A 288,358-nucleotide genomic window follows, 5' to 3' on the forward strand; every position below is an offset into this window, starting at 1 on the left:
TGAAAGCATTAATTGGGATGGAAGCTGCATTATTCACCTGAAATGGCGAATCCTACAGTGCTGTGAAGTAGTATCACCTTCAGTTCTTCAGCATGTTCACGAAGACTGGATTAAATGTGAAACCATGTGCATCCAGCGGAATGGTAGACACATGTCATGTAAAGCACTTTAGGAAATTTTACCTCTCTTAATGGAGTTGTCTCACTTCAGCAAATGGCCTTTATCATGTAGATAAGGTTAATACAAGGCACTTACTAATGTTTTGTGACTGTCCATATTGCCTCCTTTGCTGGCTGGATTCACTTTTCCATCACAATATACACAGCTCATATCCATGGTTACAGCTTCAGATTTGTTCACCTTTTCTGGCGCAAGAAACCATAAACAACCGGCATAGGAAAGGATCTTCTTTTATTTTCTTAGTTAAAATTTAAATGAAATAAAATGCAAATAAAAAAATAAAAAAAAACATTTCGGGGATCAGCAGGTCCCCTTCATCAGGTTAGGATGCTATCAAGCTGTACTTGTCCCTTTGGCATCCACCTTGGCAGCATACCCGACAACTATGATTTGCATTTAAATAAGCCTACAATAGCGTTGTGCCTATTCCAGCATAACCATATAAGATGAGCCTCCATTTTCTTGGAGTAACATTTTTTCCTTTGGACGTATTTACCCTATGGTGCGCCTCTTGTCTCTGTCAACACAATGACCCTTTGCCTGTATTGGATATCATATCCATGATAACGACCACCTTGCAATCCAGCAGCAGTTGATGTCCTTGCACACTATAGGAAAAAGTACTGGCTTCGCTGGTGGCTGGAACCATGGGAGGGCACTAACCCCTGGATATGAGCGGTGTATGATTTGATGGAAAATTTAATCAAACCAGCAAAAGAGGCAATATGGATAATCACAATACATTATTAAGTGCCTTGTATTAACTTTCTATACAATAAATTTATATATGATAAATTACATTTGAGACACCTAAGGCCTCATGCACACGACCGTATTTTGTTTCCATGTCCGATCCGTTTTTTTTGAGGATAGGATGTGGTCCTATTAATTTCAATGGGGCAGCAAAAAACACGGACAGCACACTGTGTGCTGTCCGCATCAGTATGTCCGTTCCGTTGCACCGCAAAAAAAATTGTGCATGTCCTATTTTTTTTTCTAGTTTGTGGACAAGGATAGGCATTATTACAATGGATCCACAAAAAATTTACGGATCCGCAAAAAAAACGGATGCAATACGGAATGTAATCAATTTTTTTTGCGGGACCGCAAAACACATACGGTCGTGTGCATGTAGCCTAAATGCAGAGGTTTTAGCGGAGAAGGCATGGGCAGAATTAGCGATGTGCAATGCAGACCTGTGAGTGGAGCAAGGATAGGCAGAAGCAGCAATGTGTGCAGTACAGAGATCAGTGCAGCGCATATTGTAAAACATAAACTCAGGTTCTGCTCCATGTCCTGCTGCTGTTAAGTTTCTTCAGTATGCGGGTGAAGAAAAGTGCCCATCAAAGACTCGAGACTGTAGTTGCTATGATGGAGCTGATGCTGCTCCCCCACCCCCCTTCCCAGCAGTCATGACAGTGCAGTGTGAGCTCAGATAGTCCACCCAGTCAGACCTTCATGACGATGGGAGATGGGATGTGTAGGCAGCGACTAAACAACTGCAAAGGATTAGTGATGGACGAAGATCAGACAGGACATTTCGTGAATGCGCGTTTGCGATCAAATGTTCGCGAACCGCGTGTTTGCGACAGGCCCCATTCACTTTAATGGCAGGCGAACCTGAAAACCTTTAGGTCATATTTGCAGCCACAAAATACTTACTAAAAGTGCACAAATAGCCCCACAACATGGACAGTGACATACATACCAGAGGGGGTTCAATGTAAAAAATTCCCACAAAAAATATGTATTTTAATCAGGGGCCATCTTTATGCGTCTTAAAGGAAGACTCTCAAAAATGTGCCCTGCTGGAGCCTACAAAAAATATATTTTAGGCCACGGGAGTACAGGCCCCAAAAATTAGGCATTCACCTGACAAAAGAACAAGTGATTATGTGTCTGGAGGTACATTAGGCGGTCACTGGATAGAGGCCCCAACAATTAGGCATTCACCTGACAGAAAAAGCCTTTTATGTTGCTGTATATACATAAGATAAGGACCATTCTTTGTTCTATGTGGTGGCGGATATGTGTGGGCTGGCATGAGGAAATTCAATTACACGTGGTCGTCACAGGTGTTGAATTCCTCCGAGATCCATGCCTCATTCATTTTTAGAAATGTGAGGTAGTCCACACTGTCGTGAGCTAGGCGAGTGTGCTTATCGGTCAAGATCCCCCCTGCTGCGCTGAACGTCCTTTCAGACAGGACACTCAATGAGGGGCAAGCCAAGAGTTCCATGGCAAATTGTGCCAGCTATGGACACAGGTCAAGTCTGCACACCCGGGAGTCCAGGGATTCCTCGCTTCTCAGAGCATCCACATCGGCCGCTAACCCGATGTAGTCGGACACCTGTCGGTCTAGGCATTCCCTGAGGCTGGATCCAGAGGACGGGTGTTAATGGGTTGGCTGAAAAAATGATCTCATATCCAAAGTGACCAACACATCTTCAAACCACCCTCTTCTTGCAGGCGCGGTATGATTGGTACCAGCACCTGTTTCGCTGTGGGAGGAAATTCCTCTGCCAGCGGCCGCAACTGCAGAGTGCAGCATTTCTCACAGCAAGGCCTGGAAATGCTGCATTCTGCCAACCTTCTGTGATGCTAGTAACATGTCTGCTATTTTCAGTTTGTACCGGGGTTCTAAGTATGTTGCCACCCATTTTTGGTCCTTGCCCTTTATGCTTTTATACGGGGTCCCTCTTCAAACACTGGAGCATGAAGTCCCCCATTTGCACTAAATTGGAAGCGCCCTGGCTCCTGCTCATTGCCCATCCACGGACAACACCAGGGATCCCTGAAAAGTTTAAAGTCCCCCTCAAAGCCTGCTGTTCTTACTCTTCCTCCCCCCAGCCACCATCCTTCTCTGACTCCTCTTTAAGCTACTGCTGACTTATCTCAGATGAAGTAGCATTACGACTTCCTCATCTTCCAGCTCCTGCTCCTCGACGGCTTGATCAATGACACAACGCAATTCACGCTCCAGAAAGAAGGCGTAAGGTACAATGTCACTTATGGTGCCCTGGCTGTGACTGACCAGTTTGGTGATCTCATCAAATGGCTGCAGAAGTCTGCATGCGTCGCGCATGAGCAGCCACTGGCGCGGTGAAAAGAAACCAAAGCTCCCCAGAACCTGTCCTGCTGCAGAGTTCGTACAGGTAGTCGTTAATGGCACGTTGCTGCTTGAGCAGCCTATCAAGCATATACAAGGTGGAGTTCCAGCGCGTCGGGCTGTCTCAAATCAGATGTCTGATGGGCAGGTGGTGTCGCTGCTGAACGTCAGCAAGGCGAGACATGGCCGTGAAAGATCTTCTAAAATGGCGAGAGATTTTCATGGCCTGGTGCAAGACGTCCTGGACCCCGGGGTATTTGGCAACAAATGGCTGTACGACTAAGTTCAGGACGTGTGCCATGTACAGCACATGTGTCATTTTGCCCTGTTTCAGCGTGCTCAGCAGACTGGCACTGTTGTCGCACACCACTTTACCAACTGTCAAATTGAGTGGGGTTAGCCACTGATCGACTGGTGACTGCAGAGCTGAAAGTGCAGGATGGGTGTGGCTCTTGGCTTCCAGGCACAACAGCCACAGCACAGCATGGCAACATCTCACCTGGCACATCGAATAGGTTCTGGGGAGCTTGGGGGGGGCGCAGTGGAAGAGGCAGTAGCAGTGGAAAAGGAGGAGACGGAGGATGGAGTAGGAGGAGAAGAATAATAGGCAGGCCTGCATGCAATCTGTGGCGGTAACACCAAATCCACATGGGAGCCACGGGTTACATGCTTGACGACCGTCAGAAGGTTCACCCAGTGGGCAGTAAAAGTTATGTACCTTCCCTGCCCGTGTTTGTTAGACCACATGTCTCTGGTCAGATGTATCTTGACACCGACACTGTGCCTTCTGGGAGAAATATTTCCTTTCCGGGCCCTTCCATTGCGGTGTGGCAATGGCCAAAAATTTTTTAAAGGCATCCGAGTCCACCAGTTTTAATGGCAGTAGTTAGCGGGCTAGCAGTTCCCACAAGCCAGCGGTCAGCCATTGGGCAAGAGGGTTATCCAGCATCAGCTTTTTACACTTGAACATTTGGGCCATGGAAGCCTGCCTTCTGCCAGATGAATGCAACGACAGCACGGTGGAAGGTGGAGTGGAGGACAAATGGGAGAAGAGAGGAGAAGAGGCAGGACATGGAGCGTCGGGAGTGTGGCTTTGTGGTTTCTGACGTCGTTGCTCCCACTGGGCTCGGTGATGGGAGGCCAGGTGCCATCTTAAGGCGGTCGTCCCTAGGTAAGTGTTGGGCTTATCGCAAATTATGCACAGGCTGCAGATGGCAACACTATTGTGAGCAGCTGACACGTTAAAAAAAGCCCACACTGCGGAGCCATGTGCTGACTTCCTTGGATCGCAAGATGTGACAGTGCATGGTGAATGGCTCGCTCCAGATACATTTGCAGTCTGCTTTTTGCCTACTGTGCCCTGCGAGCTCTGCCTGCTACTCCTTCTTCTCCTCCCTCTCAGCTGCTCCATCTCTCCCTCTGAACTCTCCTCCTCTTTCTCTCTTGTGGGCGCTCACGTGACATCCATCGACACATTATCATTGTCACCTTCACCACAACTGACATTTGAGATCTCAGAGTAGGCAGCAACAGTGGGGACCTCTGCCCTTGTGCTGATCTGGGTACTGTCGTCAAACCGCTGGGTGGTGGCTGTTGCTACCTCCTCTTCCTCATTTAATGTCAAGAATGGCCGCACATCGGTAAAGTCTAGAAATGGTTGGGAAAATAATTCCTCTGACTCGAGTGTAGGGGCTATGGTAGTGGTGGTGGTGACTTTGGGGAAGCACACAGCAGAGAGTGAGGAGGGTGCAGATACAGAGGATGAGGAGGGTGTAGAAGCGGAGGTTGAATGAGCCAATCAAACAACTCTGGTGCATCCTTTAAAGTAATAACACGCGCCTTCTCCAACTTCCCACGTAGGCTCCGGCTGGTGCACCTGCCCAACCCCCAACCACCCCTTCCTCTGCCTGTAATTTTCAAAATGACCCTGTGACTAAGTCCCTAGAAAACAGCATTATTTGTGGAATCAGGTATATCGCAGGCCTCAATCAATATTTGGTGGAAACAGGTATATCAAACCCCTTAAACAGTATTTTGTGGAAGCAGGTATCTCGCAGACCCCAATCAATATTTGGTAGAAGCAGGTATATCAATCCCCTTAATTAGTATTTTGTGGAAGCAGGTATATCGCAGCCCTAAATCAGTATTTTGTGGAAGCAGTTATATCAATCCCCTTAATCAGTATTTTGTGGAAGCAGGAATATCGCAGTCCTCAATCAATATTTAGTGGAAGCAGGTATATCAAACCCCTTAATCAGTATTTTCGCAAGCAGGTATATCACACCTCTCAATTATATTTTTTGCCACAACAGTTATATCACACCACCCTGTTTATTTGGGGCAACAGCTATATCACAGCCCTCAATCAGTATTTCGTGGAAGAAGGTATATCACACCCCTCAATCTGTTTTTTGGGGGCAACAGGTATATCACATATAGCTGCGGTATCGCAGCAGAAACGCACACAACTGCTGCACAATACAAATGCACTATATACTTTCTATGGCAGAAAGTATATTATAGGTATATCACACCCCTCAATCAGTTTTTTCAGGGGCAACAGGTATATCACACCTGTTGCAGTTAGTTGTTCCAGTAGCATTTGTTCCTCTGTATAGCTGCGGTATCGCAGCAGAACCACACACAACTTCTGCACAATACAAATATACTATAATATACTTTCTATGTTAGAAAGTATATAATAAGTATATCACACTCCTCAGTATATCACACCTACCGATAGAAGACCTATACCAGTGCTTAATAGGACTTTTGTGGCCTTATAAGCTAGCGTTTGGTGTCTCTAACAGCCTGTCCCTGCTCCACAAAGCAACCTATCCCTACACTGGCAAAACACAGAATTTGAAATAGCTGCCAGATCGGGTTCTGTGATATGGTGGTGGTATGTCCATATGCTGAAAAGTCTCAATTGGCTGTCCTGTCCCACCTGATGGATGTGTCATGGGTCAAAGTTCGGCGCAATGCAAAATAATATGGCACCAACAGACATTGTCCTATATTTGCATATTCGGCGAATTCTGAACGCACCAAGTTTGCCGCAAAACGACCGCCCAGCGAACAACAAGACCATCTCTACTTAACCTCTTCAGGACACAGGGCGTAAAGGTTCACCCTTATGTACTGGTACTTAAGGCAGGTACGCCCTGTGTATTTCTGATCGCCACCACGCGGCGGGCGGTGATCAGAAGCCGGTGCCTGCTCAAATCATTGAGCAGGCACCTCAGCTAAATGCCTGGGGGGGTCCCGTGACCCCCTCATATCGGCGATCGCCACAAACCGCAGGTCAATTCAGACCTGTGGTTTGCGGCTTTTACCTATTGCTGTGGCGGGCGGTGCCATCGGGTCCCCACGCGGCTGTAGGGGGGACCTGATGGATGGAAGGCAGCGCGATGCCTTCCTGTGACATGCCTGTGAGATCCAGCCCCCTGGATCTCACAGGCCCCGGAATCTGTATGAGTAATACACACAGTATTACTCATGCAGCCAATCCATTCCAATACAGAAGTATTGGAATGCATTGTAAAGGATTAGACCCCCAAAAGTTCCCCCAAAGTGGGACAAAAAATTAAGTGAAAAAAAAGTTTTAAAAAAAGTTTCCCCCCCCAAAAAATTTAAAGTTTCAAGTAAAAATAAACAAAAACGTAATTTTCTCCAAATAAAGTTAAAAAAAAAATAGCAAAAAGTAGGGGGGAAAGAAAAGTATACATATTGGGTAACGCCGCGTCCGTATCGACCGGCTCTATAAAAATATCACACGACCTAACCCCTCAGATGAACACCGTAAAAAATGAAAAATAAAAACTGTGCTAAATAAAGCATTTTTTGGCACCTTACATCACAAAAAGGGTAATAGCAAGCGATCAAAAAGTCATATACACCCCAAAATAGTGCCAATCAAACTGTCATCTCATCCCACAAAAAATGAGACCCTACCTAAGATAATCTCCCAAAAACTGAAAAAACTATGGCACTCAGACTATGGAGACACTAAAACATGAATATTTTTTGTTTAAAAAATTATATTATTGTGTAAAACTTACATAAATAAAAAAAAGTATACATATTAGGTATTGCCGCGTCCGTAAAAAAAAGTATACATATTAGGTATTGCCGCGTCCGTATCGACCCGCTCTATAAAAATATCACATGACCTAACCCCTCAGATAAACACCGTAAATTTTTTTAATAAAAACTGTGCAAATAAACTATTTTTTTGTCACCTTACATCACAAAAAGTGTAATAGCAAGCGATCAAAAAGTCACACGCACCCCAAAATAGTGCCAATAAAACCATCATCTCATCCCGCAAAAATCATACCCTACCCAAGGTAATCTCCCAAAAACTGAAAAAATTAGACTATGGAAACACTAAAACATTGTGTAAAACTTACATAAATAAAAAATATATACATATTATATATAATTTTTATATATAAAAATACCACATGATCTAACCTGTCAGATGAATGTTGTAAATAACAAAAAATAAAAACGGTGCCAATACAGCTATTTCTTGTTATCTTGCCTCACAAAAAATGTAATATAGAGCAACCAAAAATCATATGTACCCTAAACTAGTACCAACAAAACTTCCACCCTATCCCGTAGTTTTTAGAATGGGGTCACTTTTTTAGAGTTTCTACTCTAGGGATGCATGAGGGGGGCTTCAAATGGGACATGGTGTAAAAAAGAAAAAAAGTCCAGCAAAATCTCCCTTTCAAAAACCGTATAGCATTCCTTTCCTTCTGCGCCCTGCCGTGTGCCCGTACAGCAGTTCATGACCACATATGGGGTGTTTCTGTAAACTACAGAATCAGAGCCATAAATATTAATTTTTGTTTGGCTGTTAATCCTTGCTTTGTTACTGGAAAAAATGGATTCAAATTGAAAATTTGCCCAAAAATTTTAATTCTGAAATTTCATCTCCATTTGCCAATAACTCTTGTGGAACACCTAAAGAGTTAACGACGTTTGTAAAATCAGTTTTGAATACCTTGAGGGGTGTAGTTTATTAGATGGGGTACATGTATGGAGTTTCTACTCTAGGGTTGCATCAGGGGTGCTTCAAAAGGGAAATGGTGTCAAAAAAACCAGTCCAGCAAAATCTGCCTTCCAAAAACCGCATGGCATTCCTTTCCTTCTGCGCCCTGCCGTGTGCCCGTACAGTAGTTTACGACCACATATGGGGTGTTTCTGTAAACTACAGAATCAGGGCCATAAATATTGAGTTTTCTTTGGCTGTTAAATCTTGCTTTGTAAAAGTAAAAAAAATATTAAATTGGAAAATCTGCCAAAAAAGTGAAATTTTGAATTTGTATCTCTATTTTCCATTAATTCTTGCGGAACACCTAAAGGGTTAACAAAGTTTGTAAAATCAGTTTTGAATACCTTGAGGGGTGTAGTTTCTTAGATGGGGTCACTTTTATGGAGTTTCTACTCTAGGGGTGTATCAGGGGGGCATAGCAGAAAAATGAATCAAAGCTCTAAATCTATTCAGGCTATGCTAGCACTCCAATGGTAAATAGGCAAAAGAGGGGCCCCCAGAGAGGTAGGGGGAGTGTGAATATATTAAAGGGACTCTGTCACCACTTTCTAACCCCAACTTTTAAAACTATTGTTCTGTCCATGGAGCCCTTGTGATTACTAAGGTGTTGTTATAAGCGAAATCTGCTGGCTCGTTTTGATAAAAAAAACTTTTATCTAACCTGTCAGTCATGTAGATAAGGTGCCCAGGGCGTTTCTCCTGGTCTGAACATGCCGCCCGCCGCTGTCGTTGGTGCCCAGCTCCTCCTCTGCTCTGAATTAGCGCCGCCTGAATGTCAAGAAAAACGCCTCCGGCTCTCCCTCAGTCCCCCCTCCTTTTCTAAAATCCCGCGCGTGCGCACAGGCGCAAAGTGACTTCAGACCTAAACTGGTCCCTAAAAATTGGGTTTTTGAAAATTTCAGAAAATTTTCAAGATTTGCTTCTCAACTTCTAAGTAGGGATGAGCGAACCCGAACTGTATAGTTCGGGTTCGTACCGAATTTTGGGGTGTCCGTGACACGGACCCGAACCCAGACATTTTCGTAAAAGTCCGGGTTCGGGTTCGGTGTTCGTCGCTTTCTTGGCGCTTTTTGAAAGGCTGCAAAGCAGCCAATCAACAAGCGTCATACTACTTGCCCCTACTATTGGCATGGCTGTGATTGGCCAGAGCACCATGTGACCCAGCCTCTATTTAAGCTGGAGTCACGTAGCGCCGCACGTCACTCTGCTCTGATCAGCATAGGGAGAGGTTGCAGCAGCGACGTTAGGGCGAGATTAGGCAGTGATTAACTCCTCCAAAGGACTTCATTCAGAGATCGATCTGCAGCTGTGGATGATTGAACTGCTGCTATTGAATTGCTCACTGTTTTTAGGCTGCCCAGAGCGTTTTTCAGTCACTTTTTTCTGGGGTGATCGGCGGCCATTTTGTGTCTTGTGGTGTGCCAGCACAAGCTGCCACCAAGTGCATTTAACCCTCAATGGTGTGGTTGTTTTTTGGCTAAATCCTACATCAGGGTGAAGCTGTCACACCAAGTGCATTTAACCAGCAATAGTCTGGTTATTTTTTGGCCATATACTACATCAGGGGCAAGCTGAGCCTGTCACCAAGTGCATTTAACCCTCAATGGTGTGGTTGTTTTTTGGCTAAATCCTACATCAGGGTGAAGCTGTCACACCAAGTGCATTTAACCAGCAATAGTCTGTTTATTTTTTGGCCATATACTACATCAGGGGCAAGCTGCGCCTGTCACCAAGTGCATTTAACCCTCAGTAGTGTAGTTGGCCAAGCTGTCACACCAAGTGCATTTAACCATCAATAGTGTGGTTATTTTTTGGCCATATCCCAGTCTAATTCTGTCAGTAAACGTATACCTGTCACCCAGCGCCTAAATGCTAGGCCTCAAGTTTATATCCAGCTAAATCTGTCGTTACTGGTGTGGCTGGTCAAGTTATTTAGTGTCCGTCAAAACACAGTTTTTGTTCTGGGTTGAAATACAATTCCCAATTTAGCAATTTCCTAATTTAGTGGTTTCTGCTGTATCAGAGCTATTTTAAATCTATTCCTAAAAGGGTATATCAGATTCAAGGTGCACATAGGGTCATTCTGAATAACTTCACACACACGCTACTGTGCATTTCCAAGTCTAATTCTGTCAGTAAACCTATACCTGTCACCCAGCGCCTAAATACTAGGCCTCAAATTTATATCCAGCTAAGGCCTCATGCACACGACCGTTTTTTTTTTAGGGTCCGCAAAATACGGGGTCCGTAGGTCCGTGACCGTTTTTTCGTCCGTGGGTCTTCCTTGATTTTTGGAGGATCCACGGAGATGAAAAATGAATAAAAAATCTAAGTCAAGTTTCCCATTGAAATGATAGGAAAAAACAGACACGGATCACGGACACGGATGACAATCTTGTGTGCATCCGTGATTTTTCACGGACTCATTGACTTGAATGGGTCCGTGAACCGTTGGCCGTGAAAAAAATAGGACAGGTCCTATTTTTTTCACGGCCAGGAAACACGGATCACGGATGCGGCTGCCAAACGGTGCAGTCACCGATTTTTCCACGGACCCATTGAAAGTCAATGGGTCCGTGTGCATGAGGCCTTAATCTGTCGTTACTGCTGTACTGTTGTGGTTGGTCAAGTTATTTAGTGTCCGTCAAAGCACATTTTTTGTTCTGGGTTGAAATACAATTCCCAATTTAGCAATTTCCTAATTTAGTGGTTTCTGCTGTATCAGGCCTACTTTAAATTTATCCCTAAAAGGGTATATCAGATTCAAGGTGCACATAGGGTCATTCTGAATAACTTCACACACACGCTACTGTGCATTTCCAAGTCTAATTCTGTCAGTAAACCTATACCTGTCACCCAGCGCCTAAATACTAGGCCTCAAATTTATATCCAGCTAAATCTGTCGTTACTGCTGTACTGTTGTGGCTGGTAAAGTTATTGTCACGGACGGTGTACAGGAAACAAGGCAAAGCAACATGCATAAATGACTTGCTGGATCCAAAAACTAAGGAACCAAGGGGGGACCCCTGCAGAAGACCTGGCACTTTCCCTGGTTGCTCAGCCTATGCAAAGATCCGAATGGTGGAGGTTTGCATATCCACGTACCTTGACTATATAACCCCTGAGCACCCTACGATAGTGAGGGGACACGACCACCGGCTCCCTACACAAGATACGGAGGGAGTCAGGGTCACCTGGGATCCAGCAAACAGAAAGTAACAGATAAATGTTCAACACTTAGCTTTTGTAGCAGAGAGGAGAACAAGACCAGCGTGCACACACACTCCAGGAAGAAATATAAGCCGCCCAGAAAAGCATTCTGGGGAGGAATTTAAAGGGAAGCAATTAGTCCAACACATGACAGCTGAGAGAGGCTAACGAGATGAGAAACTGAATACCACAACAAAGTCAAGGAGGAGGTTCTGAAAGACCTCTGTCAGAGCTTCTCAGCTGTCTGGTTGTGACAGTACCCCTCCCTCTACGAGTGGACTCCGGACACTCAGAACCCACCTTCTAAGGATGGGACCTATGGAAAGCCCTGATGAGACGAGAGGCCTTAATGTCCGTCACTGGGACCCACATCCTCTCCTCAGGACCATACCCCTCCCAATGAACAAGGTACTGAAGAGAACCGCGGACAAGACGAGAATCCACAATCCTAGAGACCTGAAATTCAAGATTCCCATCAACCATAATCGGAGGAGGAGGCAAAGGCGAGGGTACAATGGGTTGAACATAAGGTTTCAATAAGGACTTATGAAAAACATTATGGATCTTCCAAGTCTGAGGAAGATCAAGACGGTATGCAACAGGATTGATGACAGACAGGATTTTGTAAGGCCCAATAAACCTAGGACCCAACATCCAGGAGGGAACCTTCAATTTGATATTCTTGGTAGACAACCACACCAGATCACCAACATTCAGGTCCGGACCAAGCACACGTCTCTTATCAGCCACACGCTTATATCTCTCACTCATGCTCTTTAGATTATCCTGAATCCTTTGCCAAATAGATGACAAAGACGAGGAGAATCTGTCCTCATCAGGTAAACCAGAAGACCCCTCTCCCGAGAAAGTCCCAAACTGCGGATGAAACCCATATGCACCAAAAAATGGTGACTTATCAGAGGACTCCTGACGACGGTTATTTAAAGTAAACTCAGCAAGGGACAAAAAAGAACACCAATCCTCTTGATTCTCCGCCACAAAACAGCGCAGATATGTCTCCAGATTCTGATTGACGCGCTCTGTCTGGCCATTCGACTGCGGGTGGAAAGCAGAAGAGAATGACAACCGAACCCCCAAGCGAGAACAGAAAGCCTTCCAGAATCTGGAAACAAACTGCGTGCCCCTATCAGAGACTATGTCTGAAGGAATACTGTGCAATTTGACAATGTGATCAATAAATGCCTGCGCCAGCGTCTTAGCATTGGGCAAACCAGGAAAAGGGATGAAATGCACCATTTTGCTAAAACGGTCCACCACCACCAGAATCACAGTCTTCCCCGAGGAACGAGGCAGGTCCGTTATGAAGTCCATGGACAGATGTGTCCAAGGACGGGAAGGGATGGGTAAGGGAAGGAGAGGACCTGATGGCCGTGAATGAGGGACTTTGGCACGAGCGCAAGTCTCGCAGGCTGCCACAAAACCCTCAACCGACTTACGAAGCGCAGGCCACCAGAATCTCCGAGCGATGAGATCCAGTGTGGCTCTTACCCCCGGGTGCCCAGCAAGGACCGCATCGTGGTGTTCTTTAAAAATCTTGTGTCTTAAAACGAGAGGCACAAACAACCTCCCAGGAGGACAAAGATCAGGAGCCTCTGACTGGGCTGCCTGCACCTCTGCCTCCAATTCAGGAAAAAGAGCAGAGACCACCACACCTTCAGCCAAAATGGGACGCGGGTCTTCAAAATTCCCGCCTCCCGGAAAACAACGTGACAGGGCATCTGCCTTCACATTCTTAACTCCAGGGCGGAACGTGACAACAAAATTAAACCTAGAAAAGAACAAAGACCATCTGGCCTGTCTCGGGTTCAGACGCTTGGCTGACTCCAAGTAGGCCAGATTTTTATGGTCAGTAAATACGGTAATAGGGTGTCTGGCTCCCTCTAGCCAATGGCGCCATTCCTCAAAAGCCAACTTGATGGCCAACAATTCCCTATCTCCCACATCGTAATTTCTCTCTGCGGAGGAGAGTTTTCTTGAGAAAAAGGCACACGGTCGCCAATTGGCAGGAGAGGAACCCTGAGACAAGACCGCCCCCACACCCACCTCAGAAGCATCAACCTCAACTATGAAGGGTAAAGAAACATCAGGTTGCACCAAGATGGGAGCGGAAGCAAAACTCTCCTTGATATCAGAAAAAGCCTTACGCGCCTCTACTGACCAAGAAGAAAAATCTACCCCCTTTCTGGTCATATCAGTGAGTGGTTTAACAATAGAAGAAGAATTCAAAATGAACTTCCTGTAATAATTGGCATAGCACAAAAAACGCATCAGCGCCTTCTGATTCTCAGGAAGCTCCCACTCAAGCACAGCGCGGACCTGCTCGGGGTCCATGCGAAAACCAGAAGCGGAGAGAAGAAACCCCAGAAATTGAATTTCTGGAACCGCAAACACACATTTTTCCAGTTTCGCGTATAATTTATTCTCCCGCAGGATGAGCAAGACCTGACGTAAATGTTCCTTATGAGTTTTGAAATCGGGAGAAAAAATCAAAATGTCATCCAAATACACCAATACAAATTTTCCCATCAAATGATAAAAAATGCTGTTCACGAAATGCTGAAAAACGGCTGGGGCATTCATCAAACCAAAAGGCATAACCAAATTTTCAAAATAGCCCTCAGGGGTATTGAAGGCCGTCTTCCATTCGTCCCCTTCTCTGACCCTGACCAGGTTGTATGCCCCTCTTAGATCTAATTTGGAAAAGACTTTAGCCCCAACAACCTGGTTAAACAGGTCCGGGATCAGAGGAAGCGGATAAGGGTCACGAATTGTGATACTGTTCAGCTCCCTGAAATCCAGTCAAGGTCTTAAAGAACCATCTTTTTTCTTAACAAAGAAAAAACCAGCGGCAACAGGTGACTTAGAGGGTCGTATGTGTCCTTTTCTCAGACTCTCAGAGATATAAGCACGCATAGCGATCCTCTCAGGTTGGGAAAGATTGTATAAACGAGATTTAGGCAGCTTGGCGTCTGGGATGAGATTAATAGGGCAATCGTACTCCCTGTGCGGGGGCAAATCCTGAACTCCACTCTCAGAGAAGACATCCGAAAATTCAGAGAGAAAAGATGGTACAGTCTTAGTAGCAACCTCAGAAACAGATGTCGTGAGGCAATTCTCTCTGCAAAAGTCACTCCAACCATTTATTTGCCTCGCTTGCCAATCAATGGTGGGGTTATGCTTAGTGAGCCAGGGCAGCCCCAACACCAGAGGGGTAGGCAAACCGCTAAGGACGAAACATGACACATCCTCAACATGAGCATCACTCACAATTAAACGGATATCGTGAACTATGCCCTTTAATGATTTCTGAAAAAGTGGAACGGAATCGATAGCAAAAACAGGAATATCCTTTCCCAAAGTGCGCACCTGGAAACCATGAGTTATCGCAAATTGATTATCAATGAGATTGACCACTGCTCCACTATCCACAAAAATCTCACAAAAAATGTTCTTGCCGGCTGGACAAAACGGGAACTACAAGCAAATGGAAAACCTTCAATTTCCGCCTCAACCCTGCAAATAGTAACAGACGGAACATTTTTAAAAGATTTTTTCCTGTTTGTTTCTTTATTACTCCCAGAAAACTGCCTGAATCTCCTAGAGGGACAAATATTTGCCAAATGATTTATACCTCCACAACAAAAACAAAACCCTCCCATGCGAGCTGAATCTTCTATTGTTAGAAGCAATCAACCCCAGCTGCATGGGCTCCTGTTCAGAAGGGGCTGACGGCGACTGAGACCCCTGCGCACAGAATGGGACCGCTGCACTGTCCTGGGACTGCGTATGACAGGAAGGAGACATCTCTCCTCTCTCTCTAAGACGCCTGTCAATACGAACGGCCTGAGACATAGCAGAGTCCAAAGAAATAGGCCTCTCATGAAAGGCAAATGCATCTTTCAATCCCTCTGAAAGACCATGGCAAAATTGACTTCGGAGTGCAGCATCATTCCAACCAGTATCAACTACCCATCTCCGAAATTCTGAGCAGTATATTTCTGCGGATTGTTTACCCTGGCATAAGAGACGTAGTCTAGACTCAGCCAGAGCAATACGATCCGGATCATCATATATCTGACCCAGGGCTAAAAAGAATTCATCCACTGAACGGAGAGGCCGTGCCCCCTCCGGCAGCGAAAAGGCCCAGGACTGAGCGTTACCTCTATGCAGCGATATAATGATCCCCACCCTCCGTTCCTCATCTCCAGAGGAAAGGGGAAGAAGGCGAAAATGGAGTTTGCAAGCCTCTCTAAAACGCACAAAATTCTCACTACCCCCGGAGAACGTATCCGGGAGCGAGATCTTAGGCTCAGAACAAGCTCCATGAACGCAAGCTGAACCGGTCACTTGAAGCTGAGAAAAAGTCTTACGGAGGTCAGCTACCTCCAATGAAAGACCCTGGAAGCGTTCAGCCAAAAGTGAAACCCGATCCATGCTTGAGACGGTTTTGGCGGCTTATAATGTCACGGACGGTGTACAGGAAACAAGGCAAAGCAACATGCATAAATGACTTGCTGGATCCAAAAACTAAGGAACCAAGGGGGGACCCCTGCAGAAGACCTGGCACTTTCCCTGGTTGCTCAGCCTATGCAAAGATCTGAATGGTGGAGGTTTGCATATCCACGTACCTTGACTATATAACCCCTGAGCACCCTACGATAGTGAGGGGACACGACCACCGGCTCCCTACACAAGATACGGAGGAAGTCAGGGTCACCTGGGATCCAGCAAACAGAAAGTAACAGATAAATGTTCAACACTTAGCTTTTGTAGCAGAGAGGAGAACAAGACCAGCGTGCACACACACTCCAGGAAGAAATATAAGCCGCCCAGAAAAGCATTCTGGGGAGGAATTTAAAGGGAAGCAATTAGTCCAACACATTACAGCTGAGAGAGGCTAACGAGATGAGAAACTGAATACCACAACAAAGTCAAGGAGGAGGTTCTGAAAGACCTCTGTCAGAGCTTCTCAGCTGTCTGGTTGTGACAGTTATTTAGTGTCCGTCAAAGCACAGTTTTTGTTCTGGGTTGAAATACAATTCCCAATTTAGCAATTTCCTAATTTAGTGGTTTCTGCTGTATCAGGCCTACTTTAAATTTATCCTTAAAAGGGTATATCAGATTCAAGGTGCACATAGGGTCATTCTGAATAACTTCACACACACACTACTGTGCATTTCCAAGTCTAATTCTGTCAGTAAACCTATACCTGTCACCCAGTGCCTAAATACTAGGCCTCAAATTTATATCCAGCTAAATCTGTCGTTACTGCTGTACTGTTGTGGCTGGTCAATTTATTTAGTGTCCGTCAAAGCACAGTTTTTGTTCTGGGTTGAAATACAATTCCCAATTTAGCAATTTCCTAATTTAGTGGTTTCTGCTGTATCAGAGTGTCATGGAACCATGAACCAGACGTACAACAAGAGATAAGTGGAAATAAGAAGGCTTTATTGAAAATCAAGCCGTAAGGCAAAAGTCCAAACGGATGGCTAAACTGAAGCAGGGTCTTGCGAAGCCAGAGGTCAGGAACCAGAAGGGTAGTCAGACGAAGCCAGGATCAGGAACCAGCAGGGTAGTCAGACGAAGCCTGGATCAGGAACCAGCAGGGTAGTCAGACGAAGCCAGGATCAGGAACCAGAAGGGTAGTCAGACGAAGCCAGGATCAGGAACCAGAAGCAGCTGCAGTCTTGGAAGCATGTGAACACAGGAGGACCAAGCAAGGAACTGAAGCCACAGACCTCCTATATATATGAGCTAGGCATCCAGCTCCTCCCAGTGGGAAGGAGAAGCCGCAGGATGGGAGGCTACAAGAAACCCAGAAACCAAGATGGCCGCCAGCACATGTCAAACGAAGGAGAACAGCAAGAAGGTAAGACCATGACAGTACCTCCTCCTCAAGGGCCCCTCCTCTGCGGAGTAAGGAACGGTTTCTGAGGGAAGCGTGCGTGGAAGGCTCGGAGCAAGGCAGGAGCATGGACATCTGCGGAGGGAACCCAGGAACGCTCCTCTGGACCATAACCACGCCAATGGACCAAAAACTGCACCCGACCGCGGACCAGGCGTGAGTCCAGGATATTGCTCACCTCATACTCCTCACGATTGCCCACTTGGACCGGACGAGGCCGAGGAACCGTGGAAGTGAAACGATTACACACCAGTGGCTTCAACAGGGAGACATGAAACACGTTGGAGATCCGCATGCCAGGAGGAAGCGCAAGGGCATAGGCAACCGGGTTTACCCTGCGAAGCACTCGGAAGGGACCAACAAAGCGAGGCGCCAGCTTGGGAGTGGGCACTCGAAGGTTGAGGTTGCGGGTGGACAACCATACGCGGTCTCCGACCTGGCAAATCAGTGACGGTTCGTTGGAATGAGCAGGTGGAAAGGGCTTTCTCCGCTCTGTGTGGGTCCCCGGTTTTGGTGACGCCCGACTTCAAAAGGGATATTATAGTGCAGACCGATGCCTCCGAGGTAGGTCTCGGTGCTGTACTGTCTCAGAAAGTAAACGGGGAGGAGCATCCTGTTGTCTTCCTCAGCCGGAAGCTCACCCCAGCCGAGACTAGGTACAGTATAGTGGAGAGAGAGTGCCTGGCCATCAAGTGGGCACTCGAGTCTCTCCGCTACTATCTTTTGGGGAGAAAGTTCCATCTGGTGACCGACCACTCCCCTCTGAAATGGATGAGCCAGGCCAAAGAGAGGAATGCTCGGATCACCAGGTGGTTCTTATCTTTGCAAAAAATTTAGTTTTCTGTGGAACACAGGGCAGGCAGGTTACAGGGAAACGCAGATGCCCTGTCCCGCATACACTGTCTGGCGTGTGTTCACCCCCTCAGGGTTGAAAAAAGGGGGGAGGTATGTAAAAAGGAACAAGGAGCCGTCATTGACGGAAGATACGTGTCACCGAGGTTCCTGGCCTTGGTGAGGTAAGAACCAGATTTTTTTTCCTGAAGTGTCAGTTCTGTAGTGCAGTCTCACACTTCAGCTGTCAGAATAGATGTAAAGCCAATCCGGACCGGTTCTTATTGGGAACAGCCAAAGAGCAGGCTGGGTGGCTGTTCCCCACTGTTCCAGGCCGGGTTTTGGCTGGGATATAAAAACCCAGCCAGCATGTTCAGCTGTGTGGATTATCCTCCATCTGCTAGTGGAGTGCTGGCAGTCTGGGTGTTGGAACTTGAGTGTTTGGGCCTGGACTAGGCCTGCTACATTGTTTGTGGACAAAAGCACATGGACTACTGCTTCCTTCAAGGACTTATGTGCTGCAGTCTGGTGTGAACAAACACCAGACTCAAGGTGACTGTTTTTCTTGAAACTGTTATTTTGTCACTTTATCTCTGTGTGAATAGAACACTGCACTATTTAAGTTAAAGACTTTGTTTTTACCTCTGTACTGCGTCCGCAAGCCTGTCTACCAGAGAAAATCCCCACAATTGCTTAACCCTCACACTGATATTAATATGAGACTTTCACCAATATATTCTTAGATCAAGAACATGCTGGAGCCCGCGCACCCCATCAAGGTCTCTCAAAGTGGCACGGGACCTAACGCTAACCTATCTATGTCATATGAGCAATTACGGATAGGGGCATAAAGTCTGACACACAGCCAACCACTCCCAGTTGCCTCCAGTGTGAAATCACACATACAATGGGAGGAGGATATTAGTCCCACCTATCATCGACTCGTGACACAGGCCACACAGGTGCACCTGAATATTACCATTAAATCAAAATCAAGGCACATTCAAACCTGGAGTTGCCACACCTCCAGACATGCATGTACAGATAAAATAACGTGGTCATAAAAGGCAAATTCCATATGCTGTTGCGCATATATAATCAGGGGAGCAAATCCTGCACATGTAATCCATTACTAACAGCAATCCCCAGCAAAATCCCTATCCGTAATTGCTTATATGGCATAGATAGGTTGGCGTTAGCTCCCATGCCACTTTGAGAGACCTTGACGGGGTGCGCGGGCTCCGGTATGTTCTTGATATAAGAATATATTGGCGAAAGTCTCATTTTAATATCAGTACGAGGGTTTAGCCATATATTGTCAATTGCATTTTCTATTGTAGTGCACCATTTTTTCTTTGTAAATGTTTGCTTTATATAGCCAACTACATCCACACAGTTGGCTCCCCTGTGTAGGATGTTTCTGCTGCCGGCATCCTCCATAGTATGCATTTTTGCTGGGGATTGCTGTTAGCAACGGATCAGATATGCAGGATTTGCTCCCCCGATTATACAGTCGTGGCCAAAAGTTTTGAGAATTACATAAATATTGGAAATTGGAAAAGTTGCTGCTTAAGTTTTTATAATAGCAATTTGCATATACTCCAGAATGTTATGAAGAGTGATCAGATAAATTGCATAATCCTTCTTTGCCATGAAAATTAACTTAATCCCCAAAAAAACTTTCCACTGCATTTCATTGCTGTCATTAAAGGACCTGCTGAGATCATTTCAGTAATCGTCTTGTTAACTCAGGTGAAAATGTTGACGAGCACAAGGCTGGAGATCATTATGTCAGGCTGATTGGGTTAAAATGGCAGACTTGACCTGTTAAAAGGAGGGTGATGCTTGAAATCATTGTTCTTCCATTGTTAACCATGGTGACCTGCAAAGAAACGCGTGCAGCCATCATTGGGTTGCATAAAAATGGCTTCATAGGCAAGGATATTGTTGCTACTAAGATTGCACCTTAATAAACAATTTATAGGATCATCAAGAACTTCAAGGAAAGAGGTTCAATTCTTGTTAAGAAGGCTTCAGGGCATCCAAGAATGTCCAGCAAGCGCCAGGATCGTCTCCTAAAGAGGATTCAGCTGCGGGATCGGAGTGCCACCAGTGCAGAGCTTGCTCAAGAATGGCAGCAGGCAGGTGTGAGCGCATCTGCATGCACAGTGAGGCGAAGACTTTTGGAAGATGGCCTGGTGTCAAGATGGGCAGCAAAGAAGCCACTTCTCTCCAAAAAAAAACATCAGGGACAGATTTATATTCTGCAGAAAATATGGTGAATGGACTGCTGAGGACTGGGGCAAAGTCATATTCTCCGATGAAGCCTCTTTCCGATTGTTTGGGGCATCAGGAAAAAGGCTTGTCCAGAGAAGAAAAGGTGAACTCTACCATCAGTCCTGTGTCATGCCAACAGTAAAGCATCCTGAGACCATTCATGTGTGGGGTTGCTTCTCATCCAAGGGAGTGAGCTCACGCTCACAAGTTTGCCCCAAAACACAGCCATGAATAAAGAATGGTACCAAAGCACCCTCCAACAGCAACTTCTTCCAACAATCCAACAACAGTTTGGTGAAGAACAATGTATTTTCCAGCACGATGGAGCACCGCACATAAGGCAAAAGTGATAACTAAGTGGCTCGTGGACCAAAACGTTGACATTTTGGGTCCATGGCCTGGAAACTCCCCAGATCTTAATCCCATTGAGAACTTGTGGTCAATCCTCAAGAGGCGGGTGGACAAAAAAAACCCCACAAATTCTGACAAACTCCAAGAAAGTGATTATGAAAGAATGGGTTGCTATCAGTCAGGAATTGTACCAGAAGTTGATTGAGAGCAGGCCCAGTCGAATTGCAGATTTTCTGAAAAAGAAGGGCCAACACTGCAAATACTGACTCTTTGCATAAATGTCATGTAATTGTCAATAAAAGCCTTTGAAACGTATGAAGTGCGTGTAATTATATTTCACTACATCACAGAAACAACTGAAACAAAGATCTAAAATCAGTTTAGCAGCAAACTCTGTGAAAACTACTGTATATCCGCAACAGCATGTGGGGTTTTGAGCATCTGGCTGCCTTTTATAACCATGTTATTTTGCCTGATATATAAAATAATAGAATTCAAAGAGGGTGTACTTTGTTTTTATGGCTAAACAACATTCTAATACATGAATTGAGGTGACAACCTCCAATGGAGCTTGAATTGCTATTAAATTTATATTAACCACCTCCCGTCCGCACGTTGACTAAAAAACGTTGGGGAGGTGGTTCTATATCTCTGAATGGACGTTCCTGAACGTCCATTCAGAGATTGCAGCTGCACGCTAATTGTGCAGCTGGAGATCGGGTTGCCCGCTGTCAGTGACAGCAGGGCAACCCTTAGAGAAGGCAGGGAGAGTTCCCAAGTGTCCCTGCCTTCTAGATCGCTGTATACACAACTCTCACCGATTGCTGCGTATACAGTGCAGGAAGCGATATGCGCTTCCTGTTCCAGCCCAGTGATCATATGACTGCCGGGGATGGAGAAATAGAAAAAATAAAATAAAATAGACATATTTGGTATTGCCGCGGCTCTATAAATATATCACATGATCCACCCAGTCCGATAAACACCATAAAAAAGGAAAAAAATTGTAAAAAAACAAATTTTTTGTCACCTTACACCGCAAAAAGTGCAACACCAAGTGTATGTTCTACAAAATGGTGCCAATAAAACCGTCACCTCATTCCGAAAAAAATGAGCCCCTACATAAGATAATCTCTCCAAAAAAAAAAAAATTTAGCTCTCAATACATGGACACATTAAAACATCTTTTTTTTGTTTGAAAAATGCTATTATTGTGTTAATGTGAAATAAATCCATAACAACCAACTCTACAACCAAACAAATCCATAACAACCAAAAATATCACATGACCTAACCCCTCGGGTAAACACCGTAAAAATAAAAATATAAAAACTGTAAAAAAAAAAGCAATTTTTGTCAACTTACATCACAAAGTGATCAAAAGGCGTATGTCCCACAAAATGGTACTAATAAAACTGTCACCTCATCCCGCAAAAAATTAGCCCCTACTTAAAAAAAAAAAAAATATAGCTCTCAGAACATGGACACATTAAACCATAATTTTGTTGTTTCAAAAATGCTGTTATTGTGTAAAACTTAAATAAATTAGAAAAAGTATACATATTAGGTATCACCATGTCCGTAATAATCTGCTATATAAAAATGTCACATGACCTAACCCCTCAGGTGAACGCTGTAAAAATAAATAAATAAAAACTGTGCTAAAAAAAACTATTTTATGGTCACTGTGTCCCATAAAGTGTTATAATGAATGATCAAAAAAATCATATGTACCCAAAAATAGTACCAATAAAACTGGAACCTTATCCCTTAGTTTCCAAAATGGGGTCACTTTTTGGAGTTTCTAGTGTAAGGGTGCATCAGGGGGGCTTCAAATGGGACATGGCATCTAAAAAACAGTTCAGCAAAATCTGCCTTCCAAAAACCATGTGGCGCTCCTTTTCTTCTGTGCCCTGCCGTGTGCCTGTACAGCAGTTTATGACCACATGTGGCATGTTTCTGTAAACCGCAGAATCTGGGTAATAAATATTGAGTTTTGTTTGGCTGTTAACCCTCGATGTGTTAAAGAAAAAAATGGATTAAAATTGAAAATCTGCCAAAAAAGTGACCTTTAAAAATTTGATCTCCATTTCCTTTAATTCTTGTGGAACGCCTAAAGGGTTAACAAAGTTTTTAAAATCAGTTTTAAGTAACTTGAGGGGTGTAGTTTCTACAATGTGGTCATTTATGGGGGTATCCACTATGTAAGCCCGACAAAGTGACTTCAGACCTGAACTGGTCTTTAAAAAGTGGGTTATGGCAATTTTCTTAAAAATTTTAAGAATTGCTTCTAAAATTATAAGCTTTCTAACGTCCTAAAAAAATAAAATGACATTTCCAAAATGATGCTTACATAAAGTAGACATATGGCGAATGTTAAGTAATAAATATTTTATGAGGTATCACTTTCTTTTTTTAAAGCAGAGAAATTGAAATTATTAAAATTGTTTTTTTTTTTAAGGTTTTTGGTAAATTTGGGATTTTTTCATAAATAAAGGTGAAATATATTGACTCAAATTTATGACTGTCATGAAGCACAATGTGTCACGAGAAAATAATCTCTGAATGGCTTGGATAAGTAAAAGTGTTCCAAAGTTATTACCACATAAATTGAGATATGTCAGATTAGCAAAATTAGGCCTGGTCAGGAAGGGGGCAAATGGTCCGGATGTGAAGTGGTTAAGATATGGACCACATCATCATGATCCACTTAAAGTTAAATCTGTCAGCAAATTTGTACCTATGAAACTGATCTTTTGCATGTACGCTTGGCAGCTGAAAACATCTGTGTTGGTCCCATGTTCATATGTCCACAATGCTGAGATTAATAATGGTAAAATATTTGCAAATGAGCCTCTAGGAGCAATGGGGACATTGTTGTTATTCCCAGAGGCTCTGCTCTCTCTGCAACTGCTGTGCACAAAACTCCATCTGTCCACTGTGCACTGGCCATGCCAGGGACCTGAGCTGCAGTACATCAGAAACTACACAGTGGACAGAGCCTTCCATCCACTGAATAATTTCTGGCACCGGCGTCTGCCCCAGGCAGCTGATCAGTGGGGGTGCCGGAGGTCGGACACCCCAGCGATTTGATATTGATGACCTTTGCTGAAGATAGGCCATCAATACCTAAGTTCCAGAAAACCCATTTAAAGTTTTAATTGGAAAAACTTTTCAATCTCTTTTTCTTTGCCATCTGAGTGTGGTATTACTGAGTGACATTTGTTTTAAATTATGCCAAAAATGCAGATGGTTTAAGTGAAACGAAATTATTACTATTATTATTTATGAGACTGAGAAATATATTTTACCAAGTGTAATTTTAGACTAGGCAATATACAACGAAATGCTACAGTCCATATACATCACCATTAGTTTGCAGATAAGTCTCTGTGGCAATAACCTCAGTTGCAGGTGCTGGTAAATAACAACTCCAGGCGATAATACTTATCAATGTACAAATTGAAGAGGAAAGAAGAAGAACATTGGCTCTCTGGAAGACTCATTTCAGTGGTGATGATGAAGTTGCAGGCACATTGGAAGCTGGTGATGTTTGTGTTGGCTCTTGGTCTGTGGCATGTTCATAAGCTTTCCCTTTCTGCTGTATAAATTCAAACCTTCAAATAGCTTTGACTAAGAGGATTAGTCTGTAGAAGGTAATCCAGATAGACGGCAAACAAATATTTAGTGAAACACTTTGTCCTAAGAGCACAAATGATTTAAAATATGTTCTTGCTAATATTTCAATGCACTTGATGAATATATCAGTCAAGTTTCTGTTCAATGCAGAATAAGTTTATACCATATGCCTGGAAAACTAGGATGAATTATAAAATCTTAACTGTTCAACGTAGACATACAAATCAGATGTCCACAAAGTATATTTCTTGTCTAGGTTTTAAAAGTACAATCATGAGAGAAGTCATTATGTAAAGGAAATGTAGTCGGTGTAATGTCTGTTCAAATAGTATTACACAGATCCTTAAAGGAAACCTGTCATCAACTTTATGCTGACCGTACTGAGGGCAGTATAAAGTAGTGATAGAAATGCTGATGTCAGCGGTGTGTCACTCATCAGCTAAAAGTAAGTGGTTGCCGAGAACCAGGATCATAATCATTGCAGCCCAGGCCTTGAAAAGAGTCAAATCTACCTGAGAAAAGTCCTGGTTATTCATATTCTCTCTCGCCCATCTGCTGATGATTGTCAGTTCTCTCCTATAGAGAAAGGGATAAATCTAGGTAGAAGACTGTCAGTCATCAGCAGGTGGGCGGGATAGTAGAAATTTATGAATAACCAGGACTCTTCTCCGGTAGATTTGACTCTTTTCAAGGCCTGGGCTGCAATGATTATGATGCTGGTTCTCAGCAACCACTTGCTTTTAGCTCATGAGTGACACACCGCTGAAATCAGCATTTCTGTCACTATTTTATGCTGCCCTCAGTACGGTCAGCATAAAGTTGATGACAGGTTCCCTTTAAAGGCAGGGGTGGATTGGCCATAGACCTTACAGTGAAATTTCCAGGTGGGCCAATGCCCAGTGGGCCGACCAAGCCCCCATCTCTGCCACTGGCTGGATATAGAATAAGCTATCACTGGTACTTAACTCTATGAGAATCAGGTAGTCATGTACCCGGCCAGCGACATGCCCTCCTGAATTCAACTATGTCCTGCATCTCACCTGCTAAGCCCCTGCTCCAGAAAATGGCCACTATTGATGGCCAACTCGGAGGGATAACTTTTAGAGCAAGATATTGTGCAAAACTGTAGTACTTTGCTCTATGGTATTGCTCTTCATAACTCCGGGGGATCCTCCGCCAGGTATAGGGCTTATTAAGACTGGTGTTTAAAATGCCGGTCTTAATAAACGTGACCTATAATGTTTTCAGTTTGTCATTTTGAAGTATTGAGTGCAGAAAGATTGGGAAAAAATGTTAACTTTTTTTTTATTTTACCACAAGGCCACAAAGTAACAAAATGTAAAAAAAAGGGAAAGGGTCTGAAGACATTGCGAATGCACTGTACATGTATATTATGGAAACTGATGAAATATGAACATGACCATTGCACCCCACTGAAGCTGCCATAGATGTAGAGATGCTACTGGAGTTTAATGTAAGTATTGCATGCGTTCAGCTGTGATATTTTACAAATCCCTTCATAGGGGCTATGCAATGATTGATGTAAAAATTAAAATCAGACATAACCTAGTACACGAAAATCTCTATATAACAAAGCTAGAACCAGCCCTGTACCTCACATGGATCCAGAGATCTCCCATTTGTTGCTTCTGTTGCTCTGCTAGATCGTCTTCAGGGTTGGTAGCTTAGGGGGCACTTCCTTTCTGCTGCAGCTGTTTCCCTATGACAGCTCAGAGGGTGTGTCCTTTTTTGCTGCAGCTCTCTCCTGTAACTGCTCCAGCTTCTAACAACAGATATGGCTGGTGGAAGTTGAAGGATGCAACTGAGCATGTGCAGGGCCGGCCTTAGGTGTTCAGGCGCCCTGTGCGAGCTAACCTTGTGGCGCCCCCCCCCCCCCCCCAAAAGAGAAAAAAAAACATTGCTTGTTGCTGGCATCATGGCATAGGCTGGCTGGCTATCCAACCAAGTAGTTACCAGCCCACACACCCCAAAGGCCGGTGTAACGTTATACCTACCTACTTCATGCGATTTCCCTACCCTCGTCACTTCCGGTTGCACCAGACATGACATAAGGAGGTGTGCAGCGCCGCACAGGCGCAAAACGACAGGTTAGGGAAATTTCACAGCAGAGTGCGCATGCGCCAGGAGTTTTTCTGGCGGTTAGGGTAGGGAAAAATTATGGGCCAGCGCGCAGGCGCAGTGATCGGATGGATGTTCTCAGCTGAACACCGGCCGACACTGCGCATGCATCGGGAGCCTCACCAGCGGTTAGGGAAGGGAAAAATTACGTATGGGCCAGTGCTTTATCACTACCCTAACCACTGGTGAGGCTCCCAGTGCATGCGCAGTGTCGGCCGGTGTCCAGCTGAGAACACCCATCCGATCACCGCGCCTGCACACTGGCCCATAAATTTTCCCTACCCTAACCGCCGGCGAGGCTCCCAGCGCATGCGCACTCTGCTGTGAAGTTTCCCTAACCCATCGTTGTGCGCCTGCGTGGCGCTGCAGGCTCCCGGCGCATGCGCACTCTGCTGTAAAATTTCCCTAACCCATCGTTGTGCGCCTGCGCGGTGCTAATTACCTCCTCACGTAATGTCCGGTGCGACCGGAAGTGACGAGAGTAGGGAAGTATAACGTTACAACGGCCCTGGTGTGCCATCATTAATTTTCCCTCCATGGGCACAACAATGTTAGCACCTGTGCCTATAACATAGTTCAGAAGGTGCTAGAAAACACAATGGGAAGATTTATCATTCCCCCTGCACCAGAATTGGGGCACTAAGAAGCCACACATTTTTGCACAAGCTTTGTTTTGCTAAAACAATTGTGACTTTTTGCTCCGTTTTGCAGGGTAAATTGGGCAGGGTATGGATCATATTTCTAGTGCATGCATGTAAATTACTATAAGGTAACTTACCTTATTGTCCGGTTCGACAGTCTCCAGGGCAGTCCTTCAGTCTCTCTGGGCTGGGGCGGGCTGTAGCCGGCAGACATTGACGCGGTGAGTGACACAGGAACAAGCGGGATGCGAGCGGAGCGCCTGCTGCTCCAGTCCTACACACTGGCCAATCAGCAGCAGGATCTTTGCGCTACGAAAAGCTGATTGGCCAGTGTGAACTGTCTGTGAAATGGTGCAGACGTGCCAAACGCACGGCACGGAGGATCATAAGGTGACAGGTCAGACACAGGGGAGGAGGAATCAGGTCAGACAGGGGAGGGGGTGGGGGCCCGCCACGAGGCAGAACACAAGTGCCGCCTCGCCTGCTGCATATTACACTGCGAGCTGTCGGCCGCTCGGCGCCCCTGTTGCTATGGCGCCCTGTGCGGCCGCACAGCCCGCACACCCCAAAGGCCGGCCGTGAGCATGTGCAACCACCTCAGTAGGTGGACATGCACATTACTATACTGATTAATAACCAGGGGTGGCCATTATAGTGAAATGTGCAAATGGCAGGTGCAATGTATTTGAATGGAAGACATTACATTACACAGAGGTGATTTGCCTGGTCTGATGACTCTCCATCAGCAACCATTTTATGTCCAGGACCTCTGTATGGACAGCACAAAAAACTTTGCAAACAAGATGGCATGGCTTATTATATATATATAAAGAAAATAATACAGAATTTCAACAAAAACTATATTAGTAAGTACCATATAATTATTTTACAAACACATTGGTCAACAGTAACTAGAGTGTTTTTAAAAGGATTTTTCATAAGGATGGAGACCGTCCGAGTATACCTTTGGACAATGAACAAAGAGCAATACAAGATGTATGTGATTTGCTGGATGAACAGGACCCTGCCCCAGTAAGTAGACTGCCTAGCACTCTAGTGCCAAAATCCAAAAAGTTCCCTCCTGCATCTATGTTCCCCAACATAGACATTTTTGTTAAACTGGTTACTGACGACCTGAGTAAGACCTCAACCAGGTTTTGCTATGGAAATATGAATGGCAATTTACGTCTGGCGGTTAAGCAATTGAGCAGTATGAAGGATTTGATTATAAAACCCTCCGATAAAGGGGGCAATGTGGTGGTCTGGCCAGCCACATTATATGAGAAGGAGGTTTTTCGCCAGTTAAAGAACACCACATGTTATAAAAAACTGACCTTTAACCCTTTGAACTCCTTTCAGGATGCTTTAGGGAGGATACTGCGCTCTGCACATGATCGGGGCATTATCAGCCAAAAGGAATTAAATTGTCTACTTGTCACTTATCCCACGATACCCACGTTTTATCTGCTATCCAAAGTGCAAAAGCAGCTGTCAACTCCACCAGGCCGTCCTATTGTGGCAGTTAATAACAATATGTGTGAACCCATATGCTGTACCTGCGCTCCCTGGACTTTGTGTGGCTGTCATGGCCCATAACAGGTAGAAACTAGTGTTAGGGACCACTCATAGAGGCAACCTTGACGTGGTGAGTGGCTTATTACGCTTTGGCCAAAATGTACACTAATGCCTCATTCAACATCCGGCACAGAGTGGGCAGAGGGCAGAGTGCTGGTTGCAGAGTGCCTTTGCATTTGTGTTTTTGCGTCCATATGCAGATTAGTTGACCATGTCTTACGACCTTTGGTTTAGAGTCTTCCCTCCTATCTTAAAGATACTGGCGACATCCTCCGTAAATTAAATGGCATACAGTTGGAGGAGGACATGCTAATCGTGACCTGTGATGTGGAATCACTATATACCTCCATTTGTCACAAGGATGGAATGACAGCAGTGGCTCAGTTCTTGGCAATGTCGGATGTTGAAGGTGATTATGCTTCCTTTATTTTGCAGATTTGGGATTTTGCCCTTAGTCATAATTTTTTTATGTTTAAGGAATCCTTCTACCTACAGCTCCGGGAACGGCCATGGGGGCGGCCTGTGCGCCGTCCTATGCTAACCTTTTCCTGGGGCTGTGGGAGAGGGGGCTCTTCCTCACTGACCCTGTCCCCTCCATTGATAGGGTGCACATATGGAATCGTTACATCGATGATGTGCTCATGATCTGGCAGGGTACGACCGCGGAATTGGATTCCTTCATGACGAAACTGAACAAAAATCATCTCAACATTCACCTTACATACAAATCTGGTCGAAGTGATATGGATTTTTTGGACGTACTTCTACAAATGCACCAGGCCGGCTATATTTATACTGATCTCCATCGGAAACCTACCTCTGTTAATAGTCTTCTACATGCTAGGTCCTCACACCCAAGGAAATTGATTGAAGGTATCCCTACAGGTCAATATTTGCGACTCAGGCGGATATGCTCCAATGACGATCTCTTTGAAAAGCGAGCACAGGAACTGACCAAAAGATTTAGGGAAAGGGGCTACACTGTATCTTCATTGAAGAAAGGCTACTTCAGAGCTAGGCGGTCTGGGAGGGATGATCTCCTACAACAACGGCCGAAGGGGATAAAAAATTCCCAGAGTAGTATGGTACGTTTTATTACCACTTTTAATTCAGGCCATAATGCTGTGTTGAAATCGCTGAAGAAACATTGGAATATTTTATATATGAATCCGATTTTGAAACAACATTTACTCCCTAGCCCTTCCCTTACTTTCCGACGAGATAGCAACATCCGGGATGCTCTGGTCCACAGCCACTATCAGGGGACCACGCTTTCAAAATTATTTGGTTCCAAGGGACCCAAATGGGGCTGTCGTCCATGTGGCAACTGTGTTGCGTGTGCCAACATTCTAACCACGACCTCTTTTACAGATTCCACAGGCCATAAGACCTACCAAATTACTCATACAATCACCTGCAACACCATTGGGGTGGTCTAGGCTGTGACCTGTCCGTGCGGTCTTGAATATGTGGGGCTCACCTCACGTGAATTGAAGCACCGGACCAGAGAACATGTTCTGGGGATACAGTCTGCTGCGAATGAGGAGGGCGATACCTGTCTCGAGACGATTCCGCGTCATTTCAAGGCCCACCATGCCCGCGATTGTTCCCTCTTGAAGGTAAGAGGTATAGACAGGGTCTTTGTAGGAAGTAGGGGGTGGAAATTGGAAACGCATACTTGCCCAACGCGAGGCCAAATGGATTTTCCAACTTAATACGGTCACCCCTCATGGTCTGAACGAGGGTCTTAGCTTCGCCCCCTTTCTATAATTGCTCCATTTTACGTTTAGATGTAGGGATTCCTGATTCTTCCCTATTTATTTATTTTTGGTGTTCCTTTATGAACTGTCTATATGTGTGTGTTTATATACATGTGTGTGTATGTCCGGCTGGTATACATTCACACATGGTTGTTTTTAGGTCTTGTCAATTTGGAGATATGACCACTTTGCAGGTTGTTACCTATATGTTTGTATATATTTCTGTTCTATCTCTGCGATTCTTGGTTTTTAATTTATGTATTTTTGTCAGCTACAGTTGTGTTCAAAATTATTCAACCCCCACTGAAATTGAGTGTTTTGGCCAGTTTGACATTGATTTTGATTATTTCAGTCATCTTGTTTACAATTAAATCAAAGAGGCACTTGTAAGTCAGACAAATATAACATAACATAACATTTATAATGAAATAACCACAAATATATTTTCTGTGCTCACATCATTATCAGTTTTATTCTACCCCCAAGTGACATTCAATCTTAGTACTTAGTACAACATCCTTTTCCAGTTATAACAGCTTTTAAACGTGAAGCATAGCTTGACACAAGTGTCTTGCAACGATCTACGGGTATCTTCGCCCATTCTTCATGGGCAAAAGCCTCCAGTTCAGTCACATTCTTAGGCTTGCGCGCTGCAACTGCTTTCTTTAAGTCCCACCAGAGGTTCTCAATCGGATTTAAGTCTGGTGACTGCGATGGCCACTTCAAAATGTTCCAGCCTTTAATCTGCAACCATGCTCTAGTGGACTTGGAGGTATGCTTGGGATCATTGTCCTGTTGAAAGGTCCAACGTCTCCCAAGCCTCGGGTTTGTGACGGACTGCATCACATTTTCATCCAATATCTCCTGGTACTGAAGAGAATTCATGGTACCTTGCACACGCTGAAGCTTCCCTGTACCTGTAGAAGCAAAACAGCCCCAAAGCATGATTGACCCCCCGCCATGCTTCACAGTAGGCAAAGTGTTCTTTTCTTCATAGGCCTTGTTCTTCCTCCTCCAAACATAGCGTTGATCCAGGGGCCCAAATAGTTCTAATTTTGTTTGATCAGTCCACAGAACACTATCCCAAAACTTTTGTGGTTTGTCCACATGACTTTTGGCATACTGCAGTTGACTCTTCTTATTCTTTGGAGACAGCAAGGGGGTGCGCCTGGGAGTTCTGGCATGGAGGCCTTCATTACGCAGTGTGCGCCTTATTGTCTGAGCTGAAACTTCAGTACCCACATCTGAAGAATCTTTTTTCAGTTCCTCAGCAGTCACACGGGGACTTTTCTCCACTTTGCGCTTCAGGTAGCGCACAGCAGTCGAAGTCAGCATCTTCTTTCTGCCACGACCAGGTAGCGTTTCAACAGTGCCCTTTGCCTTGAATTTGCGAATGATGCTTCCTATGGTGTCTCTTGGTATGTTTAACATCTTTGCAATCTTCTTATAGCCATTGCCCTTCCTGTGAAGAGAAATCACCTCTTCTCTTGTCTTCCTGGACCATTCTCTTGACTTCACCATGTTTGTAAACACACCAGTAAATGTCTAGAAGGAGCTGAGTATCACAGTCCTTTTAAATCTGCCTAAGGCTACTTTCACACTAGCGTTCGGGTTTCCGTTCGTGAGCTCCGTTTGAAGGAGCTCACGAGCGGACCCGAACGCAGCCGTCCAGCCCTGATGCAGTCTGAATGGAGGCGGATCCGCTCAGACTGCATCAGTCTGGCGGCGTTCAGCCTCCGCTCCGCTCGCCTCCGCACGGACAGGCGGACAGCTGAACGCTGCTTGCAGCGTTCGGGTGTCCGCCTGGCCGTTCGGAGGCGTGCGGATCCGTGCGGATCCGTCCAGACTTTCAATGTAAGTCAATGGGGACGGATCCGTTTGAAGATGCCACAATGTGGCTCAATCTTCAAGCGGATCCGTCCCCCATTGACTTTACATTGAAAGTCTGGACGGATCCGTCCCAGGCTATTTTCACACTTAGCTTTTTTTTGCTAATATAATGCAGACGGATCCGTTCTGAACGGAGCCTCCGTCTGCATTATTATGAGCGGATCCGTTCAGAACGGATCCGCCCGAACGCTAGTGTGAAAGTAGCCTTATTGGTGCTTATTATGCTTGATTGCTGCTCCTTGACATCCACAAGTGTTTATTAATACCTGATCGAAAACACTTGAATGAACCTCTGTTCTTAAGAGTGGTAGTCTTTAAGGGGTTGAATAATTGTGTCAATGAAGAGATCACAAAAAAAAACATTTAATACTGTATTACAAAAACAATTGATGTCATTTTAGTTGCATTTGGTTCTTTAAAAATTCCTTGTAAGATTTCATTCTGCATACAATTACAAATGTACACTAAATTCCCTAAAACTCTTTACAGCATTGGGGGTTGAATAATTTTTAACACAACTGTACCTAGGTGTGGCCGCCTTTTATGCGATCGATTTCTTATCTGATATCACCCCCTCCCCCTTTGGAGAAGACTTTACGGAGGAATCTATATACAGGGGCTGACCGTACTTGCGTCTGCATCTGTATTTTAATATGTTCTCAACATCTACATAATTATACTATTTTATATGTATTGTTATCTGAACTCTTTTATGTCTTTTGGTTGTACTGGACCAGTATCTTCACTTATTGCAGATAGCGGTTCTGGGTATGTCTTATTGATATTATGTACACTTTGCCACTGTGCATACAATCCACTTACCATATATCCCTTGTGTGTGCTCTTCTGCACACCTGCGGCGGCGGTGTTGCACTATCGCACAGACTCTATTTCTCCTTTGTTACCACTTGTTCCTCTGCGCCAGTAGTGTGCAGTGTCACACCTACACATTTACTCAAATTTGTTTTTTTTCTTTATTTCTCATGGTTTATATATATATGCATAAACTATTATGCACTTTTCATATGGATTTTAACACATTATTGTTTTTGTGATCCACTAGTTTGACTTATAGCACTGTATCTCTTCGGCATCCTGGTATATGCGTTCCACATGGTCATGTGATAGTTTTGCGTTCCATGCCTGTGGTAGGCATTTCCGGTATGTCTGATTTTATTATTTTATATCTTTGCATATTATTTGCATATAATCTTATAATGATATTGGTATGCGTATGGTACCATCCCGGTTATCTTATATGTTATATACATTATACATCTATGCTCCAATGTTGTGAGTCCTCCCTCCTCCTCTTTCGAACCGGAAGTGACGCATTGCGTTCCACGATGCGGGGCGTTCCTCCCGATGACCGGAAGTGACGCGGTGCATTGCACGGTGGAGTGCACTCGCCTCCCTTCTATGTGTGGCCACACATGTTCCTTTTTCAGCTGCCTATGGTTTTAATCAATTATCCTTCTATAAAAGGTACCCTATTAGTTTGACCTACATACACATCCCCCCCCCCCCCTCCCCTGAGGAAGCTTACACGAAACGTGCGTCGGGGCTCTTTGGTTCACCACTTAGGTATCTATTCTATGGCTTCTCAGTAACAGTTCAGTATATTATCTATGTATTATCTATGTATCTTACACTTTGCACTTTATATATTCATGTACTGTATTTGGTTTTAATACTGTGCTGATGGCCCTGGCTGGGTCTATATACCGTATACCTGTTTTGGGTTAGTTATATACTATGCTGTACTTTCAGGACCTTGCTGATATTGATGTGTAGATTGCCCAGTGGTGTCCCATTTTTATCCTGTGTGTTCTCTATTCACCATTGTATTGTCTCTTTTTGTATTTTATGGGATTTTTCGTCCCCTTCTGAGACCATAATAAAGTTTTATATTGATTTCTATTTGTGCTAGCCTCTCTCTCTTTTGGTGTTGTACTTTGCGTGCAGGCTGAGCACGGGTACTCACGTCTGTGAGTCATCTATTGGTGTATAGTATCTAGAGAGTGGCCAACCCCTTCAATTATTAAAACAACAGTCAATGAATGATGGCACAACCCTTTTAAAGTTTTTGTCCCACAAAAAATATTTTACAAACCAATTCCTGGATCTGAATTCTGTATATTCTGCATAGCACCACCTGCTGTTTTTTTTATTTATTATTTCTTTGTTCTTCTCACTGAGATGGTCGCACATGCTCAGTTTCATCCTTTAACTGCCTCCTGAGCTGTGATAGGGAAAGCATGGACACGCCCCCTGAGCTGCAGCAGAAAAGACACTCCCTTTGAGCTGTCAGCTTTATATAAATCTAGCAGAGCAATGAATGGGGAAATCTGTGGATCCATGTGAGGTACAGGGCTGGTTTTAACTTTGTTAGTGATTGCCATGTACTATATGATGTCTAATTTTAGTTTTTTACATTAGTCCTTGGATAACCCCTATAAGTACTAATCATGTTTTTGTTCATGAATTAATTGAAGATATGCCGAAAGTAGAATAGTGCAGAATTCCTGCTGAAGCATGCATGTCTTTTAAATACACTGTTACTAAAAGGTTGCTTTCTCAGTACCTTAGACACTGAGGAATGACACATTAGCTCCAAGGCAGACTTAACATTATGACACCTTACCTTTTGCATGCGTAATGAGACTCATCAGCATCACCGTATCCAGCTCCTGAGGACAGAATGAGATTTGAGTAACTCATTCATGATTCTAGAAGTGGAAAATGTGCTTGAGTAAGCCTGTTGGACAAAATCATATCCTATGTCTTGGCTTCCTGCCTAGACTGGACATTTAGTAGTTGTCCTAAGACCTGGAAGTCAATTTGATGCATAACTTGTGACATTCCAGATACATATATTAAATTTGGCCCCTAGTGTTTAATGTCTATGTCTTTTTATGTAATATGTAAACGGATCCTATACATAAATCCAACATGACTAAATATGAATTTGCATCTAATGTTTTTAATACTTATAAATGTGACAAAACCTCTAAGTACCAGTTCTGTGTTATATGCTGACTTTTTATATATTTAACTGTAAATAGATTCTTTAACAGACATGTTACAATACAAAATAAAGTTAATCTGTGTTCCCTTTCTCAGGCTGGAACATTCTATAGAGTGGTGAGCAATTAGCAGCGACATTTTCTCCTTCCTCCCTATCCTTTGCAAACTACTCACAGAAGAATGTTGTTCCCTCCCAATTAAGTACATTCCACCTCAGGGAAGTTTTAAAACATATTAATACCCCCCTTTGCCTGTTTCTGCCCTATTAGGTCTGTTTAATACTGCCGGCAGGCTGTATCGGCATAGAATGCTTGGAATCGACTGGACAAAAACTGCTGCTAGCAGCGGTATTTGTCTAGATGTTTCTCGGCATATTTGCCAGATTGCAGCCGGATCACCGCCAGACACATAATTTATAAGGCTGAAAAAAGATATTTGTCCATCCAGTTCAGCCTGTTATCCTGTAAGTGGATCCAGAGGAAGGCAAAAAAACTCCATGAGGTAGAAGCCAATTTTCCTCACTTTAGGGGAAAAAATTCCTTCCCGACTCCAATCAGGCAATCAGAATAACTCCATGGATCAACGACCCCTCTCTAGTAGCTATAGCCTGTAATATTATTACACTACAGAAATACATCCAGGCCCCTCTTAAACTCTTTTAGTGAATTCACCATCACCACCTCCTCAGGCAGAGAGTTCCATAGTCTCACTGCTCTTACCGTAAAGAATCCTCTTTCTACGTTTGTGTACAAGCCTTCTTTCTTCCAGACACAGAAGATGTCCCCTTGTCATAGTCCTGGGGATAAATAGATGATGGAAGATATCTCTGTACTGATCACTGTTACCTTTTATACATAGTTATTAGATCTCCCCTTAGTCATCTTTTTTTCTAAAGTGAATAAACCTAATTTTGATAATCTTTCAGGGTACTGTAGTCCACCCACTCCAGTTATTACTTTAGTTGTCCTCCTCTGAACCCTCTCCAGCTCTGCTATGTCTGCCTTGTTTACAGGAGTCCAGAACTGTACACAGGGCCGTCTTTAATATTGATTGGACCCTGGGCAAAAATTTACTTGGGCCCCCTGGATCCCGCCTTTCCACACCCTAGCATGCAATCACGCCCTCCACCACAACACACACACAAAAAATCCACACATCTGGTAGAGTCCAGTGAATGACTGTAAATACTTCCAGTTCTGAAGACTCCAGCGGCTCAGGATCAGTGCTCTGGGCAGCTGGGCTCAGGCTGGAAGTGGGCACCGCTCTGCAGGAAGGAGACCAGGGCTCGGCTCACCCTAGTGTTACAGTGCACCCCAGCACCCCACAGTATGCAGTATAGCACCCTATAGTATACAGCACCACACAGTATGCAGTTTAGCACCACACACTATACAGTACCCCACAGTATATAGTAGAGCAGTATAGCAGCCCACAGTATACAGCACCTCACGGTATACAACACCTCACTGTATACAGCACCCCAAACTATACACGATACAGCCCCCCACACTATACAGTACAGCAGTATAGCACTCCACACTATACCGCACCCACAGTATACAGCCCCCCACACTATACAGTACAGCAGTATAGCACTCCCCCCCACTATACAGGCCCCCCCACACTATACAGGCCCCCCACAGTATACAGCCCACCACAGTATACAGCCCACCACGCAGTATACAGACCCCCACACAGTATACAGGTGACCACATAATATACAGCCCATTACACAATATATAGCCCACCACACAGTATACAGCCCACCACACAGTATACAGCCCACCACACAGTATACAGCACCCCACTATACAGTAGTTTACAGTATATTAACATAACAGCCCCTGTCACCTTTTTCTGATGTAATCTTTACACAAAAAAGCTCCACAGTTAACTTCTGCAACACTCAGTAGGACCTGTGATGACCTCATAGCCATGTGACTAGTAATTGCAAGGTTACTGGTCACATGGTAATGATGTCATTAAGGTCCTAGATCAAAACTCATTAAGGTCCTAGAATTAAGATCATTAACACAGTACGATCATGATGCCTGTGTGTAGCCGACAGCCTGACACCCGGGGCAGTAGCTAGCAGGGCTCAAGAGGCAGCTGCCTTGGGCCCCCCAGGAGCAACTGGGCCCAGGGCAGCTGCCCCTTTTGCCCCTTGGTAAAGACGGCCCTGACTGTACACAGTACTCCATGTGTGGTCTGACTAGTGATTTGTACAGTGGTAGGACTATGTTCTTATCACAGGCATCTATTCCCATTTTAATGCAACCCATTATGTTATTGGCCTTGACAGCAGCTGCCTGACACAGGTTTCTACAGCTTAGTTTGTTGTTTACTTAAATTTCGAGGTCCTTTTCCATGTCAGTGTTACCCAGTGTTTTACTATTTAGTATGTACGGGTGACTTGCATTATTCCTTCCCATGTGCATAACCTTACATTTGTCAGTGTTAAACCTCATCTGCCACTTCTCTGCCTAAGTCTCCAATCTATCCAGAACCCTCTGTAGCAGTATCTTGTCCTCTTGCATAGTGATAGACGCACATCGGACGGGAAGTTTCTCGAATGCGAACGGGCGTTTGCGATCAAATATTCGAGAGCCGCGTGTTCGCGGCGTGCCCCATTCACTTTAATGGCAGGCAAAACTGAAAAACCTTCAGGTCATATTTGCAGGCACCAAATACTTACTAGAAGTGCACAAATAGTCCCACAACATGAACAGTGACATACTAGAGGGGGATCAATGGCACCCACAAAATTATTTATTTTAATCAGGGGCCATTTTTATGCGTCTTAAAGGGAAACTTTCAAAAATGTGCCCTGCTGGAGAGTATAAAATTTATATTTTAGGCCACGGGAATACAGGCCCCAAAAATTAGGCATTCACCTGACAGAAAAGAACAAGTGATTATGTGGCTGGAGGTATATTAGATGGTCAGTAGGGTTGAGCGAACACGAACTGTAAAGTTTGGGTTCGTACCGAACTTTAGGGTTTTTTGTACCCAGACCCAAACATTTTCGTAAAAGTTTGGGTTCGAGTTTGTTGTTCGGCGATTCAATGGCGCTTGTTCAAATGCTGCAGGGCAGCAATCAACAAGCGTTTAACTTGTGTGCCCTTAGAAGCCATCACAGCCATGCCTACTAATCTATATAAGCTGGAGTCACGTAGTGCCACACTTCACTCTGCTCTTACTAGTTGTAGGGATAGGATGCTGTTGCTGTGAGGGAGAGATTAGGAAAGACTCTGATATCTGCACTTGGTGTGAAGTCTGCAATCTACAGCGTTTTTTGTTTGGGGGTGCAATACAACATTTTTGTACCCAGCAAAGCCCAGTGAGACTGAAAAAAAAGTTTTAATCCATCTGTTAGTTAGGTTGGCGTCCATTTTGTGCAACAGCAGTGCATATGTGCCAGGGACAATCATTTAATCCTGTTCTTGTAGTTCAGTGGCCGACATATACCCATTTTAACCACCTCCCGACCGCTGTACGCACGGATGCGTCCAGGAGGTGGTTGCTTTACTCCTCCTGGACGCATATACGCGTCCTCTCGCGAGACGCGAGATTTCCTGTGAACGCGCGCACACAGGCGCGCGCGCTCACAGGAACGGAAGGTAGGCGAGTGGATCTCCAGCCTGCCAGCGGCGATCGCTCGCTGGCAGGCTGGAGATGTGATTTTTTTAACCCCTAACAGGTATATTAGACGCTGTTTTGATAACAGCGTCTAATATACCTGCTACCTGGTCCTCTGGTGGTCCCTTTTGTTAGGATCGACCACCAGAGGACACAGGTAGCTGTGTAAAGTAGCACCAAACACCACACTACACTACACCCCCCCCTGTCACTTATTAACCCTTTATGAACCACTGATCACCCCATATAGACTCCCTAATCACCCCCCTGTCATTGATCACCCCCCTGTAAGGCTCCATTCAGAGGTCCGTATGATTTTTACGGATCCACAGATACATGGATCGGATCCGCAAAACGCATACGGACGTCTGAATTTAGCCTTACAGGGGGGTGATCAATGACAAGGGGGTGATCACGCATATAGACTTCCTGATCACTTCCCTGTCATTGATCACCCCCCTGTAAGGCTCCATTCAGACGTCCGTATGATTTTTACGGATCCATGGATACATGGATCGGATCCGCAAAACACATACGGACGTCTGAATGGAGCCTTAGAGGGGGGTGATCAATGACAGGGAGGTGATCACCCATATAGATTCCCTGATCACCCCCCTGTCATTGATCACCCCCCTGTCATTGATCACCCCCCTGTAAGGCTCCATTCAGACGTCCGTATGATTTTTACGGATCCACTGATACATGGATCGGATCCGCAAAACACATACGGACGTCTGAATGGAGCCTTACAGGGGGGTGATCAATGACAGGGAGGTGATCACCCATATAGATTCCCTGATCACCCCCCTGTCATTGATCACCCCCCCCCTGTCATTGATCACCCCCCTGTAAGGCTCCATTCAGACGTCCGTATGATTTTTACAGATCCACTGATACATGGATCGGATCCGCAAAACGCATACGGACGTGTGAATGGAGCCTTACAGGGGGGTGATCAATGACAAGGGGGTGATCACGCATATAGACTTCCTGATCACTTCCCTGTCATTGATCACCCCCCTGTCATTGATCACCCCCCTGTAAGGCTCCATTCAGACGTCCGTATGTGTTTTGCGGATCCGATCCATGTATCAGTGGATCCGTAAAAATCATACGGACGTCTGAATGGAGCCTTACAGGGGGGTGATCAATGACGGGGGTGATCAGGGATCTATCATTGCTGGGTGAGAAAAATATCATTGCTGGGTGAGAAAAATATCTTGGTCAAATGCCAACTTTGTATAAAAAAATTGGAAAAGTTGTCTTTTGCCAAGATATTTCTCTCACCCAGCATGGTTATATGTAAAATGACACCCCAAAACACATTCCCCAACTTCTCCTGAGAACGGCGATACCAGATGTGTGACACTTTTTTGCAGCCAAGGTGGGCAAAGGGGCACATATTCCAAAGTGCATCTTTCGGATTTCGCAAGCCATTTTTTACACATTTTGATTGCAAAGTACTTCTCACACATTTGGGCCCCTAGAATGCCAGGGCAGTATAACTACCCCACAAGTGACCCCATTTTGGAAAGAAGACACCCCAAGGTATTCCGTGAGGGGCATGGCGAGTTCCTAGAATTTTTTATTTTTTGTCGCAAGTTAGTGGAATATGAGACTTTGTAAGAAAAAAATAAAATAAAAAAAATCATCATTTTCCGCTAACTTGTGACAAAAAATAAAAAGTTATATGAACTCACTATGCCCATCAGCAAATACCTTAGGGTGTCTACTTTCCGAAATGGGGTCATTTGTGGGTTTTTTCTACTGTTTGTGCATTGTAGAACCTCAGGAAACATGACAGGTGCTCAGAAAGTCAGAGCTGCTTCAAAAAGCGGAAATTCACATTTTTGTACCATAGTTTGTAAACGCTATAACTTTTACCCAAACCATTTTTTTTTTTGCCCAAACATTTTTTTTTATCAAAGACATGTAGAAAAATAAATTTAGCGAAAAATTTATATATGTATGTCGTTTTTTTTGCAAAATTTTACAGCTGAAAGTGAAAAATTTCTTTTTTTTGCAAAAAAATTTTACATTTCGATTAATAACAAAAAAAGTAAAAATGTCAGCAGCAATGAAATACCACCAACTTAAAGCTCTATTAGTGAGAAGAAAAGGAGGTCAAATTCATTTGGGTGGTAAGTTGCATGACCGAGCGATAAACGGTGAAAGTAGTGTAGTGCAGAAGTGTAAAAAGTGGCCTGGTCATTAAGGGGGTTTCAGCTAGCGGGGTTGAAGTGGTTAAAGTGCACCTGCACTGCATATGTGCCAGGGGAAGGGAAAATAATACCGTCTGTAAGTTCAGGGACCCAGCGGGTGACATATCCCCATATTTTTTCTGTAAAGTACCCCTGTGTTGCATTTCTGAGAGTGAAATATAATTAGTTAAACCATCTGTTTCATTGTGGGGTGACATATTTACATTACCTCTGAGGCCTGCACTGCATATGTGACAGGCAGGCACATAAATTCAGCAAATCCATCTGTTCCATTGTAGGGGTGACATATCCACAATTTTTTATGTAAAAAACCCCTGTGCTTAATTTGTAAAATTGAAATATAATCTCAGTTAAATCCATCTGTTTCATTTATTGTTAAAAAAAAAACTTTTAGGGGGGGGGGCAATAAAGTACCTTTTTGCCCTGTACTGAATTTCTGATAGTCCAATAAATCCACCACCGAGGATTGCAGGGCGTTTCTCTTTGCCTCCTGTTGCTTCCTTTTCCTATTCCGCTTCCTCCTCCTCTACTGCCTCCTCATCCGGTCAGCGTTACACCTTCACCACTAACTTCAGCACAGCAAGGGGGAAACGACAGCAGGAAGTTTTGAAACTTATCTGTTTGGGGGACAAACCCCACACCATGCAGGAGCTGTGGACGGCCATGGAACAACAGACCCGTGAGTGGTTGGTGCCAGTGAGTCTCAAGCCCGGCCTGGTGGTGTGCGATAACGGGCAAAATCTAGTAGCAGCAATGGGCCTAGCCGGTTTGACGCAAATCCCTTGCCTGGCGTATGTGGTGCAGAAATTCCTGAAAATTTACCCTAATATGTCAGAGCTGCTGCAGAAAGTGTGGGCCGTCTGTGCACACTTTCTGCGTTCTCACCCTGCTGCTGCTCACCTGTCTTCGCTGCAGCGTAACTTCCCACTAACCGCCTCATATGCGATGTGCCCACAAGGTGGAACTTCGTTGTTACCATTGCCCAGGTATTGTCTGTTAATTATTTTTGTGCATTGCAGCCTGTATGCTCACTTTAGGTTACCTGCAGGGACCTTATGTGAGGGCTAGTTTATACAGGCCTTTTTTGATATATCAGACACTTCTGAGGGTAATATTGGTACATGAATAAATAATCCTTTTTTTCAGCCACTGCTGGTATCCACTAGGTGCCTAGTCTAATTTTACATTTTGGGATCTTATACCATGTCGGTCAGCATGTGAGCTGCCATTTGCTACATCACCTGTATTGCTGCTTCATATATATATATATATATATATATATATATATATATATATATAAATATATTTTAAATCATTGTCTTATATGGTCTTGTTATTATGTGTATGTAATTATTCAATAAAATTTCATATTTTGTGTATGTATGAGTATCCCGTGTGGATTACTTTTTGGGTTTTTATCATTTTGGAAATGTCATTTTATTTTTTGGAGATGTTAGAAGGCTTAGAAGTTTAGAAGCAATTCTTAAAATTTTTAAGAAAATTGCCAAAACCCACTTTTTAAGGACCAGTTCAGGTCTGAAGTCACTTTGTGGGGCCTACATAGTGGATACCCCCATAAATAGCCCCATTGTATAAACTAGACCCCTTAAGTTACTTAAAACCTATTTTACAAACTTTGTTAACCCTTTAGGCGCTCCACAAGAATTAAAGGAAAATGGATATCAAATTTTAAAATTTTACTTTTTTGGCAGATTTTCCATTTTAATCCAAATTTTTCTTTAACACATCGGTGGTAACAGCCAAAAAAACTTAATATTTATTACCCAGATTCAGCGGTTTACAGAAACACCCCACATGTGGTCATAAACTGCTGTATGGGCACATGGCAGGGATCAGAAGAAAAGGAGCACCACATGGTTTATAGATGCCATGTCCCATTTGAAGCCCCCCTGATGCACCCTTACAGTAGAAACTCCCATGAAGTGACCCCATTTTCAAAACTAGGGGATAAGGTGTCAGTTTTATTGGTACTATTTTTGGGTACATATGATTTTTTGTTCATTCATTATAATACTTTATGTGGCAAGGTGACCAACAAATTGGTTGTTTTAGCACCGTTTTTTTTATTTATTTTTACAGCGTTCACCTGAGGGGTTCAGTATAGTGACATTTTTATAGAGCAGATCGTTACGGACGTGGTGATAACTAATATGTATACTTTTTCTTATTGATTTAAGTTTTACACAATAATAGGATTTTTGAAACCAAAAAATTGTGTTTTAATGTGTCCATGTTTCTAAAAGCTATAGTTTTTTTATTTTTTTTGCAATTTTCTTACGTAGGGGCTCATTTTTTCCGGTATGAGGTGATGGTTTTATTGGTATCATTTTGTGGGACATACCCTTTTTTGATCACTTGGTGTTGCACTTTTTGTGATAAAAGGTGACCAAAATGGCTTTTTTTGACACAGTTTTATTTTTTATTTTTTACGGTGTTCACCCGAGGAATTAGGTTATGTGATAATTTTTATAGAGCTGGTTGTTACGGATGCAACAATACCTATGTATACAGCACTGTACAGCCTCAGTGCGGGGCTGATCGAGGTCTCTGAAAGACCTCGCAGCTCTGGCACTCAACCGGCTCCGGCGGTCACATGATCGCCGGGCCGGAACAGGAAGCGCATAACGCTTCCTGCTCTGTGTACACAGCACTCGGTGAGCGCTGTGTATACAGCGATCTAGAAGGCAGGGACACCTGGGCACTGTCCCTGCCTTCTCTAAGGGTTGCCCTTCTGTCACTGACGGTGGGCAACCCGATCAGCAGCTGCATGATTAGCGCGCAGCTGCGATCTCTGAATGGACGTTTTAAAATGTCCATTCAGAGACAGAGAACCACCTCCCCGGACGTTTATATTCAATGGGAGGACGAGATGTGGTTAAGTCATTTCCCTCTCCACATTTGTTTGCAGAGCACTTGCCATGCTCTTAACCACATTTTGCGGCTTTTTGCAGCTCCCTAGCCCATTCCATGACTTTTTTTAGAGACATTTTAGTGCTCCAAAGTTCGGGTCCCCATTGACTTCAATTGGGTTCGGGTTCGGGGTCAATTTCGGGTCAAGTTCGGGTCCCAAACTCAAACTTTTTTGAAAAGTACGGCTAAACCGGTCGAACCCGAACTTCCAGGTGTCCGCTCAACTCTAACGGTCAGTGTTTAACAATTTTACTATAGGCCAGTGGAGTACAGACCCAAAATTATGCATTTACCTGACAGAAAAGAACAAGTGATTATGTGGCTGGAGGTACCGTATATTAGGCGTTCAGTGGACAAGAATTCTACTGCAGGCCAGTGGAGTACATGCCCCAAACATTAGGCATTCACCGGACAGAAAAGAGCAGGTGATTATGTGGCTGGAGGTATATTAGACGGTCAGTGGATAACAATTTTACTGCAGGCCAGTAGAGTACAGTTCCCAAAAATTATGCATACACATGACAGAGAAGAGCAAGTGATTATGTGGCAGGAGGTACATTAGGCGATCAGTGGATAACAATTTTACTGTAGGCCAGTACAGTACAGGCCCCAAAAATTAGTCATTCACTGGACAGAAAAGAACAAGTGATTATGTGGCTACAGGTATATTAGGCGGTCAGTGGATAACAATTTTACTGCAGGCCAGTGGAGTATAGGCCGCAAAAATTAGGCATTAGTGATGGACGAACATCTGATGGGACAGTTCGCAAACGCGATCGCTAGAACTCGCTCAAATGTTCGCAAACCGCATGTTCGCGAACATGAGAAACCTCCAGGTCATATTTGCAGCCACAAAATACTTTGTAGATGCGCACACATAGTCCTACAACATGGACACTGACATTAAGCGATTTTACAATCAACAAGCATTCTTTTTTATCTGCAAAATTTCGGCAAAATATAAATCGCAAGAGCACATGCGTTCTGAAGGCGTGGCCTACAGCAACTGGTTTACACTGACTAGCAATTAGATGGATGCGATGGTTGGAGCAAAGTTCAACGAGGAAGAGAAAGAACTCCTTGTGACTGTAAGTAATCTTACATTAAAGTAGTGTATTTGATTACATTTCACCTGCATGTCTGAACAATCACTTTATATGCATAAAGAGTGTTTTAAAAAAATCTCCAGTGCGACCTTCTGCAATTCGAAGATTTCTTAAGTGCACAAAACTTCACATTTTATAATGTCTCACTAGATATTATTGATTTTTGCACTAAGTATTCCTGTGACATTACACCCACTATGTTAGGTTACCCTGCAGAGTGGCCGAGCGAACTGCGTCATTGGTTGCTAATGCTAACTCGCTATGATGCCGTGCGCTTCTTGCCGCCACCACTGTACAGTAATACACTTGTATAGATCATACAAGTGTATCACAGTACAGCGGTGGTGGCCTGGAAGCGCACGTCGTCATAGCAACCAATGACGCCATGCGCTTGTCCACTCTGCAGGATAGCAGGACGAGTTTGTACGGTCCGTAGTTTTGAAAAAAAAACACGCCTGTGTGCATGAGGCCTTACTGTTACGGTTAGAAGATGGGATTGTATTACGACTGTATGTGGGTGGGGTCTGAGCTATCAGATACTGTCCAGCTAAGCAGAGATGTACCTGTCTAGTGAAGTGACGGTACGGTATGGCGTGTACAGCTGGTTTGTCTCCCCGGGATGCACCCTGGGTAACTCTAAATGAACCAGCAAATACTGGTGGTGCAGGCGGCCTAAATCATTTTTGGATTTCTATAAACGGTTCGGTGGCAGGTTTACACGACGTGTCAATGCCAGGCTGTTTTACCAGCGCATCGACACGTCCTGCATCCTCCCATCGAGACCAGTCATTTCACCAGTGAAAGACAAGCCCCATTTGATTGATATGTACGGATATCAATTATGATGCCTGTTCAATGTAATATTATTACCATACATGTTGTTGCCGGTATGCAGTGTTCAATACGAACATATATAAGAGGAATAATGTGCATTTTTATAAAGAAACTAAGGGCTGCAGTCCAAATATTATATAGTTAGGCTACTTTCACACTAGCGTTGTTTAAATCCGGCGTTCAATTCCGACACCGGAACTGCCCGCCGGATCCGGAAAAACGTGTGAAAACGGATTACATTTGAATCCTGATCAGGATTTTGATCACAATGAAAAAATGCATTGGTAAAAACAGATCCACCATTTATGGACTAACTTTTTTTAGACATTTTTCGGGTTTAACATGCAAAAGCCGGATCCGGTTTGACTGAACACACAGCGCCGGATCCGGCGTTAATGCAAGTCAATGGGAAAAAGGCCTGATCCGGCGTTCAGTCAAAGTGTTCAGGATTTTTGGCCGGAGGTAAAAATACTGCATGCTACGGTTTTCTGAAAAGCCTGATCAGTCAAAAAGACTGAACTGACGACATCCTGATGCATCCTGAACGGATTACTCTCCATTCAGAATGCATTAGGATAAAACTGATCAGTTCTTTTCTGGATTTGAGCCCCTAGGACGGAAATCAGCGCCGGAAAAGAAAAACGCTAGTGTGAAAGTACCCTAAGCTGTGAGAGCTCTGCAGCTTAATACAAAGGAGGGACCGTTACTATTATAGCCACACTGCTATTTAATAGTTTTTTTTTTATAATTGTTTTTGATTGATTTTATAATTGCAAGTGTTCTCATATTGCTATATGTTATATTCATGCTAGTATATAACAAGATTTTAGAAGTTTAGGAATAAATGAGATTCATTTGACTTCTTGCGAGCTGGCCATTTTCTGTTTATTATTCTCTGTCTAGCTATTGGATGGTAGCAGGCCTGTGCTCTATTTTGGTGAGCTTCCCATAATAGTTTTTTTGTACATATAAAATTATACTGTACTGAAATATCACTAACTATAAACTATATAATGATCATAAAGATCACTAACTAACGTATTGAGATTTAAATCGTCAATGTGTATAAAGACTTAAAAAAAATTTTTAAATAAAAAAAAGGTAAACAATAGACAAACAAACGTATTTTGTACCGCCGTCTACATATCAACCGTCTCTATAAAAATATCCTATGATCTCACCCCTCCGGTGAACAATAAAAAAAAATAAAAAAATAATAAACAATTAAAAGAAAATATTTATTTATTCAACCTAACATCATTAAAAGTGCAACACCAAGCTATCAAAAATAGTAACAAGCGGTCAGTTCATTCTGCTAAAAAGGAGACCCTACCATTAGACAATGGCCAAATAAAATTAATAATAGGGCTCTCAAAATATGGAGACAGTAAAACATGAATTGTTTTTGGTTCAACAATGCTTTTATTGTGTAAAATAGAAATAACTAAAAATAAGGAAAAATAGTAGGTCTTGCCGCACCTGTAACAACCAGCTGTCTAAAAATATCATACCAAATAACCCCTCAGGTGGACACCTTTTTAAACAAAAATTTTAAACTCTCAAAAAAGGCAATTTTTGGGCAACTTTTATCACAAAAAGGTGTAATAGCAAGTGATCATAAAGTCAGATGCCCCACAAATTAAAGGTTTAAAGGCTTAATAAGAGTTGCAAATAATGTTCATTTATTTTTTTTCAAACAGGAATGAAGACATTGAAGGCCAAATTGGCCAAATGCAAAAGGAGCAGCGCAATGATATGTGGGCCATTCAGGAGCGCATGAAGGCCATGGAGGAGAGGCAACGCCAGGCCATGAAGAGGATGCATGAGATGATCATGCTTTTGGAAAATTTGCCATCATTTTTTATTTTATTTTCTAATAAGTTATATAAATCATTTGTACAGTTATAACATGTATTTAGTTTTTTGTAATATTGCTCGGTTTTAGTGTAATAGCTCGGCCTAAATCAGCCAGAACTGACAGCAGCTGGTAAATACATGTCAAATACATATAGGGTCCATTTACACGTCTGTAAAATGTGTCCACATCCGTTCAACAATCGAGTGGAATGTTTACAGACCCATTGATTTTAAATTCAAGTTCGAAAAATCAGTCATTCACAGGATACAGAAGTAAGTGTCGGCTGTTACAGGCCCAAAAAATTAGCTGACAGGCGTTTACCTGACAGCAAATAAAATTGTATTCTATGGCTGGTGGTACATTAGGCATTCACAGGATACTGAAGTGTCGGCCATTACAGGCCCCAAAAATTAGCCGACAGGCGTTCACCTGACAGCAAATAAAATTGTATTCTGTGGCTGGTGGTACATTAGGCATTCACAGGATACAGAAGTGTTGGCCATTACAAAAAATAGGCATTCAACGGACATAAAAGGCCTTTTATGCCGCTGTATTTACCGAAGACAGGGACCATTATTTGTTATGGGTGGTGGCGGATATGGGCTGTCATGAGGAATTTGAATCAAACATGGTCTACTGGTCACATGTGTTGAATTCCTCCGAGATCCATGCCTCATTCATTTTTAGAAATGTGAGGTAGTCAACACTGTCGTGAGCTAGGAGGGTGCGCTTATCAGTCACGATCCCCCCTGCTGCGCTGAATGTCCTTTCGGACAGGACACTTGACGAGGGGCAAGCCAACAGTTCCATTACAAATTGTGCAAGCTCTGGCCAGAGGTCAAGCCTGCCCACCCAGTAGTCCAGGGGTTCATCACTTCTCAGAGCATCCAAATCGGCCATTAACCTGATGTAGTCATAGGCTGGATCCAGAGGATAGCTGTCGATGGGTCGGCTGAAAGAATGTTCTCATATCAGAAGTGACCAACACATCTTCAAACCGCCCTCTTCTTGCAGACGCTGTTGGATTGGTACCAACAACTGTTTCTCTGTGAGTGGAAACTCCTCTACCAGCACCCAAAAAAGCAGAATGCAGCATTTTTCTCTAAGCAAGGCCTGGAAGTGCTGCATTCTGACAGCCCTTTGTGATGGTGGTAACATTTCCGCCATTTTTTGTTTGTACCGGGGGTCTAAGTACGTTGCCATCCAGTACTGGTTCTTGCCCTTTATGCTTTTTATACGGGGGTCCCTCTTAAAACACTGGAGCATGAAGGCCCCCATTTGCACTAAACTGGAAGCAGTGTAGTGGCCTGGCTCCTGCTCATCATCCTAGATAATCTCAGCCTCGTTCTCCTCCCCCCATCTACAGACAACACGAGGGATCCCAGAAAGGTGTAAGCATGCTCTTCATGCTCCTCCTCCTCCCCGGCACCATCCTCCTCTGACTCCTCTTCAGACTCCTGTTGTTGACTTGTCTCAGATGGAGTAGCCCCCCCTGGGAATTCATCCAGCATTGCTACGTCCTCATCTTCCTGCTCCTGCTCCTCGACGGCTTGATCAATGACACAACGCAATGCACGCTCCAGAAAGAAGGCAAAAGGTACGATGTCACTGATGGTGCCCTGGCTGCGACTGACCAGTTTGGTGATCTCATCAAATGGCCGCAGAAGTCTGCATGTGTCGTGCATTAGAAGCCACTGGCGCGGTAAAAAAACAAAAACAAGCTCCCCAGAACCTGTCCTGCTGCAGAGTTCGTACAGGTAGTCGTTAACTGCACGTTTCTGCTGGAGCAGCCTATCGAGCATATACAAGGTTGAGTTCCATCGCGTCGGGCAGTCACAAATAAGACGTCTGATTGGATGGGCAGGTTGTGTTGCCGAAATGGCCCAAGATTTTCCTGGCCTGCCGCAAGATGTCCTGGACCCCAGGGTATTTGACAACGAATCGCTGCACGACCAAGTTCAGGACGTGTGCCATGCAGGCACATGTGTAATTTTGCCCTGTTTCAGCGCGCTCAGCAGATTGGCACCGTTGTCGCACACCACATTACCAACTGTCAAATTGAGTGGTGTTAGCCACTGATCTGCCTGTGAACGCAAAGGAGTGCAGGACCGGTGTGGCTCTTGGCTTCCAGGCACAACAGATGCAGCATAGCATGGCAATGTCTAACCTGGCATGTCGAATAGGTTCTGGGGATCTTGTTTGGCGCAGTGGAAGAGATGGTAGCAGCAGGAAAAGGATGCGTTAGCTGAGGAGGAGAGGGAGGATGGAGTAGGGGGAGGAGAAGAAGAGGCAGGCCTGCATGCAATCCGTGGCGGTAAAACCAAATCTACACGGGTGCCACGGGTTACATGCTTGACGGCCGTCAGAAGGTTCACCCAGTGGGCAGTAAAAGTTATATACCTTCCCTGCCTGTGTTTGCTAGACCACGTGTCTGTGGTAAGATGTATCTTGGCACTGACACTGTGTGCCTGAGATAGATTCACTGAACGTGGCCATATAGCTCTGGGATGCCCTTCTGCGAGAAATATTTCCTTCCTGGGACCTTCCATTGTGGTGTTCCAATGGCCACAAATTTTCGAAAGGCCTCTGAGTCCACAAGTTTATATGGCAGTAGTTGGCAGGCTATCAGTTCCAACAAGCCAGCGGTCCACCGTTGGGCAAGAGGGTTATCCGGCGTCATCTTTTTTTACTCTCGAACATTTGGGCCTCGAAAGCCTGCCTTTTTCCTGACAAACATGAGGACAGCATGATGGAAGGTGGAGTGGAGGACAATTGGGAGGAGAGAGGAGAAGGAGAAAAGGCTGGACGGTGAGAGCCTGGAGTGTGGCTTTGTGGGTTCTGACGGCGTTGCTCCCACTGGGCTCGGTGATGTAAGGCCAGGTGCCTTCTTAAGGCGGTCGTCCCTAGGTGAGTGTTGAGCTTACCGCGACTTATGCGTTGACTGCAAAGGCTGCAGATGGCAACACTATTGTCAGCAGCTGACACTTTAAAAAAAAGCCCACACTGCGGAGCCATTTTTTAAATGACCCGGTGACAAAAGTCTCTAGAGAAGCGCAGTGTATGTGGAAGAAGGTATATAATACCCCTCTTCAATCTGTCGTTTTGGTGGCAACTGGTCTATAATTGCACCTTTTTTTTATTTTTTTTATTGTTTACATTTTCTCACTGTGTGTAGCAGAGGTAACGCAGTGAAAGCGGCTAAATTTCTTCAGTAGTGTATTCTTAGATAACACCCTGCTTCAATGTGTTGTTTTGGTGGCAACTGGTCTATAATCACACCAGTTTTAAAAATAAATTCCTTAAAATTTTTTTGCTGTGTGTAGCTGAGGTAACGCAGTGAAAGCGGCTAAATTTCTTCAGTAGTGTATTCTTAGATAACACCCCGCTTCAATATGTCGTTTTGGGTGGCAACTGGTCTATAATCACACCAGTTAAAAAAAAAAATATCTTTTACATTTTCTCACTGTGTGTAGCAGAGGTAACACATTGAAAGCGGCTAAATTTCTTCAGTAGTGTATTCTTAGATAACACCCCACTTCAATATGTAGTTTTGGTGGCAACTGGTCTATAATCACACCAGTTAAAAAAAAAAATTGTTTACATTTTCTCACTGTGTGTAGCAGTGAAAGCGGATAAATTTCTGCAGCACCCAAATACACTATTTAAGTAGTATATTCTTAGATAACACTCCGCTTCAATATGTTGTTTTGGGGGCTACTGGTCTATCACACCAGTTATAAAAATGTTTTCCAATAGCACACCTATACCAGTCCTTTAAAGGACTTTTGTGGACCGATTAGCTAGCGATTTGTGTCACTATTAGCACTCTAACAGTCTGTCCCTGCTCCACACAGCAACCTATCCCTACACTACAAAAGACAGAATGTAAAATGGCAGCCAGATCAGGTCTATTTATAAGGTAGGGGGTATGTCCATGTGCTGAAACATCTCAATTGGCTGTCCTGTACCACCTGATGGATGTGTCATGGGTCAAAAGGTCTTCACAATGTAAAAGAATATGGCACCAGCGAATATCGCCATATGTTCGCATGTTTGGCGAACTGCGGATGAGTAAAGTTTGCAGCGAAACGACCGCCGGGCGAACCGCAAGGCCATCTCTATTAGGCATTCACCGGGCAGAAAAGTCCAAGTGATTATGTGGCTGGAGGTACAGTACAGACCAAAAGTTTGGACACACCTTCTCATTCAAAGAGTTTTCTTTATTTTTTTCATGACTATGAAAATTGTAGATTCACACTGAAGGCATCAAAACTATGAATTAACACATGTGGAATTATATACATAACAAAAAAGTGTGAAACAACTGAAAATATGTCATATTCTAGGTTCTTCAAAGTAGCCACCTTTTGCTTTGATTACACTCTTGGCATTCTCTTGATGAGCTTCAAGAGGTAGTCACCTGAAATGGTCTTCCAACAGTCTTGAAGGAGTTCCCAGAGATGCTTAGCACTTGTTGGCCCTTTTCCCTTCACTCTGCGGTCCAGCTCATCCCAAACCATCTCGATTGGGTTCAGGTCCGGTGACTGTGGAGGCCAGGTCATCTGGCGCAGCACCCCATCTCTCTCCTTCATGGTCAGATAGCCCTTACACAGCCTGGAGGAGTTTTTGGGGGCATTGTCCTGTTGAAAAATAAATGATGGTCCAACTAAACGCAAACCGGATGGAATAGCATGCCGCTGCAAGATGCTGTTGTAGCCATGCTGGTTCAGTATGCCTTCAATTTTGAATAAATCCCCAACAGTGTCACCAGCAAAGCACCCCCACACCATCACACCTCCTCCTCCATGCTTCACGGTGGGAACCAGGCATGTAGAGTCCATCCGTTCACCTTTTCTGCGTCGCACAAAGACACGGTGGTTGGAACCAAAGATCTTAAATTTGGACTCATCAGACCAAAGCACAGATATCCACTGGTCTAATGTCCATTCCTTGTGTTCTTTAGCCCAAACAAGTCTCTTCTGCTTGCTGCCTGTCCTTAGTAGTGGTTTCCTAGCAGATATTCTACCATGAAGGCCTGATTCACACAGTCTCCTCTTAACAGTTGTTCTAGAGATGTGTCTGCTGCTAGAACTCTGTGTGGCATTGACCTGGTCTCTAATCTGAGCTGCTGTTAACCTGCGATTTCTGAGGCTGGTGACTCGTATGAACTTATCCTCCGCAGCTAAGTTGACTCTTGGTCTTCCTTTCCTGGGGCAGTCCGCATGTGAGCCAGTTTCTGTGTAGCGCTTGATGGTTTTTGTGACTCCACTTGGGGACACTTTCAAAGTTTTCCAAAATTTTTCGGACTGACTGACCTTAATTTCTTAAAGTAATGATGGCCACTCGTTTTTCCTTACTTGGCTGCTTTTTTCTTGCCATAATACAAATTCTAACAGTCTATTCAGTAGGACTATCAGCTGTGTATCCACCTGACTTCTCCACAACGCAACTGATGGTCCCAACCCCATTTATAAGGCAAGAAATCCCACTTATTAAACCTGACAGGGCACACCTGTGAAGTGAAAACCATTTCAGGTGACTACCTCTTGAAGCTCATCAAGAGAATGCCAAGAGTGTGCAAAGTAGTAATCAAAGCAAAAGGTGGCTACTTTGAAGAACCTAGAATATGACATATTTTCAGTTGTTTCACACTTTTTTGTTATGTATATAATTCTACATGTGTTAATTCATAGTTTTGATGCCTTCAGTGTGAATCTACAATTTTCATAGTCATGAAAATAAAGAAAACTCTTTGAATGAGAAGGTGTGTCCAAACTTTTGGTCTGTACTGTATATGAGGCGGTCAGTGGATAGAAATTTTACTGAAGGCCAGTGGAGTATAGGCCCCAAACTTTAGACATTCACCGGACAGAAAAAAAGTGATTTTGTGGCTTGAGGTACAATAGGCAGTCACCGGCTAAAAATTTTACTGTAAGCCACTTGAGTAGAGGCCCCAAAAATTAGGCATTCACTTGACAGAAAAGAACTTGTGATGATGTGGCTGGAGGTACAATAGGCTGTCATCGGCTAAAAATTTTACTGTAGGCCACTGGAGTAGAGGCCCCAAACATTTTCTGGGTGGTGGCGGCGGATATGTGTGAGCTGGCATGAGGAAATTCAATTACAAGTGGTAGTCACAGGTGTTGAATTCCTCCGAGATCCATGCCTCATTCATTTTTAGAAATGTGAGGTATTCCACACTGTCATGAGCTAGGCCAGTGCGCTTATCGGTCATGATCCCCCCTGCTGCGCTAAACGTCATTTCAGACAGGACACTCGACGAGGGGCAAGCCAAGAGTTCCATATAAAATTGTGCAAGCTCTGGCTACAGGTCAAGCCTGCACACCCAGTAGTCCAGAGGTTCCTCGCTTCTCAGAGCGTCCACATCAGCCATTAACCAGATGTAATGAGACACCTGTCGGTCTAGGCTTTCCCTGAGGCTGGATCCAGATGGCAGCTCTCAATGGGTTAGCTGCAAGAATGATCTCATATCCGAAGTGACCAACACATCTTAAAACTGCCCTCTTCTTGCAGGCGTGGTAAGATTAGTATCCGCACCTGTTTCGCTGAGGGTGAAATTCCTCTGCCAGCGCTTACAACAGCAGAATGCAGCATCTCTCGCAGCAAGGCTTGAAAATGCTGCATTCTGACAGCCCTCTGTTTGTACCGGGGGTCTAAGTATGTTGTCACCCAGTACTGGTCCTTACCCTTTAGGCTTTTTATACAGGGGTCCCTCTTCAAACACTGGAGCATGAAGGCCCCCATTTGCACTAAATTAAAAGCAGTGGAGCGCCCTAGCTCCTGCTCATCGCCCAGGAGAATGTCGTCCTCGGTCTACTCCCCCTAGCCACGGACAACACCACGGATCCCCGAAAAGTTTAATGTCCCCCTCAAATCCTGCTCTTCTTGCTCCTCCTCCCTCCAGCCACCATCCTCCTCTTACTCTTCTTCAGACTCCTGCTGACTTGTCTCAGATGGAGTAGCCCCCCTGGGAATTCAGCATTGTGACCTTCTTATCTTCCAGCTCCTGCTCCTTGACGTCTTTATCAATGACACAACGCAATTCACACTCCAGAAAGAAGGCTTAAGGTACGATGTCACTGATGGTGCCCTTGCTGCGACTGACCAGTTTGGTGATCTCATCAAATGGCCACAGAAGTCTGCATGTGTCACGTATTAGCAGCCACTGGCACGGTGAAAAGAAACCAAGCTCGCAAGAACCTGTCCTGCTGCAGAGTTTGTACAGGTAGTCGTTACTGGAGCAGCCTATCAATCATATAAAAGGTGGAGTTCCAGCACATCGGGCTGTCACAAATCAGACATCTGACGGACAGTAGTGATGAGCGGGAGGTGCCATATTCGATTTCGCGATATTTCGCGAATATTCGAATGAATATTCGTGTTATATTCGTTGAAATCGAATATTCGTAATTATTCCAATTATCGCTAATAATATGCGATTTATTTTTCGCATATTGCGATTATTTATCTTGATAGTATAAGGCAACGTCCCTATGCTAATTGACTATGGCTAGGCTAATATGTGTATTTTACGAAATTTCGTGATATTGCTCTAACTTCGTCTCTTAGAATATTACGAATATTCTAAAAGACGAAGTTAGAGCAATATCACGAAATTTCGTAAAATACACATATAGATTGTAATTTAGCTAATATAGTGCTATAATCCCTTTTTTTTCCTCTAATTTTTTTTGCCTCTTCTGAACTTAAGTTTTGTAAAATATGTACACTATTAAAAAATATTACTATAGCAGTATATTAGCTTAAATACAATCTATGTGTATTTTACGAAATTTCGTAATATTGCTCTAACTTCGTCTTTTAGAATATTCGTAATATTCTAAAAGACGAAGTTAGAGCAATATTAAGAACATTTGCAAAAGCCGAAATTGCGATGCGAGTAATATAACACGAAATAATCGCATGAAGATTTCAACTTAGCACTGCTATATTCCATATTCTAGCCTAATATGGAATATGTGCTAAGTTAGCACTGCTATATTCCATATTAGGCTAGAATATGGAGTATAGCAGTGCTAAGTTGAAATCTTCTTGCGATTATTTCGTATTATATTACTCGCATCGCAATTTCGGCTTTTGCAAATGTTCTTAATATTGCTCTAACTTCGTCTTTTAGAATATTACGAATATTCTAAAAGACGAAGTTAGAGCAATATTACGAAATTTCGTAAAATACACATAGATTGTATTTAAGCTAATATACTGCTATAGTAATATTTTTTAATAGTGTACATATTTTACAAAACTTAAGTTCAGAAGAGGCAAAAAAAATTAGAGGAAAAAAAAGGGATTATAGCACTATATTAGCTAAATTACAATCTATATGTGTATTTTACGAAATTTCGTAATATTGCTCTAACTTCGTCTTTTAGAATATTCGTAATATTGCTCTAACTTCGTCTTTCAGAATATTACGAATATTCTAAAAGACGAAGTTAGAGCAATATTAAGAACATTTGCAAAAGCCGAAATTGCGATGCGAGTAATATAGCACAAAATAATCGCATGAAGATTTCAACTTAGCACTGCTATATTCCATATTCTAGCCTAATATGGAATATAGCAGTGCTAACTTAGCACAGCTATATTCCATATTAGGCTAGAATATGGAATATAGCAGTGCTAAATTAAAATCTTCATGCGATTATTTCGTGTTATATTACTCGCATCGCAATTTCGACTATTGCGAAATTTCGTAAAATACACATATAGATTAGATTGTAATTTAGCTAATATGGAATATAGCAGTAAGTTGAAAACGCCACTGACTGGAGCAGCCAGGAAGCCAGGAATCCAAAGGACAGGTAAGAACAACTTTAGGGAAGTGGGAAAGAAAAAAATATAATAATAAAAAAATAAAAAAATAAACGAATATTCGATTTCGCGAATATATAGAACGATATTCTAAATATTCGCGAAATCTCGAAATTGCGATATTCGAGAAAAAAATTCGCAATTCGAATATTCGCGCTCAACACTAACGGACAGGTGGTGTCGCCTCTGAACGTCAGCAGGGCGAGCCATGGCTGTGTAAGATCTTCTAAAATGGCCCGAGAGTTTCATGGGCTGCCGCAAGACATCCTGGACCCCGGGGTATTTGGCAACAAATCGCTGCACGACTAAGTTCAGGACGTGTGCCAAGCATGGCACGTGTGTCATTTTGCTATGTTTCAGCACGCTCAGCAGATTGGCACCGTTGTCGCACACCACTTTATTAACTGTCAAATTGAGCAGGGTTAGCCACTGATAAGCCTGTGACCACAGAGCTGAAAGCAGTGCAGGACTGGTGTGGCTCTTAGCTTCCTGGCACAACAACTGCAGCACAGCATGGCAACGTCTCACCTGGCATGTCAAATAGGTTCTGGGGAACTTGGAGGGTGCAGCGGAAAAGGTGGTAGTAGTGGAAAAGGAGGAGTTAGCTGAGAAGGAGACAGGCAGATGGAGTCGGAGGAGGAGAAGTAGAGGCAGGCCTGCATGCAATCCGTGGCGGTAACACCAAATCCACACGGGTGCCACGGGTTACATGCTTGACGGCTGCATGAAGGTTCATCCAATGGAAAGTAAAAGGTATGTACCTTCCCTGCCCGTGTTTGCTAGACCACGTGTCTGTGGTCAGATGTATCTTGGCACCGACACTGTGTGCAGAGATATATTCAATTGCCGCTGAACGTGGCCATATAGCTCTCTGATACCCTTCTGGGAGAAATTTTTCTTTCCGGGGACCTTCCATTGCGGTGTGCCAATGGCCGCAAATTTTTGATAGGCCTCCGAGTCTACCAGTTTATATGGCAGTAGTTGGTGGGCTAGCAGTTGCAACAAGCCAGCGGTCAGTCGTTGGGCAAGAGGGTTATCCGGCGTCATCAACATTTTATGCTCGAACATTTGGGCCACGGAAACCTGCCTTTTGCCAGATGAACGCGACAAAGGCACGGTGAAAGGTGGATTGGAGGACAAATGTGAGGAGAGAGGAGAACGAGAAGAGGATGTGGAGCGCCAGGAGTGTGGCTTTGTGGGTTCTGATGGCGTTGCTCCCACTGGGCTCGGTGATGGGAGGCCAGATGCCTTCTTAAGGCGGTTGTCCCTAGGTGAGTGTTGGGATTACCGCAACTTATGTGTTGACAGCACAGACTGCAGATGGCAACACTATTGTCAGCAGCTGACACGTTAAAAAAAGATCACACTGCGGAGCCATGTGCCGACATCCTGGGAGCGCAAGATGTGACCGTGCATGGTGGATGGCTCGCTCCATGTACATTTGCAGTCTGCCTTTTGCCTCCTGTGCACTGCGAGTTCTGCCTGCTTCTCCTCCTTTTCCTCCCTATCTGTTTCTCCGTCTGTCCCTCTGAACTCCCCTCCTCTTCTTCTCTTGTGTGCATCCACATGACGTCCATCGACACGTCATCATCATCACCTTCACCACCACTGACATTAGAGATCTTGGGGTAGGCAGCAACAGCGGGCACCACCCTCCTTGGGTTGATCTGGGTACTGTCGTCAGACCGCTGAGTGCCGGCCGTTGCTGCCCCCTCTTCCTCATCCGATGCCAAGAATGGTTGCACATCGATAAGATCTGGGAATGGATGGGAAAATAATTCCTCTGACTCGAGTGGAGGGGCTATGGTGGTGGTGGTGGTGGCATCTTTGGGGCTGCACACAGCAGAGAGTAAGGAGGGTGTAGATACAGAGGATGAGACGGGTGCATAAGCGGAAGGCTGAGTGAGCCACTCAACCAACTCTGGTGCGTCCTTTGACATATTCGTGCGCACCTTCTCCAACTTCCCACTTATACATCTTCTATACCAGCCTTAGTGCACCTGTCCGACCCCTACCTTCCCGTAGAGAAGAGCAGTGTTTATGGAAGCCGGTGTATCGCACCCCTCAATCAGTATTTTGTGGAAGCCAGTGTATCGCAGGCCTCAATCAATATTTGGTGGAAGCAAGGATATTGCATCCCTCAATCAGTATTTTCTGAAAGCAGGCATATAGAACCACTTAATCAGTATTTTGTAGAAGCAGGTATATCCCACCCCTCAATCAGTATTTTGTGGAAACAGGTATATAGAACACCTTAATCAATATTTGGTGGAAGCAGGTATATCGCACCCCTAAATCAGTATTTTGTGGAAGCAGATATATCAAACCCCTTAATCAGTATTTTGTGGAAGCAGATATATCACACCCCTCAATCTGTATTTTGTAGACGCAGGTATATCGCACCCCTCAATTTGTATTTTGTGGAAGCAGATATATCAAACCCCTTAATAAGTATTTTGTGGAAGCAGGTATATCACACCCCTCAATCTGTATTTTGTGGAAGCAGGTATATCACACCCCTCAATCTGTATTTTGTGGACGCAGGTATATAAAACCCCTTAATCAGTATTTTGTGGATGCAGGAATATCGCACCCCTCAATCAGTATTTTGTGGAAGCAGGTATAAAGAACCCCTTAATCAGTATTTTGTAGAGGCAGGTATATCGCAGCACTCCATCAGTATTTTTGTGGAAACGGGTATATAGAACCCCTCAATCCGTATTTGGTGGAAACAGGTATATCAAACCCCTTAATCAGTATTTTGTGGAAGCAGGTATATCGCACCCCTCAATCAGTTTTTTTGGGGCAACAGGTATATCACAGCCATTGCAAATAGCTGTTCCAATGATGCTTGTCCCTTTATTTACCTACGGTATCGCAGCAGAACCGCACACAACTCCTGCACAATACAAATGCACTATAATATACTTTCTATGTTAGAAAGTATATTATAAGTATATCACACCCCTCAGTATATCACATCTATCGAGAGCACACCTATACAAGTCCTTAAAAGGACTTTTGTGGCCCTATTAGCTAGCGTTTGGTGTCCCTAACAGTCTGTCCCTGCTCCACAAAGCAACCTTTTCCTACACTGGCAAAATACAGAATGTAAAATGGCTTCCAGATCGGGTTCTGTAATAGGGTGGGGGTGTGTCCATGTGCTGAAACGTCTCAATTGGCTGTCCTGTCCCACTTGATGTATGTGTCATAGGTAAAAGTTTGGCGCAATGCAAAAGAATATGGTGCACCGTTAATAACCACCCTCTGTTTTCTATCACTGAGCCAGTTACTTACCCACATACAAGCATTTTCTCCCAGTCCAAGCATTCTCATTTTATATACTAACCTTTTATGTGGTACCGTATAAAATGCTTTGGAGAAGTCAAGATATCACATATCCATTGATTCGCCATGGTCAAGTCTAAAATTTGATTAAATCAGTTTGACATGACCGATTTCTCATAAAGCCATGCTGATTCGTCGTTATTTGCTTATTATCATTGAGGTACTCCAAAACAACATGTGAAAGAAGTGAAAAGATCTGAGAACTGTATATATGAGAAATGTATGGCATGTTGTTGTTGCTTTTTGTGATTCTCAGTTAAGTATTGTTGTAAATTTATATTTGTTTGCTAACCTTTACAAAGAAAAAAAGTTAACAAAAAAGTTAAAGAAACCAACATAAAATCAGACACTCTGCCTCTGTGTCCATATATTTTGTCGAGAAAATACAAGTAGAGATGGCCTTGCGGTTCGCCAGGCGGTCGTTTCGCGGCAAACTTTGCTCCTTCGCGGTTCGCCGAATGGGTGAACATATGGCGATGTCCACCAGGGCCATATTCTTTTACATTGTGAAGAATTTTGATCCATGACACATCCATCAGGTGGTACAGGACAGCCAATTGAGACGTTTCAGCACATGGACATACCCCCTACCTTATAAATAGACCTGATCTGGCCTGCCATTTTACATTCAGTCTTTTGTCAGTGTAGGGAGAGGTTGCTGTGTGGAGCAGGGACAGACTGTTAGGGACACCAAATGCTAGCTAATAGGGCCACAAAAGTCCTTTTAAGGACTGGTACAGGTGTGATATAAATAGATGTGACATACTGAGGGGTGTAATATACTTATAATATACTTTCTAACATAGAAAGTATATTATAGTGCATTTGTATTGTGAAGCAGTTCTGTGCGGTTCTGCTGCGATACCACAGCTACACAGAGTGCCAAACGCTATTGGAACAAATAATTTCTAATGGTGTGATATACCAGTTGTCCACCAAAAAAAGTTAAAAAAAAAAGTGGGCTACAGTAAAATTGTTATTTATTGACCGCATAATGTACCTCGAGACACATAATCACAATTTATTTTCTGTCAAGTGAATGCCAAATTTTTGAGGCCCATACGCCTGTGGCCTAAAATAAAGATTGTCTAGGCTCCAACAGGGCACATTTCTGAGAATTTCCCTTTAAGACGCATAAAAATGTTCCCTGATTAAGATACATATTTTTTGTTGGAAATTTTGTAATTGATCCCCCTCTAGTATGTCACTGTCCATGTTGTGGGACTATTTGTACACTTCTACTAAGTATTTGGTGGCTGCAAATATGAGCTGAAGGTTTTTCAGGTTCGCCTGCTATTAAAGTGAATAGGGCCTGCCGCGAACTTGCGGTTCACAAACATTTGATCGTCCAGGCTGATGTTTGTCAATCACTACATACAAGTGTATTTCAGTGTTTTTATAACTTGATTTATTATTGTATATTTTCAACTGAATGTATGATTTGCTGTGACTGAGCATTACATACCAACACAGTATAGCCGATGATGCTCCTACACATTAAATTATATTATCTTTCATGGAGAATTTGAGAATGTCCAGCTGAATTATGATGGATCACTTCAAAGGTGATCTTTAAAGCGTTTTTCCAGCTGTTTAATACTTTTTGGTTCCAAGCCTCCCGTTGGGACCTATAGGCAGAACCATATTTACCTGCTCCTCCCCACTTGCTTCAGGCTCCTTTGGTCTACCACTGTGTGTTGCCACACTCTGATCCCTGCTTGTAAACTTCAGGCACATACAGTGGCCACGTGTGCCATTGCAGTCAATGTCTGGCCACAACAGTGGCGTGTTACCCAAGAAACACGTCACTCGATCACGTGCCACTTCAGGGACACGTCACTTTAGAGATATTTTGTGTTTTACACTACTTAAAGAGGTTGTCTCATCACAGACAATGGGGGCATATCGCGTGGATATGCCCCCATTGTCTGATAGGTGCGGTCCCACCACTGGGACCCGCTCCTATATCGAGAACAGAGCCCAGAAAGTGCTGGAGGACACACTGAACATGTGCAACTGCCCTCAATTCATTTTCTATGGGGCTGCCAAAAATAGCCGAGCACTGGTTCGGCTATTACCGTCAGGCCCATAGAAGTGAATATGAGCGGTGGCCGGTCATGCGCAGTGCACTACCATACGCCTCTATGGGGAGTACGATTGGTGGTGGCTGGACCTGAGGCCTCCAGCCACCACTTTGCAGGGCTCTGTTCCCGATATAGGTGCAGCAGTGGGACCCGCACCATAAGACAATGGGGGCATATACTAGCGATATGCCTGCATTGTTTGTGATAAGACAACCCCTTTAATGGTTATACAGATATGTCAGTGCTATTTTCTCTGCATATATATATATATATATATATATACAGTACAGACCAAAAGTTTGGACACACCTTCTCATTCAAAGAGTTTTCTTTATTTTCATGACTATGAAAATTGTAGATTCACACTGAAGGCATCAAAACTATGAATTAACACATGTGGAATTATATACATAACAAAAAAGTGTGAAACAACTAAAAATATATGTCATATTGTAGGTTCTTCAAAGTAGCCACCTTTTGCTCTGATTACTGCTTTACACACTCTTGGCATTCTCTTGATGAGCTTCAAGAGGTAGTCACCTGAAATGGTTTTCACATCACAGGTGTGCCCTGTCAGGTTTAATAAGTGGGATTTCTTGCCTTATAAATGGGGTTGGGACCATCAGTTGTATTGTGGAGAAGTCGAGTGGATACACAGCTGATAGTCCTACTTAATAGACTGTTAGAATTTGTATTATGGCAAGAAAAAGGCAGCTAAGTAAAGAAAAACATGTGGCCATCATTACTTTAAGAAATTAAGGTCAGTCAGTCCAAAAAATTGGGAAAACTTTGAAAGTGTCCCCAAGTGCAGTCACAAAAACCGTCAAGCGCTACAAAGAAACTGGCTCACATGCGGACCGCCCCAGGAAAGGAAGACCAAGAGTCACCTCTGCTGCGGAGGATAAGTTCATCCGAGTCACCAGCCTCAGAAATCGCAGATTAACAGCAGCTCAGATTAGAGACTAGGTCAATGCCACACAGAGTTCTAGCAGCAGACACATCTCTAGAACAACTGTTAGGAGGAGACTGTGTGAATCAGGCCTTCATGGTAGAATATCTGCTAGGAAAACACTGCTAAGGACAGGCAACAAGCAGAAGAGACTTGTTTGGGCTAAAGAACACAAGGAATGGACATTAGACCAGTGGAAATCTGTGCTTTGGTCTGATGAGTCCATATTTGAGATCTTTGGTTCCAACCACCGTGTCTTTGTGCGACGCAGAAAAGGTGAACGGATGGACTCTACATGCCTGGTTCCCACCGTGAAGCATGGAGGAGGAGGTGTGATGGTGTGGGGGTGCTTTGCTGGTGACACTGTTGGTGTTTTATTCAAAATTGAAGGCATACTGAGTCAGCATGGCTACTACAGCATCTTGCAGCGGCATGCTATTCCATCCGGTTTGCGTTTAGTTGGACCATCATTTATTTTTCAACAGGACAATGACCCCAAACACACCTCCAGGCTGTGTAAGGGCTATTTGACCATGAAGGGGAGTGATGGGGTGCTGCGCCAGATGACCTGGCCTCCACAGTCACCGGACCTGAACCCAATCGAGATGGTTTGGGATGAGCTGGACCGCAGAGTGAAGGGAAAAGGGCCAACAAGTGCTAAGCATCTCTGGGAACTCCTTCAAGACTGTTGGAAGACCATTTCAGGTGACTACCTCTTGAAGCTCATCAAGAGAATGCCAAGAGTGTAATCAAAGCAAAAGGTGGCTACTTTGAAGAACCTAGAATATGACATATTTTCAGTTGTTTCACACTTTTTTGTTATGTATATAATTCCACATGTGTTAATTCATAGTTTTGATGCCTTCAGTGTGAATCTACAATTTTCATAGTCATGAAAATAAAGAAAACTCTTTGAATGAGAAGGTGTGTCCAAACTTTTCATCTGTACTGTATATATATATTTATCCCCCTCTAGATTGAGAATCAGGAACTCAGCATAACCTGTATAATAGCCTTTCATAGGAGATAATGGGATGCTACCATTCCTTGTTCTGAGCTACATCTAACATCAGCATATGTAAATGCCGGCTTTATCTTTATGTCTAATTGAAAGTAATTCAAAGTTAAATAACATCTCAGATATGTTACCGAAATTAAAATCAGCAGCATTTGTGAAGTGCTATTATTTCGCATACAGATTTCAATGTTATAAAAAAGCATATCTTAGCATATACTGTTTGACGAGTCCTATCGAGCATTTGTAATCCCATTCAGGTAGAACTCTGGGCTCTCATGTGCAAATTCTCACTTTAAATCTTTTTTTAAAAATGGTCTATTTGAGCGTAACATTTCTTTGTAGATTGAATCTGTCGTCAGTTTAATCACAGCGCAGATGCTTGGAACAAAAAGCTATGCAACGTTTTTTTTTCTGATCAGTCTTCAGTGGATAGGAGAATGATTTTTAAATGATGTCGTGGACTTCATTCAATAACCTTGCTCATATACTGCAAATATATTCAGCTGCTAGGAGTATGATAGCTGGCAATCACTTGAAATTGTGCAGCTTTACGCCAGCATCAATTGATAATCCTCATTTTGTACATCGTATATTCAGAAAAAAATTCTAATGTTATTTCTTAGTATTCTGTGTTTTATATAGTTAGGTATAAGGTTGAAAACAAGATATAAGTCCATACAACTCAACCTATTATCCTGCAGCGTGGACTCGGAAAAGACAAAATAATTCCCAGGAAGTAGTTATCAGTTGTCCTCATTCTAAAAAGACATAAAGGTTTAGAAAAATGGGTCTGCTCCTTCTAGAAACAGTGCCATATCTGCCCATAGGCTATGTCTGCCCCATTCACCTGCAATACCGAATAACAACTTTAATGAATTAACCATCACAACAACTTGCAACAAAGAGTCTGTGATCTCATTGTTAGGCTACTTTCACACTAGCGTTTTTCTTTTCCGGCATAGAGTTCCGTCTTAGGGGCTCAATATCGGAAAATAATTGATCAGGCATATCGCTATGCATTCTGAATGGAGAGTAATCCGTTCAGGATGCATCAGGATGTCTTCAGTTCAGTCATTTTGAATCATCAGGCAAAAGAGAAAACCGCAGCATGCTACAGTTTTATCTCCGGCGAAAAAAACTGAAGACTTGCCTGAATGCCGGACCCGGCATTTTTTTCCATAGGAATGCCAAAATATCAGAATGCTGGATCCGTCCTTCCGGTCTGCGCATGCGCAGACCTTTAAAAATGAGAAGAAAAAAAAATCCCGGATCCGTTTTGCCTGATGACACCGGAAAAACTGATCCGGTATTGCAATGCATTTTTCAGACTGATCAGGATCCTGATCAGTTTCCCGGCGTCTCCGTTGTCATTCCCCCGTGCTGCAGTGAGATCGGGGAATGCCGGCGGCGCAGGGGAACAGAAGCCCGCCGCCTGCGTCCCATGACAACATCACTATGGTGATCTACTATAAAATGAGTTCTGTACAACCATGGGGGTAGAGCTGTAATATATTACTACATTATGGCTGTGTACAACCTGCCTTATGCTAAGGTCATGTAATGCCAGTCACAGGGAAATTGAATTAATTCTAAATTCAACAAATATCCTAGACAAATTGTAATAAGTAAAACATTTGTTCTGGATTAATATGCACTTCACTCAAGGCATACTAATGGATAAATTATATTATAAAATTAAAATGATTAAAATTAAATTAAGACACAGTCCAAGTGTTCAATTTTTCACCTCAGTAGCTTGTAATAGATTATAATGAGAACGTATTTCAAGTGAGTTATTCATTATTTTTTACATTTTTTTATTTTAAGCATTTACATATTAATTAAGGTTTTTATAAGACAAATAATTGTGAACTACTGGGGTCATTTATCAACCTGGTGTAAAGTAGAACTGGTTTAGTTGCCCATAGCAACCAATCAGATTCCAACTTTCATTTTCAAAAGGAGCTGTCAAAAATGAAAGGTGGAATCTGATTGGTTGTTCTAGGCAACTAAACCATTTCTACTTTACACCAGTTTGATAAGTGACCCCATACGTTCAGACGTTTGGCCACTAAGCTAATAACTTCTAAATGCCTTACATTTTATAAATCTATTTTTGTTAGGTCATTTAGGGCATGAGACATGTTGTATGGTAAAACATAAAACAGATTCATAAAGAAGTATGCTGGTTATGTGACAGGATAGGAGATTACGGTTAAATCGGTGGAGGTCCCACCGATGGGACCCCACCAATCACAAGAATGGAGCAGTAGGTTAAGCAGGCATACTGTTACTCCATTCACCTCTCAGGGACTGCTGGAAATAGCCAAGCCCTTGTACTATTTGTCTTTCTCTGGCAGTTTAAGAGAGATGAGTGGCAGTGCACATGCTCAACTCGTCGGTCCATTCGTCTAGGGGCACTCCGGTGAGCACTGTGGTCTCACAGCTCACCAAACACTGAGCAGTATATTGTATAGCAGTTGTGCTTGGTATTGCAGCTCAGGCCTATTCACTTGAATGGGACAGAGCTGCGCCAAGGCTGTGTCACCCATGCACAGTGACATCACTGGCCTAGGAAGAGGCCTAAGCACTCGTGGAGAGCTGCAGACACTTCAAACAGCTGATCAGTGGTGGTGCTGGCAGTCAGAACCCCTGACAATGTGATATTGATGATCTATCCTGAGGACATCAATATCAAGTTCCTGGAAAACCTTTTAAATAACATCTAACGTTCATACAGGCCTCATTTCATTGGCAATGCCAGATTAAGTTTAGTGAGGGCCCTAATCTCACTACTAGGAGCTAGATCCACTTTTCCTAGTACTACAGCCACACATAGGAGAGCAGGGTAGTGCATGAGTATGGACCTCTCTACAGAAGTCTATGGGAATTAGAATGTAGTGATTGCCTTAACCATCAAAAGAAGCAGCCATATGCATGAGTGACTTCTTCTCTGATGGATAGCACATTTTTCAGTCTTGACCAACTAGGATTGCCATTTGTGTATTGAGTGTAATAACATTTGTTCTTGTGTTTTCCCCTATTTTGCAAATACTTTAAATCTTTTAATACTCTTTATTGAATTTTACAAAGACTTTAACCCTGTAAAGTTTGAGAAGTTGTAATAATGAATATATCTGCATCTAGCTCCCTAGAATCACCAGAAACAGATGCCCACTGACATCCAATCTAGTCACTTATATATTCATTATCACTATGGATCCTCCAGGACAAGCCCTTAAAAGGTGGCATCTCCTAAAGGGGATTGTGCATTTTTGGCAACAAAATAATGCTCTGCTAGTAGTGGGGCTATATAACACTGCCCTATTCCCTTTATGTTCTGCCAGTCGGTCCTACCTAATCACCAGCAACCCATGTATTCGATGGCTACTAGGTTTCCGGCACCTTTTATGACCCATTATGTGAAGTGCACTGGTTGGCTGTAAGAACATTCACCATGCCCACAATGGGCTGGTGAATGGGGGAGGGGGGAAGCTATACACACACTATCACAAACTCATGGCAGCATTCTGAAAACCTAGGTCCATGAGATCATACATACCTGGATTGCTCTACAGTAGGTGAGCGATCGTACATGATCTGCTGTCTGGCTGAGCTGCCTGACAGCATATCTCAATACAGGGATGAACAGCACTCCTTAGTATCAATGCGGTGGGTGCACGTCTCCAGGGGGTGGTAAAAAGCCCCCAATCTAGCATACATAACAAAGAAATGTATTTGTTATGACAGTATATCTTGTCAGTGCAAAGTGATTGCAGTGCATGCGCACTTCACCCCCTCAACCACTAAGCAGTTGCAAGGCAACTCATCATAGTCGCATTCTAGGATGGGTTGATGGAGGTTATTTTAATACTATCCTCAGAGAACCCCTGTAAGTCTGCGGAAGAGAAATAATGTGCTTGTTGTTTTTTTCTTTTTTTTTTTTTTACAAATTTTCAAAACCTTTCCTGGCCATAATGGGGACATCGCTTCCATACTGTATCGCCTATATAGGTAATGCAGCAGGGATTGTGTGCCTTATGACATCTGCAATGAATGGGGGTCAATTGAGAAATGTCATAGATTATTACAAACTGTGGGAAGTGATGAAGTACACCCCAACAAATAAAGATTGCTATAAATTGCTCAGATCGTACTGACAAAATATACCGTTTATCGAAATCCGGAGCACAATAAATTAACCTGCACATTTGTCTTTCTATACGCATATGACTTGATTGTTTTCATTGTGATTTCTTGTAAGTTATTTAATGGAGATTTATACTGTAGAAAGCATTGTAAACAGGAACATAGATTATCTCATATTTTGCATGAAACTTCATTGAATGAATATTTGAGGATGTCCAATTAAAGTATCATTTACTATTCTATTTGGCAGATGGACTGACAAAAATGTTTCTGATTGCTTGTTACTTTTTCACAGCTGAATATGCAAATGCAAAACTAGCCAGAAAGCAGCTGTCACCTATACATATATCTCTTTTTTTCTTTTTTTTTTTCTTGACCAGAAGAAAGATATTATGATTTTAGTGGCAAGCTGTAAAACAATATTTTAAATTTTTCTTTCATCTGACATGTAATTATATTTGCGGTTATTAGAAGTAAAATATGGGCCAAATCTTTGTCACAATCTTGCAAGCTTTTCGCCATAAATTAAAATCTGATTTTCATTGTCAGCTCAGTTGTCATGTAGCTATAATACACCACTGCATCACAAAATTATATTACATGAGAAAGGACCAAGCCTTATTATACACTCTTGAACACAAACAAGTAGCAAAAAAAAACCTGGGATTTATCTCAGTGAATGACATTTAACAGCGTTTTATCAATTTATTTTATCATTTTATCATTTAAAGGGGTTATGCCATGATTGAAGGGATTATCCAACACTAAACTTTTTAACAGACCCCTTCAGTGGTGGGTTTCTTAGTTACATGGACCCCACCGGTTTATTCCAGCTGCTTTGCTCCATGCTGAAGGCAATCACTGGCCACAGCGGTGACCTGTCACCCATGTGTCACATGAACCAGTGATGTTCCTCATGGGTGACAGGTCACCGCTGCAGCCCGTCTTCACCCGTCAAAAGGATGTTGATTCCCAGAGATCCGGGACTTGCGAAGGTGGTATGTATGAACCCCACTGCGGTTCCAGCCACTCTGAAGAGATCTGTTAAAAAGTTTAGTATTTTATGACCCCTTTAACGTAAAAAAAAAAAGAAAATCAGAATGTATGTAGTACATGACAATCTCTTTCCCCACAACCAGCTCTGTACCTCACATGGATCCAGAGTTGCCCCATACATTGCAGAAAGAGAGTCACTCTCTTTCAATGTAGTTGACTATGGAAGCAGTGGAAATCAATCTTTTTTTTTCTGCACACCTTAGGGGGGACAGGTCTTAATGATGGCCATCCTCATCTTTTGCTGACTTTACTTCTTCCAAATAGTGATGAGCGGGAGGTGCCATATTCGATTTCGCGATATTTCGCGAATATTCGAATGAATATTCATGTTATATTCGTCGAAATTGAATATTCGTAATTATTCCAATGATCGCGAATAATATGTGATTGAATTAATCGCGTATTGCGATTATTTCTTTTGATAGTATAAGGCAACGTTCCTATGCTAATTGACTATGGCTAGGCTAATATGTGTATTTTACGAAATTTCGTAATATTGCTCTAACTTCGTCTTTTAGAATATTACAAATATTCTAAAAGACGAAGTTAGAGCAATATTACGAAATTTCGTAAAATACACATACAGATTGTAATTTAGCTAATATAGTGCTATAATCCTTTTTTTTCTCAATTTTTTTTTGCCTCTTCTGAACATAAGTTTTGTAAAATATGTACACTATTAAAAAAATTACTATAGCAGTATATTAGCTAAATTACAATCGTCTTTTAGAATATTCGTAATATTGCTCTAACTTCGTCTTTTAGAATATTCGTTATATTGCTCTAACTTTCGTCTTTTAGAATATTATGAATATTCTAAAAGACGAAATTAGAGCAATATTAAGAATATACGTAAAAAGTTGAAATCGCAATGCGATTAATATAACTCGAAGTAATCTCATTGCGATTTCAACTTAGCACTGCTATATTCCATATTAAGCTAGAATTAACGAATATGGAATATAGCAGTGTCAAGTTAAAATCGCAATTCGATTATAATAACTTGAATTAATCGGATTGCGATTTCAACTTAACACTGCTATATTCCATATTCGTTAATTCTAGCCTAATATGGAATATAGCAGTGCTAAGTTGAAATCGCCATGCGATTACTTCGAGTTATATTAATCGCATTGCGATTTCAACTTTTTACGTATATTCTTAATATTGCTCTAATTTCGTCTTTTAGAATATTCGTAATATTCTAAAAGACGAAGTTAGAGCGATATAACGAATATTCTAAAAGACGAAGTTAGAGCAATATACGAAATTTCGTAAAATACCCATATAGATTGTAATTTAGCTAATATGGAATATAGCAGTGCTAAGTTGAAATCGCAATCCGATTAATTCAAGTTATAATAATCGAATTGCGATTTCAACTTTTTACGTATATTCTTAATATTGCTCTAACTTCGTCTTTTAGAATATTCGTAATATTCTAAAAGACGAAGTTAGAGCAATATTACGAATATTCTAAAAGACGAAGTTAGCAATATTACGAATATTCTAAAAGACGAAGTTAGAGCAATATTACGAATATTCTAAAAGACGAAGTTAGAGCAATATTGCGAAATTTCGTAAAATACCCATATAGATTGTAATTTAGCTAAAATGGAATATTGTAGTGTTAAGTTGAAATCGCAATTCGATTATTATAACTTGAATTAATCGAATTGCGATTTCAACGTAATTCTCAAATCCGACAGTACATTCTAGTATATGGAGACGTTCCCATGGTGATGGGGACGCTCCATGAGCACGGAAGTCGGCAGAAGCGGCAACGGGCACTGACTGGAGCAGCCAGGAAGCCAGGAATCCAAAGGACAGGTAAGAACAACTTTAGGGAAGTGGGAAAGAAAAAAATATAACAATTAAAAAAATATATATATTTGATTTCGCGAATGTATAGAACGATATTCTAAATATTCGCGAAATCTCTAAATTGCGATATTCGAGAAAAAAATTTGCAATTCAAATATTCGCGCTCAACACTACTTCCAAATCATTTATTCTAGTTATCGTGATTAATATGAGATTTAAATAATCGCGTATTGCGATTTTAACTTAAGGTAACTTTCCTATTGGTTTGAAATCTAGAATTAGTGAAGATGACGAATATGACGAATATATTCGCCATATTCCTCAAAACGAAGATAACTAAGTATTCTCCATCTTCGTTTTAGCTCCATATTCGTCAACTTCGCTAATTCTAGCAATCAAATAGGAAAGTTGACTATAGAGACAGCTGTGTTTAATTCGCTATGCGATTATATTACTTTGCTTTTTTTTTAATAAATAGAATAATTATAATAATTATCAAGTATTATAATATTTTTTTTTAAAGCAAGGTAATATTATCGCATAGCGAATTAAAAACTTAGCTGTCTCTAGTCAACTTTCCTATTTGATTGCTAGAATTAGTGAAGTTGACGAATATGGAGCTAAAACGAAGATGGAGAATACTTCGTTATCTTTGTTATGAGGAATATGACGAATACATTCGTCATATTCGTCATCTTCGCTAATTCTACCAAGCCAACCATAGTAAACCAGGTCTAAGTTGAAAATCGCAATGCGATTACTTCAAGTTATATTAATCGCATTGCGATTTTAACTTAATTTTCACATCCGACAGCACATTCTAGTATGGAGGCGTTCCCATAGTGATGGGGACGCTCCATGAGCACGGAAGTCGGCAGAAGCGGCAACAGGCACTGACTGGAGCAGCCAGGAAGCCAGGAATCCTCAGGACAGGTAAGAACTACTTTTGGGAAGTGGGAAAGAAAGAAATATAACAATAAAAAAAAATATGAATATTCGAAATAGCGAAGTGTCGATATTCGATAAAAAAATTCGCTATTCTAATATTCACACTCAACACTAATTAGATGATGTGGAAAAGGAGGAAAAGCAGTTGGCAGAAGAAGGGTCTTCCACCTGTAGGGCAGGAGAGCGGTTGGGGTTGGAGAAATGGGTTTGCAACTGTGGAGGGGGGAGGAGGGGCTTTCTTCGTCTGTCTCTCCGGAAATTCCCCAAGACCGTTTTTATCTCAACTTCTATCATTTTGTGGTTTTGATCCAATTACTGATCATCTGCTGCTCCACAAGGTATTCTTTATATGTAGTTTCAGAATGCAAGAGTTAGAGTAAGTATAACTTCAATTATTAGGTAAAATGTATATAGTGGTTAACTATTGGCCCCATGTGGCCCCTTTAGATAATTCTCATACAAAAGGGGCATTTTTAGAAGATTGCAGGCCACAACACCAATAATTTGCATATTGTGCCATGCACCTAACTAGCCAAACCCCATACCAGCAAGAGCCCCTGTTTAGCTAGCATATTATATGGCAGCTACTAGTTTTTCGGCTCCTGTCCCTTAGGACTCATGCACACGAACGTATGCATTTTGCGGTCCTCCAAAAAACGGATCCGCACAAAATACAGATGACATCCGTGTGCATTCTGTATTTTGCGGAACGGAACAGCTGGCCCTTCATAGAACAGTACTATCCTTGTCCATAATGTGGACAATAATAGGACATTTTCTATTTTTTGGCGGAACGGAAATACGGACCTATGAAATGCACACGGAGTAACTTCTGTTTTTTTTTGCGGACCAATTGAAGAGAATGCAAAAAAAAACGACAGAACTGACACGGAAAGAAAATACGTTTGAGTGCATGAGCTCTTAGGCCTCATTCACATTTATGTGTCAGTGTCACGTCCGTGAAAAAAAGCGTACATGTTTCATCTGTGAAGATGTCCGTGAAGGATCCGTGATTGGTCCGTTTTTGCCATCCATGTGTCATCCTTAATTCACGGAAGTTGCTCAGCTGAAAATTAATTTCCAACGAGTCTCCTATTAGTCTTCAGTGAAAAACGGATGCAACACGAACACAAAACGGGTGCCATCCGTGTTGTGTCAGTGATTTTCACAGACCCATAGACTTCAATGGGCATGCTTGGTCCTCATCACGGATCAAAGCAGTGCATGTCCCCATGATTTATTTACTGAAATGTGAACAGATACATTAAAATCAATGGGTACGTGTGCTGTCCGCATTTCCATGGACAGCACATGTACACATTGATTTAAATGTGTCTGTTCACATTTCTCAGTGAAAAAATGGAAATGTTAACGAGGCCATGTTTGATGCATCCACCATTTTTGGCCCATCTGGTTTCAACCGTAATACCATCCAGTTCATGGTTGGTCCATATTTTCATAGTTTTCAATTTTACACTTGTAATATGGAAATCATTCTTTTTTTAAAGGGTTTTGTCTACAGTGTTAAACAATAACTTATGTTCTTTCAGTAGATTTCCATTTGACAGAACAGAGCCATTTACAATTTCAATGTACGTTTTTTATTTATTCTCAGTCCATTTTTGAAAGCTCTTCATTGTTTGTATTGTTTTCAAAGCATATAGTATGGGGCCCTTTTTGGTTTTGCATTTTCAACGTCCCAATAGCCATAACTTTTTTTAATTTTCCATTCATATAATTTTTGGAGAGATACGTTGTACTATTTAGGGGCACCATTCAATTTACCACGTCTGAAAAAAAATATTGCACCAAGGTTTTTAGGGTTTTTACATCATGATGTTTACTGTGCACTAAAAATGACATAATGTCCTTATTCTGTGGGTCAATAAGAATACAGCGATGCCAAGCTTTTATATACAGTACAGACCAAAAGTTTGGACACACCTTCTCATTCAAAGAGTTTTCTTTATTTTCATGACTATGAAGGCATCAAAACTATGAATAAACACATGTGGAATTATATACATAACAAAAAAGTGTGAAACAACTGAAAATATGTCATATTCTAGGTTCTTCAAAGTAGCCACCTTTTGCTTTGATTACTGCTTTGCACACTCTTGGCATTCTCTTGATGAGCTTCAAGAGGTAGTCACCTGAAATGGTTTTCACTTCACAGGTGTGCCCTGTCAGGTTTAATAAGTGGAATTTCTTGCCTTATAAATGGGGTTGGGACCATGAGTTGCGTTGTGGAGAAGTCAGGTGGATACACAGCTGATAGCAGTGGCGTAGGGATCACCATAGCAGCCATAGCAATGGCTATGGGGCCCTACGCCACTGGGGGCCCGCCGCCAACTGAGGATTAAAAAAATAAAAATAAAATTCATGTGGCGAGTGGGCCGGGCGTGGAGCTGTGATAGGGGGCGGTCGGACTCGGAGCCGGAGGCGGAGGTAGAGAGGCAGTCTGGGAGGTGGTTCGCCGGAAGTGGAGGAGGCGGAGTCGCAGATTTGGAGTGGCACGTACAAGGATAGGAAGCTGCGAGGTGAGCTGCTGGAGTGTGGGTGGGTCAGGGGCCTACTGCTCCTGGGGGGCCCACTGTGCCAGCTCACTCCTGCAGCTGCATAGATCCCAAATGTCGCGGGCGGCTGCCTTCATGTTCCGGCTTATGATAAGCCCGGCTATGCAGGCAGTGTGCTGCCTCTCACTCACTGTGCCAGTCTGCGACCCTTGGCTCCGCCTCCTCATACAGCCAGGGAAGAGAGCTTGGGAGCTTTGAGAGAGAGAGACTTGCAGAAGGAGGGGCCAGGTCCCAGGAAAATAGCCCGATCATTGCCTCCTCCTTCTGCAGTCCTCCGTACTCCTGACATGCCCCACGTGCTTCTGTGATCACCAGAGGGTGACCACTCAGTGTGGCTACTTCTGCATTTCTACCATCACTGCAGAGTTGCTTCCTGTCCTGCTTGCTGCTGGCCTGTCTTCAAACGACTGTAGTAAGCTAGTAAGGTCCTTTTTTTTTTTCCCCTTCTTTTGTCCAGTTGTTTTATTTTAACCCCTTGAGGCTCAGCCATGTCACAGTGACTGAGCTTTTTCCATTAGCCAAATAGTGAGTCTCAGCCAGCACCACTCCCCTCCCATGATGTCCCATTTACTTATAATTAGGACATGCTGTAAGATTTTGCATGGAGAAGTAGTACTTGTCATGCTAAATCTTTAGAGCATGTCCTTAGTAGGTGTTGTCAGTAGTTACTGTCACTCAGCGCTGCTGTCACCACCAAGTATTGCTGATGACCCACTTTTAGGGTCCAGTCACACGACCATAATTCTGGGTCCGCTTCCGTGCCACAATTTTGCGTAATGTGTGCGGACCCATTCATTTAAATCGGGCTGCAAAAGATGCGGACCGCAACAGTTGTCAGTGTTCCCTGTACAGAGAGAGAAGGGGGCCCGTATAGAAAGGATCAATATGAGGCTATGTTCACATCACCATTTAGCCATTCCGGTAAAAATGTGAAAATAAATACAAGACGGATCCGTCTGTCCGCATGACAAGCAGAGAGACGGATACGTTCTTGCAATGCATTTGTGAGACGGATCCGCATCTGGATCCGTTTCACAAATGCTTTCAGTTACATCAAAATCAGCGGATCCGGCGGGCAGTTCCGATGACGGAACTGCCCGCCGGATCACACTGCCGCAAGTGTTAAAGTAGCCTAGGTGGCAGTTTTTTCGCCAAAATGACATTAACCATTACCACACCACACTATTAAATAATGCAGCTGCGCCTGCCAGGCTTGAGCAGGTATATGTGTGAATAGGGAAGATGCTGAGAACCGGCTGTACCTCACAGTGAGGTACAGCCAGATCTCAGTATCTTCCCTAATCCATATTCACACATATACCTGCTCAAGCCTGGAAGGCACAGCTGCATTATTTAAAGGGGGGGGGGGGCATAAATTTTTTTGCTATGGGGCTCAGTCATTCCTAGCTACGGCCCTGGCTGATAGTCCTACTGAATAGACTGTTAGAATTTGTATTATGGCAAGAAAAAAGCAGCTAAGTAAAGAAAAACGAGTGGCCATCATTACTTTAAGACATGAAGGTCAGTCAGTCCGAAAAATTGGGAAAACTTTGAAAGTGTCCCCAAGTGCAGTCACAAAAACCATCAAGCGCTACAAAGAAACTGGCTCACATGCGACCGCCCCAAGAAAGGAAGACCAAGAGTCACCTCTGCTGCGGAGGATAAGTTCATCCGAGTCACCATCCTCAGAAATCGCAGGTTAACAGCAGCTCAGATTAGAGAGGTCAATGCCACACAGAGTTCTAGCAGCAGACACATCTCTAGAACAACTGTTAAGAGGAGACTGTGTGAATCAGGTCTTCGTGGTAGAATATCTGCTAGGAAACCACTGCTGAGGACAGGCAACAAGCAGAAGAGACTTGTTTTGGCTAAAGAACACAAGGAATGGACATTAGACCAGTGAAAATCTGTGCTTTGGTCTGATGAGTCCAAATTTGAGATCTTTGGTTCCAACCACCGTGTCTTTGTGCGTCGCAGAAAAGGTGAACGGATGGACTCTACATGCCTGGTTCCCACCGTGAAGCATGGTGGAGGAGGTGTGATGGTGTGGGGGTAATTTGCTGGTGACACTGTTGGGGATTTATTCAAAATTGAAGGCATACTGAACCAGCATGGCTACTACAGCATCTTGCAGCGGCATGCTATTCCATCCGGTTTGCGTTTAGTTGGACCATCAGGACAATGACCCCAAACACACCTCCAGGCTGCGTAAGGGCTATTTGACCATGAAGGAGAGTGATGGGGTGCTGCGCCAGATGACCTGGCCTCCACAGTCACTGGACCTGAACCCAATCGAGATGGTTTGGGGTGAGCTGGACCGCAGAGTGAAGGCAAAAGGGCCAACAAGTGCTAAGCATCTCTGGGAACTCCTTCAAGACTGTTGGAAGACCATTTCAGATGACTACCTCTTGAAGCTCATCAAGAGAATGCCAAGAGTGTGCAAAGCAGTAATCAAAGCAAAAGGTGGCTACTTTGAAGAACCTAGAATATGACATATTTTCTGTTGTTTCACACTTTTTTGTTATGTATATAATTCCACATGTGTTAATTCATAGTTTTGATGCCTTCAGTGTGAATCTATAATTTTCATAGTCATGAAAATAAAGAAAACTCTTTGAATGAGAAGGTGTGTCTAAACTTTTGGTCGGTACTGTATTTCGGTGAGGCATGAGTGCGCCTAGTAGGTCCGAGGCCTATGTGGTAGTGTAATCCCGCCGCAGGCATGCATGATGACATCATCGTGCACCTGCTCTGGGACGCAGGAAAATGAAGATTCGCGCCTGCGGCCTGCCTCACCATCCCGGACACAGGTAATTATTAGCTTTTAGTTGTTTTTTTTTTTCTGTGTGTGCCAACTTAGGGGCAGAGGAGGACATGGGGACAGTGTGGGGGCAAATCACTTCATGGGGGGCAGTGTGGGGGCAGATTATTAGATGGGGCAAATTACTTTATAGGGGGAAGTGTGAGGGCAAATTGCTTCATGGTGGCAGTGTGGGGGGTAATTATTTCATGGGGCAGTAGGGGGGCAAATTATTTCATGGGAGGATAATGTGGGGGAATTTACTATATGGGGCAATGTGGGGAAAATTTACTATATAGGGCAGTGTGGGGAAACTACTATATGAGGGCAGTGTGGGGGAAATTACTATATGGGGGCAGTGTGGGGGAAATAACTATATGGGGCAGTGTTGGAGAAATTACTATATGGGGGCAGTGTGGGGAAAATTACTATATGGGGCAGTGTGGGGGAAATTACTATATGGGGCAGTGTGGGAGAAATTACTATATGGGGCAGTGTGGGAGAAATTACTATATGGGGCAGGTGGGGGAAATTATTATATGGGGGCAGTGTGGGGGAAATTACTATATGGGGCAGTGTGGGGGAAATTACTATATGGGGCAGTGTGGGGGAAATTACTATATGGGGCAGTGTGGGGGAAATTACTATATGGGGCAGTGTGGGGGAAATTACTATATGGGGCAGTGTGGGGGAAATTATTATATGGGGCAGTGTGATGGAAGTTACTGCATGGGTCAGTGTGAGGGAAATTACTATCTGGGGCAGTGTGGGGGAAATTACTATATGGGGACAGTGTGGGGGAAATAACTATATGGAGCAGTGTGGGAGAAATTACTATATGGGACAGTGTGGCGGAAATTATTATATGGGGCAGTGTGGTGGAAATTATTATATGGGGCAGTGTGGGGGAAATTACTATATGGGGGCAATGTGTGAGAAATTACTAAATAGGGCAATGTGGGGAATATGGGGCAGTATGGGGGAACTTACTATATGGGACAGTGTGTGGGAAATTACTGTATTGGGCAGTGTGAGGGAAATTACTATATGGGGACAGTGTGGGGGAAATTAATGTATGGGGGCAGTATGAGGGAAATTACTATCCGGGGACAGTGTGAGGTAAAATTACTATATGGGGCAGTGTGAGGGGAAATTACTATATATGGCAGTGTGGGGGAAATTACTGTATAGTGGCAGTGTGGGGGGGCGTTGCTATTAGGGGACATTATACAGGCATTATTACCTGGAGCACAATATAGGATGTTATTATTACTGGGGGCGCTCTAGGGAACATTACAACTGCTGTAGACACTATAGGGACATTTGGGATAATTTATCAAACTGGTCTAAAGTAGAACTGGGTTAGTAGCCCGCCCATCTCAACCAATCAGATTCCACCTTTCATTCTGGACAGCTCCTTTGGAAAATGAAAGGTGGAATCTAATTGGTTGCTATGGGCAACTAAGCCAGTTCTACTTTACACCAGTTTCATAAATGACCCCAATTATGAGAAATCTAAAGTGTCTGTGTAACAAACTCTATAGAGACGAGATGCGGCTGAAATACTTTGTCATGGCGGTCTGGGTCAAATGGAGGAGAAGAGAAAAGAGAAGGTCTACATGACAGGAGATGTCCCTGGATGTAAGAAGTATGTGGTGCTGTATTCTCCTATATGTAGAGTTCGCTCATAATCAAATGTATTTTAAATTTGGCAACTCAAGTTTTAATTTGTAGATGTCACCTGCAGTCTTATGTAACAGCCCAGATAACAGTGATAACTTTCTGTGTGCAGATAATGTAGTAGATGTCACCTGCAGTCCTATGTAACACCCCACATAACACAATAGTTTACTGTGTTATATGGGGTGTTACATACGACTGCAGGTAACATCTATGACATCTGTACTCAGAGAGTTATGAGATGGTGGGCGTCCGACTCCTGGCACCCCAGCTATTTGAGGAGACCGCGATGTTCTAGTGAGCGTTGCAGCCTATTAAACTAAATTAAACTAAAATGGAGGGCAGGGCCCGAGTTGGGTAGACAGCCCCGGGCCTATCATGCACTTAATTCGCCCCTGCCTATACCTCTTACATCCAGTGACGTCTCCTCTGATGTAGATATTCTCTTTCCTCATCTCCTTCATTCAGACCAGACTGCCATGATGATTTTTCACCCAACTCTCATCTCTGCACTTTGACAAAAATACATCTTAGTTTTCTACTGTTACATCATCCTCCCACCTTTTGGACAAATCATCCAACCACCTCCAATACTATAGTGCAGAAACAGATAAACCCCCTGATAATACTACAGTCATGTGAAAAAATTAGGACACCCTTTGAAAGCATGTGGTTTTTTGTAACATTTTTAATAAAAGGTTATTTCATCTCCGTTTCAACAATACAGAGAGATTAAAGTAATCCGACTAAACATCTTTTCAAGATCTTCTGTAAATGTCATTCTACAAAAATGCCTATTCTAACTGAGGAAAAAGATAGGACACCCTTGCCCCTAATAGCGAGTGTTACCTCCTTTGGCTGAAATAACTGCAGTGAGACGGTTCTTGTAGCCATCTACCAGTCTTCGACATCGGTCTGAGGAAATTTTACCCCACTCCTCAATGCAGAACTTTTTCAGCTGTGAGATGTTTGAGGGGTTTCTTGCACGTACAGCCCTTTTCAAGTCACCCCACAGCATCTCAATGGGATTCAAATCTGGACTTTGACTTGGCCATTCCAGGACTCTCCATTTCTTCTTTTTCAGCCAATCTTTGGTTGATTTACTAGTATGTTTTGGGTCATTGTCATGTTGCATGGTCCAGTTCCGCTTCAGCTTTAATTTTCTAACTGATGGTCTCACATGTTCTTCAAGCACCTTCTGATACACAGTAGAATTCATCGTGGATTCTATGATGGTGAGCTGACCAGGTCCTGCTGCAGCAAAGCAGCCCCAAACCATGACACTTCCACCTCCATGCTTCACAGTTGGTATGAGGTTCTTTTCTTGGAATGCTGTGTTTGGTTTACGCCAAACATGTCCTCTGCTGTTGTGTCCAAATAATTCAATTTTGGACTCATCTGTCCAAAGAACATTATTCCAGAAGTCCTGGTCTTTGTCAACTTTATCTCTGGCAAATGTCAGTCTGGCCTCGATGTTTCTCTTGGAAAGCAAAGGTTTCCTCCTTGCACACCTCCCATGCAAGTTAAACTTGTACAGTCTCTTTCTGATTGTAGAGGCATGTACTTCTACATCAACAGTAGCCAGAGCCTGCTGTAGTTCTCGAGATGACACTTTAGGGTTTTTGGAGACCTCTTTTAGCATCTTGCGGTCTGCTCTTGGGGTGAACTTGCTGGGGCGACCAGTCCTGGGCATGTTGGCAGTTGTTTTGAAAGCCCTCCACTTGTAGACTATCTTCCGGACAGTGGAATGGCTGATTTCAAAATCTTTTGAGATCTTTTTAAATCCCTTCCCAGACTCATAGGCTGCTACAATCTTTTTTCTGAAGTCCTCTGACAGCTCTTTTGCTCTCACCATGGTGCTCACTCTCACTTCAACAGTCAGGAGCACACCAAACTAAATGTCTGAGGTTTAAATAGGGCAAGCCTCATTCAACATGCAGAGTAACGATCTACTAATTATGTGCACCTGGTGTGATATACCTGTGTGAGATCTGAGCCAATTTAAGAGGGAATACATGTGAGGGTGTCCTATCTTTTTCCTCAGTTAGAATAGGCATTTTTGTAGAATGACATTTACAGAAGATCTTGAAAAGACTTTTCTTCAGTTTTCTTTGTTTAGTTGGATTACTTTAATCTCTCTGTATTGTTGAAACGGAGATGAAATAACCTTTTATTAAAAATGTTACAAAAAACCACATGCTTTCAAAGGGTGTCCTAATTTTTTCACATGACTGTAGTACCATGCAGATAGCACCCTTCAATAATTATTGGCATGCAGTGTTCTAAAATAACTGTGCCCAGCAAATAGTATCCCTGACACCGATAGTTTAAACATAATGTCCCCAAAAAGTAACTGTGCTAAGCTGGTACTGTGCCAGGACGCCCCACACAGTAATAGTGCTCCCAAAAGTCCCAACAATAGTAATAATTGTCTGCCAGAGCGCTAGTGGTAGTAATAGTGCTCCTACAGGGCCCCCCAACATGTCCCCAATGTGCCCCAGAAGTAATAAAGCATCTATAGTGCCCATACTAGTAATCATGTTCCCCATATTTCCCCAGTAGTAATAAAGCACACCATAATGCCTCCGAGTAGTAATAGTTCTTCTTATAATGTGACAGTAGAAAAATTCCCCCTTAAAATGAGCACCAGTACTAAAAATGCCCCCTTATAATGTAAATGCGCCCTAATAATGTGCACTAGTACAAAAATGCACCTGTTCTGTGTGCCAGTACAAAAATACCCCCTCTTAGTGCCTCCAGTTGAGCTAATGTCCACATAGTGCTGGTATAAAATACCACTATATAATGCCCCAAAGTCAATGCCCCATAGTGCTCCTCTCCCCCTTCTCCATAGAGCCCCTATAATGTGCCAGTATCAAATACCCCTATATAGTACCCCTAGTAGTTGCCCCTATAGGGCTTCTCTCCCCCTCCTCATGTACCATATAAAATGCCCCTATATAGTGACCCGGTAGATGCTCTCAGCGTCCCCCATAATGTGTGCCAGTATAAAATACCCCTTATTAGTGCCCCCAGTAGATGCCCCCATAGTGCTCCTCTTTCCCCTTTTCCTGTAGTACCCCCCATAATGTGTCCCAGTATAAAATGGCCTTATACAGATCCCTAGCAGATGCCATCTATAATGTGCCCCCATATATAATATAAAATACCCCTTCTTAGTGCCCCAGTAGATACCCCCATAGCTCTTCTCTTCCCCCTTCCTCAGAGTGCCCCTCATAATGTGCCAGTATAAAATACCCCTTCTTAGCGCCCCCAGTAGATGCCCCCATAGAGACCCTTTCCCCCCCTTCCCCATAGTGCCCCCCATATGAAATAACCCTTCTTTGTGTCCTCCTCAGTAGATGCCCCATAGGGCTTCTGTCCTCCCTTCCCCCATAGTGCCCCCCATCATGTGCCAGTAAGAAATACCCCTTTTTAGTGCCCCTAGATGCCCCTAATAATGTGTCAGTAAGAAATGACCCTTCTTAGTGCCCCTAGATGCCTTACATAGTGCCCCCCATGATGTGCCAGTAAGAAATGTCCCTTCTTAGTGCCTTCAGATGCCCCCATAATGCTCCGCCAGGGCCGGACTGGCCTGCCGGGAAATTTCCTGCTAGGCCGGCAGGCCTGAGTGCTGCAAGGCCACGGCCCTGGTGACAAGTGGGTGCAGCTGGCGGCAGGGCACAGCAGCAGGAGATGAGCACTTCCATTGTGAAAGCGCTCATCTCCATAGTCATCTGTATCGCCGTCCTCAGGACGGCGATACAGATGTCTATGCTGCGGCAGGGGAGGGAGAGGTGTGTCCCCTCCTGTTCCTCTGATAGGCTGCCGGCCTAGTGCTGGCAGCCTATCAGAGGCCGGTGCCGTCTGAGCCGTATAGCGAGGGACACAGGCCGGAAGAGGCCTGCATCGAATAGTATAAGTGTTTTTTTTTTTTTTTTTATATATAGGTACAATAGTGGCACATAAGGGGGGACTACTGGGCTGGCACATGATAAGGGGGCTACTGGCACATAAGGGGGACTACTGGCACATAATGGGGGGCTACTGGCACATGATAAGGGGGGCTACTGGCATATAAAGGGGCTATTGGCACTTAAGAGGGGCTACTGGCACATAAGGGGGACTACTGGCACATGATAAGGAGGGCTACTGGCACATGATAAGGGGGGGCTACTGGCACATAAGGGGGACTACTGGCACATGATAAGGGGGACTACTGGCACATGATACGGGGGACTACTGGCACATGATAAAGGGGGCTACTGGCACATGATATGGGGGCTACTGGCACATGATATGGGGGCTACTGGCACATGATAAGGGGGTTACTGGCACATGATAAGGGGGCTACTGGCACATAAGGGGCGGCTACTGGCACATAAGGGGCGGCTACTGGCACATAAGGGGGACTACTGACACATAAGTGGGACTACTGGCACATAAGGGGGGCTACTGGCACATAAGGGGCGGCTACTGGCACATAAGGGGGGCTACTGGCACATAAGGGGAGTTACTGGCACATAAGGGGGGTTACTGGCACATAATAAGGGGGGGCTACTGGCACATGATAGGGGGGCACTCTGATAACTGGCACATGATGGTGGGGGGCTCTTATTACTGGCACATGATTGGGGGCATCTATGGGGGCACATCTTACTGGCACATGATTGGGGGCATCTATTGGGGCACTTATTACTGGCAGATTATTGGGTGGCACTATAGGGGCATCTACTGAGGCTAAAAAGAAGGGGTATTTTATATGGGGGGCTCTGTATAGGGGCATTTTATACTGGGACACATTATGGTGGGCACTATGGGGAAGGGGGGAGCACTATGCGGGTCATCTACGGGGGAGCTGAGAAGGGGTATTTTATATTGGCACATTATGGGAACATTAGCTCAACTGGGGGCATTACAAAGGGGTATGTTTTGCACATTATAAGGAGAATTATTACTACTGGGGGGGGCATTATGGTGGGCTTTATTACTCCCCCATGGTATGACCCCCTAGTAGCAGCACCAGCCTCTCTTTGCTCTGCTATCCCTTAGCCCCTTCTCCAAATCCTTATTATGAAATCTTTCTCATTAGGATAAAACACAACATCAGCTCCGCCGAGCACCCGAGTGTTGAAGTGGCGTCCGAGATCCCCAAGGGCCAAGCCAAGTAACTGTAAGTTTTTATGTAAAATATGTTTATGTTTGTAGTTGATCTTTATTATCGATTTTACATTGCAGATTTTTTTTTGCAGCATATGGGTGAGATTTTATAAATATTTTTATTATTTGGTCGAAAGGCTCATTGGGGGGAGGGGGGTTGTAACAGGACTGCCGTGGAATATCTAAAATAGCTGGTCAAATAAAATGTTGCATGCAACAATCATTAACCCCTTAGGGACACAGCCTTTTTACACCTTAGGACCAGGCCATTTTTTGAAAATCTGACCAGTGTCACTTTAAGTGATGATAACTTTAAAACGCTTTGACTTATCCAGGCCATTCTGAGATTGTTTTTTCGTCACATATTGTACTTCATGACACTGGTAAAATAAAGTTAAAAAAAAAATTTTTTTTTGCATAAAAAAATTTCAAATTTACCAAAAATTGGGAATAATTAGCAAATTTCAAAGTTTCATTTTCACTACTTCTGTAATACATAGTAATACCCTTAAAAATTGTGATGACTTTACATTCCCAATATGTCTACTTCATGTTTGAATTATTTTGGGAATGATATTTTATTTTTTGGGGATGTTACAAGGCTTAGAAGTTTAGAAGCAAATCTTGAAATTTTTCAGAAATTTACAAAAACCCAATTTTTAGGGACCACTACAGCTCTGAAGTCACTTTGCGAGGCTTACATAATAGAAACCACCCAAAAATGACCCCATTCTATAAACTACACCCCTCAAGGTATTCAAAACTGATTTTACAAACTTTGTTAACCTTTTAGGTGTTGCACAAGAGTTATTGGCAAATGGGGATAAAATTTGAGAATTTCATTTTATTGCCTAATTTTCCAATTTAACCATTTTTTTCCACTAACAAAGCAAGGGTTAACAGCCAAACAAGACTGTATCTTTATTGCCCTGACTCTGCCGTTTACAGAAACACCCCATATGTGGCCGTAAACTACTGTACGGCCACACAGCGGGGCGTAGAGTGAAAGGTGCGCCGTTTGGTTTTTGGAAGGCAGGTTTTGCTGGACTGGTTTTTTGACACCATGCCCCATTTGAAGCCCCCTGATGCACCCCTAGAGTAGAAACTCCATAAAAGTGACCCCATCTAAGAAACTACACCCCTCAAGGTATTCAAAACTGATTTTACAAACTTTGTTAACCCTTTAGGTGTTGCACAAGAGTTATTGGCAAATGGGGATGAAATTTGAGAATTTCATTTTTTTGCCTAATTTTCCATTTTAACCCATTTTTTCCACTAACAAAGCAAGGGTTAACAGCCAAACAAGACTGTATCTTTATTTCCCTGACTCTGCCGTTTACAGAAACACGCCATATGTGGCCGTAAACTACTGTACGGCCACACAGCGGGGCGTAGAGTGAAAGGTGCGCCGTATGGTTTTTGGAAGCCAGATTTTGCTGGACAGTTTTTTTGACACCATGTCCCATTTGAAGCCCCCCTGATGCACCCCTAGAGTAGAAACTCCATAAAAGTGACCCCATCTAAGAAACTACACCCCTCAAGGTATACAAAACTGATTTTACAAACTTTGTTAACCCTTTAGGTGTTGCACAAGATTTAATGGAAAATAGAGATACAATTTCAAAATTTCACTTTTTTGGCAGATTTTCCATTTTAATATTTTTTTTCCAGTTACAAAGCAAGGGTTAACAGCCAAACAAGACTGTATCTTTATTGCCCTGACTCTGCCGTTTACAGAAACACCCCATATGTGGTCGTAAACCGCTGTACGGTCACACGGCAGGGCGCAGAAGGAAAGGAATGCCATACGGTTTTTGGAAGGCAGATTTTGCTGGACTGGTTTTTTTGACACCATGTCCCATTTGAAGCCCCCTGATGCACCCCTAGAGTAGAAACTCCAAAAAAGTGACCCCATTTTAGAAACTACGGGATAGGGTGGCAGTTTTGTTGGTACAAGTTTAGGGTACATATGATTTTTGGTTGCTCTATATTACACTTTTTGTGCGGCAAGGTAACAAGAAATTGCTTTTTTGGCACCGTTTTTTTTTTGTTATTTACACCATTCATCTGACAGGTTAGATCATGTGGTAATTTTATAGAGCAGGTTGTCACGGACGCGGTGATACCCAATATGTATACAATTTTTTTTATTTATGTACGTTTTACACAATAATTTCATTTTTAAAACAAAAAAAAATGTTTTAGTGTCTCCATAGTCTAAGAGCCATAGTTTTTAAATTTTTTTGGGCGATTATCTTAAGTAAGGTCTCATTTTTTGTGGGATGAGATGACGGTTTGATTGGCACTATTTTGGGGTGCACATGACTTTTTGATTGCTTGCTATTACACTTTTTGTGACGGAAGATGACAAAAAATGGCTTTTTTTACACCGTTTTTATTATTTTTTTACGGTGGTCATCTGAGGGGTTAGGTCATGTGATATTTTTATAGAGCCGGTCAATACGGACGCGGCGATACCTAATATGTATACTTTTTTTTTATTTATGTAAGTTTTACACAATGATTTCATTTTTGAAACAAAAGAAATCATGTTTTAGTGTTTCCATAGTCTAAGAGCCATAACTTTTTCAGTTTTTGGGCGATTATCTTGGGTAGGGTATGATTTTTGCGGGATGAGATAACGGTTTGAATGTTACAATTTTGGCGTTTTATAGATCAGGTCGTTACGGACGCGGCGATACCAAACATGTGTAGGGAATTTTTTTTTTTTCATTTTTAATCAGTGATAAATGTGTTTTTTGATTTTTACTTTATTTTTCACTTTTTTCACTTTTTTTTGGACCCAGACCCACTTGGTTCTTGAAGATCCAGTGGGTCTGATGTCTGCATAATACAGTACAGTACAATATATATTGTACTGTACTGTATGTTACTTACACTTTGTCTGAACAGATCTATGCTTTCAGCACAGATCTGTTCAGAACCATGGACAGCAGGACGCCTGAGAAGGCGTCCTGTTGCCATGGAAACCTTCCCCGTCTGCTCAGTAGTGGCCAGAACTGCGCAGACGGGGAAGGGTAAGGACGGGGCTTGGGGGGCTGCCTGGAAGCTCTCTCCCTCTCCATTCGGGGGACTGCAAAGGCACAGCAGCCCCCCGATCGGAGAGGGAGGGAGCTCCCTCTTACTGTTAACCTTTTCCATACAGCGGTCCGTACGGACCGCTGTATGGAAAGGGTTAAACGGCTGACATCGCATCACCGATGTCAGCCGTTTATACCAGGGTGCCAGCAATGTGCTAGTATACCCACTAGATGCCAACGATTACGCAATGGGAGGCGGGCGGGGGATCGCGATCCCGCCTACCGCACAGCCCGGCTCCCGCACCGCCCGCACTGCCCGCACCGCCCGCAACCCTCCCCCTGCACCTCCCACCGTGCTCGAATAACTCAGGGGTGCAGGGGGGAGGGATACAGGAAACAATTTTTAATCCTAAAGTTTCTGATCCCCACGGTCAGGGACCGCGGGGATCAGAAACTGCAGAAATCGCAGCAAACCGCAGGTCTGAATTGACATGCGGTTTGCCGCGATCGCCGACATGGGGGGGGTCACCCCGCGCATTTAGCCTAGGTGCCTGCTCAATGATTTGAGCAGGCACCGGGTTCCGATCGCTGCCAGCCGCACGGCAGTGATCGAAAATGCACAGGGCGTACATGTACGCCCTGTGTCCTTAAGTACCAGGGCACAAGGGCGTACCTGTACGCCCTGTGTCCTTAAGGGGTTAAAAAGGTGGCCAACAAAAAAGGGGCAGGTCAAAGGGCGTTGTAAAACACTGTCTGAGCATGCTGAGAGTTGTAGTTTTGCATCAGTTGGAGGCATCCTGGTTGGGAAAACACTGTGATAATATGAACAATGGGGGTTCTACAAAAGAGCTATCGTAGGGCAAAATTCATATTCGTGTTTACACACGTGTTTTAAAATGAATGCTTTCTCCTATTATAAACAAGTAAATAATGACGCAATGCTGTGGGGCTGGTGTGCAACTTTTTCCAGGGCTGGTTTTTATCCCCAGTCCGGCCCTGTGCTTCGCTCCTGCATTGTGCAATATAACAAAAAAATAAACACACATACTTACCTCCATGAGGCTGGCAGCGATGCGATGCAGGCCTCTTGCGGCCTGTGTCCCACGTGGTACTGCTCAGGCGACATCATTGCACCTCCTGCACCGGCCTCTGATAGGCTGCAGACCTAGTGCCTGTAGCCTATCAGAGGAACGGGGAAGGGAGATGTCCCTCCCTGCTCCGCTGCAGCATCAATCTGTATCCCCGTCCTGAGGATGACGATACAGATGAATATAGAGATGAGTGCTTCCACTGCCCTGTTACTCCGCTGCCGCCCCCAACTTATCTCCAAGGCCGCGCCACCTGAGGCGATCGCCTCACCTCGCCTAATTGGCCGCCCCGCCCTGTCATGATGCTACTGGCACGACACGTTCTAGGACAAATTAGGCTCTGCAAAAGACACAAGCCTGGGTAAATAGCTCTTTCTAACTTTTCTTTAACTTTTGATGGTAACTCAAGATTTATATCACATTCTCACTACCAAGCGGCTTTTAAACAATTCTTTCTGATCAGGGAATACATTTACTTGAAAGGGCTAATTTCCCAAAGTTCAAATAGCCCTTAAATAGGTTACAATAAAGCTTTTCAATTTCCTACTCCTGTCCTTTTTCTAGTTTTTGTTCTTAAGGGTTTACTGCATATATAGACAGCACTGACATTAAATATGTTCAACCTCTGGCCTTCCACAAATGTCTGAGAGATCTAAGCTGTTTTTAATGCCATCAGGTTTTGATCTTGATGCAGTAATTGAAGTCAATGGGTAACATTTATCAGGATCCCAGAAAATGTGTGGTCTACTAATATCTCTCTAAATGCTTTCAGAGGATTTTACTTGAATGACATCTAAAGCCCACAAGACACTTCCTGAATTACCTGAGAGATCAATACACATAGTCATTTCATATATGCCAAGATAAATATGTTGGCAAACATACGTACACAATTCTACTCAGTAGAGACAGATGACAGATGTGTGTCTATATCCAGAGGATGTATTGTTCTGGAAAATTATGAAATCGCATCGCATGAGGAGGGGGTCATGTACATGTTAGGGGCACAACTATTCGGGTTTCCTTAGGTGCCTGGCCTCTAGCAAAAAAGTATGTATTGATTACATTCTGTATAGAATATAGTATTAGATGGTGGCATCAGACAGTGGCATCAGACTCGGGTGTCAGATGATGGCCTCAGACGGTGGCATCAGACTGTGGCATCAGACCATGGCGTCAAATGATGTCAGACTGTGGCGTCAGATGGTGTCATCAGAAGGTGGCTTTCGCCTGTGGTGTGGGTGATCTCTGGGTGGGTGACCAGTGGGGTGAAATAGCCACTGGGCAAACTACAGGTGAGAAACACTGTGATGGTTTCAGGTGATAGCATTAGGGCATACTGGGTCTGTGATCCTGATCACAAATCACAGTAGGTAATCTCTGGGTGGGTGAGTGGGTGACCAGTAGGGTGGGCACCAATGTATAATTGATGAAGGGGCAGATTGGGGGGAAGGGTTACTTTTTTCACACATTTTCATCATACAGGGCCTTTACACAGGCTCTGCAGCAGCACTGTCCAGCTCTCACAAGCTCTGTGGCAGAACTAAATTTGTCAGAGTCGGGAATACCGATAAATCCAGCATTCAGTGATGTGATTGGCCAGTCTGTTACTGACTGGCCAATCACAGTGATCTGCAGCATGGAACCTATGTGATTGGCCCTGTGCCAGTGAGATAGGCTCGTAAAATGTGAGGGACCGTTGCGATCTCTTCACTGTCACCGTGTCTTAACAGTGTGACTAAAATGTTGCAGTTTTTACACTGGCCACTAAGACTAGTAATATGCTCATAGACAGGGTTACAATTGGATAGTGTAACAGCGGCTGCTGTGCAGCGCTGTTCCCCTGCTTACCGCCGCGGTCCCCGGTGCCGTGTTCAGAGATTGATCTGTGGCCGGTGCTTCCCATTCACCGCTGCAGTCCTGGGCTCTGTCTGTGTGGGTGCTGTTGTTTTGGGATTCGCTCCACAGTTTGTTCTCAGCCCTGGCCACAGCATGCTTGCTATTTCTTTCCTGCAGCACTTCCTTAAGGGCTGGCGCGTGTCACTTCATGGGTTTTATGGGTTAAGTCACGTGACCTTCTGCGCATATATAAGTGGCTCATCCCCCTTCCCAGATGCCTCAGTGTCAAGGTCCTTGTGCCCTCCTAAGGTTCCTGTTTTCTTGTGTTCTTGTGTTCCTGACTCGTATCTACAGTAGAGGACTCAAATTCCCACCTTCAACGGGGATGCCAACCCAGAATTTTTAATTTTTCTGGATAACTAACTGAAAAATCCTGGACAACTAACAATTTTATAGACACTATAGCAATATACTGATATGAATTAATTGCTAATGCACTGTGAGCTGTAAAATGATAATTACAATGACCTGTTTAAGTGCCACCAACCTCTAAAACATTATACAGTATTAGGGATGAGCGAACTCGAACTGTATAGTTCGGGTTCGTACCGAATTTTGGGGTGTCCGTGACACGGACCCGAACCCGGACATTTTCATAAAAGTCCGGGTTCGGGTTCGGTGTTCGTCGCTTTCTTGGCGCTTTTGTGACGCTTTCTTGGCGCTTTTTGAAAGGCTGCAAAGCAGCCAATCAACAAGCGTCATACTACTTGCCCCAAGAGGCCGTCACAGCCATGCCTACTATTGGCATGGCTGTGATTGGCCAGAGCACCATGTGACCCAGCCTCTATTTAAGCTGGAGTCACATAGCGCCGCCCGTCACTCTGCTCTGATTAGCGTAGGGAGAGGTTGCGGATGCGACAGTAGGGCGAGATTAGGCAGATTAACTCCTCCAAAGGACTTCACTTGATTAATCGATCGATCTGCAGCTGTGCATCATTGAGCTGCTGAAATTCAAATGCTCACTCACTGTTGCAGTGGTGGCTGACGTGAAGCCTCATTCTCTGCTATGACATGCAGACTAATTCTCTGCTGACATGAAGACAGATTCTCTGTTACGGGACCTCTCTCCTCTGCCTGTGTGTGTGCTGGGCCTAAATATATGCCAATGGACTGTTGCAGTGGTGGCTGACGTGAAGCCTCATTCTCTGCTATGACATGCAGACTAATTCTCTGCTGACATGAAGACAGATTCTCTGTTACGGGACCTCTCTCCTCTGCCTGTGTGCTGGGCCTAAATATATGCCAATGGACTGTTGCAGTGGTGGCTGACGTGAAGCCTCATTCTCTGCTATGACATGCAGACTGATTCTCTGCTGACATGAAGCCAGATTCTCTGTTACGGGACCTCCCTCCTCTGCCTGGGTGCCGGGGCCTAAATATATGCCAATGGACTGTTGCAGTGGTGGCTGACGTGAAGCCTCATTCTCTGCTATGACATGCAGACTGATTCTCTGCTGACATGAAGCCAGATTCTCTGTTACGGGACCTCCCTCCTCTGCCTGGGTGCTGGGCCTAAATATATGCCAATGGACTGTTGCAGTGGTGGCTGACGTGAAGCCTCATTCTCTGCTATGACATGCAGACTAATTCTCTGCTGACATGAAGCCAGATTCTCTGTTACGGGACCTCTCTCCTCTGCCTGGGTGCTGGGCCTAAATTTATGAAAATGGACTCTTACAGTGGTGGGTGACGTGAAGCCAGATTCTCTGCTATGGGACCTCTCTCCAATTGATTTTGGTTAATTTTTATTTATTTAATTTTTATTTTAATTCATTTCCCTATCCACATTTGTTTGCAGGGGATTTACCTACATGTTGCTGCCTTTTGCAGCCCTCTAGCTCTTTCCTGGGCTGTTTTACAGCCTTTTTAGTGCCGAAAAGTTCGGGTCCCCATTGACTTCAATGGGGACCCGAATTCGGGACGAAGTTCGGATCGGGTTCGGATCCCGAACCCGAACATTTCCGGAATGTTCGGCCGAACTTCTCGAACCCGAACATCCAGGTGTTCGCTCAACTCTATACAGTATCTAATTTGTCACAGACACTGAAAAAAGTCAGCCACTTTTATTCACTGTCCAAGCATTTACGAATGGTTACTTTTTATGTTGTACTGTAGTACTGTTGATATCTGTATTTCCAAACATTGTGTGCCTGTTGCCTACTTTTAAATTTAGCCCTAAAGCAATTGTCAAGTAATGTAAATGTGTCTGTTAATCCTATTCATGAGCCATAAAAAACAAGTCACAGACTATATTTTCAGATCTTTTGTTGGCATTATTTATAAAAGAGAGAGAGAGAGAGAGGGAAATAGATCTTGATAATATCTAATTCTTTCTAATAACCGGTTTCTTGTTTTCAGTCAAAATGCTATATAATTTGCTAGACATAATCTGTAAGTAATAGCTATGGAAATGCAACTTCCCCTGCAAAAATGACATGCCATGTAAAAAAAAGCAAAATTCATTTAGGTAGCTATATTCATTCAAAGCTGTATGTTACAGAAATACAATAAATACATGAATAGTTTATAATAGTTTTGCCATTTTTCCCTATTGGTTAATCTGCTTAATATGCGTGGTGAACCCAGCAAGTCAGGATCTTGTCGTTTCACACTTGCATAAAGTAAACTTTGGAGGGTGAGACATACAAACTATGACCCCGTGGTGGCAAGGAATAAAAACTGCTTCTAAGAATCAACACTATCATTAAATCTGTGTCATACTAAATTGGATAACCAAAAATGGAACCAGGCTGATCTCAATGTGGGAGGGCTCCTAACAGTCACTACCTAAAGCACTTCATTATATTTCCCTGTGTGCGGCCAGTGACAGCAGCCTGTTGTAGCCATTCAGGCAGCTTTCTATTCGGTTCAGATGTTTTTTTTTTTACTTTCTTGATTGCACGTGATTTAAAATATACCATATGTATCTATAGGCATATACAGTGCCCTGCAAAAGTTTTTACCCCCCTTCACTTTTTTTGTATTTTGTTACAGCCTTAAGTTCAATTTTTTTATTTATTTTTTTAATCTGAATTGTATGTGATGTATCATAACACAATAGTCTAAGTTGATGAAGTGAAATAAGAAAAATATATAAATAAAACTATTGTTTAGAAAAATAAAACTGAAAATTGGCATGCGCGTATGTATTCACCCCCTTTGTTAGGAAGACCATAAAAAGCTCTGGTGCAACCAATTACCTTCAGAAGTCACATAATTAGTAAAATAATATCCACCTATTTGCAATCTAAGTGTTACATGATCTGTCATTACATATACACACCTTTTTTGAAAGGCCGCATAGACTGCAACACATAAGCAAGAGGCATCACTAACAAAACACTGCCATGAAGACTAAGGAACTCTCCAAACAAGTAACAGACAATGTTGTTGAGAAGTACAAGTCAGGCTTAGGTTATAAAAAAATATCCAAATCTTTAATGATGCCCAGGAGCACCATCTAATCTATCATAACCAAATGGAAAGAACATGGCACAACAGCAAACCTGCCAAGAGACGGCCGCCCACCAAAACTCATGGACCAGGCAAGGAGGGCATTAATCAGAGAGGCAGCACAAAGACCTAAGGTAACCCTGGAGGAGCTGCAAAGTTCCATAGCAGAGACTGTAGTATCTGTACATAGGACAATAATAAGCCGTACGCTCCATAGAGTTGGGCTTTATGGCAGAGTGGCCAAAAGAAAGCCATTACTTTCAGCTAAAAACAAAAAGGCACGTTGTGAGTTTGCGAAAAGGCATGTGGGAGACTCCCAAAATGTATGGAGTAAGGTGCTCTGGTCTGATGAGACTAAAATTGAACTTTTCAGCCATCAAAGAAAACGCTATGTCTGGTGCAAACCCAACACATCACCCAAAGAACACCATCCCCACAGTGAAACATGGTGGTGGCAGCATCAGCTGTGGGGATGTTTTTCAGCAGCCGGGACTGGGAAACCGGTCAGAGTTGAGGGATAGATAGATGGTGCTAAATACAGGGATATTCTTGAGCAAAACCTGTACCACTTTGTGAGTGATTTGAGGCTAGGACGGAGGTTCACCTTCCAGCAGGACAATTACCCCCAAACACACTGCTAAAGCAACACTTGAGTGGTTTAAGTGGAAACATGTATCCATTGTTCCATGTGTTGGAATGGCCTAGTCAAAGCCCACATCTCAGTCCAATAGAAAATCTGTGGCCAGACTTAAAGATTGCTGTTCACAAGCTCAACCCATCCAACTTAAAGGAGCTGGAGCAGTTTTGCAAGGAGGAATGGGCAGAAATCCCAGTGGTAAGATATGGCAAGCTCATAGAGACTTATACAAAGCGAATTGGAGCTGTGATTACTGCAAAAGGTGGCTCTACAAAGTATTGACTTTAGGGGGGTGAATAGTTATGCACATTGACTTTTTCTGTTATTTTGTCTTATTTGTTGTTTTATTCACAATAAAAAAAAAAAGTTGTGGGTATGTTCTGTAAATTAAATGATGCAAATCCTCAAACAATCCATGTTAATTCCAGGTTGTGAGACACCAAAATACGAAAAAGTAAAGGGGTGAATACTTTTGCAAGGCACTGTACATTTATACGTATATCATACTATGTCATCTAGTCCAATGTGAAAGCTTTTAAAAAATATATACAGTTGCAAGAAAAAGTATGTGAACCCTTTGGAATGATATGGATTTCTGCACAAATTGGTCATAAAATGTGATCTGATCTTCATCTAAGTCACAACAATAGACAATCACAGTCTGCTTAAACTAATAACACACAAATAATTAAATGTTACCATGTTTTTATTGAACACACCATGTAAACATTCACAGTGCAGGTGGAAAAAGTATGTGAACCCCTAGACTAATGACATCTCCAAGAGCTAAATGGAGTGAGTTGTCAGCCAAATGGAGTCCAATCAATGAGATAAGATTCGAGGTGTTGGTTACAGCTGCCCTGCCCTATAAAAAACACACACCAGTTTGGGGTTTGCTTTTCACAAGAAGCATTGCCTGATGTGAATGATGCCTCACACAAAAGAGCTCTCAGAAGACCTACGATTAAGAATTGTTGACTCGCATAAAGCTGGAAAGCGTTATAAAAGTATCTCCAAAAGCCTTGCTGTTCATCAGTGCACGGTAAGACAAATTGTCTATAAATGGAGAAAGTTCAGCACTGCTGCTACTCTCCATAGGAGTAGCCATCCTGTAAAGATGACTTCAAGAGCACAGCGCAGACTGCTCAGTGAGGTGAAGAATAATCCTAGACTGTCAGCTAAAGACTTACAAAAGTCTCTGGCATATGCTAACATCCCTGTTAGCGAATCTACGATACGTAAAACACTAAACAAGAATGGATTTCATAGGAGGATACCACAGAGGAAGCCACTGCTGTCCAAAAAAAACATTGCTGCACGTTTACAGTTTGCACAAGAGCACCTGGATGTTCCACAGCAGTACTGGCAAAATATTCTGTGGACAGATGAAACCAAAGTTTGGAGTTTGGAAGAAACACACAACACTATGTGTGGAGAAAAAGAGGCACAGCACACCAACATCAAAACCTCATCCCAACTGTGAAGTGTGGTGGTGGGGGCATCATGGTTTGGGGCTGCTTTGCTGCTTCAGGGCCTGGACGGATTGCTATCATCGAAGGAAAAATAAATTCCCAAGTTTATCAAGACATTTTGCAGGAAGAACTTAAGGCCATCTGTCCACTAGCTGAAGCTCAACAGAAGATGGGTGTTGCAACAGGACAACGACCTAAAGCATAGAAGTAAATCAATAACAGAATGGCTTAAACAGAAGAAAATACGACTATTGGAGTGGCCCAGTCAGACTCCTGATCTCAACCCGATTGAGATGCTGTGGCATGACCTCAAGAAAGCGATTCACACCAGACATCCCAAGAATATTGCTGAACTGAAACAGTTCTGTAAAGAGGAATGGTCAAGAATTACTCCTGACCGTTGTGCACATCTACATAGTACATCTGATCTGCAACTACAGGAAACGTTTGGTTGAAGTTATTGCTGCCAGGTTCAACCAGTTATTAAATCCAAGGGTTCACATACTTTTTCCACCTGCATTGTGAATGTTTACATGGTTTGTTCAATAAAAACATGGTAATATTTAATTATTTGTGTGTTATTAGTTTAAGCAGACTGTGATTGTCTATTGTTGTGACTTAGATGAAGATCAGATTACATTTATGACCAATTTGTGCAGAAATCCATATAATTCCAAAGGGTTCACATACTTTTTCTTGCAACTGTAATTGAAAGTAATAGTAGTAAATAATCAGACTAGTAATAGTAGTAAATAATCAGACTATGCAAAAGGAAGTTAAAAGACTGTCTAAAATGCATATTTTTGGGGAGGGGGTTGTAAGTGGTTATATTATAAAATCTAAAATCATTTTACTTTTTTTTTTAGAATTCTGTCTCCTTTGATTTATTAATTTTCCTTAGGGCGGGTTCGCACTTGCGTTAGGGTATTCCGTTATAGGTTCCGTTTATAACGGAATATAGCGGAATTCCCAGACGGAATGCAAAACTGAAGCCTTTAAGAGGTGAGGAAGGCAGCACTGTAGACAGGGTGGGCGGCAATTAAGAGGAAGGAGGCGCTGGGCACCAGACGGCCGGGCACCCTGTATTAACGGACGTCCCATTGGGCACCTTACGTAGGCGATTGATAGGGTATAAAAACCTGTTTTTTGGGCTAATAGAGCCACAAGCAGGTTTAATAAGGCCAGTTTAGGATTCATGTTATTAGTACGGACATGGGCATATGTTTAGCTTATAGGGCTAAAATCTCATGACAGAATCCCTTTAAGTTGTCGGATCGTTTTTCAGGGGACAGTAAGCAGTTTCTGACATTTAAGGAGAGCTGTTATTTTTGTTTACGCCCATACTCTTCGGGTTCCAGACAACAAAGAGTAGGCATTATTATCTCTTTGTTGCAGGGAGACCCACAAGAATGGGCTTACCCTCGGATTCCCCTTGCATAGCTACGGTTGAAGCATTGTTTCTGGCTTTAAGGGATGAACCAGATAGGTCGGCTGTGACAGAGTCTCAATTAAAGTCTCTTAGCCAGGAAGACAGACCTGTGGAGGAATACTGCACCAAAATCAGGAAATGGTGCGTTTCCTCTGGCTGGAATTATCAGAGGGGCGTTCCTGGGCACCGTGGACAAAGAATAACGCCCCTCTGGGCTCCTTACAGCTTCATTTGAATATCATAAAAAGCGTTTTTTTTTAAGAAATGACAAGACACAGAATAAAAAGAACAAGACATATGGAAATAAGGTCCTTTATTACACATGGATTCATTAAAAAATTTTTTTGCTAATATGCTAGTGACAGATTCCCTTTAAGTGTCATTTCAGAGTAGGGCTCTCTGAAGAATTGAAGGATATGTTGATCAGTTACCCCTCCCCCAAGACCTTAGAGCAGATGATAACTTTAGCTGTTAGACTGGACCGACGAATCAGGGAAAGACAAAGAGAACAACTGACGTTGCCATAGGTGGTAACTAAACCTGACTCTTCACCCTTGAGAGTCAAAGTGGAGGATCGTCTAGAAGAACCCATGCAGATCGGAATGACCATGAGGCATAAAAGATGTCAGAGGGGTGCCTGCTTTTATTGCGGAGAATATTGCGCCCCCTGGAAGAAGTCGCCGGGTGAAACGTACGTCAAGGAGTTGTGTGGAGGTCACACTATACAGCAATCTGTATCATTTCATGTTTCTATGCTTGTTCCACTTATTATACTTATTACTTTTGAGTTTAGCCTTGTGCCTTACCTATCTTATATTGTGGTTTATACAGTTGGGTTGGTTATCCATGATAATCCTAACATGATATAGCCATTGGGCCTGCCTGCTTTGTAGGTTGGCTAGGAAACTTTTTACCTAACTATATAAATCATCCTGACTTTTAGGATTAGTGTACTGATGGATATGGGCCCTTCTGATTAGTAGACTTTTATAGGTGTTTTTTTTATACGCATAGATGGCTGTATGGTTTTTTGTGTGGTATTTGCCACATGCTGCTTTATGGGATTCGTTTTTAACTGTTCTCTGTGATTGTATTATTATGCTTTTTATTATCTGGAATTCAATAAATCTTATATTTATTTACATTTATGTAGTGTGGCTTTTTGGGTGTTATTTATTGCGGAGAATGGGATCACTGGTTAAGGCAATGTCCTAAAATTCCTCCCTCCAGGAGATCTCCGTGTCCTAGCGCCCAGAAGGATAAGGTACTCCCCAAGGTGGTTAAAGAGAGTATTGTTACCTGTAATTATTTATTTTGGCAACTGTAAGGGTTCTGGGAAGGCATGATTCTGGGTCCGCCTCTAATTGTATTGACCACAATTTTGCTCTTTCCCTTGGGGTGCCTATTTTGTCTCTGGCTAACCCCATTCATATTTTTGCTATTGACTCTACCCCTTTGGTGGGCAGAACTGTAGAATATTGTACCCCTGACGTCACCTTGACTGTGGGGGCCCTTTATACGGAGTGTTGTTCTTTTTTTATTTTAAAGGATTTACCTGTGGAGATAGTTCTTGGCATGCCTTGGTTCACAATCCAGTCATCAACTGGTCTATGGGTGAATTTGAGAAATGGGGGTTAGAATGTGATTTGTGCTGTCTATCTATTATTCAGGCTGAAGTCACTACGGAGTCGAAAACTCTTCCCACGTATATCAATGACTTTGCTGATGTTTTTTTCATGTTCGATGCTGATTTCCTTCCCCCTTGAAGGAGAGCTTGAAGGAGAGCTTACAAAAAGGACATATTAGACCCTCAGTATCGCCTATGGGGGCGGGGTTTTTCTTCATTGAGAAAAAGGATGGTGGACTTAGACCATGTATTGATTATAGAGAATTAAATAAGATTACCGTTAAGAACCAGTACTCTTTGCCTTTAATCCCAGACCTGTTTAACCAAGTTCTTGGAGCTCACTGGTTCACTAAACTTGATCTCACGGGGGCCTATAATCTTATTCGAATTAAGGAGGGGGATGAGTGGAAAACAGCCTTTAACATACTTGAGGGTCATTATGAATATTTGGTGATGCCATTTGGGTTAAGTAATGCTCCAGCGGTTTTCCCAAATTTTTGTCAATGACATTTTTAGACAATTTATTGGTAAATTCGTGATTGGGTATTTAGATGATATTCTGATTTATTCACCAGACTGGGATTCTCAAGTTACTCACACTGGACACGTACTGGAGGTTCTTCTAGAGAACCAATTATTTGCGGAAAGTGATGGGTTTTTCAAATTATTACCGGAAGTTTATTAAAAAAAAATCTATTGCAAAGCCTCTCACTTATCTAACCAAGAAGGGGGTGGATCTAGTGAATTGGTTGCCTCAGGCCATAGAGGCTTTTGAAACACTCAAGAGGTGTTTCGTTAACGCCCCAATATTGGTTCAACCATAAGAAGAGAGGCCTTTTGTGGTTGAGGTTGATGCCTCTGAGGATGGGGTAGGGGCAGTACTCTCCCAGGGGTCATCAACGCTCACTAACTTGAGGCCTTGCAGGTTCTTTGCTCGAAAGTTCTCTTCTACTTAGAGAAATTATAATATTGGTAATCGAGAGTTACTTGCGAGTAAATGGGCCTTTGAGGAATGGCGTAATTTTTTTAGAGGAGGCTCAAAATTGTGTTACGGTACTTACTGATCATAAGAATTTAATGTTTTTGGAATCTGCTAAACGTTTAAATCCCAGACTGGCTAGGTGAGCATTGTTCTTTACACGCTTTAACTTTTCCATTACTTTCAGGCCAGGAAGTAAAAATGTCAAAGCTGATGCCCTATCCCAGAGTTTCTGTGCCTTTCATTCTCCTGATACTCCACCAGAACCTATTTTATTGGCAGCTATCATTGTGGCTTTTCCGATATGATGACCGAGATTACTGCAGGACAACACTTGGCTCCGGTACAATCCCCTAAAGATAAGTTGTTTGTCCCTGGTCATTTGCATCTCCGACTGTTAGGTGAGTGCCACACTTCTGTTTTTAGTGGGCATCCTGGCATTATTGCCACCAATAAACTAGTTTCCAGTTCTACTGGTGGCCCACCTTGTCTAGAGATATCCAGTCATATGTATCCTCTTGTGAGGTTTGTGCCAGGTCCAAGACTCCTAGGTCCCGTCCGGTGGGTGAGTTGCGACCGCTGCCTATCCCTAGTAGACCTTGGTCCCATATTTCCATGCATTTTATTACCAACCTACCGGTTTCGAGGGTAGGTCGGTAGTGTGGGTAATCGTTGACAGGTTTAGCAAAATGGTTTTTATTTTATCCCGCTGTCAAAATTGCCTAATGCTAAAACTTTAGCTTCCCTTTTCGTAGACCATGTAATACATCTACACAGAATTCTGGAAATTGTGGTTTTGGATTTGTCTAAAAATTTTGGAGAGCCTTTTGCCATAAATTCAATTTTTCTCTGTCTTTTTCTTCGGCCTTTCATCCTGAAACCAACGGTCAAACTAAACATTTAAACCAGTCTCTGGAACACTATTTGAGGTGTTACCTCTCCGACAACCAACATCTTTGGGTGAAACATTTGTCCTTGGTTGAATTCGCCATTAATAATCAAGTGAACTCGTCTACTGGTATGTCTCCCTTCTTTTGTAATCTTGGATTTCATCCGAGATTTAGCTCATTCTCACCGTCTTCCTCTCAGATCCCTGAAGCTGATGTAGTAGTTAAAGAACTGTGCACAGTCTGGGCCCAGGTTTAATCGAACCTGAAAAAAGCCCAGGAGGTTCAAAAGGTTAATGATGACAAAAGGCGTTCTAGAGGGGTGGATCTTGGTTTGGGAGACAAGGTGTGGTTTTCCACCAAGAATTTGCATCTTAAGATACCTTTGGGTAAATTTGCACCTCGATTTATTGGCCCTTATGCGATTATTGACATCATTAACCCTGTGTCTTTTAAGTTACTGTTACCTAACTCCTTTCGCAGTCATAATGTTTTTCACAAAGCTTTACTCAAAAAGTATGTGTCGCCCGTGTCTTCTGCAATGGAATCTCCGCCCCCAGTAGAGGTTGCCAATCAACTAGAATACAAGGTTTCTAGAATCCTTGATGTCAGGAAAGTTCGTAATTCTTTACAATATCTAGTTCACTGGAAGGGTTTTGGTCCAGAAGAGAGGTCTTGGGTGCCCACGAGTAAAATGCATGCTGCGAGGTTGGTGAGGAGATTCCATTTAGCCCACCCGGGGAAACCTTCTCCAGTGATTATGGGTCCGGTGGGTCCTCGTGGAAGGGGAGGGTATTGTAACAGGGAGCCGGTGATGCACTCTCTCCCTGCAGTGCCGCCGGCATCCCATTCGTGAGGAGGAGCGAGGGCGTGGCCGGCTTTCTAGTCTCCAGGGTAACAAGGGGGCAGAGAGGACTTGGCTGCTCACGTCTCTTCAGCGTGGCTGGCGTCCTTAGTCACCTAGACAACAAGCAGGGGGGGGAACTAAGCGTCAATGTCAACGAGTCAGCACTCAGGTGTATGAATGTGCTGGACATGGGTCACGTGACGCTGGCCACGTCACCTAACCCATCAATTAGATCTATTTAAACAAGTAACCTGCTGGCCACAGGTTGCCTGTGATTGGTCTTGTTACCTCACTAGTGTTTTCTGCATGTGTAACTACTTTTGTTTGATCTTGGCTTGTATTTGACTTCGACCTTGTGTTACCCCTTGTACTGCCGCGAACCTTTTGGTTCCTGACCTCGGCTTGTATTGACTTCGATCTTGAATTACCCCTTTGTGCCCTTGTTACCTCTTGGGTCTAGACCTTGGCTTCCATTGGTTTCAGTTGTGGTTTTACCCAGCCTGGGAAGCTTATTGTTTCTGTGTTTTCTGTCCTTGTCTTTTGTTTTTTCCCCTTGTTGTTTCCTCCCTTTAGGTCCCTGCACGTACGTAAGCTAGGGACTGCCACCCACTTGTACCCCGTCTGTTAGGATGGACTGTGCAAACAGGTAGGGATAGGGGAGTGGGTGGAGTTTAGGGCTGAACGTATCCCTACCTTTTCGTGACACTCCCCTTACAATGTGCTCCAGTACAAAAAGTACCACCTTATAATATCTGCCAGTACAAAAAGTCCCCCTTATAATGTGTGCCAGTACAAAAAATAACCCCTCATCTTTCAAATCAGACCCCAATATCAGATCCTCAGATCAGACTCCCATATCAGATTCTCAGATCAGACCTCCATATCAGACCTCAGATCAGACCCCCATAGCAGATCTCAGATCAGACCCACATATCAGCTGCTCAGACTCCCATATCAAACTTCAGATCAGACCCCCTTTAGACCTTCATGTCAGATCCCTACATCAGATCTCAGATCAGACCCCCATATCAGAACCTCAAACTCCCATATTAGATCCTCAGACCCCTATATCCCTGAGCTGCAACAGAAAGGACACACCCCCTAAGTTGTGATATGGAAAGTGCTGAAGTCGAATAGACAGTAAGAGAGGAAGGTGGGGGGGGGGGATTGTACTGCGGAATATGTCCACACTATATAAGTGCATAAAATAATGAAATAAATCTCCACACAGTTCAATTTTTAGAGCACAATATTATCTGTGAGTGATAATGTGATATTAGGCCTCAGTCTGTTTCCGTTTATTTCTATATCCATATGGTTTCAATAATTTCTTTTTGGGGTTGTTGACTTTATTTAAACCAGCATGTAGGTGAATACTACACTAATACACAGGGTAGCAAACAAAATTATCTGTGAGTGATAATGTTATATAAGGCCTCAGTACGTTTCCATTTATTTCTATCTCCACACAGTTCCATTTATTTTGTGGTGCTGTTGAATTTACTCAAACCAGCATGTATGTGATTACTACACCTGTTGTGTCAAATATGTTTGAAGGACTCTTAAGGGGCTATATACAGGAATATGTGACTGCAAATAATATCATAAGTGATAACCAACATGGGTTTACCAAGGACAGAAGTTGTCAGACTAACCTGATTTGTTTTTATGAGGAGGTGAGTAAAAGTCCCTCATAGACGTTTAATAGGTAAAATAAGGTCTATAGTCTTGGAAAGTATAGTTTTTTTAATTGGATTGAAACTGGCAGAAGGGCCATCCAGAGAGTGGTGGTCAATGATTTCTATTCAGAATGGTCCCAGATTATAAGTGGTGTATAGCCCAAGGTTCAGTGCTAGGTCCAGCTATTATTTAATCTATTTATTAATGATATCAAGGACAGGATTAACAGCATCATTTCTATTTTTATAAATAACACTAAGCTATGTAGTACTGTGCAGTCTATGGAAGATGTCCATAAACTACAAGCTGATTTGGACACTTTCAGTGATTGAGCATCAACTGGCAAATGAGGTTCAATGTGGATAAATGTAAAGATATGCATCTTGGTACTAATAATCTCTGTACATCATATGTCCTAGGGGATGTAACACTGGGGTAGTCCCTTTTAGAGAAGGGTTTGGGTGTCCTTGTTTATCATAGATTAATAACAGTATGCAGTGTCAATCAGCTGCTTCTAAGGCTACTAGGATATTGTTATATATTAAGCGAGGATAGCAATGTAATATTACCACTTTACAAAGCTTTGTTGCGGCCTCATCTGGAATGGGCACCAGTCCATAGAAAGGATGCTCTGGAGCTGGAAAAAGTACAAAGGAGAGCGACTAAACTGATTCATTTATTTAGTCTTGAGAAGAGACGTCTAAGTAGGGACATCATTAACCTATACAAATATATAAATGGGCCGTACAAAAAATATAGTGAAAACTGTACCATGTAAAATGTCCTCAAAAGACAAAGAGACACTGCCTCCAACTGGAAAATAAATAATTCGGTCTCCAAAAGCGTCAAAGCTTCTTTACTATAAGAACTGTGAATCTGTGAAATAGACTTCCTCAGGACGTGGTCACAGCAGGAACAGTGGACAGTTTTAGAAAGGGCTTATATAAATTCTTAAAAGTGAATAAGATTAATGCTTATGAAAATGTGTAGAAATCTGAGACTCACTTCCTTTCTGGGATTCGCATCCCCTCCTATTGCTTGGTTGAACTTGATGGGCTTACAGGTCTGTCTTATTTCAACCGTATAACCTATGTAACAATACACAGGGTAGCGCACAAAATGATCTGTGACTAATAACGTGATATTAGGCCTCAATCCATTTCTGTTTATTTCTATCTCCACACAATTCCAATATTTTTTGTGGGGGAGTTGTAGAATTTATTAAAACAAGCATATATGTGATTATGTGTCTTACAATACACAGGGTAGCACACAAAATTATCTGTGAGTGATAACGTGATATTAGGCCTCAGTCCATTTCCATTTATTTCTATCTTCACACAGTTCCAATTTTGGGGAGGAAGTTGTTAAAACTAGCATATACAGTACATGATTACTAGAGATGAGCGAATCGAAGCTGACGAAGTGGAATTCGATCCGAATTTCAGGAAAAATTTGATTCACACCAAAGCCGAATTTCCTCACGCTTCGTGGTAAGGAATCACATTTTTTTCTAAAATGGCTGCTACACGTGTGAGGACATGGGGCAAGGAACTCTGGGAAGGTGAGATCACCCATAATGCCATGCATGCAACCAATCAGCAGCCAGCCAGCCCTGTGATGTCAAAGCCCTATAAATAGCGTCAGCCATCTTAGATTCTGCCATTTATCAGCGTACTTAGTGCAGGGAGAGACATCTGCAGGAGCTAGGGACAGTGATAGGAAAGACTTGATTGTGGCGAAAAAATTATTTACTGTATAAGTGCAGGGAAAGCATAGGGAGGAATCATTCCATAGCAATTATGTAGAACAGGGTTCAGTAGGAGAGTTTACAGATTGGGTAATAGTAACAATCCTGTTTCCCCTTGCTGCACTCACTGGGGATCCAGATTGCAATTATTCAGCTCTGTCATTCCAGACAACCGTTCTTGTTATTTGGGTGCAAGTGCTGTTTGATACAGGCCAGCCATTAAATACTTGATTGTGGTGAAAAAACTTGCAAAAGTGGAACAAAATTAGGGCCTAATTGCCGTTCAGCGGTGCAGTGATATATTCTAAACTCCTGTTTGTCGTTTATTAGTGGCGAAATAAAAATGTATTCGCTGTTCAGCATTGCACTTATCTGTTGAAAAGCCTTTTGTGTAGTGTAAAAGTACAAAAAAATTAGGGCCTAATTGCTATTCAGCGGTGCAGTGATCTATTCTAAAGCCCTGTTTGCTGTGTATTAATGGCAAAATAAAAATATATTTGCCGTTCAGCTTTGCACTTATATGTTGAAAAGCCTGTGGTATAGTGGAAAAGTGGAAAAAAATTAGGGCCTAATTGCTGTTCAGAGGTGCAGTTATATATTCTAAACCCCTGTTTGTCCTGTGTTAGTGGCAAAATAAAAATATATTTGCCGTTCAGCGTTGCACTTATATGTTGAAAAGCCTGTTGTCTAGTGGAAAAGTGGAAAAAATTAGGGCCTAATCGCTGTTTAGAGGTGCAGTTATATATTCAAAACCCCTGTTTGTTGTGTATTAGTTGCAAAATAAAAATATATTCGCTGTTTAGCATTGCACTTATATGTTGAAAAGCCTGTTGTGCAGTGGAAAAGTGGAAATAAATTAGGGCCTAATTGCTGTGTTCAGAGGTGCAGTTATATATTCTAAACTCCTGTTTGTCATGTATTAGTGGCAAAATGAAAATATATTCGCCGTTCAGCGTTGCACTTATATGTTGAAAAGCCTGTTGTGTAGTGGAAAAGTGGAAAAAAATTAGGGCCTAATTGCCATTCAGCGGTGCAGTGATATATTATACAGCCCTGTTTGCCGTGTATTAGTGGCAAAATAAAAATATATTCGTCGCTCAGCGTTGCACTTTTATCTGTTGAAAATTTTTTGTGTTGCATAAAAGTTGAAAAAAATGTGGGCCTAATTGCCATTCAGCGATGCAGTGATATATTCTACAGCCCTGTTTGCCGTGTGTTAGTGGCAAAATAAAAATATATTTGCCGTTCAGCACTGCACTTATATGTTGAAAAGCCTTTTGTGTAATGCAAAAGTGGAAGAAAATTAGGGCCTAATTGCCCTTGAGCGGTGCAGTTATATATTCTAAAGCCCTGTTTGTCGTGTATTAGTGGAGAAATAAAAATATATTTGCCGTTCAGCTTTGCACCTATATGTTGAAAAGCCTGTTGTCTAGTAACATAGTAACATAGTACATAAGGCCGAAAAAGACATTTGTCCATCCAGTTCGGCCTGTTATCCTGCAAGTTGATCCAGAGGAAGGCAAAAAAAAAAAACTGTGAGGTAGAAGTCAATTTTCCCTACTTTAGGGAAATAAAAAATTCCTTCCCGACTCCAATCAGGCAATCAGAATAACTCCCTGGTGTATAAGTGGAAAGAAATGAGGGCCTAATTGCTGTTCAGAGGTGCAGATATATATTCTAAACCCCTGTTTGCTGTGTATTAGTGGCAAAATAAAAATATATTCGCCATTCAGCGTTGCACTTATATGTTGAAAAGCCTGTTGTGTTGTGTAAAAGTAGAAAAAAATGTGGGCCTAATTGCTGTTCAGCGGTGCAGTGATCTATTCTACAGCACTGTTTGCCGTGTATTAGTGGCAAAATTAAAATATATTCGCCATTCAGAAATGCACTTATATGTTGTAAATAAAGCCTGTTGTTAGTGCAAAAGTGGAAAAAAATTAGGGCCTAATTGCTGTTCAGCAGTGCAGTGATATATTCTACAGCCCTGTTTGCCGTGTATAGTGGCGAAATAAAAATATATTCACCGTTCAGCGTTGCACTTATATGTTGAAAAGCCTTTTGTGTTGTGTAAAAGTGGAAAAAATGTAGGGCTTAATTGCCATTCAGCGGTGCAGTTATATACAGAATATTCTAAAGCCCTGTATGCCATGTATTAGTGGCAAAATAAAAATATTTGCTCTAACATTTGATTATTTGATCTAACAGTATGTCAGACAGAGAAGTGCCAGGCCCTGCACAGGGGAGTGGCAGTGGCCTAAATGTTTCTGGTGTAGGCAGAGGTCGCAGCATGGTAAGGGGCCGTGGCAGCAGGGGCCACTTCGAGAGGCTTGATCTCCCAGTGTCAGTTAGCGGTCGTATCGTGACCAGCAACCCAGCGGTTCTTGAATGGTTGAATCAATCTTCAACTTCATCGCAATCAGACACTCCCAGCCAAGAGTCAGTGGGTTCGTCAGACACAACCCTTAGTTGGCATGGCCCGGGAGCATGCCCTGTGCCCTCACCTGTCCTCAACCTGCCTCTGTCCTTTTCTGTTCCCGCAGCCAGAGAAGTATTGTATGCTGTGGGCTCTGCTCCACTATACAGTGAGGACGAGCTACTAGAAGACAGTCAGCATCTATTGGCAAGCCAAGATGTGGAGGAGACACAACAGATAAGCCATTACAGATAAGCCATTACAAGGACTGCCGCCAATTATCAGATCGAATTGTCCCCATTCTTCAATCTGTTAAATTAAATTTTAAATATTAAATTAAACCAAAACTTGATTTAAATTTTAAGAAACTAAACTTAAATTCGAAATAAGGAAACAATATGGGGTTAACCCCCCTGTTGCTATAGATGTGGTGCTCTTGTCTAGTTGACTCACCCTGTCAATGTGATAAGTATATGGAATTATATTTGAGACATGCACAAGTCTTAAACTTAAATTTGCCAATTATTAACCCAATCTTTGAGGGAAAATCCCAGACAATCAATTTGCCAAGCCTTTTGTCCCGTAGAACGTGTATTATTAAATCGTGTTTTAAGCAACACTTTATAAAGTTGCGAAATTTTTACCTTCTGTCCCATATTTCCTGTAAATGAATAGACAAAGCGGGAAGAATGAGTAAATGATTACACAGGGCATGGGGAAGGAGGGGTCAAACATGGAGTCAGAGGAGGACACCAAGCAACATATATTCGATACTTCAAACTTTAAACCTGTAACCAGGTCCCAGCCGACACCGAAGATCCAAGGATGGGGGCGGCAGGAAGCAGCGGAGACCGAAACATCAGAAAGAGGGCGACCACCCCGTCTGCGAGCGAAGCAGCAAGCAGACACTGCCAGGCAAGGTGGACAAATGCAGGGGATCCGCCAAGAGTCCAGTCCAGCAGAATGCAAAGGGCCCAGAGGTGGGGGCGTCCCACGGTTCAGATAGAGAGGCTCGTGTCTTGCAATAGTGCGGCGGGATAGAGCGGTTGGAGGGAGGAGCGACATAGCAAACCTACGTACATCACGTATTCACCCCCTCTAAAGAAGGGTGGCAGCTTGCCCATGAGGCAGCTGTGGAGCCAGCAAGTCGGTAGCGTGGCCGGGAGTCAGCAGGGTGGCAGCAGTGGGAGGTCAGTAGCCAAAAGTGCCCGGGGTAGACTACCCACTTCTCAGGAGCCTACCTGCCTGGGAAGTAGCGGTGCACGGGTTCACGGAGGCAGTGGCAGTAGCAATCAGTCAGTGCGTAGTCTTGGAGGTAAAATCACCTACTCAGATGTGGCAGTTTTTTAAGCTGCCGGAGGAGGTGAACATGGCCATATGTAGAATCTGTGGGAAGAAGGTTAAGCGTGGCCAGGGTGCCAATGTTGGCACCACGGCCCTGCGTCAACATATGCAACGTCACCATAAAGTGGCCTGGGATAACCGTGGCTCGGATGTGGTGGTCCAGCCTGCCACAGCAAATGCTGAATCACCCAGTGGCATGCAGCCAATTTCAGGCAGTCAAGGCTCCACCATCAGCTGAAGTGAGCTGTCTGTCCTTCCCTTCTGTGCCTCGTTTGCTCCACAGACAGGATACATTTTTTTGGGGTTATTGTTCTGACTGATCAGAGGAATGGCAAAATAATCAGTGACGTCAACACAAACTTACTTCTGACACCAACCAAAACAGGTTCTGTAGACATCTATGTGGAATCAGCTGATGACGGTGTAAAAGGAGTGCGCTTCTTCTTGACGCTAACATCGCCAGTAAATAGACCTTTTTTTAACTTAATTCGATGCAAAAAATTCTTACATGTCTTACAATATGCAGTGTAGCAGACAATATTATCTGTGAATGATAACCTAATATTAGGCATAAATTTGTGTATTTCCATCTCCAGGCAGTTTGTCAACTTTTGTTTTACACCAAAGATTTTTTTTTTTTCTCTGAATATTTTAACGAACAAAAGACATTGGGCACAAAACTGTTAGTGGCTCCAATACTGCAGTATTTCGGCAGCAGTGTCTTCAGTGTGTTTGTGGAATGGACATCTTATTGTGCCTCCCTGTCTCTAATTTCCAGATTTGCACACCGTTAGATACTTTGTGTAACTGTGTACATTTAGGCCCAAAAATAAAAACAGGGTTACGGAAGGGTTCTAAACGAAAAACCCAGAATCAGAATGTGGTTAGTAGCAGCATCTGCTATCCGGACAGAAGTAGAGGTAGTAGTAGGTCGCAGTTGTCCCTGGCTTCGGAAAAGGCGCAACATTATCGTTGAGGAGAAAGAGGATGAAATTGTGGATTGGATGGCTCACTCCTCTTCTCAGTTGCAGCAGGATGATGTGGAGGTGATTTCGGAATTTGATACGGGTCAGATGGGTCACAGCCTTCCTCCTGTTCCTCCTTGCAGCCCCGGAGTAAGCTTTCAGTGAAGTCCTCTCTTTCTTCACTACCCCTTCCTAGCGGGGTGTCTTCCTTTTACTTAAGAAGTGGCAAGAAAACCCCACCACTCCCTATGGTAGACAGTCAAGAGAGCCTCACTGATAATGACTTGAATAAAAAATGACTTGGATAAAAGTTGTCATGGTTTGTGCTTCTCTGACGAAGAGATTCAGGAAGAGTTTGGGAACCACATGCATAGCAGTGTTGATGGTGGTGGTAATAGTGGCACCTGTATCCACATCTTTGGCATTAAGGGCAGTAACAGAGCAGGGGAGGGGGGCCAAGGAGCAGAGCAGGGGAGGGGGCCCAATGCAGAGCAGGGGAGGAGGCCAAGGAGCCCACCATAATATCTCACAGTCTGATAAAAGCAGCAGGGAGGGTGAGGACTCGGATGATGATTGTGTGCTAGACAGGACCTGGGAGCCAGATCGAGGTGCTGAGGAGGAGGAAATATCGATGGAGAAGGATGGTGGCGGCAGCAATAAAGAGCAGAGGTAACATGACTGCCAAAGAACAGCCAGTGCCATGTATGCTTCGGGATCTGGACAATGCACTGAGACTATGGATGGGCTAGACCCAAAACATGCCTTTACTAAGTTGATCTCGGCAGCCTGTAGCTCTGTGCAAGCAACTTCCATATGGTGTTTTTTTTCTCCAGGAGGTACGCACAAAATATGCATGATTATTTTTGCCCATTCAAACACAACTATTGGGATCCATTGCAGCACATGAGGTGGCATCATCGGATCCTTTGGGAAAATACATCTGGCCAGACATTCCAATCAGAACAAGTCTGTCCTCCTACTCCTGGTCCTCTTTGTGGCAGCCAACCTGCATCCTGAAGCAATACAGTATCTTTATCATTATCAGCTTCTTCTTCTCCTGCTAAGACTCTTTCTCCTGCATGTCTCTGCTACATCATGAGACATCTATAAACGGAATGTTTGGCCATGAAAAACTTTTCTCCACCAGCAATTAGCTTGTCTACAAGCTGAACCCTCACCTGGCCACATTACTTGTGGTCCAGTCACTGCTGTACCATTGTATTAGTGCCTTGTACTCTCATGTGGCAGAGAACGGGGGCCACTCTTTGCGATTCTCGCTGTGCAGGATGCTGCACTTCACGATGGACACATGGCCTGTTACAGGCATGGACAGTACATGTCTTTCACGGTAAACTGGGCCAGGTCCTTTTGACTCCCTTCCCCCACAGCAGACACTTATCCACCTACTTCATCTTCTCCTCCAAGGGCACGGCATTGCTCCCACTCCCCCTCCTTCCTATCATATTTCTCAAGTCCCGCATTGTTATGTGGTGTTGGAGCTGGCAACAGTAGAGACACAGGCAAGCAGTGGCTAAAGTACACCAAGCAGCAAACATCCCGCTGGCTGTCACCATGCCAACTCCAGCTGGGTAAGGCGGTCAGCGACAATGGCCCCAACATCCTGGCCACCCTGAACCTGGAGAAAATAACACATGTTCCCTACATGGCCTTTTAACAGCTCCCACTTCAATGTCCAGATGTCACTGCGCAGTGTGGGGAAAATACTCTGCACCGAACACAGGAGGGAGGGTGGAAAGGTAATAGGCCTGGGAACTGGGGATAGGGGGATGGTCACCACCTAGTGAGTCCCTAATCCATGCCCTGACTACTAACAGTATGAACAGGCCCTTAAAGGTAGGAATGTTCATACACCAAAACCTAGGCCCTATCTCACCCTAACAGGGCCCTGGAAATAGTGTCAGGACAAAGGATGGCCTGTTCCTTCCAAGCTGATAGAACAGGAGACCCCCTCGGGCCTAATAACAAAAGGAAGGGAAAAAACCCACAAACAAACAATAGGAAAAAGAGACACTTAACTCCGAAGTATGAGGACGAGCAGGAACTCAGAGGAGAACCAACACCAGCGCTTCCACAGCAAAAGGAGCTATCAACCGGATAGCATGATGGGTGAGATCAGACTAAATAGAGGAGTAGAAATTACCACTTCAGCTACACCCGAGACCAAAGGTGTGGTCATACCCACAACAACACAGAAGAGTGAAACCAGAGAGGCTGTCAGCTCACATCACGTACAGCCAGTCTCCTAGATCTTCTGACCCCTGTCACCCCTTTTGTGTTTCTAGTATTATATATAGGAGTAGTGGCTGACTCCTATATGCTGGGTCATGCACTCCCTCCTGCCCCTCTCCTGCCTCGCAGGCTGATTTTAATTAGATTGAGTACATAGTCTGCTCAGCATGCATGTTGGTACTTGTAGCCCCTGGATTCAATGAAGGTAATTTTGGCTCCACATAGACATAAATCAAGGGGGCCCAGCATGCATGTGGGACCTGCACTTCCTGGATTCATGGTCGCTGTTATGGCACCCAACAGGTGAGCTTTAGTGTCAGGACCCATATTATAGAGATCGCCTTGGCGTGCGGCAGACGGGCTCAAATGATTTTGTACAAAATGTATTTGCTAAGCATCTCTAAGTTATTAGCATAGCATTTGCAATGTAATATACTTTTGTACTCTACTTTTGGTTTGTAGAGTGCTGTTGCACCATGTGTTAGTCAGATGTATATTTGCAGCCACAAGCAACGTGCACCTGCGTATTGGGATGTGCTGACCCCCCCCCTCCCCCTTTTGTGTTCCCTGTCACAGTAGAGACCGTTACACCATGTTCAGGCCTACCTACACAGTGGCAAGTCTCTACCCTATTCCCTGACCCCATGGATTTCTGGGCAGGAAGACTCGAACAGTGGCCTGAACTGACACACCACACTCTTTTTCTTCTTCCCTGCCCAGCATCTAGTATCATCTCAGAGAGAGTTTTCAGCACCGCGCGGGATTTTCACACCCTTCCGGCTGAGGTCATTGAAAAGATCTGGCCTGGCTAATGGTGCCCCATCTTGCCACTGTTGTTGCCTGTCTGCTGTCCTGCTGACCATCATGTTCTGTACGGCTGTTGCTGTCTTCAACATACCACTGCCTCCTTCATGTCACTGATGCCGCCTGCCTACTATCATCTTCCATAAGGCTGCTGCTGTCTCCATCATGCTGATGCCTGCCTGCCACTATGTACTATATAGATGCTGCTGCTGCCTCAGCTACTGCTGCTCCTCGTTGCTAATCCCCTACTGCCACCACTATTAACACAAAAGCATCTGCCACTACTACCACTACCACCACTACTACTACTACTATTACTACTACAACCCATAGACAGCTGGCCTACAGCCATGTATGTTCCATACTATGCTGCTTCTGCTGCCACTACTATTGTGCCCACTCTCCTGTTATTACCCTACCGTTTCCACATCCACACTGCACTGTTACTGCTCCAAATTAAAACGGAGAATTCTTATACGCTCGTTGACAATAAGCCAATTTTTCTTCTGACAATTAACACTTGTGTGTGTTGTACAGGCAGGCATTTTGACCCTGTCAAGGCATAATTTTTGAACAGTTTGTCCCCCAAGCCACTTTTTTTTTTTTTATCCCATAAACACGTGTGTGTTTAAACATCATCTAGCCCCTTATAAGAGACAATTTTGAGAGTTCAAATCCTGGCAGAAACTTTTCAGAAATTAGATTTAAATACACTGGGGTATCCCTAAGCACTTACTATAGATATAGATATAGTTATATACAGTCAGGTCCATAAATATTGGGACATTGACACAATTTTTGGCCCTATACACCACCACAATTGATTTGAAATTAAACAAAAAAGATGTGCTTTAACTGCAGACTGTCAGCTTTAATTTGATGGTATTTATACAACCGTTTTATATACAGTGGCGGAAATAATTATTTGACCCCTCACTGATTTTGTAAGTTTGTCCAATGACAAAGAAATGAAAAGTCTCAGAACAGTATCATTTCAATGGTAGGTTTATTGTAACAGTGGCAGATAGCACATCAAAAGGAAAATCGAAAAAATAACTTTAAATAAAAGATAGCAACTGATTTGCATTTCATTGAGTGAAATAAGTATTTGAACCCTCTAACAAAAAAATACTTAATACTTGGTGGAAAAACCCTTGTTTGCAAGCACAGAGGTCAAACGTTTCTTGTAATTGATGACCAAGTTTGCGCACATTTTAGGAGGAATGTTGGTCCACTCCTCTTTGCAGATCATCTCTAAATCCCTAAGGTTTCGAGGCTGTCTCTGTGCAACTCTGAGCTTGAGCTCCCTCCATAGGTTTTCGATTGGATTAAGGTCCGGAGACTGACTAGGCCACTCCATGACCCTAATGTGCTTCTTCTTGAGCCACTCCTTTGTTGCCTTTGCTGTATGTTTTGGGTCATTGTCGTGCTGGAACACCCATCCACGACCCATTTTCAGTTTCCTGGCAGAGGGAAGGAGGTTGTCGCTCAGGATTTCACGATACATGGCTCCGTCCATTTTCCCGTTTATGCGAATAAGTTGTCCTGTGCCCTTAGCAGAAAAACACCCCCAAAGCAAAATGTTTCCACCCCCATGCTTGACGGTGGGGACGGTGTTTTGGGGGTCATAGGCAGCATTTTTCTTCCTCCAAACACAGCGAGTTGAGTTAATGCCAAAGAGCTCTATTTTGGTCTCATCAGACCACAGCACCTTCTCCCAGTCACTCTCTGAATCATTCAGGTGTTCATTGGCAAACTTCAGACGGGCCTGCACATGTGCCTTCCTGAGCAGGGGGACCTTGCGAGCCCTGCAGGATTTTAATCCATTGCGGTGTAATGTGTTTCCAATGGTTTTCTTGGTGACTGTGGTCCCTGCTAATTTGAGGTCATTAACTAACTCCTCCCGTGTAGTTCTAGGATGCTTTTTCACCTTTCTCAGAACCATTGACACCCCACGAGGTGAGATCTTGCGTGGAGCCCCAGAGCGAGGTCGATTGATGGTCATTTTGTGCTCCTTCCATTTTCGAACAATCGCACCAACAGTTGTCACCTTCTCTCCCAGCTTCTTGCTAATGGTTTTGTAGCCCATTCCAGCCTTGTGCAGGTCTACAATTTTGTCTCTGACATCCTTGGACAGCTCTTTGGTCTTTCCCATGTTGGAGAGTTTGGAGTCTGCTTGATTGATTGATTCTGTGGACAGGTGTCTTTTATACAGGTGACTAGTTAAGACAGGTGTCCTTAATGAGGGTGACTAATTGAGTAGAAGTGTCTAACCACTCTGTGGGAGCCAGAACTCTTAATGGTTGGTAGGGGTTCAAATACTTATTTCACTCAATGAAATGCAAATCAGTTGCTATCTTTTATTTAAAGTTATTTTTTCGATTTTCCTTTTGATGTGCTATCTGCCACTGTTACAATAAACCTACCATTGACATGATACTGTTCTGAGACTTTTCATTTCTTTGTCATTGGACAAACTTACAAAATCAGTGAGGGGTCAAATAATTATTTCCGCCACTGTATGTGCCTCCCACCTGTTAAGGAACCAAAAGTAATGGGACAAAATAATAATCCTAAATCAAACTTTCACTTTTTAATACTTGGTTGCAAATCCTTTGCAGTCAACTACAGCCTGAAGTCTGGAACGCATAGACATCACCAGACGCTGGGTTTCATCCCTGGTGATGCTCTGCCAGGCCTCTACTGCAACTGTCTTCAGTTCCTGCTTGTTCTTGGGACATTTTCCCTTCAGTTTTGTCTTCAGCAAGTGAAATGCATGCTCAATCGGATTCAGGTCAGATGATTGACTTGGCCATTGCATAACATTCCACTTCTTTTCCTTAACCACTTCAGCCCCGCTAGGTGAAACCCCCTTCATGACCAGAGCACTTTTTACACTTCGGCACTACACTACTTTCACCGTTTATCGCTCGGTCATGCAACTTACCATACAAATGAATTTTACCTCCTTTTCTTCTCACTAATAGAGCTTTCATTTGGTGGTATTTCATTGCTGCTGGCATTTTTACTTTTTTTGTTATTAATCAAAATGTAACGATTTTTTTGCAAAAAAATGACATTTTTCACTTTCAGCTGTAAAAGTTTGCAAAAAAAACGACATCCATATATAAATTTTTCGCCAAATTTATTGTTCTACATGTCTTTGATAAAAAAAAAATGTTTGGGCAAAAAAAAAATGGTTTGGGTAAAAGTTATAGCATTTACAAACTATGGTACAAAAATGTGAATTTCCGCTTTTTGAAACAGCTCTGACTTTCTGAGCACCTGTCATGATTCCTGAGGTTCTACAATGCCCAAACAGTAGAAAACCCCCACAAATGACCCCATTTCGGAAAGTAGACACTCTAAGGTATTCGCTGATGGGCATAGTGAGTTCATAGAACTTTTTATTTTTTGTCACAAGTTAGCGGAAAATGATGATGATTTTTTTTTATTATTTTTTTCTTACAAAGTCTCATATTCCACTAACTTGCGACAAAAAATAAAAAATTCTAGGAACTCGCCATGCCACTCACGGAATACCTTGGGGTGTCTTCTTCCCAAAATGGGGTCACTTGTGGCGTAGTTATACTGCCCTGGCAATTTAGGGGCCCAAATGTGTGAGAAGAACTTTGCAATCAAAATGTGTAAAAAATGACCGGTGAAATCCAAAAGGTGCACTTTGGAATATGTGCCCCTTTGCCCACCTTGGCAGCAAAAAAGTGTCACACATCTGGTATCGCCGTACTCAGGAGAAGTTGGGGAATGTGTTTTGGGGTGTCATTTTACATATACCCATGCTGGGTGAGAAAAATATCTTGGTCAAATGCCAACTTTGTATAAAAAAATGGGAAAAGTTGTCTTTTGCCAAGATATTTCTCTCATCCAGCATGGTTATATGTAAAATGGCACCCCAAAACACATTCCCCAACTTCTCCTGAGTACGGCGATACCAGATGTGTCACACTTTTTTGCTGCCAAGGTGGGCAAAGGGGCACATATTCCAAAGTGCACCTTTCAGATTTTGCAGGCCATTTTTTACACATTTTGATTGCAAGGTACTTCTCACACATTTGGGCCCCTAAATTGCCAGGGCAGTATAACTACGCCACAAGTGACCCCATTTTGGAAAGAAGACACCCCAAGGTATTCCGTGAGGGGCATGGCGAGTTCCTAGAATTTTTTATTTTTTGTCACAAGTTAGCGGAAAATGATGATTTTTTTTTCTTTCTCTTTTTTCCTTACAAAGTCTCATATTCCACTAACTTGCGACAAAAAATAAAAGATTCTAGGAACTCGCCATGCCCCTCACGGAATACCTTGGGGTGTCTTCTTTCCAAAATGGGGTCACTTGTGGCGTAGTTATACTGCCCTGGCAATTTAGGGGCCCAAATGTGTGAGAAGTACTTTGCAATCAAAATCTGTAAAAAAATGACCGGTGAAATCCGAAAGGTGCACTTTGGAATATGTGCCCCTTTGCCCACCTTGGCATCAAAAAAGTGTCACACATCTGGTATCGCCGTACTCAGGAGAAGTTGGGGAATGTGTTTTGGGGTGTCATTTTACATATACCCATGCTGGGTGAGAGAAATATCTTGGCAAAAGACAACTTTTCCCATTTTTTTATACAAAGTTGGCATTTGACCAAGATATTTTTCTCACCCAGCATGGGTATATGTAAAATGACACCCCAAAACACATTCCCCAACTTCTCCTGAGTACGGCGATACCAGATGTGTCACACTTTTTTGCTGCCAAGGTGGGCAAAGGGGCACATATTCCAAAGTGCACCTTTCGGATTTTGCAGGGCATTTTTTACACATTTTGATTGCAAAGTTCTTCTCACACATTTGGGCCCCTAAATTGCCAGGGCAGTATAACTACGCCACAAGTGACCCCATTTTGGAAAGAAGACACCCCAAGGTATTCCGTGAGGGGCATGGCGAGTTCCTAGAATTTTTTATTTTTTGTCGCAAGTTAGTGGAATATGAGACTTTGTAAGGAAAAAAGAAAAAAAAGAGAAAAATCATCATTTTCCGCTAACTTGTGACAAAAAATAAAAAATTCTAGGAACTCGCCGTGCCCCTCACGGAATACCTTGGGGTGTCTTCTTTCCAAAATGGGGTCACTTGTGGCGTAGTTATACTGCCCTGGCAATTTAGGGGCCCAAATGTGTAAGAAGTACCTTGCAATCAAAATGTGTAAAAAATGGCCTGCAAAATCCGAAAGGTGCACTTTGGAATATGTGCCCCTTTGCCCACCTTGGCTGCAAAAAAGTGTCACACATCTGGTATCGCCGTACTCAGGAGAAGTTGGGCAATGTGTTTTGGGGTGTCATTTTACATATACCCATGCTGGGTGAGAGAAATATCTTGGCAAAAGACAACTTTTCCCATTTTTTATACAAAGTTGGCATTTGACCAAGATATTTTTCTCACCCAGCATGGGTATATGTAAAATGACACCCCAAAACACATTCCCCAACTTCTCCTGAGTACGGCGATACCACATGTGTGACACTTTTTTGCAGCCTAGATGCGCAAAGGGGCCCAAATTCCTTCTAGGAGGGCATTTTTAGACATTTGGATCCCAGACTTCTTCTCACACTTTCGGGCCCCTAAAAAGCCAGGGCAGTATAAATACCCCACATGTGACCCCACTTTGGAAAGAAGACACCCCAAGGTATTCAATGAGGGGCATGGCGAGTTCCTAGAATTTTTTTTTTTTTTGCATAAGTTAGCGGATATTGATTTTTTTTTTGTTTTTTTCTCACAAAGTCTCACTTTCCGCTAACTTAGGACAAAAATTTCAATCTTTCATGGACTCAATATGCCCCTCACGGAATACCTTGGGGTGTCTTCTTTCCGAAATGGGGTCACATGTGGGGTATTTATACTGCCCTGGCTTTTTAGGTGCCCTAAAGCGTGAGAAGAAGTCTGGAATATAAATGTCTAAAAATGTTTACGCATTTGGATTCCGTGAGGGGTATGGTGCGTCCATGTGAGATTTTATTTTTTGACACAAGTTAGTGGAATATGAGACTTTGTAAGGAAAAACAAAAACAAAAACAAACAAAAAATTTCCGCTAACTTGTGCCAAAAAAAATGTCTGAATGGAGCCTTACCGGGGGGGGGGGGGGGGGGGGGTGATCAATGACAGGGGGGTGATCACCCATATAGACTCCCTGATCACCCCCTGTCATTGATCACCCCCCCTGTAAGGCTCCATTCAGACATCCGCATGATTTTTTACGGATCCATGGATACATGTATCGGATCCACAGAACGCATGCGGACGTCTGAATGGAGCCTTACAGAGGGGTTATCAATGACAGGGGGTGATCAGGGTGATCACTTCCCTGTCACTGATCACCCCCCCTGTAAGGCTCCATTCAGACATCCGCATGATTTTTTACGGATCCATGGATACATGTATCGGATCCACAGAACGCATGCGGACGTCTGAATGGAGCCTTACAGGGGGGTTATCAATGACAGGGGGTGATCAGGGTAATCAGGGTGATCACCCCCCTGTCACTGATCACCCCCCTGTAAGGCTCCATTCAGACATCCGCATGATTTTTTACGGATCCATGGATATACAGACGTGGACAAAATTGTTGGTACCCTTTGGTCAATGAAAGAAAAAGTCACAATGGTCACAGAAATAACTTTAATCTGACAAAAGTAATAATAAATTAAAATTCTATAAATGTTAACCAATGAAAGTCAGACATTGTTTTTCAACCATGCTTCAACAGAATTATGTAAAAAAATAAACTCATGAAACAGGCATGGACAAAAATGATGGTACCCCTAGAAAACACAGAACATAATGTGACCAAAGGGACATGTTAATTCAAGGTGTGTCCACTAATTAGCATCACAGGTGTCTACAACCTTGTAATCAGCCATTGGGCCTATATATATGGCTCCAGGTAATCACTGTGTTGTTTGGTGATATGGTGTGTACCACACTCGACATGGACCAGAGGAAGCAAAGGAAAGAGCTGTCTCAAGAGATCAGAAAGAAAATTATAGACAAGCATGTTAAAGGTAAAGGCTATAAGACCATCTCCAAGCAACTAGATGTTCCTGTGAGTACAGTTGCACATATTATTCATAAGTTTAAGATCCATGGGACTGTAGCCAACCTCCCTGGACGTGGCCGCAGGAGGAAAATTGATGACAAATCTAAGAGACGGATAATCCGAATGGTAACAAAAGAGCCTAGAAAGACTTCTAAAGAGATTCAAGGTGAACTTCATGCTCAAGGAACATCAGTGTCAGATCGCACCATCCGTCGTTGTTTGAGCCAAAGTGGACTACATGGGAGACGACCAAGGAGGACACCATTGTTGAAAACGAATCATAAAAAAGCAAGACTGGAATATGCCAAACTACATGTTGACAAGCCACAAAGCTTCTGGGAGAATGTCCTGTGGACAGATGAGACAAAAATCGAAGTTTTTGCCAAGGCACATCAGCTGTATGTTCACAGACGAAAAAATGAAGCATATCAAGAAAAGAACACTGTCCCTACTGTGAAACATGGAGGAGGCTCTGTTATGTTCTGGGGCTGCTTTGCTGCGTCTGGCACAGGGTGTCTTGAATCTGTGCAGGGTACAATGAAATCTCAAGACTATCAAGGAATTCTAGAGAGAAATGTACTAGCCAGTGTCAGAAAGCTTGGTCTCAGTCGCAGGTCATGGGTCTTGCAACAGGACAATGACCCAAAACACACCGCTAAAAACACCCAAGAATGGCTAAGAGGAAAAAATTGGACTATTCTAAAGTGGCCTTCTATGAGCCCTGACCTCAATCCTATTGAGCATCTTTGGAAGGAGCTGAAACATGCAGTCTGGAAAAGGCACCCTTCAAACCGGACACAACTGGAGCAGTTTGCTCATGAGGAGTGGGCCAAAATACCTGCTGAGAGGTGCAGATGTCTCATTGACAGTTACAGGAAGCGTTTGATTGCAGTGATTGCCTCAAAAGGTTGCGCAACAAAATATTAAGTTAGGGGTACCATCATTTTTGTCCATGCCTGTTTCATGAGTTTATTTTTTTACATAATTCTGTTGAAGCATGGTTGAAAAACAATGTCTGACTTTCATTGGTTAACATTTATAGAATTTTAATTTATTATTACTTTTGTCAGATTAAAGTTATTTCTGTGACCATTGTGACTTTTTCTTTCATTGACCAAAGGGTACCAACAATTTTGTCCACGTCTGTATGTATCGGATCCACAGAACGCATGCGGACGTCTGAATGGAGCCTTACAGGGGGGTTGTCAATGACAGGGGGTGATCAGGGTAATCAGGGTGATCACCCCCCTGTCACTGATCACCCCCCCTGTAAGGCTCCATTCAGACATCCGCATGATTTTTTACGGATCCATGGATACATGTATCGGATCCACAGAACGCATGCGGACGTCTGAATGGAGCCTTACAGGGGGGTTATCAATGACAGGGGGTGATCAGGGTAATCAGGGTGATCACCCCCCTGTCACTGATCACCCCCCCAGTAAGGCTCCATTCAGACATCCGCATGATTTTTTACGGATCCATGGATACATGTATCGGATCCACAGAACGCATGCGGACGTCTGAATGGAGCCTTACAGGGGGGTTATCAATGACAGGGGGTGATCAGCGTAATCAGGGTGATCACCCCCCTGTCACTGATCACCCCCCCTGTAAGGCTCCATTCAGACATCCGCATGATTTTTTACGGATCCATGGATACATGTATCGGATCCACAGAACGCATGCGGACGTCTGAATGGAGCCTTACAGGGGGGTTATCAATGACAGGGGGTGATCAGGGTAATCAGGGTGATCACCCCCCTGTCACTGATCACCCCCCCTGTAAGGCTCCATTCAGACATCCGCATGATTTTTTACGGATCCATGGATACATGTATCGGATCCACAGAACGCATGCGGACGTCTGAATGGAGCTTTACAGGGGGGTTATCAATGACAGGGGGTGATCAGGGTAATCAGGGTGATCACCCCCCTGTCACTGATCACCCCCCCTGTAAGGCTCCATTCAGACATCCGCATGATTTTTTACGGATCCATGGATACATGTATCGGATCCACAGAACGCATGCGGACGTCTGAATGGAGCCTTACAGGGGGGTTATCAATGACAGGGGGTGATCAGGGTAATCAGGGTGATCACCCCCCTGTCACTGATCACCCCCCCTGTAAGGCTCCATTCAGACATCCGCATGATTTTTTACGGATCCATGGATACATGTATCGGATCCACAGAACGCATGCGGACGTCTGAATGGAGCCTTACAGGGGGGTTATCAATGACAGGGGGGTGATCAGGGAGTGTATATGGGTGATCACCCGCCTGTCATTGATCACCCCCTGTAAGGCTCCATTCAGACGTCCGCATGTGTTTTGCGGATCCGATCCATGTATCCATGGATCCGTAAAAATCATGCGGACGTCTGAATGGAGCCTTACAGGGGAGTGATCAATTACAGGCGGGTGATCAATGACAGGGGGTGATCAGGGAGTGTATATGGGTGATCACCCGCCTGTCATTGATCACCCCCCTGTAAGGCTCCATTCAGACGTCCGTATGCTTTTTGCGGATCCGATCCATGTATCCGTGGATCCGTAAAAATCATACGGACGTCTGAACGGAGCCTGACAGGGGGGTGATCAATGACAGGGCGGTGATCAATGACAGGGGGGTGATCAGGGAGTTTATATGGGGTGATCATGGGTGATCAGGGGTTTATAAGGGGTTAATAAGTGACGGGGGGGGGGTGTAGTGTAGTGTGGTGTTTGGTGCGACTGTACTGACCTACCTGAGTCCTCTGGTGGTCGATCCTAACAAAAGGGACCACCAGAGGACCAGGTAGGAGGTATATTAGACGCTGTTATGAAAACAGCGTCTAATATACCTGTTAGGGGTTAAAAAATTCGGATCTCCAGCCTGCCAGCGAACGATCGCCGCTGGCATGCTGGAGATCCACTCGCTTACCTTCCGTTCCTGTGAGCGCGCGCGCCTGTGTGCGCGCGTTCACAGGAAATCTCGCGTCTCGCGAGATGACGCATATATGCGTGACTGTGCGCCAGCCTGCCACCTCCGGAACGCACATGTGCGTTAGGCGGTCCGGAGGTGGTTAAAAAACGCTTTGGTTGCTTTTGCAGTATGCTTTGGGTCATTGTCCATCTGCACCGTCCAATGAGTTCTGAAGCGTTTGGCTGAATATGAGCAGATAATATTGCCCGAAACACTTCAGAATTCATCCTGCTGCTTTTGTCAGCAGTCACATCATCAATAAATACAAGAGAACCAGTTCCATTGGCAGCCATACATGCCCACGCCATGACACCACCACCATGCTTCACTGATGAGGTGGTATGCTTAGGATCATGAGCAGTTCCTTTCCTTCTCCATACTTTTCTCTTCCTATCACTCTGGTACAAGTTGATCTTGGTCTCATCTGTCCATAGGATGTTGTTCCAGACTGTGAAGGTTTTTTTAGATGTCGTTTGGCAAACTCTAATCTGGCCTTCCTGTTTTTGAGGCTCACCAATGGTTAACATCTTGTGCTGAACCCTCTGTATTCACTCTGGTGAAGTATTCTCTTAATTGTCGACTTTGACACACATACACCTACCTCCTGGAGAGTGTTCTTGATCTGGCAAACTGTTGTGAAGGGTTTTTCTTCTGTCATCCACCACAGTTGTTTTCCGTGGTCTTCTGGGTCTTTTGATGTTGCTGAGCTCACCAGTGCGTTCCTTCTTTTTAAGAATGTTCCAAACAGTTGTTTTGGCCACGCCTAATGTTTTTGCTATCTCTCTGATGGGTTTGTTTTGTTTTTCCAGCCTAATGATGGCTTGCTTCACTGATAGTGACAGCTCTTTGGATCTCATCTTGAGAGTTGACAGCAACCGATTCTAAATGCAAATAGAACACTTGAAATTAACTCTGGACCTTTTATCTGCTCATTGTAATTGGGATAATGCGGGGATAACACACACCTGGCCATGGAACAGCTGAGAAGCCAATTGTCCTATTACTTTTGGTTCCTTAACAAGTGGGAGGCACATATGCAAACTGTTGTAATTCCTACTCTGTTCACCTGATTTGGATGTAAATACCCTCAAATTAAAGCTGACGGTCTGCAGTTAAAGCACATCTTGTTTGCTTCATTTCAAATGCATTGTGGTGGTGTATAGAGCCAAAAATGTTAGAATTGTGCTGATGTCCCAATATTTATGGACCTGACTGTATGTAGTCAGAGCAGGCACTCCCAATCCGAACTAGAGTCCCGACACCCTCCCCTCTTCAGAGCAGGGGGTGCCTGGGGTTCGCCCATTGACTTCCATTGTGCTCGGGTGCTCGGTAGAACACCCGAGCATCGCAAAGTGTTGCACACGAGCACTTTGGTGCTTGATCAACACTAATAGTTAGTTAGCTTATATATATAATACATATAGTTAGTGGGAGATAATCAGTGTAGGTTAGATCGTGATATAGTGTAGCTGCTCCATACATACATGCTACAGACATAGTGCTGTGATGTCACAAGTTCACAACAATACTTAGTGTACCAATCAGTAATATGTAGTCAGACGTAAAATGTGAAGTTGCACGTATTGCGCCAAAATATGTGCATCATTAATTGCCGATTTGAGCAATTGGAAATATATTAGAACACTCTATCTGCATATAAAGCTATTGTAATGTTCTGCCGTGCCAACCATTTTCTCCAGTCTCAGGAAACTTCTAGCAGCTTGAAAAATGTAGCAATACGCGCATATTACATTGCCGATTTTCGCAATCAAGAAAATAATGGCGAATTCTCGAATTTGCAAATTTATGATGAATATCCTCCAAAATATTTGAGAAATATTGCTAATTCAAATATTGCCCCTGCCGCTCATCACTAGAGGTGACAAGCGGATAGTAGAGAAGGAGGTCTTGTGAGTATCAGAGATTATGTTTGGGGATGTATCGGGAAAGCAGTTCAGAGATGTACAATGGGGACAGATTGTGGACGGCCTTATATGTATTTGTTAGTATTTTAAACTGCATTAACTGGGCAATGTGGAGCCTGTAAAGGGACTGGAAGAGGGGAGAGGCAGAGGAGTAACGGGTTGAGAGGTGGCTTAGTCGTGCAGCAGTGTTGAGGATAGATTGGAGGGGTGCAAGGGTCCTAGATGGAAGGCCACATAGGAGGATGTTACAGTAGTCTAGGAGAGAGATGATGAGGGCATGTCCAAGCCTGTATGACCCAGGTGACCCCTCCAACATCCTAAACATCCATAGATCATTTAAAGAAATTTACACTACAAATGCATGCTGTGGTAGATTTTATAAGAAATCAGTAACCTAATGTAGTGTGGGCTGGACATATAGTATATTGTAAAAGCAAGAGTTGACTTTGAGCTTATATACCCATATTTCTTACATACAGACATTAAAGGGGTTGTCCACTTTTTACTATTGATGACCTATCCTCAGGATAGTCCAAATATAGTCAATGGCAGCATGTTCTTTCAGGGTTCTTTAATCATAATGAGTCCATAAAAATGTACAAAAAAACGCCAAAGAAAGTGCAATGTTTCGACTACATAGTAGTCATAGTAGTCTTTCTCAAGCATAATATATAGTGAACATTGATAGCTTATATAGTATAGACACCTATCACTTTGAAACCAATCAATAGTATACCATCATCATAAGATCACCCACATATTTAAAATCCACCAGTCCAATATTTTGCAAAGGTGATTGTCAGAATCAGTGACCAACCTTAAAAGGTGCATATGATGGAGGGGGCGTGCCCAGCTATGAGAGAGTGAAGACGCACTCTGTAGGAGCTCCGCTGCATCCCTGCCGATTTTCCCCTCCCACTCTCCACTCCTGATGGGCAAAACAATTAAAAAGGGTAGAGCCCGACCGTCGGATTCCCTAACATCCTCCCAAGGAGATCTCCCTCACTTCTTCGCCCAGCAATACACTCTCCCGTACCCGTCTCTGAATGACCGCGCCATGCGCTCCCAAGATGGTGCTGGCGCTCATACCCCGCGGCTTACTAAATCGCTGCCCGAGGCGCCTGGGAGGCCTTCTCTACAGGTCCACTGAAGCCGCTTAGCATTCTTGCACTCTCCTGCTGAGTGCCACGAGCGGCTCCAGGGCCCCAACCGGGTCTCCCCGACCAATCAAATCACGATCACACTTACCAAGTGCGCACTCCAGCCTCACCTGCACTTGCCGGACCCTTTGATGGACTCAGCACCACAGCCGCAAACCACAGGACACCACAGGTCAGTCCAGGGGGCTCACCCCCCCTTACTGTCTTCAACAATAGCGGCTTCTAGTTCTGCCAGCCATGTGGACTTTGCTCTGAGGCCCTCAGCTCACCCTTTCTGGCCCAGAAAAGCCCCAATTACTGTGCTAACTGCCCTAGACACCCACCATGGGCCCCCATGTGACCAGCCACCGCTATGCATTGGCCCCCCCTGTTTCTGGACCACCAACAACGGTCCCCCAACTTGTCTGCGCATGATATCCCCTCTTCTCCTACTGTACAAGACCCATTTCGCCCACCCTCTCACTCCTCTGGACCCTCCCTGGCAGCATCCCCACACTGGTCCACTGGATGTTCATGGGACAGCTCCCATCCACAGGAATATGGAACGGCACCCCCTGGTCCTAAGAACACGACCGATCCTGCAGCCATACCTCCCCCAGGGGTCTCCTTTGCACTCCTCTTTGAAACTTCCCTCCTCTGCAGATTTATTTGTCGAGGACTCTAGGCCGCCAACTTTGGCAGACTTACGTACCCTCATCTGCTCTCTACCCTCTGAGGCAGACCTGTCCAGTTTTGCTACCAATATCTTATGAGAATGTAAACAGGAATTCTCCCAGATCCGCTCTGAGCTGGCAGCAATTGATACAAGAGTCAACTCCGTCACACAAGACCATACAACCATATCCGCGGCTGTTAAAGCCCTACAACATAAGAGCCAAACTCATGATGCCCAACTCTATGTCTTACAACAACATCTGGATGATATAGAAAACAATATACGGATCAGAGAACTCCCAGAGTCAGTAGCAATGGCTGATTTACTGGGGAATATTCAACAACATCTTGAACCGCCCACCAGGCACTCCCATAGAGATTGATAGGGCCCATCGTGCCCTTCGGCCTCATAATCCAGACGGCACTAGACCTAGAGATGTCATATGCAGATTTCAGAATCCACTCAAAGAGCAAATCCTGAACAAAGCTCGACAATCATCTCCCCTGTCTCATGAAAGGACACCCATCACGCTGCTGCAAGACCTTTCCCGTCACACTCTGTCACGAAGGGCTGCCTTACGTCCTCTACTGGACCTTCTCAGAGACCGTGGAATCCCTTATCGCTGGGGCTACCCTTTTCCCTTTTTGCGGGTCCCAAGGGATGTGTTGCAGCTCTCCATAACCCCTTCCGCACTTCTTTCAACAACAGCTGTATCTGCCGGTGGTCGATCTAGGTCCTTGCCCCCCCCATTCACCCACCTGCTCCTGCACTGCTAGAAGGACCTCCTTCCTCACAAGCCACCAGTACCAAGGCTTATGGACCGACCACGCCTGCTCCCCGTGGATGACAACACTGACGATCTGCCGGTCCCCCGAGAGGATCCCCACCTAGCTCGGTCACCTGAAGAACTGTCTGCTGTTCCTGACTGGGATGATTGACCTGTTGCCATAACGGCTCATCTCCCCTTTACTTTTTGCATTTTTATGTTTCACTTACCCCCCCCCCTCAGTAGTAGGTGATACCTTTTTGACAGTTTATGTGGACAGGGAATGTGGCATGTATGCTCCTCTTTGGTTGCTACTTTTCCCCAATAGTTTGAGACATTCCCTTGGAGCTGTTTGGTTCCTGGTGATTGTCTCATTAGACCTTTTGGTCACCTTTTGTCCTCTTTTTTACTTCTCTACTTGGTAACCTCATTTGTTCCCCCCACCTTTCTTTTCTTTTTCTTCCTTTTCTTCTTTACCCTCTTGCCCCTCGCTCCTCTTGTTTTTCCCTTCCCCACAGTTATGACATCGTTCAATATAGCGTCCGTCAGCACATAAGGCCTTAACACTCCTGAGAAAAGGGCCCAAGTACTTCACCATTTTCATTGCCAGACGGTACATGTTCTCTGTTTTCAAGAAACACATTTCAAAGAGGGTAGTGCTCCTGGCATCCGGCATCAACACTACATGACCTGGCACTTTGCAAACAACCCAGCGAATAGGACAAAGGGGGTTGCCATAGCGATCCACAAATCTTTCCCTCATCAAGTGCTGGGCTGCACTGTCGATGCTGAAGCCAGATATTTGATTCTTTCGCGGCCGATTAGCGGCCGAGAATTCACCTTTCTTAATGTTTATGTCCCCTACCAAAACCAGGTCCACTTTCTCTTAGACCTTGTCGATACGGTCCTGCCCCTAGTCTGTTGTACGGTTGTCCTCTGTGGTGACCTTAACCTCACCCTAGACCCCACACTTGACAACTCGACTGGGCGCGCTTCCCTTTCCTATTCGACCATAAAACATTTTTTAAAAGAGCTACTCCAATTACAATTATGTGACCCGTGGCGTCTTCAACACCCTGCAGACAAAGATGATACTTTTCACTCTGCCCCACATTCTTCTTATAGCCGCATATACTACAGTGGGATGCGAAAGTTTGGGCAACCTTGTTAATCGTCATGATTTTCCTGTATAAATCGTTGGTTGTTACGATAAAAAATGTCAGTTAAATATATCATATATGAGACACACACAGTGATATTTGAGAAGTGAAATGAAGTTTATTGGATTTACAGAAAGTGTGCTATAAATGTTTAAACAAAATTAGGCAGGTGCCTAAATTTGGGCACCACAAAAAAATAAATTAAATCAATATTTAGTAGATCCTCCTTTTGCAGAAATGACAGCATCTAAATGCTTCCTGTAGGTTCCAATGAGAGTCTGGATTCTGGTTGTATTTTGGACCATTCCTCTTTACAAAACATCTTTAGTTAATTCAGGTTTAATGGCTTCCGAGCATGGACAGCTCTCTTTAAGTCACACCACAGATTTTCAATTATATTCAGGTCTGGGGACTGAGATAGCCATTCCAGAATGTTGCACTTGTTCCTCTGCATAAATGCCTTAGTGGATTTTGAGCAGTGTTTAGGGTCGTTGTCTTGTTGAAAGATCCAGCCCCGGCACAGCTTCAGCTTTGTCACTGATTCCTGGACATTGGTCTCCAGAATCTGCTGATACTGAGTGGAAGCCATGCGTCCCTCAACTTTGACAAGATTCCCAGTCCCTGCACAGGACACACAGCCCCACAGCATGATGGAACCACCACCATAGTTTACTGTAGGTAGCAGGTGTTTTTCTTGGAATGCTGTGTTCTTTTTCCTCCATGCATAACGCCCCTTGTTATGGCCAAATAACTCAATTTTAGTTTCATCAGTCCACAGCACCTTATTCCAAAATAAAGCTGGCTTGTCCAAATGTGCTTTAGCCCACCTCAAGCGGCACTTTTTGTGCTGTGGGCGGAGAAAAGGCTTTCTCTGCATCACTCTCGCATACAGTATTTCCTTGTGTAAAGTGCGCCGAATAGTTAAACGATGCACAGTGACTCCATCTGCAGCAAGATGATGTTGTAGGTCTTTGGTGCTGGTCTGTGGGTTGACTCTGACTCTTCTCACCATTCGTCACTTCTGTCTATCCGAGATTTTTCTTGGTCTGCCACTTCGAGCCTTAACTTGAACTGAGCCTGTGGTCTTCCATTTCCTCAATATGTTCCTAACTGTGGAAACAGACAGCTGAAATCTCTGAGACAGCTTTTTGTATCCTTCCCCTAAACCATGATGGTGAACAATCTTTGTCTTCAGGTCATTTGAGAGTTGTTTTGAGACCCCCATGTTGCTACTCTTCAGAGAAAATTAAAAGAGGAGGGAAACTTACAATTGACTCCCTTAAATACTCTTTCTCATAATTGGATTCACCTGTATATGTAGGTCAGGGGTCACTGAGCTTACCAAGCCAATTTGAGTTCCAATAATTAGTTCTAAAGGTTTTCTAATCAATAAAATGACAACAGTGCCCAAATTTATGCACCTGCCTAATTTTGTTTTAACAATTATAGCACACTTTCTGTAAATCCAATAAACTTTATTTCACTTCTCAAATATCACTGTGTGTGTCTCCTATATGATATATTTAACTGACATTTTTTATCGTAACAACCAACGATTTATACAGGAAAATCATGACGATTAACAAGGTTGCCCATACTTTAGCATCCCACTGTACATTCTGCTCCAACACTCGGCCATCTCGTGGTTGGAATCCACACACATAGGCAATATCTTGTGGTCGGACCATGCCCCGGTATACTGCTCTCTAAACCTTCCTTTCCTTACCAAACGAGAGTGGACATGGCATTTGAATGAATCTCTCCTCCTTGACTCGGTCTGTGCTGCTGACCTTACTAACACCATAGAAAATTTCCTTACTGACCACTGATCAAAATTACCGCTGACCTGTCACAACTCTTTAGACTTAATCTCACCCTCTACTTAAACGATTCCAGAAAGACCTGGCGTCCTGGCATTGACTGGGATTTCTCTTGGTTTGGCAGAATCAGCATTTTAAAGATGAATGTGCTACCGAAACTACTCTATTTCCTGCATCCACGTACCATCAATCTACTGGTCCCAGATATGCCAATGCTTCACGAAATTTGTTTGGTTTCCTGGTAAACTGCGACTCAAGTAGTAAATAATGGCCCATCCTAAGGAGGCGGGAGGGGTTGCTCTTCGGGACTGCCGCCTATACTATCACTCTACTGCCTATGCTAGGCTATTAGACATGAATCGAACTGATAACTCCTGGGTAAACTATGCAAAAGACCCTTCCTCCTCTTGTTGTCTGACAGTACTTCCCTGGTTGGTTGACACTCCACACTCTACCACTCCCACGCTGTCCTTTACGGCCTACCATACTTTAGCGATTCTAGCGTCAATTAGCCGTCACACCTCTCTTATTGACCCTAAAGGCCCCCTTGTCCCGATTACCGATCATCTGCGTTTTCCCCCAGGACACGCCCCCTCTTTTTTTCTCCAAGGCACGAAACTTGCCCACTTAGGTTCTGTCATGTCCTCTCGGGATTCTCCCTGAAACTTTTGTCTCTACTGTTACTCTCCCAACCTCCCAATACCTACAACTCCAGCACTTCCACTCTTCCATACACAAGACCCACACAATAACCTGAAAGCTCACTGCATTCGAATAGTTATGCGTGGCCCCATCAGCAATATTTAGAAATATATCAACTATAGACAAGTTACTACTTCATCAACACTCTTCACACCTCCCTCACTTCTGCCAGGCCTGGGAACGTGATTTGGGTATACACCTCACTCCCTCTCAGTGGAACAGGAGCTTCCTTCTGTCTCACAAAGCACTGATTTCCACTAAAGCTCAGTAAACAAGCTATAAGATTGTCTCCCGATGGTACAAGGTGCCCACGCTTCTCCGCAAGTGGTTCCCCACAGTAGCGGACCGCTGTTGGAGATGTCACACGGAGGAAGGTATGATGATTCATATCTGGTGGCACTGTGCTGTGCTACGCCCCTTTTGGGACTCTGTACACAAGACAATCCAAGAGGTGACAGGCATCCCTGTACCAAATTCCCCTGAATCTCTCCTATTGTTTGTGCTTGACCTTAACATCCCTGCCTATAAGAACTGACTTCTTAAGTACATGATTCAAGCCGCAAAAGCAGTTATTCCACGACACTGGAAATCCCCCTCCCACCCACATTAGAGGAATGGTTCGAGGAGATCACTTTGTATCAGCGAATGGAAGACCTAATTATCCTGACCCCCTCAGACTCCTCTGAAAACCTGGAGTTCGTGGGACACGTTCCGCTCCCCAGAGACATTCCGGAACCTACAGATGTGAGCCATACATATTCAGCCTCCTACCTCTCTCTACCTGCCCCCTTTTCCCTTCCCCTCTCCTACCTTCTTTATGTTTCTCTTCCTCCACTTTATTTTTTCCTTTTAAGTCACTTAACCATTTGCTATGTTTTATGTTTGATCATTCGCCCTCATCCATGCTTGTTGCATGGTTTGATACTCTTGAATGTGGGAAGATATATATGTGTTTACTGTTATTATATGTCTATTCTGAGATTGTATTATTTGTTGATGAAAAAAAAATTATACTAAAAAACCCCAATAAAATACCTGAATAAGAAAAAGGTGCATATGATGTGACATCATGGAGGAAGGCAGACAGATCATCCACACCGTGCACATGGGTCTAGCGTCTATTAAATGAAACTGCGTATGTCCATTGACATACTGCACCCCTAGATACTCGTTTACACACAGTCACTGACATATACCCGTCATGTGACATACTCACGATCACATGACCTAACATCTTGCGTCCACCTGACCAAACTGTAAACGCCCAAGACAGGACGCGTCCCCATCTCCATGGAGATAGCCCTAGTCATGCGTCACTTGGTAAGCCGTCCCACCGCGCAGTACAGTTTTTTGTACATTTTGTTTTTTTGTACATTTTTATGGATCCATTATGATTAAAGAACCCTGAAAGAACATGCTGCCATCGACTATATTTGAAGTATCTATGGAGCGACCGCTGTGGATCGGAGGTTGCGGATTGGCTGGTGCATTCCTGGGAGAGTCTATGTGGTACGTTGGTGCTGCTTTCAATTTGTCTTTTTCTGCTATCCTCAGGATAGGTAATCATTATCAGAGTAAAAAGCGGACCACCCCTTAAACTATAGATTTCAAATGACCATCAAAGAAATAAGTTCTTACACTGGTGTGATGTCAACATATACGTTTTATAACTTTAATTAATCTTCATTGAACAGTCATAAATACTATATGTTTGGTCTGATATTTAATGATACAGAGAATAAAGTAATATAAGCAATGTACAGTCTTTTGAATCCTATGAAAGTTTCATCTCAAGAAAAGATAAAAACCTTTGAAGGTACATTCCTGACTGAGGAAAGGAGATAAGAAAACATATTTGCTAAAGTTCAGTTAAAAGATCTAGATAAGCTTACTACTGCATTAAAAAAAAACAGATTAAATGCATGTATTTATTCTGTCACATCAGTTCATCAGTAAACAGTAATAGAATCAGAGAGCAGCTTCCATTTGGTTTCATGGAAATGCACATTTACATTCCACAAAAAGTCTTCTTGCAACATCAAATTGTCAGTTTCCTGAATGATAACACTGCTCCTTCCTGTAACACACAGATAGAGAATTCCAGTAAATGGCGATAGCAGGTGCCAAGCAACATCACAGTATTATAAGGCAACATTTTACAACTTTCGAACTTTTGACATGCACTTGTACTGTCAGAAGAAATGTTATTTTCATCATTACAATCCTGAAGTTTTTACATCATGAGAAACAATAGAAATAATAGGTAAATCCTTACAGCCTCACTACCAGTCGTTTGCACAGAATGACTAACTAGCTTATTTCACATTGTCAGATTATTTTAGTATGTAAAGGTGGCCTTACACATTAGTATTACGTTAAAGGGGTATCCCCATTTTCACCCAGGCAGCCCATCTGAGATGAATCGCGCAGGGCAAGGGCTTTTTTTGGAGAACCTGTGACTTACCGGGCTCTCTTTGGGTAACGCTTGGTGGAGGCTAGGCTGTAAAATGGCTAGGGTAACGCTAAAGCCTGCTCATCAGATCCGGTGACGTCACCGGCAACACTGCTAAGTGGAAGCTTCCGCCTAGCAGTGTAAAAAATCTAAACAAACAGCCCTTGCTTGCGATACAGTGTAAGGCATGGGAGGGCATCGGAACACTAAATGCTCTGATGCTCATATCAGGGGGGGCTGCCTGGGTGAAAATAGTGATGTGTCCGGGCAACGCCTTTAATCAAAATGAATGATTTTAACCAAAACAAATGTTTGTTGGTCGATATTTTTGTCCAATAGTTGGACAAAAGATCTTTCATTTAAAGAAAGAGCATTCATGAACAAAAGATTGTTTTGTGAAAGAATGTTGCCAGTAAGATCTTTCATCCATTGCCCGGTTTCATTGAACATTTACGGGCAGTTTAAACAACTGTAACACTCATATAGACTAAAGTGTGTATGGCCATGTCTGTGAAAATAATGTTCACCAGATGTTTGTTTCTCTAACCATTAACCAACTTATGTCTAATTAGTATGGCCAGCTTAAAGAGTCACTGTACTTTCACATAATTTAATTTCATTTAATACAGAATGGTGTAACTAGCAAGTTTTTAAATCACATATTTAAAAAATATGCCTGCACACACCTGAAAAAAAAGATGCAAAGTCATGGCCACTAGGGGTCTCATTTCCACTTAATTTGCACTCCATTGCCTGTTGTCAGGCAGGATTCATCCCTAGTAACAGAGATACAGAAAACGGCGCATAGGAAATCGGAGTATGTCAGAACTAGATCCTGACCCTGATAAAATAACTGCTTTTGCACAGCTTTTAAAAATTATAGGAGCCTCCTGTGTGTCTGTGTGACTCCCCCATCTTATCTGTTCTCCAAGCTGAAAACATATTGTGGGAAGTAAGGGAAAATACGTCACAGCAGTACAGGGCTGGCAAATTTCACAGAAGCAATATGACACCAGCTTTTGAGTGAAATGCATCTTGCTGTGCAGCTGAAACAGGGAATAATTTGGCTAAAAGACCTGCCCCATCACAGTTATGATTCTACAATGAGACACAGCCATTATGCAAACTTTTTTTGAAAACTTAGGTATGCTTTAAGGGTCCTATTATATTGCCTAATGTTTGGGCACTGAGAGCGCTGATGGAAACTGAATGTGGAAGGAATGATTGGCAAAGAGGTACTTCTTCCTTCATTAAGTTCAATTCATTATCAGCAGCCCATCCCTGTTTACACAGATAGATGCCAATAACACCTTTTATTCTGATGAAACATATCTATCAGCTGACAAATGAGTGCTTGCTCATTCATTGGCTGCTCAATTATACAGGCCAATTATCAGAAACATGAATGCTTGTTCCCAATAATTGACCCGAAATGGCCTTTACTATATAATTAAAACCCACATTTTATTTTGTCCATGCAAATTTTTTAATGCCATTTTAAGGACTACAGAATTTATAGAAAGGCTTTCCTTTTCCATGACCACCATTTATTACCGTATTTTTCGCCCCATAAGACGCATTCCCCCCCCCCCCAAAAGTGGGGAAAAGGGCCCCTGCGTCTTATGGGGCGAATGTTGGCAATTTACATGGGGAGCAGAGGGAGCGCAGCATTATTTAGTTTAGATCTGATGATTAACACTACGTATAATACAGTACATACTGAGCTGCACGGCCCCGCCGCTCTCCCCGCCTACTACAGTCCCTCCCTAGGAATCTGTGAATGAGATAATGATGGGGAGGGGTCTGTGGATGGCATTATGATGGGGGGATCTGTGGATGACACATATAGCAGTGTCATCCACAGATCCACCACCCCATAACAGTTCCATCCACAAATCCCCCCCATCATATTGCCATCCACAGATCCCCCCCCACCATCATAATGCCATCCACAGATCCCCCCCCACCATCATAATGCCATCCACAGATCCCCCTCACCATCATAATGCCATCCACAGATCCCCCCTACCATCATAATGCCATCCACAGACCCCCCCATCATAATGCCATCCACAGCTCCCCCCATGACAGTGCCACCCACAGATCCCCCCCATAACAGTGCCATCCACAGATCCCCCCATAACAGTGCCATCCACAAATACCCCACCCCATAACAGTGCATCATCCAAAGACTCCACCATAATAGTGTCATGCACAGACCGCTTTTAGCACGGTAATCAGATTGGAGTGCAGTTACAAGAAAATTCCTCCCTATGGAGGACCCAGCACATTCATAAATTAGATGGAAAGCCCACTAATTTCAATGGGCACTATGATATGCTTTATTTCCCCTTTGGTGGTACACAGGATATTTGCTGCTGGATTTCAATGCAGATTACAGTTATTTGCTGGAGGTCACTAACTATTATGGGACAACCTGTAATTATCAAATTTCCAGGGGCCTCTTCTATCAAAAATCATTCCAAAAAGTAGACAACCACATTTAATGTACAGTCAGGTCCATAAATATTGGGACATCGACACAATTCTAACATTTTTGGCTCTATACACCATCACAATGCATTTGAAATGAAACGAACAAGATGTGCTTTAACTGCAGACTATCAGCTTTAATTTGAGGGTATTTACATCCAAATCAGGTGAATGGTGTAGGAATTACAACAGTTTGCATATGTGCCTCCCACTTGTTAAGGGACCAAAAGTAATGGGACAATTGGCTTCTCAGTTGTTCCATGGCCAGGTGTGTGTTATTCCCGCATTATCCCAATCACAATGAGCAGATAAAAGGTCCAGAGTTCATTTCAAGTGTGCTATTTGCATTTGGAATCTGTTGCTGTCAGCTCTCAAGATCAGAGAGATAGCAAAACATTAGGCGTGGCCAAAACAACTGTTTGGAACATTCTTAAAAAGAAGGAACGCACCGCTGAGCTCAGCAACACCAAAATAATTCTTTCCTTAGTGAATAAAACAACCTTCACAACAGTTGGCCAGATCAAGAACACTCTCCAGGAGGTAGGTGTATGTGTGTCAAAGACAACAATTAAGAGAAGACTTCACCAGAGTGAATACAGAGGGTTCACCACAAGATGTAAACCATTGGTGAGCCTCAAAAACAGGAGGTCCAGATTAGAGTTTGCCAAACGACATCTAAAAAAGCCTTCACAGTTCTGGAACAACATCCTATGGACAGATGAGACCAAGATCAACTTGTACAAGAGTGATGGGAAGAGAAGAGTATGGAGAAGAAAAGGAACTGCTCATGATTAGGGATAAGCGAACTCGAACTGTATAGTTCGGGTTCGTACCGAATTTTGGGGTGTCCGTGACACGGACCCGAACCCGGACATTTTCGTAAAAGTCCGGGTTCGGGTTCGGTGTTCGTCGCTTTCTTGGCGCTTTTGTGACGCTTTCTTGGCGCTTTTTGAAAGGCTGCAAAGCAGCCAATCAACAAGCGTCATACTACTTGCCCCAAGAGGCCGTCTATTGGCATGGCTGTGATTGGCCAGAGCACCATGTGACCCAGCCTCTATTTAAGCTGGAGTCACATAGCGCCGCCCGTCACTCTGCTCTGATTAGCGTAGGGAGAGGTTAGGCAGATTAACTCCTCCAAAGGACTTGATTAATCGATCGATCTGCAGCTGTGCATCATTGAACTGCTGAAATTCAAATGCTCACTGTTTTTAGGCTGCCCAGACCGTATGTCAGTCACTTTTTTCTGGGGTGATCGGCGGCCATTTTGTGTCTTGTGCGGTGCTGCGACCAAGTGCATCCAAGCTGCGACCAAGTGCATTTAACCCTCAATGGTGTGGTTGTTTTTTGGCTAAAGCCTACATCAGGGTGAAGCTGTCACACCAAGTGCATTTAACCAGCAATAGTCTGTTTATTTTTTGGCCATATACTACATCAGGGGCAAGCTGCGCCTGTCACCAAGTGCATTTAACCCTCAATGGTGTGGTTGTTTTTTGGCTAAAGCCTACATCAGGGTGAAGCTGTCACACCAAGTGCATTTAACCAGCAATAGTCTGTTAATTTTTTGGCCATATACTAAATCAGGGGCAAGCTGCGCCCGTCACCAAGTGCATTTAACCAGCAATAGTCTGTTCATTTTTTGGCCATATACTACATCAGGGGCAAGCTGCGCCCGTCACCAGGGCCGGCCTTAGGTGTTCAGGCGCCCTGTGCGAGCTAACCTTGTGGCGCCCCCCCCTTACCCCTGGTTTTTTGGGACCCATAATGCTGCTACACGATACGGTATCTGAATCTATGGGACTCCTGTGGATATACCATTAAAGTTTTATCTGCAGTCCTATGTAACACCACAAATAACACCACATGGCTCTCTGAATACAGATAAAACAGTGATGGCTCTCTGATTTCCGTAAATGTAGTAGTGTTACCTCTGGTCCTATGTAAAACCACAGATAACACTAGTGCTGCTAATGTGGTAGTGTTACCTGCAGTCCTATGTAAAACCACAGATAACACTAGTGTAGATCATGTGGAAGTGTTACCTTCGTCCTTAGTGTGCCTCCCTGTGTCTATCGCACGGACTCCATGCTGGCGCTGCCTCCTCTTCCATCTTCTTCTTGCCCCGCACAGAACATTCTGAACTTCTGATGCAGCTGCGTCAAGACATAGGAACACTGTGGGCATGGTGATACACCCAGGGAGAGACACACACACAGGGACGGACAGCCACACACACACAGGGACGGACAGTCACACACACACAGGGACGGACAGTCACACACAAAGGGACGGACACACACACACACACAGGGACGGACAGTCACACACACAGGGACGGACAGTCACACACAAAGGGACGGACACACACACACAGGGACGGACAGTCACACACACAGGGACGGACAGTCACACACACAGGGACGGACAGTCACACACACAGGGACGGGACACACACACACATACATACAATAAATATGATCACATCACAGCTCCTGCCTGTCTGCTTTGGTAAAGCTGGGCATAGATGGGCTATGCCAGGCTTTAGCAGAGTGGTCACAGGACAGTGGACACAGGGCACGATATGTATGCGAGCACAGCTGAACGAGTGCAGGGCAAGGCACTTGTTAGTATTGCACCTAAAATATGCCCCCATAAAGAAATGCCACAGGTAACCAGTGACATGTTTTGTGGGGGGCATCTTATATGTGCAATAATACATATCGTCCAATACAGACATCCAAATTTCATGTTAGTGCAAAATCCATTTTATTGATAGTTGTTGTCCAATCAATTAATACTTTTTATTAAAGGGTTTCTGTCATCAGAAAAAACGTTACGTTATGTAGCTGACTGACATTAGCGATGGGCTGATGTCAGCAGTACATAACTCCCTGCCGACTTATAATATGCTAATGAGCCTCTAGGTGCTATGAGGGCGTTCCTGCAGCACCTAGAGGCTCTGTCTATTCAACCTTTGGCAGTGGCACGCCCATGTCCAGTTGATTGACGTCCGAGTTCTCCTCTTCGTCCCATAAATCCCGCGCCTGCGCCGAATACTAAACGGGACGGCGCAGGCGTGGGATTTACGGGACGAAGAGGAGAACTCGGACGTCAATCAACTGGACATGGGCGTGCCACTGCCAAAGGCTGAATAGACGGAGCCTCTAGGTGCTGCAGCAACGCCCTCATAGCACCTAGAGGCTCATTAGCATATTATACAGTCTTTATTGTAATAGAACGGCGGCAGCGGCGGGCAGGGAGTTATAAAACACTCTGTTATGTACTGCTGACATCAGCCCATCGCTCATGTCAGTCAGCTACATAACGTTTTTTCTGATGATTGACAGATTTCAGAATCCTGTTTAAACACTGTTACATTACACTTCAAATGTTTTAAATTTATACCTTTTTAGAAGTAAGTGAGTGACTATCCAGGACAACAGGTGTCAGGACTCTCAGAGTTCAGTTCAGGACTCAGGACTGTCTTAGTTAGTCAGGTTGAAAAACCACTGCTGCTGCACTGCAGCCTGCAGGTAGGGCACAATAGTGGGCACTGGGCTGGGCACAGGGCACTACTTGGGCAGGCTGCCTGGCTGCTGCTGGAGGAGCTGGACTGGAGAGAAGTGAAGAGGAATGATTTTAATTCTCCCACGGGTGAAGGAGCTCCCTGCCTCTCTCTCTGATGCCACTTCCTGACTGTGGACCGTCACCTGACTTCCTTGTCAGAGAGAAGGAGGCAGGGTCACTGGGAGGCAGCCGCAGGCAGGGGAGGAGCGAGGAGGAGGGAGACTGACTGATTGAACAGTGAGTGAGCCGCTGCGCTGCCTGGCTGGGGGCACGGCACACATCACTGTAGTGTAGATAGAGGAGGAAGGGAGCAGGGAGAGGAGGAACTCGGCTCGGGGAGGCTCGGGACTGGAGAGCTGCGCTCAGCTGATCACCCGGCTGCCGGCGCTGCAGTGAGTGACAGCAGGGCACCCTAAGCTCAGAGCAGCCGCGGGCCCCGCCCCCTCCTCACTATTTCCAATAGTACGTGCGCTTTCAGCGCTGTTAGTTAGCCGGCGGCCGCAAGAAAATAGTATTAAGTATACTTAGTTTGCGGCAGACTGTCGGCCGCCTGGCGCCCCTGTTCCTATGGCGCCCTGTGCGGCCGCACAGCCCGCACACCCCAAAGGCCGGCCCTGCCCGTCACCAAGTGCATTTAACCCTCAGTAGTGTGGTTGGTCAAGCTTTCACACCAAGTGCATTTAACCAGCAATAGTCTGTTCATTTTTTGGCCATATACTACATCAGGGGCAAGCTGCGCCCGTCACCAAGTGCATTTAACCCTCAGTAGTGTGGTTGGTCAAGCTGTCACACCAAGTGCATTTAACCAGCAATAGTGTGGTTATTTTTTGGCCATATCCCAGTCTAATTCTGTCACTAAATCCATACCGGTCACCCAGCGCCTAAATACTAGGCCTCAAATTTATATTCCGCTAAATCTGTCGTTACCGCTGTACTGTTGTGGCTGGGCAAGTTATTTAGTGTCCGTCAAAGCACATTTTTTGTTCAGGGTTGAAATACAATTCCCAATTTAGCAATTTCATAATTTAGTGGTTTCTGCTATATCAGAGCTATTTGAAATCTATCCCTAAAAGGGTATATAATATTCAAGGTGCACATAGGGTCATTCAGAATAACTTCACACACACGCTACTGTGCATTTCCAAGTCTAATTCTGTCACTAAATCCATACCGGTCACACAGCGCCTAAATACTAGGCCTCAAATTTATATCCCGCTAAATCTGTCGTTACCGCTGTCCTGTTGTGGATGGGCAAGTTATTTAGTGTCCGTCAAAGCACATTTTTTGTTCTGGGTTGAAATACAATTCCCAATTTAGCAATTTCATAATTTAGTGGTTTCTGCTATATCAGAGCTATTTGAAATCTATCCCTAAAAGGGTATATAATATTCAAGGTGCACATAGGGTCATTCAGAATAACTTCACACACACGCTACTGTGCATTTCCAAGTCTAATTCTGTCACTAAATCCATACCGGTCACCCAGCGCCTAAATACTAGGCCTCAAATTTATATCCCGCTAAATCTGTCGTTACCGCTGTCCTGTTGTGGATGGGCAAGAAATTTAGTGTCCGTCAAAGCACATTTTTTGTTCTGGGTTGAAATACAATTCCCAATTTAGCAATTTCATAATTTAGAGGTTTCTGCTATATCAGAGCTATTTGAAATCTATCCCTAAAAGGGTATATAATATTCAAGGTGCACATAGGGTCATTCAGAATAACTTCACACACACGCTACTGTGCATTTCCAAGTCTAATTCTGTCACTAAATCCATACCGGTCACCCAGCGCCTAAATAGTAGGCCTCAAATTTATATTCCGCTAAATCTGTCGTTACCGCTGTCCTGTTGTGGATGGGCAAGTTATTTAGTGTCCGCCAAAGCACATTTTTTGTTCTGGGTTGAAATACAATTCCCAATTTAGCAATTTCATAATTTAGTGGTTTCTGCTATATCAGAGCTATTTGAAATCTATCCCTAAAAGGGTATATAATATTCAAGGTGCACATAGGGTCATTCAGAATAACTTCACACACACGCTACTGTGCATTTCCAAGTCTAATTCTGTCACTAAATCCATACCGGTCACCCAGCGCCTAAATAGTAGGCCTCAAATTTATATCCCGCTAAATCTGTCGTTACCGCTGTCCTGTTGTGGATGGGCAAGTTATTTAGTGTCCGCCAAAGCACATTTTTTGTTCTGGGTTGAAATACAATTCCCAATTTAGCAATTTCATAATTTAGTGGTTTCTGCTATATCAGAGCTATTTGAAATCTATCCCTAAAAGGGTATATAATATTCAAGGTGCACATAGGGTCATTCAGAATAACTTCACACACACGCTACTGTGCATTTCCAAGTCTAATTCTGTCACTAAATCCATACTGGTCACCCAGCGCCTAAATAGTAGGCCTCAAATTTATATCCCGCTAAATCTGTCGTTACCGCTGTCCTGTTGTGGATGGGCAAGTTATTTAGTGTCCGTCAAAGCACATTTTTTGTTCTGGGTTGAAATACAATTCCCAATTTAGCAATTTCATAATTTAGTGGTTTCTGCTATATCAGAGCTATTTGAAATCTATCCCTAAAAGGGTATATAATATTCAAGGTGCACATAGGGTCATTCAGAATAACTTCACACACAAGCTACTGTGCATTTCCAAGTCTAATTCTGTCACTAAATCCATACCGGTCACCCAGCGCCTAAATACTAGGCCTCAAATTTATATCCCGCTACATCTGTCGTTACCGCTGTACTGTTGTGGCTGGGCAAGTTATTTAGTGTCCGTCAAAGCACATTTTTTGTTCTGGGTTGAAATACAATTCCCAATTTAGCAATTTCATAATTTAGTGGTTTCTGCTATATCAGAGCTATTTGAAATCTATCCCTAAAAGGGTATATAATATTCAAGGTGCACATAGGGTCATTCAGAATAACTTCACACACACGCTACTGTGCATTTCCAAGTCTAATTCTGTCACTAAATCCATACCGGTCACCCAGCGCCTAAATAGTAGGCCTCAAATTTATATCCCGCTAAATCTGTCGTTACCGCTGTCCTGTTGTGGCTGGGCAAGTTATTTAGTGTCCGTCAAAGCACATTTTTTGTTCTGGGTTGAAATACAATTCCCAATTTAGCAATTTCATAATTTAGTGGTTTCTGCTATATCAGAGCTATTTGAAATCTATCCCTAAAAGGGTATATAATATTCAAGGTGCACATAGGGTCATTCAGAATAACTTCACACACACGCTACTGTGCATTTCCAAGTCTAATTCTGTCACTAAATCCATACCGGTCACACAGCGCCTAAATACTAGGCCTCAAATTTATATCCCGCTAAATCTGTCGTTACCGCTGTCCTGTTGTGGATGGGCAAGTTATTTAGTGTCCGTCAAAGCACATTTTTTGTTCTGGGTTGAAATACAATTCCCAATTTAGCAATTTCATAATTTAGTGGTTTCTGCTATATCAGAGCTATTTGAAATCTATCCCTAAAAGGGTATATAATATTCAAGGTGCACATAGGGTCATTCAGAATAACTTCACACACACGCTACTGTGCATTTCCAAGTCTAATTCTGTCACTAAATCCATACCGGTCACCCAGCGCCTAAATAGTAGGCCTCAAATTTATATCCCGCTACATCTGTCGTTACCGCTGTACTGTTGTGGCTGGGCAAGTTATTTAGTGTCCGTCAAAGCACATTTTTTGTTCAGGGTTGAAATACAATTCCCAATTTAGCAATTTCATAATTTTGTGGTTTCTGCTATATCAGAGCTATTTGAAATCTATCCCTAAAAGGGTATATAATATTCAAGGTGCACATAGGGTCATTCAGAATAACTTCACACACACGCTACTGTGCATTTCCAAGTCTAATTCTGTCACTAAATCCATACCGGTCACCCAGCGCCTAAATAGTAGGCCTCAAATTTATATCCCGCTAAATCTGTCGTTACCGCTGTCCTGTTGTGGATGGGCAAGTTATTTAGTGTCCGCCAAAGCACATTTTTTGTTCTGGGTTGAAATACAATTCCCAATTTAGCAATTTCATAATTTAGTGGTTTCTGCTATATCAGAGCTATTTGAAATCTATCCCTAAAAGGGTATATAATATTCAAGGTGCACATAGGGTCATTCAGAATAACTTCACACACACGCTACTGTGCATTTCCAAGTCTAATTCTGTTAGTAAATCCATACCGGTCACCCAGCGCCTAAATACTAGGCCTCAAATTTATATCCCGCTACATCTGTCGTTACCGCTGTACTGTTGTGGCTGGGCAAGGTATTTAGTGTCCGTCAAAGCACATTTTTTGTTCTGGGTTGAAATACAATTCCCAATTTATCAATTTCATAATTTAGTGGTTTCTGCTATATCAGAGCTATTTGAAATCTATCCCTAAAAGGGTATATAATATTCAAGGTGCACATAGGGTCATTCAGAATAACTTCACACACACGCTACTGTGCATTTCCAAGTCTAATTCTGTCACTAAATCCATACCGGTCACCCAGCGCCTAAATAGTAGGCCTCAAATTTATATCCCGCTAAATCTGTCGTTACCGCTGTCCTGTTGTTGATGGGCAAGTTATTTAGTGTCCGCCAAAGCACATTTTTTGTTCTGGGTTGAAATACAATTCCCAATTTAGCAATTTCATAATTTAGTGGTTTCTGCTATATCAGAGCTATTTGAAATCTATCCCTAAAAGGGTATATAATATTCAAGGTGCACATAGGGTCATTCAGAATAACTTCACACACACGCTACTGTGCATTTCCAAGTCTAATTCTGTCACTAAATCCATACCGGTCACCCAGCGCCTAAATAGTAGGCCTCAAATTTATATCCCGCTAAATCTGTCGTTACCGCTGTCCTGTTGTGGATGGGCAAGTTATTTAGTGTCCGTCAAAGCACATTTTTTGTTCTGGGTTGAAATACAATTCCCAATTTAGCAATTTCATAATTTAGTGGTTTCTGCTATATCAGAGCTATTTGAAATCTATCCCTAAAAGGGTATATAATATTCAAGGTGCACATAGGGTCATTCAGAATAACTTCACACACACGCTACTGTGCATTTCCAAGTCTAATTCTGTCACTAAATCCATACCGGTCACCCAGCGCCTAAATAGTAGGCCTCAAATTTATATCCCGCTACATCTGTCGTTACCGCTGTACTGTTGTGGCTGGGCAAGTTATTTAGTGTCCGTCAAAGCAAATTTTTTGTTCTGGGTTGAAATACAATTCCCAATTTAGCAATTTCATAATTTAGTGGTTTCTGCTATATCAGAGCTATTTGAAATATATCCCTAAAAGGGTATATAATATTCAAGGTGCACATAGGGTCATTCAGTATAACTTCACACACACGCTACTGTGCATTTCCAAGTCTAATTCTGTCACTAAATCCATATCGGTCACCCAGCGCCTAAATACTAGGCCTCAAATTTATATCCCGCTGAATTTGAATACAATACATTGGGCCAAATAATATTTTTGTTGTTGTGGTGAACCATAACAATGAGGAAAACATCTAGTAAGGGACGCGGACGTGGACATGGTCGTGGTGTTAGTGGACCCTCTGGTGCTGGGAGAGGACGTGGCCGTTCTGCCACATCCACACGTCCTAGTGTACCAACTACCTCAGGTCCCAGTAGCCGCCAGAATTTACAGCGATATATGGTGGGGCCCAATGCCGTTCTAAGGATGGTAAGGCCTGAGCAGGTACAGGCATTAGTCAATTGGGTGGCCGACAGTGGATCCAGCACGTTCACATTATCTCCCACCCAGTCTTCTGCAGAAAGCGCACAAATGGCGCCTGAAAACCAACCCCATCAGTCTGTCACATCACCCCCATGCATACCAGGGAAACTGTCTCAGCCTCAAGTTATGCAGCAGTCTCTTATGCTGTTTGAAGACTCCGCTGGCAGGGTTTCCCAAGGGCATCCACCTAGCCCTTCCCCAGCGGTGAAAGACATAGAATGCACTGACGCACAACCACTTATGTTTCCTGATGATGACCTCAGCATGTCTCTGATGATGACGAAACACAGGTGCCAACTGCTGCGTCTTTCTGCAGTGTGCAGACTGAACAGGAGGTCAGGGATCAAGACTGGGTGGAAGACGATGCAGGGGACGTTGAGGTCCTAGACCCCACATGGAATGAAGGTCGTGCCACTGACTTTCACAGTTCGGAGGAAGAGGCAGTGGTGAGACCGAGCCAACAGCGTAGCAAAAGAGGGAGCAGTGGGCAAAAGCAGAACACCCGCCGCCAAGAGACTCCGCCTGCTACTGACCGCCGCCATCTGGGACCGAGCACCCCAAAGGCAGCTTCAAGGAGTTCCCTGGCATGGCACTTCTTCAAACAATGTGCTGACGACAAGACCCGAGTGGTTTGCACGCTGTGCCATCAGAGCCTGAAGCGAGGCATTAACGTTCTGAACCTGAGCACAACCTGCATGACCAGGCACCTGCATGCAAAGCATGCACTGCAGTGGAGTAAACACCTTAAAACCAAGGAAGTCACTCAGGCTCCCCCTGCTACCTCTTCTGCTGCTGCCGCCTCGGCCTCTTCCTCTGCCTCTGGCGGAACGTTGGCACCTGCCGCCCAGCAAACAGGGGATATACCACCAACACCACCACCACCTCCGTCACCAAGCGTCTCAACCATGTCACACGGCAGCGTTCAGCTCTCCATCTCACAAACATTTGAGAGAAAGCGTAAATTCCCACCTAGCCACCCTCGATCCCTGGCCCTGAATGCCAGCATTTCTAAACTACTGGCCTATGAAATGCTGTCATTTAGGCTGGTGGACACAGACAGCTTCAAACAGCTCATGTCGCTTGCTGTCCCACAGTATGTTGTTCCCAGCCGCCACTACTTCTCCAAGAGAGCCGTGCCTTCCCTGCACAACCAAGTATCCGATAAAATCAAGTGTGCACTGCGCAACGCCATCTGTAGCAAGGTCCACCTAACCACAGATACGTGGACCAGTAAGCACGGCCAGGGACGCTATATCTCCCTAACTGCACACTGGGTAAATGTAGTGGCAGCTGGGCCCCAGACGGAGAGCTGTTTAGTGCACGTCCTTCCGCCGCCAAGGATCGCAGGGCAACATTCTTTGCCTCCTGTTGCCACCTCCTCCTTCTCGGCTTCCTCCTCCTCTTCTTCCACCTGCTCATCCAGTCAGCCACACACCTTCACCACCAACTTCAGCACAGCCCTGAGTAAACGTCAGCAGGCCATTCTGAAACTCATATGTTTGGGGGACAGGCCCCACACCGCACAGGAGTTGTGGCGTGGTATAGAACAACAGACCGACGAGTGGTTGCTGCCGGTGAGCCTCAAGCCCGGCCTGGTGGTGTGTGATAATGGGCGAAATCTCGTTGCAGCTCTGGGACTAGCCAATTTGACGCACATCCCTTGCTTGGCGCATGTGCTGAATTTGGTGGTGCAGAAGTTCATTCACAACTACCCCGACATGTCAGAGCTGCTGCATAAAGTGCGGGCCATCTGTTCGCGCTTCCGGCGTTCACATCCTGCTGCTGCTCGCCTGTCTGCGCTACAGCGTAACTTCGGCCTTCCCGCTCACCGCCTCATATGCGACGTGCCCACCAGGTGGAACTCCACCTTGCACATGCTGGACAGACTGTGCGAGCAGCAGCAGGCCATAGTGGAGTTTCAGCTGCAGCACGCACGGGTCAGTCGCACTACAGAACAGCACCACTTCACCACCAATGACTGGGCCTCCATGCGAGACCTGTGTGCCCTGTTGCGCTGTTTCGAGTACTCCACCAACATGGCCAGTGGCGATGACGCCGTTATCAGCATTACAATACCTCTTCTATGTCTCCTTGAGAAAACACTTAGGGCGATGATGCAAGAGGAGGTGGCCCAGGAGGAGGAGGAGGAGGAGGAAGAGGGGTCATGTTTAGCACTTTCAGGCCAGTCTCTTCGAAGTGACTCAGAGGGAGGTTTTTGGCAACAGCAGAGGCCAGGTACAAATGTGGCCAGCCAGGGCCCACTACTGGAGGACGAGGAGGACGAGGATGAGGAGGAGGTGGAGGAGGATGAGGATGAAGCATGGTCACAGCGGGGTGGCACCCAACGCAGCTCGGGTCCATCACTGGTGCGTGGCTGGGGGGAAAGGCAGGACAATGACGATACGCCTCCCACAGAGGACAGCTTGTCCTTACCCCTGGGCAGCCTGGCACACATGAGCGACTACATGCTGCAGTGCCTGCGCAACGACAGCAGAGTTGCCCACATTTTAACCTGTGCGGACTACTGGGTTGCCACCCTGCTGGATCCACGCTACAAAGACAATGTGCCCACCTTACTTCCTGCACTGGAGCGTGATAGGAAGATGCGCAAATACAAGCGCACGTTGGTAGACGCGCTACTGAGAGCATTCCCAAATGTCACAGGGGAACAAGTGGAAGCCCAAGGCCAAGGCAGAGGAGGAGCAAGAGGTCGCCAAGGCAGCTGTGTCACGGCCAGCTCCTCTGAGGGCAGGGTTAGCATGGCAGAGATGTGGAAAACTTTTGTCAACACGCCACAGCTAACTGCACCACCACCTGATACGCAACGTGTTAGCAGGAGGCAACATTTCACTAACATGGTGGAACAGTACGTGTGCACACCCCTCCACGTACTGACTGATGGTTCGGCCCCATTCAACTTCTGGGTCTCTAAATTGTCCACGTGGCCAGAGCTAGCCTTTTATGCCTTGGAGGTGCTGGCCTGCCCGGCGGCCAGCGTTTTGTCTGAACGTGTATTCAGCACGGCAGGGGGCGTCATTACAGACAAACGCAGCCGCCTGTCTACAGCCAATGTGGACAAGCTGACGTTCATAAAAATGAACCAGGCATGGATCCCACAGGACCTGTCCGTCCCTTGTCCAGATTAGACATTAACTACCTCCCCTTAACCATATATTATTGGACTCCAGGGCACTTCCTCATTCAATCCTATTTTTATTTTCATTTTACCATTATATTGCGAGGCTACCCAAAGTTGAATGAACCTCTCCTCTGTCTGGGTGCCGGGGCCTAAATATATGCCAATGGACTGTTCCAATGTTGGGTGACGTGAAGCCTGATTCTCTGCTATGACATGCAGACTAATTCTCTGCTGACATGAAGACAGATTCTCTGTTACTGGACCTCTCTCCTCTGCCTGGGTGCTGGGCCTAAATATCTGACAATGGACTGTTGCAGTGGTGGCTGACGTGAAGCCTGATTTTCTGCTATGACATGCAGTCTGCATGTCATAGCAGAAAATCTCTGCTGACATGAAGCCAGATCCTCTGTTACGGGACCTCTCTCCTCTGCCTGTGTGCTGGGCCTAAATATATGCCAATGGACTGTTGCAGTGGTGGCTGAAGTGAAGCCTGATTCTCTGCTATGACATGCAGACTAATTCTCTGCTGACATGAAGCCAGATTGTCTGTTACGGGACCTCTCTCCTCTGCCTGGGTGCTGGGCATAAATTTATGAAAATGGACTCTTACAGTGATGGGTGACGTGAAGCCTGATTCTCTGCTATGACATGAAGACTGATTCTCTGCTATGACATGAAGACTGATTCTCTGCTGACATGAAGCCAGATTGTCTGTTACGGGACCTCTCTCCTCTGCCTGGGTGCTGGGCCTAAATTTATGAAAATGGACTCTTACAGTGGTGGGTGACGTGAAGCCTGATTCTCTGCTATGACATGAAGACTGATTCTCTGCTATGACATGAAGACTGATTCTCTGCTGACATGAAGCCAGATTGTCTGTTACGGGACCTCTCTCCTCTGCCTGGGTGCTGGGCCTAAATATCTGACAATGGACTGTTGCATTGGTGGCTGACGTGAAGCCTGATTCTCTGCTATGACATGCAGACTAATTCTCTGCTGACATGAAGCCAGATTGTCTGTTACGGGACCTCTCTCCTCTGCCAGGGTGCTGGGCCTAAATTTATGAAAATGGACTGTTGCAGTGGTGGGTGACGTGAAGCCTGATTCTCTGCTATGATATGATGACTGATTCTCTGCTGACATGAAGCCAGATCCTCTGTTACGGGACCTCTCTCCTCTGCCTGGGTGCTGGGCCTAAATATCTGACAATGGACTGTTGCATTGGTGGCTGACGTGAAGCCTGATTCTCTGCTATGACATGCAGACTAATTCTCTGCTGACATGAAGCCAGATTGTCTGTTACGGGACCTCTCTCCTCTGCCTGGGTGCTGGGCCTAAATTTATGAAAATGGACTGTTGCAGTGGTGGGTGACGTGAAGCCTGATTCTCTGCTATGACATGAAGACTGATTCTCTGCTGACATGAAGCCAGATTGTCTGTTACGGGACCTCTCTCCTCTGCCTGGGTGCCGGGGCCTAAATATCTGAGAATGGACTGTTCCAGTGGTGGGTGACGGGAAGCCAGATTCTCTGCTATGGGACCTCTCTCCAATTGATTTTGGTTAATTTTTATTTATTTAATTTTTATTTTAATTCATTTCCCTATCCACATTTGTTTGCAGGGGATTTACCTACACGTTGCTGCCTTTTGCAGCCCTCTAGCCCTTTCCTGGGCTGTTTTACAGCCGTTTTAGTGCCGAAAAGTTCGGGTCCCCATTGACTTCAATGGGGTTCGGGTTCGGGACGAAGTTCGGATCGGGTTCGGATCCCGAACCCGAACATTTTCGGGAAGTTCGGCCGAACTTCTCGAACCCGAACATCCAGGTGTTCGCTCAACTCTACTCATGATCCTAAGCATACCACCTCATCAATGAAGCATGGTGGTGGTAGTGTCATGGCGTGGGCATGTATGGCTGCCAATGGAGCTGGTTCTCTTGTATTTATTGATGATGTGACTGCTGACAAAAGCAGCAGGATGAATTCTGAAGTGTTTCGGGCAATATTATCTGCTCATATTCAGCCAAATACTTCAGAACTCATTGGACGGCGCTTCACAGTGCAGATGGACAATGACACAAAGCATACTGCAAAAGCAACCAAATAGTTTTTTAACGGAAAGAAGTGGAATGTTATGCAATGGCCAAGTCAATCACCTGACCTGAATCCGATTGAGCATGCATTTCACTTGCTGAAGACAAAACTGAAGTGAAAATACCCCAAGAACAAGCAGGAACTGAAGACAGTTGCAGTAGAGGCCTGGCAGAGCATCACCAGGGATGAAACCCAGCGTCTGGTGATGTCTATGCGTTCCAGACTTCAGGCTGTAATTGACTGCAAAGGATTTGCAACCAAGTATTAAACAGTGAAAGTTTGATTTATGATTATTATTATGTCCCATTACTTTTGGACCCCCAACAAGTGGGAGGCACATATGCAAACTGTTGTAATTCCTACACCGTTCACCTGATTTGGATGTACATACCCTCAAATTAAAGATGACAGTCTGCAGTTAAAGCACATCTTGTTTGTTTCATTTCAAATCCATTGTGGGTGTATAGAGCCAAAAATGTTACAATTATGTTGATCTCCCAATATTTATGGACCTAACTGTATCTGCTATGGTTAAAAGCAGCCTGACAGTGGTTTTTACCAAGCAAAACTGCAAAAAGTTTTAGGTAGGGGCCAAGGAAAGTAGTAAAAACATATCTTTTGCAGAGCTTGTATTGTTAGAATTGTGGTGAATATGAACTTTTATTGTGTCAGGTACTGACTGCTCCAGCAAGTGTCCTGGAGACTTTGAAGTGCTCAGAACTCCTGCTTTACAATCTGTCCCCTCTGCTTTGAGTGACAATTGTAGCATCCAACCAAGAGACCTCTAAAACCACTCAATGTAGGGAGCACTACACAATGAAGCATCACCTACAAGAAACTTGCAGGAGCAGTAACTGCCAGAATTACAGTTCATACTCAGAATACTAAAAGTAAAAGCTCCACTAAAATTATGTTTCTGCTATCCCAGGCTCCTACCTAGCGCTGTCAGCAGTTTTCTATGGTCCAAACTGCTTAAAGGCTTCCTTTGAAGTAGAGATGAACAAACCTTTTGAGGTTTTTTTTTTTTGGGGGGGGGGGGGGGGGGGGGCATTTGTCAAACTGGTATAAAGTAGATCTGGCTTAGTTGCCCATAGCAATCAATCAGATTCCACCTTTCATTTTTCACAGCTCCTTTGGAGCATTTCAAAATTTGTATGAACAAAATAAAATTTGCGGAATCTGATTGGTTGCTATGGGCAACTAAGCCAGTTTGATAAATCGTCCCCTTGATTTGTATCAGGTTTGCTGAATTTTTCAAAAAGTTCAGTTTGGAACCAAATCGATTCTACTTGAACCAAAGTTGCTTCAATTGTCCTGAAAATTGGGTTGCAACACCCTTTAATCTACTAGGATTTTTTTGGAAAATATGTTATCTCTTTTTGTTAATTTTTTAAATAATAATTGCTTTTTCTCTCCTCCTTCCCCCCTCCCAAAACTCTTGAAAGCAATGATAGCAATAGAAAATAATGTCAGAATGACACTCACATACACAGCTATGGGTTAATGCATGCTTGATGGTGTTAACAAACAACATATTTAAAAACACTGTGCCATCGCATTTTTCATATTACAAAGCTTCCAAAAATTCTCCCTTATCAGTGACAGATGGTGTTTAAACAGACACAATATTGGTTGGATGACCAAGCATCCAAAAATTATGCTTTAACAGTTTAAGAATGCCTGCCTATATAACATGCACACACCAAGAGTCCCACCACACACCCGGGCTAAATTTAAAAAAAACTAAATTTAGGTGAAGGCTCATTGAAGTGTGCCACATTATTGGGCTGACTAGTCATATTTTTGTACCGCCTGAGCGGCAGAGTCCTGAGGCGACCCCCCGGGTGCGGCGACGAGTGCAGAGCCCCCTGAAAGTTACCCCTAAGCGACCGGCTAGGACCGATCCGGTTGTGGCTGGTAGGCGTAGCAGCCGTAATCCAGCACCTCGTCGGGCGCCTGCGGGAGAAGGATGGGTTAGTTCCCGTCGTTCTTCCTTTGCCCGGCGGGGGGGTCGCGGGGGGAGGAAACCTTATCCTGCGCTTGATGTCCCCAGCATGGAGTGCGACGGTCCGGGCGGCTTACCTGCACCTGCGGTGGGCAGACGGTTGGCGGGGAGAACGTTGGGTGATGCGGCCTCACGCTCCTGTGGTGAGGGCTTGCCTGCTGAAGTGGCATCGACGGAAGTGGGAGCGCTGCGGCCTGGTCCTGGAAGTCGGCATCATTCTTCTGTCTCGGCCTGAGGAGTGTTCGGCGGCCACAGCGACACCGGTGGCGGGACTGGGTACTGCAGGCAGATGGATGAGAGGAAGATCGCTGGCTGGGGGTTCTGGTTTGGCCCCGCCCCCAGTGCAGCAGGCAGTTGTCACGGCTGCGATGGGACGTGATGCGGCCATTGGCCAATGGGCCGGTGGGTCAAGGGGTGGGGGATTGGACGTGGAGACGAGTGCAGAGACGAGACGGCGGCCGCCGCCAGGTGGACCTGGGAGCGACGTATCATCAGTTTTGCGACCCGGCCACCTGGACGGTGGTAGGGGTCTCCATTCTGTTGCGTTGTTGGAGGAAGGGGAACTCAGCTTGGATGAATGCAAAGCGGACGACAGGCCGGCGGTCGTGTCTGGTGTTGGTCCATCGTCTTCTTTATCTCCGATCGTTTTGATGCCAAGTGTTGTTCCGGAGCGGTCTGCGGCGACTGGGAGGTTACCCCATGGTCAGCCAGGTGAGAGATCTTCGTGTGAGGCTCAAGGTTGTGGCAGGTTGGGGGTTGCGGGGGGTCAGTTAGGTAGGGTTGGGACTGAGATTTTGGCGCAGTAATTGCTGGCAGGTATGTTGTCTCTTATTTCGCGTTTGGGAACTGAGACTGCTGGGGCCTGAGGTTGGGAGTGGCGGACAATCTAGTGTGGTTGGGTCTGGTGGTGCGCCTGTTGCGGCGGCGGGTGCTTCGGTGGGTGACGTGGTGGTGAGCGGGGGAAGTAAAGGTAAACCTGGTGAGGACGTTAGGTTGGGGGATGCTGCGAGAGGGGAAGTGTACGTGTGCTTTGAGGGGTCGTTGGGAGCGCATTTGAAGCCGGAGGTCAGGGAGAAGATTTGGAAGGATGAGTATGTTGAGATATTTTCGTTGCTTCCGTTGGAGAAGTTCCAGTTGGATAGGGTGGGGTTGGATGAGAGCAAAAGGGAGGAGGAAGAGAAGCGGCGGTATAGGCTTATTCCGCGCTCTTTTCTAAATTGGCTGTAGGCTTTCGCTATCTTGGCGAGTGTGATAGGGGAGAAGGCGCCTGAACACTGTTCGGCGCTTTTCTGCTATGTGGACGCGGTTGGGGAGGCATATCGGACGTATGGGGGGGTAGCTTGGCTTAGGTATGACGAGCAGTTTCGTCAGCAGAAGGCAGTCCGGCCTAGTATTAGGTGGGACCACAAAGACATCAGTTTATGGATGAGGCTGATGTCCGCTCCTAAAGGGGGCAGCAAGCCCTTTCGTGGTGCGGCCGGGGGTTCCTCAGCAGCAGAATTTAGTGGCGGAAGTAAAAACGGATGCCGTTGGCAATTTAATGAGGGGTACTGTACGTACTCGGCCGATTGCAGGTTCAAGCATGAATGCTCCGGTTGCGGCGGGGCACACAGCTTGTCGCGGTGTTTTAAGTGTGGAAAAGGTAAGGGATTTGAGGCTGTGCAGAAGAGGGGGGACTCCAGTGAAGGTGGTTGAGATGGAGCCTTTTCTAAAGATTTATCCAAATAGGGGGGCGGCGAAGTTGTTGCTAGCTGGTTTTAGGGACGGTTTTAGGATCCCGTGTGTTTCGAAGGGGGTTGCGGTCGCTGGTCGCAACTTGGTTTCAGCGTTGGCTCACCCAGCGGTAGTTTCTGAGAATATTGCCAAGGAAGTGGTAGCTGGTAGAATAGCGGGTCCATTTGTGGAATGTCCATTACCGGGCTTGTGGGTGTCTCCGTTGGGGTTGGTACCAAAAAAGGAGCCTAACAAGTTTCGGCTTATTCACGATCTGTTGTTTCCTGCATGGGGTTCGGTCAACGATGGTATTGACGACGAGTTGTGTTCAGTGTCGTATACGTCTACATTTGACGAAGCTGTGCGGTGGGTGCAACGTTTTGGGTATGGGGCGTTGTTGGCGAAAACTGACATTGAGGCTGCTTTCCGTTTGTTGCCCATTCATCCGGACAGCTTTTATTTACTCAGTTTTAGATGGGAGGGGCAGTTTTATGTTGATTGTTGTTTACCTATGGGTTGTGCGATTTCTTGTTCGTTGTTTGAAACGTTTAGTTCATTTTTAGAATGGGTTGTGAAGCAGGAAGAGGGTTGGAATTCTGTGTTACACTATCTGAACGATTTTTTATTTTTGGGTCCGGCTGGATCGCGGGTTTGTTCAGTTTTGCTGCGCACAATGGAGCGGGTGGCGGCCAGGTTCGGCGTGCCGTTGGCGTCGGAAAAGACGGAGGGGCCGGCCACGTCGGTCAAGTTTTTGTGTATCGTGATTGACAGCATGGCAATGGACAGCGTGGCAATGGATTGACAGCGTGGCAGTGAGGTGGCTTTTCTGCGTAGGGCGAAGTAAATCCAGTTGCGTCGTGTGCAGTTGGTTTTGGGGAAATTGAATTTTGTTTGCAGAATTTTGCCCATGGGTCGGGTATTCTGTCAGCGCTTGGTTATGGCGACAGCGGGTGTTAGGGTGCCTTTCCATTTTTTGCGGCTGTCTGCGGAGGTGCGGGCTGATCTGGAAGTTTGGGAGCGTTTTTTGGTGGAGTTTAACGGTCATTCAATGTGGATGGAGGCGCCGGTGGCGAGCGCTGATCTGGAATTGTTATGGATGTGTCGGGTTCTTGCGGGCACGGCGCCTTTTGTCAAGGGCAATGGTGTGCGGGTCCGTGGCCTTAGGAGTGGAAGGGGGCCGGCTTGCTGGGTAATCTAGCACTGTTGGAATTGTTCCCCATTGTTTTGGCAACCGAATTGTGGGGAGAGTTGTTACGGAATAAGCGGGTGTGCTTCTGTTGTGATAATTTGGGTGTGGTGCAGGCGGTCAACAGTCAGTCAGCTAATTCACCTCCTGTTGTGCGGTTGCTTCGGCATCTGGTTCTCAGAGGGTTAAGATTGAATGCGTGTTTTGTGGCGGTGCATGTTCCGTTTTCGCAGTTTAGTGCTGAGCGCGGACGCGGAGGGTCTGCCCTGTCCTCAGTGGCTCTGGAGCGTGGCCTTGGGGTCTCATCAGAGCTGATTAGGCGGTCTGTGAGTAGGAGTATGTGGTCAGCCTATTCTTCTGTGTGGTCGCATTGGGAAAGTTTGGTGGATCAGGTTGGGGGTTGTGAGGTTGCGGAGGATTTTCAGGTGTTGTTGGTGTATTTTGTGGGATTATATTACTGTTTGGTTGCGTTTGCGAGGTCTAGCGGATGTGTCCAGGAGTTTTTTGGTGCGACAGGCTCTGAAGGGTTATCAGCGCAGCGCTGTTAAGAAGGATACTCGTCGTCCGGTTTCTTTTTCGGTGTTGCAGCAGTTGTGGGAGCAGGTTGGTATGGTTTGCGATTCTTGGTATGAGGTGTGTTTGTTTCGGGCCGCTTTTTCGCTGGCTTTCGTCGGGGCCTTTAGAGTTTCTGAACTGGTGGCGAGTAGTGGCGTGTGAGGTGTCGGACTGTTGTGGGATGACGTTTGTTTGGATGATGGAGGTGTGCATTGTGTTTTGCGTAGGTCAAAAACTGATCAGATCGGAAGGGGGGGTTTGCGTGGTGTTGCGCCCATTGGTTGGGCCCGTGCTGTGCCCTGTTCGGTGTGTGGCAGAGTATTTGTCATTACGACCGGGTGTAGCGGGTTCGTTTTTGGTGCACCTGAATGGTCTGGCGTTGTCCCGTTTTCAGTTTGTTGCGATCTTCAGGCGGTGTCTGACGGCTGCTGGTCATCCGGCCTTGGAATTTGCGTCTCATTCCTTCAGGATAGGAGCGGCGACTGAGGCGGCTAGATGGGGTCTAAGTGACGTGGTTATTAAGCAGATCGGCTGGTGGGAATCAGATTGCTTTCGGGGATATATTCGCCCTCATATGTTGTAGTGGGGGGTGCTCTTTATGCTCTTCGTGCTTGGCGTGGATTCTGGGTCATTCGTACAATGGAAGGCAATTAGGTTTTCGGCCGGAGGAGTTACAAGTGCGGTGGATTGGTGTAAGAGGGATGTTGTGGGGTCGGGTGTTGCCTGAATTCCATGCTTTTGCGTTGTTGGATAGGCCCCCTGACATTTTAGTTTTGCATGTCGGGGGAAATGATTTAGGTGTTCGTCGTTCACGGGATGTGATACGTGACATCAAATTGGATCTGTTGCGGCTGTTGGGAGAGTTTCCGGATTTGTTGGTGGTTTGGTCCGAAGTGGTTGCTAGAAGGTCGTGGCGGTTTGCGAGGTCAGTGGAGCGGATTAATAAGGCGTGGGCGAAGCTCAATAAGGAGGTGGGCCGTTTTGTTCGGCGTCAGGGCGGATTTGAAAAGAGAAGAATTCTTCTTAGAAAGTAAAAAGGATAAAGAAGGAGAAAAAGAAGAATTGAGGATTATTTTGCCCTTTAATGAGGAATATAGAAAGATACAAAAAAAAAATAATAGGCAAATATTGGCATTTACTCCAAAAGGATAAAGTAATAGGTTCCTTATTTCCAAAGAAACCACAAATCTCCTTCACTAAAGCTCCTAGCTTAGGTACTTTGGTAGCACCAACGATAAAAAGAAAGGATACAAATAATAAAAGTATACAAAAATGGCTAAATATGGAAGGTTTCCATAGATGTGGTAAGTGTGGAAATTGTAAGGAAACCACATTTCCCCGTAAAATTAAAGAAGTCACGTCTAGGACAAATAATCATAAACACGTAATAAAAGAATTTCTCACTTGTAACTCGGAGAACGTCATATATATTATTGAATGCCCATGCGGTCGTCAGTATGTGGGAAGAACAAAAAGAACCTTAAAAAAACGCATTTCTGAACATGTTGCGAATATTAAGAAAGGTTTGGACACGCATGCTCTGTCTAAACATTTTAAATTAAAACATGATAAGAACCCAAAAGGATTAACATTCGCAGCTATAGATAAAGTGGAGAAAGGATGGAGGGGAGGGGACCATATAGGTAAGATGTCAAGGCTAGAAACGCAAAGAATTTATGAACTTAATACATTAATGCCGGGTGGACTGAATGCAGAATTCGAGTTGTTCGGGTTTCTGTAAATTGGGGTGGATGTCCCCCGGGGATGGCTAAACCCTTCCCAGTGTATATATTCTGGGGGGTTCGGCCCTTCGCGAGGCACATCCACCTTCATACCACACCGTCAAAGCCAAAGATTAATGAGTCCCCCATCATCACTGTTGGCAAGAAGTAATATAAGTGAATTATCAAAAATTATCAAAAATTATCAAAATTATTGAAATTGTCAAAAATAATCAATTATAAATAGCTAAAAGGATGAAAGAAGGATCTTAAATAATTTTATAAAATAATTTTATGGTTTTTTCTAAAGTAATAAAAGATTTTTAGATTGTTATGTTTGTTATTTATATTTATATTTTTATCTTTTTTCAGCATAATATAATAGAAATCAATATTATGGATAATAAGGATATAAATGGAAAATATATTTTTTCTGTTTGTTCTCGTGTCTTTTCTATCTTTCAGTATGGTTTTATACCTTACAACACCATTAGGAAGAAAGGGTTATTAGTCATATGGCTATTAATAACCCAAGCTAGAGATATTTATCCAATACTGGGCAAAATATAGATACACTAAAATTGCCTAGTTTATATAGAAACAGAGGACGCATTGATTCATTTATTTATTTATTTATATGGATGCCAGACGCATATATTTAAAGAGATAGTGAGTATTATTTCCTGGATGTTTATGTCTAGATATGTCCCTTGTCTATGTACTAATACACTCTGCTGTACAAATAAAATAGCGGCATATATATAGAATCGGAATGTAAAGTGAGAAATGTGACTAAGAAAAAAGAGGTATATCTCGATAGAGTAACAAAGACTTTCAAACCCGCATTACACTGATTGGTATCAGAATGTGAAAAATAGGAGGAGTAACATCAAATTGGATAATTGGAATCAGCATAACTTTTCACATAAAAAGGTCTTTTGTAAGGGGGATTGTTCATCACTGAGGAAGGGGCAACGTGAAGCCCCGAAACGCGTTTGATCCAAGACCCCCAGTTCATTTCTATACGAACTCTTGTTGCACCTAGTGTTGAAATTTCTCCAGGCTGACGCTAAAAAACCGGAATATCTTCTAAGAGGACCTGGCACGCTGACTCATCAGGAGCTTGAACCTCTCAAAACCAGAGAACGAGCACATCTTTATTTTGTGACCGCAAATTCAATCCAGCGTGGAAGCAGGCTGGTTGTTTCATTGGACTTTGGACTTTTCTGAGACTTTGCCCCAGCATTTTATTCATTATTTCCTTGGTTTGGAACCAGACTGTTTTTTAGGATATACCATTAGATGTTATTATAGCCGCATATTATTAATTCCTTATTACTGTCTATTTATCAAATATTCTATTCACCTTTAGGTACTTGTAGTTTAATGTCTATTGTATTTTATACCAATGCATTCTATTGACTTTTAGATAGCCCAGTATATTGTATTTTATCATTATCAACGTCAAGCTATACTAATAAATCTATTAATTTAATATTGTTTCTATTCTATTTTATGGTTCTACCTATAGTGCGAGTGCCCAGTATACTGTTTTATATTGTTCCTTGATTCTGTTGGTATCTGTTTTCTGTCTGTTGGTCTTCTGACTACATCAAATATCCAGTTCTGTTTGCAATGTGTTGTCTGAATTCTGTCCAAGTTCTGTTTGCCAAAGAATTCTCGAGTTCTAGTTCTTGTCTGATCTATCTTGCCAAGTTCCTGCTTCTGGACCTGTTATGTCTGAACTGTTTGTCTTGTGCCTGTTTCATCTTGCTAAGTTCCTGCACTCTCGCATCTGCTTTGTCTGAACTGTGTCCTGAAATCTGTCCCATGAATTTTGTATGTTCTCTGCCTGTTTGTCCGCAGTCTGGTTGTATCCATGTTTTGCCTTGAATTCACTTGTGTTCTGCCAGTCAGTCCCTGCCTTGTTCAGTCTACGATCTTGCCTGTGCTTTTGGTGCTTTGCATTATTGGTTCTGACCTACTGTAGTGTGGCAGCTGCCAACTTCACAGGGATTATTCCAAGAGGTAGCAGCCTGGTGGTAGTGACTGTAGTTTGTTTTCATGCTGCTTTTTTGCCCAGTGCAGTGGCATACCTACCATGGATGCAACACACTGAACTTCTAGGGGGCCACTAGGGGGAGTGGGAGGGGGATTTTACAGCTTCCATTGATATAAATGTCAATTATATAAATTATATTGCACTGAGCTACCCTTAGTGGTGGCTGTAGACAGACAGTTTTATAATATACTGTGTGAAAAGAAGCAGGAGATATCTAAGTGTATTTATGCCAGTTTTGGTGTTTAGAATGGGTGCCATATTTATGAAGCACCTGCTCCACTTTTAATGACATAAATAAGATAAAGTATTTGAGCTGGTGGGCAACCTTTTTATGACATTATTATATTTAAAAAAATATATAATTCTTCCACTTAATATAAAAAATATGAATTTCAAGGAGTCATGCTTTGCATTTCACTTTGCCAGGAAGTGTGTAATGTACATGTACTAGAAAACTGACGCAACATGGCCTTTACTGAGTTTTTCTATGGGGCCCTATGAGGTCTATGTGTAACGCCCTGCAAGGGGGAATTACCACTTTTTTTACCCCTCCACTATCCTAAATGGTGTACCCTGTATCATCTTGTGTATTTATCCCTAGGTCCTGCACAATGTTTAAATGTATTTATGATTTTTTTTATGGCTTGACATGTAATGTGCCTGGTTCACCAGCAGATGGCGGCACTTATGGCAGAACTGAGTTACCTAGAATGGAGCCCTTCTTCCATTCTAGCCCCCTTTTTAGAGAGGGAGGAGTTGAGTTAGTTTCTGGTCAGTCTAATCTACCCCATCTTGGGGAAAGGTTGTGTCTAGCTTTCCCCCTGCAAGGGGGTGGCTGTGTTCCAGCCAGCAGAGCACTGCCTGCTCTGCTGGGCATAGAGGCCCAAGCTACAAGACTCAGAGGCCTGGAGGAAAGGTTCCCTGGACAAGCTAAGTATAAAGATAGAGTCAGACAAAGAAAGCTAAGTTGCAGCAGAAAGAAAAAGAAAAAGTTCCTATTTAAGCCAGCCGACATAGTAGAGCTGAAAGAGTTTACATGTAGCAGAGCCGAAAGTGTTTGCCTGACAGAACTTCATGCCAAAGCTTGCTGGTAACCAAGACCAAGTCTGTAAACCGTTTGAAAAAACGTTTATGCAAAGTAAAGCTGCAGTTGAACTTAAATACCCATCTTGGCTCAATTTATTCAACCAGTCCCTCAACTATTCACCCTATTATCACTGCTGCGGACGACCACACTTGGGGTTCTGGATATCCAGGTAGGAGCCCTGTGACAAGTGCAAAGCCACACCTAAAGGGACACTATAGGCAGCCCTTACATAAATCTGGCATTCCTATACCTGGGTTCCACCATCACCTTTTACATAGGGGGACATAGTCTCTCGTTGCTGAAATGCAACTGGCGTCACAACAAAAACTTTAAATACTTACATAACACCTGTAGAAGAGACCCCCTAGTGCGGTACCTGCCCGCTGCATATGTACACCCTGGCCCAGTGTGAAGCTGCAGATACTTTTTTGTATACTGTGTTTTGAAGGACCTGTGGGCTTTCCTTGTTAACTCCTCTGTTAAACTGGACTCTGGATTCTTACTGCCATAACTTTTGTGTATTTATTGAATTAGGTATTTCATTGTCAATGGGGGTGTCCCTAAATAGCCTGACACTATCCAGTCAGTGCTAACAGCATCAGAGTAGATAAGACACACCTGATTGACAATTTGAATGATAACACCTACTACTTATTCATATATTTTTAGAAGGAACCAAAGATGAACAGAAGATGCTTCTGAATTATAATTTCATTGGTAACAAAGATTTACTAAAGCAGACAAATCAGAAGAGGCGACAGTTCCTCTTGTGGTTTGCTTGACTTCTATAGAAGTGAATGGGAGATTTAGTAACAGTGTAGCTTAGCGGGCAACACTGTTCTCATAGCTCCCAAGTCACAGAAACAGCTAGCTGTGCTATGATGTTTCCATCTTTCCCATTCACTTCTATGGGATTTACAGATACAGTGTAAATCAGTCCACTTAACTGTCTCCGTAACTCCGACCAACCTAACCTTCTCATAAAAATGGGTATTCCGATCTGATCTAAGAATGGCAGAGATGGGAATACCCTTTTAAGGCTTACCAGTAAAATATTTTTTATTTAAATGTGTATAAATATTTGTTTACTTGATCTTCAGTGGAAATGATCAATATAATAGCTGATATCAAGATGCATACAGCATGCACTATGAAAGCTATCTTAGAGACATTAGTAATTAGACATGTATATATTAATGTTTTTCAGTTAGCTTTAGAACAACTGAAAAATGCATCTTATCACATGATACTTCTACTTTATTTCTTGTTATTTTATTTATTTTTGCAGATTAAAGAGACTGTCTGATTCAAGAAACAAATTCACATTAAGCAAGGAACAAACAGAACACCTACATGATGACCTCCTTTTCATCTTTCCAGCTCTAGACCCGTGTAATTCCCAGGTTCCTCTCCTACCATTCAAGATGGCTGCACCGTTTCTCAGTCTGCTTGATGTATACTTTGCATTTAGTAGTCCTGGACACATCCTGCTGCCCTTGGATTGGCCAGCACTGCTCATGTGAACAGCGCCGGCCAATCCAAGAGCAGGGCTGGAAAAGCAGAAAGCATCTGTGTTAGGTAGTCTGAGATACAGTGTGGTCTTCTTGCATCTTAGTGAATCTGCAACTGAAAAGATGAAATGGAAGTCACCATGTAAGTATTCGGTTCATCCCGCTATTTTCTTTCCGTGTCCGTTCTGTTTTTTTTTGTGGAACATTTGAATGGGTTGGCAAAAAAAACGGAAGTTACTGCATGTGCATTCCTTTTCTGTATGTCCGTTCTGCCAAAAAATAGAACATGTCCTATTATTGTGCACAATCCAGACAAGGATAGGACTGTTCTATTAGGGCCAGCTGTTCCATTCTGCAAAATACAGAATGCACACGGACGTAATCCGTATTTTATGCACACCGCAAAATACATACGGTTGTGTGCATAAGCCCTTATAGTGATTTTTTTTCTTGAACCAGAGGAAAAAAAGCTGTCTGGTTTGAGAGCTGCATTTATACAAGCAGTCAAACAACGCAAGTTTGTGAGCGTTTGCGTGTTTCATTTCAAGTGTGTGTTTGTATTGTGTGTGACTTTAAATTATGTGACTTGAGATTCAGGGACTTTAGAAGGGGACTACAGTAAGTTAGATTCTTATCACTGTACTGTATTGTATTTTTTCTCTTTTCTTGAGTAATCCCCCATCACAGCTGAAGATGGGGAAAACCCTTAGCCGTGCGGTATCAGCTGATGGATGGTCAGAGCATGGCCAGGACAGGAATAAGGGAGAAGGTCACCTCCTACACGTCCCTAATTCTGACCCTGTCTCCTATCCGTATGAGCCAACCCTGAAGGTAGGAGGGCTCATACTCCGGAACCTGATATTCCTGCTCGCCCTCAGGGTGGCCCTGGACTAGGAGCAGGGTAAGATAACCCGTTCCTCTTAGACACGGAGGAACAGGAGTCTCACTGGCCAAGCTACATAGAAAGGGAAACATAAACAGACATATGGCAATGACAGGTAAGTGAGACTAGTACCACACTTACCTGCCACAGACACACAACCCGGAACCCATGTACAAGTGCTGCTGTCCACAACAACACAAAGGACACAGCACACACCAGACATCACACGGGAACCCAGGAAACCATATGCTGCAATAACACAAGACCAAAGAACCTTCAAAACACCAAACATAAAGTTTATGACCACCAGGGTGGCCCTCACTGGCATATGGTAAGTAACCAGGAGGATGTCTCCAGCAAGCATGGCTGAAGAACCCCCATTGACTACTGCTATTCACTGAGGCTTTATAGGGCCAAGTAGCCACACCCACAGTGAGACACACCCAGTGCACACACACACACTAGGAAGGAAGTTAACCCTTCCAACACCAGGGAAGGGAAGACATCAACTTAAAGGGGAAGTGCACACAACACATGTAACACCCCATGCAAACCGATAAAAGGCACACCTATATAGAGAGGTTGCCAGATGCAACCGCATGCCTATTGCAGCAAGCTGCCTAGCACCGCTCAGGCTGCTCTGCTGCCACATACACAATGTTGCCAGCGGCAACCACAGGTGAGGCAACATACTATAGCCCTCACCTGTGATTGACAACAACACCAAGACCGCAGGCAACTGCATGCGGTTACAGGAGTCACAACCATGACCAAGGGTCGTGACATCCCCATTTAGTATGTGTTCCATTATTGACAGTGTAGTCCAGTGAACATCTTGTATAATGTATGCAGTCCTGGAATAGCCATTTGAGGGTGCATATTTTTGCTCAAAATATGAGTAAATTGCCCGTTTGGAATCGCACATCGTGTATCTAACCAGGCAAATAACAAATAACAAATAAAAGCAGCCAAACTAGAGACTGAGAGATTAATTTCCAAAGAGAGCAAAACTAACCCTAAAATGTTCTACAATTATATAAATGGTAAAAAGTATAAATCTGAAGGTGTCGGCCTGCTACAGAGTAATAAGGGGGGAGTTGCAGAGAGCGATGAGGAGAAAGCGAAGCTATAAAATATTTTTTTCTCCACTGTATTCACTGAGGAAAATAAACTGTCAGATGAAATGCAGAATGTAAAAGTAGATTACCCATTAAAAGTGCCCTGTCTTACCCAGGAAGAAGTACAGCGGCGTCTTAAAAAGATTAAAATAGAGAAATCGCCAGGACCAGATGGCATACACCCCCGTATCCTAAGAGAATTAAGTAATGTCATAGCCAGACCCTTATTTATGATATTTAAGGACTCTATACTGACAGGGAGTGTTCCACAGAATTGGCGCATAGCCAATGTGGTGCCAATATTCAAAAAGGGTACAGAGCCCGGAAACTATAGGCCAGTAAGTTTAACATCTATCGTGGGTAAACTGTTTAAAGGTTTTCTAAGAGATGCTATCTTGGAGTACCTCAATTAAAATAAGCAAATAACTCCATATCAGCATGGCTTCATGAGGGATCAGTCATGTCAAACTAATTTAATCAGTTTCTATGAGGAGGTAAGTTCTAGACTTGACAGCGGCGAATCAATGGATGTCGTAAATCTGGACTCCTCCAAAGCATTTGACACTGTACCACATAAAAGGTTAGTATATAAAATTAGAATGCTTGGAATGGGAGAAAATGTCTGTATGTGGGCAAGTAACTGGATCAGTGATAGAAAACAGAGGGTGGTTATTAATGTTACACACCCAGATTGGGTCACTGTCACTAGTAAAGTACCTCAGGGGTCAGTATTGGGCCCTATTCTTCATTACATTTATTAATGATCTTGTAGAAGGCTTGCACAGTAAAATAAAAAATTTTGCAGATGACACTAAACTGTGTAAAGTAGGACAGAAGAGGACAGTATATTGTTACAGATGGATCTGGATAGATTGGAGGATATTGGAGAATATAGTCCTACCACTTTACAAATCACTAGTCAGACCACACATGGATACCTGTGTACAGTTCTGGGCTTCTGTGAACAGGGCAGACATAGCAGAGCTGGAGAGGGTTCAAAGGAGGGCAACTAAAGTAATAACTGGAATGAGGGGACTACAGTACCCTGAAAGATTATCAAAATTAGGGTTATTCACTTTAGAAAAAAGACGACTGAGGGGAGATCTAATGACTATGGGCCAGATTTATCATTAGCTTAAGTCAGAATAATGGAGTGAAAAAGTCGCACATTTTTGCGCAATCACTAAAACTGCGCAAAGATTTGCGACTTTTTTCTGCTCTGCACTATGCTCGCCAGTTTTCTGAAAGTGGGCGTGTTTTCTTATGTAAATTAATCTCTAGACAGATTTACTATTGAGACTATTTAAAAAGTCGCAAAAAATTGCGCAATTTCACTCCAGTGAGGACCATGCTTATCTTATGAGACTTTTTAATAGAACATGCAACTTTTTCGTAAAGATGTGCGACTTTTGTAAAGCTGCTTACTAACGGATAAACTGCTACCGTCAAACCACATTTATTACTGTCTTAAAGGGCCGTTCATAAATCTGACTTGGCTAAAACTGACTTTAGCCATATGTGAAAGTGGAGTGAGCTGTCAGAGTCATGATAAATCTGGCCCTATATGTATAAATATATCAGGGGTCATTACAGAGATCTTTCCTATGATCTATTTATCCCCAAGACTGTGACTGCATCTGGAGGAAAGAAGGTTTGTACACAAACATAGAAGAGGATTCTTTACGGTAAGAGCAGTGAGACTATGGAACTCTCTGCCTGAGGAGGTGGTGATGGCGAGTTCACTAAAAGAGTTCAAGAGGGGCCTGGATGCAATTCTGGAGTGTAATAATATTACAGGCTATAGCTACTAGAGATGGGTCGTTGATCCAGGGAGTTATTTTGATTGCCTGATTGGAGTCAGGAAGGAATTTTTTTCCCCTTAAGTGGGGAAAATTGGCTTCTACCTCACAGTTTTTTTTTTTTTTTTTCTCTGGATCAACTTGCAGCCTAACAGGCCGAACTGGATGGACAGATGTCTTTTTTGGCCTTATAATAAACTATGTTACTATGTTACCATGGGGTCTTTTTTTTTTCAACAAATCCTGAGTTAATGTGAATCCGATCAGAATCTAAAAGCCTTTTTGTGGAATTCTGTGCTAAGCGTCACACTGTGTTCTTGAAGGATTAACTGTAAGTGACATTTTACACTTCACTTAGAAGATACTAAATGACCTTGTTCACATATTTGTATAAAAGACGAAACAAAATCAAACATCTGCTGCAATGTAGAAACAATATTGCATGTACATCTCCAAATTTGCTCTGATATATATCATTAAAAAATTGCTTCAATCCATGTCTTGTGTTAAACTGAAGATGACAGATCTTGCTTATGAAACTCTGGAAGCAAAGTGTTACATTATTTGCTGATTGGTTTCTTGGTTAAAGGATATTTTTATCCTTATTTTTCTGCCTACAAACAGCAATAGTCTTTCAAGGGTCATAAGCTTGTATTATATGTGTTAATATAACATACTACCTGGGAATCCTTTTATGCTCCATTTAATATAGCCTTCAAAATCTATTTATCTCAGTTTCAAGGATGGTGCTGTGTGTGGTGCCTTCTGTTAGTACCCCTTCATATGCTGTTGATGCCTAAATAATAGTGCTATAAGGTACATTGACCAAAGAACTCTTACATTCAGTTGCCTAAATAACAGTGCTATACAGTACCGCTACCACCAGTATACACTGCAAATATAATATTCTGTACAGTGCCCACAGTGCTCATGAAAATAGCATTATATGAGGATCAAACAATACAAACGTGCAGTAATAAAATGCAATATAATAAACATAAAACTTTGGGTGAAGGGCCCTTGTGAGACACCCCTTTAGCTAGGTTAGCTGATACGCTCTGGCACTGAACTATCTCGTAAATAAACATTGAAACCAAACCCCACTGAGATTCCTCCTAGAATATATTTCTTACAAATATCAACAATGTGCTAATTTTAAGGATCTAGGAAGCTGAGTGCCATAGCTTGTGGAGTCTGTCAAGGCCGAGGCACAGTGAGGAAAGGATTTAGAGATGTGCATGATTTGGGTCTCTACTCTTCTCTTGCAGGACCTGAAGAGCACCTTTCTCCTGTCTGAGCTTCAGGCCGGCTGTTTTAACTTGACAAGACAGCAAGTCCTTAGAAACTGAGTGTACAGAGGACAGCTCTGGAAGACCCAGCAGGTTGTGTCCTTCCTTATTATATGTGTGTCACAGATGACAACCTTTTCAAAACAACATGATTTTGCAATGTTGAGTCACAAGTAGTGATGGACATCGGCTGGGACGATTCGCGAACGTGATCAAATGTTCGCGAACCGCAAGTTTGTGGTGGGCCTCATTCACTTTAATGGCAGGCGAACCTGAAAAACCTTCAGGTCATATTTGCAGCCACCAAATACTTACTAGAAGTGCACAAATCGTCCCACAACATAGACAGTGACACACCAGAGGGGGGTCAATGGCAAAAATTCCCCCCAAAATTTGTATTTAAAAGGAAACTCTCCAAAATGTGCCCTGCTGGAGCCTAGAAAATTTTTATTTTAGGCCACGGAAGTACAGGCCTCAAACATTAGGCATTCACCAGACAGAAAACATTAAGTGATTATGTGGCTGGAGGTATATTAGACGGTCAGTGGATAACAATTTTGCTGCAGGCCAGTGGAGTACAGGCCCCAAACATTAGGCATTCACCGGACAGAAAAGAACAAGTGATTATGTGGCTAGAGGTACCATAGGCGGTCACCGTATAACAATTTTACTGTTAGATTACAGGCCCAATTACGCATTCACCGTACATAAAAGATCAAGTGATTATGTGGCTGGACGCATATTAGACGGTCAATGGAAATCAAGCCCCAAAAATTACTAATTCACCGGACAGAAAACATCAAGTGATTATGTGGCTGAAGGTACATTAGACGGCATGGTAACGTCTCACCTGGCACGGCGAATAGGTTCTGGGAGCTGGAAGGGGGGTGCAGCGAAAGAGGCGGTAGCAGTGGAAAAGGAGGAGTCAGCCGAGGAGGAGACGGAGGATGGAGTAGGAGAAGGAGAAGAAGAGGCAGGCCTGCATGCAATCCGTGGTGGTAACACCAAATCCACACGGGTGCCACGAGTTGCATGCTTGACAGCCGTTAGAAGGTTCACCCAGTGGGCAGTAAAAGTTATGTACCTTCCCTGCCCGTGTTTGCTAGACCACGTGTCTGTGGTCAGATGTATCTTGGCACTGACACTGTGTGCCAGAGATACATTCACTTGCCACTGAACATGGCCATATAGATCTGGGATGCCCTTCTGGGAGAAATATTTCCTTCCAGGAACCTTCCATTGCGGTGTCCCAATGGCCACAAATTTTCAAAAGGCCTCCGAGTCCACCAGTTTATATGGCAGTAGTTGGCGGGCTAGCAGTTCCGACAAACCAACGGTCAGCCGTTGGGCAAGAGGGTTATCCCGCGTCATCAACTTTTTATGTTCAAACATTTGGGCCACGGAAGCCTGCCTTTTGCTTGATGAACGCGATGACGGCATGGTGGAAGGTGGAGTGGAGGACAAATGGGAGGAGAGAGGTGAAGGAGAAGAGGCAGGTCGTGGAGCTTCGGGAGTGTGGCTTTGTGGGTTCTGACTGTGTTGCTCCCACTGGGCTCGATGATGGGAGGCCAGGTGCCTTCTTAAGGCGATTGCCCTTAGGTTTGTTTTTATTCATTTTTAAGGGGCCACGTACACAACTGTATTTTTTGCTGATCCATACGGTTGTACCGACATTTCCGGGTGCACAAAGCTCATCAAGAGAATGCCAAGAGTGTGCAAAGCAGTAATCAAAGCAAAAGGTGGCTACTTTGAAGAACCTAGAATATGACATATTTTCAGTTGTTTCACACTTTTTTGTTATGTATATAATTCCACATGTGTTAATTCATAGTTTTGATGCCTTCAGTGTGAATCTACAATTTTCATAGTCATGAAAATAAAGAAAACTCTTTGAATGAGAAGGTGTGTCCAAACTTTTGGTCTGTACTGTATGTGTGTGTAAAGTGCATGAATGTGTGTAAAGTACTGTATGTGTATAATAAGCATTTATGTGTACAGTATGGAGTATTGTTTATAGGTATGCTCATGTCAATCCAAACTAGCTGTAGCCCTGCCTCTGTGAAGGGCAACATATTCTACACTACTAACATTCAATGAAAGAATTAATCCAGTGTTCTTCCACAAATCCATGTGCACTGTGTAGGTAGGGGGGCAAACTGAATCTTTGCGCCAGCCGAAGGAAAGCCTAGTTACAGCTTTATACTGATCTGAAGCACAGGACCCTCACAATGTTGATAGGTGATAAAATTCCTTTAAATATTGGCCCACATTTACTAATAAACTGTGCCAAAATGTAGTGCATGTTGACTTAATTTGGTGTATGTATAGTTTGCAAAATTATCTTTATTGAGCCCAAAACTGAGGGGAGGGGGCATTGCGTAAAGGGAATGTGAATCAGAAAATGACCTGCTGTTTAAATGACTTTTTTATGTTTAACATATTATAATTAAGTAATTTTTGATCATGTTATTTTTAATTTTCCATGTCACTTTTTATATTTAAACTAAAACCAAAGATCCTGCGGTTTTTACACTGGCCACTATGTCTAATCATTGGCACAACTTCTTGGTTTGTACAGTTCACTTTACTGCAGTTATATAATATTCTAATCCTGCCTCTAATGATAGCACCTCTGTGTATAGATAAGACAGGATCCACCACTCACAATAGATGATTGTCAAAGTGTATCTATTCTTTCCTTGTACAATGACCTCCGCACAGAAGTCAATGAGGTCCCCTCCTGTCCCATGCTGTCAGTGTTATCCAATACATTCCAGAACTGTAAGGGTAACATCAATATAATGCTATGTAACCCCATCTGTGCTGGGAGGTCAGGACAGTAGCTGTCTCAACTCACGCTGCAAGTCCAGAGTGTGCAACGCGCTCATCTGAAAGGGGCTAAAGTGTCCAGTCTGAGCCCCTGTGATACATTTAGTGCATCTAGAGACTCCCTATCTAAGTTTACATTGTTTATAAAATTACTAATTCCGCCCCAAGTCAAAACTTTTATTAAAATCCTATCACTGTAAAATGTTGCTAGAAAGTTGGCAGGGGAATAACTATAATTCATAGGGCCCCATAGCAAAATAAGATGGGGCCCTCACCACCTAGTGTAAGCAAATGAAAACAGCAGCATAAGTAGCATTATTTAAAGGTACTGTATATATAATAGCACTCTATATTACGAAACTCACATTATATGTTCATGCACCTAAATCCTCCCCCAATTGCAAGTGCTATGGCTGCTATGACTATAGTTACGCCCATGGAAAAGGACTGTGTTTTAATATCCAACCATTAACCATTTTGTTTTTCACGCCCAGCCTTCCCGTGGCCAAAAATTTCTTTTTTTCCATTCACAAGCCATATGAGGGCTTGTTTTTTGTGGGATAAGTTGTACTTTCTAATGGCTGGGGGGAAAAAATCTAAATGCGGTGGAATTGGAAATAAAATGCAATTCAGCCACAGTTTATGGGTTTTGTTTTTATGGCTTTCCCTATGTGATAAAACAGATTTGTTGCATTCATTCTCCAGGTCAGTATGATTATGCCAATACCACATTTGTGTTGTTTTTCTTGTGTTTTAATACTGAAAAATAAAAACCTTGAAACAATAATTTTTTTCTTTCCATCATCATACTCTGACTCCTGTAACTTTTTTGTAGTTATGTATACAGAGCTGTGTGAGGGATTATTTTTTGCAGGGCAATCTGTACTTTTCAGTGATACCATATTGGGGTGTGTATGACTTTTTGATTACCGCTACTTTTTATTCAATTTTGTGGGGGAGATAAAGGGACCCAAAAAAGGTAAACGGTCATTTGGTTTTTTTTTTTCCGTTTCACCCTTTACCGTATGGGATACATATTTTTACAAGTATAGGCATTTTAGCACACGGTGATGTTTCTTTTTTTACTGTTTTTTACTAAAAAAAATTCGGGAAAGGGTGGTGATCTGAATTTTTATACTTTTCTTTTTTTTTTTACTTTTTTACACTTTTTAAAAGTTCCTATGATTCTATAGAATATTCTTTTTTCTAAAAATTCAGGTATAGGATCATTTACCCATCCCTAGTTTTGGGTAGATTGTGAGTGAGATTACCTCTTGAAAAGAAAACTGCTACCAAGAGGCTAAAGTATTTATATTGTTTGTGTCCCCTAAATGATGTCCATGAAGTACCAATTAGAGGACATGAAGCATACTTTACTCCTAGAACCAGGACTGAAATAAAGTGTATCAGGTCAACCTTCCCATTTCTTCTAAAAGGAAGAAAAAATTGAAGATTCTTGAATGCAAAGGGTCCTTTCCTGGACCCAAGTTCCTTTTTTACCGTTCTTGCGTCACACTATTTTAGATTCTAATGTATGATATGGAGATTCATCTTCCTCTTTCTGTTTATATGTCATGGGAACAAAAGTGGTGCGACTTGCCATTGTGAAGCACATTCATGCAAAGTCATCTGATGAACTTTCCTCCTGGGGAATGCTTTGTAACTGAAGGCAATTAATTTTCATTTGAATGTATATAGGGTACAGCCATAAAGGGTAATAATGCTTTTTTACTACTTTACAACTTTTTTTCCTGAACGCAGTTGTTTTTCACCAGAAACACGACTTCACTATTGTAATCTTTTGCAATTTTCTCCCTTGCCTATTTTCCAAAATTACTACTTAGCATTATTTCTGTTCATTATTTAGTACTCAATTAATCTTGAGTGTATATAGAAAGGATTACAGTTAATTATAATGAGGGGCACCATACATTTTCTGTCATTTTCCATGACTAACCATTCAGCATGCACAGGTAATACTATGATTAGTAGAAATTAAAAACAACCTTCTCATAAACACAGAACAATACATTATTATGAACTGTTGCTAAAACCTTTCCATGATGTGTTTATCCTTATACAAATTATGGCCGGAAACAATATATATCTAACGCCCACACAGAAACTGCAATTAACTGTATCATGTTATCACTGTTCTGATCACCTATTATGCTACATAGAAATCCCTTAAATAATTACACTCTCATAGGCTTTAAAATGTTACAGACTGAGCCGGATGTTAGAGAAAATTACAATTGAAAACCTTTACAATCTATAACATGGAATAAGATTCTTATTATGCAAATAGGCAAGAGTTAAATTGATTACTGGGCAATAAACTCTCCAAGTTGTTATGAAATAATATAATATGAATGTTTATTGGGGGAAGGGCGATGAATCCACTTTTACCAAAAATCCAGGATGAGACACCCTTAATTATTTTCCAGAGAAGAAGCTTTTTTTACTTGACGAGACCCAGAGACAGCAAGTATTATAGCTCTTGTCTTAGTTATCAGACCCAGAGACGGCAGGCATCCATCCCCTACCTCTCCAGCCTTTCCTTCTCTCTTCTACTTTCCTTCTTTCCTTTCTTTCCTTTCTTTCTTATACCATTGAGTAGGATATCTAATTGGATAGTACAACATTTTAAAACTAAACATGCATGTCCATTTGTCTTTTTAAAACTAAACATACATGCTGATTGGTTGATTGTGTAGCATGGTGGCAGTTGTACATTTGAAATCAGGATGGAAAATTACCTGTCCGGACACTTAAGGCGGGTTTACACAGGTCAATGGAACAGCCGATTGTCAGGAAGGAAGTGTTCCTTTACAACAGGCGGCTGCTCGCTCGGTGAAGGAGACCGCTGCATTTACATGCAGTGAGCTCCTTCACAGTATGAGGACAAGTTATGGCTATAGCGATCCCTCATCCCCATACAGAATCATTGCTTCTGGACAGCAGATCACTGTTTAGACAGCACCATCTGCTGCCCAGAAATGATGATTGATGTGCCTGCAAGAACAACAGGATCACCTCAAAGTCTACATTTTTGAATTTACAAATTTAAACAAAAAGATCTTTATCCTACCTGTTCACCTCTACAAAAGACTTATCTGCTTGTTGTATGAAATCAATCTGCATGGCTAAATATCCTCCAATTTTAGATTGATGTAAGGGCAATGTATGAAAATCATGTATAATCTTATGTGTGTGTATATATATATATATATATATATATAGAAAAAAGATTCAGTGGCAGCACCGTCAATGAAGAATGTGGGTGCAACTGGCCCAAATACGGATAAAAGCCAATCCAAATAGATAAAATAACAAAAGAGGGCAGCACTCCATCAAGTAAAAAATGAAAAATACTTTAATTACCCATATGGGACAAGCGACGTTTCGGCTCAATGTGTGAGCCTTTCTCAAGCAATGTGTACAGATAAAGTGCCAAGCATATATACTAGTGCAAGTCAATACAATCAATGTTCAATACAGGTGTACATAATTCGTACTGAGTGAGTTAATTAACTTAAAAATACAATATAAACATCATGTCCGTAAATTATTTCATAAAAAATCAGTGCAAAAAATAATCGATTGAATAATCAATTAAAACATACAGACGTTATTCACCAGAGTGTACAGTTATGGTCAAAAATTTCCTAATTATCCATTGTCATATAATTGGTGCCAGCTGTATACATCAATAAAGTGCTGAGTGCTTACTGTGTGGGTCAGGCAAACGGGGGGTGAAGGAGGACATAGGGTATGGACGGCTGATTCACCACATGCGGTTCGGCGTGCTGGCGACATGACTACGCATGTCATGATGACGTCTACAGAGTACTTCCTGGTTACGGTGTTGATGCGATGCCGTAGCTGTGTGTTAACTTCCTGATGTCTCTTACACCATCTTGGATAAGGGCACCGTGCCTATACTGCCAGATACCCAAGTTGGTGGCAGCCAGTCTATGACACACACAGGTATGGGCACAATTAAGTGCTCTTTTTAGCCTATATTATTGGCAAGGTGAGTCCAGATACGGGATGCGACCGTAAAGCCGCTACCCACATCCATGATCCCAGTGCAACTGCGCACCCACAGGTTAGTGTGGGATCGCAATGCATCTGCGGTCGATGCCCACACATAGCCATCCTATAGGGAGGGATCTCCTCATGTAAACCTGCTATGTAAATACGGGCTGTCACCACCAAGGCACCAATTGCATCTAGAGGCAAGGAATATACTAATAAACAAGAACCGTCATTACATAGATGTAAACAGAAACCATTGTTATGTGGATGTGCCGTCCATTATAGCCATCTCATATCTCCTCACTCCATTCACCGTGGCCCACCCACTACAGGGAGGAGAAAAAAAGAGAAATAAAAAATTAATAAATATATTGATTATAACGAAAAATTAAACAAGAAAAATATATTCTTTATCTTGTACAAAAAATCACAATACAAGCAGGTGCGGTTGACAATACACCATATGTACAGGAGGCAAACCATAGTCCTAACCCACCCCAATCTTGTAGTCCACATTTAGACCACAAGGTTTGAGGGAATTGAGGGTGTGTATCCACCTGAGTTCCCGTCTACTGAGAAGACTAGCCCTGTTGCCACCTCTTCTGGGCATGGGTATAAAATCAATAATACAGCACCTAAGATCTTTTTCAGTGTGCTTAAGGTCCGTAAAGTGTTTAGCTACTGGCAAGTCAAGCCGTTTTTTTCTTATGCTCAGGCGATGATTGTTAAGTCGTGATTTAAAATCGGTGGTGGTTTCGCCTACGTAAATTAAATTACATGGACATATAAGTACATAAATAATGTAACTAGAGTCACAGGTTAGATAGTGTTGTATTGGATATACTACCCCAGTTTGTGGATGTACAAAATTTCTGCCTTTCACAATGTATCTGCAGTTTACACAAGATAAGCATGGGAAACATCCTGTGCTGGTTGCTGTCAATGTTGTCTGTCTTGATTTTTTAGAGGTTCCTACATCCGCCCTGACTAGCTGATCTTTGAGGCTTTTAGACCTACGGTAGGACATCAGGGGGGGGGAATGGAATTCCTTTATGTTACTGTGGCATCCACCCAGTATACCCCAGTGACGTCGGATGATGTTCCCTATCATTGTGCTTTGTTCTGAGTGCATGGAGATAAACGGAATTCTAGCTGGCTTTGTCTGGTGTACCTTACTTTTAAGCGTGTCATTCCTATTTAGTTTCTTAACCAATTTTTTTTTGTCATAAAGTAATTGAGAGGGATTTCCTCGTTTTCTGAACTTGTTGGTCAACACCTCAAGTGTGGTGTCCAACATATCCTGGTCTGAGACTATACGTCTTGCTCTCAAGAATTGGGAATATGGCAAAGATCTAATCATCTTTTTGGGATGGTTACTGCTGTATGTCAAAAGTGTGTTCCTGTCGGTCGGTTTTGTATTTTATATATATATATATATATATATTTCTGTCAGATTTTTATTGACTGCAAAAGAATTGACCAATCTCCACAAAGTTTGGCATATAGGTAAATCATGTGCTTAGAAAGGTTTTTGTCTCAGCTCTCTAGGATGTACCATTCTTGAGTTATTCCCGAAGGAAATGCAAATATAAATCACTGAAAAAAATGCACCAAACAGATATGTCACTGACTATACTAGCTGGTCATACAAGCAGATATTAAAAGCTGAGACTTTTGCCAATATATTCCTGTCAGGAAGATATCGGAGCCCATCATGCACCGTGACGTGGTGCATGATGGGCTCCGATATCTTCCTGACAGGAATATATTGGCAAAAGTCTCAGCTTTTAATATCTGCTTGTATGACCAGCTAGTATAGTCAGTGACATATCTGTTTGGTGCATTTTTTTCAGTGATTTATATAATTGTATTTTCATCCGCACAATGCTCCGGTCTGTGTAGGATGCTTTTGTGGTGCATGTGGACCGCGCTGGCGTCCTCCTTTGTATGCATTATTTGCTCGGGATGGTCGTTTGCTGCGGTCCACATGCGGTGGGACTGCTCCCCCAATGAGAAACATGCTACAGTGTTTGGGGTTTGAGCAGCTCCCCCATACTTGCCACTGTATTTCTGTGGTCCATATGTGGTGGGACTGCTCGCCCAATGAGAGACACACTATAGTGTTTGGGGCCTGGGCGGTTCCCCCATATTGGCCACTATAGTTTTGTTTATATGTATTTAAGGTGTGCATTCATTTGCACCTGGAGACCTCCATCACACGGTCTGATATGGGTGTGGCTTACAGTCTTGCTTTGTTCACATTGCATTGGTTGTCCTGCTATGCGGTTGTGTGGAAGCTTGGCTGTGAGCTGGATTTCATCACCTTCAGACCGTGTTCACACCATAGTTAGTGCACCAGAGTTAGCGTAGTAGTAGGACTCTTGCCATGCTGAGTGACCGTGACGTGGTGCATGATGGGCTCCGATATCTTCCTGACAGGAATATATTGGCAAAAGTCTCAGCTTTTAATATCTGCTTGTATGACCAGCTAGTATAGTCAGTGACATATCTGTTTGGTGCATTTAGGAGCCCAGGCTGCTCTTCTTTCTTTTTACATTACTCCTCCCCAGCCTTCTCCTTGGCCAACCCTGCAAGTCCCTTGCGTCATCCACAGGACTGGACGATATCTCACGCGTGCACAGTGCACCGCACAATGTGAGCATGGCATTGCTAAATGTAGTGCGCATGCGCCAGCACACTGCGTGAAACCAGTGACTAGGGGGCAGACCAGAAGCAAACCGTAGGACTGGAGGCCGGCGCACTACATGTACTGATGCCGTGCCCACAATGGGTCGCATGCCCGCGCCAGCAGTGCACTGCGCACGCCCGGAATATCGGCCATTCCTGTGGATGACACAGGGGACTTGCAGTGCGGGCCAAGAAAGAGGCTGGGGAGGAGTAATGTAAAAAGAAGGCAGAGCAGCCTAGGCTCCTACACACCGAACGCCGCCCCTGGGCACTTGCGAGCCCTCATTTGCATATGGATTAAACAGCGTTTTTCCTGCTAGTGAAAGTCAGAGGAAAATTACAAAGGTACCATTTGAATCAAGGATAGGTGTGCTAAAGAGCCATGTAAGTGGTGTATAACGTCATATTTTGGTGACAGACTCTCTTTATGAAAATGAAAATACTTAAATATTACTTTATTATAAGTATAATCTCAAATACCTTTTGTAAAGGAGAAATATGAATTACCAATATTTATGCAAATATCAATAATTAATATTCATAAATAGGAGTCGTCGTCTAGTGAAGACTCCGCCTATTTATACCTTTATAATAACAATAATACTAATATCACTTTGCCTTACACTAATCACTAAACTAGCTGCATGCGCCTTACTGAACTAACTATCGCTAATAACCACACGTTACACAGATAGTTACAAGTAAAACAAGATATTTATTAATACCTAGTACACTACGCACGCAATACACTAACAATACAGTACTAACAATACAGCACTAACAATACAACACTAAATATACAGTACTAAACTACACTACACAATCCCAAGTTCCACCCACAAACTAACTATACAATACACTTACACAGACATTAGCAGCCCACCCAACCTAGACTAAAAACTATCCCTAAGAACGAAGAGTTTACAGTGGCGCTGCAAGGGTAACTGCAGGCCACAGACACAGAGTTGTAGGGATTACCCAGAATAGGGAGCGGAGATGCTCCTATAGGGTTAGGGTGGGGGATTGGTGGTCCAGGGGTTGAGGGTAGGGGTGCAGGTGAAGGGCATAACAGAGGTAATAGGTGTAGGTAGGGGCCACAGGTATAGGGTAGGTATTCGTTGGTGGGATAGGGTAGTTAGGGGTTAATGATACTTGTTTTTCTGGTCTGGGCTGCAGGCTCCTTCTCCAGGCGCACGTCATGGAGCTGCTCTCTCCCATGTGTCTCTCCTTGTAGTCCAGTTCCAAGCCCCCTTCCCTTTGTCTTGGACTGATATATAAGTCACTCTCACTCCCCCCCCCCCTTCCCCCATCCAAGGTGCAGGGAAATGACATCATTGTGTGCGTGTGATGGAATGCATGCACTCAGACTGCAGCAGATAGCTGACTGGCCCCCTGAGGCTCACAATCTGTACAGCCAAGGACACCATGGCGCCACACACACCCATGTCATAAACAGCCCCTAAACAGAAGGTGGGGGAGCCCTGCTGGGGATGTTTCAAAGGGATCTATTGATCTTCTGAAGTGACCAGAAGCCGGACAATCTAGCCATCTGGTGCCATCACCCACAGGTATGCAGGAGGAGGCAAGGGAGGGCGCCATGACTGGGGGACATAACTGGACACATGCATATAAGACAATTGGGGCATATCTATATACAGTATATTATATATACCCAACTCTAATGTAAGTATAAATGGACATGTATGTAAATACAGGGGCATACAGACATATCCACATATACACACATAACACTATGACCTTCCCCTCTCTGGCCAAACAGGGCCAATATACAGGGTGGGCCATTTATATGGATACACCTTAATAAAATAGGAATGGTTGGTGATATTAACTTCCTGTTTGTGGCACATTAGTATATGTGAGGGGAGAAACTTTTCAAGATGGGTGGTGACCATGGCGGCCATTTTGAAGTCGGCCATTTTGAATCCAACTTTTGTTTTTTCAATAGGAATGGGTCATGTGACATTGGGAATTTATTGGGAAAAATAATGGTGTGCTTGGTTTTAACGTAATAACTTTATTATTTACAAGTTTCTGACCACTTATAAAATGTGTTCAATGTGCTGCCCATTGTGTTGGATTGTCAATGCAACCCTCTTCTCCCACTCTTCACACACTGATAGCAACACCACAGGAGAAATGCTAGCACAGGCTTCCAGTATCCGTAGTTTCAGGTGCTGCACATCTCGTATCTTCACAGCATATGAAAGTTGGATTCAAAATGGCCGACTTCAAAATGGCCGCCATGGTCACCACCCATCTTGAAAAGTTTCCCCCCTCACATATACTAATGTGCCACAAACAGGAAGTTAATATCACCAACCATTCCCATTTTATTAAGGTGTATCCATATAAATGGCCCACCCTGTATACATATATATATATGTCCATATATACATATATATATATATACATATACTAGACATATATATACATATATACACACACATGCACAATTATACCACTTCCCTCTACATATATATATATATATATATATATATATCCACAGATGCTTGGGGCACATCTATAAACACATACACATACAAAACCGGGGGTATGAATGGGCAGCAATAAGCCCACATACATACTGTCATGCTGACATAAGTGTATATACATAGACATGTGTGCAAATACATACACACATATCTATATATACATATATACATACACACTCGCATATACCTGGGGCATCACATACAGGGGACATACATATGTCCCCACTTGCGATACAGGGCCAATATATTTACAGCCATACAGGAAATATATATCCCTATTGGCCATATAAAGGGGCCCATACATATACATTTATACACATATCAAAGAAGGGGTAGATACATATATATATATATCCATATACATACGCCCACCTGACTTCCCTCTACACCTTTCATAACCAATAATGGCTCGTTTTGTCTAAGGAGCACTCATCAGGGGAAACAAAATGGCCGCTGTCCCATTAGTTTACACAAATTCTGTCCTGATCACACATGAGGACAAGTTACTTTACAACACTGAGGTAAAGAGCTGCCTTATCCTCTTCTCTGCTTATCAGTGATTATGATCCTGAATACAGATAAGAACTTTAGTTGAATCTCTGTGGAATTTAGTTCATGAGGAGACATGAGGTACAGTACAGAGAGAACAGACAGGACAGTGTCACCACCAGACATCTGAGAAGCTCTGACAGACGTTCTTCAGAACCTCCCGCTTGAGGTTCTTTTTGTTTTGATTTAGTTTTGTCATCTCGTTAGCCTCTCTCAGCTGTCATGTAGTTGCACTGATTACATCCCTTTAAATCCCTTCCCATACTGCATCACTTTGCGGTTTATACAACTTCCTGGAGTGTGTGCATGCTGGATGCTACTACTGATTCTTCTACAGATAAGTTTGTTCATTAATTTGTGTTTTCCTGTTTGCTGGATCCTAGTTGACCCTGACTCCCTCCGTATTTAGTGTAGGGAGCCGGTGGTCGTGTCCCCTCACTATTATAGGGTGTTTAGGTGTCAAACAGTTGAGGAACGAGGGTATGCAATCATCTACTATAGAGATTTTTGCATAGGCCGAGCAGTAAGGAAGAGAGCCAGGTCTGTTGCAGGGCTAACCCTTTGGTTCCTTAGTTTTGGATCCAGTCAGTCGGATCTTCATTTTGTGTACACCTTCTGTGACAGACAGACTGTGATAATGTGTTGCTGTGGTAATGGAGGCTGCGTACAATAGCTGTATTTTTTTTTATTCCTGGAGAACCCCTTTAAGTTATATCCTACACCCTGTCAAATTACCCCTATTACACCAGGTTTCCATAACAACTCAGCCATTTTTCTTCACTGTTATAAGTGACTGTTAAGAGAGCCTAGCACTTGGAGGTCACTGTAAAGGGGGCTGGGTGCGGTGGAGGTCACCGTTAAGGGAAGCAGGGTGCTTTGGAGGTCACTGTAAAGAGGACAGGGCACTGTAAAGGTCACTGTGAAGGGCGCGTGGTGCTGTTGAGGCCACTGTTAACTCGGGTGGGGAACTATCGAGGTCACTGTTAACTAGGGTGGGGCACTATTGAGGTCACTGTTAAGGGGTAGGGCATTGTGGAGGTAATTTATAAAGGTGGTGGGGTGCTGTGGAGGTCACTTCTAAGGGGGTGGAGTGCTATGGAGGTTACTGCTAAAGGGGTGAGGTGCTGTGGAGGTCATTGTTAGGGGGGACACTGTGGATATCTTTTAAACACACAAATATAAAATTAAATAGATACATTTTTGAATTATTTTTTTGTAGCCTTGCCTCGCAAAAATTTAATATAGAGCAACCAAAAATCATATGTACCCTAAAAATAGTCCCAACTAAACTGCCACAGCTAAAGGGTTAACAAAGTTTGTAAAATCTATTTTTAATACCTTGAGGGGTGTAGTTTCCAAAATGGAGCAACCAAAAATCATATGTACCCTAAAAATAGTCCCAACTAAACTGCCACCTTATGGGGTCACTTTTTTGGAGTTTCTACTCTAGGGGTGCATCAGGGGGGCTTCAAATGGAACATGTTGTTAATAAACCAGTCCAGCAAAATCTGCCTTCCAGAAACCATATGGCGTTCCTTTCCTTCTGCGCCCTGCCGTGTGCCCAGACAGTAGTTTATGACCACATATGGGGTGTTTCTATAAACTACAGAATCAGGGCAATAAATATTGAGTTTAGTTTAGCTGTTAACCCTTGCTTTGTTACTGGAAAAAATGGATTAAAATGGAAAATTTGTCCAGAAAATTTTAATTCTGAAATTTCATCTCCATTTCCCAATAACTCTTGTGGAACACCTAAAGGGTTAACATAGTGGTGAGCTGGCAGCAGCATGAGGAAACCACAGATTGGTCCAGTGACAGAGTGTTGAGGTGGCAGCAGCATGAAGAAACCACAGAGTGGCCCAATGACAGAGTGGGGAGGTGGCAGCAGCATAAGGAGACCACAAAGTGGTGAGGTGGCAGCAGCATGAGGAGATGTGACGGACATACCGAGACATAAAGACGTCCCGGCGACAGTGAGTGGAAGGAGATCTGTGAGACTGGCAACACATGGTTTGATCTGACAGGTTTTCCTTGTGGATCAATAGGTGTCTGTGTTGTTTCTGGTATTGGCCACACCCCTTGCCTCCAGGTGTTGCTTATGTGGTAATTTAACCTTCCGTATTTATAGTTGCTTCTCCCACTATGTTGTACTGTTTATAGCTTCTGTTCCTGTGGATTGTTTATGGTTGGATCTTGGCTGAGTTCCTGGTGCTTCCATAGCCTCTTTGAAGTTAAGTCTTTCCTTTCCCTTTTTGTATTTTGTTTGGGTTCTGTGTGTTGCATTTCCCTATTGTTTGTATTAGGCCTCCTGTTCGTCCTTCCTTTTGGTGGAACAGGTAGTCTCATCCCTTCTATTAGTACCAGGGTCTTATAGGGCTAGATAGGACTCTAGGTATTCCTGCTGTTGAACTCACCTACCTTTGGGGTCTGTTAATGCTGGTAGTCAGTCAGGATTTTTGTTAGGGTTTTAACTAGGAGGTGTCCATCTTCCTTCCTTAGTTCTCAGGCCTGATTTCCTGTTTCCTCCTTCCCTCCTAAACCGCCCAAACCGTCATTTTTATTTGTTTGCGTGCAGCCATAGATCCTATTGCTGCACTGGCAGGTCAGCTGAAATGGCTGTCTTTGGAGGTAGCTGACCTCTGCACGACTGTCTCACAGACGCAGAGATCACAGGCTGTTGGTCCTGGTGGTTTCACGATCAGTGTGGGGGAAAATCCACACTGAACACAGGAGGTAAGGGGAACAATAACTGGTAGGAAGGTAGGAATATTCATATGCAGGATACCTAGGCCTTTATATCCCTATAAGTCCCTTGAAAAGGTTAGGACCAGAGACAACCCATTCCTCCCCAGATGGGCTAATGGAACTCTCTGTCTCAGACACAGATACAAGCAACAGGGAAAATAACAAACACAAACAAACGAGACATTTAACTTCTGTAGAGACGAATGAACAGGAACACCAGAGACAAACTCACACCAGCTCAGCCAAACCCAAATGAAGCTATTTACCGCATAGTCAGAAGGGTGGGGTCAGACTATAAAGGGTGGAAGTGATGACCACTGAGCAACAGCTGAGAAAAGGGAAGTAGTCATTAACCCTATCAACACTGAATCAAGAGAAAACAAGGAGGCTGTTAGATTCCTCCACGCTCAACCAATCTCCTTTATTTCCTAACATCAGTCACCTGAGGGACCGTGAAATTTCCTCTCTTCTACAGGTGACCTCCGGGCACCCAGGACCGACCTTATCAGGATGGGCTCTGTAAAAGGCCTTTACCAGATGATTCACATTAACATTGGCAGCTGGAGCCCACATCTTCTCCTCTGGTCCGTAACCCTTCCAGTGGACGAGATATTGGAGTGATCTACGGAGAACTCGGGAAGTCCACAATCCTGCTGATTTGAAATTCTAAATTGCCATCCAGCATGACAGGAGCGGGAGGCAAGGAGGACGCCTCAACAGGTTCGACACATTTCTTCAACAACGATTTATGAAATACGTTATGAATTTTCCAAGACTGAGGAAGTTCAAGACGGAAGGCTACAGGGTTAACAATGGCAGTGATCTTATATGGACCAATAAATCTTGCGCCCAACTTCCAAGAATGTACCTTAAGCTTAATTTTTCTTGTGGACAGCCACACAGAATCACCCACTCTCAGGTCCGGACCATTCATACATCTCCTGTCAGCCACATCTCCTCTCAGGCCCAGATACAAACAACAGGGAAAATAACAAACACAAATGCGACACTTAACTTCTGTAGAGACGGACGAGCAGGAACACCAGAGACAAACTCACACCAGCTCAGCCAAACCCAGTAATTAGTATGTCATCCAGATATTCAACAAATCTCCCCACTAGATGATGAAAGATGTCATTGATAAAGTGTTGAAAAACCACTAGAGCAACCCAAAGGGCATGACCAGGTTTTCAAAATGACCCTCATGGGTATTAAATGCGGTCTTCCACTCATCACCCTCCCTGATCCTTACCAGATTATATGCCCCCCTCAGATCCAATTTAGAGAACACCTTGGCACTGACAATATGACTAAACAAATCCGAAATCAAAGGAAGGGGGTAAGGATCACGGACGGAAATACGGTTGAGCTCACAGAAGTCCAGGCATGGTTTAAGGGACCATCTTTTTTTTTTTACAAAGAACAACCAAGCAGCCACTGGGGATTTGAATGGTCTGATATGACCCTTTGCTAAGCTCTCGGTGATATACTCTCGCATAGCCTTACTTTCGGTCTCTGAAAGATTATACAACCGAGATTTGGGCAGTTTAGCTCCAGGAATAAGATTGACGCGACAATCATACTACCGATGCGGGGGTAACTCCTGGTTACCACTCTCAGAAAGCACATCAGAAAAATTGGAAATGAACGAGGGTACCGTTTTAGTGCTGACCACAGAGAAAGACGCATTAAGGCCCCATGCACACGGCCGTGTTTCACAGCCGTGTGCGGGCCGTGGAACCGCGGCCTGGATCCCTCCTGAGAGCAGGAGCGCACGGCGTCACTGGTTGCTATGACGCCGTGCGCTCCCTGCTGCCGCCGCAATACAGTGATACACTGGTATGATCTATACCAGTGTATTACTGTACTGTGCCGGCAGCAGGGAGCGCATGGCGTCATAGCAACCAGTGACGCCGTGCGCTCCTGCTCTCAGGAGGGATCCAGGCCGCGGTTCCACGGCCCGCACACGGCTGTGAAACACGGCCGTGTGCATGGGGCCTAAGACAGTTGTTCATGCAAATATCACTCCAGAATCTGTCTCGCTTGCCAGTTGATGGTAGGGTTATGTTTGCTTAACCATGGTAAACCCAAAACCATCGGAGCAGGCAGACCCTCCAACACACAACACGAGACAGATTACTGATGGAAATCACCCACTCTTAAATGGATGTCATTTACCACCTGCGACAGGCAAGAGGTGGGTAAGAGGTGCAGAATCAATAGCAAAGACAGAAAGGCTTTTTTCTAGTGCACCAGTAGTCAACCCATGAATACGAACAAACTGTCTATCAATCAGGTTAACCCCAGCCTTACTGTCGATAAATACCATGATTTCCACAGTTTTGGATTATAGCACCACATCGGCAGACAGGAGAAATCGGGTACTACCAGTAAATGACAAAAGTCAAGTTTTCGTGCTCCCCACCCACACCACCAATACTAATTTTGGGATTAAGCGTTTTTTGTTTTTGTTTACTCCTTGACGCTGAATGTACGGACAAATATTTACAAAATGTCCCTTCTTTCCACAACAAAAACAGACTCCCTTCATATGACCAGAGCTCTTACCAGCCAGGCCTGGTACGCACCATCGGAACCAGCCGCCTGTGGCCTTTGAATCCGTAAGACTGTCGCACGGAGGTAATCTACCTCCAAAGTCCAGTCCCTGCAGCTGTTCAACCAGTACAGACATAGGATCCATAGCTGCACTGACCTGAACGAAATGGCGGTTTATATGGCAGTAGATAATGTCACGATCAGTGTGGGGGAAAACTCCACACTGATCACAGGAGGGAAGGGGAACAGTAACTGGGCCTGGAAACTAGGGAAGAAACAGGTCACCTCCTAGACAACTCTAATCCGGGCCCTAACTATCTATCAATATGAATAGACCTAGAAGGTAGGAATATTCATATGCAGGATACCTTGGCCTTTATATCCCTATAAGGACGTGGAAAAGGTTAGGACCAGAGACAACCCATTCCTCCCCACGGATCCGTTTGTCTGTCTCAGGCCCAGATACAAACAACAGGGAAAATAACAAACACAAATGCGACACTTAACTTCTGTAGAGACGGACGAGCAGGAACACCAGAGACAAGCTCACACCAGCTCAGCCAAACCCAAATGAAGCTATCTAGCACATAGTCAGAAGGGTGGGGTCAGACTATAAAGGGTAAAAGTGATGACCACTGAGCAACAGCTGAGAAAGGGAAGTGGTAATTAACCCTATCAACACTGAATCAAGAGAAATCAAGGAGGCTGTTAGATTCCTCCACACTCAGCCAATCTCCTTGATTTCCTGACATCAGTCACCTGAGGGACAGTGACAGGTGGTTGTGGTGGAGACCAGGCCTAGCTGGAGCCTAATGTTGCCCTCCCAGACAGATTCTCTTGGGGACTTGATAATTTCATTTTGTTTAGGGAGGCATGCAAACTGTATTTTAGGCTACGTTCACACTCTTCTGGGGATTGTGAAACTCCATGGTGTTCCCTCTGACTTGGTCTTGGATCGTGGAACTCAGTTTGTTTCCAGATTCTGGAAGACGTTCTGTACTCGACTGAGGGTACAACTGTCCTTTTCATCCTCAGTTGAACGCACAGACAACGCGCACTAATCAGAGTCTAGAGACTTACTTGAGATGTTTTGTCTCTGCACTAAACACCCGCTCTGATTCCACACTGCTGGCCAGGCAGGAAAGCTTGTCCAGGGCAAACTCAGGCTACTTTCACACTGGCGTTTCTGGGTCCGCTTGTGAGATCAGTTTCAGGGCTCTCACAAGCGGCCTAAAACGGATCAGTTTAGCCCCAATGCATTCTGAATGGATAAGGATCCATTCAGAATGCATCAGTTTACCTCCGTTCAGTCCCCATTCCGCTCTGGAGGCGGACACCAAAACGCTGCTTACAGATCCGTCCTGACTTACAATGTAAGTCAATTGGGACGGATCCGTTTTCACTGACACAATATGGTGCAATTGAAAACGGATACGCCTCCCATTGACTTTCAGTGTAAGTCAAAACGGATCCGTTTGCATTATCATGAACAATGGTAATGCAAACAGATCCGTTCTAAACGGATACAAACATTTTCACTATAGGTGCGCATCCGTCTGTGCAGATACCAGACGGATGCGCACGCAGGTGTGAAAGTAGCCTTAGCCAGTTGAGGCCACAAATTGAGTTTGGCTGCCCAGCATGGGATCTTCAATGTGGGGTGGCAGGGTGCACTCCAAGTATGCCACAACAAACCCCCTGCTATTTCAGGTTCTGCTCTATGTCTACCCGCTGCTGATGGTGAGTAGCTTTTTCAGTAGGCGGGTGAAGAAAACTGCTCATCAGCGACTCTAGACTTAAGTTACTGCTGATGGAGCTGCACCTGCTCCCATTCGACTCTCATCATCACTACTTGTCCGCCTACCAGAGGAAGCAGCGGATGTCTCCTCCAGATCTTGTTCCCTAGTGGCTCTTCATCGCTAAAAAGTGGAGCCGACCCTACGCCATATAATACTTCTTGCGCTGAGGAAGGTTGAGGACAGTTGGGGGCACAGGGCCTGCTCCCGGGCCATGCCATCTATGTGTTGTGTCAGAGGAACCCATCGACTCTTGGCTGGGGGTGTCTGATGTAACTTGCGAAGAAGTCCAAGACCGAGTCAACCATTCAAGCACCGTTGAGTTGCTGGTCAAGACACGACCGCTGCGACTCCTGCTGCAACCCCCACTTCTTCTGCTGCCACTTCAGCCTGAGACAGAAACATTGTGGCCACTGCCCGTTCCCTTTGAAGGGCCTGCCACTTGTCTGTCTGACATACTGTATAACAAAAGTTAAATTAAATTTAAAATAGTACACCCCAGAAAAGGCTGTAGTACAATGTAACTTCACCGCAGAATGGAAATTAAGATGTATTCTTTTTCCTATTAATAAACCCAGTCACAGAAAAGAATGCACTATAATAATAGATGCAAGCATAACATATGGACTAAGCCCTCACTCTATTGATGAAATCTGAGACACTTGGTCAATACATTTTGACCAAAACACAAGCCCACCTACCAAGCGACAAGGTGGTCTCAGTTCAGGCGGGTCCTACGCTAAACCTGCCTATGCCGTTATGTATTTATGTTCAGGAGTGCAGAACCCACATATAGTGTGTTGCTCCTAGTTACCTCTATGTGCAGCAGCAACCGGTGGGATGAGGAGCACACACAACTATATGTACCACCTTATCAAGGTCGCCTATTAGATAGGTGGGGGAAAAGTGCACATGGTACTACTCCCAATATAGGAGCGTATTCACAAATGAAGGTGCCACTCATTCAAGACAAGTTAAACAAACCACAGAAAAAATATATATATAAAACATACTGCACGATATGATAATGAATGTTACGGATTAATACACACCCCAAATTTTTTTATAACAATCAAAATTCACTGCAGAACCGCTAATAGGAAATACGTATATTTCCTATTAATACACCCCGTAAATGTTTGTATCACACAGCACTTGCACCCCAATAACAAGCAAGGTTTGCTGGAATTACTGAGCTATCATTTAGTGCAATTTGGATTCCCAGTTAGTGCAGCAAGGTGTAATAGAATCGCTCCTATTACCCAGGCTGTATTCTCCCCTATAGGACCCTGTTCTCCTTTTATAGTGTAGATCAGGCATGCTCAACCTGCGGCCCTCCAGCTGCTGTAAAACTACAACTCCCACAATGCCCTGCTGTAGACTGATAGCTGTATGCTGTTCAGGCATGCTGAGAGTTATAGTTTTGCAACAGCTGGAGGACCGCTGGTTGAGCATGCCTGGTGTAGATAATGCCTCCCTATCCTTTCCCTACACTATGAATAATCTTTCCTTGAACTTCAAAATTATTTTTTCAGCACAATAAAGTCTTTCCTAGCACTGTCACTGGTGCCTGTCACATCTCTCCCTGCACTAAGTACACTAGAAAAATGGCAGAATCCAAGATGGCTGAGGCTAATTAATAGGGCTGTGACATCACAGGGGCTAGCTGTTTGCTTATTGGCTGCATGCATAGCATTGTGGGTGATCCCTCGTTCCCAGAGTTCTTTGCTCCATGTCCTCCATTCGTATCGTATTCCACTTAGTCAACTTCGATTCGCTTATCTCTAATTGTCATTGCACACTGTCCACAGTGGGAAGACAATCTAGGTTCCCTATGAGTATGTCTTTGGGCTGTTGGAGGAAACCAGAGTATCCAGAGGAAACCCACACAAACACAGGGAGAACATACAAACTCCATGCAGAAGTTGCCCTTATTTGAACCCAGGACCCCACCATTGCTTCCCTACAAAAAAAATGTCCCCAATTCCTTAATACCCAATTCCTATTCCTTTGGTATAGGCACTACCAAATAAATGTGAAGCACACTGTACCTACAAACCTAGTGTGATATATCAAACTTGTCTCTCAAATGCATAACACAAACTATCATTTTATTAAATAAAATCTTAAAAATTTCCCTTTAATAGAAATTAAACTGTCTTTAAAATTCTGTTCTTTGAATTTGCTAAATTATTAGTTGATGTATAAACATGTAATTTTATTTTCCTTTGCTTTCCAAACTACGAGACTATAAACTATTTCTGTTTAAAAATCCACATTTGACTGAGAAGGTTTAGACTCCATGAAACAAAGGTGTTATTTGGTCAGTTGTTGGCAAACACAGGACTATTATTTGATTTTGTGAGGGATGTAATGATGTGGACTGAGAACAAATATTAATCTTGCAAGCAGCCACCCGTCATCCATGAATCGGCTTTCATTTTCTAAAATGGTGAGATAGGGGAGGCAGACAGACAATGAACGTAGCAGATTTCTCTATGAAACAAAAGGAAATATAATCACAAACTGTCTGCTTTGATGAAATACAGATCCTGTTCATAAAGGAAAATAAGTTGATCCCTGGTAGTTCTCAACAAGAAATCTTAATCAAAAAGTCTTCTACACTGATTTGTTTTTCCAGAATTTGAAAACTCCATACAAAGGGTAATGGAAAGATTATGTACCTGTTCTGTGTTTTTGACCTGCACCTGGTTTTGGCTCACAATCACTAATAGAAATCACTGACCAAACACTGACGTGTGAATAGTGTGTATGAGAGTTCTTGATTGGTTCCATTCCAGGAATGCCAAGCATTTAGCCATATTGGATGAAGATATATCCCCTATAGCTATTATCTTTTTCCCACAGGTGGATAGACACAAGCTGCAATACTATGCTTATTACATCTCCTCACTACATTTCTTGCTACTTTTGTAAGCTTTTCTCCTCATTTTCTACCTCTACCCGCTAGATGGGGGTCTGGGATAGGGGATAACTTTCTGTAACTGGAATACCTCTTTAAGCAATTTCCCATGATTCCGGGGTCTCTTCCCCACACAAAGTAGGATTGGTGAATATTTCCTCCATTATCCTGAGCAACTGGAGGCATTGGAGACCTGTTATATTTTCGACTACCATAGAAATGGTGGCAGATGTTAACTATCTCCTACAGATGGGAAATATGTTAAAGGACAACTCTGGACTGGTTGACACCTAGATTTCCACTTGGTCTAGTTATATTGCTTTTCAAGACGACCCAGAATTGGCCCGGACTTTGTTCACTGGCTTAGCTGAAGTGTGAGTCGGGTCTGTTCTGATTTGCAGAGTATGAAAATATCTATCCAGTTTGTTCATTACTTTCATTTACATGTTTTTTTGACAATCAATAAAAAATTACGTTTATGAAAAAAAAAAAATTCTGTTTACATTAGTAACATTCAGAAATAAAAAACGACAGTTCTAACATTTGCAGCTATATTATTATATAATTTATACTTTATCCCATGGATTCCTCTTTGTACAGGTTCCCTTATATTTAAACTGTTTAGAAATGATTAGCCAATGAGCCTGGCAAAACTTGTGTATTCAAAACAGCAATTTTGGCATGTTTGCCGGTATTTACAGTGTTTATCATGTAGGTTTAATAATACATAATTTAATAGGTTGGGTCTTTATGTATGCAGTGATACCAATTTGAGTGATTTATTTTTGCTTATTTTTATTTGGTGACAATCCAATTTTCATTGGCGAGAAGGGTTTTTCGTGCTATTCTCTTTTTTTTTAATAATTTTTGCTTTTTTTCAGTCCAACTGTAAGATCCTCACCTGCTTTGCACTCCAGGGGAACCAAGAGGGGTCCTCGTGGAGTTGCGGGACAGGTTATGCGTGTCTCTGATGCACCAGCGCTGACCCCTTTGCGAGCCAGTGCGGAGATGCGTTCGCGTGGACATCGGAGGGGAGGACCGTCGGAGTCCCGGGGACAGAGTGGCTAGGCGAGTGACAAGACGCCGCGGCCAGGGTTGTCTCCGGTGTCTCCTGCGACTTCCGTTTCCGCATCTGGGTCCACGCGCTCGCATACTCGCGCTGAGTCAATCATGCGTCCGTGCGTACGCACGAGGGCAGGTTTGCAAAGGGATACACGGTCGCGAGTACGCGCTTCTTATGCACTTTGTCGACCAGTGGCGCATATTATACTGACTCACAAGAGCAAAGTGGATTAGGGAGCCAGCCATGGGTTAATCAACTTGTGATTGCCTTAGGCCTTGTACTCAGGTGCAGGGCAATTTGTTCACCTATGGTAGTGGACACTTGGCACCCTGGGATTGGTCAGCAGGCATTTAAAAGGAGGTCTCTCAGGATGATCAGTGCCCACTGTTATTTTCCCTCAACCAGGTATAGGTCACAACTCCTAGTGACTGAAGACTGCCAGGAACTTTGTCCTTACAGCGGACCCAAGATCTGGAGTGACTCGACTGCCAAGTGCACAGCATCATTCAGCACTGGTTGGGACTATTCCTGGAATCTCCTTGCCTGGTTTTTTGTTATTATTCCTTGTTACCAGCAAGTGTCCTGGACGTTTATGTTTCTGGTGAATAAACACCTTTTTGCTTTCATCACTGGTCTGTTTGTTGGTGCCTTGCATTACAGAACAGTGGGCCCAACTAACAGTTGCCATGGACAAGATCCAGCAGCAGCTGAATTAATTAACGGGAGCCGATAACCTGCTGTTCCAACGACGCCCAAATATACCAGCAGCCGCTGCAGCGCAAATCCAAGAGCAACTGACAACTGTGATGGAGGAGGTTCAGCAGCTTATCCAGGGAGCCTTAGCACTACCCGTCACTATCGCAAGGCATCAAACAGAACCTAAGATCCCTCTGCCTGACCCCTTCACAGGAGAGCGACAGGAGTTCTTAAACTTCAGGGACTCCTGTCTCCTTTATTTCCAGTTACGACCGATGGCTTCTGGCACTCTCAGGCAGAGAATTGGGATTGTAATGTCACTGCTACGTGGAGACCCCCAACGTTGGGCATTTAACTTGCCTCAAGACCATACAGCTTTTTCGTCAGTGGATGCCTTCTTCGAGGCTATGGCTGTGATTTACGATGACCCGGATCGTACTCGCACCGCAGAGACCAATCTTGAGCATATTCAACAAGGCCGCCGCCCAGCTGAAGAATATGCTGCAGAATTCAGGCGATGGGCAGCTTTCACCACCTGGGGCGACGCAGCCCTACGCCATCGCTTCCGTTTGGGACTTTCGGATGCGGTCCGGGATCTTCTTTTGGCCTTGCCTACCCCCTTCTCGTTGGAAATGGCTATCTCTCAGGCAATCGATGCCGACAGGCGAATCCGTGAGAGGCGAGTGGAACGGTTGTCTCGGTTTTCATCCTCTCGACCACATCCAGGGCCTCTAAAATCGGCCGAAGAGCCAATGGAGGTTGGATCCTCCCATCTCACACAGGCAGAACGAGCTCGTCGCCAACAGAAAGGCCTGTGCCTATTTTGCAGGAAGTCTGGACACCTAGTTAAAACCTGTCCCCTCCTGCCGGCGGGAAACGAATGAACCTAGGGGGCATAGAGGAGTACCCCCTAGGTGCTATTATCCCTCCTCCAAGCCGGGTGATGGTATCCATATCCTTACGGTGGCAAGACAAGGTCCATGAGTTGTCAGCACTAATCGATTCTGGGGCCGCTGGGAATTTTGTGGACTCAACCTTGGTTCGTCGACTTGGCATCCCGTTGATCCAGCCGAAAACCACCATATCAGTGACCGCGATTGATGGTTCCCCTCTTCAAGATGGTCGTGCAGTGTGGATGACTCCGGGAATACAGGTAACGGTGGGGGCTGATCATCGGGAGACCTTAAGCCTTTTTGTCCTTGACATGCCATCCACTCCCGTGATTTTGGGTCTCCCTTGGTTAAGGCTCCATAATCCAGTAGTGGACTGGCGCTCGGGTCTTATGTCAGTGGAGTACGGAATGCCTTACTAAGTGCATTCGTCCCGACCTGTCACTAGCCTCCATGGAAGTATTAAGTACTTTACCACAGCAGTATCATAATTTCCGAGATGTGTTCAGTCCTCAGGGGGCTGATGTATTACCTCCCCACAGGTCATATGATTGTCCTATAGACCTGTTGCCAGGCACCATGCCACCACGAGGGCATCTTTATAATCTCACTGGGCCTGAGGTTCAGGCTCAGCGGGAGTATATTAAAGAGAACCTTGAGAAGAATTTCATTCGTCCATCCACTTCCCCTGCTGGAGCTGGATTCTTCTTTGTGGAGAAGAAGGATGGAGGCTTGAGACCTTGCATCGATTATCGTGCCCTTAACCACTTCAGCCCCGCTAGGTGAAACCCCCTTCATGACCAGAGCACTTTTTACACTTCGGCACTACACTCCTTTCACCGTTTATCGCTCGGTCATGCAACTTACCACCCAAATGAATTTTACCTCCTTTTCTTCTCACTAATGGAGCTTTCATTTGGTGGTATTTTATTGCTGCTGACATTTTTACTTTTTTTGTTATTAATCAAAATGTAACTATTTTTTTGCAAAAAAATGACATTTTTCACTTTCAGCTGTAAAATTTTGCAAAAAAAACGACAGCCATATATAAATTTTTCGCCAAATTTATTGTTCTACATGTCTTTGATAAAAAAAAATGTTTGGGCAAAAAAAAATGGTTTGGGTAAAAGTTATAGCATTTACAAACTATGGTACAAAAATGTGAATTTCCGCTTTTTGAAACCGCTCTGACTTTCTGAGCACCTGTCATGATTCCTGAGGTTCTACAATGCCCAAACAGTAGAAAACCCCCACAAATGACCCCATTTCGGAAAGTAGACACCCTAAGGTATTCGCTGATGGGCATAGTGAGTTCATAGAACTTTTTATTTTTTGTCACAAGTTAGCGGAAAATGATGATGATTTTATTTATTTATTTTTTTCTTACAAAGTCTCATATTCCACTAACTTGCGACAAAAAATAAAAAATTCTAGGAACTCGCCATGCCCCTCACGGAATACCTTGGGGTGTCTTCTTTCCAAAATGGGGTCACTTGTGGCGTAGTTATACTGCCCTGGCAATTTAGGGGCCCAAATGTGTGAGAAGAACTTTGCAATCAAAATGTGTAAAAAAATGACCGGTGAAATCCAAAAGGTGCACTTTGGAATATGTGCCCCTTTGCCCACCTTGGCAGCAAAAAAGTGTCACACATCTGGTATCGCCGTACTCAGGAGAAGTTGGGGAATGTGTTTTGGGGTGTCATTTTACATATACCCATGCTGGGTGAGAAATATCTTGGCAAAAGACAACTTTTCCCATTTTTTTATACAAAGTTGGCATTTGACCAAGATATTTTTCTCACCCAGCATGGGTATATGTAAAATGACACCCCAAAACACATTCCCCAACTTCTCCTGAGTATGGCGATACCAGATGTGTGACAATTTTTTGCAGCCTAGATGCGCAAAGGGGCCCAAATTCCTTTTAGGAGGGCATTTTTAGACATTTGGATCCCAGACTTCTTCTCACACTTTCGGGCCCCTAAAAAGCCAGGGCAGTATAAATACCCCACATGTGACCCCACTTTGGAAAGAAGACACCCCAAGGTATTCAATGAGGGGTCTGGCGAGTTCCTAGAAATTTTTTATTTTTTGCATAAGTTAGCGGAAATTGATTTTTTTGGGTTTTTTTCTCACAAAGTCTCACTTTCCGCTAACTTAGGACAAAAATTTCAATCTTTCATGGACTCAATATGCCCCTCAGCGAATACCTTGGGGTGTCTTCTTTCCGAAATGGGGTCACATGTGGGGTATTTATACTGCCCTGGCTTTTTAGGGGCCCTAAAGCGTGAGAAGAAGTCTGGAATATAAATGTCTAAAAATGTTTACGCATTTGGATTCCGTGAGGGGTATGGTGAGTTCATGTGAGATTTTATTTTTTGACACAAGTTAGTAGAATATGAGACTTAGTAAGAAAAAACAAAAACAAACAAAAAATTTCCGCTAACTTGTGCCAAAAAAAATGTCTGAATGGAGCCTTACAGGGGGGGTGATCAATGACAGGGGGGTGATCAATGACAGGGGGGTAATCACCCATATAGACTCCCGGATCACCCCCCTGTCACTGATCACCCCCCCTGTAAGGCTCCATTCAGACATCCGCATGATTTTTTACGGATCCATGGATACATGGATCGGATCCACAAAACACATGCGGACGTCTGAATGGAGCCTTACAGCGGGGTTATCAATGACAGGGGGTGATCAGGGTGATCACCCCCCTGTCACTGATCACCCCCCCTGTAAGGCTCCATTCAGACATCCGCATGATTTTTTACGGATCCATGGATACATGGATCGGATCCACAAAACACATGCGGACGTCTGAATGGAGCCTTACAGGGGGGTTATCAATGACAGGGGGTGATCAGGGTGATCACCCCCCTGTCACTGATCACCCCCCCTGTAAGGCTCCATTCAGACATCCGCATGATTTTTTACGGATCCATGGATACATGGATCGGATCCACAAAACACATGCGGACGTCTGAATGGAGCCTTACAGGGGGGTTATCAATGACAGGGGGTGATCAGGGTGATCACCCCCCTGTCACTGATCACCCCCCCTGTAAGGCTCCATTCAGACATCCGCATGATTTTTTACGGATCCATGGATACATGGATCGGATCCACAAAACACATGCGGACGTCTGAATGGAGCCTTACAGGGGGGTTATCAATGACAGGGGGTGATCACCCCCCTTTCACTGATCACCCCCCCTGTAAGGCTCCATTCAGACATCCGCATGATTTTTACGGATCCATGGATCGGATCCACAAAACACATGCGGACGTCTGAATGGAGCCTTACAGGGGGGTGATCAATGACAGGGGGTGATCAGGGAGTGTATATGGGTGATCACCCGCCTGTCATTGATCACCCCCTGTAAGGCTCCATTCAGACGTCCGCATGTGTTTTGCGGATCCGATCCATGGATCCGTAAAAATCATGCGGACGTCTGAATGGAGCCTTACAGGGGGGTGATCAATGACAGGGGGGTGATCAATGACAGGGGGTGATCAGGGAGTGTATATGGGTGATCACCCGCCTGTCATTGACCACCCCCCTGTAAGGCTCCATTCAGACGTCCGTATGCTTTTTGCGGATTCGATCCATGGATCCGTAAAAATCATACGGACGTCTGAACGGAGCCTGACAGGGCGGTGATCAATGACAGGGCGGTGATCAATGACAGGGGGGTGATCAGGGAGTTTATATGGGGTGATCATGGGTGATCAGGGGTTTATAAGGGGTTAATAAGTGACGGGGGGGGGTGTAGTGTAGTGTGGTGTTTGGTGCGACTGTACTGAGCTACCTGAGTCCTCTGGTGGTCGATCCTAACAAAAGGGACCACCAGAGGACCAGGTAGGAGGTATATTAGACGCTGTTATGAAAACAGCGTCTAATATACCTGTTAGGGGTTAAAAAATTCGGATCTCCAGCCTGCCAGCGAGCGATCGCCGCTGGCAGGCTGGAGATCCACTCGCTTACCTTCCGTTCCTGTGAGCGCGCGCGCCTGTGTGCGCGCGTTCACAGGAAATCTCGGCTCTCGCGGGAGGACGCGTATATGCGTCCACCCAGAAGAGCAGGGCCGCCGGCAGGACGCAATCCTGCGTACGGCGGTCCTGAGGTGGTTAATCGGATTACGGTGAAGAATCGGTATCCACTGCCTCTGATTGATGATCTGTTTTCTCAGGTGGCAGGGGCCCGAGTCTTCACCAAACTCGATTTAAGGGGTGCTTATAATTTAGTTTGCATTAGAGAGGGTGACGAATGGAAGACCGCATTTAATACCAGAGACGGGCATTACGAGTATCTCGTGATGCCTTTCGGTCTCTGTAATGCTCCCGCGGTCTTCCAGGAGTTCATCAACGATGTTCTCAGAGATTTCTTGGATAGATGTGTTGTTGTCTATCTAGATGACATACTAATCTACTCCTCGGATCTGGTCTCTCATCGGAGACACGTGTGTCAGGTTTTCCAGAAGCTGAGGGAGAACCGCCTCTATGCCAAACTTGAGAAGTGTCTGTTTGAGGTGAAGGAGTTGCCTTTCCTGGGGTACATTATCTCAGAAAAGGGATTGGCTATGGACCCATCCAAACTTTCTGCTGTCTTGGATTGGCCTCAACCTAAGGATCTTAAGGGGTTGCAGCGTTTCTTAGGCTTTGCCAACTTCTACCGCAAGTTTATTAAGAATTTTTCTGCGATAGTAGTACCTCTCACCAACCTCACTAAGAAGGGAGCTAATCCTTCTAAGTGGACGAGAGAGGCAGTCAGAGCCTTTGAGACGCTGAAACAGGCCTTTTGCACGGCACCAATTCTTACTCATCCAGACACCTCCAGACCTTTTGTTCTCGAGGTCAATGCCTCAGAGGTCGGTGTAGGGGCAGTTCTCTCACAGTATTCTGGGGACCCCGAGAGGTTACATCCCTGTGCCTTCTTCTCTCGGAAGCTCTCTCCAGCCGAGTGTAATTATGATATCGGCAATAGAGAGCTTCTGGGAGTAAGATTGGCTTTTCAAGAGTGGAGACATTGGCTAGAGGGTGCAGAACATCCCATCACGGTTTACACTGACCACAAAAATTTGGAGTATCTAGAGAGTGCCAAAAGACTCAACTCCCGACAAGCCAGGTGGGCATTGTTTTTCACCCGCTTCAATTTCCGCCTCACTTATAAACCAGGTTCCAAAAACGTGAAGGCAGATGCCCTGTCCCGCTGCTTCCCTGAGGCTGCTCCTTCTGGGACTTTACTCCCACTGCCTATTCCCCAGGCTCCATGGACTCACATTTCCATGGATTTCATCACAGATTTGCCAAGGTCCTCTGGAAGTACGGTAATCTGGGTAGTGGTGGACCGTTTTAGTAAAATGGCCCATTTTATCCCACTCCCTGGATTGCCCTCGGCCAGAGAATTGGCAGATCTGTTCTTGAATCATGTCTTTCGATTACACGGAGCGCCGGATGACATTGTTTCAGACAGAGGAGTGCAATTCATCTCCCGCTTCTGGCGTTCTTTCTGCTCCCGATTGGGTATTAATTTGTCTTTTTCTTCTGGTTTTCACCCAGAGACCAACGGTCAGACGGAAAGGACTAACCAGACCCTGGAGCAATATCTCCGGTGCTTCGTGTCAGACTGCCAGGAGGAATGGGCAGCGTATCTACCCTTTGCGGAGGTGGCTTATAATAACTCTGAGCATGCTTCCACTAAGATGTCTTCGTTCAGGTGCGTGGGGGGCAGGGATCCAAGACTCTCTTCTTTGGCCGGACCCTCCACTGACTCACCGGTGGTGGATCAGTGGTTCAAGGATAGGCGTCCCATTTGGTCGTCGGCCCAGCGGAATCTCCGCAGTGCGGTGGCGCAACAGAAGAAATTTGCTGATCGTCATCGCACCGTAGAGCAAAAGTTTAAGGTGGGAGATCAGGTGTGGGTCTCCACCCGGAACATTCCGCTGCGTCAGCCATCTTCCAAGTTGGGTCCTCGATTCATTGGCCCATACCCAGTGACACAAAAGATCAACCGAGTTACGTACAAGGTTGCTCTTCCACCGTCGATCCGAGGAGTGAACACCTTTCATGTTTCACTTCTCAAATCGGCAGCCGACTCCGCTCCCTTCATTCAGACCCCATCCCCGCTGGAGGTCCAAGGGGTACCGGAGTTCGAAGTGAACAGAATTTTGGACTCTCGTTTTGTCCAAAGGTCTCTTCAATACTTGGTGGACTGGAAGGGTTTTGGTCCAGAGGAGAGATGTTGGATACCTGCTCGCCAGGTGCATGCGGATGAGTTGGTGGCAGCCTTTCACCGGGATAATCCGGGGAAAGCTTGCTTGGAGTCTTCAGAGCCGCCTCCTCGAGGGGGGGGGGGTAATGTAAGATCCTCACCTGCTTTGCACTCCAGGGGAACCAAGAGGGGTCCTCGTGGAGTTGCGGGACAGGTTATGCGTGTCTCTGATGCACCAGCGCTGACCCCTTTGCGAGCCAGTGCGGAGATGCGTTCGCGTGGACATCGGAGGGGAGGACCGTCGGAGTCCCGGGGACAGAGTGGCCAGGCGAGTGACAAGACGCCGCGGCCAGGGTTGTCTCCGGTGTCTCCTGCGACTTCCGTTTCCGCATCTGGGTCCACGCGCTCGCATACTCGCGCTGAGTCAATCATGCGTCCGTGCGTACGCACGAGGGCAGGTTCGCAAAGGGATACACAGTCGCGAGTACGCGCTTCTTATGCACTTCGTCGACCAGTGGCGCATATTATACTGACTCACAAGAGCAAAGTGGATTAGGGAGCCAGCCATGGGTTAATCAACTTGTGATTGCCTTAGGCCTTGTACTCAGGTGCAGGGCAATTTGTTCACCTATGGTAGTGGACACTTGGCACCCTGGGATTGGTCAGCAGGCATTTAAAAGGAGGTCTCTCAGGGTGATCAGTGCCCACTGTTATTTTCCCTCAACCAGGTATAGGTCACAACTCCTAGTGACTGAAGACTGCCAGGAACTTTGTCCTTACAGCGGACCCAAGATCTGGAGTGACTCGACTGCCAAGTGCACAGCATCATTCAGCACTGGTTGGGACTATTCCTGGAATCTCCTTGCCTGGTTTTTTGTTATTATTCCTTGTTACCAGCAAGTGTCCTGGACGTTTATGTTTCTGGTGAATAAACACCTTTTTGCTTTCATCACTGGTCTGTTTGTTGGTGCCTTGCATTACACCAACTATATGACTTGAACACTAGTCAACTTAATCGCTTCTCTAATACACTGCATTCATTCTGTATTGCAGTGTATTATGCACATCACTGCAAGGTCTAATATGAATATAAACGTACACGGCAGATCTGGGAAAAATTGCACGTGCCCCGGCTGCCATAGAAACCATGTGCACCCTGCAATCGCATCTTGGAGTTGGGGTAGATGGATTGCTCTCTCTAGCTTCTTAGATACTGCTGACACTAGTACTTGTGGTATTTAAGGAGTTAAACCACCGTGAGCTGGCTAACACAGCCCCACTCCTGCCACTAATCTTGCAGGTGCCCTCACTGCACTCACACTAAAAAAGATAATCTAGAATTGCTAACTCCTTGGGGATACATGCATTTACCAATAGAGACACGTCAGGAGAACTGACAGATTCATTTTTCATAAAATCTGATATGTTATTTTATGTTATATCAGATTTAGGTACCAGTGAGATGATCATCATGTCAGGGCTTCTATTTGTTCAGTGTAACATTAGCTGCAGGCTGCCTTCTGTCGAATAAAATGAAAGCTATTATCACCTGCACCTGCTGCTGCTTCTACTTTTCTATCCCGTTTTCCCTTAGTATTTTCCTTGCCAGCTTATTGTATACTTAACCTATTTGAATTGTGGATTTACAAGACATAACTTACAAACCATGTGGCTTTGTATCCTCAGAAAATAAAATACAAATGTTACAGAGGTCAACTTAACATTTAAAGCAAATCGGTCACTATAATATGCTTACTGTGTAAGGGAAGCATAGTAATGATCACATATTTCCTCCACTTAGCCCAAACAGTACAAAAATATTTCAACAATCGACAGACAACAGAATCAAAGGGAAAAAGGAGCCACAGTGAAAAAATTAGGGTAAGTCCACAAATGCCCAAGTTCACACCACAGAGAAATGCAAAAAATGTTTCTGGCTACCACTTCTGGACTATAAAGCTTTCAATGTCACTCACGACCAACTGCAAACCATGATAGGTCTCCTTTATCAGTCATTCACCTTCCTTTTTTAACTTTTACAACTCCTCTAAATGGCGTGCAAAGTCTGTGTAATCTGGTATCCACTACAGAAAAATAATTCTTCACCAGATATTCATAATCACTAAAACTCAGGAGAGAAAAATTAATATAATATATCCCGAAGGAACAATTAAAAGCATAGCGGTTTATTCTCCATACAAACATTCTACGTCCCGACCCTGGGTTTCAACTACTTCAAGCTTCTTCCGGGACACAATCAGAGCAACTTAATTCTCACTTGTATACACACACAGTCCGAAAAAAATAATCACATATAATGTATCAGAAACAGTAGTATGTTGTATTTAAAATATTCCCTTAGTATTAGATACAAATCTTTCCGATATCTTCGGCAGTCCCATAGAGGTGAACTAGTGGCTCCATACATTTCAGGGGCAGGGGATCCCCATTCTTATGACTTCAAACAGTGGATGGCAGACAAATTTAAATTACACATCATGTATTCATTTGACAGTTGATGACTGAGTTCTGACCTGTACATTCTGTATTAAAGGATTACAAATATAGTTCCTTATAAATAAGGTGGCAACAATGGCTGCAAAATATTATAATAATAAAAAAAAATCCAACTTTCATTCCAAAATTGTTTCCATTTCTTTAGGAGATTGATACTTGATGATAGACATTGTGTATCAAAAATTCTGTAAATCAATATACTTTCAACTAATAAGGCTATGGTTAATGTCCCTAAGATAATTTGGGAGAGACAAAGTGCACTCTTGTAAGTGATGATGCAAGTATTTTAGGACAAATACATTCCTGAGAGTAAGAGTTAACCGACATGCATTATCACTCAGAACTCATAAGGGGCTGTATAATTCCTCATTGGTTATACTGTGAAATGAAAAAGTTGTTACCAAGAGTATATGAGTATATGTTTTGTTTTACACAAAGAGAGTGCACCACACTTGGAAATGTGCAAGCTACTGTCGCTTCTGGGTGTTGTGATATCCAACAGCAGGCACCACCCAGATAAGACAACATAAAGCTTGTTTTTCTGCTTTTTGTTGATATACTATTTGTATATTTTGTATGTATCGTTTTATACCTTATTTTGATTTCTTAATATCAAGTATGTTTTTGTATATTCTTGCATGCTTTTGCCTTTATTTCTTAAGTAAACTAACTCAGTTATTGTATATGAATTCTTGCATCATTGAATCCATGAAAATCAGTGCCCAAGTTTCAAATTCAGCTCTGCCATCTGGGCTCACAGGCTCTACTATGTGACCTCACCACACCCAGATCAGCAAGTAGACATTCCTTACCTTTTTCAGTACTGAAGTGTATGGCTATTTAATGACCCCTCCCACACTACTTCTGGCCTCAGCAATAGGCTTCTTAGATTGTTTAGTGCTTAGATAAATTTGGATTGACTACTTGGATTATTGTATTGCATGAACTCTGCCAGCACTGATCTTTTGATGATTGACTATGAATTCTGTCTCCTGATTTTGCTGCTATGGTTTCTACTCATGTCAGCCATTTTTCATGAATTCCACACCAGTGGTGCTGATCTCCATCCATTACAAGACAGAAAATTCACTATCATGTAGACAAAGTTAATACAAGGAACTTACTAATGTATTGTGGTTGTCCGTGTCTCCTTTGCTGTCTTCATTCATTTTTCCATCACATTATACACTGCTTGTTTCCAGGGATTACAACCACCCAGCAATCCAGCAGTGGTGGCTGTGCTTGCATACTATAGAAAAAGCACCAGCCACCAGAGAGGCCTGCACTTATACCTATAATGTGGAAGCACAGCCACCACTGATGGATTGCAAGGTGGCTGTAACCCCGAAAATGAGCAGTGTATAATGTGATGTAAAAATTAATCAAGCCAGCAAATGAAGCAATATGGACAATCACAATACAGTAAATACCTTGTATTAACTTTCTCTACGTGATAAATGCCACTTGCTGAAGTAGCACAACCATTTCAAAGGGTTAAACATTTTTGTGATTGGGATAAGTACAGTTCCTTGCATAATTATGAAAATCTATGTTTCGGGGGCTAGAAAAGATTGATAAGCACATAAAGACATATCTGTGAATGACATTAGGAGAGCTATACAGATCTAACCATTACAAACGGTCCTTATTGGTGACAGACTCCCTTTAACTGGTGTAGGTTTTTGATTGTATCATATGTTTGTTATCCGTATATTCACTTTCCTGTAAACTTCTACTAGGGGACTGATTTTTACCCTTTTTAGCATGATTTACCCTTGCATTATTTGTTTTATTTTTATTTATTCGTGTAATTTTTTTTCCAGATTCCTTATATTTCATGTTTGTTTGTTTTTACTGAAGCAGGTATGTACATCTCTCTGCATCTACTAATTATAGACCGTGAAATGTATTTGCTATATTTGCTATACTATTCCCAAATTATTAAGATTATAGGAACCAGTGGATTTACGTCGATTTCTCATGAAATGAATACAGATATTGAGAAATCTTTAAGATAATCTCCTGTTATACTCTCCTTACTGTATTGGGATTAAGCTAATTCTTTATAAATTCCTTGCAAATTGGATTTGGTTCTCATTGTAATCTTGTTCATTTCCTAATCAACCTTTTGTTAGGTAAAAGATATTCTGAACATTATTAATCTTCTCGTTACAATCAAGACATGGTTTTCATTTGTTCTGGGGGTGAATTATCCCTGCAGAAATATTTAAAGAGTTAAATGAAAATTATTTTTATTTACATTTTAACCCAACTATTAGTAAAATGCAGGCAAACTTTTTGGACCTATCCATTTACATGTTAAACAATCGTTTATTTTCTGTAACTTTTAATAAGCCCAAATAATGTGTTATTAGTGGATCCAAAACAAACTAAATGAGAGGATTACAAGAATGACAATGCAAAAATAATAAAATTATCCATTATTACACAAAACCTTGATCAACCTTATTTAAAGCAGTCGGTTACTTTATCCTGTGCTTGATACAATTTATTAATATACTGTTGTAAGTTCCTCATCACTGATGTCTCTAGCTTAAGCCATGCTTTTCCCTTGTGTACCTGATGTCAACATCATCGAGTATGTCTGGGATTACATGAAAAGACAGGATTTATGGAAGTCCAGCCTACATCCACAGAAGATCTGTGATCGGTTCTCAAAAATGGTTAGAATAACCACCCTGCTGAGTTCCTTCAAAAACTGTGTGCCAGTGTACCTAGAAGAACTGATGTTCGTTTTGAAGGCTAAGGGTGGTCACACCAAATACTGATTTGATTTAGATTTAGATTTGTTCATTCACTTTGCGTTTGTTTTTGTTTTTTTGTTTTTTTATAGCTTTATTAATTTTCTTTAAACAAGAACAATATACAGATATATAAGCAGGGAGGAGCATAGTACATATACATTTCTTTTACATTTCTTAGTACCTGCCCCCAATTACGTGCATACTGCCAGGGTTCTAACATAAAGCAGTAACCTAATGGATTAATCAGCATATAAAAATACAAGATACCCCGAAATAGTACTAGTCTCCCACCTCCCGTATCAAACAAACCTATTCCCCCCCCCCCCCCCTCTATGCCTGGCCACGGGTGACGCAGAGGCGGCGGGCAACTCCCGCCCTCATTCCAGCTGTCTCATAGACCATTAAAGGATGAACCATTTTTACCCCACTTCCAATGCACACAAATTCCTCCAGTTATAGATATTGTTTACGTATTCCCTGTTTGATTTTTATTTATGGGTAATCAGTTCCACTCCAACCATACATCCTTCAACTATGTTCGATATTTCTCCCCTTTACATTTCATGAACTCGAATTCTTTTATTCTTGACATTAATCTTTTCCACTCTTGTATTGTGGGGGCTCTGTCCATACCTTGGCCAATAAGAGTCCCTTCAACCAGCGAATCTGTTCACTTTTTAATGTTTTGTGTTTGAACTCGGATGGAAGAAGTCCAAGTATAGCTACTTGAATTGTTAAAGAGGGACTATTTCCAGTTATTGCCTCCATACCCTGAAATATGCTATGCCAGAAAGTCTTAATAACTGGGCAGCCCCACAACATATGAACATATCCAGCATCAGTGAAGGAGCATTTCAAGAAGCAAAATTATTTTCCCTTTTTACCCTAGATTTTAGGTAAGAGACTCGGAGTGAGATATAATCGATGTACTATTTTAAATTGTCTCAACCGGTGTTGTCGTGAGAGGGAGGCCTTCTTAATATTTTGGTATATCTCCCGTCATTGAAGTGGATTACATTCCCCTATATCCGCTTCCCATTTATCAGCACTTTTAAATTTAGTGACAGTGCTTAATTCCTTTATTAATCTACTATAAATTTGTGAAACCCAAACTTTTTTCCCAAATGAATTATAACAAAAAACTAACAGTCGCTGCGTGCCTAATGTTTGAGAAATGTTATTTTGCTTATATGCTAGTGCGTGTTTTAATTGAGCGTATCTGTAGTGTTTTAACACAGTGATTGGTGTCTCATGAAATATTTCTCCTATTGGTTTCATTTTTCCCTTAGTGCATATATGTGACAACATTGTGATCCCTCTCCGGGTCCAATAATTATTGTCGTTTAAAGCTAAAAACTCGGTTAAAAAGGGGTTATCCCAAGGGAGTGATATTTAATTAATTATATTCCCTGATTGAACTACCAATCTTTATCCCTAAATATTCCAAGTGATCTAGTGGGGAGATGATCTTTACCTTTAAGTCATTTTGAGGGGGTACACGGTTCAGAGGGAAGAGGACGGATTTAGACCAGACTACAGACAGCTAAACTAAGTTCCAGCAGAAGAGGAAAGTTCCTATTTACTCCAGCTAGCATAGCAGAGCTGAGATGGTTGCAGAGAAGTATTTGCCTGCCAGATTAAGCCAATACCTGCTGATGACTAAGAAACCGTTTGGAAACAGTTTGGATTACCGTTTATGCCATGTAAAGCTGTGTTCAATGTTACTACAAGTCTGGACTCCATTTATTCTACTTATTCATCATCCAAGTTCAACTACCCTTTTTGCACTTGCTTCGGACTACACCACATTTGGGATCCATGGATATCCAGGTAGGAACACCGTGACACATGTATACAACATCTACAAGGGGGCAAGGTATCCCTCAGATGCTGGCAGTGGGCCACTGCAGATTGTGGGCTATTTTATCAACAGGCAATCCATCCTGTCCATGATTAAGGAGAAAGTTTTTCTGAAAAGCTTTGGAAGTCGTTTGTTTTTTGTTACTAGGTATAGCAAGTTATGATAGTTTCTTTGGTCTTGATGGAATGCCTCTAGTGGGGCATCAGCCTGATCATGCAAAACCTCTAAAGAAACCAGAGCTGAGCTTTCATAGTAAACACACATTACAGTGAACCAGGATACAGGGGTTAATTGGATTGTCCGGCGAAGATCTGGCCAAAAGTTGGCAAACATGCCGAGAATTGGCTGGACGCAGCAGTTTTCATCCGGCCGATTCTCACCCTATTTGCTTGGTGGTGGACGGATCTCTGCCGGTCCCCATAATAATCAATGGGGCCAGCTGGCAATCCAGTAGCTTGTATCAATGCCGAAATGTAGAGAGACCAGGCAGGCTGTTCCCTGCTGGATCTAAAAGCTCTAGTGTGATACTAGCCTGAGCCATATTCATATCAGTTTGATAAGTTTAGGTATGATGAGTGTTTATGAGGTCTGGAGATAAGAGCTAATGCTTCACATAAGCTGTCAGCTGATGGAACTCATAAGGAATAGTCTGTAAATAGACTCATTTTAATCGCATTTATGAAAAAAACTGCAGAAAATTTGTAATAAAGACCAGTTCAAAAAATGATTTTTTTTGCCCAAAATGAGTAAAATGCAATTATAGTCCATAGTCTTTTATTTTTTCTATTTGGAAAAGATATAAAGACTTTTGGGGTGTTGTTGCATTTATTTACTATACATGCATAGAGGTGTTGTTAGTGCGCATAGTTTATGGCTTAGTTTTTGGAATTTGTTCTTCAGTAGTATGTTTGGCAGGTATACAAGTTCAATTTTTAACTACATATCATTTTGTATCTTGTATTGTTCTTTTTTTAAATTATAAATAGAGATGAGTGAATCGATTCTAAACTAATCAAATACATTACAAATTTCTCTGAAAATTCAGACTAGCAAATCTGAAACTTTTGAAATTCGCTTTGGATGAATCACTTAAAATAAATCACCATTTCACAAAATCAGAAGACAGAGAAGAAGACATCTGTCTCCAAAAAGGGATTAAAAAAAATTCTGACAACGCAGTGTTACACAGGCTGTTTCTTACCACTCGCTACCATCCGTTTACCTGTAGACTGATATGTTGCTGTCACTTTGACATTACTAATGTTATATTGACGTTAAAGAGCTTAAAAGGGGTTGGATACTGTCCTAGCAGACCACAGAATGTCATACATGACTTTTCAGGATACTTCGGACACTGTCGTTTTGTGTCGAATTTGATGACCGATTTGATCCAAACGATCCAACCTGATCGATCTGAAACGAATTTCAAGAAATTTGCTCACCACTAATCATAAATAGTGTACTTGGCTATTGTACTTGAACTAATGCTGGCGAAATATCTGGAAGGCTATTTCTTACCTGCCGTGGCTTAATAACTTGGCATAAGTAGATTTATCCAATACAGAATCACTTATAAAATCCTTCTAGTTCCAATTTTATTTAAAAAAACTCAAATACTGTTAATTTGTTTTTACTTTAATTTCAATTCTGCAGTATTGACTAATTAGTTCTGCTCCACTGAGAAAAGGAAAATGTTATCAATTTTATTACTGGCATGTTCTTAAAGTTCTCCAAATGTCTTTGTTGTCATGTTATAGAAAAGCTCCTCTAAACCTCAAAATGACAGGAACATTACAGTCTTGTTGTACAGTTTGGAAGTTTAATGGTTTAGAGTTTAATGTGAGCATTGTGCATGGTATTCAGATAATAATCGTGCTCTACCAAAGTCAATGCGTAAACAAGTTACTGTATGTGGCACCAGAATATACAAAGTACATGCAGACTTGGTGTTTCTTATCCACCTTTAGAGAGCTAACTCCTAGTCAAACAGTTCCATTTCTAATGGTCACCTCTAACCTTAATGGCCAGTGCCTCCTGAATTCCTAAAAAGAGGATAGTGAAGTAAACAAAGATCTGCGCGTGAAGTTCCGCCAAATTTCAGATCTCTTCACGGAACCAAACCCAAGTTCGGGAGATGTTTTTTTACAGTAGAAATCAATTTATGAAGTTATTATGCGAAGTCTCATCGGAGCCAATACATTCTAATAATGTACGGAGCGCTCGCTCCGTACAGTATTGAAACCACGTTTTATGCAAATCGACTACGGATGTTCCATCCAAAGTCGATTCGCTCATCAGTATCAAAATACCAGAAAACCCCTTTAAGAAGCATGAACAGACGAGTCCAATAATACTGTTGTATATATTTTAGAAAAATATCAGAGCTGCTCTCCTAAATAAACAGATCATACTTTATTTTTTTATACAATTATCATTTAATAACTTGATTTTTATCTTCATAACAATAAAAGTTATGTTTTATACAAGACCAACAGATTGCGGAACATCAGTTAGTGGAATGTTAGGAGTAATGGGTTAGGTCAGGGGTGTCAAACTCAAATTCATCGGGGGCCACATCAGCAGTTTGGTCACCCTCAAAGGGCCGGTTGTATCTGTAGGACTATGTGTCCACTCTTTAGTATCATAAATTATTGTCACTGCATTCAATTATTACTGTTTTTTGTAATAATATAAGTAATAACTAGCTCTGAAAGCTTGATCTGCAAGCGCTGACTGGGGTCACATAGCATTATACTGATTTATGATGCTATGTAACCCTTACAGTTCTGGAATGTGCTGGATAACACTGACATAATGCTGTCAGTGTTATCCAACACATTCCAGAACTGTAAGGGTTACCGTGTTTTTCGCCCTATAAGACGCACCAGCCCATAAGACGCACCTAGGTTTTTGAGGAGGAAAATAAGAAAAAAAATATTTTGAATCAAAAGGTGTGCTTTTGGTGGGTTTTGAACTAATTGTGGTCTGTGGGTGGCACTGTTATGGGGGATCTGTGGGTGATGCCCTGTTATGGGGGATCTGTGGGTGATGCACTGTTATGGGGGATCTGTGGGTGACACTTATGGGGGATCTGTGGGTGACACTTATGGGGGATCTGTGGGTGGCTCTTATGGGGGATCTGTGGGTGGCTCTTATGGGGGATCTGTGTATGACAGTTATGGGGGGATCTGTGGATGACACATATATAGCATCTTATGCTATGTGTCATCCACAGATCATCTCCATAAGTGTCCCTGTAGTAGTGAATGACCCTCAATACACGGGCTAGGGGCCGGCATCTGCTTTTATAATGACAGCGGGGCCCGTGCAGTGACTATTCTACTACACGGGCCCCGCTCACTGTATAATCGTATCCCTAATAGTTAATGGTTACCGTATGTATATAATCGCATAAGGAGCGCTGTGTATTACCGGTACTTACAACTACAAGCGCTCACCGAGAGGAGGGAGGAGGCAGGAGGCAGGCCGGGAGGACAGGCGCTGGCAGCGTGAGTCATACGTCATGCGCCCACGCCGCCTGCTTCATTCATAAAGTGGGCGGCGCAGGCGCGTGACGTATGACTCACACTGCCAGCGCCCATCCTCCCAGCCTGCCTCCTCCCTCCTCTCGGCGAGTGCTTGTAGTTGTAAGTACCGGTAATACACAGCGCTCCTTATGCGATTTATTATCACTTCCTGCAGGGGCCGCCTGCAGGAAGTGATAATATAAGGTGAAGGCTGGCGGCCGGCGGCGGCTACGCGAGCCACATGACGAGGTCTGGCGGGCCGGATTCGGCCCGCGGGCCTTGTGTTTGACACCCGTGGGTTAGGTAATGGGATAAAACAAGGATAGGGAGTTATGTTGTGAAGATGGGGAGGATGATGGAAAATGAGGAACTGATGTCTGGACTGGAGAATAGTGAATCGAATCCTATGAAACGAGCGTCCACAAAGCTCATGACACTCCCTCCGAAATATTAATATGGTTGCATGCATGCGCTGTTACTGCGTGTATCGGTTAATGCGCTATGATGTTAAAATGAATCGGCACGGACGAATTGGCACACAGCTAAAGGAGTTTTAATCACACATTCACAATCCCTGATTCCTATGTGCAGACATAACACTTGCGCTTGCACCAATCCAATAACGCATGCGCGAGATGTGCAGCCATGTTAATCTGCCAACTCATTAGTTATTCGTCTGTAGACGAATGCTCCCTCACAGACATAAAATTCATTTGGATGAAAAAATGCATTTGTACAAATTGATTCGATCATCCCTAGTCTGGACAGCAAACTTTTCAGAGGCCAGTTGTGGCTGGAAGAAGCATCATGGGTATCTGTGTCAAATGGAAAAGGGAAGGAAAGAGAACATCTATCAGAGAACACATGACCTGTGCATCACTGGATTTAACTGTTGTGTATTTTCCCTTTGACTATGCCTGATTAGTGTTATATTCTCCTGTATGTTCCTCCTGAATTTTATTTTAAAAGTAATACCCATCCAAGGAAAGTGTTTTTTAAAATATAGAAATGCCTCTGATAACTTACACCACTCTCTCAGTCCCCCCCTCTCATAAATCAATACTAAGTAGATCTTGAGACCCTACCATGTTTTAACAGTAGATCTCCACATCTCTAAGGTTGGCTATCCCTTTTCTAAATCAAATGCTTTATCTAATAAAGATAATTTTTGCATGCAGTAGTCGTGGAGGTCCCTCAGTAAGGTGAGGGTAATTCAGCTTCTAGAATTACTTTTTTTTTCCGTTTCATGCTGAGCCAATATGTTGTTCATTCTTTTTGCATTGAATATATTTAATGTCTTCTTACTCTTTATGTTTGAAGGCTTCAAATGCATAATATCCTCTGATAATTAGTCAGCATTTATTTATTTTTCTCTTTCTGCCACCACTTATGGAAGCACAGGGTTAAGTAGCAATTGTCTAATTTGAATATAGCAGCAACATCATATTTGCATAAAATTAGGTGTGAAATAAAACACCTGTCAGTATCCACTGCATACATGATTACCAAATCATGAATAACACCAAAACATCTGTAGGGTCAAGCATAAACCTTATCCCTAAGCTACAGCTTACTCTTTACAAATCTTATCAAGTTTAAAGGGATTCTGTCATCAGATTTTACCCCTATAACCTAAACATATGCTCATGTCCAGACTAATAAGAAGAATTCTAAGCTGGCCTTATTAAACCTCACTGTGGCTCTATTTGCCCAAAAAACAGGTTTTAATAACCTGTCAATCCCTTACTTAAGGTGCCCAAGTGGAGGTCCATTAATACAGGATGCCCGCCCGCACCCCTCGCCGTCCGGTGCCCAGCACCACCTTCCCTGTCTTCAGCGCCGCCTTCTACAGCCCAACACTGCCTCCGCAATCCTCCCAGTCCCTCTGCCAGATCCCACGACTGAGCACTAGGTTCAGCCTGATGTGCCCGTGCGGACTCCTGTCAGCAGCTTTGTTGAGCGAAGTGCGCATGCGCCGGCCTGATGTGCACTTCTCTCAACCCTGATATGACCTGCAGATTGGCTGAGCCTAGTGCGCAGGCGCGGAATCTGGCAGAGGGACTGGGAGGATTACGGAGGCGGAGTTGAGCTGTAGAAGGCGGCGCTGAAGACAGGGAAGGCGGCGCTGAAGACAGGAAAGGTGGCGCTGGGCACTGGACGCGAGGGGTGCGGGCAGGCACCCTGTATTAACGGATCTCCCCTTGGGCACCTTAAGTAAGTGATTGACAGGTTATAAAAAAACGTTTTTTGGGCAAATAGAGCCACAGTGAGGTTTAATAAGGCCAGCTTAGGATTCTTCTTATTAGTCTGGACATGAGCATATGTTTAGGTTATAGGGGTAAAATCTGATGGCAGAATCCCTTTAAATTTGCTTTAAAAAAAAAACAGCATTAAACCACCAAGGGGCTAAATATATTAAAAATTAAAGGGTTCAAACTGAGTCACAGCTTAAGAACTTTGGCTAATAGATTGATCAGATTTGTTTAGCAGCACTATTTTCTCTTCAATTAAATTCATAATAAAAACTTCATATAAACTGAGGCTGATATGTGACTAATCACAAAATCTATGACGTATGTATGTTAAAACGAATGCAAATTTAAAGAAGCAGTCCGGGTTTTTATTTTATTTTACATATAATACTAACTCACCACCAGTATACTAACTGTGTAATTTGTTACACCCGAACTCAGTTGCATCCATAGATTTTGAACCTTTTCACTGTGGGATTCTGGTCATGTGACTTCAGAGCTTGCTCTAATTTGTAAACAGGAACTTGTAAACTATTGGATGACATCATCCCCAATCAAATCCCTCCTGCAGATCTCAGGTCTCTCCCCTCCATGTTGCTCTGTATATCCCTGTACTCTTCACTATCTAAAGGACCTGGAGTGCAGATATATAGTAGTTAAGTGTATGCAGTGATTAGCTGCAGTTATATAAGCTGCATTTATATACGCCTTGTGACTCAGTCTCTTCTGTACTATCTGTGTGTGCTGACTCTCCAGTGTTCATCTATGAGATGTAGCGTCACACTGGTCTTCCTGCCTCCTTCAGATAAGAGATGACAGGACAGAGAGGGGAGACAGGCTGAAACATGTTAACCGTAAGAAAGCTGTTCAGCACTTGATAGCTTGTAGCGCTGTAGGGAATCTTCTTCATACCATAGGAAAACATGTAGACTCTGCAGTGTAAGGGGATAACAACTTTGTCACTGATCTGTCATGGCTGCCCTCCGAGGACACAGAACAGTGCAGTTTGGTGAGACTCCGCTCACCCCTCCCCCATATCTGTAAAGCCGAGCATGATAAAGAATATAGGATTCATTTGGAAAACCATATCTGACAGGAAGAAGGAATCAAGATGGTAGACAACCCACAAATGACACATCAAATAAAAAAAGGTATACACAAATCTTATTCTTTTTGGTCATATACATTTTTTATTGAAAGTTAAATAAACAATAACATAACAAACAATACTTCCCCCTATCCCCACACTTCATTTCACATAGCAGTGGTATATTACATTGTATCACACATGACAAGAGAGTTTATACAAGCCCCGGAGCAGGAGCGGAGGATGGGAGTGGTAGTGGCTCTGGCTGCAATATTTACAGTGGCAATCCTCAAAACTAGGGATGAGTGAATCGACCTTCGGATCTAAGATCTGAAGTTGATTCGCTCAAAACTTCATTTTAATGCTGTATGTAGACCCATCTCTGTACAGAATTAAAATGTATGGGCTTTGGCAAGTTGAATAACTTCGGCATTCGATTTTTAAACTTTAAAACCGGACTATGAAGTCAGCTTCAGTACCGGCTGGTACCTCGGTATCGAAGTCAACTTTGGATCTCTGTTTTAAAATGACTTTAAAGTTGAAAAATCAAATCCCGAAGTTATTCACCAAAGTCCTGCAAGACTTCAGTGATAATTAATTTTCCTCGCTGGAGCCCATACATTTGAATGCTGAACAAAGACGAATCTTCGTACAGCATTCAAACAAAGTTTTGAGCAAATTGACTTCAGATCTTGGATCAACGCTACTCACAAAAATGCTCCTTCGGGCCAGGGCAGTGATAGGAGGGTGCACCCTTTCTACCCTCAGGGCACACCCTGATGTTGGGGATCCTGTCTGATGGTAGTTGAGGGTGCCCACAGTGTTGTGGGTTTAGTGCGGATGCAAGGTAGAAGATGTAGGTTCTATGGCTGGTGTATGGTGCTGGACTCAATACCCAGGCCAGCTGTAAAAAATAAAAACTGTTTTTGTTTACTTAAGTGCATAATAGGAGTTGTAGTGCAACCAACTGTATCAAAAGACAGTTCCAAAAAATTGCTGTGCAAATATTCCCAGATAGCAATGTATGGGTCAGAATGGGGATTGTAGTACTCCTTCCCTCTATTTCACCAAAGTCTCTCTTTCTCTACAGAATCTAAGGCAATGGTGGCTGTAATTCCCAACGGGATTAAGATACAGTGGGCCAGATTGTGTCTAAGTGTGAAGGGTGTATTAGCAATTTCCCTCTCACTGCAGTAAAGTCTCTATCAGTCTTAAAGGAATGGTGTCATCCAAAAATTCCTGCTAGTTAAAACCAGATATCGACTAATCTTTTTTTTTTTCTGATTGCAGTTTTTTTTAAATTCTATTTCCTGAACATGATTATGGGGGCAGCCATCTTGACTAAGCTGTTCTCAACAGCATTTAGAAAGCATTAAGAAAATTGCTTGAGGGCACCTTCACACAAGTGTGGGTGAACGCACATAAGATCCGCATGTGGATTTATGTGCTTTTTTGCACCATTTTTTATATGGTTTTGACGCAGAAGTGATAACATTACAGGCAGGATTAGAATGAGAGATGAGTAGGTAACTGCAGTAAAATAGAAAATTAAAGGGGTTATCCAATCCTATAAAATGCCCCACCATACCCCGAGCCCCTTACATTGAATATACTTACCTGGCTCCCTGCGCGGCTCCTGGTCCCCACACTGCCGCTGCAGCTTCTCTCTGTGCGCGGATGAAAACATCCAATGTCAGGGGGAAGCAGCCAATGGCAGGCGGGGATGGGGACAAGCCTCCCTAGTGTCACCCGCGATGCTAAGAAGTCTTGTCCCTATCCCAGCCTGCATTGGCTGCTCCCTCACTACACCAGATGTCTTCATCCGCGCACAGGGAGAAGCAGCTGATGCAGTGCATAGACCAGGAGTGGCGCAGGGAGCGGGGTAAGTATATTACCAGTGAGGGGCCCTGCATATGGGGGGCATTTTATAGGATTGAATAACCCCTTTAAAAAAAAATCTATAATTATTTACAAACATGTTAAATATAAAAATATGATTTAAACAATAGGTCATTTTCTGATTACATATTCCCTTTAAACAGCAAATACCCCACTGACTGACTCCAATGCTCAGCCTTGAAGATTCTGGACCTTCTTGGTTCTTTCTCTCTCTCTCTTTCTGTAGTACTATAGAGTATTCATGCTTTTATCTCTGTATATCTCTCAGAGATAGCAATATTCTGGGATGCAGGCCTGGTACTCTAGGGGCAGATCTAAGTCCAGCACCTAGGTTCCTACAGGAGCATAATCAGGATTTTTAACCCCAACTGCTCCATATAGAGATATGCTGGTGCATTACAATACATAAACATATTCAATAACATTATGCAACCTATTCTGGGGCACTGCACATATATAATTGGTTTAAATGGATAATCATGCATATCCAGACTTTTTCCTTTTTCTTTTATCCATTTATCCTCACTGTCAAGACCTGTAGAGGTTCAGGAAAGCATTCTGTTACTAAGGTTAGGAGGGCAAGGTCTGGTGAATTTAACCAATGGACCCCAGATTTTATCATATTTATGTAGACAGTTACTTTTCAAATATACAATTTACCAGAGTAAGTGTTGACTGGGATTTCCAATAGAATTCAGTCAGCTTGTGGACCAAATATAATAACCAGAGAATAGCTAAACAATCCTTTTCATGCACAGGTATTCCCAACACTATCCCAAGAATACACAATAATGGAACTCCAGCACTTTTGTCCACTATCGTCTTAATTGGGGAAAATGTTACATTGGACGGATCAGTCCTGATGCTGGTGCCTGACATCTATTACTCAGATACTCAGAGCGGTATACCAATTTAACTAAACAAACAAGACTGAAATACACTCTATGGCCTCATGCACACGACCGTTGTGTGCATCCGCGGCCGTTGTTCCGTTTTCCATTTTTTTCCACTGACCCATTGACTTTCAATGGGTCCGTGGAAAAATAGGAGAATGCACCGTTTGGGATCCGCATCCGTGATCCGTATTTCCAGTCCGTGGAAAAAATATGACCTGTCCTATTTTTTTCATGGCCAACGGTTCACGGACCCATTCAAGTCAATGGGTCCGTGAAAAATCACGGATGCACACAAGATTGTCATCCGCGTCCGTGATCTGTGTCCGTAGTCCGTGTCCGTTTTTTCCTATCATTTCAAAGGCAAACTTGAATTAGATTTTTTTTTTTCATGTCCGTGGATCCTCCAAAAATCAAGGAAGACCCACGGAAGAAAAAACGGACACGGATCACGGAACAACGAAAACTGTTTTTGCGGACCGCAAAAAAAACGTCCATGTGCATGAAGCCTATGAAGAAGATAAACTCGTGATAGTCAGTGTGTTTCTCTGACCGATACTTTAGGGATATCATGAAGAAATTCCTGCCAATGGTCTTCAGTAATTACCTCTACATCTATCCCCCATTTGTCTTTAATGGTCATCAAATGTTGCTTTAAGTAAGCCTCTAATAAACTCCTATAGTGTAATGAAATGACTCCTTTAGTACTTTGTCCACTACCAGACCTAAGAATGAATGATGACTCGCAGGCGTTATAAGATTAGAAGTATTCTGAGATGTAATAGCATGTCGTAATTGCAAGAGGAACGCGGTGAATCTTTGTCGTTACTGACGTATTCTAAGTAAAAATCTGTAGTAATTAGATAAAAGGGTTTTCTGAGATTTTTTTTTTTTTACTGATGACCTATCTTCTGAATCGGTTATCAGTATCTGATCGTGGGGTCCAGAACCCACCGATCAGCGTTTTGAGAAGGCAGCGGCGCTGTAGCACTGTACATAGTATAGCGCCCGTGCTTGATATCACAGATCAGCCTGATTCACTTCTATGGGGCTGAGCTGCTCCTAGGCCATGTCACCGATGAACGTGACTGTCACAAATATTTAGACAGCACTCTTTTATTGGTGATAATTAATGATTTTATTTCATGTTATTTCAGCCGGAATAGGTGGTATGTCAGTTGCAACGTTTCAGGCTTAATAATCGCCCTTCATCAGGCTGACAAGACATAATGTACAGAAATAAAAATTCATAAGGTGGCCATCGAGATCAAAAATACATGATAATATAAATAGGTGCACAAATACATGATTATACAGCTAAAAATATATAACATGAAAAAGAGAGAGGGCTATCTGGAAGTTTCATATGGTAATGTTACAATCACATATGCAATACATATTCCAAAGAGCTCAATTCTATACAGTAGCACTGGGAGCAACTGTGCTCGGTACATGAGTGCTAGTACTGTGCGCGGTGTAAACTGCGGCCAAAGAGAGAGGGATGGCCCCAGAGTATACTAGTACACAGAGACATCTATTGTGGCAATAAGTAATTTACTTTCTGTTATGGCTGCAAGCCATATAACTACATATAAATGCTAGATTTGGCTGGCGGGGTAGTCAGGGCACACCTGCGGCAGAGAGCTGCCACTGGTTAGTCCCAAGTACCACATCATTCAATCAGACTGAAACAACATGAGACAGTGTATAATAGAGAAATAGGGAAAAAACTCCTAGGAGTGCATAATAAACCTTCTGAGGACAGAATATCGAGATGCAGAAGAGGCTTCTGAGGTAGGGGGAATACGAGGACCTATACAGGATAACAAGGTACACTGCAGTACATTTAAACATGGGTAAATAACTCACCACTTTGGGGACCACACTTTGTATACAGCCGGCGCTTGGTTGCATGAGGGGCGCGCCATCTTTAAGTATCCCCTGGTGGCCTGTGGTAGGTGAGTGGGGGTCATGTGGTACAGGTGGTGGGTGGGCCCAGTCACTGGAGCGAGGTCTGGGGCCTGGAACGTTAGTTTGACACAAGCAAGTGTGCCGATAAGTCACTTCCGGTTTTCGGACTCGTACCCGGAACTGGCGTGCGTGTCACGGAGGTTGTAGTGCCATGTAGTGCTACTGAGGTACAATAGCTTTCACCCCCCAGGCTTAATTCGATCCCTTCCTCAATCCCAGTGTATGAGGGTTAAACGGATTGTATCCGGCCCATCCATATTGGATCACAGACTCAACGAGATGTTGTCTAAGTTTATGGCAAGGGGCTTCCCATCCCACATCCTAGACTCACATACCCAAAAAGTAGCTGTGATCCCAAGAAATAATCTCCTGACATCTAAGGCGCGTTCAGAACCATCCAGCCAGAAACGTATCCCATGCGTAACCACGTTTTCACACCAAAGCATGGAGATCATAAGAATCATCAAAAAACACTGGCACATCCTTGCCAGTAATTTCCCCAATGTCTTTAGAGAAATGCCACTTATGTCCTATAAAAGAGCGAAAAACATTAGGGATTTACTAGTTAAGGCCTCTTTCACACTACCGTTTTTTTTTTCCGTTTTGCGGTCCGTTTTTTGCGTTCCGTATACGGTCCGTATACGGAACCATTCATTTCAATGGTTCCGCAAATAAAAAACGGAATGTGTTCCGTATGCATTCCGTTTCCGTATTTCCGTTTTTCCGTTCCGTTGAAAAGATAGAACATGTCCTATATTTGCCCGCAAATCACGGTCCGTGGCTCCATTCAAGTCAATGGGTCCGCAAAAAAAATGGAACACATACGGAAATGCATCCGTATGTCTTCCGTATCCGTTCCGTTTTTTGCGGAACCATCTATTGAAAATGTTATGCCCAGTCCAATTTTTTCTATGTAATTACTGTATACTGTATATGCCATACGGAAAAACGGAATGGAACAACGGAACGGAAACGGAACCACAACGGAAGCAAAAAACGGAGCAACGGATCCGTGAAAAACGGAACGCAAAACACTGAATTCAACATACTGTAGTGTGAAAGAGGCCTAAATCTGACATTGGGAGTAGTAAGGGCTCCGGAATCCAGACCACCATCACAGGCTCTCCTATCAACGGCACCTACCCGTGCCTCTCATGTGCCCAGTGCAGTAGCGTCACCAAAGGTCCCACCTTCACCCCCCCCCCACATCAGGTAAGACGTTCAAGATCCAAGGCCACTTCTTGTGCCAGACGAGCTTCGTCACATATCTTATCAAATGCCCCTGCGGCCTCGGCTATGTTGGTCAGACCATACAGAAAATCAAAGAACATATCTGCCAACACAAATCGAACATCTGTACCAAAAAAACTGACGCCCCTCTGGTCGAACACTTTTTGGACCATAAACACGCCATCAGCCAATTACGTTTCCAGGTAATTGACTGGATTCCTCCTCTTAGACGAGGGGGGGACCGTCAGGCAGTGCTACAGGAGAGAGAGATCCGTTGGTTATGTATCCTACAACCAGTCGGGTTGAATAAGGATTACCTTTAGGCCAATTGTATAAATAGTCCTTTACAATTTGATTTATATCTGTTTCATGTATTTCTCTTATAGGACCAGAATTGTTCAGTAGCGGATGGTGACTTCCGCAAAAAGCACACTTTACGGTCCCAAGATACCTCTGCTGAGCATCCAAAGGGTGTAGTCAAGACAACCGAGTACTCAACCTACCATCTCGTGGTATAGTCAAGACAACCGTGTCCTCTACCTACCATCTCGTGGTACTATTCTTACCCGTCTTCTGAACACCGTGTTAGTATTCGGTTTAGTGGTCTTGCTCCGCCTTTATCTTATGTTGACGCCTGGGTGATTACCTCGTCCAACCCAGTCTACCTAACTCCGTGGCCATCCTTCTTTGATGCCCTTGGAACTATGCAACCTGGTTTAACAGTTAATTGGGGTTATACCTTTGATGGTTCTGACTTAATTGTCTTCCTGTTGCCCATTATGTCATGTTATGTATTTTAATAGATACAGTCATGTGAAAAAATTAGGACACCCTTTGAAAGCATGTGGTTTTTTGTAACATTTTTAATAAAAGGTTATTTCATCTCCGTTTCAACAATACAGAGAGATTAAAGTAATCCAACTAAACAAAGAAAACTGAAGAAAAGTCTTTTCAAGATCTTCTGTAAATGTCATTCTACAAAAATGCCTATTCTAACTGAGGAAAAAGATAGGACACCCTCACATGTATTCCCTCTTAAATTGGCTCAGATCTCACACAGGTATATCACACCAGGTGCACATAATTAGTAGATCGTTACTCTGCATGTTGAATGAGGCTTGCCCTATTTAAACCTCAGACATTTAGTTTGGTGTGCTCCTGACTGTTGAAGTGAGAGTGAGCACCATGGTGAGAGCAAAAGAGCTGTCAGAGGACTTCAGAAAAAAGATTGTAGCAGCCTATGAGTCTGGGAAGGGATTTAAAAAGATCTCAAAAGATTTTGAAATCAGCCATTCCACTGTCCGGAAGATAGTCTACAAGTGGAGGGCTTTCAAAACAACTGCCAACATGCCCAGGACTGGTCGCCCCAGCAAGTTCACCCCAAGAGCAGACCGCAAGATGCTAAAAGAGGTCTCCAAAAACCCTAAAGTGTCATCTCGAGAACTACAGCAGGCTCTGGCTACTGTTGATGTAGAAGTACATGCCTCTACAATCAGAAAGAGACTGTACAAGTTTAACTTGCATGGGAGGTGTGCAAGGAGGAAACCTTTGCTTTCCAAGAGAAACATCGAGGCCAGACTGACATTTGCCTGAGATAAAGTTGACAAAGACCAGGACTTCTGGAATAATGTTCTTTGGACAGATGAGTCCAAAATTGAATTATTTGGACACAACAGCAGAGGACATGTTTGGCGTAAACCAAACACAGCATTCCAAGAAAAGAACCTCATACCAACTGTGAAGCATGGAGGTGGAAGTGTCATGGTTTGGGGCTGCTTTGCTGCAGCAGGACCTGGTCAGCTCACCATCATAGAATCCACGATGAATTCTACTGTGTATCAGAAGGTGCTTGAAGAACATGTGAGACCATCAGTTAGAAAATTAAAGCTGAAGCAGAACTGGACCATGCAACATGACAATGACCCAAAACATACTAGTAAATCAACCAAAGATTGGCTGAAAAAGAAGAAATGGAGAGTCCTGGAATGGCCAAGTCAAAGTCCAGATTTGAATCCCATTGAGATGCTGTGGGGTGACTTGAAAAGGGCTGTACGTGCAAGAAACCCCTCAAACATCTCACAGCTGAAAAAGTTCTGCATTGAGGAGTGGGGTAAAATTTCCTCAGACCGATGTCGAAGACTGGTAGATGGCTACAAGAACCGTCTCACTGCAGTTATTTCAGCCAAAGGAGGTAACACTCGCTATTAGGGGCAAGGGTGTCCTATCTTTTTCCTCAGTTAGAATAGGCATTTTTGTAGAATGACATTTACAGAAGATCTTGAAAAGACTTTTCTTCAGTTTTCTTTGTTTAGTCGGATTACTTTAATCTCTCTGTATTGTTGAAACGGAGATGAAATAACCTTTTATTAAAAATGTTACAAAAAACCACATGCTTTCAAAGGGTGTCCTAATTTTTTCACATGACTGTACATATGTATTTTTGACTCAGATAAGCTGCTCACAATCTGATGCCTTGTATTTCAATGGAGACATATATACCTCTTACTCAGATAGCTGTCCATGATCTGATGCGCAGGCATTCTATAGGGACACTGCCCTGCTTTTGGGCCCCAGTATGTCATGTTGTCTCAGTCTGATTGAATGGTGTGGTACTTGGGACTAACCAGTGGCAGCTCTCTGCCGCAGGTGTGGCCTGACTACCCCGCCAGCCAAATCTAGCATTTATATGTAGTTATATGGCTTGCAGCCATAACAGAAAGTAAATTACTTATTGCCACAATAGATGTCTCTGTGTACTAGTATACTCTGGGGCCATCCCTCTCTCTTTGGCCGCAGTTTACACTGCGCACAGTACTAGCACTCATGTACCGAGCACAGTTGCTCCCAGTGCTACTGTATAGAATTGAGCTCTTTGGAATATGTATTGCATATGTGATTGTAACATTACCATATGAAACTTCCAGATAGCCCTCTCTCTTTTTCATGTTATATATTTTTAGCTGTATAATCAATCATGTATTTGTGCACCTATTTATATTATCATGTATTTTTGATCTCGATCGCCACCTTATGAATTTTTCTTTCTGTACATTATGTCTTGTCAGCCTGATGAAGGGCGATTATTAAGCCTGAAACGTTGCAACTGACATACCACCTATTCCGGCTGAAATAACATGAAATAAAATCATTAATTATCACCAATAAAGGAGTGCTGTCTAAATATTTGTGACACTTACAAGTTCTGGAGGTGGAGCTTTAGAACACAACCCGGACGTGCACCCACCCTCGCCATTCTATAAATAGAGTGCTGTGGCCTACTTTCCTGTACCGATGAATGTGACGTCACTGGCCTAGGAAAAGCAGCGAGAAGTCTGCAGCGCTCACAGAAATGCCACTGCCTTCTTGAACAGCTGAAGGGGGTGTACCAGGTGTTTGACCCCCACCGATTAGGAAAAAATCTCAGAAAACGCCTTTAAGCCTTTGGAGGTCCATTCCTCCAAGTTGCCCAACTTAAGTAGTTTAGGATATAACAAACTTGGCCACATAGGTGTTTGTTCTAATATTCCACCACCCATAATATTTCTCATGTTTTCCATCATATTTTTATGCCATATAATGTTGGATATGTATTTCCATTTTTGTGAAAAACACCGGCCTCCAAAGCACATAGTAAATTGTCATCTCTCGCTAAATTTTACCAGTTTTAGATGGAATATCTACCACATCATGGGGGTCTGTATTAATTATGGCAGCTGGACTGGGGTCTTTATTATTTCTGAGCTCTTTTCTGTGGGCTGGTCAGTAATCTATATGAATTTCGGGTGCTGTTTTGGGGTCTAATCTGGGGTCTGTGTGAATTTGGATGCTGATCTGGGGTTTGATGCATAGTGGATGAAGATCAGAAGAACTTAGAACACACCGTCCATTTGCATCTGTATATAGGGCAGTTAGTATATCATTACAGGCTTCTGCCTCAAGTTACTGGACTATAGTTACAGCCTATAGGAAGAACTGAAGGAACAGCATACCCCACAGCCAGGTAGCATTACTTGAGGGTGGAGGGCGCTTTTTGTTGATGTTTTGGAAACCAAAACCAGGAGGGTATTAAATAGTAGTAGAGTAGTAGCACCTGTTCTATATACAGTACTGGTTTTGGTTTAAAAAAAAAAACTGAACAAAACCAGAATGTAGAAACCCAGTCTTAGGGTCCATCCACACGCCCGCTAGTGTTTTGCAGTCCGCAAATTGTGGATCCATAAAACACAGACACCGGCCATGTGCGTTCCGCACATGCCTGGCACTGTGATAGAAATGCTTATTCTTGTCCATGGCCAAGAATAGGACATGCTCTATCAAAACTATGAATTAACACATGTGGAATTATATGCATAACAAAAAAGTGTGAAACAACTGAAAATATGTCATATTTTAGGTTCTTTAAAGTAACCACCTTTTGCTTTGATTACTGCTTTGCACACTCTTGGCATTCTCTTATGAGCTTCAAGAGGTAGTCACCTGAAATGGTCTTCCAACAGTCTTGAAGGAGTTCCCAGAGATGCTTAGCACTTGTTGGCCCTTTTGCCTTCACTCTGCAGTCCAGCTCACCCCAAACCATCTCGATTGGGTTCAGGTCCGGTGACTGTGGAGGCCAGGTCATCTGGCGCAGCACCCCATCACTCTCCTTCATGGTCAAATAGCCTTTACACAGACTGGAGGTGTATTTGGGGTCATTGTCCTGTTGAAAAATAAATGATGGTCCAACTAAACGCAAACCGGATGGAATAGCATGCTGCTGCAAGATGCTGTGGTAGCCATGCTGGTTCAGTATGCCTTCAATTTTGAATAAATCCCCAACAGTGTCACCAGCAAAGCACCCCCACACAATCACACCTCCTCCTCCATGCTTCACGGTGGGAACCAGGCATGTAGAGTCCATCCGTTCACCTTTTCTGCGTCGCACAAAGACACGGTGGTTGGAACCAAAGATCTCAAATTTGGACTCATCAGACCAAAGCACAGATTTCCACTGGTCTAATGTCCATTCCTTGTGTTCTTTAGCCCAAACAAGTCTCTTCTGCTTGTTGCCTGTCCTTAGCAGTGGTTTCCTAGCAGATCTTTTGCCATGAAGGCTTGATTCACACAGTCTCCTCTTAACAGTTGTTCTAGAGATGTGATTGAGAAACTCACAACATTTGGACCATAAGGATATATTTATTAATAATTGCAGGAATAACCTGTATAATAAAAACCTTCTAAAAATGCATATATCAAACTAATAAAATGCAATTGGTACCAGGAATTAAAACATTAAAAATAGAAATACTGATATTGGTGTTGGGGTGATGCCCCTGAATCCACAATATTAAATAGCGTAATGTGCAGTGATGATATGTGGCGTTCAGAAATGTCTCTTTGATTAACCAATTTGTTGTACTAAACAATCACTGTTCATACGTTTAGATACCGCAAAGAAAATGTCCCGTAGATGTGTATAAATCACCTCACGGTTGCAGATAGATAGTATGCAAAAGGACAATGGTGCAAACGTCCATCCGGAATTAGCTTGTGTTTGTTCAGCTATTTAGCAATGCCGCCAAGGTAAGTAAGATGAAAGTTCCAGGTTCCTACCTGTCTCTTGATGAGCCGTTCCCCTGAGACGTATGGTTCGTTGAACAAACCATACGTTTTAGGGGTGTAGACGCCCCAAAACGCGTCTGCTAAAGGAAGGATAAGTGCCCACCTAATCAACCGGATATCTACTGAAATATTGCATGGCCATGCGATAAAGACTTTCAGCTAAACCATCGATACAGTTCACAGCAACAGACGCCGCCGATAAGGTATCACTCCTGTTTGCATAATCCCGCGATAACGTGACATCATTCACTCGAGGCGAGCGACGCGAGACGCTGAGTGCTGCCGGCACCGCTCGCTCCTCGTGCAACAAACCATACGTCTCAGGGGAACGACTCATCAGGAGACAGGTAGGAACCTGGAACTTTAATCTTACTTACCTTGGCGGCATTGCTAAATAGCTGAACAAACACAAGCTAATTCCGGATGGACGTTTGCACCATTGTCCTTTTGCATACTATCTATCTGTACCGTGAGGTGATTTATACACATCTACGGGACATTTTCTTTGCGGTATCTAAACGTATGAACAGTGATTGTTTAGTCAACAAATTGGTTGATCAAAGAGATTTCTGAACGCCACATATCATCACTGCACATTACGCTATTAAATATTGTGGATCTAGGGGCATCACCCCAACACCAATATCAGTATTTCTATTTTTAATGTTTTAATTCCTGGTACCAATTGCATTTTATTCATTTTGATATATGCATTTTTAGAAGGTTTTTTTATTATACAGGTTATTCCTGCAATTATTAATAAATATATCCTTATGGTCAAAATGTTGTGAGTGCTCACTCACCTTTTTCTCAATCGCTGTTCTATTATCCCATTTTGGGGCAGGGCACCCAATTGTGAGCTAGTAGCACCCATCATAGCCACCAGGTGTGAGCCAACCACTCATTTATTGATGTTCTAGAGATGTGTCTGCTGCTAGAACTCTGTGTGGCATTGACCTGGTCTCTAATCTGAGCTGCTGTTAACCTGCGATTTCTGAGGCTGGTGACTCGGATGAACTTATCCTCCGCAGCAGAGGTGACTCTTGGTCTTCCTTTCCTGGGGCGGTCCGCATGTGAGACAGTTTCTTTGTAGCGCTTGATGGTTTTTGTGACTGCACTTGGGGACACTTTCAAAGTTTTCCCAATTTTTCGGACTGACTGACCTTCATTTCTTAAATTAATGATGGTCACTCGTTTTTCTTTACTTAGCTGCTTTTTTCTTGCCATAATACAAATTCTAACAGTCTATTCAGTAGGACTATCAGCTGTGTATCCACCTGACTTCTCCACAACGCAACTGATGGTCCCAACCCCATTTATAAGGCAAGAAATCCCACTTATTAAACCTGACAGGGCACACCTGTGAAGTGAAAACCATTTCAGGTGACTACCTCTTGAAGCTCATCAAGAGAATGCCAAGAGTGTGCAAAACAGTAATCAAAGCAAAAGGTGGCTACTTTGAAGAACCTAGAATATGACATATTTTCAGTTGTGTCACACTTTTTTGTTATGTATATAATTCCACATGTGTTAATTCATAGTTTTGATGCCTTCAGTGTGAATCTACAATTTTCATAGTCATGAAAATAAAGAAAACTCTTTGAATGAGAAGGTGTGTCCAAACTTTTGGTCTGTACTGTATATACTAAGGTCAGGCCTAGAGTAGTGGTTATTGTAATAGCAGGGAAGTTCAGAGCAGTCTGTTGTTGAGTTAGAGAGAGTGCAGATCAAGCACATCTTCTCAGGAGAAAAGTAAAGAAAGGAAAGATTAAAATTCAAAGAATAAAAGCCACAATCCAGGCATAAAAGACCTTTGGGTATCCAGATGAAGGATACTATAGCCACAGGCAACCTCACCAAATAGCTCTGGTTTACTAGGGACCTGAAGCAAAGTCACCTACCAGAAATACTTATACAGAACCTTCAAGCTAAGCTATACCCAGCCAAACCTATTAACAGTGGATCAACAGAATTCCTCTAAATTGCAAAAGACTGTATTCTGTCTGGATGTAAATGCTGCAACTGGAACCAACCTCAGTAAAAGTTGTGAGTTGTATCCTACCACTGTTTATCCCCCCTTCCTTACCAGGCCAATTTTTCATTTGTAGCAATGGGTCTATCTAACAGCAAATAACTGAATAATTTCTGAGCCAGCCTATTTGATATTATTTTTCACGGGACACCTTAGACCTTTCTTTTGTGCCATTTGATGATGTATAGAATATTTTTTTTTAAATATTTAAGGATAAACTTTAAAAACTTTTAAAAACTTTACTGTAAAAATTGTGAAAAGCAAATTATATTTTTCCTTTCTTATCAAATATTTTTCTATTACAAAAGATTTGAAGACAAGGCATTTCTAAAACCATTACTGTATGCTTGTACCCTGAAAATGGAAGCTATTTATGTAATTTATCTACTGGTTGGGCCCTCCGCAAGACTTCAAAAGATTGGATTTTGGCCGCCTATTTTTCTATTGCTGGTTCTATGGCACCGTACTGCCAGAAAAATCTTGACTTGACTTTTCTTTTTCTTTTTTTCATGTTATAGGTATTTATCTTGGGGAAATTTGGACATTTCAAGGGTTTTTGATTTTTTTTTACATTTCTTTTATAAAGAAAAAAATATACGTGTGTTTGTATATTTTACACAGAAAAAAAAATGTGATATAAAATAAAGCTAAAATGAATTCCTAGATTTTTTAAATAAAAAAATGTGTGTATTTTTGTATATTTTACACACAGAAATTCCACTACTATTGCTAATACTAGTAACTATTGCTATAACTTTTAATTTTTTTTATCTTCTGTATTTCTTTTTATTAATTTCTTTATATTTTTTATTATTATTTTTACTTTTTATATATTTTTTTAAGTGAATTATGTGAATCTATAGGACTGCTCCGTCTGTTCAAGTGCATAGGACGGAGCCTTCTCATATAAGTGAATGGGGATACCATGCGTTTACCTACACCTGCTCACCACTGCAATTGCTGCAGCGAGCAGGTGAACAGAGTAGAGAAGGCAGCTGATCGTGGAGGTGCCAGGAGTCAGAACCCCTCCGATCTGATATTGATGACGTATCCTGAGGATAGGTCATCAATAGTAAAAAAGCAGACAACCCCTTTAAGCCTATCACAGAAAAAATGGTTTTCATAAGTTTTTCATGGTTGTGTCATCACTGTGAATAAACTATTAGATGCCATGCATGACTTATCATTTAATGGCACTTCTGTATACGTAAAGGTTGTCGCGTGTTTTATAATGTACATCTGGATTTGACAAAGCATTATTTTTATGATTATAACCTGCAGCGCTAGAAATGGTGGGATCATCCAACCTTTCATCAAGAGTCTTGACCTACCTGTCTGGCAGCCCTATCGATGTACGTGTATAGCACAATAATGTTGCTTGTCAGTGTGAAGAAAATAGTACTTCTGGACGTTGCAAACGTATAATTTTTCTTAGACCCCTGAACTTATGCGTAAATCAGACCAGGAACCATAAATTAGTATAAAAATTTAGCTTATTACATCATACCATTATCATTCTAAAATGAATTTTAAATTATTCTAAGGCTACTTTTACACTAGAGTTTTTGCTGGATCCGGCAGGGTTCAGCAAAAACGCTTCCGTTACTGATAATAACACCATCAGCATCCGTTATGAACAGATCCAGTTGTATTATCTTTAACATAGCCAAGACGGATCCATCATGAACTCCACTGAAAGTCATTGGGGGACGGATCCATTTTCTATTGTGTGAGATTGTGTCAGAGAAAACTGATCCGTCCTCATTGACATGCATTGTGATCCATCTTGCTCCGCATCTCAGGACGGAAAGCAAACCACACCATGCTGCGGTTTGCTCTCAGGTATGAGAACGGAACAGAATGCATTTTTGAGCATTCGGTTCTGTTCAGTGATGTTTTGTCCCCATTGACAATGGAAGGGATACAAAACTGAAGTGTTTTTTTTCCGGTATTGAGACCCTATGACGGATCTCAATACCGGAAAACATTAACACTAGTGTGAAAGTTGCCTAATGCTTGGACTGGGGGAAAATGTCTGTATGTGGGTAAGTAACTGTCTCAGTGTTAGAAAACAGAGGGTGGTTATAAACTATGCACACTCAGATTGGGTCACTGTCACTAGTGGAGTACCTCAGGGGTCTGTATGGGGCCCTATTCTCTTCAATATATTTATTAATGATCTCGTAGAAGGCTTGCACAGTAAAAAAAATTTTTTGCAGATAACACAAAACTGTGTAAAGTAATTGACACGGAAGAGGACAATATACTGCTACAGATGGATCTGGATAGATTGGAGGCTTGGGCAGAGAAGTGGCAGATGAGGTTTAACACTGATAAAAGTAAGGTTATGCACATGGGAAGGAATAATGCAAGTCACCCGTACATACTAAATGGTAAAACACTGGGTAATTCTATTTGTTTTTTACATATTCTATTTTTTTTCTTAGAGTTTTTCAGTGCTTCCGCACTACACTCCTGTTTTAGTGATTTATTAAGGTATGTAACTCTCACAATTAGATTTTAGGATGCTTTTAAAAATATCCCATTTTGTGGCTGTATTTTTATTTTTGAGGACTTTGTCCCAGTTAGTTAGACCTATGGACTCTCTTAGTTCACTAAATTTAGCTCTTTTGGAGTTTGATATTTCTGTTCCTCCCTGAAGAAACACTCTTTTGAATGATAATTGGAAGGTTATTACTTTATGGTCACTATTTCCCAGGTTCCCCCCAACCTTCACATCTTTTGTTCTGTCAGATCTATTGGTTAATACTAAGTCTAGTATGGCTGTCCCTCTAGTCTGAACCAATTGAGAAAGGTAATTGTCTTTGGTTATTGCCAAGAACCTGTTTCCTTTATGAGATGTACAGGTTTCAGTTTCCCACTCTATATCTGGGTAGTTGAAGTCCCCCATAATAACAACCTCATTATAATTTGCTGCCTCGTCTATCTCGTTTAGTAGTAGATTTTCTGTGGACTGTGGTATATGAGGACCTCAGTTAGGAAGGAAGACTAATGAATCTTTTGATGCATGTGTCGTTACAGAGAAAGAGGTTCTAAGTCAGCTGTCTAAAATTAATACAAATAAGTCACAGGGGTCTGATGGGATACACCCAAAGCTATCCCATCAGCGGTGAACTAGCAAAACCATTAACAGATTTATTTAAACAATCACTGGTAACAGCAGTCGTCCCAGAAATACGAAATTAGCAAATGTTGTGCCCATTCACAAGAAAGGTAGTAGAGAGGAATCGGGCAACTATAGGCCAGTAAGCCTGACATCAATAGTGGGGAAATTAATGGAAACCATACTTAAAGGGACACTGACAGGCCGTTAGAGCATATAAAGTGACATATATTCTTCTATTGGTCTTAATATGCTTAATTAAACTATACCATTATCACCCCTCACTGCCTTTCCTTTACTTATAAAAAGTGCTTTTATCAATATGCAAATTACCTTACTTTGTGCCCAAGGGGCTGTCCCTCATTCAGTTGTGTGCCCAGCCGCGCCCCAACTGCCGTCTCCTAGTGCTGCCCAGCTCATTAGTATTCACTGCACTGGGCGGATTTTTTTTTCTCCGCATGCCCAGTACTATCTTCCTGGCATCAGCCTCATCTTGTCACTCCGTGACTGCGTCGGATAAGGTCCCCGGCACCCTCCAGCTCCAGTAGAAGGTAGTACTAATTTCACTGCACCTACACCTTTCCTTCTGAACTGTTCTAGTCCCTCCTTCAATTCCTCCCCCCAGTTCCATTACCTAGCCCCAGGTCTCTTTCTGCACTATCTTCCTCTCCTATAACGTAATTACCCTCCCCCCCAGTCCCTAGTTTAAATACTCCTCCAACCTTCTAGCCATCTTCTGCCCCATCTTCCTCTCCTATAACGTAATTACCCTGCCCCCCAGTCCCTAGTTTAAACACTCCTCCAACCTTCTAGCCATCTTCTGCCCCAACACAGCTGCCCCTTCCCCATTGAGGTGCAGCCCATCCCTACGATAGAGCCTATAGCCAACAGAGAAGTCGGCCCAGTTCTCCAGGAACCCAAACCCCTCCTTCCTATACCAGTTCATGAGCCACTTGTTAACCTCCCAACCAGGACTCTTCTAAGGTACATTTGACTCTTTTCAATGTCTGTACTGCAATGATTAAGATGCTGGTTCTCAGCAACCACTTACTTTTAGCTCATGAGTGACACACATCTGAAATCAGCATTTCTGTCACTGATTTATGCTGCCCTCAGTGAGGTTAGCATAAAGTTAATACATTGTGGATCCACAAGGATTGTAACATTTATGTTACTAAGGACTACAACCTTTTTATCAATCTTATACAGAGGGTGTTACCCTACCAGCTGTAGGACCCAGTGATAAAGCACAGAGATTGCACAGACACCATCTGACTCCGCCGGCAAACACAGCGGGGAATAGACTACACCACGGCACAGACATTATGAGTGGTAACGTAACCTGAATGTTTTATGCAACGCTCATACTGTATATACAAACATACTGCGCTATTGATAACCTTAGGATTCTTTTGGACTTCTTGTCTAATACAGAGGATAACTGTAACATATGAAGAGGGTACTGTAAGATCCTCGGACAAACTCATTTTCTACTAACAGAAAAGGAATCATTGGTGAAGTAACTCTGCTACACTGGGAGCTTCATGTGACATGCAGCAGAGACTTTAATATTTCCTAACAAATACTAATTGTCACTAATAAGAAAGTAACTAATGGCGATTTATATCTGATATACTCAATATAAAGTCACATCCAGTGTGGTATTTTATAGAATACAAGAATATCCATACATCTAAATAGAGATGGCTTTGCGGTTTGCCGGTGGTCATTTTGCGGCAAACTTTGCTTGTTCGCGATTCGCCAAACATGCGAACATATGGCGATGTTCGCATGCGTCATATTCTTTTGCATTGCACCGAACTTTGACCTGATTGAGGGGTGCAATATGCCTGCTTCTACAAAATATTGATTAAGGGGTTCTATATACCTGTTTCCACAAAATACTGATTGAGGGGTGTGATATACCTGCTTTTACCAACTATTGATTCAGGGGTTCTAGATACCTGTCTCCACAAAATACTGATTTAGGAGTGCGATATATCTGCTTCTACAAAATACTGATTATGGGGTTCTATATACCTGCTTCCACAAAATACTGATTGAGGGGTGCGATATACCTGCTTTCACAAAATATTGATTAAGAGGTTTGATATACCTACTTCCACAAAATACAGTTTGAGGGGTGCGATATACCTGCTTTCACTAAATATTGATTTGAGTGTAGTGATGATCGAGAATGCTTGGCTTAACACCAGTTCAGCTCCAGCATCTCGATGCTCGGTACATGGCGGCCGAATACCGCATGTGCTCGAGTGCAATGCTTGAGTCTCCACCCTGCACATATCTTGACTAATACGCAGCCAATAAATGTGCAGCCAATAAATGTCCATATTGGCTGCTGGCATTACAGTGATTGGCTGGCCAAAACGCGTCAACGGGTGCTATGACGCATGTTCGGCTCATTCTTAGTCAGGGAGAGCTGTGCTGAGGAAGGGACAGACAGTGTAGGGAGTGATTTAAGAATATTTTTACCACCAAAACTTTTCAGAGACCCAAAAGTCCTTTTAAGGACTATTGTGTGTGGCAGCAGCAATCTATATTTTTAGCGCAACCTGCGCTAAATTGCTAAAACTTTACAGACTTAAAAGTCCTTCTAAGGACTATTCTGTGTGGCGGCAATATCCATTTTTAGCGCATCCTGTGCTAAATAGCGTACAATAGTTAAGCCGCTGCAGAAATCGACATTAGCTGCGCCATATCTCCAGTGTAAAGTGGGCACATCCCAAAAATATTATACTGTTAAATCCAGTGTACTTTTTCCGTAAACGGTGTCTGCTGCGGACAGTGACATTACCAGTGCCACATCTGCAGTGTAACGTGTGCGCTGAAAAAATGTATCTGTGACATACAGTGTACTTTTTTGCGTAGACGCTGCAGACAGTGAAATTACTGGTGGTACCTCTCCTGTATAACATTTCCTCATCCCAAATACCTGTGACATTCCCTGTAAATTATCTGGGAGATATCTCCTGTGTGACGTTTCCACATCCCAAATACCTTTTTAATTTGTTTGTGCAGACACTTCCAAATCCTACGATACTGTATGTGTGACAGACTTTCAATCATATATAACACTTAATATGAAGAAGGCGAGCGGTAAGGGATGGGGCAGTGGCCGTGATGGTGCAAACAGAGGCCGTGGCCCTGGGCGCGGTGAAACTGTGCCTGCTGCCAGAGCACAAGAAAAACAATCATCCACAGTACTTAGCTTCATGTCCTAGTTTGCAGGGCGGTGCAGGACACAACTCTTGAAGTCAGACCAGTGTGACAATAATGCTTCTAGTCGGTTAAGCACCACCCTGTCTTCCACCAAGTCCAGTTTCTTTAGCCAAGAGTCTGCTCAACACAATACTCACCCTGATCCTCCTTCCTCCCACCATGGAGAGTCTGGGCAAACAAGTGATCCCACACTCAGATATTTCTTTTCAGCGCAATTCCTTGATTTGGCCCTCTCGCCAAGCACGCTTGAAGAGAGACAGATCTTGTGACCTGATTCCCAAACTCTTGAGCATCCACAATCACAAGAAGATGACGGTGGGGAACGGCAAATACTGTTTAATGAGGTGGATAATGAAGAGACACGGATGCCAATAACTCAATGGCAATTACTGTCTAAGAGGTTGATGAAGAGGATAAGACACAGTTGTCAATCACTGAGGTAGTGATTAGGTCAACAAGTCAGGAGGATGAGCAGAGTGAGGAAGTGGAAGAGGAGGTGGTGGACGATGAAGTCACTGACCCAACCTGGGAAGGTGGAAAGCCAGACGAGGACCACAGTACAGAGGGGGAGGGATCTGCTGCACCGCAACAGGCTGGAAGAGGCAGTGGGGTGGCAAAAGGGAGAAGGTGGGCTATACCAAACAGGCCCGCAACTGTTCCCCGGAGCACCCCTTGCAGAAATTTCCCTTGCCAAGGGGTAGGTATTCCGCAGTCTGGCGCTTTTTTGAGGAAAGTGTGGACGACAAAAGAATTGTAATTTGCAACCTGTGCCATACAAAAATGAGCAGGGGCGTGAACACTAGCAACCTCACCACCACCTGCATGATCCGCCACATTGCATCAAAGCACCGTAATAGGTGGGTCGAAAGCCTGGGTCCACTATCTGTGTCTGCGGGTCGCACCACTGCCTCCTATTCCTCTGTGTTACGTGCTGGCCAATCCCCTGTTCAAGGCGCAGGCCCGGATGCCTCCCGCCCTGCACCTGGACCTTCACATACACCATCAGCGACCACATCCACTTCCATGTCCCAGCGCAGCGTACAAATATCCTTACCCCGGGCATTTGAACACAAGTGCAAATACCCAGCCACCTACAGGCCATAGCACTAAATGTGCAGCTTTCCAAATCACTGGCCCTGAAAATGTTGCCATTTACGCTTGTGGACACTGAGGCCTTCCGCGGCCTGATGTCGGTGGCGCCCCGCGTTATGCAGTACCCAGCCGCCACTATTTTTCAAGGTGTCCCATGCCCACCTTACACCAACGTGTATCCCATAACATCACACGTGCCTTGACCAACACAGTTACTGGGAAGGTCCACTTAACCATGGACACATGGACAAGTGCATTCGGCCAGAGAAGCTACATTTCCCTGACGGCACACTGGATGAATGTTGTGGAGGCCTGTGGCAGGTGCTACCGACGCCAAGGATTGAGGGCCCTACGTCAATCAGGGTTTCCACCAGCACATGCGTTAGTGGCTCCAGCCCTCACTTCTCCTCCTCCACTTCCACCTCCGAATTATCCGCGTGCAGCACCAGTCAGTCATCAGTTAGTATCTGGAAGCAGTGTAGCACTGCAGTTTGGAAGCGGCAACAGGCCATGCTGAAGCTGATATGCTTAGGGTACAAACAGCACACTGCCGCAGAGCTGTGGCAGAGGATAAGAGACCAGACTGATCTGTGGCTCTGGCCACTCAACCTAGAACCAGGCATGGTTGTGTCTGATAATGGCCGTAACTTGGTGGCGGTTTTGGAGCTCGGCAAGCTCACACACATCCCATGCCTAGACCACATCTTAAACTTAGTGGTTCAATCGTTTCTCAAAACCTACTCAAATTTGCCTGAGCTACTGGTGAAGGTGCGTCGTTTGTGTGCACATTTCCGCAAGTCATCGATAGCTTCCACCGGTCTGTCAATGCTGCAGCAGCGCTGGAAGTTGCCAGCTCACCGGCTGTTGTGCGACGTGAGCACGCGCTGGAACTCGACGTTCCACATGTTGGCCAGGCTTTGTGAGCAGTAGAGGGCAGTAGTGGAATACCAGCTGAAACATGGTCGTCGCCTTTCCAATCAGCTTCTGCTATTCACAAGCGAGGAGTGGGCATGGATGTCTGACCTCTGTGAGGTATTAAGAAACTTTGAGGAATCAACACAGATGGTGAGCGGCGATAACGCTATTATCAGCATAAGCATCCCACTTCTGTGTCTACTCAAACGCTCGCTGCTCACAATAAAGGATGACGCTTTGCATGTGCAAGAAGTGGAAATGAGGGAAGACATTACACAGTGTGATAGCCAGACCACCCTCAGTTCGTCTTCTCAGCGCGAATTGGACGATGAAGAGGAGGAGGAGGAGCAGGAGAGGGGTGCCTCCGCTACAGAGGGTAGTACCCATGGACATTTAATTTCATCTGTTCAGCGTGGGTGGGCAGAAGAGGAGGAAGAGGATGAGGAGATTGAGAGTGATCTTACTGATGATGACAGCGAAGTCTTGCCTGTTGGTACTATGGCACACATGGCTGACTTCATGTTAGGCTGCCTTTCCCACGACCTGTGCGTTATACACATTTTAGACAACACGGATTACTGGTTGTTCACCCTTCTCGACCCAAACTACAAAGAGAACTCATCTCTCATTCCTCTGGTAGAGAAGACGAGCAAAGCGGTGCAATACCAGAAAATCCCTGTTGAAAAATTGCTCCTAAAATTTCTATCTGACAACTCTGGCAGTCCTTAGTTCCTTGGCCAACCGAGAAGGGGAGACAAGGGGAACACACAGCAGTTCCAACAGAGGCAGGGCAACACTCTCTAAAGCCTGGGACAGTTTCATGATCCCCCGCTAGAACCTCACCCTGATGCGCAGCCTACTATCACAAGGAGGGAAACATTTTGGAAGATGGTGAAGGAGTACATAGCAGACCAGGTCACCGTCCGCAATGATCCCTGTGTGCCTTAGGCCCCTTTCACACTGATGCGATGCGTGAGTTGAACGCATTGCAACCGCACTGAATACCGACCCATTCATTTCTATGGGGCTGTTCACATGAGCGGTGATTTTCACGCATCACTTGTGCGTTGCGTGAAAATCGCGTTTTTCACGTAACGCAGGCCCCATAGAAATGAATGGGGTTGCGTGAAAATCGCAAGCATCCGCAAGCAAGTGCGGATGCGGTGCGATTTTCACGCACGGTTGCTAGGAAACGATCGGGATTGAGACCTGATCATTATTATTTTCCCTTATAACATGGTTATAAGGGAAAATAATAGCATTCTGAATACAGAATGCATAGTAAGATAGTGCTGGAGGGGTTAAAAAATTAAAATTAAAATTTAACTCACCTTAGTCCACTTGCTCGCGTAGCCGGCATCTCCTTCTGTCTTCATCTTAGCCTTTTGTAGCAACAAGGACCTTTGGTGACGTCACAGTCATCACATGATCCATCACATGATCTTTTACCATGGTGATGGATCATGTGATGACTGTGATATCACCAAAGGTCCTTGTTGCTACACAAAGCTAAGATGAAGACAGAAGGAGATGCCAGGCAGCGCAAACAAGTGGACTAAGGTGAGTTAAATTTTTTTATTTTTTTTTTAACCCCTCCAGTGCTATTTTACTATGCATTCTGTATTCAGAATGCTATTATTTTCTCTTATAACCATGTTATAAGGGAAAATAATACAATCTACAGAATAACGATCCCAAGCCTGAACGTGAGTGCAAAACGCATGACAATGTTTTGCACTTGCGCAGAAAAATCGCGGGTGTTCCCGCAACGCACCCGCACATGTTTCCGCAACGGCCGTGTGAAAGGGGTCTTACAACTACTGGGTGTCCAAGCTGGTCACGTGGCACGAACTAGCGCTCTACACCTTGGAGGTGCTGGCCTACCCTGCCACCAGCATTTTGTCTGAGTGGGTATTTCACCCCTGGAATACTGGGTGTGCAGGCCTGACCTGTGGCCAGAACTGGCACAATTTGCCATTGAACTCTTGGCTTGCCCCTCGCCGAGTGTCCTGTCCGAAAGGAAGTTCAGCGCAGCAGGGGAGATCGTGACCGATAAGTGCACTCCCCTAGCTCACGACAGCGTGGACTAACTCACATTTCTAAAAATGAATGAGGCATGGATCTCTGAGGAATCCAACACCTGTGACAACAACATGTAATTGAATTTCCTCATGCCAGCCCACACATATCCGCCACCACCCAGAACAAAGAATGGTCCTTGTCTTACGTATATACAGCGGCATAAAAGGTATTTTCTGTCACATGAATGTCTAATGTTTGGGGCCTCTACTCCAGTGGCCTACAGTAAAATTTGTATCCAGTGACCATCTAATGTACCTCCAGCCACATTATCACAAGTTATTTTCTGTTAGGTGAATGCCTAATTTTTGGGGCCTGTAGTGGCCTACAGTAAAATTGTTATCCACTGACCGTCTAATATACCTCCAACCACATAATCACTTGTTCTTTTCTGTCCGGTGAATGCCTAATGTTTGGGGCCTGTACTCCACTGGCCTGCAGTAAAATTGTTATCCACTGACCCAGTGGCGTAGCTAGAAATTTTTGAATGGGGCCCTCCTCCCCCAGTAATTTTTTCACAACCCCTTCCTTTCATGCCGCCCCCCATTCTTGTGGCTAGTAAAGATCGCTCTCTCAAACCAGGCCCGGCAGCTGTTCCATCTGTTTCCTACACTATCTACACTGTCACTGTATATCATTTCATTGTGTATTACTGTTGAGGGGGCCCTGACTTTTAGTCTTCCTCCTCCTGGATGGGCCCCATTTGGGTCAGGGCCCCAAAGCAGTCGCTTCCCCTGCTTCCCCTATAGCTATGCCCCTGCACTGACCGTCTAATATACCTCCAGCCACATAATCACTTGTTCTTTTCTGTCAGGTGAATGCATAATTTTTAGGGCCTGTATTCCCGTGGCCTAAAATAAAATTTTTCTAGGCTCCAGCAGGGCACATTTTTTAAAGTTTCCCTTTAAGACATATAAAAATGGCTCCTGATAATTTTTGTGGGAATTTTGCCATAGATCCCCCTCTGATATGTCACTGTCCATGTTGTGGGACTATTTGTGCACTTCTAGTAAGTATTTGGTGGCTACAAAAATGCCTGCCATTAAAGTGATTGGGGTCTGCTGCAAACGCGCGGTTTGAGAACATTTGATCGGGAACGCTTGTTCGTAAAATATCCTGGACGATGTTCGTCCATCACTACATCTGAATATATGATCTTGTGATATTTTTTGATGATATATTGTACTTTTTTTATATATATATGATTGTTGCTCTTACTTGAGATACTTACTGATTACTAACCCACACTCCATTGTAAATCACCACAAGGCAGTATCTCAAATATTAGGATATTTTTATTGTTCTTATTTTTATTTTTTTTAGGGTTTTATGTATATTAATAAATGTTGAAAACTTTTTTTACCTTTGGGCTTATGTCTATTCCATGCAGCACTAGATAGTGAATGCCAACCATTATATATTACTGTATCTAATTTTTGCTCTGACATTGTTACGTCTGTTTGGAGTGAGCACACATTCCCTGCTCAGATTGAGTTAGAGCCACTGATTACTGTCAATTTTTTTGTTTTAGTTTAAAAATTACATGGAAAATAAAAAAAATTAAAATAACATAATCAAAAAATATTTGAAAATATGTTAAACATTTAAAAAAGCGGTTAAAACAGTCATTTTCTGATGACACATTCCCTTTAAAAGGGGCATGGGTGTATTTCTGGAGTGTAATAATATTACAGGTTATAGTTACTAGAGATGGGGTTGGTCCAGGGAGTTAGGCTTATTGCACACGAACGTGTGCACTCCGTGGCCGTATTGTGGACTGCATTTGCGGATCCGCAATACACAGGCACCGTTCCATGTGCAGTCCGCATCATGGAAGGGGATCTATTCACTTCAATGGGTCCGCAAATCCGGAGATGAGGAATGGTGCGGAACGAAAGCACGTAACGTAACCCTACGGAAGCACTAAGGATTGCTTCCGTGGGGTTTCGTCCCATACTTCCGTTCTGCAAAAAGATAGAACATGTCCTATCTTTTTGCAGAAAGGCCGGATCGCGGACCCATTAAAGTGGGTCCGCGATTCGCTGCGGCTGCCCCACGGTGGGTGTTCGTGCATTGCGACCCGCAGCATAGCCGAGGGGCACACACATTCATGTGCAAGAGGCCTTATTCTTATTGCCTGATCGCAATTTTCCCCTTAAATAAAGAAAATCAGCTTCTACCTTAGGCTACTTTCACACTAGCGTTGTTTAAATCCGGCGTTCAATTCCGACACCGGAACTGCCCGCCGGATCCGGAAAAACGTGTGAAAATGGATTACATTTGAATCCTGATCAGGATTTTGATCACAATGTAAAAATGCATTGGAAAAAACGGATCCGCCATTTATGGACTTTAACTTTTTTTTCACATTTTTCTGGTTTAACATGCAAAAGCCGGATCCGGTTTGACTGAACACATAGCACCGGATCCGGCGTTAATGCAAGTCAATGGGAAAAAGGCCTGATCCGGCGTTCAGTCAAAGTGTTCAGGATTTTTGTCCGGAGGTAAAAATACTGCATGCTACGGTTTTCTGAAGAGCCTGATCAGTCAAAAAGACTGAACTGAAGACATCCTGATGCATCCTGAATAGATTACTCTCCATTCAGAATGCATTAGGATAAAACTGATCAGTTCTTTTCCGGATTTGAGCCCCTAGGACGGAACTCAGCGCCGGAAAAGAAAAACGCTAGTGTGAAAGTACAGTTACAGGGTTTTTGGCCTTCCTCTGGGTGAACTCGCAGGATAACAGCCTTAAAAAATGTGTTACTATGGTACTAATTCTAAATTAACTTTTTAGACTGAATATGTTTGGACTTCAAATGTAGCCTACAACGTTGTAAAACCCCATTTGCGGGCATTATACTGTAAATTGTTATACAGCATGTGAGAATAGCCCTATACTGTAGACAATGTTCCATTTACAATTCTGCAGGCTTCAGAGCTGGAATCTCTCAGCATTCTTTAACATAAAATTGCTACAGAGTTTTCTATGTTGATTTTGGTTGTGATTATAATAAGGCACAATACAGTAATTTAAAGGGGTTTTCTAGGAGTACAATACTGATGGATTATCCTCATGATAGGACATTAATATCTGATCAGTGGAGGTCTGACACCCAGCATCACCACCAATAAGCTATTTGAAGAGGCCACAGCGCTCCAGTGTGCGCCACATCCCCCTCACCTCATTGTATAGTGACTGCTTGGTATTGCAACCCAGTTCGATTCACTTGAATAGGAATCGGCTGCACATAGGTGGTGTGACCGATGAACATGACATCAATAGCCTAGGAAGAAGCTGCAGCACTCGCCTGAGCCCACAGTCTCTTCAAACAGCTGATTGTATTGATCCAGGAGTCTGTCCATCACTAATCACATATTGATGACCTATCCTGCAGGGTAACAGTTAATTTTACAGCCATTAGGGGGCGCTCTCACGTCAAGAAGAGCACTACTCTGCCAATTCTTACACTTTACACTGCGTTGGATTGTTGTAGCACCCTGCTACAACAATGCCCCACAGAGAGACCACTTTGCCTGGTCTCAGGGATACTTACTGTGATCCCAGCTAGCTAATGACAGCACGGTCACAGCAATCTGCAGTTCCATAGGGTGCTGGCAGATCATAATATAACCTGACACTTGTATACTTTTGGTTACAGTACCGCGTACCGCCACAACATATAAAGTCGTGCAGCAGTAGGCAAAAGATTAAAGAGCCTGTTTGTTACCACCAGCAGCCATGTGTTAACCCTAAGGGTCCATTCCTACAGCAGCAACTTGGGTCCGGATCCGTTCCGCAATTTTGTGGAACAGGTGCGGACCCATTCATTTTCAATGGAGCCGGAACGGATGTGGACAGCACACTATGTGCTGTCCACATCCGCATTTCCGTTCCTGAAAAAATAGAACATGTCCTATTCTTGTCCGCAACTCGGCGGACAAGAAAAGGCATTTTCCATTATAGTGCCGACGATGTGCCGTCCACGAAATGCAGAACGCACATTGCCGGTGTCCGTGTTTTGAGAATCCGCAATTTGCACACCGCAAAACACCTACGGACGTCTGAATGGACAGTTAAAGTGGTTTTCAAGGATTTTTATGCAGATGACCTATCCTCTGAATAGGTCTTCAGAATCTGATCAGTGGGGCCCCTGCCAATCAGTTGTGTGAGAAGGCATCGAAGCTCCTGTGAGCCTTCTCCGTGCTAACCCAAGCACAGCGCTGTGCATTGTATACCGGCTATGCTTGGTATAGCGCTCCTCCGCATTGAAGGGAATTTGAAATGAGTTAAGTCCTGGACTTAGGAGACCTCAGAATGTCATCCACAAATTTTCAGGGCAACTGGATCACTAGCTAAGAACAACACGTCTACTTTTAGAACTTTTTAGGTTTCTTCCTTCACAAAACGTATGCTGATTACAATTTTTCCGAAAATCTACAGCCTTAAAATTAGTGTTGAGCGCGAATATTCGAAAAGCGAATTTTTTTCGCGAATATCGCAACTTTGCGATTTCGCGAATATTTCGAATATAGTGCTATATATTCGTAAAAACGAATATTCGTTTTTTTTTTTGTTTTTTTTTTTCACAAAATTACAGTACACATATAATTGATTGTTTCCCAAAGGTCCAACAGCTCAGATCTTACTCACATTGCCTAGAAAGTGATTGAGGCGCGAATCTTCGTAAGGCGATTTTATTAGCGCACATGCGAATATCGGCACGTCCCAGAACAGAGGCAAAGGGCTTTGCATTCATACATTAGTGAATTGAGTTGCGAATCTTCGTAAGGCGATTTTATTAGCGCACATGCGAATATCTACACTTGTCCCAGAACAGAGGCAAAGGGCTTTGCATTCTTACATTAGTGATTGAATTGAGCTGCGAATCTTCGTGAGGCGATTTTATTAACGCAAATGCGAATATCTACACTTGTCCCCAGAACAGAGAGGCAAAGGCCTGTGCATTCATATAGTATAGCACCATATTCGCGAATACGTAGAACTTCGTAAAATTCGATTTACGAATATTCGTATTTTTTATTTTACTTTCCACCTTACAGATGACATTGATCTGTACTCTGTCAACTACTGTCATCACCCCCCACTGTATCTCGATTGATTCCCAAAAGTCCAAAAGCTCAGATCTTACTCACATTGCCTAGAAAGTGATTGAGGCGCGAATATTCGTAAGGCGATTTTATTAGCGCACATGCGAATATCTACACTTGTCCCAGAACAGAGGCAAAGGGCTTTGCATTCTTACATTAGTGATTGAATTGAGCTGCGAATCTTCGTGAGGCGATTTTATTAACGCAAATGCGAATATCTACACTTGTCCCCAGAACAGAGAGGCAAAGGCCTGTGCATTCATATAGTATAGCACCATATTCGCGAATACTTCGAACTTCGTAAAATTCGATTTACGAATATTCGTATTTTTTATTTTAGTTTCCACCTTACAGATTACATTGATCTGTACTCTGTCAACTACTGTCATCACCCCCCACTGTATCTAGATTGATTCACAAAAGTCCAAAAGCTCAGATCTTACTCACATTGCCTAGAAAGTGATTGAGGCGCGAATCTTTGTAAGGCGATTTTATTAGCGCACAGGCGAATATCGGCACTTGTCCCAGAACAGAGGCAAAGGGCTTTGCATTCTTACATTAGTGATTGAATTGAGTTGCGAATCTTCGTAAGGCGATTTCATTAGCGCACATGCGAATTTTGCATCTCATAATATGTATTATGCGATGCGAAAATTCGAATTATCGCATATGCGAAATAATAACGAATTCGAATATTCGCGAATATTTTACGAATATTCTTTCGAATATTCGCGAAATTTCGCGAATTCGAATATGGGACATGCCGCTCAACACTACTTAAAATGATAAATATAGGGAATATTAGCACTTTATTGTGATATACACTGTTCATAAAGTGCATATAAACCATGTCAGGATCATATGGCAGTAAAATGGGTGACTTTGCACCTCCCAAGTCTTGTAAGGTCATTGTAGTATTTCAAACAGAAGGTTGTCCTTTGTTCCTCTTGAGATGCAGAGGGAGAAAATCTTGAGAACTCAAAGGGGATTTTCACCTCTCTCAGGAGAGAAAAGGCGATTGCTGCTTCTATAATTGCATATAATCTATTGGGTGACCTCTGACACTGGTTTCCTGCAGCTTTGAAGCTCTGAAGAAAATAATGTCACAAATGACTGCCGAGAGAGAATACGCAAATGCCAGAGGACAAATATGTATGGATCCTATGCCACTGTGAACAGTAATGGCTCAATACTCCTCTCCATACTGTATGGTATCAGGAAGGTTACTTAAATATGAAGTTTTCTCCTTCAAGCATTTTTCCATGACACAGATAATTTATGTCACATTCCAACTCTGAGTCTGTGACTCAAACAAGTCTTGTCATTCTTTGCACCGTGTCATTATGTAAATGCCTCTTAGACGTGGCGCAGGTGTGAATAAGTGTGATTATCCTATTTCTGAAGGAGATATAACATTGACAGCTAGGTCCTCCCTCTGTAAAGTCTCCTTTAGTAACACAGACTTACTGTAATGCTTAACTGCATTAATAGGATATTTTGTATACAACCTCGTTATATTACCATGCATTCTTACAGTATGAAGTGTGCTTTAACACGGCATCATTTTGAGATAACTTAGTAATGTCTGAATATATTTTTTGACTGCAACTGTAAATACTTCCTTGGGAAAGATTTTAAATCTAAAGGCCCCTTTAGCAATTGTTTGCTCGTCGGTGGAGGAGATGCCTGCGTTTACATTCTGCAATCTACTCCCCTTACAGAATCATTGCTTCCCGTTAGCAGAGTGCTGTTTAGACACCACGATCTGCTTCCAGCAAATGATAATTCCGGTGTACGCACGAATAATCCTATTATCCAATCATTGGGTAATAGGTGGCACCTTTACACCGGCAGATCATATGAAAGCCCATTAGCAGTAACCTCCCCAAACATTGGGCAGTGTAAAGTGGCTTTTATTTATGTCATAGGTAAATACAAAAACCTGCCCCTGGACCCACATTGCACCTCAGTTTGCCTAAAACTCAATAGCCTGGGCAGGATTAGTTGTTTGGTGATATAGACCTCTAGGTCTCCAAGATGTTAAAGGCCCCAGTGTCCTTGAGTTTAATCCATCCTTGCCTCGCACCTAAATGGGGTATATTATATAACCAGTTACAGTTGCATACCTTCAATGGAGGTAGTCCACGCCACTTTCTATAGGGCCCATGGAAAGGAGGGGCCCTGCACTGAACTCCTTCTCCTTCTCACCATGTGAAAACACTGCATTTTCATGTAGCTGCCACTAAGTGAAACTAGATGCAAAGAGACGATTGCAGCTTCCATGGCAGACAATGGTAACTGTATAAACTCTTATGCACTGAGCTCCCTCTAGTGGTGACTACAGGCAGACAGCTTTGTAATATGCGAAGAGAGGTAGAAGATTGATCTATGCATTTATGCCAGTTGTATGGTGTAAATATATTGAGAAATATGGTGCTCAGAATGAGCGCCAAATTTTTAACGCACCAGTTCCACTTTTCAACATAGAAATCAGATAAAGTGGGTGAGACTGTTGGTGACTTTTTATTACAGTTTTTTAATTAAAATTTATTCTGCTTAATAAAATAAAAAAGATTGTAAATGTTTCTGAAATCTTGGGCATTGCTGTTTGTGTTCCATGTTACTGGAAAAAATTCTTGATGCACGGGGGCCCATACTAAGTTTTGCATTAGGGCAGTATGAGATCTGTGTTGTAATGACCGGCGTCACGCACAGGGAGGGAAAAGGGAAAGTCCTGCCCAAGGGAGAGGGAAAGGTGGTGACCCCTGACTCACCTTGCGGCTGGCACCTGACTGCCCTGACGTCCCTAGACGGGTTCCTCACCCATGCGGCGATCACGTGCCTAAACCCTGGCTTTCCCTAAAATGAGCCCTAGATAGTGAACGGGCCGGTGGGATCGCTAGTCCGCACCACTGACACTAAGAGGAAAAACACCAGGGAGAGGGCAGACAATACAGACAAACACATAAACCCAGGTGGGCGACTACAGCAGACCACAAAGGTCCAACAGGGATCCGGAGGGAAACGTTCTGGACCAACAACCAGAGAACGCAGCAACACAGCTCCAGTGGGTCAGTATAGAAGTCCAGGCAGGAAGCTCTATATCTGGCAACCAGAGAAGTGTGAGAGGGGAATATAAGGAGGTTGGGAGTGCTGGACAAGGAACAGCTGAGGAGAAGGAGCTACGGATCCCTGAGTGAGCCAAAAAGGGTTGTAAAGCAAACCCAGAAAGCTACCATAAGGAAACAGCCCTATCTTACATAGAGCGCGCAGCCAACCGCTGCGACTTCCTGACCCCAGGTATAACGGAGTCAGGCGTGGTTCTTGACACCCTCGTGACATGTGTACGTAAGATCCCTATATCGGGGTTAAATGGTAACTACCAGGGGACTGCCAGGATAGCTCCCTTAGGTGTAGCCCAAAGTCAAACAAGTTCCACACTCACTGCCCGTAACATCTACTCTCCTACCATAGTGAACTCTACCTCAGTCACAGAGAAGGTCGAGAAAAATCTCCAACCGACTGTGCTTATTGTCCGTACTATAGAGCATATTTCTAAATGCTGTTAACAGCAACTCAGAGACAAAGGCCACCTCGGTAATCATGCAGAAAATAGAATAAAAAAAATCTAAAACGAGAAAATAAAAACAGATTAGAAAAGAAGGAATATGTGTCAGTGTCTGGCTTAAATTAGTTTGAAAAAAAAGGTTATTACATTGTTTTTCAACCAGGAGCACAAAGGCTTGGAAATTGTTTTTTGCCACATGATAAAATTCCATTTGTAGATATTTTTACCGACTACTTTTTCATTATCTGAAAATACAGGTACATTTTTTCCTAGAAGTCATGGTAATGGTGTTTTATTTTCCTTTAGAGGATAAACTAATGTTCATTCTGCTTATTAAATAAACTAGACAAAGCATTAATGGATCCTGTGAGGTAGTCATTTACAAAATACCAATTTCTATGTAATGTGGCAATAGCAGAACTTTGTGATTCACAAAGCCAATTACAGAGATGCAACACATGTGGTACTGAAAAATGAACATTGGATTTAGCAGTTGAGAGATGCATTAAAACTCTAATAGACTGTTGGAAACAGCAGACACAGTGCTTTACCGTTTCAGTTGCTCAGACTGGCTTTCAAGTTGAGCAGCAGCACACATGGCTCGACCTCCATTCCATTCAAATTCCTTGATAAAGCCAGGAATCTGGGATGGGACCTGGGGTCCACTGTTTAAGCAATTATTGGGGGTCCCATCAGTCAGATTCCCAAACATCTAACATTTAACACCTATGCAGTAGATATATAGAAACTTAGAAGACTGACGGCAGAAAAAGACCACCTGGCCCATCTAGTCTGCCCTTATATTATTTTTTTTCTTATCTTAGGACAGGCGTGTTTATCCCAGGCATGTTTAAATTCACTTACTGTAGATTTTCCAACCATATCTGTTGGAAATGTGTTCCAACCATAATATTTACTGACATTCCACCTGATCTTACCCCCAGCTAATTTCAGATTGTATAATCTTTTTCTTGTATTTAGCTTCTTTTTGAGCTTCAAGCCACAGAAACTGCAAGCGAGGTTTGCGAATGCAGCAAAGTTTTGCTGAGTACTACAAAGTGTCGAAATTACAGATAAGTGTAAATTTTAACACTAGGCCATAGTTCAACACAAGGACATAGTAAACAAGGTTTAATAGATTCTCCTTGGGAATTGTTTGCTCGATTATAGCAAGTTCTCCAATTACAGCAGACAGGGGTCTAAATTGAAACTCATATTTACTGTTTCTTTTTTTTTCATCCCCATTTAAACATGTGCTCCATGGACAATGCTACTAAGTGTGTGTCCTGTGCAATGTATGCGTGCCTTGAAGAGCCAATTGAGGGTGAATACATTTGTACTAGATGCAAGCATGTTGCATATTTGGAAGCCCAGATTCTGGATCTACTGCAAATGTACAGCTTGCAACACGCAGAAGCATTGCAAACCTGCAGAGAGGCTTAGACCTCACTGTGTAGCCACTGGCTGGGGTCAGTGAAATGGAGGTGGGTGGAGAAGGGCAAGATCACGACTAGGGGGTCAGTAGTTGGGTTAATGTTACAAGACGAGGTAGCGGGAAAAGTGCCAGGGAGGCTAGTCCTGAGCTGGAATTCCCTAGTATATATTAGGCGGACAGACAGGTTCATCTGTCGCTGAGACCGTGAATCCAGAACAGTGTGTTGCCTTCCATGATCGGGTTTGGCATATTGCGGATCGAATAGATAGATTTATGGGTGGGGCTCGGTCATTGAACACATTGGTACCAATGACAAAATCAGAGGGAGATGGAAGGTCCTTAAAAATGATTTTAGATAACTAGGAAAGAAGCTCAAGTCCAAGACCTCCAAGGTAGTGTTTTCAGAAATGCTACCAGTGCCATGAGCATCACTAGAGAAAAAGCAGGAGCTTAGGGAGTTGAATAAGTGGCTCAGAAGCCAGTGCAGGAAGGAAAGGTTTGGGTTTATGGAGAACTGGGCCGACTTGTCTGTCGACTACAGGCTCTACATTAGAGACGGGCTGCACCTTAATGGGGGAGGGTACAGCTACTCTGTGGGAAAAATGGTTAGATGGCTGAAGTAGTTTTTAAACTAAGATCTAGGGGGAGGGGGTCAAACTAATAAGGTGGTAGATAGTGTAGATAGAGTAGGATATAGGAGTGGACAATGGGGATTTAACCAAGGTATCCAAAAAATCCAAGATATTCACTTTCCAGGAACTGAATGTTGGAAATTAAATAGTAACTTAAAATGTATGTTCACAAATGCCAGAAGTCCAACAAGTAAAATGGGGAATCTGGAGTCTATGGAACTAGAGGAACACATAGATGTAGTTGGTGTGGCTGAGACATGGCTGGACTCTTCTCACTGCTAGGCTGTTAATATTCTGAGTTTTACACTCTCTAGGAAAGACAGAGTCAATAGAAGGCAATGACATGTGCCTGTATGTGAGGAGTGATATGAAGGCGAGTGTGAAAGAGGCAATTGTGCGTGAGGATGGTGAGAATGTTGAAACCTTATGGATATAATTACAAAGTGAAATAATACTTGGTGTAATCTATAGACCCCTATTTTTTTAAATATATAAATGCTAAAAACCAAGGTCAGAGCAGGTAGGTATCCTAAATAACAGAAAAGGAAGTGGAGGGGTCATGAAAGATAAGGAAAAGATAGAGTTACTAAATGGGTTTTTTAGTAGTGATGAGCGGCATAGGCAATATTCGAATTCGCAATATTTCACCAATTTTTTTATCTCCAGTCATTATTTACTTGATTGCGAAAATCGGCAATGTAATATATTTGCGATAAAAATTCTCAATTAGAATACTCACGATCAACACTAAGGGCTAGACAACTTTCCTATTGGTTGCTAGGGATGTTGCGATAAATTCATGATAAATTCACGATTAGAATATTCGTGGTCCCCAATATTCATGAATACGAATATATAGCACTATTTTCTAAATATTCTCAAAGTAGCGATATTCGCGATTAAAATTCACGATTCGAATATTCGCGCTCAACACTATTTTCTAGCTCTGTATACAGGTCCTTCTAAAAAAATTAGCATATTGTGATAAAGTTCATTATTTTCTGTAATGTACTGATAAACATTAGACTTTCATATATTTTAGATTCATTACACACCAACTGAAGTAGTTCAAGCCTTTTATTGTTTTAATATTGATGATTTTGGCATACAGCTCATGAAAACCCAAATTCCTATCTCAAAAAATTAGCATATTTCATCCGACCAATAAAAGAAAAGTGTTTTTAATACAAAAAAAGTCAACCTTCAAATAATTATGTTCAGTTATGCACTCAATACTTGGTCGGGAATCCTTTTGCAGAAATGACTGCTTCAATGCGGCGTGGCATGGAGGCAATCAGCCTGTGGCACTGCTGAGGTGTTATGGAGGCCCAGGATGCTTCGATAGCGGCCTTAAGCTCATCCAGAGTGTTGGGTCTTGCGTCTGTCAACTTTCTCTTCCCAATATCCCACAGATTCTCTATGGGGTTCAGATCAGGAGAGTTGGCAGGCCAATTGAGCACAGTAATACCATGGTCAGTAAACCATTTACCAGTGGTTTTGGCACTGTGAGCAGGAGCCAGGTCGTGCTGAAAAATGAAATCTTCATCTCCATAAAGCTTTTCAGCAGATGGAAGCATGAAGTGCTCCAAAATCTCCTGATAGCTAGCTGCATTGACCCTGCCCTTGATAAAACACAGTGGACCAACACCAGCAGCTGACATGGCACCCCAGACCATCACTGACTGTGGGTACTTGACACTGGACTTCAGGCATTTTGGCATTTCCCTCTCCCCAGTCTTCCTCCAGATTCTGGCACCTTGATTTCCGAATGACATGCAACAGTCCAGTGCTGCTTCTCTGTAGCCCAGGTCAGGCGCTTCTGCCGCTGTTTCTGGGGAATGCGGCACCTGTAGCCCATTTCCTGCACACGCCTGTACACGGTGGCTCTGGATGTTTCTACTCCAGACTCAGTCCACTGCTTCCGCAGGTCCCCCAAGGTCTGGAATCGGTCCTTCTCCACAATCTTCCTCAGGGTCCGGTCACCTCTTCTCGTTGTGCAGCGTTTCTGCCACACTTTTTCCTTCCCACAGACTTCCCACTGAGGTGCCTTGATACAGCTCTCTGGGAACAGCCTATTCGTTCAGAAATTTCTTTCTGTGTCTTGCCCTCTTGCTTGAGGGTGTCAATGATGGCCTTCTGGACAGCAGTCAGGTCAGCAGTCTTACCCATGATTGCGGTTTTGAGTAATGAACCAGGCTGGGAGTTTATAAAAGCCTCAGGAATATTTTGCAGGTGTTTAGAGTTAATTAGTTGATTCAGATGATTAGGTTAATAGCTCGTTTAGAGAACCTTTTCGTGATATGCTAATTTTTTGAGATAGGAATTTTGGGTTTTCATGAGCTGTATGCCAAAATCATCAATATTAAAACAATAAAAGGCTTGAACTACTTCAGTTGGTGTGTAATGAATCTAAAATATATGAAAGTCTAATGTTTATCAGTACATTACAGAAAATAATTAATTTTATCACAATATGCTAATTTTTTTAGAAGGACCTGTATATAAAAGAAGATAAAGGAGCTGATATTGGTGGTGCCAGGGCTGTTAGTACATCCAGTAATATACTCTACTGTCTAACTGTATATATGGTCCAAGCTAAGGTAAATGTGCACAAGGCTCCAGGTCCAGATGGATTACACCCAAGGAACTTAAAGAACTCAGTTCAGTCATTGCTGCGCCCCTATTTATAATTTTTAGAGATTCTCTAGGGACTGGTACAGTGTCAAGTGACTGGTGCAAGGCAAATATAGTGTCCATATTCAAAAAGGGCTCTAGGTCCTCCACAGGTTATTATAGAACAGTAAGTTTAACTTCTGTTGTGGGAAAAATGTTTGAAGGACTCTTAATGGACTATATACAGGATTATGCGACTGTTAATAATATCATAAGGGATAACCAGCATAGGTTTACCAAGGATAGAAGTTGTTAGACTAACCTGATTTGTTTTTATGAGGAGGTGAGTAAAAGACTGGACAGAGGGGTGGCTGTCGATGTAGTGTTCTTGGAAGACATTTGATACTGTCCCCTATAGACGTTTAAAACTTTAGATAAGATAAGGTCTATTGGCTTAGAAAGTATAGTTTGTGATTGGATTGGAAACTGGTTAACCCCTTAGTGACCACCCATACGTGTTTTTACGGCGGTCACTAAGGGGCCTTAGGCTGGGCTGCCGCGTTTTTACGGCGGCCCGGTCTAAGCGCTGCACGGCTCCCCCGTGCAGCGGGGAGCACGGACCCGGCTCTCACAGCCCGGACCGGCAGGAGTGCCGATCCGGGCTGTTTAACCCTTTACATGCCGGGCGCAATGGCGCCCGCTGCATGTAAAGTGGTGACAGAGGGAGCGGACTCCCTCTGTCTCCCATCAGCACCCCGAAAATAAGATCGCGGGGTGCTGATGTGTTCGGAAGCTTACCTCACTTCCGATCAGGGCCCCGAGCCTGTCTTCAGTTATTTCCAGCAGGCCGTGCCTCTCTGGCGCCACCTGCTGGTCAAGGTTTGAATAGCATCGCTATTGAAATGCTATTGAAATGCTATTGAAATGTAATGCCTTATAGAGATAATGCATTACATTTTAAAAGCAATCAAAATACTGTATATTATAGTCCCTTTGTGGGACTTTTAAGTAGTAAAAAAATAAATAAATAAATACACATTTATTAAATAAAAAAAATTCCATAAAATAAAAAAATATGCTTTTTTTTTCATTGAAAATACGCTTTTCAATGAAAAAAATTGCAAAAAGAAAATATCCCCCATATGTTTGGTATTGCCGCGTCCGTAACGACCCGGACTACATAAATATTACATAAATTATCCCCTATGGTGAACGCCGTAAAAAAAATAAAAAAAAAAAATAAAGAATTTCTAATTTATTCTTAGTTTCCACCGAAAAAAACGTAATAACAAGCGATCAAAAAGCGCCATTTACTCCAAAATGATACCAATGAAAAATACAAGTTGTCCCTCAAAAATCAAGCCCTCACACAACTCCATAGAAAAAGAAAAAAAAAGTTATGGGTCTTGTGAAGTGGCAATGCAAAATCATTTTTTTGGTTAATAAAAGGGGTTTTATTGGAAAAAAAAGTAGTAAAACGTAAAAAAAATTATAAGTATTTAGTATCACTGTAATCGTACTGACCCAGAGAATAAAGATATTATGTTATTTGTACCGAAAAATGAACGCCATAAAATTTATAATGTAAAAACGCAGTGGCAGTATTGCTATTTTCCCCCATCTCCCTCCCAGAAAGAGTTAATAAAAGTTAATCAGAAAGTTATGTGTACCCAAAAATGGTTCCATTAAAAACTACAACTTGTCCCGTAAAAAACAAGCCCTCATAAAGCTATATAGACGAAAAAATAAAAAAGTTATAGCTCTTGGAACGCGACGATGAAAAAAGGAAGAAAAACGCTTGGTCATAAAGGCCCAAACAGGCTTGGTCACTAAGGGGTTAAAGGACCATGTCCAGAGAGTTGTGGTCAATGATTCCTATTCAGAATGGTCCCAGGTTATAAATGGTGTACCTCAAGGTTCACTGCTGGGTCCTCTAATATTTTATTTATTTATTAATGATATCCAGGACAGGATTAATAGCACAATTTCTATTTTTGCAGATGACACTAAGCTATGTAGTACTGTACAGTCTATGGAAGATATCCAAAAACTACAGCTTTCACGCTGGTCTTTGTTTTCTCTTGCGCTACTGGAGGATTAGTCAAATTTATGACCAAGCGTGCGCCTCATCATAAATTTGGCTAATCCTCTGGCAGCCATGAGCCTGGCAAGCCCCTGGCTGGCCTAGTTTCTGGCCAACATGGACGTCTGTTTGCAGGCATACATGTGAGTAAAATTTCTGGGGCCGGGATCCCCCTGCTCTGCCCCCGTCCTGCTCTGTGCCACTTAATATTGTTGAACGGTCAGCAAAAAGGGGGACTTGTGACTATTTTAGATGTAAAGACATGATAAATAACCCCCACTGAATGGCATGGCTCTTGACAGATTATTTCCTGATATGCCTGTGTATTTAAGGAAGGTGCACATATATATGTGTCAATAACAAATGTGTGCACTGTGGTTAGGGTGCATAGATATGTGCATGTCTAATTATACTCATACCGTGGCAAACTGTTTACTATAGTCATAGCAGCCATGGCACTTGCTATGGTGCCCAGAGGTTGGAGGGGGGGGGGGGGGCAATCAGGTGCAATAACATTGTACTTTTTGTGGGGAAACACAATATGGTGGCTTTTTAGTATAATGTGGGTTTGCTGATATATTGTGCTATTATACATACCTTTAATTATATCTACTTATGCTGCTGTTTTCATTTCCTTACACTAGTTTAACGGGGACCCATGAATTATAGTTACGTCCCTGAAGGGGGCCAACACTTCTCATACAGCCAAAGCCCCATGGTAGCCTTAATCCACTCCTGGCCCCAGGGGTGCTCCATGCAGAGACTGCCAATAGGTGTAAGGGGTCTTACAGGCAGTAGACCCTGGGAAAATATATGAAAATTTAACCCACTAAAAGCCACTCTCATTCTGTCTTCATGCTATACTCTGCTCATATATAGGACACATGCCGCTGGTGCCACTGAGCCACCGTGCTGCCCCTTACACATCAATTATACTTACCAGATTTTTGACCAGTGCTTACTCTTGGTAGAAGCCTTGCTAGGACAAAGCCATGCCCAGTAATATCCCCAATAACCTACACCAGCTACCAGTACTTATCAAGGCTAAACAACACCCCTACCAACGCAGAAGCAAGTTCCCCTAAGTTTTGCAATGTATATGTGTTGAATCAAAAGAAATTATTATTGTTAATAATTGCAGCAGAAGATAAATAGGAACATATCATATCACAGTTTAGAAATGTTAAGCTGCTTAGAATACCACATAAGGCGAAAAAATAAAATACAATTTTAAAAAAAACACTCAGCGATCATTTGAGCCTTTAAAAATGCTACATTTAAAGATTTCTAACAATAGACCAATAGGGCAGTAATATTAAGTTAATTTAATGGTGTTACTTAGTGTTCTGAGATGTAGCAATTCCAAGATAACATAGAAATCAAATAGCTCTTCAAACTTTAGATAATTCAAAGCAGAAGCCATCATGTTCCTTTCTGAAAAGACATCACATCTTTCAAATGCTTACGGACACAACAATCACAAAATCATAACCTGACAGATGAATCACCCCGCGTGGGAGAGGCACACTGCCATTATGAATTTCTTGGCTTCTTTTAAAACATGTACTATAATTTGACAAACATTCAATCAATTCCGCTCATGAAACTGCCTTTTTACCAGAAATATGTTCTGCTCTTCAGCGTTACATGGCCCTGAAAAGTCATTTTACTTGCGACACCATCGCAGCTCAAGAAAGATTTAATATACTCTTAATACAAACACTTGTGTGGGAGCAGGTTGTGTACCTGTCACAACAGTTAAACCTTATTAGTGTCCTCCAAATTCATACAGCGCATCAAATAAAGTGACTTCAACCGACAAAGACAATTCCTATTTGATGTACATTACAGAAGGTGAGTGGAAATAAAACAAAACATAATATTTGCAGTCATTGAAAATGTAACCTGTAAAACATTTTTAGATGAAACGATATTATTTGTACATTACGGATAAAATCAAGTTCTTGTAGACTGCAAATCAGAATGAGCAGGTGGCTGAAACCTGCACACGAGAAGCATTACCCAACTAAGTGGTTTTATACAGTGAAGTAAGTGCTTTATTTGTTTATCCCTGTTGGATTTGTTCCCTTAATTCAGATTTATCTGAAAATGCACCCTCTTTGAATTCTATGATGTTACCTATCAGGACTTTATTAAAAAAAAAAAAATATCTTGTGACTTCTGGTCCTTAGAAGGTCTTAAAATTGAGTAACTACAACTTCAGATGAACAACAGATAACAGATTCCACTGTTTAATTATGTATTCAAGAAAAAAGGAAGCCAAAACATGTATCAAAAACTAAATATACCCCTGGAATTATTACGTTGTAGAACCATCTTTAGTAGTAATAACTTAAAGTAACCATTTCCTGTATGACTTCATCAGTCTCTCACATTGTTCTAGACAAATTTTGGCCCACCCTTCTTTACAGTTCATTGAGGTTTGTAGGCATTCGTTTATACAGTTCCTTTAAGGTTCCACCGCAGTATATGGACCATTGCAATACCTTGATTCCTTTTCTTTTTTTTTTGCCATTCTGTTCTGTTGATAGATAGATAGATAGATAGATAGATAGATAGATAGATAGAAGGTGCTGGTCTAAAGGCGGGTTTAGACATGCCAATGAAAGGCCCCGTTCCTCTGATCTGCTGCCCAGAAATAATGATTGGTGGTGCCTGCACGAACTACAGGATCACCCAATTAACGAGCATTTTGCTTCTTCATCGGGTGATCGACAGCACATTTAGATGGCCAGATTATCGGGAACAATGGCAGGAATTGGTTTGTCTAAATCTACCTTAAAAGGGTTTTGTTAATTCAGCAAATAGCATTTATTATGTGCAGAAAATTAATACAAGCCACTTACTAATGTATTGTCATTATCCATATTGCCTCCTTTGCTGGCTTGATTTATTTTTCCATCACATTATACACTGCTTGTTTCCATGGTTCTGACCACCCTGAAATCCATCAGTGGTGGTCGTGCTTGAACACTATAGAAAAAGTACCGCCTATGTGCACTCCCGCCAGCAGTCCCGGCCACCAGAGAAGCTAGCACTTTTCCCTATAGTGTGCAAGCAGGGACACCGCTGATGGATTGCAGGGTGGTCGTAACCATGGAAAGAGCAGTGTATAATGTGATGGAAAAATGCATCCAGCTAGCAAAGGAGGCGATATGGACAATCACAATACATTAGTAAGTGCCTTGTATTAACTTTCTCTACATGATAAATGCCACTTGCTGAAGTGACACAACCCGTTTAACTCTGTTTTGGATATATAGATAGACATATTAGATTAAAAAAAAATCATCATCATAATAATCATCTTTATTTGTATAGCAAAAAACATGTTCTACAGTGCTTTACAATTCAGAGGGAATATGTATAAAGTGGACATTACAGAATGAAAAGTCAACAATGCAGACAATGGGAGTGAAGGCCCTGCTCGCAAGGGGCAGTGCAGTGCAGAGAACTTGTGATGCATGGGAAAAGTCTTTTAGATGGTAGTGGGAAGTTCAGATTATGGAGGATGTCAGTCTGAGATCATTGGTGGAGAAAAGGGCGCAAGTAGGATGGTAGACACAGATGAGCAAGGAGATGTAGGGAGGGGCAGCACCATGGAGAGCATTGTGGGTGAGAGTGAGAAGATTACATTGTATTCTATATTGAATGGGCAAACAGTGCAGTAACTGGAACAGAAAGATGAAAAGATGAGCCTGGCTGCTGCATTCAGGATGGATTGAAGAGGGGACAGTTTAGTGAGTAGTGCATTACAGTAGTCCAAACAAGAATGAATCAGGGCAATTCGAATTTTGGCTGTCTCCATAGTGATAGAATTCAAGAGATATTTTTGAGGTGCAGTTGGCAGGAGCATGCAAGGAACTGAATATGGGGGTGGAGGAAGGTCTGAGTCTAACACAACCCCAAGACAGTGGGCATGCTGCCTAGGTGTCTGGTCATGCCACTCACTGAAATAGAAATATCAAATTTAGCTGTTAGTAGATGGAGATAAAACCAGAAATTCAGTTTCTGAAATACTAAGGGGGTCATTTATCAAACTGGTGTAAAGTACAACTGGCTTAGTTGCCCATAACAACCAATCAGATTCCACCTTTCATTTTTCCAAAGGAGCTGTCAAGAATGAAAGGTGGAATCTGATCGGTTGTTATGGGCAACTAAGCCAGTTGTACTTTACACCAGTTTGATATATGGCCCTTTTAGTTTCAGAAATAAAGAGGACATGATGTCAGATACAGTGGATAATCGCTGCCCTTCTGTAGTAGTGCAGTGGTGACTGGTGATGTCAGTGTCATTGAGGTTGATAGGGTGGAGAATACTGAGTAGAAGTTTGTGGTCTACCATGTCAAATGCTGCAGAGAGATTCAGGAGATTCATTAGTGAGTAGTTAAGATTAGATTTAGCTGTGAGAAGATCATTGGACACTTTAGTGAGTGCATTTTCTGTAAAGTAAAGAGTGCGAAAGCCAGATTGTAGTGAGTCAAGAAATTGAGAGTTAGCAGAGAGAAAGCGAATTAGACAAGAGCAGACCAGATGTTCCAGGAGTTTAGAAATGAAGGGGAGATTAGAAACAGGCTGATAGTTAGCAGGAAAGGTTGAGGGGTGTTTTTTTTTTTTTTTTTTGGTAGTAGGGTTTTGACTGTATGTTTAAAAGAAGTGGGAGAGATACCAGAAAGAGAGTGAGAGGTTAAATATTCTGGCTAGTTGAGTAGTGAAGGCCAGGAAGAAGGACCTCTTCCTGGCCATCACTACTCAAGTAACCAAAATATTTAACCTCTCACTTTCTTGAGGGAATAGGGTCACTGAGGGAGATAGTAGGGCTTTTCCCTCTGTTACAGGGTCAAATGATGAGAGTGAGCATGGGGAGGTGTGAAAGGGAAGGGGATTGGTGGTGCTAGGGGACTGAGAGATTATTTTCAGCTTGAAGGTGTCAATTTTGTTTTTGAAGTAAGTGGCCAGGTCTTTGGCAGTGAGATCTGTTACAGGTGCCTGGACTTTAGGATGGAGAAGGTAGTGGAAAGTGTCAGGACAGTGAGGAGAGAGGTGAGCGAAGCTGGCCCCCCTTCAATCAGCACAAACAAAAACTCCAGTGTGTTTCTTTAGTGCTACGTTTGTGCTGTTTTGTGCCGCAAAAATTTACATTTGTGCTGCTTTTATTTTAAAGATAATAGCAACTGTTTGTTTCAACATGATGACATCACCAGCCCCCCTACAACAGCAAAAAGACATGAAACTTGCTGGATGGTTAGTGCTACGTTTGTGCTGGTTTGTGCCGTTTAAATCTCCATTCTACCTCATTTCGTTTCCGAGTTATTAACCATTTATTGAAAGGTCACCAAAGGTCACCCAGCCCCCCATCACAGCCAAAAGACACGAAACTGGGCCGGTTGGTTAGTGCTGCATTTGTGCTGGTTTGTGCTGTAGAAATTAACATTTGTGCTGGTTTTATTTGTAAGATAATAGCAAAACTGGGCTGGTTGGTTAGTGCTGCATTTGTGCTGCTTAATTTTATGAACTCCATTAACAGGGCTGAAGCAGACTGACTTTACACAGGTAGTAAGACAAGTTAATGTGGACTGGCATCACTTGAAGTAAGAATGATTATAGCTACAGCCAAAAAAATAAATACTATCAAGAAGTAGAATAATAAAATGTGTCTCAAACATTTTTATTCTACAAATCATTTTACAAACTAAAGATCATAAAGTTTTCATGAAAATCAATGACAAATAAAGAACAAATAAACCCAAACATAGAGATATCCATATTAAGTCCTGATTTTTTCGCAGTCTTCATTAAACGGTAACTGCACTTGTCCATGGGAAGTGCATAAAAAAGTAGATTATCTCAAGCTAAAACCTTTGCTACCTATGCTTAACAAATAGTAACTTGGAACTACAAGCAGCTAATAATACAAAATCATCAGCACTCCATAGAGTGTACAGACCTTGAGTAAGAGGTTGGTGCTTGAAGTGACAACATGGATGGCGCTGTGTCCATCAAACAGCCAACATTTGGGGGCCATACAGGGTCCCTTCTTCTGGGCGACATAGTGACCATCACTATGTTGGCCAAAAGAAGGGACCCTGCATGGCCCCCAAATGTTGGCTGTTTGATATATGTGTCAATTTAATAAAAAGTGCTTTACTTCTGGCACATATTATCCAGTGCTGGTGTCTTCTATTGTGGACTACAAGCAGCTACCTCTTGTGTACAGAACAGTATGGGGGCAGATTTTGGTATGTGAATTTACCACTGCCATACCATTTGTCAAATCATCATATTTTCCCATGCGTAATCAGACCTTTTACAGTAGGCTATGTAATGGCCTAGAGAGCTTCTGGTAGCTGGTTGGCAAAATGCAACAACAGCTCTTAAAGTGAACCTGTTCTCATTTAATTCAAGGTAGGCTCGAAATTCAGAGAGTTCTGCTTCAAGAAATCTTTCTTGTGAACCTCTGCTTCGTGTCTCACAAGCTGCCCAGAGTCCTATGTCAGTGTCAATCCAAACGTGCTGTCCTGTTTTGAAGGTGTTTCCTACTGTACCATTACAAAGAACATTTCCAGAAACTGAAGGGTCAAAAAACGGCATTTCCATAGGTGTATGTTGCACACCATGGATGCGTGACAGGCATTTTGAAGGTGGTAAGTTAATATGTTTGTTGACTGCATCTTGTAGAGCTGAAACTCCTCTGGATTTTAATGTGTCTTGGTCAGCTGATACACATGCAATATTTCTTGATGCTCCAACATGTCGTGAACATGTTTCTGAAGAACATTTGGCCTCAGCCACTATACTGGGCACTTTTGAGAACACATTTGAAATAATTGATGATATGTTGCACTCAGCTTTAACTAGCTGGAGTCCTGCTTTTATTTGTTCTGCTCCAAATATGTCCCTTTAGGATTTTACCTCTCAGCATGTAAATTTCTTTTTGTACACCTTTTTCTGTCATGGCTTTCACAAGCTGAAAACATTCTACATTGCTTATTTCTTGAGTCACATAATTACTGTAGGATGTGCTGTCACAAAAGGCACTACAAAGGCACTGACAAAATGCATCAAATGCACCTGTGTTTGTGACTCTCACTGTGTGTCCGCACACCTTTACAGGTTGCAGGTCTCTGATGTCGCCATTCCTTATTAAACCTATTTTTGCCTTTTTCATTGAGACTGATGTGTCTGCATGCTATAATCATTCTTACTTCAAGTGATGCCAGTCTACATTAACTTGTCTTACTACCTGTGTAAAGTTAGTATGCTTCAGCCAGGGCCGACTCCAGGTTCATGTGGGCCCTTGGGCGATAAATCCCAGTGGGCCCCCATTAGGCATTTTTTTACATTGACCCCCTGTGGCTCCCACACGGTATAATGACCCCTAGTGGCCCCTATACAGTATAATGACTACTAGTGGCCCTTCACACAGTATAATGACTACTAGTGGCCCTTCACACAGTATAATGAACACCCAATTCCCCCCCCCCTGTATAATGACCACCTGTGGCCCTGCATTCAGAATAATAACCCCCAGTCTCCCCCATTCAGAATAATGACCCCCAGTAGCCCCCACACTGGGGAATACTGTATGGAGGGGGCTCTGGGGGTCATTATACTGAATGGAGGGTAATTGGTGATCATTATACTAAATGGGGGACACTGGGGGTCATTATACTATGTAAAGGGCCCTTACAGTATAATGACCCCACAGTGACCCTCCATTCAGAATAATGACCCCCAGTCGCCCCCACACTGGGGGTTATACTGTATGGAGGGGGCACGAGGGGTTATTATTTTTAATGGGGGCTCTGGTGGTCATTATACTAAATGGAGGGTCAATGGGGATCATTATACTAAATGGGGGGCACTGGGAGTCATTATACTGTGTAAGGGGCCCTCACAGTGTGATGAATGGCCCCCTCACATACCTGTCATTCACTAACCGCAGCTCCCTGCGCTCCTTCTCGCCGGCGGCCCGCTGCAGCAGTGAGCCAGGCCTGGAGGAGAGAAGGAGATGTGCAGTGATGTAGCTAGAACTGACTGGGCCCCACAGCAAATTTTAGTACGCCCCCTCCCCCCAAATGTGTGTTCACATCGCGTTTTTCCTATCGGTTTGATGTATACAAATGTGCAGCACTCCACGTTTTTGTATCCTGCAGAGTCAAGTAAAAAATGTATACGTTAACGTATATGTTTTTTTACAATGGAACTGTATGGTGAACGGACGCCACTGTACGGCATCAGTCTGAGGCATCTGTTAACTAGTGTTGAGCGCGAATATTCCAATTGCAATTTTTTTTCTCGAATATCGCAATTTCGAGATTTCGCGAATATTTAGAATATCGTTCTATATATTCGCGAATTCGAATATTAGTTTTTTTATTTTTTATTATTATATTTTTTTCTTTCCCACTTCTCTAAAGTTGTTCTTACCTGTCCTTTGGATTCCTGGCTTCCTGGCTGCTCCAGTCAGTGGCGTTTTCAACTTACTGCTATATTCCATATTAGCTAAATTACAATCTAATCTATATGTGTATTTTACGAAATTTCGCAAATTGCGATGCGAATAATATAACACGAAATAATCGCATGAAGATTTCAATTTAGCACTGCTATATTCCTATTCTAGCCTAATATGGAATATAGCTGTGCTAAGTTAGCACTGCTATATTCCATACTAGGCTAGAATATGGAATATAGCAGTGCTAAGTTGAAATCTTCATGCGAATATTTCGTATTATATTACTCGCATCGCAATTTCGACTTTTGCAAATGTTCTTAATATTGCTCTAACTTCGTCTTTTAGAATATTACGAATATTCTAAAAGACGAAGTTAAAGCAATATTACGAAATTTCGTAAAATACACATATAGATTGTAATTTAGCTAATATAGTGCTATAATCCCTTTTTTTGCCTCTAAATTTTTTTTGCCTCTTCTGAACTTAAGTTTTGTAAAATATGTACACTGTTAAAAAAATTACTATAGCAGTATATTAGCTTAAATACAATCTATGTGTATTTTACGAAATTTCGTAATATTGCTCTAACTTCGTCTTTTAGAAATTTCGTAATATTGCTCTAACTTCGTCTTTTAGAATATTCGTAATATTCTAAAAGACGAAGTTAGAGCAATATTAAGAACATTTGCAAAAGCCGAAATTGCGATGCGAGTAATATAATACGAAATATTCCCATGAAGATTTCAACTTAGCACTGCTATATTCCATATTCTAGCCTAGTATGGAATATAGCAGTGCTAACTTAGCACAACTATATTCCATATTAGGCTAGAATATGGAATATAGCAGTGCTAAGTTGAAATCTTCATGCGATTATTTCGTATTATATTACTCGCATCGCAATTTCGGCTTTTGCAAATGTTCTTAATATTGCTCTAACTTCGTCTTTTAGAATATTACGAATATTCTAAAAGACGAAGTTAGAGCAATATTACGAAATTTCGTAAAATACACATAGATTGTATTTAAGCTAATATACTGCTATAGTAATATTTTTTAATAGTGTACATATTTTACAAAACTTAAGTTCAGAAGAGGCAAAAAAAATTTAGAGGCAAAAAAAGGGATTATAGCACTATATTAGCTAAATTACAATCTATATGTGTATTTTACGAAATTTCGTAATATTGCTCTAACTTCGTCTTTTAGAATATTCGTAATATTCTAAGAGACGAAGTTAGAGCAAATCACGAAATTTCGTAAAATACACATATTAGCCTAGCCATAGTCAATTAGCATAGGAACGTTGCCTTATACTATCAAGATAAATAATCGCAATACGCGAAAAAAAAAAATCGTATATTATTCGCGATAATTGGAATAATTACGAATATTCGATTTCGACGAATATAACACGAATATTCATTCGAATATTCGCGAAATATCGCGAAATCGAATATGGCACCTCCCGCTCATCACTACTGTTAACGCATACATTTTTGGTATACATTAAATGGATGGCAAAAATAGGACGTGAACCCAGCCAAAGTGTCAGAATAAGCCCCAGTACTCAGCGGAGCAGCGTGGCGGAGAGGGGAGGCCGCCATGTACTGACAGAGCGCTACCTGGTCCTGGTGGTCAGGGATGAGGACTGTGTTTCCCAAGGATCATTTTCTACTGGGAAATACAGGGCACAGTATAATACACTAGAATGTATATACTATAAAGATACTAGCCCTACCCCCGAATAATAATATAATTAGGGGGTCATTTATTATATAGAAATACGTCTATATTAGGCGTATTTCTGACACAGATTGTGGCGCAAAGGTCCTTAGCACCACAATCTGTATCTTTTCCCGCTCATGCCAGGTCTAAAAAAAGTGGTGTGGGCATGGAAGGGGATACAGTTATGGCCATGCAGTTATTGGATACCACCGCCATATAGTGATAACACCGCCATACAATGATAAAACCACCATACCGTGACCGGATAAAAGGGTATAAGAGGGCACAGTACAGGGAATGACTATGGGCACTGCACAGGGTGTGGTAAGAGGGCACAATGCAGGGTATAAAGGGGCACAGTACAGGGTGGGGGGCACAGTCACATGACCCTATGATGTTAGAAGGTCCTTATGGTGAATGCTGTTCAGATGCCACCATAATGAGAGGCAGAGGAGTGAGACAGGGGCCCTGGATGGACAGGAGGGGTGGACACAGCAAGTAGGGGGAAGGGGCTCTGAGGGTGATTCATACAACAAGTAGGGGCAGGAGGTCTGTGCAGGGCAGCAATAGGAGATAGGAGGGTGAAACAGGAGCTCTGGATACATGAGGGAGGAAAGGAGACAGCAGGGGCCCCATGAGGATGAGATAGGACAGGATATGTGGGGGGGGGAAGTGTCATGGAGACAAACTGCTTAATGAAACAGTAACACAACTAAATAGAATGAAGCAGCAGCAGATCGAAGAGTCCCCCCCCCCTTCTGTCCCACAGACAAGAGACAGTCACAGTGCAGACTCACTCACAGTCTTCACACTTCTCTGCTCCAGCCCTCCGGTCTCCCTCCTCAGGCAGCATGTCCTGTGTAGAGGGGGCGTGTCATGTGTAGAGGGGTGTTTCCTGTGCAGAGGGGGCGTGGTCTGAGTCTCTGCAGCTCAGAGGGCCCACCAGGGGGTACTGCGTAAGTGAAATGACAGCAGTGAGAGCTCCCATCTGTATTGATGGAAGTGCTCCTAGCAGCTCAGTGGGCCCCCCCAGGAGCATTGGGCCCCGGCACTTGCCCGGGGATGCCGGGTTATGACGCCGGCCCTGGCTTCAGCCCTGTTAATGGAGTTCATAAAATTAAGCAGCACAAATGATCATTTTTACAGCACAAATGCAGCACTAACCAACCAGCCCAGTTTTGCTATTATCTTACAAATAAAACCAGCACAAATGTTAATTTCTACAGCACAAACCAGCACAAACGTAGCACTAACCATCCAGCAAGTTTCATGTCTTTTTGCTGTTGTAGGGGGGCTGGTGATGTCATCATGTTGAAACAAACAGTTGCTATTATCTTTAAAATAAAAGCAGCACAAATGTTAATTTTTGCGGCACAAAACAGCACAAACGTAGCACTAAAGAAATACACTGGAGTTTTTGTTTGTGCTGATTGAAGGGGGGCCAGCTTCGCTCACCTTGAGGAGAGTAGTGAAAAGGGGTTGTTTGGCAAAGTTAAGTGCAGAGTTATAGGTATTGAGCATTAACTTATAATGGAGGAAAACCACTGACAGACGTGATTAAAGTTTCCTGAATGCACACACTAAAAAGAAAAACATGAATTTCTTTGTTTTTCATAGCATTGTTTTTGAGTTTTTGTGACATTCGCAACATATTTTTTATCTTAAAAAAACAGACAAAATAAGAGATCACGAAGAGAAAGTTTAGTAGAATTAGTAGCAGTTAAGGGGGCAGCAACAAAAGCCAAAAATAAGGGATCAGTAGAAAGTTATGTTTAGATTTAGCAGGCTATAGGTACTTAAAAAGGTAAAGGGGGTTGTCCCCTAAATACTTTACTGGACTTCTCTATGACAGTCTCATAGGATTGAATGGAGCAGCAGCACGCATGCTCAACCACTGCTCCTTTCATACATATGGACACAGGACCTGTGTTCTCGAGGGTAGATGATAACTTAAACGCTTGGTACAACCTATTTAACTTAGGTCTTTTAGATAAGATGTTTTGATCAGAATTCAAACTATAAGAATACGCAGAGATACTTGACGGAATATGTGTTGTTCAAGCAGTGTGGTAGTAGGAGACACTGAGGGATAGTGTTCATTAGTGAGGCATAGCTGCATATTTGAATACGAAATGGAAGGCCACAAGAGACAGTTTAAAAGAGAGATGATATGGAAGTATAAGAAGAAAGAAGAGGTCACAAATGAGACAGGAAGGAATAAGGTCAAGAGGGCAAATGGTTAGGTGGACTAAATAATGAGAGGGTCAAACAAGTTACAGAGAGGGTCCCTGCAGACCACAAAGCCTGTAAACTACTGTAAACTTGTTTTTAACTATTTAAATTTTTTCTTATATCAGAACCTTCTATCAGGATTTTTTTTTTTACTCAATAATCATAATAAAACATTTTTCTAGATTTTTATGGCTTTTTAATTCCAGTAGCACTATGCCATTGAAAATGTATTGCAATATATTGTTTTTCTACAGGACAATACAAATGATAAGACCTCCTGCACAGATAGCAATCTATTGTCTACTGCTGTGAGGTGAAGATGTTATTTGCAGGGTAATCCTCATTGTAATAATAGGTGTAGAATTGGGATAACAGTATGACATTTCTATTGCTCTCTTGATAGGCAAAGAGGAAGATACCCACAGAAGAGCATAGCACATTTCAGTGTAATATGTGAAGCTCTAATTGAGCCTCTCATACCCTTCCCTCTCTCGTCGTTGTAAATGGTCTGACAGAAAAGTTAAGCAAGGCAATTTGCAGGGCTAAAATTCCAAGCAAAGAAGAAGTTAAGGATCCAGGACAGGAAGGTGAATACATAGAGTCACTTAAAAAAAAAGTATATCCACAAAACCATGCACCCTGTTTTTATAAAAATAAAAATAAAATACTTAGAATATTCACATATGGGTTTTCTCAATATGTGATTTAAAATGGTGGAGGTGTCCCTTTAACATTAGTTGGGGAAATGGATGCTAACGTAAGGAACTGGCTACTTTATTTGAGGAAATATATTCGATTTGAGAAACCGATATGTTCATGGTTATATTTTATGCCTGATATCATGTAAAGCCTGGTTATACATAATGAATTCATGTTGGTGTTTCTTCTCTTCCACCTCTGTTCAGTAATCCTAGAATATATACAGCAACATATCATGTTTTATGTGCCAGGATAGTCAGACAGCATGACCAGGGAAGATATTGGTGAAGGGTATAGCACAATGCATGACTTAGCTGTAATGTGCCAAAGCCAGCAAAAGTGGAAATAGTAGAAAAAGGAGAGGTAGCAAAAAACTTATATAAAATTGCATAATAGTTTTAGTTTAGTGTTTCACTGCAACATCGAGTATCCAACATTCATTGCAAAACCACAGCCTTAAAGGGGTTATCCTAGACCCAAAATGTCCCCTCCCATATGCCCCGTCCCCTCACACAGATTGTACTTACCTCACTCCCCAGCACCCGCATCTCTCCGGATTGCTTCGCGGCCGCTGCTGCATCTCCCTGTCGCGCAGCTCAAAACATCCAGCGAAGAAGGGGGGAGCAGCCAATAGCAGGCCGTGACAGGAAGGAGCCTCTCTAGCCACTAGCGGATGTTTTAATTTGCATGAAGGGGAGATGCAGCTGCGGCTGTGCCAGCATCAGAAGCTACGTGGGTGCTGGGGAGCAAGGTAAGTACAAGCTGTGTGAGGTGCCAGGGCATATTGAAGGGCATTATAGGTCTTGGATAACCCCTTTAAGGGTCCTTTACACAACCCGGGAATCGCCAAGATAATCTCTAACGAACATTCAAGCAACCAGATTGTCGGGAAGGAATGCTTCCCTCTCGACAATCTGCTGATACATCGTCCATGTAAAGGGGCCTTTACTGTGAGCTGCAGGTGTAGGAACTTGAGTTTATATCCTATACAGTTATTGGTTACTGCCGTGCTGCTCTCATTCAATTGAATTGGAGCAGCACTGCAATTAACCGCTCTGTCCACTGCAAAATGGAAGGCCGCACCAGAGCTACTGCAGAACAGCTGATCGGCGATGGTGGTGAGGGGTGTCGAACCCCTACCAACCAGATACAGATGATCTATTCTGAAGATAAGCCATCAAGGGTAAAATTCTGGATTTCCCCTTGTGAATAAAAAATAAAAAGAATAGCATACAATAGCACAACTACGCTATCAGGTGATTGAAAGTGTTCCATTATCCAGCCGAGGTGGTAAATTACTTTTGAAAAAGGAAGCATACTGGATCCATCGTTTGCAAACAATGGAGCCAAGAGGCTTGAACCGTGAATACAATTTAAGAAGTTTGATCTAATAATTAAAATCCCCTTTTTCCTTTTCAGCAGAACTAATCATGGGACTTTTTCCAGTATAATGCATGGAGACTCACGGAGCTTCCCTATCCATCAATGCATTTCACCAGGGGGAGGAGCCAGTGATATAATGTCAGTTCCTTTGCATTTTGTTTGTTATTTAAAGGGATTCTGTCACCCCCCCAAAACTCATTTTTAATTTTTGGGCATATTAAAATCCTTATTGGACGACTATTCCCTGTATAGGGCTCTTACCTTGTTCTGTGGCTTTGTTTCATAAAATATCGAGCTTTTAAAATATGCAAATGACTTCACTACCAGCAAGTAGGGTGTTTACTTGCTGGTAGCCGCTGCATCCTCCTTTTAAAAAAATGCCTCCTCCTCCGGCTGGCCCTGTCAGCATTTCAAATCCCACCCCTGCGCCTTACGTGTCTTCGTTCGGCGCAGGCGCTCTGAGAGAAGGATGCTCGCTTCCTCAGCACTCCCTCAGTGCTCCTGTGCTGATGACGTCTTCTCTTTCGGGTTTAGAGGTGACGTCATCGGCACAGGCGCACTGAGGGAGTGCGAAACGAAGCCACAGAACAAGGTAAGAGCCCTAGGGAATAGTCATCCAATAAGGATTTTAATATGCCCAAAAATTTAAAATGAGTTTTGGAGGGTGACAGAAGCCCTTTAAGACATGTTATGAGGATCCTTGTACATAGTCTGATGAAACAAAACATGCAATGCAACAGCTCTCTGCAAACCAAATAAAGTACAAAAATGCATAATAATTACTAGTGCTACACTAGTAAGTTAGAGATGCTTGTCAAATCATTTTGTACAAAATTATTTGAGCCCGTCTGCCGCACGTCAAGGCGATCCCTGTAAGACGGGTTCCTAACACTAAATTCTACCTGTTATGTGCCATGACGGCTACCATACAATTCAGGGAGTGTAGGTTCCACATGCATGCTGGGCCCGCTTTAATTTCTGTCATCTTTGGTGCCAAAGTGGCCTCCATTATATCCAAGGAATGCACGTACCAACATGCATGCCGGGCCCACTCCTGGTGCCAAATGGCCACCAAAGAATGCAATGAGAGTCTGATGAAAGCACCTCTTAGTGCTGAAACCCTATCGCTATGAATTAATATGTGACTAAAATTAAACACTGCATCCAAAATCAAGCGCGAGTGCCGGTCCCTTCTTTACAGCTTGAAAAAAGAGAAGTTGTGTTTGTCCTGTATATGTTCTCTTCTTTTATGATCCACCCCTGATTTTGTCTTCCAAAACTGCATGCAGAAACCTGACCGTGTGGCCTTCGCCTTGTATTTCTAAATCCTTCAATAGAATGGAAAAATTGTTTCACAAAACAGCATCATGCTTCCTGATCCAGTATGTGTTTCATGAGAGAAAAAGCTATAACAGATCTTATCACAAGCCCCTAAAATGAGGATAAAAAAATAAAATTTGTCCATGATGCATTTAGGAATATTTGAAGCTGCACGTATGCTGTCTTTTACGTGGGAGCGTGTGTGACTTTTACACAGTGCTCTTTCACCATAGTAAAGCTATTATTTTACCTATAATTTTCCTTTAAGTTCCAATGAAGTTCATGAGTCATCACTTGACTAATCATTTAGTAATTGCCGCCTCTTAATATTCACTAATTCTAGTAAGCGTTGTCAAGTGACAATTATGTTTCAATTGACATTCAAGTCAATGACCAGTGACAGTTAAATTAGAAGCAGGGTTCACTCAGCTGTGTACAATGTAATAGACTCCAGATCTCTTGACAGACTTACAATTTTCCCTTGATAATTCCAAAATATCCTATTTTGTGAACCAAGATAAAGAAGACGCATGCAAATATGGAATTTTATTTTATCCGGTTAATGCTACATTTTGCAACAATTGTCCTGATGAATTCCTGCAAATATAAAGCCTTCTAGCAATCCAAATGAGTGTTGTGCCATGTCACAATAATTTGTGGTTCCTCCAGCATTGAGCGCCCAGATAACATTGCAGTTTCATTACGGAAATTAAATCGCTCTGCGCAGTGTTACTGAAGGATATCAGTTAATGAATCTCATCTGTTGCAATGTTAGGTAAGTGCAAATTTACAAGGCTGAGAGCCCCGTGCACATTAATTCATTGCCACTGCAGGGCTTTCGAATATATTAATTCCTAAGGGTACTTGTGAGTCAACCAGTTTTGCTGCTGGGGAATTAATATTGAATAATGCTAATGCAGCGAAGATAAAAATGCATAATTTATTAAAAATCGTCGTCACTTATTGTTAGTGATAATTTGTGTCAAGTGATTGCAATGTATCGTAATGTATCATAGTTCTGGATTGTTTATACTTTTAGACAATGAAAAAAGCAACATTGTTCTCATCAGGGAATTTGAATAATCTAATGGATTGTTGAATATATATGTTCCAATGAGGAATGCTTACACAAGTCTTTTTTATATGCCATAAAACTAAGAAGATACACAAATACAAAATATGTATAAAGAGGTACGAGTGCAGCAAGATTCCATAAAAACAAAGGAGGACATAAATTAAGACCGGCATTTTCCACGCTGGTCTCAAGTCCTTATGCAGTGCCAGAGGAAGCACCAAAGTTATGCCGCAGGGCAGGCCTCTACATAGGTTTGGCTCATCATTTGGTAGACCGTGGGACAGACTTAACTGTACGCCAACCGACTTGCTGGGGTAGATTTAAGCCATTTTTCACGCCAAAACCCAGCGTGGAAAATGATAAATGAGCAGGTCTGCCAGCCCTCCCGCTTTCCCCACCACCCACCACTCCCCCATTTCTAACCAATTTAGTAAAGTAGCACGAGCAGGGAAAATGAAGTGTGACATAATTTAATTTTTTTTAATTTGTTTTATTAACAAAGATAATAAAACTGACAATACAGTAACAACGTTGTCAAGGAATATACAGTCAGCATAATAAGCACTCAAAAGCCAGTTCACTGTCACAGGTGTTCTGAGGCAATAGCAAATATATCAGCCTTCACCGAAGAAATATATCCAGTTTATCTAGAAGAAGGGAAGGCAGCGGTGGTTTGGGCAGTTAACAGGGCCCGGTGCATTTTTGATACTGAATACAGGGTGTGCGGTGATCCGCACCGCATGCCCCAAACCTTATCAAATTTTATAGGTCGGCTGCTGTGTTTAAATGCTAAGACGATATGTGGCAGTATTGGATTTATCTGTGTTTTCCACATACTCAGAGTTGGTGTGTTGGGACTGTACCATCGCAAAGCATAAGTGCCAGAAACAGAGATTCCTAAAGGAATATAGCCATATAATGATCCCAGTGTTCCTCGTCCAATAAACCCAAGAGACATAGCTCCAGAGTGCAAGTTATAGGAATGGATAACAAGGTTGAAAGGAAGTCCATTACCCCCCTCCAGAACGTAGATATCGGACTGCACAACCACATCATTTGCCAGAAGTCCACCTCCAGCTCCCCACATCGTAGACAAGCTGTAGATGGAACCCAACCCATCCTGTATTATCAGATTGGCGTGAGATAGGTTTGATGAATAATGTAGAGCTGGATAAGCTTATTGTTGATTTCTGGTGAAAGATGAGAATCTAATAAATATATTATTCATTCATCAGAGAGTGTTGGAATCTATCTTTTCTATTTGTCTATCACCACTAGGGAATTAGCGAAACTTCTAGTGTGCAGTAAATGTGAATAATAACGCCTATTAATGGATAGTGAGAAAACGTAGCTATTGTGTCAGGATATGTTGTTCTTGGCGCTGATCTGAGCTTTCGATGCGAAAAGAAAAGAGAGCGATAGATATAGAATTTTTGGGTCAGGTCTGAGAATGAGAGGAACAGCCTCTGATTATAGACATCACTCAAACTTCGCACCCCAGCCATCTTCCATCGCTCTGCACCCATGATTGTTTGTACTTGTGGAAGGGACTTGTTATTCCACAAGGGTATATCGGCCGCAACATCTGTGAACTGGGTTACTAACTTGGATTCTTTCCAGATAAGCTGAGGGAGCCTATGCAAAGGGAGCAGGGGTTTCTGGAATTTAGAGGGGTTCTCCAGTACTGACCATGGAGAATGAGTGTTCATTTAGTGCTTCAAAAAATGCTCAGAGGTAGGCAGATCCCCAGATGTGAACCAGGATGAGGTGTAGCTGCCCTGCTAGATAATCTAAAAAATAGTCTGGCAATGCCATACCCCCTTTAGTTTTCGGATATCTCAGGAAGTCCAAGCTCTGTTTAGAAGGAGAGCTACCATAAAGACCCTAGCGATAGAGTCCAGCTCACGAAATGCTCACTATGGAATGGGTACTTCAGAGTGCTGGAAGAAGTAAAGTGTTTTACGGAGGATAAGTATCTTGATTAAGTTGATTCACCCGGCTACTGATAAAGGTAATGATTTCCAGCTTTTAAATCTATCCCGCACATAGGAAATGAGGGGGTTAATGTTCAGCAGCAAGGCCTGGGAGTGCTGTTTAGTAATCTTAATACCTAGGAATTTAAAGGAATCCACCACTTTTTTAGGCCACCCATATGTAATGGGCTGGGCCACAGTGCTTCATGCAGATGGGTAAGAGAGGTGTCCAGGAATGATAAGTATAAAATCATCATCGGCTGATACTGTAGGCTGATACGGACCTCCCACTCTCCCAGCTTGAAATTTGATATGGTTTTCTGGTTTTTCTTTTTTGATCAATCTCCCGAGAACAGGCTATGTAAGTAAGTATAGTACATCACCAAAAGGAGACGCTCACTGAGGAAACACATCACCAAAAGGAGACGCTCACTGAGGAAACCAGATGTCTCCTCCTCCCAGTACCAATGGTCCGAATTAGCACATAGAATGCCAAAAATAGTGCGGTGCACAGCGGCGGAGCGGAGGGGTATTTTTTTATTTTTAAAGTGTTTGCATCTACAGGTGCCACGCTATCTGTTAAGCATACAAAAACCCATGAAAGGTCCTCTTTAAGGCTTTATGCAAACTGCAGATCCAAGTGGGATCTACATGGCCACACAGAGCAGACTCTGATTCCACACTCAGTGTGCCGTTATGTGGAGCACCTGTCATGCCATAATTTCAGAGAATATAAAATCTAACAGAAAAAAACTCAATGTGCCTCTGTATGAAATGTAAAGAAGAAAAATACAAGCAGTGTACCATAGCCCAGAACAGTCTGTGATTAGAGGGTGGAGACACAGGCAAGGAGTGTCGATAACATGCTCACCTGGTGGAGCTGTGCTATTGCAGGTGCAAAGCTAGTGTAGGCATACGGTATAAAAAAACATCTGCACTGCTGTATCCACATATAACTGTTAAAGGGAGTCTATCACCAGGAAATCCACTGATAAACCAGGCATAGTGCCTAGTAGAACTAGCTCAGATGAAGTCATAAAACCTTTTACTTAGTTGCTTCATCCTAAAGGAAAAGTGCTTTCAATCCACAAATAAGCAGTTAAGTGCACAGAGGGTGGGGCCAAGCCACTGTGTGCATCCTCTCTTTCTCTGCCAGCCCCTCCCTTTCCTTCTGATTGACAGGGTCATAGACAATCTGCTTGGTCCTGCCAATCAAGAGGGAGAGGGAAGGACTGGCAGATGAAGTAGGAGGAACAAGGGTGCACAGAGTGGCTTGGCCCTCAGTGCACTTAACTGCTCATTTGCATATGTATAAAAAATACTTTTTCTTCAGAATAAACCAATGGATCGCTAAATTAAAGGGATCATTACATTCAGCCAAGCTTATCCTGTAAGGCATTTTGCCTGTTTTAGCAATGAATTTGCTGGTGACAGATTCCCTTTAAAGGGGTGACATTTATCAGCCATCTACAGTAGAATGAAGAATTAGGGAACTGTATTTACCTGAAACCGGTCAAAAAAACACTATGTGTTATTGTTCATCCATCATTTGAAGGCTATGATCCCTTAAGTGCTAGCCCACCGGGCAATATTGTATAAATGATTAGTCTGCCTTTGTTTCTTTCTCATTAGAACATGATGGCTCAACGATATAAACAATGGCAATATCTGCAGAATTATACAGTCTACGTTTGTTGTGTAAAGAATTCCACTTATCACCAGATGTTTATTGAGTATTTGGTTTTTGAAAGCACTTGTATAATTCTTCTGATTATTACACATTTTAGATATTCCTTTCACACAATGTGTTACAGAATGAGTCACTTAAATGTATTCAAATCCACCCAGAGATTGTTCCACGTAATAAACCATGATGATAAACTTAGACGGTTACGGAAAAAATAAGCAAAATAATTACGGTTCCTAAAAATAAAACAACCGTCCATCCTTATAAATTATTCTAGTCTGCCGGAGATAATGAAGCAGGATATTATTAAGTGGCATATCGTACAGATTTTTGGGAACATCATATCTCTATTTAGGTTGTTCCTGTCACAACAGAATTAAACTTACAGCAGTATCAGTCTATTAAAAAGCAGCCATAATGATTGCATTGAAGTGTAGACACAGCAACATAAATTAGACAACATTAATGCAACAGACTGTAAAATAAAACTCATGGAGTTGAATTTATAATACAGATAGTAGGCACTCTGCACTAAAAGATGATACAGGATAGCAATGCTGCCTATCTGTCTCCTGACAGAGAAAATAATAGTTATCGGTTAACCAGCTGGTCAATGGAGTGAATTAAAGGGCTTGTCCAAGGATGGGGGGGGGGGTGTTGGCAAAACCCCTAATTCTGCTAGACCTGCAAAGAAGAGATGACTTACCTGTTCTCGACTCTGGCTCCTTGCTCCTTCTTCTGCAGACCTGCGATGCTCCACTGGGCTCCATCGATGTCAACATTCAGTGGCAGTGGGCCGGCTCCCCTTGTCATGAAAAATGGTCACCTGACACAAAGGGTGCCAGAGACCCCAGTGGCCAGTGATTAGCTGTGGCAATGTGAAACCAGATGTGACATCACTGGAGCCCAAACCTGCAGCCAAAGGAGCAGAGAGCCGGCGCCAGAAATCAGGTAGGTCATCTTCCCTTTGCAGCACTCAACCTTTAAGCATAAGAGCGCGCTAATAAATAATTAATGAAAAGGGTTATCCAAGACTTTCAGACCTCATAGTGGCTGACCCGCAGTGGGGTTCATACTTACCTGGTCCCTGCTGCTAGATTGTGTTTCCATTGCTCCCTGGCCATCCATTGATTGGCTGCAGCGGTCACATGGCACCTGTCAACAGGATGTTGATGCCAGAGCATCACGGAGCTGCAGAGACAGCTGGGGAGCAATGGAGCCAGAACTCAGTGGTGAGAACCAATTAAAGGGGTTGTCTCACTTTAGCGAATGGCATTTATCATGTAGAGAAAGTTACTACAAGGCACTTACTAATGTATTGTGATTGTCCATATTGCCTCCTTTGCTGGCTGGGTTCATTTTTCTATCACATTATACACATTATACAACCGGCAATCCAGCAGCAGTGGTCGTGCATGCGCACGTGCGCACTCCCGCGGTCCAGAGAGGCTGGCACGTTTTCCTATAGTGTGCAAGCACAACCACTGCTGATGAATTGCAAGGTGGTCCGAACCATGGAAAGGAGCAGTGTATAATGTGATGAAAAAATGAACCCAGACAGCGAAGGAGGCAATATGGATAATAACAATACATTAGTAAGTGCCTTGTATTAACTTTCTTTACATGTTAAATGCCATTTACTAAAGTGACAAAACCCCTTCAAGTATGAACACCACCAAGGGTTAGCCACTCTTTGAGGTCTTTTTAAGTCTTAGATAACCCCTTTAATGAAAAGACTTTCCATGGATAAACGTACTAATTACCTTTCTTTAGTATAGATTATAAATAGAGATGAGCAAAGCAACTTCCGATGCTACATCCGAAGCCGCTTTGCTTAAAAATCGTTATAATACCTTACAGAGAATTGTCTCTGTACAGTATTAGAATAAATGGGCTCCGATGAGCCGTAGTAAGTTATTCACGAAGTCGTGTGAGACTTCATTGAATAACTTCGGTAATTGATTATTGCAGTGAAAAACCTTGGAACCAAACTCTGCTTCAGTTCCAAGTTACCACTTGGAACCGAAGCCGAGTTCGGTTCCAAGTTTTGAAGTGGTTCTTTACTGTAATAATCAATTACCAAAGTTATTCAACAAAGTCACGCACGACTTCATGAATAACTTACTTCGGCTCATCGGAGCCCATTTATTCTAATACGAGTCTCTGTACAGTATTATAGCGAATTTTTAAGCGAAGCGGCTTCAGATTTAGCATGCGAAGCTCGCTTTGCTCATCTCTAGTTATAAATATGAGATCGGTGGAGGTCCAACTCCCAGGACCCCTGTGGGTAGGTTGTTTGAGGACGCAGCAACACCTATGAATGCCGGGGACTTCTTGCAACTACAAGCACAGCGCCATACATTTGGGAAGTCTACTGCCCAATGTTAGATTAGTTGTAAAAAATTAATGAATATACACTTTATTACTGTATAAAGTCTGAAGACCTTTATAGAGACATGGGATACCTCTTATCACATTAAGCAATAATGAGGTTATAGAAACTGCTGTACAGTCCCGAAGACCGTAGAACTTCCACCACCGCAAGAAGTCCCACCAGAATTCGTCCATGCCTAGACACACATCTAACACCCCATTAGTGCCTCAGTGAGTCATGGAAGGACAACCCTCTACCAACAAAGAATCCCACAGCAATGATTCTGGTGCACAGTGTACCTAGAGCTCACCCTGCGGCAAGCAGGACACAGGTCCTAGAACTGGCTAACCACATACTCTGACTTCACAGACTCAGCATTCCAGAAACTATAAATAGGATATCTCCTGAGTTTAACAGTCCATGACTGTAGTGTAACTCTGTTTAGTCACAGAACGTTTTGAACTTTTACTTGGGTACGCGGGTTGCAGGACCACTGCATGGGAACTCCACAGTCTCTCTTGTTCACACTCACAGTCTACATGTATATTTGTCTTCCACTTTTACTTGTCCTTACACTTTACACTCTCTGTTCAGGTGCTCATAACTGGTGGACCAACTGGCTTCCACCACAGTGAGGTGATTAACATTGCCTCTGACCCTCAGCTCTGAGATGGGGTGCCAACTGACCCGAGAGCACAAGCTCCAAGCTCACTGTGTCCCAGTGTTTTCCTCCTTCTGTGCTGTATCTGCTCCATGAAGGTTACACCTTCGAAAAATCTGATAATTAGGAAGTGTTTACAAGTTCAAAAACTGAAACTTTGTAATTCATGTTTTCATATTTTATTTTAGACACTGCTATGCTGGCTTTTATATTCTATCGCAGTAAATGCGGCCACTGCTGAGATTATTGTACACTCTGAGAGCCAGTAGATTGGCATTTATAGAATCTATTATATCAATATATGTGAAATTACTGAGTGAGAAGAGAAGGCTAATAGATTATATGCACAATGATTGAAAGGAATTATTTGTACTCGCACCATGAAAGACATATATTTCCCAGAATCCATTCATTTCACATTGCTTTAAGGCTTAAAATGTGGAACAATCTCATGTATGACTAGAAATACCTTAATTTTAACATCTGCACATTGTATGAAATGATATCACTGATTACTATAAACGAGAGGATAAAATAATATATTTGTATGACCACCGGTGTCAACAGTGCACACACACAGCTGCATGAAATACACTGAAAAAAATATAAGCGCAACACTTTCGGTTTTGCTCCCATTTTGCATGAGCTGAATTCAAAGATCTGAAACATTTTCTACATACACAAAAGGCCCATTACTCTCAAATATTGTTCACAAATCTGTTTAAGTTAGCACTTTTCCTTTGCCGAGATAATCCATCCCACCTCACAGGTGTGACATATCAAGGTGCTGATTAGACAGCATAAATATTGCACAGGTGTGCCTTAGACTGCCGACAATAAAAGTCCACTCTGAAATGAGCACAGTTTTGCTTTACTGAAAACCAGTCAGTATCCGGTGTGGCAACCATTTGCCTGACACAGTGTAACACATCTCAATCGCATAGAGTTTATCAGGTTGTTGATTGTGGCCTGTGGAATGTTGGTCCATTCCTCTTCAATAGCTGTGCGAAGTTGCAGAATATTGTCAGGAACTGGAACACGCTGTCGTATATGCCGATCCAGAGCATCCTAAACATGCTTAAGGCCTCTTTCACACGGGCGTCATGTTTTTTGCCCGGATAAGAGGCGGGTGCGTTGCGGGAAAATGCACGATTTTTCCGCGCGAGTGCAAAACATTGTAATGCGTTTTGCACTCGCGTGAGAAAAATCGCGCATGTTTGGTACCCAGACCCGAACTTCTTCACAGAAGTTCGGGCTTGGGATTGATGTTCTGAAGATTGTATTATTTTCCCTTATAACATGGTTATAAGGGAAAATAATAGCATTCTGAATACAGAATGCATAGTATAATAGTGCTGGAAGGGTTAAAAATAATAAAAAAGTTAACTCACCTTCTCCTCTTGTTAGCGTAGATCCCGGTCTGTTCTTTAGCTGTGGACTGAATGACCTGAGGTGATGTCAGATCACATGCTCCAATCACATGGTCCATCACCGTGGTGATGGAGCATGTGATCTGACGTCATCAAAGGTCCTTTAGTCCACAGCTAAAGAACAGACCGGGATCTACGCTAACAAGAGGAGAAGGTGAGTTAACTTTTTTATTATTTTTAACCCTTCCAGCACTATTATACTATGCATTCTGTATTCAGAATGCTATTATTTTCCCTTATAACCATGTTATAAGGGAAAATAATACAGTGAATAGACTGTCACCTAGCAACCATGCGTGAAAATCGCACTGCATCCGCACTTGCTTGCGGATGCATGCGATTTTCACACAACCCCATTCATTTCTATAGGGCCTGCGTTACATGAAAAACGCACAAAGAGGAGCATGCTGCGATTTTCACGCAACGCACAAGTGATGCGTGAAAATCACCGCTCGTGTGCACAGCCCCATAGAAATGAATGGGTCAGGATTCAGTGCGGGTGCAATGCGTTCACCACACGCATCGCACCCGAACGGAAAACTCGCCCGTGTGAAAGGGGCCTAAGGCTGAGTTCACACGAGCGTGACAGATTTGGTCCGGATGCGTTCAGGGTGCGTTCAGTTAAACTCGCACCATTTTGCAAGCAAGTTCAGTCAGTTTTGGCTGCAATTGCGTTTAGTTGTTCAGTTTTTTCCGCACGGGTGCAATGCGTTTTGATGCGTTTTTCACGCGCGTGATAAAAAACTGAAGGTTTACAAACAACATCTCCTAGCAACCATCAGTGAAAAACGCATTGCATCCGCACTTGCTTGCAGATGCAATGCGTTATTAACGCAGCCCCATTCACTTCTATGGAGCCAGGGCTGCGTGAAAAACGCAGAATATAGAACATGCTGCGATTTTAAAGCATTGCAGAAGTGATGCATGAAAAAAAACGCTCATGTGCACAGCCCCATTGAAATAAATGGGTCAGGATTCAGTGCAGGTGCAATGCGTTCACCTACTGCATTGCACCCGCGCGGAAATCTCGCCCGTGTGAACTCAGCCTAATGGGTGTCATGTCCGGTGAGTATGCTGGCCATACAAAAACTGGAATATTTTTAGCTTCCAGGAATTGTGTGCAGAACCTTGCAATATGGGGCCGTGCATTATCATGCTGCAACACGAGGTGATGGTCGTGGATGAATGGCACAACAATAAGTCTCAGGATCTCGTCACGGTATCTCTGTGCATTCAAAATGCCATCAATAAAATTCACCTGTGCTCGTTGTCCATAACATACGCCTGCCCATGCCATAACCCCAAAACCACCATGGGCCACTCGATCCACAAAGTTGACATCAGCAAACCGCTCACCCACACAACGCCACACATGCTGTCTGCCATCTGCCCTGAACAGTGAAAACTGTGACTCATAAGTGAGCAGAATGCCTCTCCAACGTGCCAGACGCTATAGAATGTGAGCATTTGCCCACTCAAGTCGGTTATGACAACGAACTGCAGTCAGGTGCAGACCCCGATGAGGACGACGAGCATGCAGATGAGCTTCCCTGAGATGGTTTATGACAGTTTGTGCAGAAATTCTTTGGTTATGCAAACCGATTGTTGCTGCAGCTCTCCGGGTGGCTGGTCTCAGACGATCATGGAGGTGAACATGCTGGATGGGGAGGTCCTGGGCTGGTGTGGTTACACATGGTCTGCGGTTGTGAGGCCGGTTGGATGTACATTTAAATTCTCTGAAATGCCTTTGGAGACGGCTTATGGTAGAGAAATAAACATTCATTGCAGGGCAACAGCTCTGGTAGACATTCCTGCAGTCAGCATGCCAATTTCACGCTCCCTCAAACGCAGCGACATCTGTGGCATTGTGCTGTGTGATCAAACTGCACATTTCAGAGTGGCTTTTTATTGTGGGCAGTAGTGATAGACAAACATCGGCCTGGACAAATCGCGAACGCGCGTTCGCGATAAATGTTCGCGAACCGCGCGTTCACGGCCAGCCCTATTCAGTTATTCAGGTGAACCTGAAAAACCTTCAGATTATATTTGCAGCCAGCAAACACTTACTAGAAGTACTCAAATAGTCCCACAACATGGACAGTGATATACCAGAGGGGGATTATTGGCAAAAATTCCCACAAAAAATATGTATTTTAATCAGGGGCCATTTTTATGCGTCCTAAAGGGAAACTCTCAAAAATGTGCCCTGCTGGAGCCTAGAAAAATGTTATTTCCTATCGGTTTGATGTATATAAATTTTCAGCACTCCACGTTTTTGTATCCTGCAGAGTCCATTAGAAAAATGCATACGTTAAAGTAAAAAAAAAAATTACCATGGAACTGTATGGTGAACGGACGCCACTGTACGGCATCAGTCTGAGGCATCCGTTAACGCATACATTTTAGGTATGCATTAAATGAATGGCAAAAATAGGATGTGAACCCAGCCCTAGTGTCAGAATAAGCACCAGTATACAGCGGAGAGCGTGGCGGAGAGAGAAGACAGAGCGCTACCTGGTCCTGGTATTCAGGGATTTCACAAGGATCATTTTCTACTGGGAAATACAGGGCACAGTATAATACACTAGAATCTATATAATATAAAGATATTAGCCCTACCCCCGAATAATAATAAAATTAGGTGGTCATTTATTATATAGAAATACGTCTATGTTAGGCATATTTCTGACACAGATTGTGACACAAAGGTCCTTAGCACCGCAATCTGCATATTTTTACAACTCATGCCAGGTCTAAAAAAGGATGGCGTGGGCAGGATAAAGGATACAGTTATGGCCATCCAGTTATTGGATACCACTGCCATACATTGACCAGATAACACCTCTGTACAATGACAGGATAACACCACCATACCGTGACCGGATAAAAGGGTATAAGAGGACACAGTACACGGAATGACTAGGCGTACTGCACAGGGTGTGGTAAGATGGCACAATGCAGGGTATAAGGGGGCACACTATGGGGTGAGGGGCACAGTCACATGGCCATGTGACATTAAAAGGTCCTTATGGTGAATGCGGTTCATACACCACCATAAAGAGAGGCAGATGAGTGAGACAGGGGTGTGATTATGTGGCTAGAGATAAAAAAAATGTCACTGTCAGCCAGTACAGGCCCCATACGTTAGGCAATAGGCACTCACCTGAGAGCAAAAAAATTTGGATTCTGTGGCTGAAGGTGCATTAGGCAGTCACAGGATAAATATGTAACTGTCGGCCAGTACAGGCCCCAAAAATTAGGCATTCATCTGACATAAAAGGCCTTTTATGCCGCTGTATATACATAAGGCAAGGACCATTCCTTGTTCTGGGTGATGGTGGATAAGTGTGGGCTGGCATGATGAAATTCAATTACACGTGGTCATCACAGGTGTTGAATTCCTCAGAGATCCATGCCTCATTCATTTTTTTAAATGTGAGGTAGTCCACACTGTCATAAGCTAGGCAAGTGCGCTTATCTGTCACGATCCCCCCTGCTGCGCTAAACGTCCTTTCGGACAGGACACTCAACGAGGGGCAAGCCAAGAGTTCCATGGCAAATTGTGCCATTTCTGGCCACAGGTCAAGCCTGCCCACCCAGTAGTCAAGGGGTTCATTGCTTCTCAGAGTGTCCACATCGCCCATTAACACCTGTCGGTCTAGGCGTTCCCTGAGGCTGGATCCGGAGGGCGGTTGTCGATGTGTTGGTTGCAAGAATGATCTCATATCCGAAGTGACTAACACATCTTCAAACCGCCCTCTTCTTGCAGGCACGATAGGATTGGTACCCACACCTGTTTAGTTGTGGGTGGAAATTCCTCTGCCAGTGCCCGCAATAGCTGCCATGCTAGGGACCCTGTGGCCCACCCTAGTACGAGCAGCTCTGGGGCTCGTACTAGTTTTCCGGCCCACCAGATAAGTCCACTGGAGCCCCCTGCCAGTGAACTTATCTGGTGTACCCCAGAGCATTTTGAGCCCGTGATTTCTGATTTTGTAGGCCAACCAGGAATCCAGATTTCCACAGTGGACTTTACTGAATATGACTACTTTAGTCTTTTTTTCAGTGACCACTTTGTAAATCTAATGGAGCAAACAAACCTGTACGCCCAACAGTTTGTTGCTCAACACCCGTGCTCCTTTTTGGCTAGGCCCAGTGGCTGGATGCCGGTCAGTGCAGCTAAGATGAGGACATTTTGGGGCCTCGTGCGGCACATGGGCCTAGTCAAGAAACCTAGTGTCAGGCATTACTGGAGTGGGGACGTCCTCTACCAGACCCCACTTTACAGTACGGCCATGACACGTACCCGGTTTGAGGCCATCCGGAAATGCCTGCATTATTGAGATAATGCAGCATGTCCCTCCCAAGGTGATCCTGCCTATGGCCGCCTGTACAAAATCAGGCCGGCCATCAATCACTTTTGGGCCAAATTTGTACAGGGGTTTGCACCTGGAAGGGAGGTCGCGGTTGATGAGTCTCTCATTGCTTTCAAGGGGAGACTGATTTTCCGCCAATATGTTCCCTCTAAGCGGGTGAGGTATGGCGTGAAGCTGTACAAACTTTGTGAGAGTACTTCAGGGTACACTTACAAGTTTCGTGCGTTAGCGGAAAACTTGTGTGGGACCTTATGCACCCACTTCTAGATAAAGGTTACCACCTGTACGAGGATAACTTTTATACTAGTATCCCCTTGTTCCAGTCCCTCGTCGCCAGATGCATGTCCGCTTGTGGGACCATGCGGAAAAATCAATGCGGCCACCCTACCCACCCCCTCCAGTTACCTATCCCCAGGGGTGAGACCTGTGCCCTTACCAGTGAAAACCTGTTGCTGGTGAGATATAAGGACAAGAGGGATGTCCTTGTACTGTCCACAATTCATGGTAACGGCATCACCCCTGTCCCTGTGCGAGGTACCGCGGCAACAGTCCTCAAGCCCCGATTGTATCGTCGACTACAATCGGTATATGGGAGGAGTTGATCTCTCTGATCAAGTCCTCAAGCAATGCGCAAAATCCGGGCATGGTACAAAAAAGTTGCGGTCTACTTGGTACAGGTTGCCTTGTACAACTCTTTTGTGCTGTCCCGGTGCACTGGCAACACAGGGACATTACTTCAGTTCTATGAGGCAGTCCTCAAGGCCCTGATCTTTTCTGACCGGGAAAGAGTAGGCCGCAGTACCTTGGGAACTGGAAGCGCCTGGATCGTCCCTGGCCAACACTTTCCAGTTGTGGTCCCCCATACTGGAAAGAAGGGACGGTCCCCAAAAAAGTGCAGAGTGTGTAACAGGAGGGGGATACGGAAGGACACCACCACTCAGTGTATCACACGTGCCCCGATCATCCGGGCCTCTGCATTGACAGTTGCTTCAGGGAGTACCACACTTCCATGGAGTACTAAATTTATATCCCAATTTAGCCACTGACAATCAGATTAAAAAAACTATGGTTCTCAGACCTGAGACACTAAAACAAAAAAATATATAAAAATAAAATATTATTTAGTAAAACTAAAATAAATAAAAAAAGTTGGCATATTAGGTATCGCCACGTCCGTAAGAATGTGCTCTATAAAAATACCCCATGACCTAACCCCTCAAATGAACACGGTCAAAAAAATAAAATAACGTTGCAAAAAAATGTATTTTATTGTCACCTTACATCACAAAAATTGTAATAACAAGCGATCAAAAAGTCCCCCAAAATAGTGCCAATAAAACCGTCTTCTCATTCCGCAAAAAATGAGCCCCTAAGATAATCAGCTAAAAACTAAAAAAAGAATGACTCTTAGACTATGGAGATACTAAAATGTTTTTTTTTTGTTTATAAAAAGATAATATAGTGTAAAACATAAATAAAGTCGACATATTAGGTATCGCCACTTCCATAAGAATCTGCTCTATAAAAATACCCCAGGACCTAACCCCTCAAAAGAACACTGCCCAAAAAATTAAATAAAAGCGGTGCCAAAACAGCAATTCTTTGCCAAATTTTCCATTTGAATCCGTTTTCAAAGCAAGGGTTAACATCCAAACAAAACTTTATATTTATTACCCCTGATTCTGCAGTTTACAGAAATATCCAATATGTGCTGTATGACCAAACGGCAGGGCGCAGAAGGAAAGGAACGCCGTATGGTTTCTGGAAAGCAGATTTTGATGGCCTTTTTTGGGGGGGCACCATGTCCCATTTGAAGCCCCCCTGATGCACCCCTAGAAAAGAAACTCCATAAAAGCGACCCCATCTAAGAAACTACATCCCTCAAGGTATTCAAAACTGATTTTACTAACTTTATTAACCCTTTAGGTGTTCCTCAACAGTAGAGTTGAGCGAACACCTGGATGTTCGGGTTCGAGAAGTTCGGCCGAACATCCCGGAAATGTTCGGGTTCGGGATCCGAACCCGATCCGAACTTCGTCCCGAACCCGAACCCCATTGAAGTCAATGGGGACCCGAACTTTTCGGCACTAAAAAGGCTGTAAAACAGCCCAGGAAAGAGCTAGAGGGCTGCAAAAGGCAGCAACATGTAGGTAAATCCCCTGCAAACAAATGTGGATAGGGAAATGAATTAAAATAAAAATTAAATAAATAAAAATTAACCAAAATCAATTGGAGAGAGGTTCCATAGCAGAGAATCTGGCTTCCCGTCACCCACCACTGGAACAGTCCATTCTCAGATATTTAGGCCCCGGCACCCAGGCAGAGGAGAGAGGTCCCGTAACAGAGAATCTGTCTTCATGTCAGCAGAGAATTAGTCTGCATGTCATAGCAGAGAATGAGGCTTCACGTCAGCCACCACTGCAACAGTCCATTGGCATATATTTAGGCCCAGCACCCAGGCAGAGGAGGGAGGTCCCGTAACAGAGAATCTGTCTTCATGTCAGCAGAGAATTAGTCTGCATGTCATAGCAGAGAATGAGGCTTCACGTCAGCCACCACTGCAACAGTCCATTGGCATATATTTAGGCCCAGCACACACACAGGCAGAGGAGAGAGGTCCCGTAACAGAGAATCTGGCTTCATGTCAGCAGAGAATCAGTCTGCATGTCATAGCAGAGAATGAGGCTTCACGTCAGCCACCACTGCAACAGTCCATTGGCATATATTTAGGCCCAGCACACACACAGGCAGAGGAGAGAGGTCCCGTAACAGAGAATCTGGCTTCATGTCAGCAGAGAATCAGTCTGCATGTCATAGCAGAGAATGAGGCTTCACGTCAGCCACCACTGCAACAGTCCATTGGCATATATTTAGGCCCAGCACCCAGGCAGAGGAGGGAGGTCCCGTAACAGAGAATCTGTCTTCATGTCAGCAGAGAATTAGTCTGCATGTCATAGCAGAGAATGAGGCTTCACGTCAGCCACCACTGCAACAGTCCATTGGCATATATTTAGGCCCAGCACACACACAGGCAGAGGAGAGAGGTCCCGTAACAGAGAATCTGGCTTCATGTCAGCAGAGAATCAGTCTGCATGTCATAGCAGAGAATGAGGCTTCACGTCACCCACCACTGCAACAGTCCATTGGCATATATTTAGGCCTAGCACACAGGCAGAGCAGAGAGGTCCCGTAACAGACAATCTGGCTTCATGTCAGCAGAGAATCAGTCTGCATGTCATAGCAGAGAATGAGGCTTCACGTCACCCACCACTGCAACAGTCCATTGGCATATATTTAGGCCTAGCACACAGGCAGAGCAGAGAGGTCCCGTAACAGACAATCTGGCTTCATGACAGCAGAGAATTAGTCTGCATGTCATAGCAGAGAATGAGGCTTCACGTCAGCCACCACTGCAACAGTCCATTGGCATATATTTAGGCCCAGCACCCAGGCAGAGGAGAGAGGTCCCGTAACAGACAATCTGGCTTCATGTCAGCAGAGAATTAGTCTGCATGTCATAGCAGAGAATGAGGCTTCACGTCAGCCACCACTGCAACAGTCCATTGGCATATATTTAGGCCTAGCACACAGGCAGAGCAGAGAGGTCCCGTAACAGACAATCTGGCTTCATGACAGCAGAGAATCAGTCTGCATGTCATAGCAGAGAATCAGGCTTCACGTCAGCCACCACTGCAACAGTCCATTGTCATAAATTTAGGCCCAGCACCCAGGCAGAGGAGAGAGGTCCCGTAACAGAGAATCTGGCTTCATGTCAGCAGAGAATCAGTCTTCATATCATAGCAGAGAATCAGGCTTCACGTCACCCACCACTGTAAGAGTCAATTTTCATAAATTTAGGCCCAGAACCCAGGCAGAGGAGAAAGGTCCCGTAACAGACAATCTGGCTTCATGTCAGCAGAGAATCAGTCTTCATATCATAGCCTAGAATCAGGCTTCACGTCACCCACCACTGTAAGAGTCAATTTTCATAAATTTAGGCCCAGAACCCAGGCAGAGGAGAAAGGTCCCGTAACAGACAATCTGGCTTCATGTCAGCAGAGAATCAGTCTTCATATCATAGCAGAGAATCAGGCTTCACGTCACCCACCACTGCAACAGTCAATTGTCATAAATTTAGGCCCAGCACCCAGGCAGAGGAGAGAGCTCCCGTAACAGAGGATCTGGCTTCATGTCAGCAGAGAATCAGTCTGCATGTCATAGCAGAGAATGAGGCTTCACGTCACCCACCACTGCAACAGTCCATTGGCATATATTTAGGCCTAGCACACAGGCAGAGCAGAGAGGTCCCGTAACAGACAATCTGGCTTCATGTCAGCAGAGAATCAGTCTGCATGTCATAGCAGAGAATGAGGCTTCACGTCACCCACCACTGCAACAGTCCATTGGCATATATTTAGGCCTAGCACACAGGCAGAGCAGAGAGGTCCCGTAACAGACGATCTGGCTTCATGTCAGCAGAGAATCAGTCTGCATGTCATAGCAGAGAATCAGGCTTCACGTCAGCCACCACTGCAACAGTCCATGGTCATAAATTTAGGCCCAGCACCCAGGCAGAGGAGAGAGGTCCCGTAACAGACAATCTGGCTTCATGTCAGCAGAGAATTAGTCTGCATGTCATAGCAGAGAATCAGGCTTCATGTCAGCCACCACTGCAACAGTCCATTGGCATATATTTAGGCCTAGCACACAGGCAGAGGAGAGGTTCATTCAACTTTGGGTAGCATCGCAATATAATGGTAAAATGAAAATAAAAATAGGATTGAATGAGGAAGTGCCCTGGAGTCCAATAATATATGGTTATGGGGAGGTAGTTAATGTCTAATCTGGACAAGGGACGGACAGGTCCTGTGGGATCCATGCCTGGTTCATTTTTATGAACGTCAGCTTGTCAACATTGGCTGTAGACAGGCGGCTGCGTTTGTCTGTAATGACGCCCCCTGCCGTGCTGAATACACGTTCAGACAAAACGCTGGCTGCCGGGCAGGCCAGCACCTCCAAGGCATAAAAGGCTAGCTCTGGCCACGTGGACAATTTAGAGACCCAGAAGTTGAATGGGGCCGAACCATCAGTCAGTACGTGGAGGGGTGTGCACACGTACTGTTCCACCATGTTAGTGAAATGTTGCCTCCTGCTAACACGTTGCGTATCAGGTGGTGGTGCAGTTAGCTGTGGCGTGTTGACAAAAGTTTTCCACATCTCTGCCATGCTAACCCTGCCCTCAGAGGAGCTGGCCGTGACACAGCTGCCTTGGCGACCTCTTGCTCCTCCTCTGCCTTGGCCTTGGGCTTCCACTTGTTCCCCTGTGACATTTGGGAATGCTCTCAGTAGCGCGTCTACCAACGTGCGCTTGTACTCGCGCATCTTCCTATCACGCTCCAGTGCAGGAAGTAAGGTGGGCACATTGTCTTTGTAGCGTGGATCCAGCAGGGTGGCAACCCAGTAGTCCGCACAGGTTAAAATGTGGGCAACTCTGCTGTCGTTGCGCAGGCACTGCAGCATGTAGTCGCTCATGTGTGCCAGGCTGCCCAGGGGTAAGGACAAGCTGTCCTCTGTGGGAGGCGTATCGTCATCGTCCTGCCTTTCCCCCCAGCCACGCACCAGTGATGGACCCGAGCTGCGTTGGGTGCCACCCCGCTGTGACCATGCTTCATCCTCATCCTCCTCCACCTCCTCCTCATCCTCGTCCTCCTCGTCCTCCAGTAGTGGGCCCTGGCTGGCCACATTTGTACCTGGCCTCTGCTGTTGCAAAAAACCTCCCTCTGAGTCACTTCGAAGAGACTGGCCTGAAAGTGCTAAAAATGACCCCTCTTCCTCATCCTCCTCCTCCTCCTCCTGGGCCACCTCCTGTTCCATCATCGCCCTAAGTGTTTTCTCAAGGAGACATAGAAGTGGTATTGTAACGCTGATAACGGTGTCATCGCCACTGGCCATGTTGGTGGAGTACTCGAAACAGCGCAACAGGGCACACAGGTCTCGCATG

Source organism: Bufo gargarizans, chromosome 5, assembly GCF_014858855.1.
Source record: "Bufo gargarizans isolate SCDJY-AF-19 chromosome 5, ASM1485885v1, whole genome shotgun sequence".
Classification (NCBI taxonomy): Eukaryota; Metazoa; Chordata; class Amphibia; order Anura; family Bufonidae; genus Bufo; species Bufo gargarizans.